This window comes from Anarhichas minor, unplaced genomic scaffold (genome assembly GCF_050575085.1).
Source record: "Anarhichas minor isolate MPS153535 unplaced genomic scaffold, ASM5057508v1 ptg000079l, whole genome shotgun sequence".
In the NCBI taxonomy this organism is placed as follows: Eukaryota; Metazoa; Chordata; class Actinopteri; order Perciformes; family Anarhichadidae; genus Anarhichas; species Anarhichas minor.
The window spans coordinates 3,728,110-3,972,073 of NW_027466525.1; the positions used below are offsets into that span (position 1 = coordinate 3,728,110).

The 243,964-nt window shown below is 42.9% G+C and overlaps 15 protein-coding genes across 20 annotated transcripts; 6 read left to right on the forward strand and 9 right to left on the reverse strand.

Moving 5' to 3' along the window:
* Nucleotides 1–6,191: 6,191 nt before the first annotated feature.
* On the forward strand, nucleotides 6,192–101,513 carry rftn1b (raftlin, lipid raft linker 1b). Its single transcript, XM_076081164.1, has 10 exons — nucleotides 6,192–6,747; nucleotides 18,665–18,835; nucleotides 48,766–48,943; nucleotides 58,400–58,508; nucleotides 61,597–62,095; nucleotides 68,990–69,193; nucleotides 78,456–78,574; nucleotides 90,857–90,960; nucleotides 95,382–95,457; nucleotides 96,226–101,513. Exons 2-10 carry the CDS (start codon nucleotides 18,688–18,690, stop codon nucleotides 96,877–96,879), a joined length of 2,091 nt encoding a protein of 696 aa, XP_075937279.1. The 5' UTR covers nucleotides 6,192–6,747; nucleotides 18,665–18,687; the 3' UTR covers nucleotides 96,880–101,513.
* On the reverse strand, nucleotides 100,550–108,844 carry LOC142937979 (vitelline membrane outer layer protein 1 homolog). Its single transcript, XM_076081132.1, has 5 exons — nucleotides 108,635–108,844; nucleotides 107,794–107,906; nucleotides 106,221–106,527; nucleotides 100,761–100,862; nucleotides 100,550–100,567 (listed from the first exon to the last, which is right to left on the reverse strand). Exons 1-5 carry the CDS (start codon nucleotides 108,842–108,844, stop codon nucleotides 100,550–100,552), a joined length of 750 nt encoding a protein of 249 aa, XP_075937247.1.
* Nucleotides 108,845–110,292: 1,448 nt separating this feature from the next.
* LOC142937980 (HLA class II histocompatibility antigen, DO beta chain-like) lies at nucleotides 110,293–111,535 on the reverse strand. The gene is made up of 4 exons (XM_076081133.1): nucleotides 111,283–111,535; nucleotides 110,740–111,021; nucleotides 110,446–110,567; nucleotides 110,293–110,298 (listed from the first exon to the last, which is right to left on the reverse strand). The coding sequence occupies exons 1-4, from the start codon at nucleotides 111,533–111,535 to the stop codon at nucleotides 110,293–110,295; spliced, it is 663 nt and encodes a 220-aa protein (XP_075937248.1).
* Nucleotides 111,536–112,932: 1,397 nt separating this feature from the next.
* On the reverse strand, nucleotides 112,933–117,059 carry LOC142937949 (H-2 class II histocompatibility antigen, A-U alpha chain-like). The gene is made up of 4 exons (XM_076081085.1): nucleotides 116,515–117,059; nucleotides 115,854–116,111; nucleotides 114,502–114,786; nucleotides 112,933–113,842 (listed from the first exon to the last, which is right to left on the reverse strand). The coding sequence occupies exons 1-4, from the start codon at nucleotides 116,570–116,572 to the stop codon at nucleotides 113,712–113,714; spliced, it is 732 nt and encodes a 243-aa protein (XP_075937200.1). The 5' UTR covers nucleotides 116,573–117,059; the 3' UTR covers nucleotides 112,933–113,711.
* Nucleotides 117,060–117,206: 147 nt separating this feature from the next.
* Nucleotides 117,207–129,672, reverse strand: brd2b (bromodomain containing 2b). The gene is made up of 12 exons (XM_076081083.1): nucleotides 129,527–129,672; nucleotides 125,483–125,750; nucleotides 124,084–124,221; nucleotides 123,173–123,317; nucleotides 122,806–122,966; nucleotides 121,430–121,927; nucleotides 121,037–121,165; nucleotides 120,672–120,917; nucleotides 120,317–120,582; nucleotides 119,819–120,141; nucleotides 118,947–119,081; nucleotides 117,207–118,700 (listed from the first exon to the last, which is right to left on the reverse strand). The coding sequence occupies exons 1-12, from the start codon at nucleotides 129,556–129,558 to the stop codon at nucleotides 118,570–118,572; spliced, it is 2,472 nt and encodes an 823-aa protein (XP_075937198.1). The 5' UTR covers nucleotides 129,559–129,672; the 3' UTR covers nucleotides 117,207–118,569.
* A 723-nt stretch (nucleotides 129,673–130,395) lies between these two features.
* On the reverse strand, nucleotides 130,396–139,847 carry tap1 (transporter 1, ATP-binding cassette, sub-family B (MDR/TAP)). The gene is made up of 13 exons (XM_076081084.1): nucleotides 139,576–139,847; nucleotides 138,895–139,212; nucleotides 137,831–138,203; nucleotides 136,993–137,107; nucleotides 136,012–136,142; nucleotides 135,198–135,403; nucleotides 134,675–134,872; nucleotides 134,387–134,515; nucleotides 134,030–134,224; nucleotides 133,762–133,935; nucleotides 132,831–132,990; nucleotides 131,658–131,794; nucleotides 130,396–131,568 (listed from the first exon to the last, which is right to left on the reverse strand). The coding sequence occupies exons 2-13, from the start codon at nucleotides 139,207–139,209 to the stop codon at nucleotides 131,338–131,340; spliced, it is 2,364 nt and encodes a 787-aa protein (XP_075937199.1). The 5' UTR covers nucleotides 139,210–139,212; nucleotides 139,576–139,847; the 3' UTR covers nucleotides 130,396–131,337.
* A 2,089-nt stretch (nucleotides 139,848–141,936) lies between these two features.
* LOC142938057 (uncharacterized) lies at nucleotides 141,937–145,657 on the forward strand. The gene is made up of 5 exons (XM_076081264.1): nucleotides 141,937–142,188; nucleotides 142,560–142,667; nucleotides 142,769–142,915; nucleotides 143,200–143,844; nucleotides 144,294–145,657. The coding sequence occupies exons 1-5, from the start codon at nucleotides 142,143–142,145 to the stop codon at nucleotides 145,211–145,213; spliced, it is 1,866 nt and encodes a 621-aa protein (XP_075937379.1). The 5' UTR covers nucleotides 141,937–142,142; the 3' UTR covers nucleotides 145,214–145,657.
* Nucleotides 145,658–145,796: 139 nt separating this feature from the next.
* On the forward strand, nucleotides 145,797–154,496 carry notchl (notch receptor, like). The gene is made up of 11 exons (XM_076081263.1): nucleotides 145,797–146,425; nucleotides 147,263–147,407; nucleotides 148,055–148,387; nucleotides 148,747–148,967; nucleotides 149,252–149,579; nucleotides 150,407–150,582; nucleotides 151,315–151,376; nucleotides 151,610–151,733; nucleotides 152,788–152,885; nucleotides 153,017–153,348; nucleotides 153,497–154,496. Exons 1-11 carry the CDS (start codon nucleotides 146,374–146,376, stop codon nucleotides 154,005–154,007), a joined length of 2,382 nt encoding a protein of 793 aa, XP_075937378.1. The 5' UTR covers nucleotides 145,797–146,373; the 3' UTR covers nucleotides 154,008–154,496.
* A 2,470-nt stretch (nucleotides 154,497–156,966) lies between these two features.
* LOC142937960 (uncharacterized) lies at nucleotides 156,967–157,988 on the reverse strand. Its single transcript, XM_076081107.1, has 3 exons — nucleotides 157,944–157,988; nucleotides 157,663–157,749; nucleotides 156,967–157,557 (listed from the first exon to the last, which is right to left on the reverse strand). The coding sequence occupies exons 1-3, from the start codon at nucleotides 157,986–157,988 to the stop codon at nucleotides 156,967–156,969; spliced, it is 723 nt and encodes a 240-aa protein (XP_075937222.1).
* A 5,301-nt stretch (nucleotides 157,989–163,289) lies between these two features.
* Nucleotides 163,290–164,600, reverse strand: LOC142937950 (uncharacterized). Its single transcript, XM_076081086.1, has 3 exons — nucleotides 164,461–164,600; nucleotides 164,147–164,242; nucleotides 163,290–163,862 (listed from the first exon to the last, which is right to left on the reverse strand). Exons 1-3 carry the CDS (start codon nucleotides 164,503–164,505, stop codon nucleotides 163,290–163,292), a joined length of 714 nt encoding a protein of 237 aa, XP_075937201.1. The 5' UTR covers nucleotides 164,506–164,600.
* A 1,999-nt stretch (nucleotides 164,601–166,599) lies between these two features.
* Nucleotides 166,600–172,821, reverse strand: pbx2 (pre-B-cell leukemia homeobox 2). Its single transcript, XM_076081102.1, has 8 exons — nucleotides 172,499–172,821; nucleotides 171,729–171,802; nucleotides 170,541–170,785; nucleotides 169,677–169,867; nucleotides 169,108–169,243; nucleotides 168,699–168,840; nucleotides 167,975–168,069; nucleotides 166,600–167,489 (listed from the first exon to the last, which is right to left on the reverse strand). Exons 1-8 carry the CDS (start codon nucleotides 172,744–172,746, stop codon nucleotides 167,415–167,417), a joined length of 1,206 nt encoding a protein of 401 aa, XP_075937217.1. The 5' UTR covers nucleotides 172,747–172,821; the 3' UTR covers nucleotides 166,600–167,414.
* Nucleotides 172,372–176,306, forward strand: gpsm3 (G protein signaling modulator 3). Of its 4 annotated transcripts, XM_076081105.1 has the most exons (7): nucleotides 172,372–172,856; nucleotides 173,149–173,229; nucleotides 173,567–173,663; nucleotides 174,074–174,599; nucleotides 174,872–175,037; nucleotides 175,289–175,530; nucleotides 175,644–176,306. In XM_076081105.1, the coding sequence occupies exons 4-7, from the start codon at nucleotides 174,120–174,122 to the stop codon at nucleotides 175,782–175,784; spliced, it is 1,029 nt and encodes a 342-aa protein (XP_075937220.1). In that variant the 5' UTR covers nucleotides 172,372–172,856; nucleotides 173,149–173,229; nucleotides 173,567–173,663; nucleotides 174,074–174,119; the 3' UTR covers nucleotides 175,785–176,306. The 4 variants fall into 4 exon arrangements, with proteins under 4 accessions (XP_075937220.1, XP_075937221.1, XP_075937218.1 ...); XM_076081106.1 differs by lacking the exon at nucleotides 173,149–173,229; XM_076081103.1 differs by having other exon boundaries at nucleotides 172,373–172,856; nucleotides 173,149–173,663.
* A 3,531-nt stretch (nucleotides 176,307–179,837) lies between these two features.
* On the forward strand, nucleotides 179,838–186,995 carry dnase2 (deoxyribonuclease II, lysosomal). The gene is made up of 7 exons (XM_076081275.1): nucleotides 179,838–180,193; nucleotides 180,970–181,067; nucleotides 181,272–181,440; nucleotides 182,205–182,301; nucleotides 182,889–183,053; nucleotides 184,936–185,154; nucleotides 185,339–186,995. Exons 1-7 carry the CDS (start codon nucleotides 180,164–180,166, stop codon nucleotides 185,701–185,703), a joined length of 1,143 nt encoding a protein of 380 aa, XP_075937390.1. The 5' UTR covers nucleotides 179,838–180,163; the 3' UTR covers nucleotides 185,704–186,995.
* A 165-nt stretch (nucleotides 186,996–187,160) lies between these two features.
* Nucleotides 187,161–214,712, reverse strand: rgl2 (ral guanine nucleotide dissociation stimulator-like 2). 3 transcript variants are annotated; one of them, XM_076081273.1, is made up of 20 exons: nucleotides 214,399–214,704; nucleotides 212,233–212,399; nucleotides 202,932–202,979; nucleotides 202,488–202,571; nucleotides 202,219–202,385; nucleotides 201,256–201,312; nucleotides 199,233–199,429; nucleotides 198,342–198,451; nucleotides 197,398–197,613; nucleotides 196,108–196,211; nucleotides 195,456–195,540; nucleotides 192,878–192,928; nucleotides 191,707–191,793; nucleotides 191,562–191,594; nucleotides 191,020–191,141; nucleotides 190,826–190,912; nucleotides 190,252–190,345; nucleotides 189,848–190,072; nucleotides 189,501–189,615; nucleotides 187,161–189,288 (listed from the first exon to the last, which is right to left on the reverse strand). In XM_076081273.1, exons 2-20 carry the CDS (start codon nucleotides 212,389–212,391, stop codon nucleotides 189,107–189,109), a joined length of 2,223 nt encoding a protein of 740 aa, XP_075937388.1. In that variant the 5' UTR covers nucleotides 212,392–212,399; nucleotides 214,399–214,704; the 3' UTR covers nucleotides 187,161–189,106. The 3 variants fall into 3 exon arrangements, 2 of the variants coding, with proteins under 2 accessions (XP_075937388.1, XP_075937389.1); XR_012949481.1 differs by having other exon boundaries at nucleotides 189,151–189,288; nucleotides 189,832–190,072; nucleotides 214,399–214,712; XM_076081274.1 differs by lacking the exons at nucleotides 212,233–212,399; nucleotides 214,399–214,704 and adding an exon at nucleotides 211,123–211,228.
* Nucleotides 214,713–218,148: 3,436 nt separating this feature from the next.
* phf1 (PHD finger protein 1) lies at nucleotides 218,149–235,773 on the forward strand. Its single transcript, XM_076081278.1, has 16 exons — nucleotides 218,149–218,372; nucleotides 219,038–219,116; nucleotides 219,266–219,347; nucleotides 220,045–220,131; nucleotides 221,252–221,346; nucleotides 221,867–222,015; nucleotides 222,636–222,731; nucleotides 224,837–224,905; nucleotides 225,621–225,744; nucleotides 226,318–226,385; nucleotides 226,882–227,013; nucleotides 228,585–228,663; nucleotides 230,012–230,127; nucleotides 230,976–231,062; nucleotides 232,258–232,633; nucleotides 234,552–235,773. The coding sequence occupies exons 1-16, from the start codon at nucleotides 218,314–218,316 to the stop codon at nucleotides 234,621–234,623; spliced, it is 1,770 nt and encodes a 589-aa protein (XP_075937393.1). The 5' UTR covers nucleotides 218,149–218,313; the 3' UTR covers nucleotides 234,624–235,773.
* The last annotated feature ends 8,191 nt before the right edge of the window (nucleotides 235,774–243,964 follow it).

A 243,964-nucleotide genomic window follows, 5' to 3' on the forward strand; every position in this document is an offset into this window, starting at 1 on the left:
TGTGAGTGTTTGGCTGTTGCCTGTTTGCATTAGCAGCCAAGTTAGGGATGAAATATCAGATATCTTAAATGTTTTAAATGTTTTTTCTGGTGCTAAACAGAAAAACAAAAACCTGATGTACGGTTATGAAAACTTCTAAATTGTAAGTTAAGTCTTTCTAGGAAAAAATCATACAGAAAATGAGGTCTTTAAAGCTGCACTATCGATATTTTTTCATTTTATATCAACCTTTTAGTCTCTTTGAGCTCATTGTTTTGCTACTTGATGTTCATTTTATACATTTCTGTCCCATTTAGAGAAAAATCAACAATAAAGCTTGATACGCTTTAGGGCGGGGCTACCTTGTGATTGACAAGTCGCTACCGCAGCGTTGTCCGTGTTTACGTCTCATGACTTTAACCCTTTCACAGCGTGTTTTCACTTCATGAAAGTTATTGTAACCTTTTTGGTGCGCTAAATAATGTTGGTCGGTTGTACCACACACTCTCGTTTAAAAAAACAAGATGGTGACGGCCAAAACATGAGTCCACAAACCAATGGGTGACGACACTGCGCCTAATGCCTGTGTCCACTTCTTATGTACAGTCTATGCTCCAAATGCATGCTAATGTTAATCTGTGTCAGCTGGATGTGGAAATAATTGCTAAAAGATTAGCCGCAACAACTTTAAGCTACGCGTGTAATATGTCAATATTGTGTTCACAGCATATAATCATATAATACTGCTTTAACTATAGCAGCAGATTTAAAAGACATCTTTGAAAAAAAAGAGAAAGAAATCAAACTGTCACGCTGAGTGATTGCCTCTACGGCTAATAAAAACCCAAACAACATCAAAGACCTCTCTGTGAGCCACACAGTCGGATTATAGGAGAGCAAAGAGCATTGATATTAAAAGGAAAATCTCACAGATGATCACTCTAAATAAAGGGATCATAATCCACTGGACGTCTACAATACAGTGAGATTGTGTATCATGTGCATTTAAATTACAGGCATGTAAATATGTGAGTATATTGTACCCATTTTGCTTATTAGCATACCTTAATTGTTTCATTTGTTTCATTCTGACATTCTAAATATGCATGCAGTACTAGTATTTATTTATTTAATTTGGTTTATTTCTATATTCTCAGAGAAGCATAAGAAATGATTATGTAGTTTGTCTGCAGATAAACTGTATGAAATAAATGACTCGGACTGCTGGCTCTGCAAGAAATTCTGTGTGAACGAAGCAGAATTTTATCTTTGGAGTGACCGTGCATGCGTGTTCACATTGCTCTCTGTTGACTCGCGACTACGTGTCTAAATGCACAATAAGCATTATGCTGCTATCGCCTCTTTGCTTATTGTGTTGTGTTGTACAGCACAATGGGTAACTGGAGTCAAACAGTCTCTGTGTTCAAAAACAAGTTCTACTTGAGTGTACTCTTGGAAATATGAGTCTTGTTTGGCCATTTTTTTTTTAATAGAGATTTCTTTGAAAGTGTCACCGTTGTGTGAAAGTATCGTGGGCAGTAAGACTGTGACTACACCTGCTGTAATGCTCCTTATTGTAAAATACATTGTCTCATTGCTGCTGCGTCAGAAAACAAAATCATTTATTTTAGTTTATTTACTTTTTTGAAAGGAAAAGTTCTGTCCCAGAAAATAAATTCTGAATATCAAAAAAGAAAAACAAGACTAGGATTGTACAGCGACTCAAGCGGCTCTGTAAGACTCCATTAGATGTATAGCAGCTTAGTTTAGCAGGTTTTGAATGCTAATATTTAATAGTAGTAAATTACAGCTGAGGCAGATGTGAATGTTTTGCAGGTAAGGTCATAAACCAAACTACTTAAAAATGTACGAGATCACCAACACTCCACTCACTCCTCTCACACTTCCCTGACAATCGCTCTGCACTCATTCGTATCGGAGACTTTAATATCCAGACACAAGTTTCAAGAAGCCCTAAGCTCTAACTCTCTTTCAACAAACGCGTCTGCCAAATGTAATGTAATGAATGTCTGTATCACATTTCATGGCAATCCGTCCGATAGCTGCCGAGATATTTCACTCAAAAGCACAAATGTGAAGCTCGTGGCGCTAAAGGAAAAGTCAGGGGATCACCAAGATAATTAGGATTCATCTTCTGGGAACCAGGAATTTCCATTGCAACATGTTATGCTAATCCATCAGGTAGATGTAACACTGATTTGGGCGTGGAGATGGGGACCATGAATTTCTGTACATAATTGTATGGCAATCCATCCAGTAGAGCTATAAAGTATTGCAGTCTGGGTCGACCGATATCGTCATCGCCAAAGCCACACCGCTAACAGCTAAAAGTTAAGATATCTGATAAAGCTGCAGTCTGTGTGCACCCAGCTCCATATAAACTGTAAACTAGTCCTATACAAAATGTAAAGCACAGTCTGTTTGCGCTCCACTGTCAACAGCGTTAAATGACAGCGATGATTGATATTATGGGTGGAGTGCTTTATGTACCAATGGCATTGCATACATTGGGATTTGGTTTTCTTGGAAAAAAGAAAAGCTCTTCCCATGAGGTGAGAATAAAAAAAAACACCATTTAAAGTAATAGTAGCGATTATAGAACAGAGTGCCAGACAGCCCTGAGTGCAGCTACAGGCGGACACCCGGGCAGAACACTGACAGCCTAATGCAGCGGGGCTCTGTGGAAATTATACGAGAAAGGTTGGAGTCTTTTGTTGGATATCTGTTCCTGTTGCTTAACTCAGGTATTTAATTCTGAAAAAAAAAGAAAAATACTACTACTGAATGCATGCACACTGCCCAAGAGTCCATACAGCCGACAGGTTCTATGAAAAAGCATAATAATACACTTTCAGGCATTTCGAGCATATACGTACTTATGAATAATTGACTTTTTGCATAATTACCGTCAGTGTCATATCCGATGGCACTGACCTGGTTATCACCCGGAGTCAGGTGATAAATTTCCCTGTGGGGACAATAAAGTATATTGCATATCGCGTATTGCATCGCGTCGTACTGTACCGTATCGTATGTCACATAACTATAATGTTCTATCAAAGCATTACAGACACGGCAGATGTACATATATTGATACACATATAGTGCATGTTTTTACACAGACATTTGCACACTCAAGCAAAATTAAGAATGCATAATGAATATTTAATTGTTGGATTATTCAAAAGAGCCAGGCATGACAAATATGAATAAATAAACATTGCAGTTAGCGCACCAGATTTAGCCTAGTGGCCATTTCTTTTTACCTGTAGTCCCGGAGATTTGTTGCATACAGTGGTCCCCCTAAAATATTACATCAAATTAAAACATTATTGAAACAGGATACAGGCATATGGAGCAATTACAAAATGGGGATATTGAGAAAACATGTACCAAACATGGCATTCTGCTTTAATATCAGGTACTAATAGAAACACAGCAACACAGACTCAAATAAGACACAATCACAAGACGTGTTCACACCATTTGACTCATTTTGAAATTACTCACTTTCCACCTTAAACACTGGGGGGCACTGCCACATCTCTAGTCACGGAGGAGCTGTGGAAGCAGCCGAGGACCAAAGACTAAACGATGTATGAAACCTTTCATATGAAAGACACCGTGTGCAGAACCACGAGCCTCATTTAGGGATGTGTTTTGTTCCACTCACACACAAACACTACGCTTGGCTCTCCATCTCTACAACTCCTCTCATACTATTCGTCCCGTTTCAGTTGTCCCACAGCGGGACATTCAGCAGCGTGCGCTTCGTGTCCGTTTTATTAGCAGGGTCGAGTTTACACCAAGTTACAGAACATTAAACGCACCTAATTTGGAACTAAACAATAAAACCACTGATGAGTAAAATTTGACAATGGCATCATGTAAATGTCATCTTCCTACGTGTGCATGTTTCTTTTCACTTTTTGGCATGCTGTATTTTATCTACTGTCTAAAGCTAGAGCATGTTGGCAATTACACTGTGGGTGACCATTAGTGTCATTCAAGCCTCAGCCCCAGGATGGCTTCAGCATTTTGCATCTGTTTAATTTTTCTCTGTTTAAAGGGCTTGAAAACCAGTCAAGCATCTCCCACAACGTTAACAACTTCCCTCTCTTTTGTTCTTACCATCCTCAGGTCTCTCTACAGTTGTTTAAAATATATCATTTGCCCGAACGGCCCTTTCCCCTTCCAGCACTAAATCTTTTTCATGTGAAGGTGGTCTAATGCTGAGGTATGCCCTTCCAAAATCGGACACACGTTGCCCAGATCTAGATGCATGTTGGCAGTTTCCGCTCAGGAGGGGTGATTAAAGTCTAATGGGGCTCCTGATGTGACAGCAAACAGGAAATCTCTTAAAAGAGACGTATCATTAATTTGCAGCCTGGAGATTCTCGTTTCAACATCTCTCTTCTTGAAAAGGCAGCCTGAAAACCCTGGCAAATGAGCGAGTGAATCCCGCCACGAGGCAGAAAGTGACTTTGAGAAGAGCCCAATGTCACGAGCACATTGTGTAAGAATAGTCTAATCACAGAATGTGGAGCTCTTCACCAGTAATTATGGCAACTCGTCAAAGAGCAAGTCAACCTTTATCTCGCCTTTTATTCAACTGTCTATTCTCAGCTTGTAAATTGGATGATTTTTGATGAGCACCATTGTTCAAATTCCAACTTTTTTAGATTTTTACCACATTCATGTTTGTTAGATAGTTGAAAGCTAAACAAAATTGTGATATAAGGCTTTTTAATTATTATAAATGAAAGAAAATATGTATCACATAATAACTATGTCTATGTGTGATGATGCGGAGGGTGCAGATTAGCAAGACGAGATGTCTCTGCAGCTCTGTCAGGTATCTTTTGTTGTACTTTTCAGGCTCTGTGCGGATGTCAGACTCTTTTCACTGTAAAGCGCTCCCTGGTGTCGCCCGAAATCAATGCAGTGAGATCCGTAAGAGTGAACCAAAACAGTACAGGCTGTTCTCATGCACTGTTCGTAGGTTTACCTCCGAAAAGTACCCACAAAATCAATTTGTGTTTAATTCCATGTAATCGTAAGCCAATGGGTTGGAGTGGCCACGCCACTTCCGTACTTGTCTTAACCAAAACCACGATCTGATAAACCTAACAAAGTAGTTTTGTTGCACTGGTGGGGCACACCGTTCGCTCGTTTTGCCGGAAATTCATAAGGAAAGCGAAAAATAACAAAATATTTTTAGAAACCATTGTATGAGAATAAGCTAACCAGCAAAGAAGCGAGGCCGTAAGATCCAAACAATGAGCTGAAAGACGCTAAAACGCTCTGTAGAGCTGAGGAGCACCGCAGATTTGAATGAATATTGATTGTAGCTGCTTTGAATTACTTTTAAAAAACAGAAAGAGTGATTCAACAATCAAAACAGAGTCATCAAATTCTGTACGACAGTCAGCACAAAACATCCATCCAGGGGTCAAACCGTACGGTCATGTACTGTATCCATCTCCATCAATAGATTTGAAGCATTGCAGAGAGTTAATGGTGCAGACGGACACTGACGGAAACTTGATGTCAGCAGAGATGCAGATTGCCTCGAGCAAGGATACTCTGTTGTTGTTCAAGTAGCAGTAGTTGTTGTTGTGCTGGTGGAAATCACAGTTTATGCAACAGAAGTCTTGTGTTTCACCAGAGCGGTGGTTCTTTACACAAACTGGCTTTAATAATGAATACAGAGCTATAAGGGGTCCTGACCCAGACGTATTAAATATGCATAGAGGAGTGAAGTACTCGGGATCTCACACACACACACACACACACACACACACACACACACACACACACACACACACACACACACACACACACACTATTCAACAAAACAACCATCATATCTGTACCCCTTACCCTTTCTTTTAGTCAAACTTATCGCCAGCTCCCAAAAACACTTCATGTGTATCGACTATGTGGCACAGTACTCTACTGCTTTCTTACTTCTCTCCATCTCTCTCTCTCAAACAAACTATTGATTTCTATTTCTGCCCGCCCATCTTTCTTTTAGTCCTTCACTCCCTAAACAAAACCCTTCGCCGTCCCCCCCCCCCCCCTCTCTCTCTAACTCTGGTATTTCCCAGCGAAGCCCCCTCCTCACCTCCCTCTTCCTCCCCCTCCCCTCTCCTCTCCTCAGATGGATTCTTCAGTCAGCCGAGTGGAACTGGTGCGGCTGCCGGAGAGACAGGCAGAGAGGCAGAGAGGCTGTGCAGAACAGACGCTGGGTCAGAGCGCTCAGTTGCTTCAGACAATCACGGGGGAGCGAGAGAAAGACACAAGAAAAGAGACAGAGAGAGAGAGAGCGCATAGAAAGATAGATTGAAAAGGGAAGGGGAGTCAGAGGAGGGAGGTAAATATGTGACAGGATGTGGTTTCCCTGAGCTTGCAGAACATCGGCATACAGGCATACTTTGAGCATGACCTAGACACACTGAGCTTACAAGTGTGTTTGAGCTCCGTTAGGTGGAGAGGGGGAAGACGAAGCAAACCGCTGGATCTGCCGCTGCTGCTGCTGAAGCCTGCAGACGCTCCGGTTGCTCTGTTGCCCGCCCGGAGGATTGTGTTTCCTCCAAGCCAAGCAGCCTCCTCGGTGAGCTTGCCGGACAGGATCTGAACCCGTCCTCCATCCCTCCTTCCCAGTAGAATGCGTTTCTCTGCTGCCCCGGTTGCTGCCTCCGCGTCCGAGCAGTGAACTTTTTCAACGACATTCGCAAAAAACAGGTACGTTTTGCTTCCCTGCTTGTGCGAGAGCTCCTCAACATGTGTATGAATTTGAACTTCAGGAACAGATGTGCGAGCGTATATACAGTCTCTCAGTAAACTTGAAATGCACGGTGGCAATTGTTTCACCACAGAGGGTTGATTCATTAGAGACGACGCCGCAAGCCACAAGTTTGGCTTCGGAGAAGTGTGTTCAACAACAAGCTCTGAATCCATTGCTACCACACACACACACACACACACACACACACACACACACACACACACAAGGTTGCACATTCACATGGTCGCAAAGCAACGCACTCACTCTGGCCGTTCATCATGCACATCAATAGGTCTGGTTGTTTTGAAGTCACATGCGGGATGGATGGTACAGAGCGGCGCTGAGAATGTCAAAAATGTCTACCTGGATCAAATCATAGACCCTGACCGTGTTTCAAGATGTGTCTGGCGTACAATAGGCTATCACGCCACTCCCACTGGTGAGGTGAGAGTGATTTGTGAGCTATACTGTACGGATGAAGGTTAAAAGTATGGGTTTCCCCGTGTGTGTGTGTGTGTGTGTGTGTGTGTGTGTGTGTGTATGCGTGTGTGTATGTATGCGCGCGCGCGCGTGTGTGTGTGTGTGCATGTGTGTGTGTGCAGCATGCGTGCCTATATATCCGTGTCTGTCTGTACAAGTGGATGTTTACATGCTTCGACTATGTGCTCCGGTACACGAGCTCATCCAAGCGTGCGTGCAGGAGGAGGTTTAAAGGGGAAAACAAGTTGAGCGATGGCAGGAGGTGAAGGAAGGGCGGGGGGGGGGGATGTCAGGGAGGAGGAAGACGAGGGCATGAGAGAGAGGAAAAGCCGGGGGAAGAGGGGAAAAGTGTGTGTGTGTGTGTGTGTGTGTGTGTGTGTGTGTGTGTAAGAGAGAGAGAGAAAGTGAGTGAGAGAGCTCAGTCTGACTGAACTGCTGTTAATTAGTTCCAGCTGGTGAGCTGTGGAGCGTCGGGCTGCGTTAGCTCTACAGTGTTGGTGGGTCAGGAGTTGCCTCTGTCTCAGTCTGTTTCTCACACACGCACATCCTTCTACTTCTATCTTTGTGAGGACACTCATTGACATAATGCAGTCCCATTACTTTTATCTTAACCATCACAATTAAATGCCTAACCTAAACTGTTTTCTATCCTGAACCTTAAAATCAAGGCTGAACCCTCTAACAGGCCTTTGAAGAAGTGAGGAATGGCCAAAATGTTCTCACTTTCCAAAAATATCCTCACTCTGAAGGGCTAAAATTCAAATTGGTCCTCACAAAGATACATGTACAAGTCCGGACAGACACACACACACATGCACATGCGAGGATAGCATACACACATCGAGAGGCATCACCAAAAAAATGCATGTGGGCGGCCCTGCAACTACACTGAAACATGATACAGGCTGCACAAATTCGCACACACACACACGCACACACATGCACGTGAAGCCTTCCAAACATACAAAACAAAAAGACACCATCAGATGTTGAACGCATGACGTACAAAATCCACAAATAAAAAAGAAAAACACATTTTCACAGACAAAAGCACACTGTAACTGCACACATTACACACGAACGCACACCTGCACATGGGAAGAAAAACAGCCCTGTGCTGAACTCTATGTCGAGTGTGAATATCAAAGAGTGTGCTGAATACGTATGACGTGCAAAGAACACATGCAGTACCACTCGTGAGCGTGCATATATATGCTGCACATACATGACATGAGCACATAGACACACGCATACACACACACACACACTTAAAACACACACACAGAGAGGAAAACACTCTAACCCCATATGGCTGCATCATACATTGGCTGCTCTTCCGCTCGGCTGTTGGAAATGTGGAAGTGATTGTGGTTTGGGCTTCGCTTCGCTACAATGTCACGTTGAGAACCGGACAGTTTTGATCAGATTTGCTCACATTTGAGATATCTGTATCAGAGACCTCTGCTGCCAAGCAACACAATGGAAGTGAATGGAATTTCACCATCTAATAAGGCACCCTTTATAATGAATTACCTAGTGACTCCATCATGTATTACAGCTTTTATATATATATAGCCAAAGGCCATAAATAACAACACCAATTTTCCTTTCTTTATCATTTTAGCTAGCTTAGCTCAGCAGGAAGACCCCTCTAATGGACCATTCATGGCTTCAGGACCAACAATCCATTTATTACCAAGTCATTAACCTTTACAACTGTAGACTTAATGTATTATGGTAAAAGCTTTTTAATAAAAACTCATTTATAACCGAAAATGACTTACTAATGTTCGGCGATGGCTTATTAGAAAGTGCTAAAGTCATGACTCTTCATTCGTGACTTTAATAACATTTATAACTGCAGACTTGATGTCATATTAGAAAGTGAGAAAGTCATGTCCCTTTATCAATAACACGGTAGCATTTAAAAGGGACACTCCACGGATTTAATACTGCACCGCCATTAAGTTGGGGGACCTGCAAGAGCTGAAGCAGCAGAGGCCAAATATCCTGACTGTTAGTCTCTATGGTTCAAGCTCCTAAACCACCGGATCCTACACTTCCCAGGATGCAACTGGATGGCGTCTCCAGTCTTTCCTGACTATTAAATAACCACTTCACACCACTGCTTGGTATGGCCAAAGTTATTATTTTGATCAATGATCGCAATCATTTATCACAATTATTCATTGATTTTAGTGACGAAATATTTGTATTGCCCTTCCACATTTAAATAAACAGAACAAATAAACTTCCATTGTGTGCTATATTCCTGCTAATGTACAAATCTTCAGAAAGTATGTGAGAAGATATTGTTAGTGTAGTTTTGGTGGAGCAACCCTTTAAAATCAGTCCAAACATGTTTACAACAGTCGCAGTCGTGATTAAGAGTTATACTCGTTTATTTTCTGAATCATTTCCTTCCACCATCAGCTCATGTGTTTTCTGAGCCAATGTTGATTTTCTTTCTCTGCAGTCTTTTAGCAAACATGTATTTTAATCAACTTACGTTTGGTATCTGATCCGGGCACAGTGAATCCCCCTGTGAGGTGTGAAATTTGATTAAGGTAATTGGCAAACCTTGGCTGGTGAGAACCAAAATGTGTACTCCTCTCCACTCCGTAAGTATAGACAAACACCCACAGACGGACTCAACAAAATACGAGAACATTTTATACTCTGGTAAAAATTGAGGGTACATCTAATTGAAAGGTAGTTATTTTTAAACCATCTAAATTTCATTCTACTCTCATTTCACGCTCCGCCTGTTTGATGCCAGGGACTCAAACAAGCTTCACATTGGGGACATGATGAAATACAAACATATGAAGGATTTAATTCCTGAAAAAAAAAGTTGCCGGAAGGTGACTTTTACTCCTGCAAAATCAAAAATGAGTAAAAAATTTGATAATGACAACATATAAGTATTTGGTTGGCAGAGTTATCTCTATTTTAGAGATGTTTGGTGTAATTTGTTCCAATTTTGCAGTAATATAAACCGTAGGAAGTAAACATGGCTGACTGGCACACTGCTAGATAAGGTGTGAGTTTTGCAGTTGTCATGACAGGGTGTCATCTTGATTGCAGCCTCCGCTGCAAGTCGCACTTTTTTTTTCTCCTGAAATGTTCAGTTACAAGATCTCGGGCAAAGATTATTTTCCCTCGCTCCCCTGTTAGGTGACAGTGATCGTGTGCTTTTGAAGATACTAAAGTTATTCAAGCCTCTGGCATTGCCCTAGACCTGAGACGGCATCCTTGGATGAATCCTCCAGGCAAGACGGAAGACAAAAGAGCCAATATTCAGCCGGTCGTGTAGTAGCTTAGCCTCGTAGCCGAGACAAAGAGGGAAAAAAAACAAAAACCCCCATCCCCCTTGATATTTCTATAAGGCAAATGGACTCTTGTTGTAATGGGTGGTCAAGAAAATTGCAGCAGTATTGATCGGCTAATGTTGAACACGGACATATCGATAGGGTGTCTGAAAACCTAAGAACTTGGCTTCTTTATTGGCTGGCTTTAATAAAAAATGACCTGCCTGGAGCAAGTTCACAGAAAGCAATGAGTCACTCAGAGAGAATCTCTTCAAACTCCTCCATGTTTCAGAGAAAAAATACAAAGAGGGCAACCGGAGAATTTTCTATTTTTAACCAAGTCTCTCTCTCTCTCTCTTTCTCCTGCTTTCGTGAAATGACAAACAATCCCTCTGTCACCGTATTTCTTTGGCTGCAGCTTGAAAACATCCAACGCGGTGTTTGTGCGGCTTGAGTCGAGATAATGTTTTGCTTTTCACTTGTGAGAACTGTACAAATCCCAGTGTGGATAGATTATGCATCACAAATCTAACTCATGACTGTCAAAGACATGCAGAGGGGAGAGGAGGGGAACAGGAGGATGCCAGTGTTTGCTCCTGCACATGGAGGAGTGGGGGAGAAAGGGAGAAAGGGAGGAAGGAGGAGGGGAAAGAGGGAGCCGGTCCTGGATATGAGGAGGGGTTTGGGCTTACAGCAGGAAAAAAATAAGAGAAAAACTGACAATGGAAGAGAGAGGTTGAGAAAGATTGGTGCCTATTATTCTCCTGAGGAGGCAATAGTCCTAGAGGGGTTGGTTCCCATGGCAATAGCTCTCTCGATGCATGTGTGTATGAGTGTATTTGTGTGTGTGTGTATGTGTGTGTGTGTGTGTGTGTGTGGATGGACTGAAACCGGGCCTTGAGACTGTACGGAGACGAGGTTGGTCGAGGCCATAGCGAACCGCGGAGTCACCCGGAGCCTCGAAATCTCAGACAGACACTATTGTTTACTCGCCCGTTCTCTCCATCTCACTCATCACAACCTCATCTTCCTTTCTCTTTTTTCCCTTCTCCTGCATGCGTTGCCATAATGCATCGTCCTTGGGCATTCAAAGCAAATACAACAAATTCAGCGAGTTGAAAAAAGCAATTCCACCTTTGGCACCCATGGCCTCCTTGTTGGGGGGGGGGGGGGGGGGCGGCGTAATGGTTTAGATGTGGAGACGTCGGCCCCAAAAAACCTAAATTTAATCTTTTCCTTGGGATCTTCAAAGTAGAAATATATGTATAATATGTATAATAATATATACATTATAATGCATTCACTCACAATACCCAAAGCTTGGTGAGATTTTGAATTTTTGAGCAGTGTGCAAATCCGAGAGCGTGTTACCCACCTTTCCTTCTTACGTCTCTAAAAAGCAACTGCCTCTTCTCTTCTGGATCATGGCATAATGGATATTTAATTACATTTGCATGATACTATAGTGATTAATTATTCTTGATACGAAACAGAAATGAGTCGTTCTTGAGTGAACCCCATCAAGTGTGACCTCATGCCCAGGGTGTCTCTATTCACCTTATGCTGCCCCGCCCATTGTTCCACTTCCGGTTCGAACACATTTGTATTTGCTCTTCCACTTCAGCGCTAGTAGCGTTGTAAACAATGTTGATTTGGGAATATTCAGCAGCTACACTACTGTTGGTGAATGGATGGTTTTACGACAGCCATCAGCCATCAGTGACTGGGAGGACAACATTTGAAAATAGCCAGCAGTTCCTCACAGCTCCAAAAACATCGGCGTAAATTTCCAAATCTGTGTTATTTGGATAAACTGACCACATATAGGGAATCTTTCTAGGCTGAAAAAATATTTAAAGTTTTTTTAACAGTTTCTTTTGGCAAGTAAAGTGATAAAGCTGGCAAAGCTAAGCAACATAATCGCTGAGATTAGCTACAATATGACGCATGGATTCCAACAGAGACTCAGTTTCATGGTGAAAATAAGTGTAAACGCGTCTATAGAAGCTTTTCAAGCCACTCATGCGGCAAAACCCACTTCTTCTCTGTCTGTTTGTATGCTTGTTATGGTCAGAAAAGCCATATTTATACTAAAATGTGCCAAAATGTTGCTACATACATAGCAAATGTTTGCTGCTAGCTAGCTAGGTTAGCTTTTCATGTCTGATGCTCACTAGAAGTATGAGCAGGTACAAACATAGAGCTCACTGTGTATTTAGCCACCTCTCAAGCACACACGCAGGCAATATTGTATTCAAACCGTACTGTAGCTTTTTAGTGGATCATAACAGTTTGAACAAAAGTGTCTTGTAAATGGCATGCACAGCATATTTAACTACACACTGTAGGTCCCTCTCTTAAAAGGACTCTGTAATAACTAAAGGTTACAGCATTAACATCCTGCCTCAGTGTCCATTGTTTTTCTCTCTCTCTCGCTCTTGAGTCCCTCTTTTTTTCCATCCTCTCTGTCCCACTTAGGTGAGGATTCAAGGTGGTAAGGACTAAAGGAAGGAAGAAAAGGGAAGAGTGGGGGATTTCCAAAGGGAGCGTGTGTACACTCAGAGGGAGTTTGAAGGATATTTTGACCGGACATCAGACTACATATCGTCTGTGTGTCCTGTGACCTTCTGTCAAAATAGGTTGCTCTAAGTGCTCTTTCCAGAAAAACAACTCTTATGGGCATTTCCTTCCAGCAGTGGTTTCCAAACATTTTCTGCAGGGCCCCCCTTCAGCAATGGAATATTGTCAAACCATGCATCATATATACTTTTTAAAACTCCGGGCCCCCCCCTAGGGGAGCGCCCCCCAGTTTGGGAACCGATGAAATTTAGGCAACTGGTGCTCTGAAACATAACCTCTTTGGTTGAGTTCAATCAAAATCCAGTTTCCCAGTTTAGTTTAAGCTGGTGTGAAAGCTGTCAATCAATCAAAGCACACCAGATTTTATCACAGTAGATGTGTGATTTTAGCACAAATTCACGACTGTTACATCCATCTGCTGATGACGAACCACGGTAACGCCCACGCACATCAGCACATCAGTGCAGGCGTTTTCCCCGCTACACCAAAAAGTAGAAATACTAAAAGAAGTGTGTTGTGCGTGTGTCCTACTTGTCTAATTTAGCAGTTCTCCAATAAAAAGTGAGTGAAAGGTATAGTGACCAAACATGTGTTTGTCACAATTTAATACATGAGGTCCAGTTACATTCTTGACTAATAATTCTTATGATCAATTACTTCTTTTTTTTTCGTGAGCTCATCAGAGAAGATAAGGTTTTGCAGCCGCTAAGCAAGCAGATAGCATCTTGGTGCTCTTGTGCTATTTGCACATATGTAAATGAGGTAATATGCATACATTTAGCACAAAATTGTCTCCTCTATATGCAATAAGCCTCATTTTGCAGCTGGTTTACTGCGTGTTCTAGTAGTGGACATCATTTACATGATAATACCTATTATTAAGTTATTAACATTATTTAAATTCTTCACAAAGAAGAAACCAGATGATTTTTTTTCTTTGGTGGTCTGGAATCTGATTTCACATTTTTCCCCTACTATGTAATGTGTTTTTATATAATTATTATTATTGATAATACAATTTGGATAACTTGTCAATAATAAGCCAAAGTCATAGAATTGTGGATTGTGTGTGAAAACTGTGACTGTCTTTTGAATAGAATTATTGTATAAGCACAATGTTTTTACACCTTTAGCCACTCAGACAATCTCTGTGTTATCATATTATCACAAACACGTACTAAAATATAAATAACCAACTGATGATGTACTCTCAGTACATGACCATCTGATCGGAGCACTTCCTTCTTGCTGTAAACGCAAAAGACGAACACACCCATGAACCCCCGGACCCCTTCCCTTTTTTTGCAGCACTGTGCCGAGTTACTTCAGCCTTTGTTATTGAACTCTAGCATGCCATTTCAAAAAATGACCAATATTCTGTCATTTCTCTCCGGAGTTGCTTGTCAGGAAAACACACTGTACTTCGAATCATTTCAACCAACAACCACTGCAGTTGTTTTTTTCCTGCGGGTTCAGTCTTTTACGCGATGGTCTCTCTAACCACTCCACCTTGGAGAGCCCTCGACTCTTCTCCTCGCAATAAACTACAAATGATACTGAAACAGCAATACCCACCGCCCAACGCAGCCTTGCTCCACTTCACTTGTCAGCTTAAAAAGATCAAAAGTCAGAAAAAAAAGGCAAAGAGGGGCGAGGGAGATAAAGCGCGAGAGAGGAAGAGAGGGAGGAAGAGAGCGGGCTTAAAAGGGAGACTACATGGGGAAGAACACAAGAACACAGTGTCCTAATTAATGTCCTCCTCCAATAATCCACTCTGAAGCTTCCCATGCTGCTGGGTTTGATCTGAGCAATGTTGCTATCAAAGCCTTGTAACGTGGTCTTGTAATACGGGGGAGATCTCCGTCAGACAGCATTAAAATCACTCAGGGCAGTTGCTTCTTGTGGCTGGTGCTGTGAAGTCTCTAAGAGCAGAAATCAGGTGGCCATTTGTACCATCATCTCCTACATTAATGTAAAAATCCGAACTATAAAGTTCCAATTCCTCATTATAATATATAATACAAGTATTTCAGATCAAATGACTACATTATGTGAACGCTATTACTTATAGTAAGAGGGAATTATCACCAAAGTCTGCAGCACTACAGTGCTTTTTAGCCTCTTTTAGCTCATTATTTTGGTTATAAACGGCCGCCCACACCAAGAACAATAACTACATAATGATGAGAGCATCCACACTGATGAACGATAATGTTCTGTAAACAGCGGTGCCGAGCTGTGTCCGATACGGCCCGGATTATTAATTGATTATAAGGAGGCGACAAGACAGTTGTCATAAGGCTACCTGAGATAATGCTAGTTAGCCTACCAGCTAACGTTAGCTATTCATAATCGTCCCCCTAATATTAATATTAAGGGGAGTCTGATTGCTTCCCAAATGTTCTTCTTCTTGACAGCGACGTTATAAACACTGTTTCTTTTCGATCAATTGCTGTAACAATATATTTATAGTTGTCGTTAAAGTCATCGTCATTGGTGTGGATGGCCCTTAAGGAGTTAAAATTCTGCTACCTGTATGCTAGCGGCTGAGCACCAAACTGGAGACAGGACAAGATTAGCGACTAGCTTTAGGGTTTAGACACAGATATTTTCCTTTGGAGTAAAAACAGTCTGTATACAATTTGTATGTTTGTGGCTTTCAGCAGCGTCATGGGACCTGGTTCCAAAAGCCGAGATAAAGCTGCAGTACGCTACCTGCCTAGCACAAAGCAAACATAGTAGAGCATTAAGCATCTAACGAGTCTAGCATTTCCCTCAGGAGTCAATGGAGACCAAAACGGAGCTAAAAGGAGAGTGAATATTAGACTTAATGTTGTTAGATGGCCAGAAAACAGCTCTGAATAATTGCTAACGTCCCTCTATCTGGATGTTCCTAATAACAACTTTATAAGGTGATAATATGTTGATTGCCCCAAAATGGTCAAAATCATTTATTTCAGCTTGAATAACGTGCTAAATCCCCCAGAGAAGCAACAGGTGACCCAGATGATCAATGCCAGCACGGAAGACAAAGCAAACCTTGAACTGACAAATTGTTTTTGACTGACAGATAGAAAACATGGCAGTGAAAGACAATCCCCTCCCTGATGTTACCCTTCGGCTTCAACACAATACAAAGTGCTGCGGGATGTTTTGGTTGTATGGGCCAAAGCTAAGTGCATCCCAGCTACAACAAAGCATCTGAATGTCAATCCCGACTCACAAAGAGAGAATCCTATCGAATAAAACCTCTTATCAAATAAAACCTCTAAATGCCATTAGCGAGAGATAAAAGAAAGAACAAAATGGCAAGAGGATCGTTGCTAATTCAGCAAAAAGGGAAATCAATGGCCCTCTTCCTGTTATTTTTTGAGCTACCCAGAATCTGTCTGCCCTGTCAAGCATCCCTGACTCACCGCCTGCCAATCTCCCCCCCAAAAAAAGAAAACACAGGGTGTAGAGGAGCTGAGGGGCTTTGTGGGGGCTGCAACCGCCCGGAGCTCGCACCTCAGAGGAGAGGTTGGAGGCAAGAAACTGTGACTCAAAAAATGATAAACATCTCACATTTCCTCTGTCAGTTCGGCTCTAAAAATACGCCTTCGCCTCACATCTCCTCCTTCCCCGGTCTCAAGGAGCTATGCAAATACAAGCACCTCCATTTTTTATATTTCCTCATCCACTTTGTTTTCCTTCCAGCCCCCCCTCAAAGCCCCCCCCCCCATATCCTATTGTTCTGAGTACCTCTTCTCCGGCTCTTGTAGACTACATGACAGAGCCTCGCCTTCCCTCTTGTTGTTCCTTCTCTCTCCAGGGTAGGGGGGGGATGATAAAAGCTATTTACAAGTAACTGTAGGCAACGGTGGAAAAAATTCTAGCTTTTTATTTATATATTTTTTTTCTTACCCTGTTTTCTTTGATGGCAGAGCCATTTGTGAAGCTGCGTGGTGAACTGCAGCACAGTGCAGCGCAGTCCTGAGTGACAATTTAAAGGGGGGACTGAAGCGCTTTTAGGGGCTTTGACTACTCCAGCTTCTGCTTCAGCTTTTGGTTGTTTTTTTTTTGTTCTTGAAAACGCAAGCAAGACATCAGTCCTGCCTGGCACGTGCAGAAAGGCAAAGACACAGCTCCACATCTTAAGACGCGTACAAAGCATTTAGAAGGCTTCTGAAGTTTCAAACGGAGAGAGAGGCTTGCAGCGACTGCAGGACTGTGTTTCTGGTATTAATCACAAGTTCATCAGCCTGTGGTCCGTTTCGGGGAGCCGCTCTGAGATATGATTGTGATGCATGTTGTGATTCATAAAGCCCAACAAAGACATTAAATGTAAGTGCCACTGGAAACACTGGCTTTCATGAGAAACGTAATGAATCTCCCGCCTCATCTTTCACCCGGCCGTCTCCCTCGCTGTGTGTTGATGATCACCGCTTTTCAGCCGACTCTAATTGTCTTTTTTTCTCTTCAGACTCTACTTGCCATGCATTGCCCCCCCCCCCCCCCCCCTCCCCCTTCCCCTTCCCCCTTTTCTGACTAACAATCTGCAACCCGGCCACCCCCATTTCCGCTCTCTCCCTTGATTGATTCTCACCTTTTCCATTCTTGCCGTTCACCTCATTAACGGAGCCCCCGTCTGCTCGTTTTCCTTTTCCGTCCACCCCCCCCCCGGCCCTTCTTCACATCCTGTCCTGTCTATGAAGCGACGGCCGGCTCGGATTCGTGGTTTCCAGTCAAGGCCCTGCATCGTTCTGTAATTAGTAGGGAGCATAATAGAGAGGGTTCCTCATCAGCCAAGGTGGGAGGGGAGGGGAGGGCACCACCACCGCCATCCATCCATCCATCCATCCAACCATTCTTGAGTTTAATCAGCGGCACACAATGGGATGTCACCTGCTCCCAGACGCAGCCGCTGGAGAGTGGCGGCGATGCTGTCACAAACCATTTGGGGTGAGGCGGCGTCCATGGTGCCGGCTCTTTAAGGGCTCCTCTTCTTCCACGGTTGTCTCTGCTAATTTGGTCTCCCTGGGAACGAGGGAGAGAGGGAACCCGTGAAAAATCAAGCTCATTTAGTCGTGTTCATTTATTTATTTACAGACGCTCAATCCAGAATGCTCTGCTTTATTGGTTTTTTCCTTCCGACATCCCTGAGGAATCACGGATATCAGAGTGCATGGATATTTGCTTTCATATGTGTGTGTGAATCTGACCGTCAATCAGTCATATGGATATAAATGGAAACATTTGTTTGCCTGCGATGGTGGAAAAACAAACAAAAAGCATTTGAAAATGTGCCGGTACACATGATTTATGGTTAAAGAGCTAACACTTACAAACACACTTGATTGATACAATTTTGTAGGAATGAACTGTACATCGTGGTGCTGCTCAAATTACGGATCTGAGCACTTCTTTCACCACAGGTTACCTCTACTACACACACAGCTACACACACACGGACACACCGGTGACAATGAAACAATGGCTCAGCCTGTTTTTCTCTGGTTGGCAGAGAGACCGACACGCTGCGGAGCCATGGGCTGCGGGCTGCGTAAGATGAAGCCGATGTCGGAGGAGAACAGTCCGGGGAAGATTTACTCCACCCTGAAGAGGCCACAGGTGGAGACCAAGGTGGGCGTGGCCTACACCTACCGCTACCTGGACTTCCTCATCGGCAAAGACGGTAAGACATGGACGTCTATTAATCCGCCTACAAGCAACGTTGAATAACCAGTGACCTTTATTGTTTTGGACAGGAAACGCAACTAATCTACTGTCATATGCGCCCAATCCTTTGAGTTTTAGCAGTAGTTTTTATTCCAAATAGAGTGAGATGCACCAATCCGACTTTTTCAGTCCTGATAACGATACCCAGGCTTTATTTATCTGCCGATACAGAGTACCGAACGGATACCGATTTATAAGCTGTTTGCCTCACTGTGTGGAAGTGACTGGGATCATTCTTTTATGTGTAAGGCAACATTAGCCTCGACTTCAACATTGCTTTCCAAACTTTATGTACATATACTGAATTGTTAATAATTAATAGAATAATTTCTATTTAATTGTAAAATGTATATAGTTTACATAGAATTGAGTCGAATAGATTGGCCCCGTTGTCACCGATATCTGATTCAGCTATTTGAGTCAGTATCGGTCCGATATCCGTATCGGTGCGTCCCTAAATATAAGCCACCAGGTTGAGCACTAAAAGCCTGAAATCTCAGCATAGCAGTAGTTGCTATTGATCAATAATCCCCACAGCTCCCTTTCTGCAGCCATGTTATGGTCATTTTGTGCTGCCGGGTCGTAAAAATCTAAATTATTGCCCCTTGCACATGCACAGTTGAAATTATATGAATAGCTCATGGCCTTAGGCGTTCTGCTGCATCATACCTCAGTGTGATAAGAAGGCAATATGCATCACAGGTTTTGCAAGGGGCCGATCTGCACTGCAATCAACAACTCTTTGTGCTATGTGTGTAGTATTTTACTGAATAATGAAACCGCCAGCGTGATTAATCTGTCTACTCTCCCTCTGAAAATGCCATTATACCTGCGTGTCTCCAGTATAAAAGCATTAAGGATTCAGATGCAGAAGAAATCTATCACTCATGTATCTGGAATTACAGCACACAGGATTTTCTTGTAATGATTGAGTGTTAATTAGCGCCTGCTCCCTGTATAGCAGCCACTGTTCTAATTTATTTTCTCACAATTAGTCAGTCATGCTTTCACGTTGTGCTAATGATATAGAATTTTCCAGCCCAATCCACGCCAAACACCCTGCTGGTGGCAATCAATTATGTGCGGCACCGAATCCAACCGGTTAGTGGGGGATTCAAACAAAGTAAAAGGTGGCCTGCTGGGTAGTAGTGAAACTATTTTGTTCAAGGTCACAGGTTTGATCCTCGCAAAGCTGTTTCAGTTTGTTTCAGTTGAGGAGCTGCTGGCCTGACCAGCCTGCTGAGCTGTAAACATGTAAATAAGTTAACTATGAAGATGTTGCTGACAGTCAAACAGCATCTGAGGCTTCCTGTGCATGAAAATATGGAAATGAATCAAAGCATCCCTCCACTGATGCATGTACACACACACACACACACACACACACACACACACACACACACACACACACACACACGCAGAGAAGGCCAGTAGAGCCCCCTCCTCTGCTTCCTTTCCTCAGCCCGAGGTGTTTATGAGATGGCAGGTGGGTGTTGCTTCCTGAGAATCAACGGCTTGTGGTCTTTATTGCGTGTGTGTGTGTGTGTGTGTGTGTGTGTGTGTGTGTGTGTGTGCGTGTGTGTGTGTGTGTGTTAATGTGTATTGAGGAGTATTCCTGTGTGTTCGTGTCGTTATGATCGAAAGTTAGATTTAGATATTTGATAAGGCGGTTAAATAAGATATATACTGTAGTTAGGCTAGTTATTTTAGTTGGAGTTAGTTGAAAGGCTTCCAAAAGCTAAAGTAGTGCGACGGTATCAGACGCAGAGAGGCACTGACCAGCTCCCTAGCAAACACAGGGAGCTGTGGATTCCCCGTTTTAATTGGACTTCAGTATTGTTTTTTGCGTGTCGACGTGTTGACACTAAAAGTCCACAGCCTGCTCAGCGCCAAAAAGCAGACAGTCATAGTAATGTTGTTCTACAACTGCTGGATGTGTAAATAAGCAACTGTCTGCTAATAAGCTCGTAAAGGTTATGATATGTCAACGCTGTGATAACAGGCCCTAAGATGCCCCCAACAAATCTGTTATTATACGTTTAAGAAATATGATTTACAGACAAACAAACCAGAATGAATGTCGGCATTTTTGGGACATCTGGAACTCTGTTTATGTATTGACTCCCAAAGCATTCGGAGCAAATTGGCATGGCTTCATGCCGACACATATAGTATGCCATGTTATGCTTGTCTGATGAGACACAGTCAATATGTTTCTATGCATACAAATAGGTTGTTTGCCTTGAATATCCAGATTAAGTGTGTAATACTAATGAACTCATAAAGCACTTCAACACATCCACTATTCCTGATGATAGTCGTAACAGAAAAGCCATTCTGCTAATCCTCCCATAAAGTAGACCCACTTCGTCTTCCTCCACTGCTGGGCGTACCACTCATTTTTCAGACACACTGCTGTGCTTCCAGTTTACTCCCAAGACATTTTGCTACTTGAACGCGAAACCAAAACAAAGAAAGAGACCAGACTAAAGCATATATCAATACTCAGAGTCATTTCAAAGAGTAATCCCACTCCATTATTAAACTATTAGTAAGATATCTGGAGTTTACATGACAATTGCAATTATCAAAAGCATTGTTCTTACGCTGATTATAATGAAACTATCAGAGCGCCTGTAAACACACCGAGTCACACATCCTTCCGCCGGGAGAAGAAAGCTGTCAAATATATTGATTTACAAAGTAGAGCGTAATGTCATCTGCAAACTTCTACAGAATCTTTGAGCAGCCGATGGCTGCTTAGACGACAGACATCGGCACGGGGGTTGAGGTCAAGGTCAATTCAAGAGTGGGTGTAGAATTAGGATTAGATTAAGGTTGAATATATAATAGGGGTCATTAAGGTGAGCAAATGGGAAATGAATGTGCTCAGGGACGAGCACAGTGCGTGTTTGTGTGCCCTCTAGGCCAGGGAGGAGTCAGGGCGCTATATATAGCCATCACTCTGTTATTTCTGCTCATGACAGTTATCGCTAAAATTATGATGGGAGGGGAGTCTGGTGGCGGTGGTGGGAGGGCGATGCGGTGGGGGAGGGGGGATGGTACGGGAAGCTGGGAGATGTAGTGAGCGGCGTGTTTGCCCTGACAGTTGATTAGTCTCCATTAGTTTGTCAGGCTGACTAGACTGGATGGATGGAGGAGCCGGTGAACGTGGGCGTCTCGGGGCCAGGCGAGCTTCCCCCCCCCCACCCTCATACAGGACCTGACATGAGGGCGGGGCTGGAAGAGGAGGCCAGAGGTGGACGGGTGCCTCCCTTTTGTTGAACCGTGTGTGTGTGTGTGTGTGTCTTTGGCTCATGGCCACGGTGTTATCTTCAAGCATTCCCTGTAATGATGGGGGTTGCTACTTACTGTAATCAGTTTCCTCTTACTCTGTCTCTCTGTCACTGTCAGTACGCCTCTGTCTGTTTCTCTGTTCATCTATTGAAATAAGTGTGTGTGTGTGTGTGTGTGTGTGTGTGTGTGTGTTTGTGTGTGTGTGTGTTTCCCAGAGGAGCACATTAAGTTTGAGAAATCAGAGTGTGTCTGAGCTGCCCAAGTGGCTGAATCGTTTCACTGCATCAGCAGGTTTTCTCGGGGTTGAAGGGTTTGCGTGTTGTAATTACTTTGGACCAGGTATGCAAGTGTAGGCAATGATTCATGTGTCGGATCTTTTTCTACAGGAAACCTGTAAAATATTTAAGACGCAGTCAAAGATTATGAATATGAAAATACTCTCCCCGGTAGAGCTGTAGGGCGTGCACATATATTTAGATACAGTGTGAGCTGCGCAAAAAAAATCTGGGATTATTACTTGACAATTGGCTCACAGCTGTACAAACTGTAAAGATAGTTAATTGTGTTAATTGGTAGTTCCTCTACTCGTTCCTGAAAGGTACTCACAAAACACTTTGAACTGTATGTATTTCCGCGCTCATATAACCTGTTGGAAAGCTCAGATTTAAAAAGAGAAAAGGAATCCTGCATTGGTTACACCCAGGCCTGGGATTTAATCATTTTAGAGGCAAGGCCACTTGGCCTTTCGTGTCGAGGGCACAACCAGGGCAGCAAGGACATCAAATAAAACTATTGTTCTACAGTAAGTCCATGGAAATAATTAACTTAACTTCAGGGTTAAGAATGATTTTAGTTGAAATACATAATAGTACTATTAGTGCAATTCCAACATTTAAAAACATTTCTTAGTGGTATGAGGAAAGTTGTTTATTGTCATCTCCTACTTTGTTGCACTGTAGCCTACAGACAAAGTTACCTTACAAGTCTTGAATTAAAGAAGTGTGACTGTGTTTTAGTTGTTAAAAATGCATTCATCCTCATAATCTATTTCTCATGGAGTGCACGTTAGTAGGAGGAGAACGCCCGCATTTCTTCTCCTACTTGAAAGAAGGAACGGGTTTTGGGTGCATCCCCTCAACCAGCAAAGGAGACGCTCTGTGCATTGCTCTATCAAAAATAGACGAGGCGTACAATATATTTTTAGCAGAGCAGAGAAACACCACGGTTGGAATCAAAGGCATTGTCTCGAGTGGCCATGATCAGCTCCAGCTGTCATCTATCGTCATAAATAGCTCGGTTTTTCAGCAGTTCAAACACGGCTCAAAATTGAACCCACCTCTGGTTATGTGCGAAGCTTTTCAATAAGAATTCAGAATCTCTACAAAAGACACTGAAGTCCAAAAACCGTATATAGCCAGAAAAGAGACGGAGGAGAAAACAACGGAGTGCGGTCCGGCCATCAAGGCTACGTGGCGGCAGGGCGAAAGATTTTAAGAATGGCATCAAGGCCAAACAGAGTGGCTATGAAGGCCATGGCCGCTGGTGAAATTCCCACATCTATGTTTGCTAACTAGCAGTCGTCTTCTTCTTCTTCTTCTTCTTCTCCGCACTTTTGACAGCCGATCACTACTTCTCTTGGCGCGTTATCATCAAAATGTTGCACCGCAGCGCGGACATGGTCAAGAGCGAGACCATGAACAAATAAGTAACACAATCTTCCTCATACAAATAAAAAGTTGAATTAATAAGCAATAAAACCCACTCTTGCAAATATAGCTTATGGTGGCTAATGGTAGCTACTGTTAAAAAAAAAACTTTAAATAGATCTTCTTTACGGGAAATTCAATGTGCCGTTATCCTGTTAATGCCATTGGTCGCCACAAGTCTGGTTTTAACTTTTGTGTTACACCTCAAAATGATCATGCAGCTTGTATTCACTTTGATTATAAAAAGAACTTTGAAGTAAACTTTAAATTCAGATGCAAATTCAGGCCTTGCTGGCCTCGGATATTCTTGTCACGTCTTGAGGATCAGACATCCTGAGGAATCCTCAAAGGATAACTTATCTTATATGCAACTGAAACAGCAATGTCATATTTCAGTACGTTACAAGAACAAGTAATACAATTATAGTATTTACTTTGTAGTTTTGTTGTGACACAAGTAAAAAAGACCAGCATCAAGACCATTCTATTGTCATGTGAAAAACAGGAGCAACTGAGAAAAGAAACTGTTTTTCTTGTTTACTTCTAATTCTGGAATCATTATCGCTGTCACTGTCTAATTTGGCACAATAGAAGCCTCTCTTTGAAAAAGTTAATGTAGCAGAAGCTGCAGAAAAATGTTCTGCATCAGCATTTTTTTTAACTGGGGACAAAATTAAGGCTGACTTCTTGCTTCCCCTCCACCTCTCTCTCTTCTTGGGAAATATGCCCTCATAACTATAGTTCACTTTACTGGAACTACTGCGCCGTGAATAATGTTTGCAATAATTTCTTGCCACGGTGTTAGATCATAGCTCTCTGCCACTGCCACCACAATGGCCCCGCAGGCTGCCGACCAGCCACCAAATGTAACTTCACTGCAGCAACAGTGATAAAGAGTAAAGCGGTGGAAAGCTGTAGGTAATAAACCTCCCCTGCACGGAACATCGGCGTCAGCCCACCAATGAGTTGTTGCCTCGAGTTGCTGTATTATTTTGGATCACCCGTTCAGCTTCATGGTCACTCTGCCACCATTCATTCGCCTCTGAAAGAGCTGCGGAAAAAAACAAAAACGGAGAGTCTGTTTGATATTGAGATCATGACCCTGCAGGGAGCTGAGAAAGCGCCTTGCTGTTGCTGTGTTAGATGGTGTGGAAAAAAGCCATTTCATCGTAAGCACGAGCGCAACAGACGGGATGAGTCCCATTTCCCCGAAATGTGATTTAAAAAAAAAAAAATGTTTAAAATGTCGGGAGGAATGAAAAATTGAAAAACGAGCTCAATGCGTCGCGTCTTCTCAGCGGGCAGGTTGGGAACGCTGGAAATATAAAGATGTCGCCCTTGACATCAAAGCAGGGCGAGCAGACATGTGAGGCCTGCAGACACACACACACACACACACACACACACACACACACACACACACACACACACACACACACACACCGTTTGATATCATCTCAGGAGCTAGACACATAATTTATATGCAAAACCCCCAGAGCCCCCTTGTTAATATGAGCTGTAGCAGTGTCGGCAGGTGAGTGACACGCAGGAGTAACCCTCCCCACCCACCAAGCCCCGCACCCACCACCACCACCGCTCCACTCAGATACCAGACCGAGCTGAAGGAGAGGTCAGCAGGAACGCCGCACGCCGGAGTGGCTTTCCGAGGGGAGATTAGTCCTTGGATGGCGGGGGGAGCCGGGATTTATCCCCTGGCTCCTCCGCTCCAGAGGTGGAATTGAATCGCAGTTATTGAAGGGGAGAATGACATTGAGGACTGAATTCACGGTCGTCTGCTTTTTACATTATATTTCCATTATATTCCCCGCTGCCCAGGGTGTGGCTGCGCAGCTCAAATCACAACATGATTGTAGATGCAGGCAGAGTTGAGTTGAATGTGTTTCTGATGGTGGGAGAAATCAAAAAAATGGGCAAGCGGTGATTGCGTTTTGGAAAATTGAACTGAATTAATAATCCTGACCTCCTTTGGAAAAGGCCGCTCTCTGCACACCGAGCGCTCCTGATGAATGCGTTCAACGTGATTACCGGAAGAATTGTGCAATCTCTTTAGAAATGTGCATGAAATATACATCGGCTGCCGTCCAAGCAGACAAATTCAGACTTTAGACGCCGCTTCTTGTTTCTGCCTCCATCCGCAGTCGGCGGCGTGCTACAGTAAGTGGATGCTGCTTGTATTGTTTGGAGCCACTCAGGCAGCAAAATGCCAAGCCAATCGTTTGCTGAGACAAAGATGTCAGAGCAGCATTTTAGGTGTGTGACAGAGCCAGAGCTCAGCAGGTTCCATTCAGTGAGCTTCAAACGGCTGCAACTGCTGACAAAGTTTTCAGCAACAGGAAACGTAGATTTCTGCTCGGTTCCTTCCTCTCCCTCCCTGTCTCTCACTCGGCAGTATGTTTAAGATTAGGTCCCCTTGTAATGCTTCATATTCTGTGCAGACTATTTCCTGTGTCTGAAGGCTTTGGTTTTGCAGTTAACTGAACTCAGTTTCCAGTATGCAGTATGAATGTGTGTGTGTGTGTGTGTGTGTGTGTGTGTGTGTGTGTGTGTATGGTGGTGTTGCGGAAAATTCAATTTCCCTCGCTCAAGAGAAAATATTCTCGTCATGATTTGATTCAGGCTGTCCAGGCCTGCAGGATGAGTGTTTTACAGGGGATGTCAGGAATATAAGACTGAGGGTCAGGGGTCAGTGAATAAGAGGAAAAAGGAAAGCAGACGTGTAACACCAAGTTGGTAAATCTCTGAGGGCACTTGGATTTGAATCGAATCCCTTGAGATTTGTTAGGATCCCAGTCGTGGCTGCACTTTCTGAATGACAACTGTCCCAGTGCTTCAGCAAAGCAACACATCCCGAGGCTCTCTGGGTGTTGTTTGTTGAGATACGAATTCTGCATGTGGGTGGGGAACCGGCGTGCGTCATTAGATGAGTGAGTGAGTGCGAGCGTCTTGAAGAGAGAGGAAATGAGGGGGGAAACCAAGATAGAGACTGTGTGTGTGTGTGTGTGGTGTGTATGACTTGTATGTCAGTATGTACACATGTAGTTGGTCTTTTTAGTCTGGGAACCTCCGTGTCTGGCTCTGTGTTGGTTTGTCTTGTGTTTCCGTGTGTTTGTACACTGCTGTGTTTTATCCAGCCTGCCCGCTTATTGCCTTTTGTAACGTGGCCTCTGCTGTTTTCCTGCCCGCCTGACAGACAATACGGTCGAGCTCCCTCTCAAAGCTTTATTGGCTCTTATTGCCATCCCACTCAGATCCAATATGCCAGTATTGATTGTGTTGAAATGCAATCAGGGTCTCCACAGCAGAGGAGCAAACAATCTAAATTTAACAAAACACCTCCGCCGGCCTTCAGACCCGGCCCTGATAGCACGTCCCAAAGAGGAACAAATGTATTTACGTGTGTGGAGAGAAATAGAGGCTGCTCCACGCGGTCGCAGCTATTGTTAGACGCTCTCTTAAGAAGCCTGCGAGGCCACACAGGCAAGAATGTGCAGGAAGTGACCTCAGCCTTGACCTCACTTGCTGCCGAGTGGGCGTTTACAGCGTGTTGTCAAAGCGAAAAAGACGTTTTGGGGTTTTCAACCTCAGATTTTAAGAAGTCCGTTAACGGACGAACTTTAATGTAAAAACGAAACTCGCGTTTGCAAAGTCGGATATCCCCACTGCTTGGTGACCTGACGATGGCTTGGTTTGAGCTTTAGGAAAATGCATACTTGGCATTCCTTCAGGGGTTGTGAAATTACTTTTTTGAGCTCCAGAGGTCAAACAATTTCCTCAGTTCATAGAGGAACAATGTGATCTCTCAGCTGAAGTGCAAACAAACAAACATCAAAATACGAGCTGTGAGTTTTCTCTCAACAGCGACAAGTAGTCGCACAATGACATTACGAGGTGCACTCTCAACATTTCCATACTTTTTCTTGAGAGGAAAAGGAAATGCTGTGAACATTGTGAATAACTATAATTTGTCAGCTTGAAAATTAAACTCTGAGCTGCCTCCCCGCCGCTCAAAGTTATATATTGCACCTCCAGAAAAACTCTGTGTCCTTTTCAAATCAATTGACGCACAGGTAGGAGAGGCTAGAATGTTTAATAATGTGTTAGATATTTGTTTTAAAATGCAATGAATTAATTTCAGGGAACATGTCGCTGCTTGAAATTCAGCAGTTACTCGAAAAAACAACAACAACAATCAATCTTTCTGTCCTCAAAAACACATCTTCGTAAGCAACGATGACTTGTAACATGAATTCATTAATTTTGCTTTTTTTTCAGCTGCCATCAATCATCGTGTGAGACATAGGTGTCATTTTTCAGTTTTCTGAATGTGAAATGAAAGTCTTCACTTTTCCAATATAATAGACTCTGACAACAAAACAAAGGTTTGCTTTGATGAGGTTCAGTTCGCAGGAGCTTTTCCATTAAGACTTGAGACAACGCAACACTTTATGTGTCGTCTTGGCTTTGCAGGCTGCAACGCAACACATTCAACACTTTCTATGACGCTCATGTCTGTAACGCATTAACCTTTATGCCTGAAGAGAATTATAAACATGCTTATAATCTGTTTATAACACTGTGTAATTATAGTTATAAGCACTCATAACTATTCAGAATGCTTTATAACAATAATCATTACCCATCATGAAACATTGTATAATGACGTTTTTTGATGCAAGGGTCATAGTGCATTACAATTACCATAGTTGTAATATATTATAATCTTTCTATAATGCATCATTATCACTGTTATTATATTGTGGTTATAAGTTACTCTAAGAGTTCAGTGATTTAGAATAGACTTAAAGCAAACAATGACCACTTAGTGTAATCTATAATCCCAATTAATGCATGCATTATAATACATTATTATATATTATACAACTATGGGAAATATAATACATTACTGCAAAAGAAATGTCAGTTATTGACCAGCAATTATGAACTATAGAGATAATTGACCTCATTACAAAATGCTTTATAATGTGTTTTAATGCTCATAAAGCATTATCAATATCCATGAGTGCTTATAACTATAATTATATATTGACATAGGAAGGTTTTAACTCATTATAAGTATGTTTATAATGCATTATAGGGGCGTAATAGAAAGTGTTCTTGAGAAGTGCAATGAAGCTGTAATTAAGACGTATTGCGTTTAGCAATAATTTCTGCATCTATAAAATTGGCAATAAAAAAAAACATGCAACCAATAAATGATTGGCACACTGATCCGAGATCTGAGGCCGAATTCTCGTCCTCTTTCCCTGAATCATCTTGTTTTTCTTTCAACACTTTCGGTTAGTCCGTTTTTGTGAGCGTTGGATCTCTCTCCTTTCGCAGACAGTTTCGGTTGCCTTTCTCCTCGTGCCAAATCTATTCCCACTCCCATTAACCAGCTCCAGCTGAGACTTACAGAGCTTCTGAAGTTATGGGAACCCCTCCCACCGCTCTGGACGTGTTAGAGAGTTGGAAACCGGGCATTTCATAAAAGCATATTTGAAGACATTCAGCTTGTTAGTATGAAATGGCAGAAGCAGTGCGTCTCTTTGTGCTCGTCAGACTTGTCTTACTCAGAAGCTCGCTCTCCAGTGAGGCCCACCGAAACTCAGGACATTAATAAGTGAAAAAAGCAGCTGTTTTATTTAAGTGTATTTGACAAATGGGGTGAGAAACTCATGGAAAACGTTTGTTGAGCAAAGCTGAATTGAGCAGCATCTTGAGACAGCACAGTGAGTCATGCTTCGACTAGCTGCGTATACACAGTGGCCTCGCAGACCTTTAATGTGATTTCATTCTCGCAAGCAGAACTAACAATTTGCCCGAGGCCGCTGTCAAACGGGAATGGAGACGCTTCGAACCCGCTCGTGTTTTCAACCAATCACATCAAGGGGTGGCATTCAAAAATAGCAAGCTGATTGGGGACAATTTGTGTGCACGTTACAGTTTGATTGCACTCGCACCCACGTGGGATGCAGAGAGAGCGGTTCGCCGGTGTGATGCATTTGCAGTCACGGAAGAGAGATGAGAGTAAAGTAATCAGAGTTCACCGTCCCCGGCTGCAACATAGACGTATCATTCTCTATTGTTCTGTGACGGCACCCTGATCGGTAGAGTTTATACCGTGTGTGATGATATGTTTAAACACACTGTGCAGACGCCATCACCTGCTGTGGAATTAGAGTGCACTGCTCACTAGGGAAGTTCCTAACGACTAATTTCCCTGATGCTTAAAAGAAGTTTCAAATAGTAGATTAGTATAAAAGTACAAAACACTCAGAAAACGTTCAAAATTCAGCACAGTTTCATTTAAAAGATGAAACGTGGTCCAAGTAGATCCTGTTTATATTACAGGAGCCATTTGAAAATCTTAATCACGTTTTTAAACTGCAAGGGGAATGTCAATCACAAGGTAGCTCCGCCCTAAAGCGTACCCTGCTTTACCGTGTATTTTACTCTAAATGGGACCATCATTTATTAAATAAATATACAAAATGAAAAAAATGATTTTACAAATCATATTGTATTGAAGAAGACTTGAAACTAGAGATTGAGACCATAAACTCATGTTTACAATGTTTACTGAGGTAATAAATCAGAAGTAGAGTCATTTTCTCATAGACTTCTATACAACCAGAGGAGTCGCCCCCTGGTGGACATTAGAGAGAATGCAGCTTTAAGGTACTTCCGCATTGGCTTCACTTTTCCGAACTGGAGGTTGGATTTGGTATCGCTAAAATTGTGCCAAAAAGTATCAGTATCCAAAAAAAGCCTCCTGGTCACCAGTGTGCAGTTGTACCAGCGGTATGTTTTGACAGATTGTCGCCGTAGACGTGTACAGTAATGTTCAATACGCACAACTGAGTAAATCTTTTCAGTTTAAATACAAATTAGCTTCTTTTTATGCCCCCTTTATATTCCCAGACAACAAAAAACAAAAACAAGAGGTTTGCATTATAAACCAGTGTTGACTTGTTTTTTGCTTTGTTTAACTGATTCAAAAAGATGACTTTCTGAAGCATACAGAATAAGAGGCAGCCATTTGTGTGCAATCTTTTTCAGTCTCTTGTTATAATCACAGACAAGAGACAGAGACAGGTGTCACAGCAGGTAGATAATTATGAAATGGATACCGCACACGTGTACTCACTCCGTCATGATTACACATCCGTCTCATATTTCACTGGGTTGTCTGGCTGTCTGTGGGTTCACCATTGTTTCCAAGGAGTCAAATGACAGTGGTGGGATGCAGGTTCGTATGAAGAGAGGCCACCTGTTGCTCAGCAGGGTCTCCATCTGGTGGGAGATTAAGGTGTGGGTGCGGGGGCCGTCTATAATTTGATTTAATTACTTCTGATGAGCCCAGGTGATGGATTAGCATTGTGGTTCTATTAGCATACGCTCGGCCTCTGGTTCCCCTTGGCCCTCCAGTGTAGCCCTGGGAAAACTCACAATATTCCCTTCATCTCAAAGCTGGAATAAGGATCAGATATTAGGCTGTTTTGCCTGTATGTAAGGAAATTAATATCCTTTTAGCCACCGCACTACCAGAAATATCTCAACAACTAGAGGATGGATTACCATGACATTTTGTGGATGAATTGTAGCTTGATAACTTTGATAATCCTTTAAGGTGCAATATACGGGACTCAGAGCATTACTATAGCAGCAAACAGCTATTTGCTGTGTTACGATATAGTGGAGTAATGTCTACACTGTCAGCGCTTTTGCCGGCTCGGCCTTCGCCATGTTGAGAGATGTCGCCTCAGCCGATCAGCATGCTACCACTTAACTAAGACGTCACTATAGTAAACATTTGACCTGTTAAACATATGTATGTTAGCATTGTCATCATGAGCATGTTAGCATGCTGACGTTTGCGTTTAGTTGTGCCAAACGCCTGGCTTTAAAGCTAATTTTACATAGTGGCCAAATGGTGGGATCATGTGATGCCATTGGGCTCAAAAAGACGTATTACTATAGACTTACATTGAAAAAGAGACGTTTGTAACACAGTGGATGTTTTATGTTAGGTAAATACTGGGAAACTGCCCAGTACGAACACTTGACTAGCGTTTATTTAAATCATTAGGTCCTAAAAGCTGTAAAATGAAGGAAACCCAGATTTATTATCTGAAATTTATACTTGTAAGTCAAACATTTTATGGTTAATGCGCCACTTAGCAACATTCATAGAAATGAACGGGACCCCACCTCCAACGCTGTATCCCGTTCTCTTTACACATCCACACTACAGAGCTGATAGCATGTCAACTCTTACAGTATACTTGCCAGGAAATTTAATTTTCATATTTAATTCATTGACTTTCTCCAAAATATCTATTATATGTTTAGACTAAATCTTTAAATGCCTACCGTATCCCAAGGTTGCCATTGGACGCGTGTCCCTGAGTTTAAAGAGACGTTAACTATAAAATAATTGAATCAGCTTTGGTTTCAAACCGAAGAGGTTTTTGTTTCATTTGAAGGTTAAAGTGAGAATATCTGACATTTGAAGGAACAATTCAAAACACAATCTTTCTCTTTCCAATGAAAATTGAATTGAAAGGCAATGAAGCTCAGCCTTGTTCAATCCCAAAGGGATTTGGTGCTGGAGCCTTGTTTGGCCCTGTAGCTTATGGTGCTGACACTTCAAGGACTTTATTCATTCTAAGCATTAACACCTCATCCGAGTCTGTACAATGTAAATTATTTAGTTTAGTAGTGCACTATGTGGCAGGTGTTACATTTAATTCACTTCTGGATAGAGAAGTGGATTTGCTAATTGCTATAGCTCATTATAAACAACAACACAAATAATCAATTTACATTACAACGACATGCTTTAGCAGTAAATACTATAGCAATGAGCAACAGCTCTCTCATTTGTTGGCATATCAACTGACCATCTGCCGAGACCATCCAACTGATTTGTACGTCACACACTCCCCTCCGGTGCAGCACACAACAGGAGCGTGAGGCTTGCTGCAACACAAATCAAATACAACGAAGGATTAGAAGTAGCCCGAATAACAGGAAAACCCTCGATATTACACGTTCTGAAAGCTTGAGGATGTGGAATAAAAGAAGAAGATAATCCTGATCTTAGTCTTGGCTTGTGTTTAGAGACTCCAGGATCAACAGGCCCAGATACCAACTGTTAACTGCTCTGCAAAAAAACAGGTCACTTGTACAGTTTCACAGTCGAGAGCATTTTTGCAAGCCTCAAACCATTTCACACTTTATTGTTATTTTTAGGGCGACTTCTCATCTTGTAAGTGTGGAACAGGCTGCCTAACAGTTGGTTGGTGGATTCTTTAAAAGGAGAAACATATTTAGTGTTACATTGAGGGTTATGGGCGCAAGAAGTCCAATATTCATTGATTTACTGTTCTTGATGAAATGTATCTGTGCAGGGTTGGCATTTTATTCTGCTGCTGCCAACATGTTATCAAGATTTTGTTCGACTTTGGCGTCTTCTCATCAAGAACACTTGACGTTTCGGGACAGAAAGTTTGACAGACATAAAATTGACAGGTTACAAACACTGTCATTTCAAATTTTTTTTTCATCATCTTTGTCCGCATGCTCAACACAAAGGCATCACCTGTAGACAGTATCCAAGGTATGAACCCATGTGGTAAAAGACTGTCAGAGGTAAAAAGGGGAATGTGACAAGTGAGCTCCTACATGTACCAAGCTCCCAGAGGTTTCCTCGGATCTAGATCACAACACATCCAGCAGTGAATTGTAATGTCCCAAAGCTGCCTTCGACACTCCCGATCACACCCACGCCCGCCTTCACTCGACACCGAATGTCTCCCGGCAGGTAGTTTGGACAAGCTTTCCTGCCAGCAGAGTACGAGAAGTGACATGTCGGGTTCTTCTCCCGTAGTAATTGAAAAGGCAAGCACAAATCTCACATTTCAACGGGTGAACTGGAGGAATGTCAAGGGCCTGTGGACGACTGTGAGAGTGTTGAGTCTGCGTTGCTTCGTTTTTTTGTCCAACGCCTGTGTTGACCTTAACCGCACAGGCTTATATCGATAACAACAAGGCCGCTCACACAATTACACAATGCAAGAGAGTAGGCACAGCACACTCGCCTCTCTCTCTCTCTCGCTGACCCGACACGCACAGACCTCGGCTCGGCTTCTTTATCATTGCCGTCCTGGTATCCAAGAGGAGGAGAGACGATGTCCTGCTTCATATCAAGGTTGTCACGAAAGGCACTGGATCAAATTTTTCGAAAGGAGGTCCGTTTAGCTCCACAAACAGACGTGAAGAGAGGCTCTCTTTGGGCAAGCTGACGCGGCTCTGACTGACCGTGTCATTTACGGCGGAAAATCGTCTCACACGGACACTCACTATTCATATTTGTGAATAAATGTTTGCAGTTCGCTCACTGCATGCAAACCTTGATAATACGAACACAATTACATCACTGCACACCAACAAACAGTGATGACAGGTAATAAGTACAGTTGCTCAAGTACTGTACTCCACTTTTATGTTACGTTCTACCTCTCCTCCACAACATGTATCTGTCAGCTGCAGTTGCCTGCTGAGACACGGATGTGTAGGCTACATCTTCCTGATAATACTAATGTACATTAAAGGTACCTTCATACTGTGAGAGGTTGTTGTTTCCAGTGTAAACAAACAATGTAGGCAGCAGCTCTCATGAATGTGCACAGCTTGTCGTTTCTGCTTGCGAGTTGATAATGGCAACTTCTTTATTACGCTGCAGCCGTGAAGAAAAACAATATGCAAATTTTAGTCTTCATTTTAGTTTGATTGTGGGCCAAAACTATTTACGATATTGCAAAGCTAAAGTTGCTATTTGGGTCCTGTGATATTGCTCATCATTTTCCTCTATTTTAAGCCACTATTTGGCTACGTGATGGAGTTAAAACACAGGTCGTTAGTAGGACTGTATGTAGCCAGTAGCCACTGCTGAAGCCATTTAAAATACACTACAAAGACAAGTCTGTGCAGCAGACACCGTGGTAAGTGTTTCATGTCTAAAAGCACCTTAATGAGTTTTACATTGTGGTTTGCCACTTTGGTAAAGGACCAGAATACCTCTTCTAAAACAGCCAGCACTTTAGATAATCATCTGAAGCATTCCACAGTAAAAGAAAAAAAGGTCCTCGATTATTTCAGAATGTATAAAACACTGTATAAGATGTATAAGATATTTCTTTTCTGTCTGACACAGAACAGAATTTTCTTCTGCCTGAAAGGTGACAACAATAATCGCACCGGTTGTTTGCTCTGGTTGCAGTGTTCAGCGTATACGGAGCAAATTATGCACCTCAATCAGCGGCACAAAACATCTAATGGCAGACCCACGGTGCCACCAAAACACCCCGAGCCTGTCGGAGAACTTAATCATCGCAGAACCCCGTGTTTTAAAATTCTAATTTGCACTCTTTTGCAATGCTAATGGAAGAAAACCCCCACCAATCAAGCTGGCACGTCATGGCTGAAAACGCTTCAAGTGTGATTTTTCTACAGGCGGTTAATGTCGGGGTGTAGCCTACTGTATGGGTGGGTAAAAAAAACAAAAACGCAACTTGTAGTCAGCAGAGAACAGGAAGTCAGAGTGGTGTGCGGCTCCTGAGCTGAAAACGCAGCAGTGGAGCCGTCGTGGGCTTTGATCAACAACCTGCTCATTTACCACAGCTTGTGTCTCGAGCGGCGTCTCCAGGCAACTGAGGGCTGTCAGCGGAGGAGGTGGCGTCGAGCGGACAAAACGCACTCTGGAGGCCTCCTGTCAGGCTGAAGACTGGTGATGGAGGCACACTTTAATCCCTGAGAGAAAGAGAGAGAGAGAGAGAGAAAATGTAACAGAGGGAAAAGATACAGACCCTTTTTCCTTTCTATATATAAACCTTTTTACTGGCTGAACAAATTGCAGGTAGTTTTCCGCTATCAAGACGTCCGGCGCCTTTTCATTTAGCCGTGCGCCTTCAAAATGCAGTGTTCCAGTCATTTAGCGAGGCGAACAGCAGATGAATTTGGCTTGCTTTTCTCCCCATCTCCGGTAAAAGCTTCCGCCGGAGCTCTGGACACAGATTGGGAGATGCATATGTATTTAGAAATTTGCCCAGGCAGACTTAAATGCTCGGTCTAGACCAAGAGACGGCAATTGCATTAGCATTTAGCCGGCCATGCAGTCTATTTGTTATTCTCTTTATTTACCCAGAAAAGCTCTGCTGTGTACTTTTATTCTGTGTTGCCCTTCACACTCGCTCAGTTACAGACATTAAGGCATGAGAGCTGCCCAGTACGACCACAGTCTGGTGCCAGTCAGCAGCTCCATCTGAGCACTAGGCTTGCTAAGCACCTTGCTCAAGGGCATCTTAACGGGAGTTGTTGAAGGAGCAAAGAAGCGTGTCTCATTCGCTTCCCGCGTCCAGATTTTCCTCGCTCCTCCGGTCACGAGTTTGCTTTTTGAATTTTTGCCTCGGGGCAGATGCTCCACCAATTTTCCAGTTCCCATTTCCCTCCTGTTTTTTTCCCCCCCACTCTAAACCCATCCTTTGGTGCACATCACCCTAATGGTAAGCTGGCAATGTCAATGTGCACGTTGTCAACATCACAAACTGCAGAATTGGGGATTTGGAGGAGGGTAAAGAAAACTTTTTTTTGGTCAAACATATGGTAGAAATGAATGGCCTTAAGTCTAAATGACTTACATCCAGTTCAATATGAAACACTTCAGAGTGTTCATAGCAACTCTCAGAGTCACGAAACTCAATACATACCCACAACTCTTTTTTGCGTGAAATCAGGCGTCTACTTTTTGAATAACATCCGACTGATGGGAGTGATATAAATCAACACTACTCTGGAAGGCGATGCGTTTTTGTTTGTTTTTTAATATAATCATTCGATTCGACCCCTGGCAGCGGCTCGGTCCTCCGTTATTAGCGCAGCAAGTGTCATCATGTCCGCTCGCAGCATCTGGGAAGTGAACAGGAGCAGACTGTTCTGCTCTACATGCAGGTGTGATCCCATCGGTCTGAGTGCGACTGTGTGAATTCGTGGTGGGAGAGCGCAGGAGGTGTGAATGGAACAGAGCTAGAGAGTGTGTCTACAGTCTGTGTGTGTGTGTGTGTGTGTGTGTGTGTGTGTGTGTGTGGAAATTATGCTCTAAAATAAGATATAGTTTCATTTGAAAAACTGGACTCAGATGTACAGAATTTGTTTGGTGGACATGGTGCAGCGGATTGCTTCTCTACATGCGAGTGAGTGAGTGATTAAGCAAGATATACAAAGAAGTTGAGTGAACACCAGGAGGCAACAGCTAGTTCTTAAACCTGCATTCTCTCTAGTGGCCATCAGGGGGTGACTCCTCTGGTTGTTAAAAGAAGTCTGGTTGTATAGAAGTCTATGAGAAAATGACTCTACTTCTCTCTTGATTTATTCCCTCAGTAAACATTGTAAACATGAGTTTATGGTCTCAATCTCTAGTTTCAAGTCTTCTTCAATACAGCATGATGTTCATTTAGTAAATTATGATCAATTTAGAGTCCAATAGACAAGATGCCAAAATACCAAACCCAAAGGCTTCAAAACCACAGAACAAAAAACACTGCACAGTGATCAATACTATTAAGAGGAAGAACTTTAACAACTATATGGAAAGTTATCAAAGCATAACAATATTCCATTGCAATGATAGCGAGGTAAACTTTTTTTTATCTCAGGAGAACCTGCTTGCTGTTTTCAGTTGAACATGAGTGAGAGCGTGTGATCACATCTACTCTCATGACTCGTCTGCACAGGAGGTTGGGAGTTTCAGTCTTCTGTCTGAAGCGCGTCCGGCGGAACAGATTCTATTTGAATCAATCCAGCTGTCTACAGAGGCTGCTTGATGGCTCCTGTTTCACTCTTGTTATATACGCATGCAACCTATTTCATGCTGTAACATACATGTCAGTCCATCACTTGATACAGGTTTTGATTTTAAACAGGTTTTTTTCTGATTAACAGGTAGCATCTGGGAGCTGCAATTTAAATTGCTATTTCATGCTTGTTTTGCCAGACAACAGAAACAAAAAAAATATGTACAATTATTATGGATGTTTTAAAACACTGCAGGTGATCACAGAGAGAGCAGAATGAGAGAGAGAACAGAGGTTTATCCAGCTGAGACCGTCTGTCCAGCTCCATCTCAGATGTTGTCTGTCATGCACATGTTTGTTGTTTGCCAAATGAAAGAGTAGGACAAAAAAAAAAAAGATTTAGCAAGTTTAGCCACAGTAACCGTCAAAGTGTTTTAGTGTGGATGGAGATCTTTATAAAAACCCGATGGATCTCTCCGTTTCACACTTAAACAGCTTTGTCACATTTAGCCGGCTTAGTGTGGATGTAGACTGAGGGACCAAACAAGCAACTGAGCGAGCAAATAAATACGTGTGTGTGTGTGTGTGTGTGTATGTGTGTGTGTGTGTGTGTGTGTGTGTGTGTGTGTGTGTGTGTAAATCAGGGAGGGAATGAGAAAGCGAGCGAATAAGTGAGTGAGTGAGTGAGTGAGTGAGTACAACTGCAGTCATTAGGTGAATGTGGCAAGTGCAAGTGTGTGAATGAGTAATTAGCATATAAGTCAAAGGGAATGAAGTGAATACAGTACATATGTGTGTGTGTGAGTGAGAGTGAGAGAAAAGGAACGAGAGGGAGGGAGGCACCAATAAACCCAGTGACTTTCCCAGTGACTCATTAGGTGGGTAATTAAGGCACAAAGCTTCGGCCCCAGGGCTCCACCGAGCTGCACTCTGAGCCCCGACTGCTAATGACGCCGCCCTGGACCTCAGAGAGAGGGAGGGAGGGAGGGAGAAACAAAGATATAGGCAGAGAGACATAGATTAGTCCGCGCAGTAGGTGCCCCGACTGCTCCTCACACACTTGAAAAGACGGAGGGGTCGATACCGTTCACACCCTGCTGGGAAATAATGGACAGTAAACCCAACTAAAGAATACTGTTGAGTTCCCTCACCTTTGTAACCTTTTAACAAGATTCAAGGTTGAAAAATAAATAAAAGCTACTTTGTTGCATTTATACACATGTTGTAACGACAACGTTACAACATGTGCCAGGCATCAACCTCCGGGTCTGACCAGTGAAGTCAATGCAGAAGTGCCTAATTAGCGAGTTGCGCTAATTAGCAAATGTTAGCATGCTAACACGGTAAAATACCTGCTAAACACCACGTGCGTTAGCATTGTCGTTGTGAGCGCATTAGCGTGCTGATGCTATGATCACCGTGCCTGAGTACAGCCTCACAGAGATGCTAACATGGCTGTAGACTTATACTCGTGTTACACTGTGGGTACAGATTGGGAAGTATTTTACAGGAGAAAAGTATTATTTCTTTATGGCACATTGTTTATTAACGAGAACTGAATAACCGGAATTTTCTTTTGAAAATAGCCAATGTTTGACCAGCTGGGGATTTTTTCATACCTTGCCCTGGCTTGCTCCACTATCTTGACACTGCGGAGAAGAGACGACAGAAAAATACAGAAAATGGACACTTACATGTAGAGGCAGAAAAAGAGGTTAAGAGCAGCAGAGACCCTTCAAAGATTCTGCTCTTCTCTACACAGTAGGAGGGGGGAGCGAGATGGAGAGAGAGAAGGAGAGTTGAATGGGGGGGGGACAGATTCCCTGCAGAGAGCAGAGGCAAAAAAATAGACTAAATGTGCAGAGGAGCCAAGCAGGGAAGCTTCCCCCAAAGGGGTGAGAGCAACCGGAGCTGAGGGAGAGGAGAGAAAAAATAAAGGAGGTGGCGGCGGGGAGGACAGACGAGTCACTGGCATTTCCATTTTGAGCCTGTATGAAGGCTAATGACTCAAGGTGGGCTGCTGAGACCCGAGCGAGGGTTCTGCAGGTGGTCCTCACAGGAGTGGAGAGCTCCTGAGGAGACTAAGGCCATTTTAATTGGACACTGAATTACGATATGACTGCTTCACGGAGAGAATAGTCGGGTGGTGCTTTCAGTTCCAAAAGGCCAATTACAGCATATTCATGTTGCGTCGCTTTTATCGAGACTTTATGAAGGTGCACAGGTTTCGTCTTCGGTTTATTCCTGATGGGTCGATGACCAATTCTGATCGGGGGAAAATAGCTTTTGGCATTGCAGAGTCATTGCTTTGGGAAAGAAAACAATTAGAGGGGGATTAAGATTATAAATAAAGTTCACCAAGGGGTGGTTTTTGACTACTACAGCAGGTCATTGGTCTGTTTAATGTGTTGTGTGTACCTAGATACAGATCAGACCCCCACCTGTCAATCACTCAACATAACACACCAGTCACAGCTGTCACGTGTTTATGTGCTACATGTATTTAGGTATGTGTTTTATGAGAACGTTACTTTTAGGAGGCCTCCTTGTTCCGTTAAAATGTACCGCGTGAGGAGTAGAAGTGGGTTTAACTTTCACTCGCTGTCACAGCGGCTGTGTTCACTCACTGTACTGTCGCAGTCTCGGCTCCTCACATGTGCCACCTGGTGGCCGTTGGTGTGCACTGCAGCTAGCCCCTCTCTGGACAAACAAAAGCACTCAAACGTGATGCTAATTATGAAGCAATATTAGCTTTCATTTTGAGTCATCTTACTTGTCACCGTGTGAATGTAACCCTAATAATCAGTCTCTTTTTGCTCAGTTTTGGCCTCCACCAACTCCCCCGCGAAAAATATCTGGCTCTTTAGCTGTTAGATGCTTCACTATGTCCCCCAGCTAGTTGCTAACTATTTCTGTCTGCTGTTTGGTGCTGAGCAGGTACCGTGTGCAGTGGATTTTTGAGAGCTTTTCCAAGTTAAACAGCCGCCTCCTACAGCTTAAAGTGAAGTTAAAACAGTAGGAGATAATTCAGCAGTAGGAGATTATTCTCAGTGGGTTTATCACCAGGATCAACCCCTTCACATACAATCTAAAATACTGTAAGTACATTGATGTATTTCACAATTGTACTTTGCTTGGCTATGACTCGGCTATATCTGCTCGTTTCATGCGTGTCTTGTCAGGTACGGAGAGTCGTGTTGCGTCATATCAGAAATAAATCCCTCCTGTCCCCAGTGGCACAGCAGCATTTTCCTCAACTTATTTCCATCTGAGAGAAAACAAAAACACTCTGTCCTCTAAGATGCTGTGCACCAGTATGAACACGACAGCTGCTAATTGAGCCATTACTATTAGCCGAAACAAACACTTCTCTAATCATGAGGCTGAGGCTAGTATCACCGAATGAGAGATGTGGTGGATAGGAGCAGCAGGATCGGAAATCAGTTGCAGCGGGTGGATAATATATGCCGGGCTATTTTATCCCCGATGCAAATGTGGTCGAACCATCTCTCCCGGAGGCGGTGCATGGCGCGCGTGTGTGCAGAGCCTCGGTGCTTCAATCTTTCAGCTTATTAATTTCATATTTACTCATTTATTTTTAAATGTGTTGAGTGATGGAAAAGCGGCAGGCCGCAGCCCAGAGGTGCTTACATGGCAGATGGGTTTAAAAGGGGAAGTGAGCCAGTGTCAGAGGCAAGATTTCAATTCAAAGTTGAGGTTTTTTTTTCTCTCTTTTATTATTCATGCAAGAGAGAATTATCAACTGAAAGTCAACTGAGCATACATGGCGTCCTACTGTGCCTCTTTGTTCGATACGAACGCTACACTTGATCAGTTTGGGCTCAAATGTCCTTAATCAAAAGCACACTGACATCTTTTGAGAAATGTCCAATGTTTGTCTTTTTTTTAAAGCCTTTTGAAGGAGCAAAACTGGCACTTTTACCGCAGCAAAGTCTTTATTGTGCCTCTATTTACTTCATGCGTCTTAGACCACCAAGCTATCCAAGTGTAAATGCAACCAAGGAGAGTTGGGAGACGTTCAGATTGCTTACTGTAGAAATGGTCTTTGTTAGTAGTCCATTCGCTGGTTTACATGGCGACTTGCAGTCATGATCCAGATTTAAAGTGCTTCAACTAATTTATACCGAGCCACTTCCTGTGCCTTTGGGCAGATCAAGTAGCTGTCCGATTTAAAAAAAGAGAATGAAACTAGTCCGTTGACACAGTCTGGGTAACCTTGCTCAACTTTTTCTTAAGCGCTGTGGTGGACAGGGCTCATTCCTGGTATTCGATTTTGAAATATGAACTCTGGATTTCCACTATTTACAATGCCGTGACATCTTTCCGGTGATGAAACATCCTGTGCGGGTTCTGTTTTTCGGTCTGAATGTCCACTAAATACAACTAGGAAGCATTTCAGATGCATTGCTGTCAAATTGCTCAAACGTTAGGAAGAAGAGTTTCCTAGTTTCCTACAGACAATTTAAATCAGAAGCACGTCGGCCAGATGTTAAGAAATATAAATGCAGGTCAGTATGTGGGACGTAGAGGGAGGCACATCTAGGGTCTTGCTACTTTAATAATGGCAGGTGATAAAGACACTAAAATAATCAAAACACATCATTTATATATCCATGTGCTCAATTTGCTAAGCTTTTGTCTCGCTCATAACCCACTCATGTGTGTTCAAGTGTATCGCAAATATAGAAAACTTGATGTAAATATCATATTTCTGTTTGTTTCATGGTGCAATGTGAGGAAGGCTACTACAGATCTGTGTGGAGAGATGAGATCTTTTAATCCGACGATATTTGGGTGTATTCAGTGGAGTGAAGGCTTCAATGGACGCTGAAGTCACATGCTTCATTTATATCATCATATGTTCACTATGTTTCCAGTGCACTTTGTCGCACTGTGCATTTATCGATACACAAACTTTTCCACCTCAGCCACAACGTAAAAAACTATTTCTGGTACTTCAAGATTTTCTTTTAAAATTGTCCCCTCAGGTTTCTCTATGCGCAAATTGAAAATGCGCATAAAACAGGTGGATGGAAATGCACCTAGTGTCAGTTGTTGAATGTTTTAGCACAAAGACTTCTTTTCCATCTCCTCTTCCCTCTTCTGTATCTCCTTGTTCTCCTCCTTTGCTCTCCGTCTTCTTGTCGTCTTCCTTCTCCTAGTTCGTCTCCTCCCCAGCTTTCTTATTCTTGTATATGTGTAATTTACTCCATCCCCTGCTCTCTATGTTTATGAAATGTTTGGGATTTTGTCCAGATAAGAGACACATTAAATCCTCAGCTGAATCCCAGAGATGAGTCAGTTAAATATGTGTGGCCATGAGTGCGAGGTCAGCATCAGAGAAACAAACTGAACGGGTGTTTATTATTTATAAACCTTAGATGAACTCTCTCATGGATGCATACTCAAACTGTATGTTTACATCTTCACTCTGAACTGAAGGCAGAGCGGGGCAAGGCTTGTTCCCACACACTCGCTCCCTCCTCTCTCTCTTTGAACACACACACACACACACAACCTCTCTCTGCTTAAGTCTTTCTTCGTCAGGGAAAAAAAAAGTTGGCATGCGTTTTTCCAAACCACGGATACGTTGATTGTGGACATTTATGCATTTGTTCAGAGCAGTAGTAAAACGAGTGATGCACAAAGCATGTGATGTAATATTTCAAGCAACCATTGTTGAAGTTACGCGGTATAATAACCAGTATAACACTTAGGAAGGGTGGACCAGTCGAGAGGACACTATTTGATAGATCAGTCATCTGTGGGAGCTGCATTCACTTTGTTTTCCTACATTTTGTAGTTTGTGTTCTTCACTTTAAAAAGGCACTAATGTTAAACTACAGGACTTTGATTTAAACAACTTCATTCTCATACAGCATAAGAGTTATTCTGACCTCTGACCTGTCATCCAACATAAAAAGTGCGCAACTGATCTTACCATTAGCCTGAAGACACTCCCTCTTCACACATCCATGCAGACAGACACACACACACACACACACACACACTTGTGTTTCTGTTTGACGGCTCCGCGCTAACACAATTTTCCAGAAAAACCAATTTGTTGGTTGTCAGCCAGAAGGCCCCTTTTTTTCTCATTATTTGTCAAGAAGCGATTTGTTTCTGTGAGTTTAGGGCTCCTCTCTGTTGATATGAGAGAGAATGTTCTTCCAGGGTAAACAAAAAGACTGAGTGGAGTAATTGGCTGCCAGTTTGCCGTGTAAGGTTTACCAGATTGCCTGTGTGATCGACCACCAACTCCTTCAAAAAGGCCTAAATATTCGCAGTGTGAGACATCAACACTGACACTTGCATACAGCAGTTATACGGCAGCTAATTTGCTCTCATCCACGCGAACAAAGAGATTCTCCTTGGATAACGCGATTTCGGGGCATAGTAAACATCCTTACAACAGCACGAGATTCAGGGAAACTTCGCGCTGGGCCACACTTTTGCTCTGGGGACAGCAGGATAAATAAAATTTGCTCTTATAAATAAATGTAGAGCCTGTGTATTTAAAGGCCTCTGGATGAGATTATTAGCAGCTCACACAGCGATTAAAGCCAACTTAAGAAGTCGCCAGCGGCTGTGTTCCCACTGCCTAATTGAAACCATTCCTTATTTACTCATCTCAACTAAGGGGATCAGAGAGCAGGCAAAGACGGTTTCATTTTCCACTTAATATCCACCGCGCCGTGAACCGTGCGCGCGCACAATAGGGTCCCTCTGGGGAAAGGACAGTGTCTTCACGTCGCACCAAAATGAAGGGGGAAGGAAGGGGGAAAAAATAAATAAAAATCACAGATCACAGAAGGATTAATTCCATTTCTAAAGGAGAGCCAGCCAGCGGTGGAGAAAGGAGGGGAGGAGGAGCAGAAGGGGGGGGGGGGGGGGGCTTGCGATGGCGGCCTATTTCTTTGTGTTAATTCCTCCACGCCTTTTAACTTCTAAAGCTCCTGCATTGTGGCGCAGTAGGACAGAGTGTGATTGAGAAATTTGGAAGAGTATTTTTAGCCAAAGCACTGGCTTTCCCTGAGGGGATGGCATATGATTTTTTTTTATTCCCTCCCTCTTCCTCTTCTCCTGCTTCTGTCGTGGTTTCACAATGAACCTCTGGATTTGTGCCCGGGAGGAAGAGGTGGGATCCGAACTGAATCAGCTCGCTCTACCTACATCACAGGAGCTGCCTCCTGATTGGCGCTACCAGTGTTTGTTCCAGAAATCCCTTCCTTTTTGTTTTTTTTCCCTCTCTATTGCAGTCCTGACAATGTAGTGTAGCACGCTGAAGGCACGCCACATCATCGTGTTACACAACCTGCACGAAACGGTCGAATGATGTCGCACATATATGAGCTTTAGTTGAATTTATCTGCCAGAGGACGTGTGGTTTGTCTAGATGTACAGGGAGTGACAGGCTTCATGCAAAAGGATTATGATGATCTCATTCTGGAGGAATTACAGCTGCAATTAATTACAGATGTTCAAAATACGGAATATGCAACCTGATTTTTTAAAACAGCTCAAAGACATCGGAAGGAAAAGTCCCGGACTGGAGGCATAGATGAAGTTATTGTGGTTTAGATTGGACGTGCAATTTTTTTCACCTCTCTTTATTCACATCAATGTGTTTGTGTTCATTCACAACACACATTCACCGACTGTACAGGCGTTAGCTGTTGATATCGAGCAATAGACCTTGAAGGCAGATCCCACCATACAGCAGCTTTTACACATTCTGTTGTTTACTAGCTGACAAAAGTGACAAGGAGGCACCCTCACACAATGCAATCAGACTCTATACCTGCGTTGCGTTTGTGTGACGGACATAGACTGTATATAAGAAGTGGACGTAGTCGTCGTGACGTCCCCCATTGGTTTTGTGGACTGACGTTGTGAAGACTCGATTTAGGCGTTTTGGCCATCGCGGGGGTTTTTTTGCAACCAGAGAATGGAAGTGACCATATTAGGACTGCGGAGGAGTGACATAGAGATGCCGTACACGGCTCTGGTAGCGACCTGTCAATCACAGTAGCCCCGCCCTAAAGCATACTCTGCTTTATGGTCTATTTTATTCTAAATGGACCATAATTTACTAAATGAACATCATGCTGTATTGAAGAAGACTTGAAACTAGAGATTGAGACCATAAACTCATGTTTACAATGTTTACTGAGGTAATAAATCAAGAGAGAAGTAGAGTCATTTTCTCATAGACTTCTATACAACCAGAGGAGTCGCCCCCTGGTGGTCAGTAGACAGAATACAAGTTTAACTTCCTCATTGGCTTCACTTTTCAGAACTGGAGGTTTGCCGCCTGGTGACAGATCTTTGTTTGTTCATGAATTGGAGTAAATAACTGTTGGATTACTGAACACACTAAGAAAGCATTGGACAAAGAAATACAACTAAAACATCATGTATCTTAATATATTGGCCTCAACTGGAGCCAATGAGAATGCAATGCTCTCCATCTGATGTTGTTTAATACAACTAAAACATCATGTATCTTAATATATTGGACTCAACTGGAGCCAATGAGAATGCAATGCTCTCCGTCTGATGTTGGCTTCCAGCAGCCTCTAAGTGATGTGCATAAAACTATGCTTCCAAGATAGCAAAATTCAAATTTATATTGCACATCTACAATCATGCCAAGTGCATGTCCAATAAAACCCTTCAACGGCTTCTTAGATAAATAATGCATGAAATCTCACTGTGAATGTAAAGACATGCAGAACAATTGACAATGGGAAAGCATGTCGAATTACACATCAGCAGCACTTTATGTGCAGTTCAATAAATCACTCACTGTGATATGAAGACCAACAGATCCACACGTTACCGTCACAGCAACGCAGGCGCTTGTCAGCTTTGTTTGCGCCGGCCAGAGGCAATAAATGACGCAGATGTTGTGCAGAGCTGCTGCTTCGCACACATTAACAAGACTTCAACATCAAACAAGCAGCAACACTGGGCATGTGTGAGAGCGTGCCGTTTGGTGTCAGGAGTTTAAATGTGGGATGACTGACTGACCTCAACTTGGCCCCTGATGCCCACGTGTTTGCACGGTGGGAAGTCACTATGCGTGTGACATGAAAACCGTTTTCCACAGCTCAAAGTTATGTTTATTTATACAAGAGAATTATTCTCCATTTTTTTCACATTTCCAATAAGAGAACGAAAGCGGGAGGTCCTGACCAATTACATTCAGGCTTTGCAGATTTTGGATGCACACACAGAATCAATCAGAAGCAGATTTTATAGCAGTGCATCATAGCGACAGTTTATGGGTTTCAAATATTAAGTCATCTGTATCCAAATACACCTTGAAAGCAGCTTTTTCAGCCTTGTCATACACAATACTGCTATTATGTGAAAGTCTTGTTTGCGTTGCTGACTCCACCTGAAACCAAACACACAAAGCCCGGGCTGGCATCGTCTCACCAGTCCCCTCTCTCTGACCTCCCATTGAACTTCTGTACTTTGACTTTTCCCATGGATCTGAACGGTTCCTTCTGTATAGTCTCATTGACTCTAATTAGCCATAGCGGCATTTCCCACATCTTGTGACAGCTTGTACAGATGACCAGACCTCCCCTCCCTCCCTCCTCTCCTCTCCCCGGTCTCTCGTTTTGCATCCAGCTCTTTGTGTTGGCGCTCTCCCACGCGCCCAGCTGTTTGGCCCGCAGTAAATGTCGCCTCGTACGGCGCACTGCTGGGATCCCAGCCGTCATGCATCCGGGGGCCAAGCGCCGTCTCGATCATGGTCTGTCGAGCTTTCCCTCTCTTCCTCTCTGTTTTTTTGACCTCTCTTCCTCCATCTTTCCTGTCCATCGACCTCTCCTTCCCGCTATCAAGCTCTCCATTTAATAGTCTAATTGCTCCCATTCCTAAACCTGAACCACTCTCCCCTTCCCGTTGCCATTACCATACATCCTGATTGGCTGATGTTGCCTGACAGAGGTTGCGAGTGGCTTGTTGTAACACAGCATGGTTGCTCCCTGAAACAGGAAGTCACCAGCGGCTGTCTGCTGTAGGTTTTCATCCCTCAGGGAGGTGTGGGGAAGGCGGCTCGGAGGAAATAATGCAAAGAAATAGCTCTGCGCAGCAGCTCCGTACCGTTTTTTTTTCACTGATTGCAGCTCTTTAATGTCAGGCCCCTGTCCGCTGTTTGTGGACAGTTGAGCTGAGAGGGAATCAAAGTAAGTGTCAAATTTTAAAAGCGCTTTCATAATACAGAGCCTAAGCAATCAGCTCTAATTGGATTTTGAGCCACTCTTATTAACTCCCAGATTGAGGGGATGGAGCGAAAAGCGTGATACTAATTGTCAAAACAAACTCTAAAAATCAGTGTTGGTATCTGAATTGCAAATCTTCACGTGGTTTTTTTGTTCTTCAGCTCTGTTGTGCTGTTGGGCACATGTCGATCTGTACCAGAACGTTTCTACAATAATACAAACCCTCACACATAAATTAAATGTAAGAAATCAAAAAGAGGCTAACTGCTGTGAAAAAAAGGACCGTCATTTACATAATTTGCATAGTGTGACAGAAATAGTCCAGATACAAAGAACTGCAGGGGAACAATTATGTTTGTGTTATTTCCTTTGATCGGTTTACCTGAAACTATACGCACTAGATGTTCTCGCTGAGCTGCATGAAGACTGGAACAACTAAATTGATGCTAAATCCTTCTCACCGACATTTTTTCTTTTAAAAGGTCAACAGGGAAGAAAACACAAATTCAGTCACTGAATTAAACCATGGCTGACAGTCAAAGAACAAGAAAACTCAAACAGAAATCCAAAGTCACATCCCTGCTTGCTGCAAGCAGGAAACTTTCTTCAGAAAGGTTGAATGCAAAAGCGGCACGTATAGCAGCACAATAACTGTGTCCAAATAAAACCCACAAAAATGAATTTGAGTCATTCTACATACAAATTGTTTTTGTCTCACACATCGTCTCCCTGTTTGGTGTCTCTCAGGCGGGACGTCCACGCTGCGTCTCTCGTCGGTGCGGGAGCTGCCCGGCCAGCTGCAGGAGCTCTACCAGCAGGGCTTTGTTCTGGCGTCCGTTCACCCGTTCATCCATCCCTGTGGTCCAGAGTCCAACAGCCCACAGCACCAGCTCTACCGGGCCATCCTGATCCGACTCAACGACGGGTAAGGGCCACATGAGAGGGACTTTTGACCATTAAATGTGTAATTATCTGACATGGGGAAATAAGGGGCGAAGGGTGCGAACATTCCACCCAGCTTAAGCTGATGGGAACATCCACCGACAATTTAGTCGTTAAAGGTTTCCAGTGAAATAATGCATGCATGAGTATTAGTAGCATTTCCTTTATGTTTTACAGTCACATACAGTAAAAATGTTTACGCTGGCATTTGATGTTGATTGTTTACAAAACAAAAGTAAAAAACAAAACAAAAGAGAATTTGTGGAAGTGTAAAACAATGAACTAAAATATGTGTTGCTTACAACGTAAGCACTTTTCCAAGAGTGTTGGAAAACTACGGTGGCCTTCAAGTAACGTAAGAACGTGAAAGGCTCTCTCTAGAACTAACGTCTTTAGTTTGTCTGCTCTGGGCTACTGTAGAAACATGGAAGCGGAACATATCGGACTCTGTGAGGAGGACAAGCTTCCTGAGTAGATATAACCGGCTCATTCTAAGCTAACGAAAACACAACTCTTAGTTTCAGGTGATTATGCACTCATGAAAACATAGTTATGAATACTTTATTCCATTTCTGCCAATAGATCCCCCCCCCCCCCCCCGTACGCTACACACAGGACCTTTTAAATAAATGTTTTTTTTACTAAACAATGGCGGGGGTGCTGGCCCTGAGGAAATCATCTTTCAGGGGCCTCAGACTTCTTAGGTACACCCCTGAGAATAAAACCTCTTTCATTACACAAAAATGCAGCCATTACAGTCACTTAAGAAAATACCTTGAGAATGCTAATGCACCTAAATTGGCGTCATTATGCGGAAAAATACTTGACGGAAATCAGATTTGGCTTTATTATCATGCATGTGTTGCAAAAATGGCATGCTGGCCAGTTGGGAAGCAACATTAGGGTTTATATAATGTTTCTAGCTACTTTTTTATGTTCCAGAAATGTATTATTTTGTTAGTAATGTGGGATACATGCAAGCGCAGAGATTTCCATGATGGCTATCACATAAAAGAAACAGTGGAGGTTGGTGGTGCATTTCTTATCAGACGTACAACCTTTCAGTGTTGCTTCAGTATCGGCACCAGAGCATCACAACATCTGTTTGTGGCTCAGCAAGCTGCCCTGTGGGCAGCCGAATTTGGACATGAGTCAGCAATATTCTCAATCCTCTACCTCCGGGCCTTTCAGTGCTCCGGCAAAAAACGTCTGCATGGCCCAAAGTCACCGCCGCCCCCCTACACATGCCCTCCAGCCCCGAGCCCCGAAGGGAGCGGCTCCAATGGTGGCTGAAGGGCATGTAGGGGGAGAGATGGACGGCGGAGACGGCTTTTTGTCTGGTCAGAAGCCTTCTAAAAATCCCTCGGTTTTGAATGGGTCCGACAGCCCCATGGGCCAGGAAACCCGATCATCTTATTCAGGACCACGTACCGTAAAGTCAGTTCAAGTAAAAACATGACAATCACAAAGATTGAAGCCACGAGGAGAAGGTTTTTTTTCTTGTATTTTGTTTTTCTTCCCTGGCAGCAGTGACATGCAGACGGGCAGTTGAAGCCCCAGTGGCTTCTAGTCTGGCTCTGAAGTCCAGCAAACATCCAGGCCTGTTTACCAAAACGCTGTTTCCCTGGCTGCAGGGCATGGATATGTGTGTGTGTGTGTGTGTGTGTGTGTGTGTGTCTCTTGCCCCTCTCTGAAGAGGTTCGAGACCCAGCACTTGAACCTTCTTCTTCGGAGTATTATATGAGCTTCATACAGTAACTCGTGTTGCATATAGTGTGTAGCTTTATGTGAATGCATGACACTGTTCCTGCATAATCCTCCTCACTCTCTGCTGCTCTCGAGCAGAATCCGCCGCAGATTCCTCACGGCTCAAAGCGCGTCCCTGAACGCTGACAAACCATTTCTGTAATTCCCTCACTGCTGAGCATAAACACAACACCTCTGCTACTAATCTACATTGACATTTCAGTCATTTAGCTAACGCTCTCACCCACAGCGACAGCACAATAACTGCAGAAAACCAATACCCAGATATTACAAGCAACCAAGAGTAAGGAGTGTAATAATCAGAGCCGCTGTGCCCCGACAGTTCTGCTGCAACCACAGACTGATCATGTAGGAAGAAACCAACATGAAATAAAAACTAAAAAGTCTTACTGTGCTCGGCTTTTGTTGTTGTTGTTTTTTGAAAAATTAATGAATAGAGGATCATGGAAGCGATTCAGAAGGGAGGAGGATGATGACCGGGGGGTTTGGTGAAAAGGATGAATTTATAGATGAAACTTATGTAATCCTCATGGGAGAGCTAAGTTGCAACATAAACTGTAAGCAGTCAATGAAGAAGAAGAAAACTATAATAAAAGGCAATATTTAAAAACGTAAAAGATAAGGGCAGAAAAAATAATACAATAAAAAAAACAATAAATTAAAAAGGAAACAGTTAATTGCTTTGTGTAAAAGTATGCTCATGATAATTTAAATGATCCTAAAATGTTTCAGAGTTAGTCCCAACTGTCTAACATGCTGCTTTCCTTTCCTTCATCCCTGCTGGTGTTTGTTGGAAGATATCAGGACTCGTTTCCCTCCCTTCAGAAAAAAACCCATTTGCTGCTTTTTTCTTGTCGAACAGCACGAGAAACAACGTCCACAGCGTGAGATAATTCATCACAGCAAACATGACAACTTCATTTGGGTTTGTCAAACTTTCAGTTTTATCATTATTTACTGTAATTTGTGCCAGAGTGGTGCTGTGTAAAGTGTTACGATATGCCTCGCTTACCGCCAATCACAATTTCTTCGTGTATCTGACAGAAAAAAAATATTCTTTTAAAAACGTGTTGCCGTACAGTCTCACTGTACCCGAGCACAACCGGATCCACCTCTCTGAGGGGTCTTTGTTCACCAGGATTGTGTTTATTTCAAGATGAAGTTTTTAAATAAAAAGGTAAATGTCACTAACTAGTCACGCTTCCACGACATCAAGTCCTTTTATCTAAACCACAGAAAGACTGTTTTTCTGGTCTGCCACTTTTATGTTTAAATTTACGACACTAAAATGACATTGTTAAGTGTTCGGCGTCAAAAGAAGCCAACGTTGATTGCTGGAAGGAGATGAGATCCAAAGTCGAACACAAATTCAGCTTTGTCGTTAAAATTGGGCAAAATATGTAGCAACAATTGCTGAATTAATCCCAAATTGACCCAGAATACGAACGTGAATGGATTTAAACTGCTAAATGTTTTATCAGCTTAGGGGAGATCGTGACAGAATTTTATCCTCAGTAATTGGATGTTTGTTACTGAAACACTCATCCTTACTTTTTAATCAAAAAACTAGATATTTTATAACTCGGGGTTGCTCATCTTTTATACTGATGATTCAACCAGCAGAGTTTCAAGCCCACCTAAGCCTTGGAACCGCCACTCACATACCAACGTCTATGCAGGAAATTAACACGATAGTTTTGGAACCCTGGGTGCCTGAAATAACTCGAAATACCCATAAAAACAGGAAACTTAACGGCACTTATTGTGGGGTGAAAACATGGCATCCAGCCACGTTTTAGAAGGTCATATAGTTAAAATGCATGGAAGCTTATCTGTCCTCCCGTCCTGCAGATTGTGGCTATTAGTAATCACCTCCCATGCTGTTGTGTAGAACACCTCAGGTTCACTTTCGGCATATCCAGACGTACACTCTTCACTGCTGCAAAACTGGACAACGAGAATATTGAGTCTGCATAAAAAGGCTACAGCTGAATGGACTGCATCTGTGCTTTTTTAAAAATGAAGAAAGAAGACATGCTTGCCTTGCTCTGGAGAGAAAAAAAAACACCATGCGGAGGCGGGGGGGGGGGGAAGAAAAAGAAAATCACAGCTGGAGTGTGAAGAAGTAGAAAGTAGAAGACCGAAGGAGGCTGAATAGGATGGGGGAAAGAAAGGAGGGAGAGAGAGAGAGATATTGACTGAAAAGGGCAGAGGAGTCTACCATCCTTTGACGGCCCAAGCTTTATCTCCAGCGTCTGTCACCGTGGAGACAGCTGATCATATCAGCAGCAGCCCAGGGGAATCCAAACCTCCACCGGGGGAAAGTGGAATAAGAGAAACCTCAAAAAAGCAGAGCATCTCTTCTCCAGTTCTCTTTCGCTGTCAGATCCAGCAATCCCAAAAAAGAAGAAGACGACGACAGGGATGGGGGGGGGGTACAGTGAATGGGATTGAAAAAGCATGACAGCGAGCAGCCATTCATCCGTCGCTCCAAAACGTACAGCTTTCTTTTTTGCGACTGCACTGCCAATAAAGCGAACAGTCGAGGTGGAGGAGCCGACTGGTGTACAGCAGCTGTATAAGCATCTGTATTTAGCATGCACAGTATGTCTGAGGACAGTATTAGGCCCCAGTGTGAAAGGCTCAGCCAACAAGACACTTTACATGGAGGAGGTGACGCTGCAGGAATCCAGAGCACAGCCAGGAAGTACACAAAGGTTGTGTACGTACAGCCGCTGTGTCATCTGCAGACGTTAAGACACCGTCACCTGAATGACATGTCTGGTTAAGTGGCTTATAACTGTAGAAACCTTAGAAGGCAATTTGTCACCGCCAGCACCTGAAACAACCTACTGAGGGGAAATAAGGAGAAAAGAAAACCTGCAATGCAGACAGAATGGATTGGACCGTTTGGAAATTTAAAATGTCAACTGTCAAATTTCCCAGTGTTCAATTTGATTGCGATGGAATAGGGTTACAGTTCAGCAGGCAATGTCTGATGGGATATATTCATCATTATTGGGTAATTGCAAGGAGCTCTGGCATGCTCAGGCAGAGAGAGAGAGAGAGAGGGAGGGAGAGAGGGATTGAAAGAGCGAGATGGGCTGAGAGGGAGAAGAAGGGTGGAGAGCGTAAGATGGAGAAGGAGGAAAAATAAAGAGGTACCTACAAAAAAAAAAAAAACATTAGAGGGGACTTGCTCCAGTGAAATTATTCACAAATGCGTGAAAATGTGACATTAGGAGAAGTATGCTCTATTATTAAAGCCTCCACATCGACAGAGTGCTAAACATGGGTTCAGTTGCTCCCTGACTTGTCGTCATAGCGGGAGATGGGCGGTGGGTGATGGAGGTCCGACACGGCTCTGCTCCTGCTGCTGCAAAAAGAAGTGAATTCACACTGCTCCTTCACATTCACTGACTTCGGTGTGAAAATGGTTTGTTTCGGTAGCGTGAGAAGAGCTCTTGCTGCACAGTAATTGCCATTCGACTCCTCTCAAGATTTTTATCTCCAACAAGTGGCATTTAACTATAAAGCAAGGCATCTGTCTGTATGTAAATATAGTGCAGGCAGAGGGGTTCCACTGGGGCCCATGGGGTGGAGGACAGGGGGGTCGCATAGAGAGACCAAGCCCTATGACAATGTGATGGGAGGAAAACCGCCCCTTGTCAGCGAGTCAGATTGACGAGTTCAAAAATGATTTCACATTGAGCTGTAGTACCATTTGCTATTTCCCTTTAAAAAAAAAACATCTCTGCCATGGTTTCATTTTGTGCGGAGTCAGAAACAGTCAGTAACAATCTATAATAAACAGATTTTGCATAAACTATAAATACAATAAAGAAAGTATTAAAAAAAATAAACAAAGCCTTATTTTCCTTGGAATGTTTTGTCAAATACAGATATGCAATGATGATTGGTGGGTGATATGCATGCTGGTGTTGTCCAATGTCAAGTCTCTATTTGATCATGTGACCATAGACTTTATAAAGTACGGACGTAGTCTCCGTGATGTCACCCATAGGTTTCTGAAGAGCCCAGCGAGCAGTCGTGTCTTTCAAAATAAAAGCGTCAGTAAGTAAATAGAGCCCGTCATAATAGAATGCACTGAGTCACGTCCTAACTAACCTACACCTATACTGTACATATACTTTACACTTGGAGGATATGTTGCCTGGGGGACCTAGAACATGCAGTGTGGAAGTTGGTGCCATTTGCCACGTTTAACATTAATAAACTTTAAACAAACAAGCGAACAGCGGTCTGTGCAGCAGCGTGGGCCGGGGCTTCAGGGCTCTGCAATCGAGTGTGTCGTCCACACAACATTGCAAGTCCATTGCAAAGTTATTTAGGTCTCGCAATACTGATCAATACAATTTCAACATTTGAACATTCATTTGTAATTGCGCTTAAGCTACACTAGCTGGCTTCCAGAGGATGCAGCCTACTTACTTATCTTCTCACACCACCATGATGCTGACATTGAGCATCATTACAACAACACTTGCCAGCGTGGCTGTAGACTCTTGGTCTTGGTATTTGCAATCGATAATTACAAAAAGAAGGTGAAATCTACTTTAGTGCAGGTTTGTTCTGAGACGGTTTACATTTTAAACAAACAAAGACTAAACTGGTTGCAGGTAGGTTTTTTTTTACAGTTTGACTTCCTCTGAAAAACAATAATATGTCAACACAATCCCTTTTCATACCCCAGTGAACAGCGCGCAATTGGAAACCGCACATTTACAAATGATGTAGCCACTACACTGCTAAAAACAAATCCCACAGCATGCCATTAACAGGTAATTCGCAATTAGTTACCATGTGAATGTTCGTCTCCGGTGGGAGTGATTAGCCCAACACAAGATGTTGTGTGGCGAAACAAAGCCCGTGACCCATCTGCGCGGGCAGACAAGGGAGAGGGGGGGGAGGGGGTTTAGCAGGTGTGTTCGCCCAGAAAGGGAGCTCCGGCTAGGTGGGCGAGAGGGCAGGCAGGCATTTGACACCCTTCTAACCACAGGAGACCTCCGAGGTCTGACAGCCGGCGCTGCACGCTGCATGAAAAAGTCATGGTTTCACACAGAGAAGATGGACTGCAGGTGATGCGGCTGCTATTTTTAACCTGAGGCCTCCCTCCAGGACCGAGTGCACCGTTTGAATTGTTGTTCTCCCACACCTCTCTCTCTCTCTCTCTCTCTCTCTCCCTCTCATCCTCCCCGACACTCTGCCTGCAGAAGTCCCCTTCCCATTCAGAGCTGTGTTCCAAAATGAGTCATTCACCCGCTTGAAAAAAAGTGACACCTTCTCACCGTGATGCATTTCAGAAGCACTAAATCATTTTTACTTTCTTGATAAATTCTCAATGATGTTTTATTTCCTCTCCAAAATTGATTTGTATCACTATGAAAAAGAGGGCTTTTCATTTCATCCCTTCAAGCTGCCTCTTAACTTGCAGCATGCATGGGGCCCCTGAAGACTTCTCGGTACAATACTGCAAAAACAAGGCCTATAGTGCGAGTATAATGATTGAGAATGTAAGAAAGGTAGAACAGCAAATGGTTTGCACTTAACTACACTACACTTCTGTCTGTCTGCATCTGTGTTTCGTTCCCTGAAGTTGCGCCTGGAGCGGCGAGCTGGTTGGTTGTGATCTATGTCGCAACCCACGGGGGGATACATCCACCTTTTTTCTTGACAGCGCCACCAGGCTTCTGCCATCGTGCCTTTGGATGCTATGACGCCGCGGAAAAAAACGAGAGGCGCCTCTCGGCTCGTCGTAATGAATGTTTCATAGAGCGTGTGAAGTTTGTACTTAACGAGTCACTCGGCCCACTTTCTGCTCCGCTGTGTGCTGAGACAGCGATGTAGACGCAGAGCGACGGGTGTCAGTGACAGTGGGGTGGAAGTGTGGTGACTGGTTTTTTTTGTTGTTGTTTTTTTTGGGGGGGGATAGATGACATAAGCGAGGGCCATTGGTTGTGCCGTGAAGTCTAGGCTGACATTTGGAGGGATAACGCGGTGATTTTCAAACTGTGACTCTGATACATGTGGGGAAATTACAAGAGTGCTTTTGCTCGAACAAGCCCGTGAAGATTCAGGTTAGCAACATGTCTACAGACAGTATAAGGACATGTAAGGGAAAACATAGGCTCCTTTTTTGACAGCGTAGAAAAGAAAAGCAGGTGAGGCTCATCAAGCAAACGCTTGGAGAATATAAAGAAGCTTGTTCTACTCTCGGGTTCCCTGACAATATGGTAGGAGAGGCTTGCATCTTTTGTGTATGAAAAAAATCTGCCAGCCTTGGAAAACTTTACAGGGGACACTCCTCAGACTCAAAGTGAATTTACTAGTCACGGGTAGTATTATACAGTCTGTGGAAACAGTGGTGAAATGTCTCTGGAAGGAGCTTTGTTACACGAGTTATCTCATGCTAGGAAGCCTCTATGACAAACTGTATTTTACCAGGCAGGGAGGGCCGAAGAAAAAAGAGGCTATTAAGTCGCATTATGGGAAGTGTAGGATCCAATGTTGTTGGATCTTGACCCATCCCACTGGAGGGACTAAAAGTCACAGATTTTAACAGTTCCTTTTAAAAACTCCCTCACTTTATGTCAGTACATTACTAAACAGCTGGCGTGGCACTTCGATTTGTATATTTGAAAACAACAAGATAAAATGGTCAAATATAGGACAAATATGACAGTGTTTTTTTCAGTAAAATCAGATTGTAGAAATAGTTTGCGTTTTTTTTTTACTTTTAAATGAGAAGATTGACTTTCATATCTGTATGCTAAGTATGAAACGCTGGAGCCAACAGCTGGTTAGCTTAGCGTTGCAGAAAGACTGAAAACAGGGGGGAAAGCTAGCCAAGCACTACCCACAGGTAAAAATAATATTAATATTAATAATAATAAAAAAGCACCTCTAAAGCTTAATCTATCTATATTATATATTTGAAGAACATCTCCAGAGTGAGGCCATTTCTCTCTCTGAGCAACACACAGAGAACAAAAAGATTTTGTTTGACGCCGCTTTCAGCCGTTATGCACCAAGCCGTTGGAACAGCCTCCCAGAGGATCTGACAGAGGGAGGCTCTAACACACTCCCCCAGCATGCACGCATGCATCTTTTTACCCTCCCACACATCAGGTGTCCGTGTAAAGCCAGAGCCCTCGCAGAGCACACACACACACACACACACACACACACACACTGTATATGGACAAAGACTCTGTAGCACGCTGAGGAAAAAGGGCGTGTGGGGCTTCTTCCCTTTTGTCAACAGGATGAGAAGCAGGGAGGTGGAAGCCGGGGCATTAGTCTCCTCAGGGCTGGCTCTGGGATTTCCTCCAGAGGACAGAATAGGAAAATGCAACACCGTATAAATAGATTCTCCCCGCTCACAGATACGGCCTCAGCGGGGAGGGATGAAGGCACTGCACAGAGCAATAATGACGTTAACAAAGCCTCTCGATGCAGTGTAATTTGTTGATGGGGGGGATATTCTTGTATTATAGATTTGATGCCGGGGCCTGTAACAGCACCCTGTTTGAGGAGGTTTTATGGCTGTAATTTTGTTTGCCATAATGTGTCATGTTGCCCAGCATGCTGGCTGAGAGGCTAACACTCATTGTCCTCTCTCTCTCTCCCCCCCCCACTGTGGTGCCTGCAGGGTGGAAAGGAGCCAGTCTGTCTGCCCATCGTACAAACTGCAGCTGGAAGAGTGTCTGTCTGCCGAGCAGGTGCCCACCCCAGAGCTCATCCAGGGCTACGTCAAGAAGGTAGGCCTGCTTTACAAATGCCAAGCTGAAGGGGTTTGGTCAGTTTGTGTCCAGCTGGAAGGAGCGATGCAGGAAGGAAGGGAGCGAGAGATAAAGAGGTCTGACTGCAGAGGAATTGTAGTGGATTTTATTCCACTTGGATGGCTAGATGCATATTCTAACTTTAAATACCGAGTCGGAGATCCAAAGCAGACAAAAATCCAGAATATAAACCCAGTCTGCACCCAAAACTCAAACTACTTTGGCCTTGCATGTGGCCCCGTCTGAACACAATGTCCGTGTGTTTACGACTGTATTTTAGTGACTCGACCACGTGGCTGAAACTGCAAGCACGCCGCTGTCAGGCTGAAGGCTTTTAACTGCAGCCTGTCACTAAATGCTTGGAGGCAGGTGCCAGTGAATTACACGATGTTAGAGGAGCGACAATTAAAAAAAGTTATTTTTTGACGTAATTGCTGCTTCAAAAGATTACAAAGGAAACATAGGGGTGGCGGTGACGCGTGTGTACTTCGGGAGTTGTCAGGTATGAATTAGTGGGAACTTTACAACCGATTGTGTTGCAACTCGACTAAATTATGAGCCATTTTGACAGGTTTCAACTACTAGAAATATGATGTGGTAGATTATTATTAACCCTCAGTATCCAACAGTTTCTGAACAGTGGTCTAAAAACTGATATTTTTGCCATGCTGCAGTTTATCCCGAGTCAAATTCAGGCAGCATGTTTGTAATATACTAAAAGCTGTTTCCTTAATGGTTCATGGCTAATGCTCACTTGCACGCCAAACGGCTTCACATTTCTGTATTTTCCATCGAGGGCATGAAAGCAGCGAGAATCACATTCACTGATCTGATAATGAATTGGCTCTGCAGCGCATGTCACTGTTATGAATGCACTGCTGCGGAAAGCCTGTTTGAAATGGCACTTCAGATGATATATATACACCAACACACCCTCCTCTCTGGTGAGCAGGTTATGCCGCGTCATCATGATTCAACCTCCCCCCTTCGTCTGCTTAATCTGTATATTACCGAGCGTCACGTCGGCCTTTGAAGCCTCGCTCCTGAACCTTCCTGTACATTTTGCCCTTCGATTAGTCATGCAACCGCAGTCCTGTAGGACCTCATTACTGTTGGTTATCATTTTAATCTACTGAGCTGCTACAGGCTTGCTGGAGGAGAAGCAGGCCATGCTAGAAATCTATTAAAAAGGGAAGTGGACATGGATGAGTGGTGGAGGAGTGAGCGGAGAAGTCCATTCCCTTCAGACTCTCCCCGTTTCCTCCTGTTTTTCTCTCTCTTCGTCTCCTGTTTTTCCCTCTCCTCTCATTTTCTTTCTCTTCCTCGCCGTCTCGATCTCTGTCGATATCCCTCTGCCTCTCTTTCCGTCATCTCTCCGTCCTGCTCAATCTCTCTCTCTCTCCGCGGTTTTTCATCTTGACCTTCAGACACCTCCTCCTGGTGCCACTTTAATAACTTACGGGGGAAATAGGAAATGTGGTCTCAAGTCAAAATTGAAATGAGTTTTTCCTCTGCAGGCTGTTGATATTCTGGTGGCAGAATAAGGGAAGCTGCTTCAGGACTATTTTTCATCAAGTTTGTGCTCGGCATCATTTCGGTTAATGAAGAGAAACGATGCGATGCAAAGTTTCCTTTGTGACCTCGAAACCTCATTTTCTTGACCTGAGGTGGTTTCATCTAAGACAGTCTGTTCATTTAGATTAAGAAGTTAAGAACAATGATCATTTTTATTATTTATTTTGTATTATAGTACCGTAGGTCCAAATAGTGTCTATGAGGCATTTTAAAGGCTGCAACCAACAATTATTCTCATATTCAACTAACCACACAGCATCCAGTTTTCCCCTTTTGTTTCCATTTAGCTAGCAGTTTAACATGTATTTAAATTGTCTTATTCCATAGTGTCAAACAGTATACTATATATATATATATTAATTCTGTAATTAATATATAATCAATGAATCTACTCAGTTTATTATATCTATCCAGCTAGTTATTTACTTATTGACATTGAATTCTTCTGAATTATGAATCTGTGCTACATTTGACGATGAACTTACATATCTTACCACCCATGTACACTAACCGTCTTTATGATATTGGAGTGTTGGCAAGATGTCTCTGGAACTGGAGATCTAGTCTGAATGGTTCTACTTTGTCAAACACAGAATTTTATAAAATTATAATGATAATGGTGCTAAAAATAAATTCAATCATTAGCACACTATTCAAAATCTACTTTGCGATCAACTGCACCAACATTGAAGAGTCAAAGCTCTCTCTCTCTCTGCCTGCATTATCATTAAATGAGATACAACAGTCCCCTTTTATCTCAGCAATTCCATTTCAACACATTGGTATGGGGAATATAATGTGGAAGCACCCAGAGAGCGTTCACTGATATTAAACAATATGGCTGGAAACAATGTGACTGTTTTCCAATTTAATTTCATAGTGAATAACCTGCGATTTGATTTGATTTTTATTCTCATTCCTCACTGTGGCTCCAGATGGAGACGGGCACCGCCTTCGCTTGGTAGGGGGGGGGGGGGTTTGATGGAGGGGTGCAGAAATGGAGAATGGCATCACTAACATTCTCTGACAGTTAAAGTTTCAATTTCGCTCTGTGGCAGAATCCCAATATTGACAGAGAATAAAAGACAGTGGAGCGCTGGATTTGTGATGTGGCCCGTGCCTGACTAGGGTTGCGGCCGCTCCAATCTAATCAACGACTGAGTGATTGGACAAGCTGGGTGAAGAAAAGACAAACAGATGCAGGGGACTCCATGCAGATTATTGTGGGGAAAACAATTCCATTTCAAGATAATTGATCTCCAAGTAATTCTGAAAGTTTGGTTCCAGTTTGAGATCTCTTGGGAAATAACTTGGTGTGTGTGTTCTGCTTCATAGGTTGGTTTAATTTTGCATTCTGAATTTACAATTTAGGTATTTTGCTGATGCTCCAAACCCCGAAATTAACGAGTGCAACAACAGCAGCTTCACATAAGAAGATCTCTGCATTTGTCTTTTTCATTCTAACTTTGAATTTCTTTTTTTCGCCCAACAGCAGATCCAGGATGCTGCTGACCAGGGGGTGATGTTCGTGGGATTTGTCCAGGAACCCTACGGGGCCCCGTGCACCAGGATCCGACAACCAGACACCCCCTCCCTTTCCCTGCACTCCAGCCCCAGCTCTGTGCTCGGTTCGCTGGGCAGCTGCAGCCCCTCGAACCCCTCAAGCCCCAGAAACCACGGAGCACCTGGAGCTCAAGCGGACGCGGTGGACAAAGACGGCAATGAGGAGGCCTCATGCGAGGCCGGGGAAGGAGCACCGAGTGGGGAGAAGAATCAAAGTGGGAACACTGGGAGCCAGTCAGGGAGCGGGGTGGAGGGCAGTGAGGGCGGAGTCTCGCCTGTGGCGTCTCCAGCACCGGAGGGAGATCTGGAGCACAGCGAGGAGCTGACGGAGGAGGTGACGGAGGAGGAGTCGCCGTGTCACAACAACAACAAAGACAGCGGCAGAGACGCACAGGAGAGGCCGAGATACGGCCCGCGGAGGGGCGACGGTGAGTGGCCTCTATGGTTACCATCATAAACTCAAACTAAAAGGATGTGTTGACAAAAAAACATGCAAATTAAGACTATAAAGTTCTAGCACGCTGTGATGAATGAATCAGGGGGAAGAGAGTAGAGACAAAGCAAACGCAACAGTAAGTGAATGACGTAGTGAGGTGTTGACAAATGCTTCGTGACCATGACTTTTCCTGGGATGATTCCTGTTCTGGGTAATGGACAGCCATGGAAACATCCCATGTGCTGCAGTTACACTGGGGGCGGGTGGATGAGTTCATCAGCAAGCAGCGTGTTTCAGACAGGAGACCTGAAACACCTAAGTATTTCACCATTGTTTCCTAAACCCAACTAAATAATTCACAATCTGTTCCCGAACCTAACCAAGTAGTTTTGTTGCCTAAACGTAACTGAGTTTCCTGTGAAGACAGAAGTTTTTGAAAAGACCGTATGCGTGTAACGAGCGGAGGGTGACGCGTGTTGCTGGCTTTCGTAGGAAAACGTACGAAAAAGGAGGAGTAACGTTCCGTACGATATCATAGGACCCGCTGTATGAGGATACGTTGACCTGCACCATTGTCACACGCATGTGTAGAATCAATAGCAAATATACATTAACTTTTATTCCTTTCCTGGACAAATTCAGCAAAGATTATTTCAAAGGCTTGCTTTCTCCTACATGCCACACAGCTATCCTTATAATTTACAGACAGAACTAATGACAATTTAGATAATTAAAGGTCAAAACTGAAAGGATCAGTGCTTCTGTATTAGCTGAATGTTGTCTTAACCTAACTTCATCCATTCCAAAGTAACGTTTTTTATGCTGCATGTTTCTACACATTCACACCTGTGAGCTCCTTCATCAAACCGCAGTCGACTGCTGGTCCCAGAGCAGCTGAAGCATTCGGGGGTTAAATCCTGCACTCGGGGGCATCAACTGTGAACTGTAGCTTCTCCTCTCACATTCACAGATATTCAAACTGGCAGCTGCTAATCTTTGGCCAATATCGCTCTAGATATCTTTGCAAATTTGTGTTTTGGTTTCATTTGAAGCCGTACCTTTTGGCTGTTTAACTAAAGAACAGCGTGGCGCCCCAGATCCCTCTTGAAACACTTGGCAACCGCGGAGGTGTCATTTCTTGGTGTTGCCTCGATGTTACACAACAACGTGCTGCCTTGGAATATAATCCTGTCTCTCCGTTACACAAAGAGAATCGTCTTATAGCATGTGGCGCATACAAATTCACACTCACGCTTAGCTGATGAAGCCAAGTCTGTAAAAAATTCTCCACCAGGAGCTTCGGCGGGTTTTGTTCTCGGGAAAACGCACATTTCACGGCCCGCTTTTCTGTCTCCCCAGCAAGTCATGCACACGTCGGCAAGTTATTCACGGCAGCCCCCCTTTTCCTGTGGGAACGCTGTTAAAATTACAACAGACATTTATAGTTTGGGCTTTATTTGAGCATTTCGTATGGACAGATGGAGACTCCCACCACTGTCGCCCCCCCTCCTGCAGCCTCTTCTCCTCTCATCCTATTTTTTGATATGCATCAGCGCAATGTGCAAACTGTGCATTGCACACATGTCCCAGAGGGAGTGTTAACGCCTGTGTGTTTGTGTATACCCAGTATTTGTATGTTCAAGCGAATAAGGTTCAAAGCACCTAATACTGGGAGTTGCATAGTGCATGCACACACTTTGTGCTTTTAGTTTGCGTGCGTCTTTATGTATATATGTGTGCGGTAAAACAAATTTGGCATCACAGCAGACCACAGCCCACTGGTCCATCTGGGCCTCCCTACAGTGCATTTTGCTGTGAGATAATCCCCCACTGCCTCGTCCTCTACCTCCCTCAGCTTCACAGCTCTCCCCCCACCTTCATCCCCCCTGAATCCCTGCGACAACGCCAGCAGCTCTGCTGTAGCAGCCAGCCGGGGTGGCAAAGAGAGCCTGCCAAGCTCCCATGTCCCTCTTTCTACTAATGCCCAGTCTGCCGAGGAGGCCCGAGAGTCTCGGCTACCGTTGGCTTGTCCTCGTTAATCCTCAGATCTCGAGGTGAACGTCGAAGTGTTGGCCGTGGAGCTGGCGGACGTCTGTGGCTTAAAGATGATCGCTGTCCCCGAGACTGGAGCTCTGGATAGAAACTGAGCCCGTAAGTTTGAAGAATCAAAACGCTTGGATGCTTTGAAGGAAAAGGATTCTGGTGTTAGGACACACGGAACGCATAACATGGCAGAGACAGCTGTACAATTATGTCTGGATAAGAGAACCCTGCGTCTGCTTTCAGATACAGCTAATTTGCATGAGGGAAAACATTTTGTAGGGAATTAATCGCCACCTGGGTTATTTTTTTTTTTAAACGCACTGAGGGAACATTTAAATTCCACCATATTTTATCTCTTTTCCAGCCTTATCTCTGCACAACGACTTCTGCGCTTTACAACAAGGTCATCTTCCATGGATTCCAAAACACATAAGCCACAGTGCAAATCAGCAGTAATATTTAAATGTATTTTGTAGGAAGAGCTGGGATAAGAAGTTGTGCAGCAAAACCGTGATACTGAAGTGAGAAGATCAAACCCAGACTCCTGTTCCTCTGATGCATTGATTGAGTTTATCAGCTGCTCACACACACACACACACACACACACATAACAAGCTTCAAACACGGCGTAAAATGAAAACAAATTAAGAGCTTTATCACGAGTGTGTAATCCTGAGGAATATCAGTCGGAAATCATCTTAGTCAACGTGCTCAGGGAGTCTTTTCAGCTGCTTGGTTTTACCCCTGAGATCAGTGTTATCTCTGCTGCGATGGGATCAGTGTCCAGCTGATGATGACATGTCAGGCAGGAAAGCCGCGCTGCTGACATCACTTGCAGGGTTACTGCCGCCGACCTCGTCATTTTGGACAGCGGGGCTGCCGTCAAATAAGCCTTTGAACGACATGCTTTCAACGTCCTGACGCTAATCATGCGTCAGCCGGACTGCCAGAGTCAGGTTAGCTGCACAGACTTTATTCTGAAAGTCTGTGTTGATGTAATTCATTCGCTCGATTGGGTACAAAGGACTCTTTGAGTCATACTCTTTGGTGTGTCTGTGTGTGTGTGTGTGATACGCAAGTATAGCTATAACAAATCACCGGGGCAGTAGGTTAGTTTTTACTGCCCTATAGCACAAAAATGAGCATAATAATTCTCCGAAACAGTAATAAAGTTATTGATCGGGACAGCGTCTGGCTTTCAAATGTTGTTCTGGTTACACGGCCGAAAAGCAAATGACGCCGCACCACTGTATCCTCTCCAGCTCTGTTTCTATTATTCATACACTCATACATATACATATAATACGGTAATGTTTGCTTGTGTCATTTAAAGGCCAAAGCAGAACAGGGAGACAAGGGGAGCGGTGAGCTTGGCAACAGACTCGTTTTAGAGATTTATGTTGGTCACTAATGGAGTTTTGTAAAGATCAAAGGACCGTAACCTCATGTTCTTCCTAACAATAAAGGATCTGCTCCTCTCGCAGGAATTATAGGATGTTGTTGCTACATCTCAAGCTTGTCATGCTGGTTTGAGTCCTGGCTGGTAAAATGGGGAGAAAGTCAATCTGTCACTATTAACCATTTAATACAATTTTATGAATACTCAGCCACAATTTTGTTGTATAAATTAATGCCACAAAAGCACTTACAAATAACTTGCTGACATTTAACTCAATGCAGAATGCAAATCCAAAAATATTAGAAATGCTTCCGATTTGACTTTTGCAGCTGGAGAATAGCAAGATGTATCTTTCCCTCTACGATTCATTGCAGCGATGCAACTCGTCACTCACAGAGAACATCGAGAGTCAGATTTCTAATTCTGCACACAAATCATGATTTGTGTGAAATAGTGCAGGAAAAAAAATAACAGGCGGGGATTTAACTGACAAAATGTGAGTCGGCTCAGGTGCTTCTTGACTGATGTTTTGAATCATGGACGTTTAGATAGCAGCCCTACAGATTTCTATCAAAATCATTTCTGAAATACTAAGAATGCCGAGCGAAAGCACGGCTCCAGTTTGACTTAATATTTTCCTGCAGTCCACAGTGATGGATATCAGCAGGCCTATATATAAATATAAGATAGTTCCCATATCTTTTGGTACAACCCCCCGCTCTGTTTTGCCCTGCTGAAGCTTCCCTTAGGAAAGGTACTGGATCCGGTATATAATATCGCCTGTGAACGCAGCTCAGCTGAAAAGGTGTTTACAGACCCGGAAAGTATTTCCTGAGCACATCAGGGTTAGAAAATGAGCTAGCTACCCCTCCATCTGAATAACAGTCGCCCTGGTGCCATAATCATAGCTTTATTAGACAGTAATGAAATGTAATGCATGGAAAAAAATATTGTGAGAGAATCGGAGGCCGAGCAGCATGTTTCTTGCAAGCTGTTATAAATGAACAGTCCCATCAGTGGCAAAGGAATCATCAGTTTCGAATGTGGCTTAATGTTGCCACTTGTCTAATTACACCACAATTACAGAAAGTCAGAGCCGTGACCCAAAGTGTGACACAATTTTTCAGAAGCAGTGTTCTTCATGACCCGAAGCTCACAGACACACAGAAACAAAATCATTCACAACGGGTCGCTTTGGCAGGTCGGACTCATGTTGAATGGGAAGTCATTTCGTTGTTGCGCATCGTACAAGATTTTGTTTGCCATATTGTCCTCGTAACGTGGGGTAACATAGGGTAACATAGGGGAGGGGCGAGGGGAGAGCGGGTGGATATTTCTGCTGTGATTCAACTTTTGTCAAGAGTGACAAATGACAAGATTTAGGGAATTTGGTAGCCAGCTGTCACATCAGTCAGAGGAGCCAGACAAGAAACGGTTATGAATGATTCATACTTCCTGGGTGTCTGCCGGACGGATGGATGGACGGAAGAACCAAAGCGACTGAGCCATGACACCCCCTGCCACTGACCCCCCCCACACACACACACACACACGTCACAGTGTGTGGGTGGACGGGTGGGTGGCAGTGCCGCACATTCTGCTCATCCATCTGGTTCACTTGTGGATTGACAGTCGGACATTTGCATTCGAAAGAAAGGGGGGAAAATGTGACCGGACTCGATTTGAATTGCCGGATTCGAACGCCACTCTCATCTCACGTTTTGTGTTTTTTCAAAGAGCCAATGTTTCACTCCCTCACGTCACAACAAATAAAACTCTTTCCACTTTGATTTAGTATGATGTGAGCGAGGAGCAGCGACATACGTACTGTGGGCATATTCCCAAGCCCGTTTCCCCCTCCTGAGGCCGGCTGCATTATGTATATATTTCTGCTTGATGCAAACAACAGCTAGCTGGAGAGCTTTTAATGCATTATTCAAGGTTATACTATAAATTAACTCGGTTACAATAAAATGGTCCCTTTCAAGTTTCGCGTCAGCAGGGTAACGTCACTTCTGGAAAGCATTAAAAGAAAAATGAGCACGACTTGTAGCATGAATGTCATCAAATTGCTTTTGATTCACTTCACGTTTGTTGTTGAAAAACAACTAAGAGAAAAAAAAAAGAGGCAGCAGCCTTGAAAAGGATTTTCAGCGTATTTGTGAGTCCAGCTCTCGGCAACACAAATCTAATCTTGTTTTACTTTTTCATTTTTTGTCTGTTTTGCACCTGCCGGGTGGAGTTTTTGCTCTTGATATGATAATGATGTTGAGGTTTGTATTACAGTATCTGGCATACAAATTTGTCCTGCGCACAAGGGCTTACAAGACTCCAGAAATGTACGTAAAACAGCTTCAGGATGCATCTTAAATATCTTCAAATGATACAAAAAGTAAAGAGCACAAGTTTCACATATGTATTGTATGATCACAACGCGGTCTCCCTCCCAATGGGTCAGGTACCGGAGCTTTGTCAGTGCCCATCGGCATCTGAGGCACCCTGCAGCGTCTGTATGAGATGCTCCAGGCTTACAACTACCTCCAATGTTAACCCATCCACATCATCATTAGATATCAGAGCAACAGACGTTGTTTAAATAGCGAATAATAATCTGAGTAGGACAGGAGGAAGGGGAAGTTAAACGATTCACAGAACAAAGGACTTTAACTCAGGAGGCCGCTGTTATTGTCCCGTGTGAAACCGTGTCCATGTTTTGTTCCCTAATGTTCAGACTTTACTAATAAGCGTAGCTATTTTACATGAACATTTTAGCTTCTTGACATTTTGAGACAAAGGTAGTTCCTACTCCTGGTAAGCTCAGCTTTCGTATCTGTTTCCAAGGAGATGAATTAACACATTTCTAACAGGAGAAAAAAAATCTAACTGGTTGGAAATCAAGAAAGCACACAAATTTGTATTTGCCGTCGACTACCAGGAACACTGTGGCCAACTTTTTCTTGGCCAAGAAGCTTTTTGACTGTCCTCACGTTGGCTGAGTTTCATTGTTTGCTTATCTCATAGGAAATAAATGTCCTTCCAATTGGTTATTGCCACATTGCCCACAGTGTGGTTGTGTGGTTAGCGATGTAAAATCACAGGAAAGTAAGTTCTCCCAAATAAAGAAGTCTTTTAAGATTGTAGTGGTTCATGACTAAATACTGCAGATAGTTTGCATTGCCACAAAAAGTTGTATATTTCAAACGAAAGCACTGCTGTCTCTCCGCCAACCGTTTATCGGGCCATTTCTTAAAACTTCTGGCAGCTGAAGAGGAAAAGTGCTCCTACAGACGGTGCCAAATTGCACTTTGGATTGTGGCCAATGTACAGCAGTAGTTCAATAATCATGCAGTAAATCGTGGGACTTCCACAGAGGCTACATCTGTACTGTCACAACCCATATGGCGTTAAATCAATGGCGGTTTTTTTTGTTTTCTGTCTCAACAGGCGTGGAACTGCTGGCTTTGTACAACCACCCGCCGGTGCGAGAGGGCCAGATGAAGTACTACACTGTCAAGGTGCCACTGCGGGTTCAAAACTGTGATGAGGGGGTCAAAGGCGTGGAAGCCAACTGGCTGGATCACATGACTCAGCACTTCAACAATGGAGCCTCACTGGTCGATGGATACTTCCACCTGGGCAATGGGAGCGGTAAGCCAGCTGTCACTGCAGAACACTGATTTTTACCAGCTAAAGATGTGGGATGAAATGTCTCATAAAGAATAAAACTCACATGTGCTGTTTTCAGGTTACATCTCAGACACAATCAAAAGAGATTTTTAGAATGAGAGGTTTGAGTTTTGGTCACTGGAATATTAAAAGAGCCTTCGCTTTTGGTCTTGGCTTCGTACATTCTCCTGAATTATTCCTCTCCAGGTTCTCTCAAAGCTCCGACAATTACAGTTAACAAAATTTCAAAAGCTGCGGCAGACGCTCCAAGCTCAACGAGCTGCGGCCGTTTGATTCTGCGGGGAAGTGCAGCCAAATTAAATAATTTAACTTTTGGCGGCAAATTACAGCCAGATAATACCCACAGCCAATCAGAGTCCTGCGACTCCTGTGTAGTGGTGTAACGGACAACTGTTGGTACGTGATCGGTACGGATCCCCCCCTCGTGGTTCGGCACGCATGTGACCCGCGGATTAATTACACAATTTAGTGTTAACCCTCACAGTGTGAAATAAAGTTTTACTGACGTTATCTGCCAATATTCAGTAAAATATGCGAACAGGAAATCTGTATTTATTCTTTTCTAGTCGCCGATCTCTGATAATGTTACATCGTAAACAACCAAAAGGTGTTGAGGAGAACAAAGGTTCCATTCAGTTACATTATGATGCGTTCAGGCTCCGTTTAGTGAAAATGAGTATTGGGCGAAGGTAAATTATAACGTGATCATGATGTGTTCACATGTAATCTTGTAAAATGTAGTGTTGGTGAGAACCTTGAATAAATCCAGTTGAAGGAGATGTTTTCACAACAACATGAACGGATATTAGAAAGGGTTTGTCGACCTTCGAAGCAGCTTATAATACATCTTTAAAACTACGAATAACAAGATTTGTTTTAATCCATAAAAATACAATCTTTTATTTCCTTAATTGAATTGTGTTTTTATTAGAGAACTGTATAGGGGACTATAACAAAGTGAACTTTTGATGGTTTACAGACTTCAGAGCAGTAACAATATGGATCATCAGTGATCGGCAATTAGTATCAGCGGCACAAAAAACGTGATCAGGGATCTCTAAAAGTTATATTTGCTCCCTTTTCTTCTTTTGCGCTGACGTGATCTGTGATCCGATCCGTGACTCTGATCTGTGATCCGATCCGAACCGTGAGTTTTGTGATCTGTCGCACCACTACTCCTTTGCCATTGTGGCCTATGTTACAAAGAATTCCTTTCTGCCTGAAACACATGAAGACACCTTCCAGCAGCAGAGAACGTAGCTATTGCACTTCGCAACGTTGCTTGGTCTGTTTCAAGCACAAGACCGGACGAAGGTAACATTCAATACATGGCTAACATCAGAAGTTGGTCAAAGTCTTCCACAATTGCTTCATGTGTCTATTTGCAAAATGTAAGCACTCTAAACTGCCAGAGTGGGTTGACCGTATTTTCAACTCCCTCAAACTTTTAAGTGTAGCACACGCTCATGCACCGTTGGCATTTTCATCGGGATGAGGGACAATTATTTCAGCTCCTGACACACCCACTGAGCACACCTTTCAGCACCATGGCCAGCAGACACAAAAAGGATGCTTTGTCTCCAAAAATCGTGGTTGTATAATTAACAGTTTATTTGAAAAGTGTATAATTAAACTAGTACACACAAAACACAGAATTGAATAGGTGTAATATAATTATAGATTGTCAGATACCTGTTAAAAACTAAAATGAATGTACTTATCAGTGCGCAGGCTGCCGGCTGAATGGTCGGCTGTGATTCTTTGCCAGCTATTGTATGTTGTTATCTGACCGTCTTAATATGATCTTTTATATCTGCGATTCCACCGTGGGTGACCAGAAATGAACTCTTGGAGTGTGTCCAGAATGCAGCATCTTCGTTGACGGTACTTTACAAAGGAAGGACTAAGACTAAAACTGTTACAATTTGATAGTTGTAAACCGGGGCATTTGAGTATTTTACAGCCGTTTGTCAGAACTCGGGACATGTTGCTTGAAACTGGGACAATCCCGAATAAACCGGGACGTCCGGTCACTGTATGCTGGAGGTTTTAAGGGAAGCTGAGACACTGCTATGGTGTCCCCATAAATGATAGAAGGATGGAGTCTGTTTTCACCAGTGGAGGATGCTTTTGAAGCTCGAGTTCACGGAGCTGTCTAGTATCCTCTTTTAAACTATTTCCTGTTTGGGTTTTCCTCTTCCATCAGACCCCGGCGGCTCTGCGCTTCACTGTGACACTGGAGAAATCAGCCAGCCAGAGTAAATAAGAGTCATAATTCATTAATCTGGGAAAGTGAACGCCTCAGCAACTCTGAAACATAGATAATTAACCTGATAACAAATTACTGCCTCCCTGCATATTTCATGTCCTGAGAATGGAGTAATGAAGTGTGTTATTATGATTCAATTTTTTTTTTTTCTGCTTATTAGGGTCCTCTAACATATTTTGCATTTTTCATGCGCTGATAAGATATGCGTCTCTCGAACAGTGAAATTACTGGGTGGGATTGGAAGCAGATCGGCTGCGTTATGAAACAGTTTCTGCCTTCACAGACTTATAGGAGTGAACTCAGCCCACAGTTTGGGCTCAGCCACTTTAGAAAACAGACAACTTTACATAGGTGAATGCTGTACTTTGTGGATTTTGGTCTCTTGAGAGTAGCTGGCCGTACGACATCAAAGCGGCACCCGGTTTGTTGTTAGCAGCTAATTAAATAAAACAGCCGTGCAGCTCGGCTCTAGAATCAGTATCCTTTCCTGCCGTTTCCATATTTAGCGACTCTTCTTTGAGACGAGTTTCTGAATTCACGATGAGGCGCGCGACACGATGCAGGAGACCATCTCAACCTCGTAAACATCAAGGACACGTGTGACAGCAAAGCAGCACTCTAAAGGACATGAACTGACAGCGAGAGGCGCTCGCAGTCGGATGGGTGATCGTAGTGACAGTGACGGCCTTGTTTTGAGATACAGAGCAAACCAGCGCGCTTCAGCTTTCATGTACCGACAGATACTAATGAGTGCAATTGTGTGTGTTTTCAAAGACTGACCTTCCTGGGGCCTTTTTTTCTCCTTTCATCCTGTTGGACTAATATTTGTTTTACACTATTTCTCCAAAAGAAAGATGTGTTGCAGAGCCTGCCTGCTTCATATCATGGATGGCAATGGTTTGTTATAAAGTCAAATTTGGCAACTTTGGAAGTGCAACAGATTTCCCATCCTCCATGACTCATCCACGCAAATACAATAAAGGTATATTTCCAATGACAACACTGTCTTACTGTGAGTCAACAGTAACACATTAAAAGTAAACCATGCATCAACACTTGTTCATAATTGCGTTGTTGTTAAGCAAAGCCCATCATTCAGTAATTGATTTAAAATAAATGATGCCTAAATTCCAAAGAGTCACATGATTTATAGTCAACTTGAAAGCACTTAAAGAGCTGCATACGTTAATCACAGAGGGTGTGAAGGGGGAATGGACAATATCCAATATTAATAAATATCAGCATGGTGATACATCAGTGTATGACACTCGTATAAAGTGGTTTATTCTCCTTTTTAAATTGTTTGCTGCTTCTATATAATTCCATCTCACTGATCTTTATGCTCTCATCCTGCTTAATTGGTAGAATCAGCACAATTCAGAGGATTTATTTACTATTTTGAAGACTTTCTAAACCTAAAATACATTTTTAGCGTTACAAATCCCATGAAACTGATAAAAGTTACTTCAAGTCACTACGAGGAACTTTAATTCCCTGCATGAAGACAGAAGCGGTAGTGTTTCTGGGTACCAGAGTCCCTTTAGAAAACCTCTCATTTTATTGCAGCAGGGTCTGACAGTCTGCTCCTCGCAGTCCTGGTTCTAGTTGTTCCGTGCCTCCCTTTCCTCCAGTGGGCCCGGCAATACGGCCTGGGTCTCCAACAATGTGACGGTGTTGGCTCCCAGCGGGGTGCAGAGCTTGTTTACTTATATGGGTCATATAGAAGCATCCGTATTAAACAGAGACTGCTCATTACCAGCTAAAGGTTCCTCACAGTAACGTTAACAATGAGAAAATATGTGACTCTGAAAACACAAGAGTCTGTTGTTGTGGACCTAGAGTTCATAGATGACCTGCCTTTAGTTTTAGCCTGTGCATCACTGCACATGTTCCTGCAGTCAGTCTCTGAGTCTTTTCCTAAAAACTGTGCTACCGTTCTATCGTCTCTGACAGTCGGCTGTGGCATGGTCCAGAGGGATGCACATTCACACACAACAAAAACCGCACCATGTTGGTCCCTGTGCTCCTTCTAAAGATGGGTTTCCATGGTGAAGCCGAATAAGAAAGCATTCGGGAGGACTTTGTTTGCATTCATGTGTGTGTATTTGTGTGTATATCGCTCAGATAGTGTAAGTCCTGTCTGGTGTGACAGGATTGTTTGCAGTGAGTGGAGACCTCGCCCGAGCCACAGGGTAGGATATTACAGCAATATTGAATTTACAGATCCTCAGCTGCACGTGGGTCGCTCCACGGTCATAAGACACGCATTAAAGATTCATACAAACTGTGGCACTGCCTGCAAACACACACACACACACACACACACACACACACACACACACACACACACACACACACACACACACACACACGCAGTATGCCAGCATGCATCCACATATACCTTCAGAGACACACAAACATTTAAACACACCAAATACACATACATTCACACCATCTCCCCGAGTTGGGAGCAGGGTGGGGGGGTGAGTTTTTTTACTGAAGAATTGACAGTAATGGTGTTGACGGGGAGTTTGAATGCGTTACTTGTATAGCTTAAGCTATCTTCCAGAGCCACAATGAGGATTTGTAGCCTGGGTGTGAGACATTGAGCTATTCATATGCATGACAGTCAGCGCTCACTGGTTTCTATATTTGGGCAAAGAGGGAGAGAGATAGAGCAAGAGAGATACAGGGAATATGAAAATACAATAAGGATTTTTTTACTATTATTCTGTAAAAAGAAATTCAGGTAAAGAGAAACCATGTGCAACAAAAGTTGACAAGAGATGGAATTGGAACTGCAATGTCTGTGCACGTGTGTGTACACTTATGTGCACACTTGGCTTTCTGTGTGGTTGTAGTTATGTGTACACAGGTTTTATCTGCACAGCATGTGTCCCGAGTTGTTCTGTGTTCATTTAGCACTGGAATTTAAACCAAGCAGTTCAGTTCACTTTTGCACGTGTCAATTTCCACTCGTCTTTTCAAAATAAACTTTCGTTTTCACAGGCAGCAACTTGGCTAAGTTTGGGCAGCAAAAGTACTTTGTTATGTTTGGGAAAAGATCGTGATCTGGTTAAAATAAGAACATTTGACTCGTAGTCAAGTAAACTGTAATGTAAACAGGGTAGAAATGTTACGCAACTTAAAATACGGCAACGTCTCTAGACCATAACCGGACTTCCTACTTTACTAACGCCATAACCAAGGTCCAGTAGAGCGTCATAGTTTGACACGGAGGGCCAGTGATCAAGCTGCCGTATTTGACCAGTTGGGAGTGAGAACGTGCATAACCCGGGCGAAACATGAGCACCCACCACTATCACACAAACCTGTTGAATAGAAAACTAGATCATGTTCCCAATTGTAGTGCTTGAAAGAGTGACTGTGAAGTGAAGAGGTGCCATTTATCTATTAAGATTTTCATGAGCAGAGCGATAATCTTAATAAACGAGTACCTCAGCAGGCACAAGTCCAACAAAGCGGTTCGGCAGCGTTGGCGATGATCCACAAATGTTGATGACGCTATTTTGTTTTTACACTGAAAGGCAGTCCTCTGTACCTAGTGGAGGAAATGCTCTCTCTTTATAAAATAGTCACAAAAATATAGTTATCTTGAGGTTTTACCATGTTAGTCAGTGCGTAGTTGCCAGAGCATGTGTTTTCAGGGTGGATGAGGATGAATCCTTTGTACAAGTGTGAGAAAGCTAATCCGCGGTTCTCTCTCTACAAGCTAGTCTGCCCGGTAACATACAGGTACCAGCCTGCCAGCTGCTAAACCTTTGGCTCCACAGGGAAGAGCCACATCACACCCACAGTCTCTTTTTCTTTTCTCTCTCTCTTGATGTCCACTTATCCTGTTTGAAATATAGATAAGCTGTCAGCCGCCTGTCTCCAGCTCTGTGAGGCAGCGCCTGGCACACATGTTTAAATCATGTCAGCAGACGTGACCTTGGGCGGGGTCACTTTGCGGCTCGGCGGCGGGCAGCTGGACTTGAACGCACAGACGGCGATATGTGAAAGCTCATGGACTTGCAAATGCGAACGTTGGGAACGCTTTATTCGATTGCAGTAGTTTCATATGTCTCATAGAAAACGTTCACATGCTTTTTTTCATCATCTTTGCTTCTCATACTCAGATGGAGGGCTGTGTATTCTAATAGGAGTAACTGTAACTTTAACACTGCAGAGGCTCAGAGTCAGAGGGCATTTAAGGACACAGAAAGAATCACCTCGGCCTCTCTCCCCAGCCGTCTGTTGGACACCTGAGTCAGCAGTCTGAGCTCATCTCTGCTCACAGACCCGCATCTTTACACAGACACCTATCAAAGGCAATGATGTGTTCGTCTTTGAAAAGTGTTTGTGAGGTTGAAAAATGGAAACCAGATCAACTTTCAGTGTGGCAGTAAATCCATCTCTTTATTTTTTACATTTGTGATAGTAATTGCACAAATAGTTGGTTAACAACACTACCTAATGCTCTACATCAGGGGTGATTGTGGGTCATATACAGAAAAATATAAGGAGTCACAGACCGAATACTAGTGAATGCGTAGATTTCAACCAGTTAGAGCAGAAAACCACATGTGCCATAGAAATGATCAAAATCAAAATATACAACACCGATGGACTCTTGATGGTTTTAGCTTCTCAAATTTGATAGTCAGCTGCTTTCCCTCGTCTTAACATGATAGTAGATGAAATCTTCTGGACCGCCACCTCGAGCTTTTGTAAATTGTGATGTGCACTTTTCTCGCTGTTTTCTGATGTTTTACGGCCTAAACGATTAAGCGAGAAAATAATTGGTAGATTAATTGGTTATGAAAATAATCATTAGCTGCAGCCCTAGCTGGAATCATAACTAGTTCTGGGTCCAGACGGCTTCGTGGGAACAACTTCCTGTAAACTCGCTCAGAAACACTGTGTGCTAGAAACCCATGCACAACAGCAGGTTGGCGAACGTGTCCATGAATATTAGGAACAAACTGCTTCCAAACTCACTTGATATGTGCAGCCAAAGACCTCACGTCTACATCCAAACACCCACACACCACAGACTACGACAAACTTTTAGGTTTCACTCTCTGTGCGTCAGCTTACGCACACTGGGTTGGTGACCCCCCTCCCCCCCATCTGTCATTTGGGTGCCGATTTCAGCTGCTATGTGTCACTTTGCTGTCACTCCAGCTATCTGACTCTCCCCTTCCATTTGCCTCTGTGTCTCCCAGTCCCAACGCTGTCACTCCCCGTTTTTTAGTGCGACTGTATTTGCATGCCTCGCCCTGCGACCTTGACTGTGAGTCACGGGGGGGGGGGGGGGGATGGAGAGCAATTTTACTGAGGGCCCACGCACGGTGTTTTTTTTTTTTTTTTGCAAGTGTAAACAACTTATTCTCTGTCGGCCCGCCGGGTGCTCGGCTCAGCTCTCAGTCAATAGGCTGTTAATAGATAATGTTTATTCGTGCACGCAACCGGTGCATTCCCCAGACGGACTCTACGCCCCCAGCAACCGACTCCTTCTCCTCCACTTCTCCCTCTTTCTCTCCCTCTCTCCTCCGCACAGCCTCCGTCTGCATTATCACCAGAGACAGGCTGCTCCCTCTAGAGCAGCGAGACAGAAACCCTTTGTCGAGCTGCACCCGAGTGATCCCTGTCGCGCCCGGCGGGGGAACCGACGGTGGGCCTCGGCGCCTCACGTTTTTACCCAAAAGGCTTCTTTCAAACGATTTGCCAAGGGGCTGAGGAATGAGACGGAGAAGCGTTGGACTGGAGGGAGGAAGGAGGAGATAGAGGGAGTGGAGGAGGAAAAAAAAGGCGAACAGGTGGATGGGGTGAACAGTGACAATGTCTGTATTTGAGAGAGTATGTGTGAGAGATGTCTTCAATTGAGCGGGCGCAGGTCCTAAATAGGTTTTCAGGGAGGGGAGGGTAATAAAAGAGCCTGTCATCCCTCCGCTCCATCTCTCCTACTGTCTTGCTCCATCCCTCCTTCTCTTTCTTTCCTCTCCAGCAGCCTCTCATCCCCCTACTATTAGGGCCCAGTAATGAAATGTGGAGTGTCTCGTATTGGTGTCTGGGCCCCAGCAAACTGCATTAGTGTGTAAATGGTGTAGGAGTAATGAGAAAGCACTCAGGCCAGCCGGGACAACTGGACCCTGGTATTGTGTCCGTGTGCGTGTATGTGTGCCTGCATGTAACGTGCACATGCATCAAACGAATAACAAGAGACGTTAGGTGGAGAGGGGTCCCGGCTCTCGGGGGCCGGAGCGCCGTTTCTGTCTCGGGTGGCAATCCTGCGATTGTTAGCTTCCAACAGGAGAGAAGCTTAGAAAATCTATTTGGTCAGCGGCACACAATCTCACTCGTGGCCTAAAGCGTCAATGTCTTTATGTGGCTCGCTTAATTCAAGTCGTTCTAAAGGTGAATTATTCAGGCTTAGCAAAAGGATTTATGCATTAATGCCTTACGGGCTGACTTCATTAAATCAGTGGCTGCATTTCTCCATCGCTAAAATCTGTCCATCTCTTTTTTTTTTTAAAGCGGTGGCTCTCAGTCCTGATCCTCTGAATCCTATCAGCTATTGCATTCACCTTGTTTCCCAGCCGCGATTAGGCTTTGTGTAGCTGTCGAGCAAGAAAACCAGCAGGGCTCCGGGTCCCAGCACATAATGTCTCCTCTTCTTTTTAAACATCCCAGAAGGGGAATACCTGCTCCTTTCTTTTACACTGTCCCCCTGCATAATGTATAAGTGCACATTGCTCATACAAATGGCCCACACCACTGGCTATGTAATAAAGGGTTGTGTGTGAATGTGGCTGAGTGATATCATTCCATTTCCTCCGGCCTGGAGGGCCTAAAAAAGCAGCCGCAGAGACAAGACAGACACGCTCCATCCAGTAACTACTCTCTTCACGCCTCGATTTATTTCCTCGTTCTTCTTCTTCTTCTCTGCAGATATGCTGCCTAAGTCGGTGGAGAGCGTCTTCATCTTCCAGGAGGCGAGCGAGGTTGAGCCGAACGCGGCAACCCCGACATACGATGCCATCGTAGTGGAGCAGTGGACCGTCATCAACGTGAGTGGAGAGATTTGTCTTTTCCTCGAAGTGTCGCGGGTTTTGTGCTCTTCTTTAAAAAGGTTGTAGGAATTAATTTCTATTTAGTTTCGATGCAGGGGGGTAGAGCGTTATATATGGACATGGAGGGGGAAAGTAAGTGTCGTGAATAGGTGTGTAACACCGTACGAATGACCAGAGTGACCACCACATAACTGGAATCAACATGCGTCATATTTTGATAAAGCTGTTACGAATTAAAGATAAAATATGGTTTATCCCTCCAGTAGAGTTACAGAGACTTGGAGTCTATGACCACACTTTACTGGGACTCTTTACAGAGTGCTGTTTGTTCCTTTTAGATGGGAAGAACACACATTTTCAATATGAACAACTCTCTCCCTAATCCATGTATGTCTTCAAGTATAAGGTCTAGAAGTGCTCCATAGACAATGGACTGGGATAGATGTTATAGGTGACAATGAGAGCACTTAGGGGAACAAGACGGTGAGCTTTCGATTTGGGATTGAGTGGGATTGATTCTTTAGTTTATGGAAGCAGCTGAGCGCTGTGAAACTTCAGCTTTTTTACTGTCTGCAGCCTAATGGGAGTTAATTAACATCTAGACGACAGCAGGCTGTGTAAAGGATAAAGTGAGTAAGCAACCACCAGCTGGCACTGGCAAAGGAAATGTCAAAAGAAACGTTCAAAGCCAAAATACCGAGATCAGTGGCACTAAGCTTCAAACTATGACGCTCTACATACTCCTCTAGCGTGAGTTTTGCACTAGTTACATGTATAGTGTCTTTTCAAAATAAACTTCCTTCTTCACAGGAAGTTAGATTTAGGCAACGAAACTACAAAGTCAAGTTTAGGAAAAGAGCATTAACTCGACAAACGACTCACCCACCCCACAAAATGTCAACCTTACTTTTAGATTTGCATCGATCTCCTGGACAACAGTCCTGTGTTCGTCTTTCACCTCTGTCACCGATCAATATCGGTAAAATATTCATATTGATACCGTCTTGTTCAACAATATATTTGAGCCACATTACCCAAGCTTGTTTAGAGCACAAATCCTCTTAGAAAGTCTGGACCTCCTGTATAGAAATCAGTTGTCACTCAGATATCGTGCCCTTCCAGACCCTCCTCACAGCCAACCTTCCCACCCACCCCCCCCCATCAACCACCCCAAAGGCAAATCTATCAAATCTCAATTTATGGGACATGTGTCATGGTCGCTTGTCTTATCAGGAGCAAACAAGCCCTTATCTTCCCACCGATTACCGTCTCTCCTCAGCACAAGTTCCAAGTTGGAAATTGATTTCTGTCTGGAGTTGAAGGGTTTGCGGCCATTTCATTGCCTTTCAGCCGTATGTATGTATGTATGTGTGTGTGTGTGTGTGTGTGTGTGTGTGTGTGTGTGTGTGTGTGTGTGTGTGTGTGCCTGTGTGTTTGTGCATGCAGCTGCATGCGTTTGTGCGGATGAGTTTGGTTCTGTGTGTCTCTATGTGTTTGCCGATGCTATCACTGTAATTGAATTTAGACTTTTTTTTTGTGGCCCGTGGCTGTCCAAGTGTGAAAGGAGACTTTTGTCCCCTAAAAATGTGGATCTGTGATTGTCCAGCCCAGCGCTGATGGCCTCATGTGCCAATAAAAATAAATAAAGAAAAGACTCCAGCAGTCGTCTTGGTGGCAGCAGTAAAGCCTCGCCTCCTCCGAGATGAACGGTAATACTGTTACAGCTTAATGGATTTCAAGGCTTCCTCAGAAACGTCAACAGTGAACGACGCCGAACCCACAGCCAGTGTGCCAGGAGATCCAATCAACTCTTCCACTGGGACTTTATCAAAAAAAACTGCTTCACCAGAGCAATCTGCACCATGCCAAATCAGATTGACAGCACACTCCTTCACAAAGGGCGATCAGGGCTTCACATCATCCCCATTCACTGCGATAACTGCCTGAAAATTGATATGCAGAGTATCCTCACAGCTCATTATTGTTTCAGTGCCGGGATAATTACAATGAAATATACGGCAGAATACTGATTGCGTGTTTTTTCTCTTCTTCTTTATATATGCCATCTTGTTTTCCCCCTTAAAGCTCTATCGTTCTATTTATCCAGAAGTCTGAAAGGTGGTTGGATGTATGAAGCTCAGAGCAGACGAGGAAGCCGTTTCACTGAGGGATAGCAATCATTTATATTGTCGTCAAGTGGTGGTGTATCGTCTCAGGGACGGTGTCTGTTCATCGCTGACGGAATAAGAAAGTTGTTTAGTATTGTTCCGTTTATAACGGAGAAGTAATCGGGGAATTTGTATGAGAGAAGAAAAAAAAGTAGAGTTTCTAATGGCATCAGATCTACATGTGTCTGCAGAGGAGCAGAATACTACTGAATATGGATGCATAATACTGGTTGTGATAATGATATTGTAAAGTTGTTCTCCTTTACAATGAGATGTTCAAAGTAGAATATATGTGGAGGCTTTGAAGTTGTTTAAAGGCACCTTTTACAGAGTTGTGCTGCGTAACGAAAATGAAGTACAAGTAATTGAACTCATTTCTTGTGCCGTGCATTACTTCTTCAATGAGTTTGACAACAATTGACCCTTCATAAGTCCCGCCCAATTGAGCAAGCTTGGAAGCCGCCTGATCCTCGGTCAACTTTCCCCTTTCCTGTTATACTTAGCTACATCTGTATGAGGTAACGTTACTGTTTGAGTCACATTACATTGTATAAAGTCACAGATACTGTGAGGTGTTGATTTTGTCCGTCCCTGTGGATAAACGCGGTGGTGTATCCGAGCACCAGAGTCCCTTTACAAAACCTCTCATTTTACTGCAGCAGGGTCTGACCGTCTGCCCCGCTCAGTCCTAGTCATGGTTCTGAATCTGAAACCCAGCAATACGGCCTGGGCCTCCAGCAGCGTGGTGTCGGTGTTGGCTCCCAGCGGGGTGTGCAGGTCGAAGGCGTCTGGTGAACCTGAATTATTTCATCTGATTTCGTTCCTTTGTTTTTATCTCTTTAAGGCTTTGTGCCACGACTGTCGCCCCTAAGTAACTTATGGTGTCATTTATTTTGATATTCACGACGTCTAGCTTCCCAACGGGCAAGGTTAGCCGAGTACAGTTTATCATTGTAAATATATCCTTCAATCGCATACTGTAATCCTTCAAGAAGCGGTCAACTTCTTCTTGGAGCTATATTGCCTTGAGACTAATCTGCAGCACCCGGCTAAACAGAACCGACGTCTCCATGTTTCTTTTTGTCAAGCTTGTCCGACCTAGCGACAGTAGCTAAGTCATACGCAGGTCCAGTGTCCAGCATAAGGCTGCATGTCTTCTGAATAAAAGTGCCTCAGAGCTGATACAGACTTTTCTTTTCATGAAAAGCAAAACAACACAGATTATTGACAGATGTTCTGAATACATCCGAAGATGCAGCAGCTGCCTGAACGTGACAATGACCTCAAAAGGAACCACGTGGATGGTGGTGAAGTGCTCAAAATAGATAACTCATCAGGGGTCTCTGCTGTGAAACTCCAATAAGGAGCAGCTCCGCATCGCTCGTGTCCAGTGGGAAAATCCATTCAGGAGCTGCCTTGGAACTAATGTAGTGAAAGCGCTCTTTCCTCTCACCGAGTTTCAAAGGAGCAACAACCAAACAAAGCAATGCCTCCTTCAGACCTCAGCGAGGGTTGGTCCTAATACGTTTGCTCGCAATGAGCTGCTGCGGTGAAAATCAGCTCATCCTTCAAAGATGAACTGGTTTTCACCTGCACTACTGACGTCTATTGGGTCTGATATTTCTTAGAAGCTGCTCATCCTGTATTTTCGTACCTTCTTAATATGTTGTTTATTAAAGCGCCATTATCCACTTCAACTCTGCCAGCGTTGGGTCCATTATGACAAACGTATGTCGTGCAACGAGCAGTATTTCAAATTCTCAAGACCATAATAAAAGTTTAGAAATATATCTACCTTGTCATGCTACTGTAAGGGAACTGTTTATGAGATGTAGAATATCTGCATCTGGCCTGATGGTGCAACCTTAAAAAACATCTCGTCTCCGGTTGGAACATTTTACTCAATGTAACATCATGAGCTTCAAAGACCTCTTTGATTTTACCAGACCTCGTTAGAACACTACGCTAATCAAGTTGCATTGTGGGAAGTGTAGGTGCCAGAATTTGACAAGGAAGAAGAATGTGTGGAGCAAAGGAAACAATATCTCTGGTTCTGTTGAGGCGATTTGAGGGCGAGTGCAAGTCTGACAGTGTTATAGGAGTGCAAAGCCAAAAAGTGTACTTTTTTAAATGAGCACACCAGCAATTTAGCATTACATTTCCATCTACAGAACCCAAAAAATAAAAACAGATATTATTTAAATAATATTTTATTACAAAAACGGTAAGGTGTATGGAGTCAGCTTATCGCTCTCCCAAGTGTCTCCTAACCCTAACTCGCCTATCATTAGTTGAGACAGTAAACCTGCTCTCGTCTGTGAAGAGTATCGGCTTCCAGTGACGCCGTGGCTAGTTCTTGTGTTCACGTGCAAATTCAATTGTGCTGTGAGAAAAGCGTCCGATACCGGCGGTCTGGTTGGATGAGTGAATTCCAGCAGCGCAGTGGAAGTTTCCAAGGAACGAAATGTACACGAACTCCTGCGATTTTGACAACACAAGGTGACGAGATAACGGCCTTGTCTAGGAAACCTGACCCGCCAGATGGTTTGTTACACAGACCCATCGGAGAAGGAGTCATTGGAAACCTTTTGGAAAAGGGCAAATACTTTTATACTATGCTTGGCAGGTGATTAGAAGAACTATCTGCCAATCAAACCTTTGCCACGTCAGTTGGGAGACGAGCGAAAACATTCAAACAGTCCCCTCTCCACATCATCTCTGCATTTCTAGTGATGCAGCTATGTCTTTCCTTAGATCCTGATGTTTTTCCTCAATGCCCACAGTGTGTAATGCACATTTTCTATTTAAAAGAAATAAAGTTGTAAGCCCAAAATAACATAACTAAGTTTTCTCAGACTTGATAAAGCTCCCCCAAAGCCACAGAAGACATTATACAACATGTTTTACAGGTTGTGTTGTACAAGTAGTAAATTGACTTTGACATGTAATCCTGGTGAGGTGCCCCCAAGAGGAAAATCAGGGATAAAGAAGTCAAAAATCAATGTACAGGCAATGGGTCTGTAAAGCATCACCCTTAAAAGGGTCAATTTACCCCAAAAAGCGTATTTTACACTTCCACCCAGTGGTATCATCCATGCACAAGATCTTAGTGTGCCACCTCCCCAAAACAGAGAGGGTGAATGAATTTTGAGCAGCACAAACAAAAGTCAATTCACCTCCGTTTCAAGGGGCAACACAAATCTCCAAACCGCAGCACATAAAACAGAAACGATCCTGAAAGGCCACTGGAGATAAATGAGAAAGTTTGTTTTGGGGTTCTTTTTGTTTCCAACCCTTTAAAATGTTCCTTTCCAGAGCAATAAAACTGGCTTCGGTGTTTATTACACTAATTAGCAACAGCAGAGATGCAGCATGGTTCTACTACTGAAAAATATATATAAACAAAAACAAAACCTGCAAGAAAATGATTGCAATGCTTTATGCATAACTTAGCAAAATGGTAAGAGCAGACAGCAAGACAGATTGCTCAGTAGCTCCCTTGTTACCACCAGAAAAGCAGTATTTATGGGTATTATTAGTTCAGCTAGAACATAAAAGATAACTGTTGTTTTATGACTTTGGTGTTCACGAAATAATTTACAGCTGAAATAACTGACTTCAGATGGATAGAGGATCTAAAGGTCGACTTAATAAGAAGCTGTGTGTGCTTTACCGTCTGCACATATAGCTTTAGATATCAGCGTGATTGTCGGGAAGTAAAATGTTCTCTCAACCACTTCAAGCGCTGCACTGTGACGATGTTGGCAGGCTTGCTCGCTCCTTGATCTTGACAACTCGTAACCTAAAAGACTGCAAGGAGAGTTTAGAGAGAGTGTGTGTGTGTGTGTGTGTGTGTGTGTGTGTGTGTGTGTGTGTGTCTACTCCTGCAGAAAGACACCCTAAAAGTTAATATCAGTGGAGTTCAAATTTAAGAAATGGCAGTCCAAAGTCAAAGCAAGCGAAAGGAGCTTAACAGCGCCGACATTGTTGTCACTCATTCCCAGAATTTACTTGCATCCGCGGCTTTAAAGAGCAGCACTTCACACTCTCAGGAAACTAAAGAAATGGGATTAGGGCCCCACATCACAGAGTCGGTGTGGCAGGGAGGACGCTTTGAAGAAATACTTTAGGACATAGACAAGGACACCTCAGTCATATATATATATATATACACACATGAACATAGCGTGTGTGTTCTGTGACTCAGATCTGCTTGAAATCAGGTTCACACAGAAAGGTACTGAGTGTCTTCCTCTGGGTTCACTCGTCAATGCGCAGGATGCAGATTAGTCGTTTTTTCCCCTCCAACATCAAGCCTGGTGCATTATTTATAACATACAGTATATTCTTACAATATTATATATTTCTCATGCTTCCTGTTTCTCTGTGTGTGCATGCTGTGGCCCGTCTGTTGTGCAGAGGTCGTTAACATGCATCGCCTGTCCGTGATATCGCTATCCTTTCTGACCAAGGTGAGAGAAGAGGTGACCCAGATAGAAGGAGAGTCATTTGCGCCGTCCCTGCAAGTGAGAGATCGCCGCCCGCTCTGTCCGACAACGTGACGATGATGCTGATAGATCCGGGGGCGGAGGCTTTGGTTCATAGGTAGTGTGGTTGTTTATCAGCTGTTTTAGAAACAACGTGACAGAATAGAGGCTTAGCTGTGGTGTACATTTACTCAAGCGCTGTAGTGTTTTCCATTTCATGCTACTTAATACTTCTACTCCATTTCAGAGGGAAATATTACCCCACATTTGTAAACCGATTTTAGATTTTCAGATAAAGATTTTACATTTAAAAAATATGATAAGATGATTTAATACTGTGCAAAGCAGCAATGCCTAGTTTGGCAGATGTCTGAGCCATAAGCAGTGCACCAAAGACAAAGTTCCCCTCTAATAGTCAGAGATGGTTGAGGCCCAAAGAGGTCAAATTCATGTAAACATATATGTTTTTACAAAAAAAGAACAAAGATTAAAGGAAATGTAAACAAAATTGTAGCAGTTAATCTTTTTAGAGGTTGGTCACCTACACTTACATGACTGTATATTAAGTAGTTGAAATTAGCTCCACCTTGACCAGTTACAGCAGTATAATGCTGCTTACACATCAGTAACAAAATAATAATGTAATGTAATAAATCGGGTGGAGTGATGAGCAAAAGTGAACTGTCTAAGGAGGCAGATTTGAGTCCAAATTGAGGTGAACATGACACAGAAACTGGCGTGTCTTCATCTCTTGTTCCTCTCTTCACCAAACTAGGTTACGGTTAGAAGAATCAGATCAGTTAAAAAAAACATCTGGTTTCTTACCTAACTTAACAAAGCAAACGGAGACACAGGGAAGAACTCTGGGCTCCCCTGTCACCATGTGGCTCTGGGCCCTCTCTTTATAGAATTAAATAATTAGGGCTGTCGCTTTAAAGCTGATGATGTGTCTGGTGATCTGACTCAGAGCCCACATTTCAGTCAGTTTCAAACATCAAATAGTATCTTTCTTCCCCCTGTAAAAGCACATGATAAAAGCTTTCAGTGAGAGCAGAGGAGGAGCAGTAAACTCCACGCTCTGACTCATCTTGTTATCAGGCCGCATAGTTTGGTCTTGACTCAACGGTAGACTAATACCATGTAAAAGTCGAAAGTTTGGATAAACTTTGGAGGAACTTAAAAAGTGCATCGGTGTAACCAAAGCACTGGACAAATTAAAAAGTTGGCCTGATGATGGATATTTGAAAGAGGGATCAAAGTTTTTACAGTTCTGGGCACCAAGGATGTCCACATTTCATAATAAAAAATAAAGTAAATAAAGCCATGCCAAAGCCAACATGAACAAGACGTCCTTAACGTGCCCAGAATTATGTAACTTTGGACATCTACAATTACACAACAGTTGGACAAACTCGTCTGTTGATCATGTGATGCGATTGGAAGCTACAGAACAGTAAGCGAGTGGACTTCGTGGTGAGCTTGTTCTGTCAAACTCGTCTCATGCATCCTGCGGTCTGAGTGGTGCAGACGGCTCGATTGCACAATTGCAGCGAGGGCAACTGTGTGTGGAGGGTTCACAAATGCACCATCATATCCTCATGTAAATGTGAGCAAAATATATAGATATAGATTTTTTTAAAAGCACAAATATTGCAGTGCTTTAAAACATGTTGGATGCTGAACTTCCTGTTGCTGTGACAGCACTCTATCGGGATCTGAATGCCCTTTTTTAAAAGGTATTTGCTTCATCATTACTGGACTGTGTCTGCGGAGCTGCTGACCCCAGTTGTCTGCAAAATTACAGCCACATTCAGAGCTGGTGCAAAACAGAATTATGGTTTGTTATGTCTGCCTTGCTGAGTCGGTGGAGGGGGGTTTTAAAGAAAGACAATATACTGGTGTTTTTGTTGAGCGAACACTCTGAACCTCCAGTTGACCTGCAGCTGCCCCCTCCCCTCGCCATAGGGCTGAAAACAAACTTTGTCTTAGGAACCAAGTTCCCAAACACTGGATAACACATCTCCAAACCATCTCGGAACATGATAGACTGTAGGTTTAACATCAAAAACGTTGAGGTTAGAGGTGGTTATTGCCTTTGCAGTTGTTGCTTTGGCTACCATCATCAGCTGGGAGAACTGTGACAGTGAAAGCCACTGACATATTCTGCTCTTCATGCCGAGATGCCCTTCAGCAAGGCGGTTGGATCCCGCCGCTCCAAGGTACAAATGTGTTTATCTGTGTGACGAGATGATCTCAGGAAAAAAAAAAAAAACTGGATTCAATTTAAAGTAGCTTCAACCGAGGTTGTTGAACTACAGCTCCTCTCTCCTCTCACCGTGTGGTCCTTCTTTAGAGTCGCACAGATAACATCGGAGACAAAGATGGCGGCGTGATTGCTTTGTTTTTGAGGCTCGGAGGGTTGATGCTGGAGTGCTGATGCAGCGAGGTGGCCCTGCATAATAAGTCAGGGAGAGAGGGGAGCCAGACTCCGGGGATTGTGATTAACTCTCACCTACTCCAAAGAACAGCAAGCGCCATTACAGAAAAAAATTATTTCTCAATTTACTTTCCGGGCAAGGCTTTGAGAAGAGAGCCTGTTTCTGGGAGTGGTTCCAACGTAAACCTCCGAAAAAAAATGCAGATGCACCGCTCCCTGCAGGAAGTTAGAAAGTAATGCTTGTGTAAATAATGTCTGGAGCCGTGTCTTGTATTCTAACGATTAGCTCTTCGCAACAACTTGATATGCGACTGCTTTAGGTCTGTTTGTGTTCATGTTCTGTCATCCTGGTCAATAACAATCTGTGGAAGAAAAATGAGGCGATGTGCGTTGGAGTGGGTTTAAGTGTTCTGACTTGAGGTCTGTCTCATGGCAGAAAATGATGATCAGTCTCTCTCTCTCTGTGCGTGTGTCTCTCTGTGTCTCTCTATCTCTCTTTCTATGTGTGTGTCTCTCTCTCTCTCTCTCTCTCTCTGTGTGTATCTCTCTCTCTCTCTCTCTCTCTCTCTGTGCGTGTGTCTCTCTCTCTCTCTGTCGCTCTCTCTCTCTCTCTCTCTCTCTGTCGCTCTCTCTCTCTCTCTCTCTCTGTCGCTCTCTCTCTCTCTCTCTCTCTCTCTGTGCGTGTGTCTCTCTGTCTCTCCCTCTCTCTCTCTCTGTGTGTATCTCTCTCTCTCTCTCTCTCTCTCTGTGCGTGTGTCTCTCTCTCTCTGTCTCTCTCCCTCTCTCTTTCTGTGTGTGTGTGTCTCTCTCTCTCTGTCGCTCTCTCTCTCTCTCTCTCTCTCTGTGTGTCTCTCTCTCTCTCTGTGCGTGTGTCTCTCTGTCTCTCTCCCTCTCTCTCTGTGTGTGTCTCTCTCTCTCTCCCTCTCTCTCTGTGTGTGTCTCTCTCTCTCTCTGTGTGTGTGTCTCTCTGTGTCTCTCTGTCTCTCTCCCTCTCTCTCTCTCTGTGTGTGTCTCTCTCTCTCTCTGTCTCTGTCTGTCTCTCTGTGTGACCACAAACTGGACCCTGACGCAAAATTAGTAGAGGCAAAAGTACTGTCGTCATGGTAGTAATCATACTTGTAGTAGTAGCAGCAATAGAAGTAGTAGTTACAGATCGAGGGATAGCAGTATGTAGTTGTACTACTTGGCTACTTGTAGTTGCTGGGATAGCAGTTATAATGGTAGTAGTAGTTGTTGTAATGATACTACTGCTATAGATGGAGGATTATTCTCAATTAGAAGTAATTGTAATCAGATTGTTTTGATGGAAGTGGTACAAGAGGTGTCAGCAGTTGTAGAGCAGTAAAACAACAGTATAACAGTATAACAGTAGTGGCATTAGTTGTGATAATAGTGGTAGTTGCTGGTCAGATGAACACTAAAGGAATAGGCAAAGTGGTAACCAATAGTACTTATATACATAGTATTCGTTGTGCTTCAATGGTAGTAGCTGTTGTTGAAGCAGATGTTGTTGACAGTAGTTTATTAGTAGAAGTTGTAGTGAACAGTTCTTAATAGTATTACAGTATGGTAGTAGTGTAGTCCACATTAATCTTAATCATTTATTACCTCCCTCCCCCAAATTGTGTAATTATATCACGTGATTTGAGCAAACTGTCCCTTTAAAGTGTTATTTCCAAGACCGTTAATACCGTAAAAATACAGAACAATATGTTAAAGACAATATGTGCCGTGGTTACCAGAGCATGAAGGAGTTTATGCTAAAACATTAACTGTGAGAGCAGAAATAGCCAACTAGCACCCTGGGTAGACCTACCACAATAAAAGCTTTTACGATCTGCGATACTTCATATGAAAAGAGAGGAAACCAAAAAGGTGATGGGGTCCTGCTCTGCTTTTGTATCTCACCCTGAAGTTTTTAATGTGTCACCTGATGTTTTTGATATTTTTGTGAATCTGTGGTGCGGCTCCTTCAGGGACAAAAGGGACCCTTTTCTAATGCAGCCTCTCTGTGGCTCACGCTGATGAATGTACAGTATACTCACACGAAAACCTCGGGTGCAGCTTTAATTAGACAAGACTGTCACAGTTCACAGTACAGTGAAGGCTAATGTAGCGTGTGTAGGTGTGATGTATTCTCAAGTCTCTGCTCTCGTACAGTTGATCAGCGCACTATGAATAGACTCACATCAGCACCCATGCTGCACATCCGGGTGCAACGGTCTGGAATTTATGTAAAGAAAAAAAGGGGAAACGGCCTGAATATTGAGACTTTTGTTTTACTCTTATCTTTAAAATTATTGTTATTTTGCACAGTCCATAACTTCAGGCATCCTTTTGGAGAATATGAAGCCAGCCAGCAGCCAGTGTGTGTGTGTGTGTGTGTGTGTGTGTGTGTGTGTGTGTGTGTGTGTGCGTGCGAATGCATATGTTGTTGTTGGTTTCGAACAATCTGACTGACACGCGCTGCGGTTTTGCATTTTCGGCAGGTTGCCTAACTAACATGACAAGAATGGCAAACCATCCACACGCTTCCTCTCCAAACAGTGTGTGTGTGTGTGTGTGTGTGTGTGTGTGTGTGTGTGTTCTGAAAGTACATTTAGTAATCTGTGTGCATTTCAGTTAGACTTACTAACTCTTAAGTCAAAACAATCATATAGATGTTTGTATTTCAGCCATTCTCGGTTTAAATCTGTCATTGAGACAATAGCTCATCTCTATTGAGTATTCTAATAGCACAAGCAGAGTTTAAATGTTTACCACAAAGTGAGCGGTTTCACAGGAGCAGTCTATTTGCTCAAGGACTCACTGTGCTGACAAATGAATAGAGATGGTTGCCATGTGGACTCGCGGCGACCAGGGAGTTTGTTCAGCAGTTTATGTCTCAGGTTTTGTTATTCTTTGCTTGTACATTGCTCTGAAAACAAGCTCTACGGCTGCACACACTCGTTGTATTAAAGCCATCATGTGAGAGAGGAAGGGTCGTTTTTCGTCAATCGAGATTTGAAGGGATGCCGACGGCGCTTGATTGCGTCTCGTACCTTGATGCTTCACAGCCGTAATCAGAGCAGCGAATGCGCTCCGCTACATAATATGCATGCACACCGTGTGTGTGTGTGTGTGTTTGAAGGGAGACGGTTGTTTGGGCTGATTGCAGGTTGTAATGGACATCTTGTTTTCTCCGCAGGGTTTGCAGGTGAAAGCAGATTATGTTCCCCTGCTGCAGTCCCTGGCCACGTATGGATGGAGGCTCACCTGTGTGCTGCCAACTCCTGTAATCAAGACCAACAGGTAATGACCCTCATCTGACCATTAAAGGGACATTAAGTAATCGGTCACCTCCAACGGGCCCCGTTGGCAAGCAGAAGGAATTGCAACAGCAGCAGCCACAAGCCTCTGTGCTACTTTTTAATTATGAACAAGCAATAAGTATTCAGATCATGGTATTTATTAAACCCATTAGCTGCACCACTGATAATGTATGCGTCTCCTATGACCTAAGGTGTGAACACTTATGTACACATCTACTTTGCATTTTATGTAAGATAAATAGGATTCTAAAACAATGAAAGTTAAATTGAAGATAATGTGCTAAAATGGAATAAAGTAGAATGCAGTGAGACGTCTGAATATTTAGCCCTACCTCAAGGTTTTACTTGCAGAGTAAATCCACTTTATAATGTTCCAGCATTGCTCCTGAATCATTTAAAAACACACATTATCCCAGAAGTGCATCAACGTTGAGCTTGAAACAAGACTTTTTTCTCAGTTCATAAAAAAAGTTGACATTTGGGAGTTTTGTCAAGATGACAATGAAGTAGCTATTTATTAGTAACAGCTCTGTCACTGCAGTGTTTGCAAAGAACACACACACACTTTGATTATTTATTTTTTTGTTCTTTACCGTGAATAGAAATGGAAAATGTCACTAGTGCCATCTTTTAGTTTTGTTGCTGGGAGGCAACTCTGAAGTTCACTCAAAAACCTACAAAGTGTTTCTTAAGAAATGTGAAGCTGAGAAAAAAAAAGTTGGCGTACAACTTTAAATCCAAAGAAATTAGAAACTTGCATCGGGCACTAGCGACTGTATATGCCTCAGTATTCCAGTGGAAACTGTATAAGTTGTAGCACGCACACCTTATCTGTTAAAGTTATTGTTCGAAGAACTAAGACGGCTTTTAGAAGAAATTGACCTAAATCTGTGCCAATCTGGGCTGAGCTTCATGCCGAGAAGCAGCTGTGAAAGTGTAAAAGCAGCAGCTCTGACTGTTGGTGGAAAATCTCCTCACTGAAATGCAATGGTTCCTCTGCTAAGCCTGTGCTGACTCATCACTCGTGGCTTCTATATGAGTGCACATCCACTTATGGTCAAAGGTCTCGCACGTTTCTTCAGGCTGATGTTTCACACAAGGTTGAAGACAGCAGTCTTCGGCCTTTGATGTCTTAACTTGTCATGTTGCAGTTTACATTCATGTCTGTCCAAAATGTCATCACTTCATCATTTTCCACTATTGGACTATTTGTGTGAGATTGTCGTGATTAGCATTTTAATTCTTGAGTAACGGACAAAAGCATGTGTTTTGAGGTCACAGTGATCTTAATCTTTCACCACCAAATTCTAAATCAAGTCATGCTCAAGTTCAACTGGACGTCCACTACAAGGGGACGGACGAATGACCCAAAAGACATAATGATTCCGGCCACGGCTGTCGCTGAGGCATAAAGAGAGGAGGCAACGTAAACAAGAGTTAAACCATAACAAGAAGCATTAGTAAAGTGAACGGGCTGTATTCACTAAGTACAGCTAGCTGTCCCACGTTCCAGTACAAGATCAACATATGCTACAAAGTCCACACGGTCAAAGCAAACAGTTAGCCAAATTAGCAATATTAACATATAGTAAGCTATAGTGCACTGCCATTCTACGTATCTAACCATCATTTTGAATCAAAAGATAGGGCCACATTTTATTCATTCAATACACACATGTTCTTTGAAAGGGTAATGTGTCACTGTAATGGTTCCAGTTTCCTATGATGGACACAAAGTACAGTAAAAGCAATTTCAGAGTGCTGTGATGGGAGGCAACATCCTCAGTCCTTGATGTGTAGAAAAATGTCCGCTGGATCGGTCACATTAGTGCCATATAGCCACTTTCAAGCCCCTCTGCTGCAGCAAGGAAACAATGTCCAGAAATGCAGGAGATGGAATAACATACTAAACATTTTTTACTTTGGAGGATCCCCACCTGAATTGTCAAACTTTGCAAAAAACAAGGACAAGAGAAGGATCCTTTGAGGCCAGTACGGAGGGGAGGATTGATCTCAGGCATGTTAGCCTCATTTTAAGATGGGCTTGAGAAATGTAAAACTATTCTTCAACACAACGCTGTGTCGTACTGATGAAGTGTACATGCAGCATTTCCATCAGTACACGGACCGATTGTTTGCTCGGCCCCCACCTCAGCTGGTCATGTTTACTGCTCTTTCCCAGCATAGCTGATTAATTACCTCTCTATTTTCATGCTTTGTTTGTCCCCCCCTCTCTCCTCTCTCTCAAAATGCCACAGCACAACAGCACAACATGGCTAATTAATCAGAGTCGGCCTAGATACAGTACAAGACGGAGCTCATTTCTCCCCCTGCCTTGAAAACATTTTGCGCGGCGAAATAATGGTTGATGATCTATTTCAGATTAGCAATACTCATTACACTTGTTTTTGTGCTGTTGACTCCTCCAATTTTTTAAAAAACGCCAAATTTGCAAATGCACGCTTTGAGGGTTTCCAGACTGCACTTCATCTGGAGGGGTCGGATAAGTGTCAGTGATCTCAGCCGCGTCTGAAATTAATGCTAACTGGTGCTCAGCGGCTTCTCCACACAACATTAATTCATGTAGTTGTCTCAGAGCATGCATTCCTGTTGGCCCGCATTCGATTAATGTAGACGGTAATTATATTTTAGAGCCATTAACTACAGTAAATGTGAATTTCTCAACATTAGCTGTGGAACAAGCGAACATACAACAAGGGAACAACAAGGTGCAGACAAATTAGTTCATTATTGCAGGTATCTAAATTAGCTGGAAACTAAATAGTGATCAACATAGATAGTTTAGAGTCTCTTTGGAATAAAAGTCCGCATTTCTTTTGAGTGCAGCATTTGATTTGTCAGGTGTTGTGTATTTTTACAAGTGGCAGTTTGCAGCAGAGGCGGGCAGTAGACTATTTCCCCTTAAAGATGAAGCTGCCATCAGGTACATACACCCAGAAATAGACACAGGTCATTGCTGTTCTATATGGCTTCAAGTTATAATAGTGCGGCTGACACTGATAGCCGAGAGAGGGTTCTGTAAAGGCCTGTAATTTTCTAAGCCATCTACTCCTCTCTGGCTTAATGGGCCGGGGCTTTTGCTGGGAACTCCGGTTAGTCTTCGGCTTTGATTCGCCAGGAAGCCGTCCAGCATTCTTGACAGCCTCGAAAATAGCTTACGGATAAATGGTGGGAGGAAGAAGGTAATGGAAAAAAAGAAGAAGTTGTGGTGGGCTTTGGATGGTTTAGATAGTAAGCCTTCTGCTGGAGGAGTCTCAAGTCCATTTGATGTTGAGAAAGGGAAGATTTGTAGCAGGCTTTTAGGGTTCTGCAGCGATCATAAACCTGCCATCTTTCCTCGTGTGCAAGGTTGAGCTGCCAGCTTAACTTTAGACAGCACCTAACCTTTGTGTGTGTGTGTGTGCGTGTGTGTACCCGAGCGCATGTGTTATTGAACTTGTGTCAGATATATAGCGGCGCAGGACAACATATCTACTTTTTAAGCCGTGTCCAATAATAGCAAGAGATAAATAGAAGGAATAAAGCAAAAACAAACAATAAAACTGCCAAAAATGAGTCTGTCACAGGAGATAAAAGCAGAGTGGTACAAGTAAGCAGGCAGCTAGTTGGAGAGAGAGAGAGATACCCGAAAAGGGCTGTGAGTTGACGAAGACGAGCAGACGGAGGAGTGAGAGTGAGACAAGGAAGCCCACTCAGAAGTGAATCTGCATTTCCTGCCACGATTAATCTGTCAGCGCGAGCACTTGTGCAGATTATCCTTTTCGAGACACAGGAAAGGACTTGTGCACGGGACGGAGGATTATGTTTAGGGAATTGAGGAAAAGAGAAGTAACGCATGTTCTGAGAAGTTAAAAGATGTTCAGGCGGACTTTAAAAATCTGCAACCTTGCGTGTGAAATATCGGTTTCCTTGCGAGACTCAAACATGAGGGGGATGGCGATGACTGATGACAGCGGTGAAGAGGTTGGGCCACAAGCCTATATCCTTGAACTGTCAGATAAGAGTGTAAAGCATGAGCAGTGACCGGCAATCATCCGACTATCTTGATGGAAGGTCAGGAAGAGTGTGGACCAATCTGCGTTATCTCAGGATTTAACGCAAATGAATTATACATATTTATCTTAGAGTTCTGCTGCAATTTTTCAAGCAAATAATCTGTCAGTGTTTGCTAATGAATGTTGAAAAGCAACTGGGAAAAGTTTGCTCCAATCCTTCATCATTTTATGTTTAATCATTTATAAATAAATGTGTGCCAAAAAAAAGGTTTTTGCTAAAGAAATTAACTTATTGAATTGCCAACATTTACAGCTGCTCCTCTTCTTTTTCTCTCTCTCTCTCTCTCTCTCTCTCTCTCTCTCGCTCTCTCTGTTTCTCTTTTAGTGATGGAAGTCTGTCCACCAAACAGATTGTTTTCCTGCAGAGACCCATCTTGGGCCGAAAGAAGAGGGAATCCAAGGTACACAACCTCACATTCCTCTCTGTGTTTCTTGGCTGATGTGTTCTCCCACCAGTCGTTCAGACACCTGCTAACCATCTATCCAGGGCCAACATCACCTTTTGCCACCTCAGTTACGCAGCTGTTTTTGTTCTACTTAGCCAAACACGCACAGAGCGCTGGAACATGTGTGAGGCGACTCCTCTCTGTTTGAGATATCGGGAGTTCCTCAGCAACAGACAAATGTGTTGTTTGGAGAAGCAGGGTTGGTAATGCTTTCTTGGCGACCCTGAATAGCGGCGATAACCTCTAAAGCTAACCTTTGTCCGCAGTGGAATGAATCCACGTTGGCGCTTTCTGTGACCCGAATTTAAACTGCCATCACAACAACAAATTTAATAGGCCTTAAGACTCAGGGAATTGCTTGCGTTAACAAGAGTTTCTTGGCCGGTTCATTGCAGTCTATCTCAGTTCTCTTTATCCCTGCAGTGTGTTGAACCCTGCAGAAGTTGTTCAGGTAATTGACGACATATTGCATTAACTTTTTGCCTGTTTGTTTGGTCAGACTGCAGACCTGGAGGCCACCAATACCTCCCCTCAGAGTGGCCTCAATTTCCTCCTCGGCATCAATGAGACTCATTTGAATTAGCTCGTTATGCCAGTGGAATATTAGATCCGCTGTGATCCATTCTTAATTAAGTCTGTGCGCACTGCTTTGTGCCCAAAAGCATATTTAAAGAGTCACAATGCGCTCCACTAACGGTCTAATGTAAACTTTGAATGTTTCAGAAATTGATCTTCAAGCCCCGAAGCAAGTCCAACAAGAACTGCATCAAAGACACGGCAAAGAACAAGAAGAAGAAAAAAACAAAGACCGAGAAGGATGCAGACGATCCCAAGATTGACGACAGAGAGACGGTTGAGAAAGAGGAAGACCAGAGTAGGGATGAGAGGGTGAACGCAACAGATATAGAGGCAGCAAGAGAAAGTGAGACGTCCAAAGAAAGGGAGGCGAGGTGTGAGGAAGATAGAATGATTGATGATGGGATTGAAATAAGCATTGAAAAGAAAGATGGAGGAGCAGAGACAGAGGACAAAGGAGCAGAACACGGCACAGTGGAAGAGGGAGAAGAAAAGATGGCACTGGAAGGAGTGGGAACAAAAGAGACCGGAGAGCCTTTAGAAAACGGGGAGGTCCAGGAAGTGACGGAAATCGTTGCGACCGTCGAAGCTCGGCGCGAGACCAAAGAAAAAGAAGGCGAGGGCGTGGCAGAAGCTGTGATCGAAAACGGGGTGGAGACAGACGAGGAGAAAGACGAGGGCGAAGAGATCGCGATCAAACACAAGACGGAAGAGCCGGCAGGCGTGGAGGTCATCGCCAAGGAGATCACGGCAGATTCACAGGCCACACCGACTATCGAAAGCCAGGAGAAGGAAGAGTAGCCCCAAGTAGTCCGAGTCAAGATTCTTTTCCACCCTACCTCTCAAATTCCCCCATCGTAAGAACTGGTTCACAGTTGTTGTCCCGGATCCAAATTAAAGGGGCTTCGACCCCAATCGCTGCAGCATTTTCCAAACCGACCAACTTTCATAGACAATTCACCCACAACCTGCCATAGTGTAGCTACAGAGAGATTCCATGTAACGTCAGCCCTAATGCATTATCTCACATACTGAATGTATATATATATATATATATATATCAAACACAGATTTTCAATGTGGAGACACTGGAATAACAGGAGGAGGATCGACAGGGGATTGAAAATCTAGAATGATGCCATGATCAGATTGGAGCGTGTTTTCTTTTTGTTGAAGAATAAACAGTTTAAAGGCCTGGTCACACCAGCAAAATGAATTTCCTTTCAATGGAATTGCAGAAATAATTGAGTTTGTTTGTCAGGGCAAAGTAAATCTTTTCGTAAGCCATCCTGACAGTGTTAAAACTGTACTGGAGGAAGCTATCGTAGCTTAGCTTAGCTGTGTTGTGCCATCCACTTTTAATTCACCTCCTCTGTCAGAATGTAAACTGCTACACAGAATCAGAGTCAATGCTACAAATATGTCTTAAACTGAAACAAAAAATAGCTAGGAGAACTATTAAGAATGCCTAACGCTAGCTTGTTAGCATTTGCAGTTTACCAACTAGCCTTGTGAATAGTCCCTACACCCTAAACTACACTGGGTCACTTTCTGGTGTGACCAGGCCTTTAAGGGAGGAATGTTACATGCGTAGAAATAGAGAAGGAGTAGAACGGACATTCCCACTGAAGTCAATGTAGCAGGATGGTTAGAGCGGCGGCCATTTTTATGTGGAACGTTGCAAAGTGGGCTACTTTCAAATAATCAAATGACCACGGCGAACAGCTCGATGTCCGTTCTACTCCTATTCTATTATTATGGTTGCATGATTTTCAATGGAATGTAATTCTAAGGGTTAATTACATAAACTGAGAGAACAGCAGCGACTGTGGATCGGAGGAAAGCTCTCTGGTTGCGTTTGAGAACCATAAGTCCCAATAGTTGTACCCAGATAAAGCACCCGTTACAAGAGGTACTTATACTGAGAGCAGCTCTTTTTCAGTTTGTGAAGCTGAGAAAAAGACAAGTCACCTCCGAAATCCAGGAGGCAGAATTTTGACAGGTCATCATCCACACGACATGACAATTTTAAGGGCAGGCATCTTTGTGCGATCACAGACCGCATCGCCATTTCCCGTTCCTTCGTTCTGTGCACCAGAGTCAGTCGGTTGTGATGCGGAGGGAACTCGGAGGAGAGTGCTGGTAGAGGTGATGGGAAAGGCGTTTGTTGCGACAGGCAATCCAAAGTAGGGTGAAGAGATAATTGTTTACGCTGAGCTCTAAGCCGTCAAGTGCTTCAAAGAGAGCCGATAATCACTCTTTGGTGTGTGGTGTGCTAAGCTCACCTTGCATACAGAATGTTCCATATTCAGAGCCGAGTCAGATAAGGATGTAAAATTCAGCTGAATGTTTGCAGCTCGGGGGGGGGGGGGGGGGGGGCAAACTCATATTCAGATGCACCTAGTTAGCTCTCACATGCAGGAGTGAGGAATTATTTTTTTGCACAAAAGTTGCATTTAAAAAAAAGAAATTGGATATTTCCAGTCAACGGCCACAAACAAAAGCTCTCATCAGTGCGGGGACACGGTTAAGACCGAGCCTTGTTGTTTACAGGGACCCAAAGGAACTGGAGATCGAGGGGAGAGAAATTGAGACGTAGAAAGAGAGCGAACCAGAAAAGACCGCAGAGGATAAGGGAGTCAAATAAAAGAAATGAATAGGCTCATTCAAAGTAACGGCCGCTTGCGTATGGCATTCCCCCGTTGAGATTCCCTTCATTATTTTACCTCCAGCTCTTTAAGCACCTCTTTCCCAACATCATTTCTGACAATAACCAAGTCATAATGTGCTGTTTCATGGCACCTTGTAGCTTTCCATTTACAAAAAAAGGGGGGGGGGGGGGGTGAAAGGGAGGCAGGAAGGTGGCGACGTTCACGGTGTGGAGCTCTCATTAGCTCACTAATGGCTTTTGTCAGTGGGGTATCTGTCAGGAATCATGCATTTATAATGTGGGTCACTTATTGGGGGATGGATTGAAAGCAAACCCCCCCCTCAACATGTCATGCAAATAGCCTTCAGATTTAAGCTGATGTCATGGGGAATCATGTGCACTGAGGAGGAAGAGTGTGTGCTCAACATTTTGGGAAAAGAAATTACACGCACCTCCTCATACAATATATATATATATCAGAAAGCCTATTTATTAAAATGTTAGCTTTCGGTTAATCAAAAACGTATACTACCTGCTGTCCTGCTTCACACAGGCTATAATTTGTCATAATTTGTATCTTTTGGTTTTATGAGAATGGATGATACTTTGGTCAAGAGAAACGTCTCCTTTTCGGAGATGACACTCTTCAATTACACACAAGTAAGATCGATTATGCTGAATAAGTGCTCTCCTTAATGAATCCGCCCGCCGCTGAGATTTTCAATGTAAAATGGCAAGTGATTTTGTGTAGAGTAGAATATAAAAACTGTGACCAGCTTAGCCTTATTACTATACTGTAAATGCCCCACGATCTGCTTTTTAGAAACGTCCTTTAGAGGCACAAGTGATTTCAGTGTTATATGTTTGTTATAGTGGAACAGGAAAGATTTGCTGCAGCCCGTGTTGGTATTTTTGAAGCGGTTTTTCCCTGTTTTATTACTGGAATTCAGAGTGAGGGGATACAAGTGTTTGTCTATATTGAAGGTAATAGGAGAAATTTTTAAGATGTTTTGAATTTCTTTCTTTTCTTATTATTGTGAATGTTCTGTTTTTGAGTCCAGAGATTTTATTGTGGGCTTCGTGTTGCCTCTGCTGTTTCGCTAAAGCTTGCTAAAGATGTGTTTCTGACCGACGCTTGGAGCTACCTCCCGAGGGCCGTTGTTGGTTTTAAACCCACAAACATAATGCTCTTTGTCCTCTCGCCCTCCACTATGACGGAGTCCAGACCCGTGGGCGGGATCGCTAATGGCAGACGAGGTCAAGGGTCATATTTGAGCCAGAATGGATTTTTTCACAGCTGTATGCTGGAGTTTGAAGGAGCACGTGACAAATGACCACTCTGATAATATTGAATTAGGATATGAAGTCATATCATATTCTCTGTGGTGTTTTCTTTTCTTTCTTTTTTTTTATCTTCCTTCTCTCAGCTGCTTTTAGCTTTCGGCTCTTTGAGCTTTAATAAGCACTTATTGTATTCAAGGAATATTTGAAGCTACCTGTGGCATCAGAGCTGCTGGGGGAGCAAATCAGCTGTCACTCAGCTGTCACTTTCACGCGTTTGTCAGGATGTGACAAATATGAATTATTATGAAAGGCAATACCAAAAGACGCCTTTTGATAGCCGACGAGCTCATTGGGAATATTTTGACAAAATGTCCCCACTGGATCCTGGTCAACGTATTTCGACAGATTTAATCAATTTCTTCATTTTCCCCGTCGTCGAGATAAACATAACTGTCATCTACTGTATCTGCTTTATGAATTTGTTTCAGTATTCCTTCTCTTTTTTTTGTTGTTTTTTTTCATCTGAAACTGTGACATTTATTCCCCTTTGGCATCCTGTGAAAACAGACAGATCAGATTCCACAACATCTAGAAGAGCAGACTTTGGAAACATCGGTTAGGGGCGAGGTGATGTCATGTGACATGACTGAGTTTCCGACTCCTCCTACGGTCCGGTTGGACTTCCACAAGCAAAGATGGTCGTAACCTTGACTACAGTTACAGGCGGCCCTGCATCCGCCCGTCCTACCTGAGGCCGCGGCCTCCCTGATAAGGGCTGATTGGTGGCAGTGCAGTCTGACCTCTGACACGAGTACACTTCAGGGACTGTCGGTAATTGAGATTTGTTTTCCTGGTAAAAGAAAAACACAGACAGGGAGAGAAAAGCGAGGCAGGATCTCACACTTCATCAGCTAAATGATGCTGAACCACGTTCGTGAAAAGGAGGAGACCTTTGACTAATGTTCGACTGAAATATACATTTGCAGCTCTCTGCCCATTTGTGTAAAAAAAATACAAAACAAAATACAAAAAAGATCATATACAGTTTCCTGTCTTCTATCAGCATAATCGTCTCTGAGCCTCAATAGTGGCGCTGGTGCAATCGTTCTTGGTGACGCTGTAAAGAAAAATAAAACGCAATGGTTCATTTCCTGTGTGCTACTATGATGTGAAATGGGCAGAGTAGAAATGACAGAACATGATACAATAGGATGCCGTCTTTTTGGGGTTTTTTTCTTCTGCGTTGTCACTTTAGCTTGCTCACAGCCTCTGGAAAATGTATTCTTAGGTTTTTGTCTCTGATGTTTTTTTTTATCACCTCGGCTGCCATCTTGAATGTTGAGTATCTTTGATCATGTGCCGTTGTCACTTGCATAGCAGTGTTTGCTATCGAGGAGGATAAAAGTACTCTTTATCTTTGCTATCCCGAGTATGTCCACATTCCTATTGTTCATGACATCTGTACAATTTGTATATTATAAAATGATTTATATTTAATGTGTACACGTGTCGTTGCTTCTTTTTGTGTCAGAGGAAATACGGGATCTGTTTGTTGAGGCAGCGGCTATTAAAAATAACCGAGGTGCTTAAGCACAAAGCTTTTCAGGGATTATAGTTTGGCTCTAGATTTGACTCGTAAACTCGTAACTTTATTCCCTCAGTAGTATAAATATTCTTGCAGTATTTTCCTCTGTATGTATGGTATTTTTCCACACATTTGAGCATAAAACTACAGCGCGTATATAAGGTTGCCACATAGCAAAGTGACATTCACATAATTATGTATATTTATTTTGCATCCGTATGAGGAAGTGACCACAGAGCTGCCTCTCCAGTCTGCAAAACACTCACAAGACAGAGATTATAGAGAGAAAGAAAACATCAAGAGAAGACGGAGCGGATTAGAGCACTACATCTTTACCTAAAACCTTGAGAATCAGCAGACACAATGGACAGTGCTCGAGCGACCTCTGTGCCATTAACCAGCAAAAGAAATGTGTTCAGGTGTCACACAAGGACGGTCCACGCTGTCTTTGGAGAAAGAAAAAACGGGGAAAAAAATTAGAGGAAAAAATGGCAACTTCAGTTCACTGAACGCAGTGAAGATACAAAAAGAAGCAGAATGAGAAAACTTGTTGGTTGTTTTTTTTGTCTTTTTAAATCTGCTCCATCTGGTTATTACCTTCATGACTGTGGAGACCTTAGAATAGCTCGACGTTATAGTTATTACACCCTCACCCATACAGCACAAAACAGCAATACCATTTATCATGCCCTTACATCAAAACAATGCCATTCTGCCCCAAACCTCTCCCTCATGCGTCAATATTTCACATAAAAGCCGAGGCCGGCTGCCATGATAATAACCCTACAGTGTTTTATGAACAGAGTATATTTACAGTTGAGTCAACACAGCCGGTGTGATCTATAAGTCATGAGCTGGGAGCCCAGGGGAGCTTAAGGTCATTAAGACGAGGGCTTTGCCTTCGACTAAAACCACCAACCCCTCGTCCATTCTGTTCACTACAGGAGGCGTTAATTGCTCTGGAGGCAGATTGGGGACCGCTGGCGAGCCGCTAAGCTGGTCAGAAACACTCTGAGGCTGCGGTTTGGACATTAGACATGTGACCCGGGGCGTTACATCCTCGCTGTGTAGACCCAGAGGTAACGCTACGCAAAAAAACTTGCTGAGGTTGCAGCATGTTTTTAAATAATAAAGTTCCTCTTGAGAGTCGGAGGAATGTTGTTTTCCGTGATTGTGGTAGAAGATGTCATTACAGCATTCAGGCCGGATTTGATGTTGATTCAATGCAGGCTTTGGGGCCTTTGTGCCCAGAGGGCCTCTGTGGTTCACTAAGAGGTGGAGCTATACGGCGGTTCCAGGTGTTCAGCGCTGAATTGATTGATCCAGAATTCATTACACGCATGAAATCAATCTAAAAATGCTTTTATTAGATGTGTCCTGTCACAAAAGTTTAGTTTTTTGTTTTTTTCTGGTGAGATGTAGGTTCAAGTTCCCCTTGACGCTGCACTGCCATCTAGTGGCTGTCCAAGGGCTTGTGTGCATCATCTTTAATTTATCAAATTTAAAAAAGACAAGGTTTCAGATTCTCCATTGAGACAATTTACAACTTTTCTCAATCACTTAGGTTTTTAAAGGCTTCATAAGTGCAACGCAGTAGATGTAAACGTCCTCCTCTGTGCGGTGTAGTTGCAACATAGGTGTGTTGTTGTACTCACCTGTCTGCAGGTCATGCGCACCGCAAATTCCTCCACAATCTGCTCCAGTTGAAGTCCTCTGCTAGTTCATTCTTCATCCATAACCAGTCCATTTAACTTCTCATTGTCCCAGTATAACCAGTCCATTTAACTTCTCATTGTCCCAGTATAACCAGTCCATTTAACTTCTCTTTGTCCCAGTATAACCAGTCCATTTAACTTCTCTTTGTCCCAGTATAACCAGTCCATTTAACTTCTCATTGTCCCAGTATAACCAGTCCATTTAACTTCTCATTGTCCCAGTATAACCAGTCCATTTAACTTCTCATTGTCCCAGTATAACCAGTCCATTTAACTTCTCATTGTCCCAGTATAACCAGTCCATTTAACTTCTCATTGTCCCAGTATAACCAGTCCATTTAACTTCTCATTGTCCCAGTATAACCAGTCCATTTAACTTCTCATTGTCCCAGTATAACCAGTCCATTTAACTTCTCATTGTCCCAGTATAACGAGTCAATTTAACTTCTCATTGTCCCAGTATAACCAGTCCATTTAACTTCTCTTTGTCCCAGTATAACCAGTCCATTTAACTTCTCTTTGTCCCAGTATAACCAGTCCATTTAACTTCTCTTTGTCCCAGTATAACCAGTCCATTTAACTTCTCTTTGTCCCAGTATAACCAGTCCATTTAACTTCTCATTGTCCCAGTATAACCAGTCCATTTAACTTCTCATTGTCCCAGTATAACCAGTCCATTTAACTTCTCTTTGTCCCAGTATAACCAGTCAATTTAACTTCTCATTGTCCCAGTATAACCAGTCCATTTAACTTCTCTTTGTCCCAGTATAACCAGTCCATTTAACTTCTCTTTGTCCCAGTATAACCAGTCCACTCAGCATCTCTGTCCTTGGGAGGGTGCAGGCAGCAGAAAGGTCTCCCACACCTTAATGAATGTGAAAGTTCATCTGTGAAGTCACCTGGAAGCTTCCCCACGAGCATGTTAGCATTTAGCATGTTAGCCACACCCAGCATGCACCTGTGTCCAGGTGTGTTTGATTTGGGTCACGTAGCGTGCTGGCTAGGTGGGGAATTAAACCAGGGATTAACTAAGGTAGATGGAACTTTTTACTTATTTTTTTTAAACCTATGTACATCTTATTCCTATCTGACAGTATCATATATTTAGTGTATCAGCTTATTCCAACCCTCCATTTAGACTGTATAGATTATATTTAAACATCTCACCCCTGACTCCATGTTTAAATGTGTTTTACCTGATATAGTCTAGATTCCTTGTGCATTATTTCATACTCATTTCCCTAAAATTCAGCCTGACATTTTGGTAATTTGAAGATGACACATTCTGTAGAAACTGTAGAAACAAAAACATGCGATGGATATAGATGTATTTAACATTTCAAACTTGAAATACGTTCACTCCTCCAACCCCATATTCATTTTTTCAAACGGACCAAACGAGTGCGCTCGAGCATCTGACTCCAATAAGCACACTTTGAACTTCAGATATGAGGTCATTTTGAGTGTATTCATTACCATAACAGAGAAGCGCCCTGTAGCTGTGTGTTGAAGACTATAATCACTTTTCCTTGACTTGCAAAATCTTCTGGAAACCATTACCGCAGTGTTTGATAACGTCCTCCAGTCCCCTCCCCAACTCTCCGCACACACTCTGTGTTAGCAGATTAACCGCCCGCCGATTAATTAACACAATTACCTCTGTGTGTCTTATCAACCTTTGCCAGGCCTTAAGCTGTAAATTAATTAATATCCCCTCTCTTGTCATTTCTTAATTACCTAAGTTCCGGTAGGAATTCTGGGAAAGGCCTGTGTCAGCGGCTCGGTTTTGTGCTCACGCTTACTACGGCTGTGCCGTGAGCTCATTGGTTCATTAGACAGGATGTGAAAACACGCTGCTCTCACGCTGATGAGAAGGTGATGAGGGGACGACGTGATGTAAAAAGAGGCTCTTCAGACGAGGGCTTGGTTTGAAGCGGCGCTCCTTAATCTTTCTCTTTTCCCCGCTGAAGGTGACACTCGACTTTGTTTGGAGAGCCGGGTGTTCTGACAAATAACTCAGTTTATTGGAGACGGCTGCTCTAAACTCTGATCTCAGGCGTATTTGAGTTCTTAAAAAGGAAGGAACTGACAGAATACAGAACAAGACCTTCAAGTTCTGGCAAATCATGAAAGAGACAGCCGCAGTTCAAACGAGCAGTTTATTATTTGTCAGCTGTGAGGGCGTTGGAGACGGACTGAATCAAACTGATCAGACCTGATGGATGTTCACCTGCCGATCACTGCCAACGAAAACACCAAACACAAGTTGATAAACAGCCATGAAATGCTCTGTATATATAGAATATATTACATTTGACATTTGAATCGTTTCATAGTCATCCTGCAAACTTCTTATACCTTAACCTGAAGTGAAATGATTTTGTAACTAAGCACCATTTCCTCTAAAATCTAATCTGAAATTAGACAAATCGTCTCGTGAATGTGATTTGAAGTTAGCTCATGAATGAGATTTTGAAGGGCTTTGATTTTGAAATGCTACATCCGAATGTCCTGGTTCTGTCTGAGTGACACCTTGAGGTGGTCTGCTATTGACCTGTAGTGACAGGCCCAAAACTTTCTGGATTTATTTATTCCTCCCAAACTTCTCCATGCCTGGAAATTGCTATTTCCAAATTCCATGACTTTTTCATGACCATATAAACCCTGAGAACCTTCAAGCCAACATGGTGAAGAAGTCCTTAAAGGGCTCAGAATAAAATATTTTACTGCTGAATATTCTTGCCTCTTGCGGCAGGTTATAGGGTAAGAGTGTAGGGTTACAGTAAACGGCAACTCTGTCTGAAATAAAATTGGTCTCAAAATACCTGCTGTACATTGTGTGAATGTGTCATTAACCCCTCAACCACTTCTGGGATTTTGGTTTTTAATAAACAGCCCTGAGTCCTACCTGCTGAGGCTTGGCACAGCAATGGAAGCGCACATCGTTGAGGCTGGAGTCGTCCAGGCCGTACTGGTATTCCTCCATCTTGGTCTCGATGCCACAGATTCCTCCATTGCCACACACCTGGCTCCAGAGGCCGTACTCCCCCCAGTCGGTGCCGGGCCCCTCCAGCGTCGGGTTGCTGCTGCAGCGGAACTTGATGTTGTTGACGGCCGTGTCGTCGCCGAACAGACCCTGATGGGGCTCCACGTTGATCTGGAAAGAGGTGAGCACGCCACTGGGGCAGTACTGGGGCTGGGACCAGTCACCGAAGCTGGACAGGAGAGGAGGAAATGCAAGAGAGGGGTTGGAGGGGGAGGGGACAAAAAAAAAATCAGGATGAGATCCAATGAGGGCTGGAAACACTGGAGGGAAGTCATTTGCAATCGTGGCAGACACAGCTCTTACATTTCCCCTCTGAACATGATGGGAAACTGCCCGTCTGCAGCTTCCTGCTGTTTCCTACTTTATTTATCTGACTCTTATTTGACCTTATAGAACAGCCAGGTTAGTCCCACTGGGATCAAGGATCTCTTTCACAAGAGAGATCTGGCCCCAGCAACAAACAGCTGCATGTTTAAAGACATATAACCAACATTTCAGAGTAAGGGGCAGACGAGCTCAAGGAGGGTAAAGGAAAGCATATTTCTATTGACGTGTTGAGTGATGTTAGTTATTAGAATCACTCCCTGACATAAAAATCATTTTAAACAAATCATTTTAGAGGACACATAAAATGTACACAGATCAATGGTAAATGTATAGTTGCTTGACAGCGGTTGCACTTTTAAACAAAACTCTCTTGTAAAGGATCAAATCACATGCTGCAGCTTTATTGAACTGCCATGAAAATCTGTTTTTTATAGGTGCAGCACTTATTGCAGTTGAAGCACTGACTTTATTAATTGTTAATAAAGAATTTACTACGACTTCATACATCAGATGTGAGGCATTACAACTAATAACTTTTGTGTTGCCAGGTTGTGAAAACTTCCTTTGACCGGTTAGATGACCTTTTAAATCAATACAATTTTAACTTAAATCTTAAAAGCTTAAATACTTTTTTGAAAGTATTTTATTAATTTTACACCCACGTTGTATTTTTACCAGATCCACTTTGTTTTATGTTGTTTTTTAGTTGTTCTCATTTGATGATTATCTTATTTTATTGTATTTTAGGTGTGGTAAGTTTATGGTGATAATGAAGTGTATAAGTTCTTATTCTTATTATTCTTATAGAACAGGACTACATACAATCTGGACTCATATTTGATGATCAAAAATCTGCATCAATGACTTATAACATATATAACTGCTGACTTAATTGCTTATAAGAAAGTCACAAACCCATAAGCATCTGTTAAAGGGTTAATAATGTTTATAAATGCATTATTACCAACAAAAAAGGGACGAAAACCAGTCACTGGGATTTATCAATGGCATACAACTGATCTATAAAGCTTCAACCAATGCTTAACCATTAATTAGCCCTTTATAAAGCGCTCTTCATTAGAAGGTGGTACCTTCGCGAGCTACTTACTAGCCCGTGTGGGATTCAATTGAATACAGGAAGCCTCGGTTCTCGTCTTTGGCACAGATGAGGCGGATTCCATTCAGAGCAGTGTCGTCCGCCCCGTACTGGTTTGCCTCCACCTGGGGAAACAGAGAACAATTCCCAGAGCAGCTCTGGTCAAACCAGCTTATCTTATTCTGGTGAAGCTGCTGCCAAATCTGGTGTGAAAGCCCATATGTGACGGCTTGTCAGACTTGTTCCGCACGCAGGTTTACAGGAGCAGATTGATTGCTGTAATCGTTCCTCCTCTCCTTGATGGCTGTGAAGTGATCTTTTTCTAACGCAACTCCGATATGAGATGGGGAGACAAGATGGAAGTTTCTTTCAAAGTCTCTTTTGTACAAATGCACTCTCTGTGTTTCCCTGTTGGTGCTGTCGCTGAGGGAATTTAAAACTCTAAAGATCACAACTTTGGTAGAAACACATTTGATTTGACTAACTCAGACCGCTTTGTCTGAATTTAGGAGTGCATTTGTGCACAGAACGAATACTGGGAATTGTAACCATCATCTCTTACACTGAAATCTTGTTCGCAAAAGATAAGAGGAACAATTAATGCGACCAAAAAGAATGCTGATTTAAAAAACCTGCCTTCAAGCTTCTCCACAAGTTGGCTTTAATATCTGTGTCTTCACTTTCAAATCCAAAGTAAAAGGAGAAGGTAAAAGCTGCACAACTCTGACGTATTTATTTCAACATCAGCAAACAGATCTCATCCCCTGAATCTTCTGTCTTTTGAGTGTGTTTCCCTCATTTTTCTTCTTTGAAATAGAATATTTGTAAGATGTGACCGAGTCGGTGTCTTTACCCTGAGACTGAAGCCGACAGCAAAGAACTTGTCAGGGCACATCTCGGGCCAGGTCCAGTTCCCAAACTTCTCCCCGTTGCTGACGGTGAGCAGAGATCTGTGCTGTCTGCTGCTGAAGGCCTCGCCGGCTCGCTGCAGAAAGACTTTCTCCTCACACAACCCACCGGACAGCACAGCCAGCACGGCCACAGCGGTGAAGAGACTTGCCATGTTGATAGCAGTGAGTCAGTGTTTCACTCCGAAACGCCAGCTAACAAGCACCGAGGGTTCAGGCTCAAAGCTCTCATATAGCCTCCCAGTCAATTCAGAAATAGTCCACTCGTATCAGGTTGAATCATTTACAGAGTGGCGTGGGATTGAACAGCTGGTGTTGGAGAAAGAAGAGTTTTTTTTTCTCTCATTGAAGTTCAGAAACACAGAGTCTCTCTGTAACAGCACATTCATCTTTAGCATCACAACATGCTGTGAATCTAGTAGGGATCTAACATTTAACACAGGTCCGTGCTTCACAAATGTAATCCACAGGATGAAATTCAGCAGCAACAGAACCTTTCACACTTGTAATCGACGTTGCAAAGGCCGCTGTTGTCCAAGAGTAATAGTTTATAGATTGAGAAGTGCAGTGCCACTGAATAAGCAGAAAAGGTTTATTTTGTCTCGCTGTGACAGAAAGGGCGGACATCACACCGTATCACTGTGGACTGAGAAAGTCGATATATACTGAATTGAGGAAAACAGCCTAATACTCGGATTATGGTGTCATTGATAAAGCTATCACTGGATCCATACATCTTCACAGGCCGACATGATATCTGTACACATTCTCTGACATTATCTACATGCATAGCAGGACAATTATTAGCAAGGATGGTATAGGCTGACAAAACATTTTTACAGACCGGATGAATTCCAGTGTAAGTTTTTGCATTTTGTAGTATAACTGTACATGCCACTGTAAATACATCAACATACAGAATACAAACAGGGTCACAGCTGCCACTGACTGCATGCCCTTGGTTTTCTGACAATGATCTACTTCTTGGGTAGCTTGGGGGCAGCAGTAACACCTTGAAGGGTGATATGGTGCACTTGTTAGCAAACAGCAACTTGTTACACAACCAGTAGGTCCAGAAATGATTCTGTGTACAGTTCTGAATCGACACCTTTAAATACCTGCTCTGTCTGTCTGTGTTCTGTTGAGTTTAAATTGAGTTTTCAAATAAACATTTCATTTTTTTACGTATTTTATGGGATTAATAAAATACTTTGTTCTGTAATAGACATATAGATCATATAGAACACACACATGAGTCTTATGTGTGAGACAGTCATTGTAAGTGACAGGTCGGACACCTTAATCCTACAAAATGATCATAACACAACGTTGGAACAATTCATGGCACTTTCTTTCTTGAAGGATAACATGTCAGTTGAGTCCTTGGTTGACAAAAAAATGATAAAGGAGAAACTCTGCCATGTCAGCGGGGACAGTTCCATAATAAACTAACAGCATTTCATCTTCCCACAATGCCGTTTTTCTCCTTTTTCACAAAACATGGCTCTTAGCTGAGCTTTATTATGTCTTATTCTGTTAGAAAATCAATAATTCTGAGGGATGCCGTGGAGATGTGTGTCCTTGACTGCCTAATGGACTGAAGTCAAACCTGGAACATGAAAAGAAAGTGTTATAAAACCTGAAGACCTGTTTCATTTCATAACTTCACTGCGCCAGTTTTTTCGACAGTCTGACAATGAAAACGATGAACTCGGCACAGAAGAAAAGAGAACGGTTTCATGATACGGACGCTGACGTCAACACACCTCTGTTTCCACCAGTAGTAAGCTGCTCCACCAGCGGCTGCAGTGAAGCCGAGGAAGAAGAAGATGATCCCCACAGTCATCTTCAGGTATTTAGCATCCAGTGAAGAGGTGTCTAAGTGAGAGGAAAAATGAGCATTTAAGCATACTTGGTTACTTATCCAGTACCTTTCAAGAGTTCAATGTTGTAAGGTGACATGAAGATAAAGTTAGCAAGCCTTAGGGACATCATGCTGCAGTGTTGTTTATTTCCAAGTCATCTATCAGTATAACTTTGTGTTTTCTACCCCAGTCCACCTCCAGGCTCTTCCTCAGGCTGCTGTGGTCCACCCTGCAGCTCACCCTCTCCCCTCTTCTGGGTGTGAGCTCCAGGTAAGAGTGAAGCTGGAAGCTCCAGTCCCCGTCGGCCAGGGTGTCCGTGGACGACACATCGGTGTTGATCTCTGCCCCGTCTCTCAGCCAGCTCACCCTCACTTCCTGGGGGAAAAAGCCCACAACGCTGCACTCCAGCATGGTTCTCTTCCCGTAGTCAGCCGGCTCGGCTGGATGGACCTTGACGACCGGAGGCACTGAGGTGCAGAAATGATTAGAGCAAAAGATTAGCTGAATGACCTGCTGGATGTGGAGGCTGCTTCAAGGCACAGTGCAGAAGAGCGATGCCGGGGCTAAACACTTTTCTTCAGGCCATTTAATTAAAGAACGGGGAGAGAACAATTGTTTCCCTTTTCCACTGAAGGAAATTAAGCCAAATGAATTGGCACTGTTAGGCCTGTAATATCCTGTTTCCAAACCTCCTCCAAAGAATGAGTAGGAATCACAGAAACACATACCCAATCTATCCAGTGTGCTCCTTCTGAATAATCGTGCGTCGTATCTGCAGAGAGTCTCCACTTGTCTTTTTCTTTCTTCCATTTTCCAAGCCTGGCTGTTATAATGGGCCGCGTTCCTCATGCCGTATTCTCCAAAGCCAACGTACTTCCCGACCCGAGAGTCATACAGGGTGACAATCTTCTGGTTAAAAAGGTTTTTCACAAAGAAGACCACGTCCGTGATGTTGTCGCCATACTCACAGTCATATATCATCTGGTATACATAGCCCCCTAACGGACAGAAAATCAGTTAGTACAGACAGACAACGGTGGCAATCATTTGTTTTACTGCACATTGGCTGAACAAAAGCTCCTTTGTTCTATTTCAAAGACGAAGGAATCTGCAGACAAATTAAACAATACGTCAACTCAAGTCTATTGGATGTAATGCAACTTTCATTTCCTCTTCAGGATGAGTCACAATGATCTTGACTTTTTATGCTGCGCCTTCATCCGGTCAAAATCCTAATTTATGACTTTTAGTTTATGACCAAATACCTGCAAAACAAACACTTGACAGGATATTTTCCTTAAACAACTTCTGTCTCAACTAAAAAGCTATAAACTGAGTGTAAGCAACTCAGTTTTACAGAAGTATTTCTCTATTGCATCATAAAGTGTGCCTGCATGTTATTTTATCAACCTCTTGTCCCACTCATTTAACAAATAACGTAATAGTTATACGTAAATACAAGCTAAAATAAATAGGAAACCTACCTGCCGGTGTATTGCAGAGTAAAACAACAGAGACTGTGAGTCTGTACAGAAAGTAAAGTCCCATCATCTGTTGAACACTGAATACAGCAACATGGAGTTCATCGCATGCTGCCTACAGACTCCTGAAACCTCTCGAGCTCAATGACTAAACTACATCCTGATGAGAATAAATGACGCAAATGATCGTGCAAGTGCAATGCTGACATGAACAGGTCTTTCTGGTTTTGTCACAGTCGAGCTTTTGTTGTCATGCTGAGAAATCTTAAATAGGAGATCATTCTCAGTGGCATATTGAGGGGGGGGGATGTGGTCAGTCTAGTTTTACTTCCTATGCAATGCCATGTCTAGTATTGTCTTTCACTCCAAGGTATGAACTGCTTCTTCACCACGGAATACATACTTTTTATTGCAAAATCAAAAGCTACAGTATATTTTTTTGTGTTTGAGGTCTGAAATACATCTTTCAGAAGCTCCACACACTTTCATGTAAAACATGTGGCAGCTATCTTATCAATCACTGGGAAAATAATTAGATTCCGGGCCGAGCCAAATAAATCCAGCAGAGAGAAAAAAAGAGGCAGTTTGGAGCATCGCCACTCTGTGTCCGTATCAACACACGAGCAAGCAGACATGACAAAACATTATTGACTGATTATTTGTGTCAGGCAGGCACTGCAGGAGCAGCAATATGCCCAAAAGCGTAGTCGGTGTGGTGATAATTGATGGTGACTTTGTGAGCCTGCCAGTGCTCACACAGGCTGCTGTGATGAAGGGTTAATAAACACAGGAGCGAGGCTGTGGGGGAATTGTTCTCTTTCATTTCAATGTGGTTTTGTATGTAGCACGACATTATACTGGAACAGACACTTTCAACTTCTCCATCGTGTGCTTTATTTGTACAATAAGCTGCAAACATGATACTGTGGTACAATGTGGGAAACACTTCTGCATTTTATTGGTAGAAAAAATAAATACATTCTTCTGTAAAATAAAAGACAATGTGTCCACAAGCTACTTCAGCCTAAACTAAGGATTCTTCTTTTTTTTTGACATTTTGGGAAATTTGCGATGTGGAAGAGACTTGGATGCCAATAAAGGACACCAATTTTTTATCTGTGAAATATAAGGTTACAGCTAGCTCACTAAGCTCGCTAATTAACTTTTTATATCTCTTCTGTTTAATCAAAACAAAAAGTAAAGCGGGAAAAAAACAGCTATTTGCCTTTTTATTGGGGGTTGTATGCCGGAATATTTATTTTCTAATTAGTGAGTTTTAGAGGTGCTGGTAGGGGGATTTTGTCACTGTTGGACAGAGGCAGTCTAGCTATTTCCACCTGTTCCCAGTCTTTGGGCTAAGCTAAGCTAAGCTAAGCTAACCATACCATCTCCTGATAGAAGCTTTTTAATTACAGCACAGATACCTGAGTGCCAAAATGTCAAACTGTTGCATTTAACATTTAACTGATGTGTTTTTAGCCCAGGTTTCGATCCATTGTTGTTGCAGAAATAGACAAAGACGACGTATAATATTTCAGTATAAAAAAAATACAACTATGGTCGGAAAAAAAAAGAGAGTTCACTTCATCTCACTCTCAGGGGAAAAACACAAGGGAGAAAAGATCAAGGCCATCACGCATCTGACATCGAAATTCAGGTGTTTGTCTTGATGCGTTTCACGTCTGGCAGGACTTGTTGGCTTTCATGATGAACCAGAGTCCTGTGACAACTCCAATCAGCCCCAGGATCACACCACCAACACACACCGCCGTCTCTACAACCTGCCGGTCTGTGTGTAGTTCAACCACTGTGGGAAAAGACACACAGATAGAGAGCATGAGGCTTTTACTGATGGGAGGTTTTGCAGGCTGATTCCAGCCTGTATACTAAAGCTGCTTGTTGCCAACATTTTGTGCCAAACATATCCTGCCAAATATCACCTGCTGATATTTAATACCCGACAAAAGTTACCAGCTACTGCAGATGCAAAATAATTGTTAAATATGTTTAACACACCAAATAAATGTAATTTATGTGTGACTTATGAATTCCTCTTTGGATGGATGGATAGGTGGATGGATGAATAGATGGATGGATGGATGAATAGATGGATAGATGGATGAATGGATGGTTGGATTGATGGATGGATAAATAGATGGATGAATGGATGGATGGATGGATGGATGGATGGATGAATAGATGGATGGATGGATGGATGAATTGATAGATGGATGGATGAATGGATAGATGAATGGACAAATTGATGGATGGACAGATGGATGGTTAAATAGATGGATGGATGGGTGGATGGATGGACGGATGGACAAATTGATGGACGAATTGGTGGATAAATGGATGGATGATTGATGGATGGATGGATGGATAAATAAATGCCATTCCTAGAGCCATGGTGCTAGCCTCCGTTACTTTTACACCCGCTGACTCATCACATTACGACCGACCTACCCCAAAACCTGGTGAGAGGCGCCTTCAGGCTGATGTGGTCCACGCTGCAGGAGAAGATGTCGCTCTCCTGCGGAGTGAAGTCCAGGTAGGACGAGATGCGGAAGCTGAAGTCGCTGTTGGAGTAGTACTGAGTCTGGCTGACCAAACTGGGGTCCACCGGCCGCCCGTTCCTGGTCCACGCGATGTTGACTGTGGGCGGATGGAAGTCGTTCACGAAGCAGATGAGTGTGTTGGGGATCTCCAGCTCCATCTCCTGCTTGGGGTAGATTATGGAGGTGGGACTGGCTGCAGGGTTGATGTTTAGCAGAGGAAGATAAAGTTACACGACATGGCCAAAAACTAAAAACATTTTGACTGGCCACTTTAAAGTCATTGAAAATCTTAATTGGCACTTGAAGATTCCAACCTTGGCAATGAGTCAAATATCAAATGATAGGTTGTGGCTTTGATCATCCCAAAGCAAAAACAATGTTGGGATTTCTGTGACACGGCACACACAGTCTTAAAGGAACTAAAATCATAGATATAAAGGAATACATGCGCTTGCATTTCCAGATCATTTTGTGTCATTAAATCCCGAACAAGCGGAAGATTGTCATAGATACACACACACAGCAGTGTCATGAAACGCTAATTAATGGGAACTCCCCAGTGCCTAGCTACACAATAAACAATGGCAGGCGCTTTAACCTGCACTGACAATACAAGCATGATTACACACCCAGAGAGGTTAATTGCACCTCGCTGAGATTGTCCCTGCTGGTTCCCTGGTTCTTCTCTTAAGAACACACACCAGAGCACTCATCTCATTAACTTGTGTTCAACAACACAGCTTACTGTCGCTCCCATTACATCTGTTTCACTGGCTTTTGTTCTTGTGAGGATATAATCTAGTTTTTGGAAAGACGAACCCAGCAGCGTGACTCTCTTCTGGCGGTTGTTGTATTTTTGGTATTTAATCGCTTTTATTTGCAGCTTCAGAGGCTCAGACGGAGATCATCTGACCATTCCTCTGAAGGAACTAAAGGAAGTGGTGGAAATTGTACTCAAGTACTGGACTTATCATTTTTTATTATTCTTTTAGTATTTCTACTTTATGTTAAAGGACACTTTTTACATTTAGTTGATAGCTGGTATTTTGACTTTTGACAATATAATTAGATTTAGCATTTAATAATAAGTAGGATTTACAATGCAGGACTTTTATTTAAAATACAGTATTCTTACATTGTTGTATTGGTACTTGTACTTAACCGAATGATCCGAGTACTTCTTCTGCACTAAAGGTGACTATTACTTCGGCTCCAACATCTTTAAAAGTACTCCTACAATCAGTGCATCAACTCCCTCACCTATGACCTCTTCGGGGTAATCTTCTCCCTTTGCGGCTCGAGGGACGTTGTACAGGCAGGTACCCAGGGACACGTAGGCGTCTGGACCCAGTCCAGGATCAGGGACCCACTGCTCCGCAAACTCTGGCAGACGCTGAACGGCCTCATAGGTGGCGGGGTCAACGTAGAGGAGCTGATCGCCATCATATTCAATATCATACTGTTCATCACTCGTCACGTTCCTCTGACAGAAGGTCAGAAAGCGAAGCAGGTGTTTACCTGCAGTTTGTGAGGAAAGATTGAAAACATACGATATGATATATGATATATGATGGTGTCAAATTGTTTTTGTGAGCAAAGCTGGTGTCTATGGAGAATTAACACCAGACATCCTCCAAGCTGCTGCCAACATTTTGGTTGTTTCTGTCTCCATCAGCTGGCATGTGACCAACCCTGATGATTTCTATTGTGAAATATAGTTGTTATATGGAAGAAAATAGAGATTCTATAATGTAATGGCAGACAAAAAGGTGTTTCATAAACTGATTCTTACATGGCTCATCCAAATGAAATGGTACTTCTCGAATGACCGAAGCGTTCTCATGACATACGGCATCCTCAGTGTAGAACGAACTTACTTTCCTTTATATTTAAAAACCAAATGTCTTTTACATAAACTTACCGTGGAAGTATTGTGGAAGACAAATAAGCAGCAGCACCGGGATCAGATCCATCGCCATGTCGCATTTCAGTTCCTCCAAACAGCAAAGTGAGCAGGTTTCTCTGCTCGTTCCTTCCCAAACATTAAAGTCACACCGTCGGATTCACAGGCTGAGATGACTTCCTATCACATACCAATCAGTGCTTGTAACTCAGTCACAACAATGTCTCCACCTTGACAACACTGGAGGCATGTCCACGGGTTTATGACGTGAGGAACTGCTGCCACCTAGTGGAGGACAATCAGAGTCACACTCTGTGCACCTGTCTGGAGGAAATATAACAAGTTGGGCACATCTGTTTAACATGATGTATTCAAGTTTATCATGTGTTTTTAAAGCCCTGTAATTGTATATCACATCATACTTCAGTATACCGCTATAGAATACATATTTGTATAGCATGTTGTTACAAAGAACAAAATAAAATGAATTAATTTGTTTTCCCAACTTCTAGTGTCAACGGTTGTTGCAGTCTTTTATCAGGATTTTTTTTTTTTAAAGTTGTGTCTTAATTTGTCCGACCAACAGTTATAACAAATCTAAGATATTCAGATTAGAGATTAAATAAATAAAAGCAGATTATCTTCACATTTAGGGAAATATAAAGAGTCACCCTCCCGCTGATCCCAGACAGCCGGACAAAACTCAAACCGTTTGTACAGAAGAGAATATTTTAATAAACACACTTGTCAAATGAAAGTTATGCTTCAGAGAGACGCTCCTCAGGAAACAACTAGGACAGTGAACTGGAATGAGAAGTAACAGCATGTAAAAAAAGGAAAAGGAAGGAAAGACTGAACAGCAGAAATACAATAGTTTGTGCAACAGCAAATACAGCTGAAGTATATACAAGCATATATTCTTTCACTGAACATTCAACAATAGCTTCAACTATGCATGGGGGCTGTGAGGACTTGGTCCTCTCTTTATGGGGGACACTTGTGGCGTTATTCAGTCAACGCCATGTGCTCCAGTAAGTGCAGAGCAGATTTCTTTAAGAAACCGCCGCTGAGTTTCTAAGTGCTACAGATGCAACACGTCACATGTTCAGGAGATCAATGTGGAAGCTAAGAAACCCGCACAGTAGTCTGATACCACTCAGAAGCCCAGCAGTGTTCAGCTCTTATCAAATAAACGCACACGTCAGTTCCAGTCGGACGTAACGAAGAGAAATGTTGAGAACAATATCCAAGTTGAACAGCAAACAGCTGATTTTTTTTTTTTTTTTTTTTTAAATACTGAAGACAAAAATAGTGTCACATTTAGAACACCGGCTGCTCTTTTAAAGTCCGCGCAGCCATCAAAATCATTACAAACTGAATGATTATGTTACTTCGTTGCAGACTTTGTAATTACAGTACGTAAAGCCATTTCTATACTGTACTATAAACCAACTTTGTTTCCAAACGACAAGAGCTACATGCTGTAAAAACAGGCCGCGTGAAGCTCAGACTGAGATTCAACTGCAAGAACAACGTGTGTAAACATAAAGGCCAGATGATAGAAAAGCAAGGCTTTGTGACCACAAAGGTTGCTGGTTCAAACTCCAGTAACGTCCGAGGAAATGTTGGTGAAGAACACAGATAAATAAACACTCTTCCATTCTCTCACCACAGAGGACACAGCGTGAGGCCAGCCAAATCACATCTGGAGTCTTTCCACATCCGTTTTTTTTTTTTTTGTTTGTTTGTTTTAAATTACTCCGCTTCCCTCTTTGGGGGATCACCATAAAATTCTTCTTTATAAAAGAAACATAAATTTGTACAAGTATTTACAAAAGAGGAGGAGGGGGAAACCAAGGCATTTAGTGTTTGTTTTCTACGATTATCCACAGAGATGTCGTTTCTCGTCCCTCAGCTTCACATTCAAAACTTTTTACGAGTCCACTCGGAGTGTTTTTTCGCCACGGTGTCTAATATCTCAGCCCACAACTGTTTCAGGGTGTGTTGTGTCCGGGGCCAGCCCAAGTCCCTGAGTTATTAGTGTGTTCTCTCTCTCAGCCCGTGCCGAGGATCTCAACCAGAGTCTGAATCGCTGGTGTCTGAGGACGAGGAGGAGGAGGAGGAGGAAGATGAGTCGGAGCTGGAGCTGCTGCCGCTGAGGCGCGCTGGCTGGGCGTGAGTCTCCGCAGCGCTGGGCTTCTCCACTGAGGACACAACAATAAATAAGAGAATTTATGGCATTAAATTTATTTATTTATTTATGGCAGTGTTATTCTGCAGAAACCACTTTTTTTGCTATCCTTACTTCTAGCCATGATTGTAAAAATAAAATGTGAAAAACTTATCGTTGTCTTATAATAATAAGACAACGATAAGTAAATAAATGACATCTAAATAGCAACATTGAAGGTGCGTGTGGTGTGCACTCAGAATAAGGATGCTAGGCTCACCTTTAGGTTTCGCAGGTTTCTTGACAGAATTGAGTTGCCCACTGACATCTTGCAGCCTCTTCTCCAGCTCCCTCCTCTTCTCCAGAGTCAGCTCCTCTTTAGACTTCACAACGCCGCCTTTCTTTCCTCCTGCGGCTGAAAAGACGACAGCGTTCTTTAAAGACCTGAGGTCCACACGGTCGTGCGGTTGCTAGTTGGATTTAGGAAACCTTGCAGAACACCGGGTTGGCGTAGCTAATTTAGCCTCATGATGTGAGACAATCGAGCACTGTGCTGCCATACTCTACACACCAACTCAGCAAATACATAATCAACTTTCCACATCACTGTATCGGCCTTAAGGAGCTTATCCAGCAGTGTTTACTCAGGAGGAAAACGAGCCCTCCTCTCCCTTCTGTGTGTCACATTGTTCACATTGTTGCAGTCCACAGAAGAAGGGAAACGACAGGGAAGAGGAGGGACAGTCAACCAGAGAGAGAGAGAGACGCAAGCCGCAACACAAACAGCTGTTTTGCGCCTGTTTTTCAGCTGAGTTTTAGAGAATGGTTCATAAATTCAAAATATATCGAGCGCTCTAATAGTGCCACGTTCTTATCAGAGTGCTCTGATTAATGAATGCAGGCCTATTCTTTAATTATGAAACAGCAATGTTGTTATTTATGAACGATCCTTTACATCATGACCACAATTTGCACTCACTGCGAGAATTCGACTGCGAGATTGTCAGTAATAAATAAATAGATGTTGGCAGGTCTGAGCTCTGTGTAAACCAAACAAAGTCAGTCAGTAATGTCCGTCTTACAGCTGTACCACACAACATCCTTCTGAAGTCTACACTCAAGTGAATGTCTTCCCTTGATCGTCTCATTTACCTTGTTCGCCGTACGGCTTACGGGGCTTCTTCCTCAGACAGGTCATGACGTAGCGCTCCAGCTCCTTCAGTGTCGACGGCTTCAGCGTCTCAAAGTCGATCTCGATCTCCTCCGGGTTGGTGTCCCTCAGTGACGGCTCCCTGGACTGGATGATGTGGACCACGCGACCCAGCTTCTCCCCCGGCAGCTTGTTGATGTCGAGGCTCAGCTGGCGCTTCTCATCGTAGGACATGGGCACGATCTCCTCCTCTTCCTCAGAGTCGTAGTGCGGCAGCATGGAGGTGGGCGGAGGAGGAGGAGGGTAGAACGGCTTCTTCGTGGTCCTGCAGAATCAAGAGGAAGTGAGACAGTCAGGACAGAAGGCCATCATTGGCAGCTGCTTGACATATTCCTATTAGATAAACGATTATCTTTGTGTGTTATTTTACATTTACAAGCTTTAAAAACTCTTGATGTGAAGAGGAGGAACAGTTTGATGCTAATCTGCTGACTACTAACTTGCTATTCTTGTTACTCTTCTTCCCCTGGCTCTTCTTGGGCTGGGAGCCGCCTGCTCTGGCAGACTTTGTTTTCAGGATCTTGCCGGGCATCTTCCATTCCTCAGAGTCCGCTTTGCTTCTGACAGCTCGACTGCGCTTCTCCAGCTTCTTCTTTTTCTTCTTCTCCTTCTCCTTCTCCTTTTTGTCCTTCTTCTCTTTCTTCTTCTTGGCCTTGATGATGGGGCCTTGGGAGAGGGCAGCCAGCTGCTCGTGCATGGCTTTGAGCTGTTTGGGGAAAGAAAAATGAATTAATTGACGCTCGTGAAAAACCCTTTTTGGAGACCTGGATGAATAAAAAGTACCGGGGGACTTACCTGTGTGCACACCTGGTCCTGTAACTCAGCCAAGCGGTGCGCTCGCTCTTCCTCGCTGTCTGAGTTGGGGCTGCTTTCGCTCTCCTCGCTCTCACTGCTGGGCTCGCTCTCGGAGGTGGAGGAAGAGGAGGACGAGGAGGAGGAAGAGGAGGACGACGAGGACGTTGGGTGGCCACTCAGCGACATGGCTGTGTGATCCATACGTGGTTCGTCTGGCATCTTGGCAAAACGGAACTCGAACACATCCTGGGGACAGGCCACATCAGAGAGAAATTAACAGTCACGGGAAAGAGTTTCCTCACAGTCGGCTGCACTTTTGTTTCAGTCCGATTATCCCAACAGCAGGGTTGGACAGCTGGGCTCACCTGCAGCTTCCGGGCCATGCCCACGACATCGTGGTCCGGTGGGTTGTACTTGTAGCAGTTGGAGAACATGAGTCTGACATCGCTGGCAAACTGTTGCGCGTCCCTGTACTCACGACAGTCCATCTTCCTCTGATGAAGAGACAGGAGAGGACAACTTTAGAGCTTCAACCGCACCTTCAGGAGGTTTTATCAGCGTTTGTATTTCTTAATAATTTGCACTACACTGCATATTTTCAGCCCCAATGCCTCTGTGTTCATCATCACAGTGCGTTAGATTTAAAATAAGGACATTAAGAGATCTGAAACCACTTTACCGTGTAATCAGCAACACAATAGGAGCTATAACAATGGGCCATTAGTCTTTCCACAAGTTAAAGGCATATGAGGAGTCACCTTGATGTCGCTGAGGTCCATGGGACACTTAATGATGTCATGATAGTCGTGGAGTCCCAGTGCAGCTGCGTCCACAGGTGTGTAGAAAGGCCAGGCGTACGCAGCGTGCTTCTTCGACAAAATGTCCTTCAGCAGCCCGCTGCAGTACCTCAGCTGAGGGCTGAGCTTGCTCTTCTTAGAGGGCTGAGCCTGCACGGAGTCAGGCAAGTCCTTCTTGGGGGGTTTGATGGGACGCCCGCTGCCCACCCTGCGTCCACCGCCTGCCATCATCGGCTGGAGCAGGACGGGACCTCCGGGGCTCCTGACCAGGCCCATCCCAGGTGGGGTCTCCAGGCCCATGCCCCCCATGGAGGAGATGGTGTGCATGGAGGTGTCGTGGACCTGGCCCCCGTGGCCTCCTTTCCCCAAGCCCACCATGTGCGTTGGTCCCGACATGCCCACAGTCAAGCCCATGGTGGAGGGGGTGGTGGTGTCTGCCTTACGTTTTACACCTTTTTTCTACAAATAAAGGAGGTTGGAAGTCACAATATACTCAGTATTGTGGCTTTATTCCAATCCCTTTCATACTTGTAATTCAACACATTTTTTTCCTCCAACAAAAATGCTGAATACGCGAAAATATTTCGCTTTTTTTTTTTCACAATAGCCACTCAAATCTGTATTTCTTCTGCCTTTCAAGATGGCTAAATGTTTCCAGACATTTGTGTTTTTGTAGAGAATATTAATTGAATATAGTAAATCCTCACTTACTGGTCTTGTTTGACTTTTATTATACAAGTATAGACGACCAGACATTCTTTTGTTGCAGGGCTGTACCGAATGTTGTTGTTTTTACATTCAAAGCTTCTATTGAGGTTTATGAATATCTATCGTCATAATTGATGACGTCATCACCATTAAAAAAAAATCCTGAGACAAAATCCTCAATTTAAACAAAATGATTCAACAAAAAAAAATACTCTTTTTTTTTTTTAATCAACTTTATTTAAAGAATATAATCCATCAGTTTTGCCAACATAAAAACAACTAGAGGACTGAGCGCGGTGGCAGTCGCTGTGTGTTTGAGAGAGAAAGAGAGAGGTGAAGAGGAGAGGAGAGGCGGCCATGTTTTCCTAAGTTATCAATAAATAACTTGGAATGCTGCTTCGTCACCCGCCCGCCTGAACCTTTTCTAGTAAGCTCACCACTGGAATATAATTATAAAAATAATGTCATGCTGATGACAATAGTGCAGACTGATCTTTATCTGCAACTGAATGAATGGAAATGCAGAAAAAAAAAAGAAAAAGAAAAAAAAAGGCTGAGCAGCATTCGAATGCCAACGTTATGAATGAAGCTTCATTCTATTCAGTGCAGCACTAGATTGTTCCATCTACCTTGGTTGTGGGCTGTGTAGGAGGCAGGCCCATGATGGTGGCCGGTGGCAGGCTTTTGGTCACCACGGTCTGGGGAGAGTTGGCCAGCATGGACTCCCCCGTGTCCGAGGAAGACGGGGAGTAGGCCGACTGGGACACCGCCGGCACCTGCTGAGCCCTCGCTGGTGAGACATGAATATTCAACATTAGTGATAGAATTCAGCTACAGAATGACGGGTGACAACAAGTTCTGTCTAAAATCACTGGAGACGTGCACGGCTTTCTATGTGGCTTCCACCAGTAACGCTACTTTTACATGATACATCAAACGGAAGACAGTTAGTATAACTGCTGAGCTGTATGTGAGCGTGGAAGTCTTCTCACTTACAGTTGGACTTGCGACCTCTTCCCCGGCCGTTCTTGCTTCGAGGAGCTGGAGGAGGCAGCTCCACTTCGTCCTCGGGCATCTGGGCCACTTTTTGGAGAAAGATCTTCTCTAAGGGCTGAGCCATCAGCACGATGTCATCTGTCGGCTAGCAAAGGAAATAATAGAACAAAGAACATTAGCACACTGCAAAGATGCCATTACAGGTTTTACATAACAGAACAGTTCTTTTGACATTCATTTGATTTCATTTCAATATACTTTCCAACCACTGTTTTAGTTAAAACATCAATATTTATACAGAACATTTGCTCGACAAAACTTCACAAATACTCGCAACTTGTCCTCAGGTTTGTCATTTATTCTGATATATTACAAATGAAATGTAAAAACAGTGATATATGGATGAAGCTTATGGTGAAAACTATCTCCGGTGATGCTAAGATAGAATCAAAGTTTTGGGGATTCTCTGCATCTACCACTTAGACACCCATTGACCAAGACACCTGGATTTACATCTCCAGAGAAGTTGTCTGATTTGTAAAAAAATGATTTGGTAATGGATCTCCACTAAATCTGCAACGGCAGCATTTTAATTTTCCCTCTTGTGTTATTACGTAGGAAAACATCCCAGATGCAAAGTGTTGGATGACCCTTTTCTCACTGGTAATCAAGAAAAGGTTGAAAAATGTTCCCTCTCTCACATTGTTAAGAAAACCCCTGAGAGAACACCTGGGTCTGGACCTGGGTCTGGACCCGGGTCTGGACCTGGGTCTGGACCTGTCCCGAGCACCTTGAGCTTTAAATAACCCTGTATTATTCCTGCTGTGAGAGAGAGTGGTGCCATCTTAATAAGGCTGCAGCGAGAGGGAAAACAGGATGGATAAAGATCTGTTTTGTACCTTTTAACCTACCTTGTTGTAGATGTAGCAGTTGGTGAACATTGTGTTGAAGTCCTGTATGCACTCACTAGCACTGCGGTAGAAGCTGTTCTCCAGGCGCTTTTTGATGGTCCCCATGTCCATGGGTTGTTTGATGATTTTATGGTAATCCTGAAAAAAGGCAGAACAATAGACGGAGAAGTGAAACATGTGTAGATTTTTTCTAGAAATGAAAATTGTGAAGGAGGAGAATGCAAAAAACGCAAAAGCTGCAATAAAGAACGCTCCACGTGACATAACTGAATGAGAGGAGATTAAGAAAACAACTTGATGCTCGCAGTACAACTGTGTGAAAATGGCCACGGCCGGGTTTAAGTGCGATCCACATGTTTACATATAATATTATTGTAAGAGTAGCGTAGCTCCTTTTGGAGAACAGCTCAGTGTGTAGCGAGTGTGGTGGAGAGAGAGAGAGAGAGAGACAGAGACAGAGAGAGACATAGAGACCGAGAGAGAGACAGAGAGAGAGAGAGAGACATAGACAGAGAGACCGAGAGAGAGACAGAGACAGAGAGAGACAGAGAGACAGAGACATAGAGACCGAGAGAGAGACAGAGACAGAGAGAGACAGAGACATAGAGACCGAGAGAGAGACAGAGAGAGAGAGAGAGACATAGACAGAGAGACCGAGAGAGAGACAGAGACAGAGAGAGACAGAGACATAGAGACCGAGAGAGAGACAGAGACAGAGAGAGACAGAGAGACAGAGACATAGAGACCGAGAGAGAGACAGAGACAGAGAGAGACAGAGACATAGAGACCGAGAGAGAGACAGAGACAGAGAGAGACAGAGAGACATAGAGACCGAGAGAGAGACAGAGACAGAGAGACCGAGAGAGAGACAGAGACATAGAGACCGAGAGAGAGACAGAGACCGAGAGAGAGACAGAGACAGAGAAAGAGACAGAGGGACAGAGACAGAGAGAGAGACAGTGGCTGCACTCAGAGCAGATCGGAGCAGAGATTTAATTAAATTAAAAGTAAACTTGTAAAGCAGTAAATGTATCTTTCAGTTTGTCCATGAATCAACGCTGCAGCTCCTCAACACCTTGAAGGCTTCAAGGTAAAATTTATAACATTCTACTGTGATGAATGGCTTTTCAATTAAATAGATAAATAAAGATATATTAATAATATCAATTCATGCATCAATTAATCTCATTTCATCAGAGCACGTAGGCCTGGCTTACATGAAGCAGCAGTTAATTTGTTGACTGCATCCATTCTTGTGGTAGTCACCCTTTAGAATGATGTATTGCTTGTGTATAGTGAATAATACAGGAGATGAGGAATTACAGGCACCACAATGAGTTGCAGAAACATAAATCAAACTCGACAAAATAAAAGTGAAAGTGTTTCTGTCGTAACTCACCGGCAGGTTGAGCCTGTAGGCATCCACCGGCTCACGGAAAGGCCAGGAGAACTGATGCCTCCACAGGTACTTCATCAGGGTCCTCTGGAGGAACTGCAGCTGGTTGGTCATGCGGCCCGGCCGGCTGGGATCGTTCACCGCGGGCTGTGGTGGGACAGGAGGACCCTGAGGCATCGTCAGCGGCAGAGACGGGCTCTCAAAGTCCTCGTAGAGCAGGGAGGGCTTGCGAATGCGTTTGCCCGAACTACTGTGTTGGTCCATTCCGCCACTGGACAACCCGACCAGAAAGAGGATGGGGATGAGCCAGAGAGAGAGAGGATGGGGAGGAACCAGAGAGAGAGGATGGGGAGGGGCCAGAGAGAGAGAGGATGGGGAGGAACCAGAGAGAGAGGATGGGGAGGGGCCAGAGAGAGAGAGGATGGGGAGGAACCAGAGAGAGAGGATGGGGAGGAACCAGAGAGAGAGGATGGGGAGGAACCAGAGAGAGAGAGGATGGGGAGGAGCCAAAGAGAGAGAGGATGGGGAGGAACCAGAGAGAGAGGATGGGGAGGGGCCAGAGAGAGAGAGGATGGGGAGGAACCAGAGAGAGAGAGGATGGGGAGGAACCAGAGAGAGAGGGGATGGGGAGGAGCCAGAGAGATGAGGGGAGGGGGCAGAGAGAGAGAGGGTGGGGAGGAACCAGAGAGAGAGGATGGGGAGGAGCCAGAGAGAGATGAGGGGAGGAGCCAGAGACAGAGGATGGGGAGGAGACATAGAGAGGAGGGGAGGAGACATAGAGAGGATGGGAGGAGACAGAGAGAGGATGGGAGGAGACATAGAGAGACTAATTAAAACCGATAACAGTGATTGACATTTTTGTGATGGAAGAAAAAATGAGAGCGTAAAGGAAACGGCACTTTAAGTTAACTGTGCTGTTTGGCCTTTGCCATCGATTCACCAAACTTCAACCCGCTCCCATGAACGCATGCACTCATGGAAAATCTGCTAATGTCAAAAAGCGCAGACTGTATATGCTTCATTCACGCAACCCTCGACCTGTGAAACTCTGGCTCTGGCCTCCCAGTCAGCGAACCGTCCTCTAGGAAACTAGGACTCTATCAACGGGCTGCTACTTTTAGCACAGTCATGGGAACCACCATCGCATGGCTCCTCACCAGCTAAAAAAACCCCAAACATTCACTTATAATAAGGCTGGGTGATAAGAAGCAGGTTGTTTTTTTACTTTGGCTCATAAATATATCATGAATCATGGGTAAAATAATAAGATTCAACATCAACGCCATGCCTGAAATGAAATGGCTCTCGGTATTTTTTAAAGACAATTTTACAAAAGAGATGAGGTCGGAACTAGATGATACTCCAGATACTGTGATTGTAAACGGATACAAACAGAAGGGGCCTCGGGTCTTCTCTGCTTCCTACCAAGCTTTGGGGGGAATCCAACGCTCTACATAAAAGCTAAATCACTAAAGTCACTAGTATGTAGAGATTTCTGCTGGAAGAACTTAACTTGCTTTCTCATAAACACACAGAAAAGAAAGAAGGAAACTTGCTGCTCAAACAAAACCGTTGGATGCTGTGTGAAGACACGTAGGCTGATCAAAGGCATATTTTCTGAAAGTGTTCAAAGATAAGGATACACCGGGAAAATGTTAATGCAGTTGGTTAAATATTTTGGATGTGAATTCCAAAATACCTGCCCTGTGATGTACTTAGGGACCTTAAAAGGTACACGTTATCCACAAAATGACCATTAGTATATCAGTTACTCACCCGGTGTTACCTTGAATTCTTGAAGAAAACTTATGAACAAACAGTCTCAAGTTTGTAAACTTACTTACTTGCCATAGAGGCAAGTTTTATTCAAGGATTGAAGGTAACACTGGGTGAGTACTTGATATACAAATGGTCATTAGGGTGAGAAGTATTCCTTTAAAAGGTGAGAGAAGATATCTACTTGACTTAAGTTTTACTTGCAGCAATTAAATAATTAAAATTGTAACGTTGCAAAGCAAAGAGCCGATATACGTCTGACATTTTTGATGCTTTCAAACTATTTATTGGAAAGAAATGTCATGCATAAACATATAAACAAAACTATGGTGCAAATAAATAAACACTTAAATAATAAATAACTAATACATAAATACTTACATGTGCTCTAAAAAACGGGCCTAATAAGCATGAAATCTCTGTTCTGCTCTCTTCTGTATGAAACTTGTGAGCTCTGATTTCCAACTATTTACAAAGAGATGACTGTCAGCGATACTCCTGCCAATACTCTTGACTGAGGCACTGTGGTCTAAAGTTGGAGTTGGTCCTCTGGAAAGTACATCTGCCCAGTACACCTACAGTTACTATTAAGAACTAATGAAAAAAAAATGTATTTCAGAACATGAATTACTAACGTTAAGTCAAATTTTGAATGCTCTACAACACACTGGCATCTTCAGTTTTGGCTGTTTTTCAATACAACTATATATTGGCCCTGTTCGATATAGACCAGAGAAGTCTGGTGAGGCCACCATGTCACCATGAACCCTGTCATCCCTTCTTCACCTCCTTCTAAGCAACGCACAGGAACCAGAAGAAGGTAAATCTCACCCCGGAGATCAGGACACACACTTGCCCCACTGACACACTAACTGTGTTTGTGTGTATCAGTCAGAATCCTAGCAACACAAACAACGGCTGAATGCATTAGCATTGAGCCATTGTGTGGTGAATACACTTCAGTATCAACTTACAGACAAATATATTTGAAGACTTAAGCTTTTTGGAATACGTATCAAGTAATGTAACTGCAAATTAGCTGTGTGTATATATATATATATATATATATATATATATATCTTTTTCTCAGTTTTTTTTAATCTCTTTTTGTTGTGGGTGTTTCTGCTTAATATTTTTGGGTGCACCAAAGCAGCATGTCAGTTCACCACACACAAAAAGGTAATAACTCTTTAAAATCATTGTTTTACCACAAAACAAAAAAGGAGCCACAGAGCTCACCAACGTGGCTTAAACACGACAAAAAAAGTATAAACATGCTGATTAAAAAAACAAGCTCTGGCAAACATTTGACAGTGTTAAAAACTCAACAATGCATGTTTAAAACATAACACTGTTGGGAAAAAACAGAGTCATGAATGTATATTATGTTCAATGATATATAAAGTCATTAAATTGTTAAAATGCAGACTATGTCATGACATATAGCATAACAGTGATACTTGAGTCTTTATGGTGTTTCTTTATTACATAACATACTATTGTGTTATTAACACTAATGCAGCTTTGTTGTGTCAACCTGCACTGAATCAACGCTTCTTCTACACAACATGCATTCACATTAATACTCGTACAGCAGAAACTACGCAATATATTTACAATTGAATTAAAACAATTAAAGAAAAGTCAGGCTCCTTGAATTTAAAACCCTAACATCCGGTGATCGCGTGGTTCTGACGCCCCGCCCTCACTGTTTGTAAACACTGCTTCACAATGACAGACGCTACGACGGCGGAAAGCGATTATATATAAAAACAAGACATCTTTATTCAACGGTGCAGCTTTAGAATAAAAAGGCCAAACTGTTAGCCTGCTAGGTCGATCCCAGTCATTTCGCCACATGCATACAAACGTTTAATAATCACCGGTACAGTAGCTTTGAAGCTAAGCTAACAGCTAAGCGTCACCCGGGACTGCAACAATGACTGACTGATCAGTTCATTTTAGGGCTGCTTTATTTGCAATAGCACACGCTGTGTGTAATACGCATGCTGGGTAATATTTACTACCAGTTAATACCTTGTGAGATAGTCACGTGAACCTCGATATTAGCGTTGGCAGAGTGTCTGAGCGATGAATGAAACCAACAGATAGAAAGCCGGGCTGCAGCTGTCAAGCTAGCGGTTGTTGTCGTGAGGCTAACGGCAACCAACGTTAACTAACGTAAGCTAACGTTTTATGGTGATATTTTTACGTTACGCTTTTCCTCCGTTCATAGGGGGCATTGATCAAAATGACTGCGGGGCTTTTTACCTCTCGTGATGCAGGTTGACGGCCGCTTCCATCGGGCAGAAGAAGGCGGAGTGTTTATTACAAATCCAAATTTTTTTTTCCACGACTGTTAACGCTGCACTTCCACCGAAAGACCACTGTGCACAACTCCGCAATGAAATGGCGCCTTCCCGCTTCCGCTTGACGCTATATAAACCCACGACGTGGCAGTGACGCGTATTTCCGGTCACGTTAGGGGTGACTCTGCGCTCCTATTGGCTGCGACCACACGTCTGTCAAACTAGGCACACACGCCAGGCACCTCCCTGGTTCCGTACATGTTGTAGTCTGCCATGTTTGAAAACAATGGATTTATTCAGGTTTTAGATTTTGGCTTCGAAGTATTCATAATTACGGCTTTACTTTTGACAGACACACGTCATTCTGTCTGCAGGGAATGATGTCATGTGTTCTGTTATCTGCAGTGTCTGGGGTTGCTGGTGCAGGTCCTCTCTGCTACAGAAAAGCCTTCAGATTTACATTGGTGGTAAATCGTCGTTTGTATGGAGATTATGAAAATACTAACCGTTGTTTTGGCATGGAATATGTGGGCAATCATTTAGCTGGACATCCCTTTATGTGATATACCGATAGACATATATGAGCTTTATATTTCAGGCTTTTAAACTGAGATATTCTGTATTTAAAGCAACACTTCCCACAAGCTGCCACCAGGAACCCCCACAGCTGTTTGAGCCATGCACTTTAGAAGTAGCTGTCATGTTTTGACAGTAATGCAGAGATAAGCTATCAAGAAAGACCCTTTGACAATGTATATGTCCTCTGGTGCAGGTCACAGTATTTAAAGGAACACTCCAGGGACGTATTACTGTACCCCCATAAAGCTGGAATACTCACAAGATTCAGTTTTATTACAAATTTTGAGTTTCAAGCCCAAACTGAGATTACCCTCTCAAACTTTGGAGAACTCCCTTTAAGTGCAAACAGAATCAAACAAAGGGTACTATTGGGATTGTAAAAAAAAGAACAAAAAACAACAACTTTCGAATAAAAAAAAGAAAAATCAAATAAAGGCGGAAACAAATCAACAATCACCTGCAACAACTTGCAGTACATGAAAACAATATTTCTCCATAAATTGAAATTCACTCAGAGTAGATCTGAAAAGCATTATTTTGCTACAAAGAGGTTGTGAATAAGTAAAGAATGATCAATACATGGGAAAGTACAGCGAGAATAATACAAAGACAAATATGACAATAAAATATACAACCAGATCATTTAGAAACACTCATCTTAAATACTGCAAAAATAAAACACCTATATTCTATCTGACTGAACTCTTCTACATCTATATTTGCAAAGTGTATAAAGCAGTAGAGTGTGTGATCCTCTCTTCACATAGGAGCTGGTTTGGAAATAAGATGATAAATAGCATGGAATGATTCAAATGTTTCAACTGTCATATCATTTCTACCATGGAAGCTATCCCTTAAATACTGTCTCTCTAGTTGTGGACCATTGTGGGCACCCTTTAAGTCTGGACTTTTAACCAGCAACCTTCCTGTAACTCGCCTGCTTCTCGGGCCTTTAGGCCTACATTACATTACAGTCATTACAGTTATTTAGCAGACGCTTTTATCCAAGGCGACTTACAATTCAGACTCTATCACAGTCATGCAGTATAGGCTACGGGAGCAATTTTTGGGGTTAAGTGTCTTGGTCATGGACACATCGACATGCGACTAGCGGAGCTGGAATCTAACCGCCGATTCAAGGACGGCCCTGCTCCCCACTTAGCCACGGTCACCCAGTGTGTCACCCAGAGTGTATCAGTGTGTGTCATTCGTCTCCTCTTCTTTACGGTGAAAGCCACATTCTGCTTTTTTCACCAGATCAGCATAAAGACCGCCTTCCTGCATCAGCTTCTCATGGCTGCCCTCCTCCTTTATAATCCCGTCGCTGAGGACAACTATATGGTCGGCCTTCTCTACGACATTCATCTTGTTGGATAGCAGCAGCACGGAGTAGTTGTTGGTTTGGTTTAGCAATTCTTGGTGGACCTGTTGAGTACAGTTATGATTTGATGTCACATGTCGATTACAGGAGTAAATAATTAGCAAAATGTGAGAAACTCAGAAGAATAACCTACCCGATATTCATTCTCTGCGTCCAAGTCACTGGTGGCGTTGTCAAGGATCAGGATTTTAGGACGTCGGATCAAAGCTCTGGCAATGGCAATGCGCTGCTTCTGGCCTCCAGACACCTGGCCTCCCTTCTCCCCAGCATCTGTCCGACAGAAAGACATACTGTTGAGTTTATGGACATTTCTGGGGAACGGTGAGTTGTTTTTGTGAGTTTTTTTGCATTCAGAAAAATCACAAGGCCAATAATCAAATCCATCTGGCCGTTCACTACTGTCAGTAGGGTTTTGCAGGGGTCACTAAGTTCAAATTCAGATTATTTAGCATCTTTATATTACCGCATAGAATGCAATTTAATGTATGTTTTACAATCATACCAGCCAAAAGTATGACGGAAAACCAGGAGGGACAATATTTGCTTTTGAATCACATTTTTTCAATAATAGAAAATAGATGGAAGGATCAGCCAATTAAAAATGATAAATGCATTGAAGTCTTTAAGCTAGGAGACAGTGAGCTTCCTGCTGCTGTAGCTGGCAGTGACGATATCGAAGTATTTTGTAAATTATCGTAAAGACATTTCAATACTGTCTAACAATTCTTTGGAAACAAAATTCTATGGTTTTCAAGACCTGCAGATACCCTGGTAGCTAGACAAAGTTGAGTTTATATGAGACTTAAAAAACACAGTCCTCCCACTACTAAGTGCAAACATCTAAGTATGATAATCAAAACTAGAAAGGTGCACTCAGTAGAGGGCAGATCACCACAAGTGTATCAGACATGGTTTTCACTCGCATATCTAACACAACAGATACGTTTTAATCGATGCAGATTTATGCGCCAGCTCTGGTCAGGCGTGCGTCTCAGCTCCGTCTCACGAGCGTAACCACGACTTGAACCGTTTATTTAGGATTCGGGTCTATTTTTTTTTCCCAGAGAAGGTCCTCGATCATGCAGCTGTAACTGGCCACACGACATATTATGCTCTTTGGTGCAGCAGAATGCGAGACTAGCCGTGGACAGACACAGGGGGGCACTCTCTCACTCACAGACACGCGTGAGTGATCGCATTCTCCAGGCTGAGATAATGAAAAATACATTTTATTCCCCCAGGAAGTAACAATGTGAAGAACCCCACTTTAGGATTCCTTCTGATAGATGGGGTTTGTGGGTCGAACCTGTGTCGTAGCCACTTGACAGCTCCATGATGAAGTCGTGGGCACTCGCCAGCCTGGCAGCCGTGTGCATATCCTCATCAGAGGCATCCTCGCAGCCGTACTTGATGTTCTCCCGCACAGAGCGAGCAAACAGCACGCAATCCTGGCTCACCACAGCAATCTATAAACAAACAGGATGAAGAGGACACATCAGCGGCCGCGTGCGTCACTGTCACAGCTGACTCTGAGAACGCTTTACAATGAGGACAACAGCAGAACACACCCGGGCAATGAGTGCTAGTAAGTGTCAATGCAACATTAAAGAGCTTTCAATGAACTGTGATTCACCTTCCTTATATCATCTCTTTTTATGGTCTCAGCTGCAGAATTCTCTTATTCACATCTTGAATTTTAGTCAATTTTTGTGGTACAACAACTGAAAACCTTTCAGTAACTCCCAAATGAAATGTCCTAAAAGGCTAAAAAGCTCCTTGTAGTCTTTCATGTTTTTGTTTGTTTTGTAATATCGATTTAGGAAATGTAAGTTATAACGTGCTATTTTTCATGGGGACAAATTGATTTATCAGCGATTTAAACTTCTTTTATGTTCTTTAACATGATCAACTGAGATTTGATTGCTTTAGGACAACAGTTTAGCAGCTTATGAGGACCTTCTCTGCTACTTTGTTTGTTAGTCGTTCTGTCACCTAGTGGTCAAAAATCTCTTAATGCAGCTTTAAAGGAGCCCTGTGGCGTTTTCTTCTGAAATCCAAAATCAAAAACATTAAAGTTATGTTTACATTCAGTGCTTCTCGCCAAAATGCATAGCGTTGCCTGTGTGCAAAACACAAACAACATGTGAACCCACTCCTAGAAGCTTCCTACTATTGTGCTCACTGCAAGTCAAATTAGAATATTAAAAGATTCAAGTACAAAATAGAACACAACCCACCTTGTCATGTAGGTACTGGTCTTTGTAGCATTGCAGTGGTTTCCCATCCAGTAGGATCTCCCCTGCTTGGGGCTGGTAAAACCTCTCCAGCAGCTTGACACAGGTGGACTTCCCTGATCTGTTGAGCCCCACAAGGGCCGTGACTTGGCCTGGCTTTATCTCCAGAGACACGTCCTGGTAGAAGGCAGGAATAGGGTGAACAGGTAAAGTGTTGTGCATTTCAATCGCAAACACAATAAATGCACAGGAGATAAGAACACATACATACCTTGAGCACAATATTGCTTTCGTTTGTCGTGCCAGAATAGGAAAACGCAACGTTTTTAAATTGAATGCGTCCCTCAAGATTTTCGGGTGCCAAACAGCCATCTGGGGGTATTTGAGGTATGCGTTCCAAATATTCAAAGATCTTCTCAGAGGCACCAATTGCCTTCTTCACCGCCGGGTAATACTGCATGACAGCCTGGAGGAGAGGTGGTAGAATGAGGTCATTTTATTTCAATTTGACTAAATTACTTTTTGAACAAAACATCAGCCACTTGCAATCCGGCCTTAGAGGAAACAAGTGCACGGACATAATAATATATATTCAAGCTTATTCCCTTTATCTTGGCTTGTGGCTCACCTCAACAGCAGAGGCAAACTGCAGCTCATAGAGGACGAATGACACCAAGTCTCCACTGCTAACGTCCCCTCTGGTCACCAGGGTTCCTCCATAGTACAGAATACACACCTTCAGGGCCATGGTGGTCATCTGGGAGACAAAGGGTTACAAATGAAAAGAAATGCATTAAATAATATTCAATATTCGTTGTTTTTTCTCTAGGTTAACCCCCACTGGCTCACACTCACAGAATTACATGTGCTCAGAAATCATTGCAGACTTTATAATCCAGATCTGTATTGAACTCACGCTGTTCGCCCAGGTCGAGGCTGCATAAGCTAGTGATTCCTTTTTGTTCAGGGCGTAAGTGTCCTCCAGCCGCTGTCTGTACCTCTCTGTCTCTCCGTCCTCGTTGGCAAAACTCCTCACTGTCTTCATGCAGGAGAAGGTCTCTGTGGCCACCTGGTTGGCCTTAGCCAGCGACTCCTGAACCTTTGCAGCAATGGCCTGAAACACGGATGCAAATGGAAAAAAAACGGAATGAATTTGTGACAAACATGACGGATGGACACGGGCCATGATCATAGCTGCACTGGAAATATTTTGTCATGACGATGTCACATTGTGGAAGGTACAACAACTGTTTTTTAACAGTGTCCAGCGCCTGGGGGGATTTTTCCTTAAACTTGCATTAATTGATTTAATTGTCCATTTACAGAGCAACATTTGCTTCCATCCGTCTGGTGAGTGAAAGCTGTGTGAACCTCTTGAGGGAAATATCTGTCTGTCTTTAGCTGTTAAATGCTCCACCTTTAGGGAAGTTCCTCTTTACCTTGTGGAAGTCTCCGGTGAGCTCAGGTATGAACCAGATGATGGGCAGTCCCATGCAGGTGAGCAGGGTCATTTTCCAAGACTGGATCACCATGAAGTACAAGAGGAAGCCAAACCGAGCCGTGTACCACATCACAAGACTCAGTTTCTCACTCAGCGCCTCGCTCATATCGTTGGTATCAGTGGTAACACGGGACACCAGTTCCCCTGAGAAAAGAGGAGTGCATTATTAGCCATGTCAGAGAAGTTACAGTTGAGGTATATGTTGTTAAAATTCTGCATATTCTGGATTGTCACCAGCCCACGCAAATTCTGTCAAGTATAAACTACGACAGCAAAAAAGGGTGATTGTAGATTTATAAAATAACTGAAGAGGCAGTGGAAAGGTGTAATATTCTCTTTCTGAGAACTTTCCAAGATTCACAAAATTAATATATTAACAAGCGAATTTACAAGAAAAAGATCACAAATTTGTCGTAAATGTACAAGAAAAAAACTCGGAAAAATAGTGGAGTGCAAAACCTCGTTAATGATAAATAGAATAAATGTACTCCACTATTTCTCCAAATTTGTGACTCTATAATCTGGCAAATTTATGATTTTTCTTGCGTAAATCTGCTACTTTTTTTTGCTACTTGACTAGAATATTCAAGTTATTTTCTCAGAATATTGCCAAAAAAAAATAAGTTGGCTCTATAAGTGAAAGGATAAAAGCAGGTTTATGATTTATTCACAATGACCTAGTGTACTGTACACAGTGCTCTTTCCTAGATGCCTGTTGAGTCCGTCATATGCACTGTTTTCCCGTGATTTACCTGTCTTAGTGGCATCAAAGAAAGCAATCTCCTGCTTCAGCACAGCCTGGAAGACGGCTCCCTGCACCGAGGTGTGTACGAGGCTCATGGTGACGTTGTAAATGAGGTCGCCTACAAACTCAAGCACAGCACTGAAACCAGAGGGGGAGAAAGCAATCAGACCCTTTACTGAAGTAAAAGTAGTCATACCACAGTGTAGAAATACTCTGTTACAAGTCAAGTCTTGCATTCAAACAAAGTAAAAGTAATAGTTTAAGATATTTTTTACGACGGGGAACTAAACTGAAAGTAAAACTTATCTATACTGTTTCTGTTAATGGAGTCTGGTGGGTTTGAAGAGAGTTAAGATTAGATTTACTTTCAGTTCAGTTCCCGTCAGAAACGGCTGTCTGACTGCAACATGAAGCTTGTTTTAGGTGAGCTTTTCTTTTAGGTGACTGAAGCACGTTTTGCCGCTGTCCCTGTCCACAGCACGACATTGCTTTGCTCTCATGCCGGTGCTCCTGTCTGTTTCTCCAAACGACTGACATCTACAGTAGGTGATACACTTTTGTCAACTGATAACTACCTCGCACAACCCTTTAAAGCACGTATGTCTCAGGGGGAGACTTAAGTCTGAGACTGCTGAGACTTATGTCTCAGCAGGATTGAGAAAAAGAAAAGGTGTCCATGCATTCATCTTCAGTAGACTTGACTACTGTAACGGTCTCTGATCTTCTGCTACATGATGAACCGTCCAGACCTCTCAGGTTGTCTGAGACAGGCCTGCTTTCTGTCCCCAGAGTCAACAATAAACATGCAACAGTTTCTGTGCACAACATTTTTTTTAAATGACATTTATTTAAAAATATAAAATGCGTCTCTTCTGCACTTTGTCTCCATGTTTTTGATGTTGTAAAGTGCTTTGAATTTCCTTGTTGCTGATATGTGCTAAATAAATGAACTTGCCTCGCCTCACTTTTTTTACAAATGTTACATTACCTGGCAATAGTCATCAGCGTCATGAAGATGATGGCCTCTGTGAATGCATCCGGTGCGTCTTCATTTGTGATCCAGTCAGCCACACGGCCAGTGTAATAAGGGATAGCCATCTCACCTGAGGTCAGAAGATCACACTATCACAACATATATTTGGGGAGACACAACTGTCAAATCTAAAATATGAAGCGTGGTCTTTCCAAGCTTCAAAATGCTCAACTTTAACTTACAAGTCAACATCCGAAACGAATGTACAAATTGATTAAACTGACAAAGAGCCAGATGAACCTCAATGAGAAACACAGAAAGTAAATGTGTGAAGTCTTGGGAGGAGAAGTATCCGAGTATGTTTGAGCTGGACGGAAAATGACACCGCAGAGCATTTTCAACACCTCGATAAGTGACACATCAAGCTCACCAGACCTGGAGCTCAAAGCAACAGGAGCGGGCAGCTCAACGGCACAATGAGGTGGAGGCTGCTAGACCCGTTGACAGGCCGGTGAACACCGCCGTTTGAAAGGTTTACATTATCAAGCTGACGTTTAACTGCATAGAATCTCAATTACTCAGAATATAAGGTGACTAAAAATGGCAGCCATATTTTCAGTATCAGCAACCAAAAGTGTTGAGCCTTGAGTTGTGCTTGTAAAATGGCTCATCTCATAGCAGAGGTAAGTTTTGAATAAGCTGTACTCAATTCTAAACGGATTACTCTGAATCAACACCGTCTACTTGGTGAGTGAAGCTGCAAACAACACAGCAAGAACTGCAGGATGTAACTCCCAAAACCTGGCAGTTTCATAAGAACACTTAAGTAAAGTTCCCGCTCAGTCTCCCTTACCATAAGAAGAAACAATCACGAGAAACAGCACAGAAACAATGCGCCCGACATACGGCCGCATGTATCCCATCAGCCTCTTCAGAGACGCACTGGTGTCCACTTTGGGCTCCTCTTTGGGCCCCTCTTTGGGCCCCTCTTTGGGCTTCTCTTTGGGCCCCTCTTTGGGCTTCTCTTTGGGCTCCTCTTTGGGCCCCTCTTTGGGCCCCTCTTTGGGCCCCTCTTTGGGCTTCTCTTTGGGTCCCTCTTTGGGCCCCTCAGAGAGGGCCCTCGTCAGCAGAGACGAGATGTATCGACCCCCGGAGAGCAAAAGAGACGACACATATCGACTCCAGTAGAGCCACGCCACTACCGTCACAAGATAACCCTGTAACACCTGCAAGACAGATCACAGGTTCATTACACAAATCCAGAAGAATATGAAATGAAATGCTTCAAAATGATTCTGACAAATGTTCGGATAAAAAGGAAAGACAACATTTCTAAAATGGCGGCTTTCTGGATCTCCTCATACTGGTCTGGTTTTGGTTTCAGTCTTGTTCCTGTTCCAGGCTCAACAACTTTATTCCAAAAACAGTGTTATACTGTAAAGTATATTTGAATGCTGTAGCAGGTGGATTTTGAAAAGTACAATAATTCCCTCTGAAATGTAGTAGAAGTATAAATACACATGAACTGAAAAAACTCAGTAAGTACCTCAGAAATTGTACTTATTTATACTTCAACTATGTGCTGCTAAGTGCCCTTGAGCAAAGCACTTTTGCCAGTTCCACGTCATCAGTTTGGTGACACCCATGTTTGTTTTCCACTTCTTTTTTGGTACAGCACTTCTTAGCTTGTGATCTGGAAGTCCAGCATTTCAGACTTTTTTTTCTCCAGCACATAAACACACACAATGGTCCGGATGCCACAATGCATCATGGGCCCTGCTCTAGATCACTTACTATCACATACTTCATTTATTGTCATTGTACAACAGGGTTGTAGTCCCATTTGCTACAAAAGGAAAAACACACCAAAAAAAATATCAATGTGATCCATACTGCAACTAAATTAGATTCACCCACCCGCTCCCAGGAGTGCCACCCCCACAGTTCCTCCGCGGTGGGCATCCCCAGCGCCCAGAGAAGAGTGGTGTACACCGGGAAGTGGAAGCAAAGGACCCCTAAGCTCTGCAGCCCCTTGAAGCTGCTCATCCAGGGCAGTCCTCCTCCGGGGAAGGTGAGGGCGAGGAGGGCGAGGAGGCCACCCCTGGTCAACCCTCCTCCCCACAGGGTGAGGAAGGGATGGGGGAGGAGGAGAGGCGAGAGCTGGACCAAGCGGATGGCGTTCACCACACACACATCCAGGCACACGAAGAGCAGGGGGGAGAAGGAGCTCATCTTCTGCAAAACAGGAAAGATGGATATGAATTGTTGGCAGAAACATGTAGAACACAAAACTAACTATCAAAGATAAGCTAATAATTTGCACTTGCATGTCTTGCATGGGGAGAATTTACTTTCACTTGCAGCAGACGTTATTCCGCTTTACTTTCATTTTCATCTACACGTCTGATTTCCTTGAAACGGTTTTGACAGCAAGCCAAAGAAAACAACACCCACAGAAACACCAGCGACACTAAAAAATACAGTATTACCATTCAGCATTATTAGCGTTAAGTCTAAATGTGCAACAATGGGCAACACTGTGCTACAGTAAGTACAGTAGCTTAGCCGAGTTTAGCTTGTCGCTTAAATTCAACTTACGTTTCCTTTTCGACAAGCCCGGGTTGTATTCGTCGGTTTGTTATACGTTAAGTCTGACAACGTAAACCGACGACGTTATGTTTCCCCCAACAAACGTTAACGTTCGTAACCCGCTGCTCCTTCCGACGTCGACCGAGCTGATATGTCTGTCAAAGTGAAACCGAAAGTTACTGAAGTTATCGACTCTCCTTTTACAATGGAAAGCCCCTTTTACGTCTGCACACAATGGCGGACGAAGACAAACGAGGGACAACACACTTCGATTTAAGGAATAACGTTGATGTTTTCGACCCCTGCTTTCTTAAAACTCTAGTAAAAAGAGAAAGTGTGTCGCATGTCCCACGGTGGTGATATGATAGACCTGGTGGGAACATGTGCCATTTAAAAACAGTCCAACAGCGACACCATGTGACGAAATGATGGAACTGCAATCTTTATGTGTATATACCACATAATTATGTTCATGTAAATTAAATTACCTCCTTTATTTTATTGATGGGTTTAGGTATTACAGGTGAATTTGTAATGTTTTTTAAAAAGTCTTCTTTTTATGATTTTTAAGCTGCCTGCTGCAGAAAAAAAGTGTATTTTTATGGTTTAAAGATCTGAACTGAACAGTACAGAGAGTTGTTTTAATTGATTTTCCAATTTCTTTTGTTTTAACCAAGGTTTCATTTTGTATTTGTTTCAGCCCTCCAGTTTTGTTTCTGTCTGTTTATTATTATGTAAACATACAGTATCTATATGCATATTTCCATTTTGATATAATTGTAAATGAAAACAGGTTAATTAACCCCTAATGTAAGCTTATTGTTGTCCATAGTATGGCGTTTTTTATCTCTATTTGTTGCTGTTAGACTTGCCTCGTTTTCCTGGACATTTTTTTTGTTGAGTAAAGTTTTATAAAGTTATGTCTTTCTATCTATGTTAAATTAATATTGTTCAACATTTTTGGCCAAACCATCACTCATCAGGCCGGTCCAATTAGTACTACTCTATAGTAGTCTATAGAACAGTAAGGCATAAGTATAGGCCTATCTATATTTTTACTTTTGGATCTACAGCTGGAATTTAAATAAAAACTTAATGTGTTGTGACATTATACTGTGAGGGTACCCTGGGGCAAACATTTGCTGTTTGGACCCGATATGTATACATGCTGTATGCCTTTGTTATTAAAGACATTTGATATATAACAGTAGGAAAAGTACTGGTATAAATAATAAAATGAATAATGATTGGATTCCATATTGAGTTTCTATTTAGTGATTCACATTCCTTTACAAAGTTGCCTGTTTTTCTCAGTTGGTTGTTCTTGCCTTGTGTTAAGACAAAGAAACCCAACAGAAACGTTGAACTCCCAGATTGCTTCCTTCCTTCCCCTTTGTTATCTGTCCTTACTGTTTTAAGCAGCCTGTGTGAACCCCCCCTCCCCCCCCCCCCCCCATATATCACTTATAATTAGAACACGTTTCCTTTCATGTATTTTAATAACATAACGTACATTTTTGACCGATTAAATGGAAGGAAAGCCTGTTTATTTATACAGCCTGTGTTTAGTGTCCAGACAAATAGAAAGAGGCTCAATATTGTTTGTGGGGATGAATTAATATGTAGTATTTTACAGTTGTAGTTTATCGACATGAAGCTAAATTGAACTATCTTGTGTCAAATCTTAATCTTTATTTTAATTAGAATACCTAACTGTAGCTTATAGTCGCGCCACCTCAATGGATGCATCAGTATTACAGTCTAATGATATAAGATGTTATAATATGTCAGTCACATCGGGTATGCTTTCTGCTCAACAAGTACTTTTACTTTAAACACTTTGCATACATTCTGAGTTCTGTATTTTTTCATTAATGTATTAATACTTTTACTTAAGTAAAGGATCTGGATACTTCTTCTTCTGATGATATTAGTAAAACCCTGACAGCAGTCACTCAACATAATGAGTACATTTATTCAAGTAGCATTTTGAATATAGCACTTTTACTTCTAATTGAGTATTTCTATATTGATGTATTGATACATTTGTTCAGTAAAGGATCTTCCACCACGATGATAATGAAGAATGTACTGACAGCAGCTGTTCTGTATAATGGGTGATTTTACTTGTGGTACTTTTAGCACATTTGCACTTTATAAAATTCAGACAAAGACTTTTACTTGTACACAAAAGTTACATATCTGTAGTACATGCTATATCCGAATACTTGCTCTAACACTGCAAAACAAACAACACATTATTAATATTATTATTATTGTTGTTCTTACGATCACAATTGTTGTTGTTGTTGTTGTTGTTGTTGTGTGACAGTATTTATTTTCTTTATTCTATTTAGAACACGAACTTCCTATTTCTGCCTTGAAGGCCAGTGCGCATGCTCAGACATGGCAGCTGCCAGTGCGGGGAAGCTCCGCAGTTCCGCCAGTTAAAGACATTTAGCAAAATAAAAGGTGAGCTAACCGGAGCGAACCGAGCTGACAGATGTTCGCGTCTCGCTGTCGGAGCCGTGGCGGAGTGAACAGCCGGCCGCGGGGGAACTTGTGATCTGCTCTGGATGGAACCGACGGGTCTACGAGACGTCTTCAGATGTATAACACTGTGTGAGCAGAGACGAAACGATGCGTCCTTTTTAAAGGGTTGTTTGTCGAAGTTTAGCATGCAAGAAGAGTTAGACTTAGCTTACGGTGCACATTAAATTAAATAGTAATAATGATAAGACTAAATATCGCTATAAACACCGTTACAGTCGTTTCTACTTACCCTGCTCTGTGACTGTCAGGCCTGCAACGCCTCCTTCTACCTCAGCTACTGAAACATCTGGATTGAGACACATGGCTTTGTTGTCTATCTTTATGCATGAGCGGTGTTTTTAGATCGACTGGACAAACAGGCTTTAAAAATAAGTTTAAAAAAGCATGTCATTGTTTTTTTGCTTGATGCAAAGACTAACAACCTGGTTCTTGTGTTCTAGCCATTGCAGCCATGGAGGATGTTGGTCTCCATCCCAAACCCACCAACGACCCCCCTGTTCACAGACCCACAGTCACTGAGACTTTCGGGCGGCACCACATCCCTCCAGGTGTGTATGAGTGTCTCTGTAAAGAAACACAGCGGTTATTAACGCGTCTTAACAAGAAAGCGTGTGTGTGTGTGTGTGTGTGTGTGTGCTGTTTCATCCAGAACATCTGCACGTCACTGATGCCAGCAGGAAATCTGACATGCACAAAGATGGACCGTCCAAAAAAAGGTCCCTCTCGGTAATGATAGAGCCACAGATGGTTCCCCAGTTCCCTCTGCTGATCCAGGGTCCTCTGGGTGCTGACACCAGTAAGTAACAGCTGTTGCTGCTGTAACTGTAAACTGTTACCAGGCGTGTTTGAATTTTGTGAACGCTAGCTTACATCCTGTAAAAGCATAATATTATTTTTTTAGCTTTTTTACACATTACTACCACAAATCCACTTACAGAAGTGTGAATTCCACCTAGACTGACCCCTGCCATTAACCTGTTCATGTTTTCATGATGCATACCGGTAACATGATTTTGGCATTTCCAACTAAGCATAAGTATTTTAATATTGAAGAACTTTTTTTGTGTTTGTTTTTTTCAGTGCTCCTTAATACAGCTGCCAAAAATGGAAACACTAGTATGGATAAGGCCGGGAATGGAAGGAAAAAGCCCAAAGTCAAAGTGGGAGATCCATCAAAGTGGAAGCAAAACAAGCAGAAACAGCTGAGGATGGAGGGTAAAGCCTACGTGAGCAAACGAAAGAAAGACGGCGAGGTTGTGACAAAACATCCGAGAGCAATCGGACTGAGGTGCACCTCCAACGCATGCAAGAAGGCCTCGAACCGCCTTTGTAACGAGATGGACGAGGAGGCCCGGGAGAAAGTGTTTGACGATTTCTGGCAGCGCATGAACTGGGCTCAGAGAAAACTGTACGTAGCAGAACAAGTGGACCGCGACCCCGTGGAAAGATCTCGGGCGGTGGGATCGCAGTCGAGGAGGTCAGTTTCCCTCCGTTATCACTTGATGGTGGACGGCAAAAGGAAACAAGTGTGTAAAAACATGTTCCTGTCCACTCTGGGGATAGGAGAGTGGTCCGTGCTCAACTGGACGCAGCAAGGAGCAACAACAACAACAACAATGACAGACTCAAATGAACACAAGTTAGAAAAGAGGCGGGCTGTCCCTCAGAGTGCACAACAGAACCCTGCTTCTTCTACTGTTTATAAAAGTGCAGATCTTAACCCGGGTGAGTGTCAGCTACTTACTAAAGAAAGCTGTGAGGCTGCAACTTCCGCACTACGTGATAATCAGTTGTGTATCAAGGAAAGGAAAAAAATGCCAAACATTTGCTGGTTGCAGCTCCTGAAATGTGTGGATTTGATGCTTTTTTTCTGGTATACGTCATTGTAAATTGATTGCTTTGGAGGTATAACTGCTAGTTGGAAAAAACAAACTGTGTAACTGTCTGTTACACATTTAAAAAAATATTTTAGAAAATATTAATAGTCATTTAACTGGAAAACTAATCAATGGATCATTTGAGAATGAAAATAATTGTTAGCTGCAGCCCTGCATAGTGCATTTATGTAATAACGTTTGTAAGTACCATTATTTTCCATGTTTTTTTGCCGTTACACTAAAGTCTATCACAGTAATACCTCATACGTGTTCATGTCATTTCCCCTGTTTTTGCAGAGCGAGTGAACGCCACTGACAAAGACAAAGACAGGCCTCCAGAACCAGAGGGGTCGGCCAGGAAGAAATCCAGAGTTGCCAAGCCGCTCACGTGGAAGCAAAATCGCCAGAAGCAACTCAGGATGGAAGGGAAACCGTACGTCAGCAAATGTAAGAAAGACGGCTCGACCACGACTAAAGGTCAGAGGACAATGGGGTCGAGATGCACGTCCAGCTCTTGCAGAAGGGCATCCAACCGCTTCTGTGCCGACTTCAGCGACGAAACGAGGAACGAGCTGTTCACAGGGTTCTGGCAGCGCATGAACTGGGCTCAGAGGAAGATCTACGTGTCCGGATTAGTCGACTGCGACCCGGTGGAAAGAACCCGAGCGCCGTGGACTCAGTCGAGAAGGTTGGTCTCGATGCGGTATCATTTGATAGCCGACGGTAACAGGAAACAGGTTTGCAAAAAGATGTTCCTCTCCACTTTGGGGATTGGCGAGTGGTCAGTGCTCAACTGGGCACAGAATGCATCTCAGCAGGACGATTCAGAGGAATCCACCAAGAAGCAAACGCAGAGGAAGTCCCGTAAAGCCTCCGAGCATGTAGTCCTGAATGAGTTCCTCGAGAGTTTGCCCAAAGTTCCCTCATACTGCTGCGGCACGTCCGTCTCCAAGCTGTATCTGGAGCCGGTCTTCTCGAACATGTCCGAGGTGTACAGGCACTACCACAACCACTGCTCGGAGAGGAAGACGACGGCGCTCTCTCGGCAGGTTTTCTGCGCTGTATTTAAAAAGATGGACTTGGGACTGTGTGACCCAAAGAGGGATCAAGGGTGCTCCTTCGGTGCGACCGGGAATTTGTTTAATGAGCTTTGGGAGGAGTACTGCTTGGAAAGAGGAGCTCCGGGGCCTCAACCAGAGAAAGCGGGTAACCAGTAGAGAGGGATCAAAGGAGTTCATTGCTCCTTGTTGGTTACGTCATTACGTTCAACATACGTTGTGGAGAGTTGAATTCCAAAAAGACTTAATGATCTTGACTTTCATTCAATCTTGTTAAGCACAGACAGCGGTTGCTTCTTCCAGGCTCACACTGTCTGAAGCAGTTCAGTCTTCATGCAGCTGAGCAGCTGTTTCCCTGAAGAGGAATTATTTAAACACTACAATTATCTTTGTTTTTTTACAGTGGAGAAAGCTTTTGTTGTTCCTTGAGATGTCAGTTCTCATGAGATTCTTTTGTCAAGCATCATTGTTAGTTCAACGCTAAAACAAAAATGTTTCATAATGTGCGTAAAAATCTGTCGATCTACTGTTTGTTATTTCAATTTCAAGTGTCATGTGAAGGGTCAAAGTCAAAACGCCTTAAAGGACTTGAAACACTGCAAACTGATTAAGTTATTGGTTTTTATTTATTTCACTCTGTGATTGACAAAGAGCCATTTGGGCCCGAAGTGCTTTATTTTCTTTTGTGGATCGACTATGAACAACAGAAGCGGTTTACAGAGTCATTTTAGATGCAGAGAACTCACGGACAGGTTTTTGTTTTTTTTTGACTCTGGACAAAACAGAGTCTTTGTAAAGGTCAAATTCAAACCACGCCGTTCCCCCCACACCCTGTAGCTTTTTACACATTCAAATAACGGCTCCTCTAACAGCTCACATGCCCCATACTGTGTGTTTTCAACTTGAGACACAGTACGGGCTACAAATACGCACACACACTCACACACACACACGCTCATACAGTCATCACCCTCCTATTCTTCTCCACACAGTGGCAGGAAGTTGTCCAGATATCCGCAGGGCCTCTGCAAAAAAAAAAAAGAGCGAGTGAACAAAGTGGGCTGGCGTGGTGGTGGCGGTGTTGGAAGGTGTTGGTGCAAGTGGTGGTGGTGGTGGCGGCGAGCGGTGATGGGATCGTGCAGCTTTACTCAGAGTTCATGGTGAGCAGCGGGACTACAGCGACACCACAGAGCTACAGATTAAGTGTGAACCACTGTGTCGCAGCGGCAGCTCCCGGAGATCAGAGGCAGGTTTACAGAACAGCTGGACTGGACTGCTGGTTCCTCTGAGCAGAGGAGAGAGAGGTGAACAACCTGAAGATGTTGGCTCTGAGGCTGTTTGTTCTGCTGGGACTGAGCTGGACGTGTCAAGGTGAGGCTGCCGGCCCGATTCTCCACAGATTGATCTTCCTTTCGTACAAACGCGAAACACTTCACCTGTTCAACGTGTAGGGAAAGTGCATCCTGTGGCTGTAGACTAATTATTGTAGCTGGACCTAATTATTAAGGTTTTTAAGGAGTGATGTGTAGCCTCAGACCATGTGGTTTACAATACAATATTATGGGTCATTGTAGATATGAATTTAACCTTTTGTAATAATCTGTTACGGACAAAGGGAAAAGCATTTTTTTATTATTATTATTATATTCAAATTCGTATCCCTCCTGCACCAGGAAAGCTCTCTTTGCTGATCAAGCTAAACAAAAGTGTTAAACACCTAACATGTCTAATTTCAGCTCTATTGTTCATGCATTTTTTTATTTATTTTTTTTGCTGCTATGAATTCATGTTCCCGCACACACCTGCCAAGCCCATTGTCCAACTCCATCACATTCCTCGTTGCCACAGTGGCGACCTTCAACCTTTATCGAGTCCCGGCCCACTCCATTTCCTGTTGCTATTCGCCTCTCCTGGAAACTTCCTGTTTATGTCGGGCCCATTTCCTGTTTCCCTTTAACGGCCCGTATCAGGACCCACCTTTCATGGCTTGACCTGCATTGTTATGAATAGTTAGCTGATGCTCTGAGACAATGAGTGGTTTGAATGTGTGGGTGAGTCGGCAAGACCTAATGAAATAATACACTCAATGTGTTTGCCAACTGTGCACATACATGTGAATATGGAAGGGATGTTTGCCGTTAAACAGATCACAATTTATGTGCAACCTTGTGACCCTTTTTTCGTCCTTATGTGCGCTTTTCCCCACAGCTGCGTCTGGTGATCCGTGGGGTCAGTGTCCAGTCAAAAGAAAGTGTAAGGACAAGTTTGGAGACGGGTCATGTGACAGAGATTGTACGGAGCCCGAGTGTCTCAGAGACGGCTTCGACTGCCTGAAGGACAGGGGCCACTGCAAGTAAAACACTTTTGTGTTCATTCTCATCGTCATCGACACATAAAAAAGCTTTCTTAGCTTCATAGTGAATGTTGTGAATTAAATCATTTCATGTTTCCATTGGCTTACTCAAAACCACTTATGGTTGCCCTTTTGAGTTGTTGTATGCTGGTTTAGGTCTTGTTTCCATCGATTATATTTTTCACAGATTTTTACGTATTTGTATTCATATTTGCAACTTTTTAAACAAATCACAAATCAATTTAGGTTTCGGGATGTTTTTTATGCCAGACAGACTCAGCCTCATGCTTATTATCATCACTTATTATTGTCATTAACCAGCACACATGTGCAAAGGAGAATCAAATAGTGAAATTCATAAACTTTTTCTTTGGTATCAAGGTGCAGGCAACATAAATATCTATAAGAGGAGTTGTCTCAGTAATTGTACTCTGTGCATTGACAATACAACATTTCCAGAGTCAAGAATGAAACTTAATTCATTACTTTGAAAATAGTACATTTACAGTCAAATACCACATCTTATGGTCTTGGTTGAAAGCTCTGGTGAGAAAAAAAAGATGGTAAATTGACCTTAAGGGGATTTTTGCCAAATCTCTTATTCTGTCTCTTTACATCTCTTCATTCCTCTCCATCATGACTCTCAGTCCGGGCCACATCCAGTACTGCCGCGACCACTACGCCAACTCCCACTGCGAGCAGGGATGCGACAGCGCCGCCTGTGGATGGGACGGCAGCGACTGCTTCACACACCAGAGCCCCCTGTGGGCCAAAGGCACCCTGGTCCTTCACGCCAGCCTCCCACAACAACGTGGAGCCTTCTTCAACAGCTCCCTGCTCTGGGCGCTCAGCGTCCTCCTCCAGTCGCCACTCAGACTGAGAGGGTCCGCTCCTCTCTCCACTGACAGGAACTTGTTTGACTTCGACGCCCAGCAGCTCACCAACCTGCTGGCTCAGGCGTCTGCGGCTGACTCGAATGGGTAGGTGCTGAGTGAACTGTGAAAAATAGTGAGTATCGTTGGAAACAACATACTTTTGAACCATGGGAAACTCCAAGTTCAGTAAGACCGTCTGAACAGGGAGACTGGTATAAATACTGATATAAATATCAATAACCATGTGTGTTAATCTCAGAATTGCATTTTGTTGATTTTCTTTGCTTTGTTTGGTAAGAAGGTGACATTTTTTTATGTCAAAAAATTGCCGTAATAGGTCTTTTTATGATATTGTTTTAATGATTTTAGATTTTATTCAGCCGACGTGTTCAGACAGAACCACTTGTAATGAAATGACGTAAGTGCTCTTTCCTACTGTTTCCCTTTCTCTCACTCTTTCCTAGATGCCTCCTTTTCCTCCAAGTGGACAACAGGCCGTGCTCCCGTCTGCTCTCTACCTGTTTCCCCTATGCCACCGAGGCGGCCAGTTTCCTGCGTGCCGTGATGTTGCTGAAGCCTGGCTTGTTCCCCACCCTCCCGGAGCTGAAGGCCGTCGTCAGTATTAGGGGTGTCCGAGAGGAAATAGGAAGCAGAGAGGAGGAAACGGTGAAAGAGGAAGTCAAAGGTATAGGCTCACAGGTCCTGTCTCCCACACACACACACACACACACACACATCCAGCTTTGACTGTCATCCAAACAAAACACTATAAAACACCTTTCTGTTTCCAGTGTGTTGATGTTTGAGTTGTTTAAACATATACAATATGTCAGAGGCAGAGATGAATAAGAATGTATTTGTTGTATTTTTTGGACAGTTTAGGATCGGTGTGATTAACATGATAAGTGATAAGTATCTTGACATCACTTTTTCCTTAACAAAATCCATTTTCCGCTCTTCCTCTCACAGAGCCGACCCCTGCATGGCTATGGGCCGTGACTGCCGTAGCGATTGGCCTGCTGCTGGTGCTCGCCCTGGTGGCGTTCCTGGTGGTGAGGAGGGTGAAGCAGCAGCGGGCGCTGAGGGAAGGCGGTAACAGGGTGAGACACCGGTCCACGGTCACAGACAATGACCCCAAATCCAAGGCGGCCTTGGCGCCGCACGCAGCCAACCAAGAGCAGAGGGTCAGATCCAGCAGAGACAAAGAGAAGATCAGCTTGAGGAAAAAGAAGAAAGGGAAGGAGGCAGAGAAAAAGAGAAGGAGGGAACCGCTGGGGGAGGACGCCATTCGGATGCGGTGAGACACAAGCTGCTTTGAAAGGCGTGAGAGAGGATGTTTTGTCTGCTGGAGGGATGATGTCATGCAGACAAATATCAAACAATAGAGACGTGTGTAGTTTTCGAAAAGGCTGAATGGCACTTTTTCCTGCTAATCAGTTGGATATTACCTTTATCCTGTATTTTCTTCCTCACATACAGTATATATTGTGTATAGTTATGTTGTACTCAAAACAATTGAACGATAGTTACTGAACAGAAGCAGCAAAGTACTCATTAACTTTTGCTCCCAACGATTTGAACCTGCAACAGTTTATCATGAAGTCAATGCCAACCATTTCCTGGTTCCCACATCTCAAACTTAGATATTTGATGCTTATTCATATTTTATATAATTGCAAACAATTAGCTTTGGGTTTGTGACTGGTGCCATGATGTTTGTTTTTACTGTTGAGCAACATTTTTATTCTGAAGATTTAATGTTTAATTGATTAATCTAAAAACATAATAAACAGATCAGTCGAGTCAGGAACCTTTGTTGCATGTCATGAATCCCTCTTTTTCCAGTTCTTTCCTGTCCCTCTTTACTGTCATTCTATCAAATATAGTTTAGAAAAGCTTGTGAGTGACCACAGCTCACTTAGGTCTGTGAAACAATACTTATCTTTAATCCCTGTCATGTTTCAGGATCCTGTTCCTCAAAGACTACCAACCCATGCATGTTTTAGGAAGGACATACTTCTTGTGTTTGGGTGTGTTGCAGAGCTCTCGGGTGACTCTTGATTACGATGGAAACCACAGCAGTTAACCTAATGCGTTGATCAAAACTGTACTTTTGGTTTCCAGACCCCTCAAAAGGGACCAGGATATAGGAAGCGACACAGACTTTACCCAGAGTTCAATGGAAGACATCAACGCGAGATGCTCCAGGCGACAAGAGGACGCCGCCATCTGTGACCACAGGAGCCAGGAGCAGAAACACTACCGGGCTGGAGCCTCACAGCCCCGCAGACCTGTACAACGTAAGGTTCAACATGCATTCATTCATCTACTCACTCACTCATTCTTAGCTTTTTTTTTACCGTGTGCATTATACCACACTATACTTACATTCAAAAATACTTGTTTCTGATTGGCTGTCTGGCATCTGGGTTCAACCCCCGGCTCCTGATGTAAGTATGATGATTGTAGTAAAGTTTAAGTTACAGACTGGGAGACGGCTCAAACATTTCTTAACAACAGATTAATCAGTGTTCACGGTTTAAACCGCAGGTAATGTTATAAATAATCACAAATACTCTAACAAACTTTAAACAACAACGTTTTAAACTTGCTTTGATGAACGAAATAATGCACTCTGAGGTGTCCTGATGTAGAAAATAATAGACTCGGCTGAGGAAACACCACTCCTACTTCACCTCCACCTCCTCCATTCTTCTCATACGTTGTGTTTTACTTGTTGCATTATGGCTTTTAGGTCATTTAGTGGTTCCATTGGTCTGAAATGTGCTGTGCGAATAACACTTCTTGATTTTATTGTTATTTGTCTGCTTAGCTAAAATCTTTTTTTATTTTTTTATTTTGTCGGACAAACCATTTGAAGATGCTCTTGACATATCGTCACCACAAACAATACACGTACAATACTGAAATACAGCCTTTATTAACTGTCGAACAGGACTCATCATTACATACCGTACTGAGTATTTCTGTGAGTATTACAATTCTTACACTTGTTTTTTATTCTCCCTCAGCTCCACCTAGAGGATGGGAGAGAAACGCCATTCCTCCTCCTCTGCTCAGTCCTCCCCAGCAGGTCTGTCCGTAGTTTTTGTTTGAAATGTTTTGTTCTTTTTAATTCATCCATGTTGAGGGGAGCCGGTGTTATTTAGGACTTTAACCCATTGGGGTTGTATTTTTTATTCTCCTTCTTTGTGTTTTTTGTAGACCACACTGTTCATGGCTTAAACTGTTTAATATTTGGGTTTGAAATATTTATTATTTGTATGTCTGTTTTATATATTCTTCACGGCTCTGTTGTGTTGGCAGTCGGCAGAGTGGTGTGGCCCGGATGGCTCCGTGGTTCTGATCCGAGCGGTGCGTAGCGGGCTGGACAGAGTGGTCTTGGAGCTGCTGCGAGCAGGAGTGCCGGTCAACAACACTGATCATACTGGTAATGCATCCGTGTCACAGTTACTATTATTAGTTTGATACCTCTGTCTGACTCAGCCCATAAACCTCAGTCAAATAGAATTTACATTTAAAGCTTGGTGCCTTTTCTGAACCTCATTGAAGTAAGGGCAATATGAATGTAGCTCATTTTATTTAAATGTCTGTCTAAAAAAGTGACATGGAAGCTAATAAGATTAAGTATTTTTGTAATAAGACTTACAGAGTGCCTCCACAGCCATAACCAACGTTTTAACAATTCATCCTGAAGGAAACATGAATATCTGCACCAAGTTTCATCTCAATCCAGCTAATAGTCTTTGAGGCATTTCACTAAAACCTGCTTGTGGCACAAGGTATCACCAACGTTAGTACGCTTTAACTTCTGGCAACCATGAGTATACATTTTTTAAAAATTTCTTATTCAAGATTTGGACAGTCTGGACCAAAGACGGAACGAGCAACCAGCCACGCCGCTAGCTTGGCTAATAACGCACCTGTCTTAAACGTACCTGTCCACGTGCAATGACTGGTTTGAAGCTCACCTTGGAGGAAAGCCACACATAGAGCTCTTGAGCCCGGCCATTATTTTCTGACACCTGTACACTGAGGGGCTGAGTAACTGGTGTAACTTACCCCGTCTCTCTCACATCCTCTTTTTGTGTCCCTCCTCTCCCGTCCTGTGCTCATGTCTCCATGGCTTCCATCTCTTCCTCTTCCTCCTCTTCCTCCTCCAGCTCCCCTGCTGCCCTCCTCTGACTCAGATCAAAGTTAATGTGCTCTAGTGCTCAAACTCGGGTCGATGCACGTGTTAACTTTGATGCTCATCTTTCTCCTCGCTTTCGCTGTCTCTCTGTCTACCTCTGTTTACACCTCTTGGTTTTTTTTTCTGTCTTGTCTCTCCTTCTCACTTCAGCTGAAACAATTTCTACATCCCTCCATTCTCCCTCTCTTCACCATCTTGGGCTCGACTCTGTTGTGTAATGGTTGTTCATTGGCTGACTTACTCCCTCCCTTCTTCCCCCTTGCCTCCCCTCCACTCACGCTGTCTCTCTCAGGGAGATCAGCCCTGCACTGGGCATGCTCAGTAAACCATCTCACCCTAACACGGACCCTCATTCGCTACGGGTCGGCCGTGGACCTGCAAGACAACAAGGTGAGTTCTGACTGTTTCTTTATCACTATAAGAACCCTGACTTGCATGTTTAAAGCTGCGCATTGCCTGTTTTATTTATATCCTCCAGACGTCACAGACATATGTTGTTTTTATGTTTATTTCTCTTGTAGGGCGAGACGGCGCTCTTCCTCTCCGCCCTCCATGGTTGCTATGATACGACCAGACTTCTCCTCCTTCACGGCGCCAACATTGAGCTGCACGATCGGAGAGGACGTCGTCCGACCGACGTGGCCAGGGAGGGCATTCACCACCAGATCCTGGAACTCCTGTTGGCTCACCAAATTCAGAGGGGGCCCGTTCCAGTCGACACGGCCAATGACATGCTGTGGGAGGAGCGCGCTCTGATGTACTCGCCGTGGGTCGGATCTCAGGGAATGCCCGGAAGAAGTGCCTCCTTCTCTGGGATCATAGCGCATCGAGATATGACGCCACCTCCACAAAAGTAAGGTTTCAGCAAGATGATGCGCGCACAGACAACCGTGTCTCTGTATCTGCCTTCTGATTATGTGCCACCAGATGAGTGAGTGAGAAATGTAGCCTATGTTACTGTGTGGCAGTCTAACATTGTGATGACTTTCTTGTCTTGTCAGTGATTGGTCGATGAGCCGAGTGCAGTACCCCTCCCCTCAGAACTGGCGACCGCAGCTCAACCAATCAGCTACAGCGCTGGTCCCACCGAGAGTCATGGGCCGCTCCCCTCGGCCAATCAGCACCTTGCAGGAGGTGACCTCGGAAGACGAGGATCGTGATAGGCATCAGGAAGTCCCCAGAGCTGCAACGCCTCACTTCCTGTCGCCCCAGCCTGCCCCTCGGCAGCGTTCCTTTTCCTGCACCCAGCATGCATTGCAGCGCCGCTCCAGTGCCCACCAGCCAGAGCCCAATTATGTTATTGTGACAGACAGAACAGCCAATGAGCCCATAGAAAGAGTGGTTGTTTCACCTCCCACAGATGCTGCCGCCCAATCGGATCGCCGGCCAGTTGTGATTGGCGACAATCCCAGTAGAGCAGAGCAAGCAGCGGAGAGTTCAACAAATTCAGAGCAGAAATACAGAGGTGAGAGGTCAAACATCAAATCTGACTCCACACAAACAGCCTTGTAGAGAAACCAGTAACACAACTTCAGCTGCCTTTCCATTCATCCCAAAAGAAGAGCATCGAAGAACGTGAGATAATGACTTTCAATGAAGCTATATTGAGATCTTAATTATTATTCAATACGCATCTGATGGGTGTGGCCTGATAGAGTTCAAACACAGCAGCCCCTCCCCAGTTTTCACTCAGCCTGACCTAAATTATTATTGTTATATTTTTTACTAAGGGGGTTTAATGTCCTTTGTAAATTTTCTGTCAAATAGTTAATAAAGCAACATGTCTGAGATGCCATGTGATGAAGGCCACAGTCACGCTGAAGCTGCCACATCTTGTGAATCTTGTTGCCAGATATTGTAATATATTCACATTGTCTTGACATCTAATGGGTTGTATTCTGAGTATTCCGGAAACATTCAAAGAGAAATGATTAAAAAGGAAACATGTGCATGGTTGCACAAAAATGTCAGAATCCTGCTGATTCATGCAATAAAGTGACGTTTCATGCTAACTATATGGATTTTTAATGTTCTTTCCAAATCCGCTTGCATCGTAGTCAGCATAAGTGTTTGCTCAGTTTGACTGATATTATGAATCAGTGGACTTTTCTCATTTTACTTGCAAAACCAATGTTCAATGATCAAACATGAAGTGGAATATCAGGATCATTTTCAAAATACAAGCGATGAATACTACCAAAAAAGTCATGACGAATAAAATTGTGTCATCTTTTTTATTAGGATGACATTATGACATTATGAACAGAGTACAGATGATCAGCCCCGTCGGTGAGATTCCCAATCGTAGTAATCAGGTAGGATGGTAGAAAAGCTCCCCTGATATACCGTGCTCTGGAAGTCTCCAAAGTTTAGAGTCCCTTTGGTTTGGTGACTGACCGTCCTCAACCAGAGATCTGTAAACAACAGGCTTGTGGCAGCGGTGGAGTCCCATGCCAGCAGCCACTTTCCAGAGAAAACGTCCCACTACGCATCGCCCGTTTGTATCTGCTTCCAGAGGAGCAGCTGGTGACTTTAGAGGGATGTCAGATGTCTTATTATTGTGGTCCTCCATTATTTCTGGGTTTTGTATGTATAAATATGATCAGTTCTTATATTTAGACAGCTGGCACCTCACAGCTTGCTTCATACCATTCTACAATGCGTCACATTCCAACTGGTCACATTCTGCTTCCTTGGTTAAACTTGGATACATTTGAGATTCGGGCCATTAAAACAAAATGGCTGACCTTTTCCTGCGATACTGGTGGTTTTATTGTGGACAAAGTAGCCAAATACACTTTAGAAAAATGTAAGCAATGTTTCAAAATGCACCCAACGTTGAGTGCTATAATAATACATTGTATAACATATATTAGAAATTATGGAAATAGTCCTGGGTATGTTTTTTCAATCACCAAATTAAACTTTGAAATACAGATATTCCAGAGGGCCTGTTTTTCTGGTTTTATACAGATGTCCAACAAAAGTAAGCCTGACATTTTTTATATGTTTTGAAACGTTATGTATTGCCACTAACATTTTAATTAAAGTTTTTTTTGTTCGAACACTTTATGACATAAGATTGTTTCTAAACAAAGAACAAGAGGCAAACAGGACGGAGAAAAACTTCTGTTGAGCTGTAATTCACACGAATTGATGGGGTTAAATTATGCAAAGCTGGCTCGTGCCTGAATCACACCTGCACGTGCCTGTGTAGATCAAAGGGTTGCCAGGATTAGCACCTTTGAATCAAACGCTCTCCCCCAACAACCCACAGTTTCTGGCAAAAAGAGCTTTTCAAAATCGAAATTAGACTCATCGCAGGAATGACATCAATCTTTTTATTGACACTGAACCCCAAGTTGTTCCCCAGACGCGTTACTGCTGCCCACTGCTCCCAATGGTTATGATGGGTGACATGCAGAGGTCAAATTTCATATTAAACCTGTATATATATGTTTAAATATAGCCTGGCTTCAATCAAGGCTGGGTCAAATTTCTTCAGATAAAGAGACGCCAAAAGTTCAAACTCTTTCCCATGGGAAAGGAGGAAATGGTGCTGCATTTACAGCTTTATTGCTTGTTAAAACGGATACATCACTGGAGAGGGGGGCACAGAGAGGAGATACTTCCATCGTTCCCACGCGCATTTGCCGACGATTGAAATGCAAATTAGCTACAGATCGAGAGACTTGCTCGGTTAAAACTGATGCAATTAAATGATCGGGGCAGTGTCTATTAAGAACCGTTTGACGTACGCCAAGAATACATTATTTACGCAGCAAATAGCGACTTTGGCCATAACAACAATAAAATATCTATTTACACGGGCAAAACATTTTTTTCTTTTATTTAAATTAGTAAGATCTGACATTACGCACAGGAGTGGCAACTTTTACGCACGGCTTCCCCTCAAGTTAAAATGATTTATGTAGTTACTTTAGAAATAGGTGTAGAATAATAAAATGCTAACGATGTATGAATATAATTATGTAATGTTTGTTAGTTTTTCCAAGTAAAGCAGTGAGGATTAAAGCTCGTTCCACTGTGTGAAACGTCACCGCATGGTGCCTCTCATCCTCACGTGTGCCTCAACACAAGTCCACACTTATGCATATGCTCCTTCAAGACACGTGCCAGCAAACAATCAATGAACGCATAGACTTTTAGTGATTTTTTTCCTTTTGTTTATTTGCAAATGACAAATAGAATAAATTAAAAGGTGCAAAAATACTTCACAATATGTGTCACAATGAACACGAGTCGGCCCGTAAGGGCCGGAGCAGCACTTGGTGTGGTCACAATAGATTTACAATATCAACAAATGGATCAGACTTTACAGAAAGCAGGAGGCCCGAGTTCAATAGATTGCACGGGAAATGTCCTTGTAAACGCATGCTCTTATTTTGTGCATATAACTCAGCATATTAGAGTCATTAAAAGTTCATTTTCTGAAGTCACTGCGTGGTGATCAGGGCCACGGCCTCCACATTGACTGGCTGACCTGTTGGCTCTGGGACGGGCTCTGTTTGCTCATTTGACTCGCCACTTCGTGCGGCTGTTGGGGAGTTGATGTGGCAGAGCTATGCGATTCCCCACGGGTCTGAACACAACGTGGTACGGTGGTGAGGGCAGGCGTGCACAGTCTGAGCCCGGATCTCTGTATCAGCAACCGAAGAATGGACCTGGAGGACTTCCTGAGAAGAAGCGAGCCGGAGGAGGAACGAGCTTCGGTTCTTCTTTGGGCACATGCAGAATCAGAGTCTGAACGGGCTCCTTTGGTTCTCGTTTGGACACCTGCAGGGTCGGTGTCTGAGCGGGAAAAGCGAGCGGCAAGAGACGCATCCAGTGCTGCTCCGAGCCACAGGCCTTTCCCCTCAGGTCCCAGGAACTGAGCAGCTCTCTGCAGGCAGGTGGAGAAGCCGTCTTGGAAAGAGTGTTTCTGACCTCCACCACCACCCCCGCCTTCAGCCCTCATCTTGTTTCTTTCAGCAGTGTCCTGCAGGAAGAGGACTGTGTGCTCGAGTATCTCAGCTTTCTCCACTCTGCGCCGAGACGCTTCCTGGGACAGAAACGAGGAGTTAATAAACAGTTTCACAGCCTGCTCTAAAAGGCTGCTAGTTGTCGATGTTGAACAAGTAGACCACTCGAGTTTTGTGGTCTTTACCTGTTGCTGTAGCAAAAGAGTCTTCAGGCTCTCCAGGCTGCGGTTCATTCGCTCCCTTCGACGTCTCTCCACCTGAGGTTTGAGACTCTGCGAGACAGAAGCGAGAGTAGAATGAATGAATGAAATGAGACCAAGATGTGGAATTGTTTCAGTCTTTACAACAGTTCTGCTTTTGTCCCGGTCTACGGAGCAATGTGCATCAGACAATACAGATACCAGAGCCTGTGTTGGGCTACGAAATAATCAGAAATATTAGGTGAAGGCATGAATGATACAAGTACCTTTCTGTCGGCCTTTGCGTCCTCTGAATCCTGAAGCAATTTCATGATTGTATTCCAAGAAGCTGATAGCTGCAGCTCTGCCGGCGTTTCAGTCAAAGCTGAATGTGACATCAGAAACGTTTGTGACAGCTTTTATGCCATAGGTGGGCGTGGCGTTAGGCTCCACCCACAACCTCTGATCACAGATTTTATTGTACTCCAGGTTTTTCTACTCCATGATTAACGACTTAGTTTAGGTTTTACCAAAGTGGTTTATGTCTTTAAAATGTTCAGCATTACAAGTGAACGGCTGCTTTGTTGTGACTCTTTTTTTCCTGACAGTCTGCTCCAGTTTAAAAGTTAATGTTGGATATTTTAGTGGAAAAGAGAAGGCTTTTATTAAGCACCCTAAAAGAAAGTTAGACGTGAAATATGTATGTATTTATTCATTCAATCGTACATTGATGTATACATTCCCCTTTTAAACATTTTCTTAATTGTCTGCTTTTAACACTTTTTGACAAAGATCAATGCGGACTGAACACGCGTCTCGACCCTTCCCTAATCTGCGGGCACGTGCAGCTGCCCCGCTGAGCGTCAGCGGCACGCGCATGTGAAAGGTGTTACCCGCTCGTGTGTCTAGTTTTACATATGTGAGGGGAAGCAATAAACATCCGCCAAAACAGCGTGAAGCTCAGACAAATGACCGTGGGCGACTTCTCTCACCATTATTATGGACGGCCAAACGAGACACGTCCGCAGGCCGACACCGTCAGAAGAAAAGGAGTGTGGAGACGAGAAAACCTTTTGAATAAGCGCCCTTTCACTCACTCACTGATGAATGAGGTTCTCATAAATATAAACATCTGCAACAAGGGTGACTGCGGCTTGCGTAAAATCCACTCTTTTATGCGCATGTCCTTACACTGTTGTCTCTCTGTTTGCGAATAAAACCACAAAACGAAGTCAAAAACTACAGCTTAAAGTTACATATATCTTATTTAATTCAAACCATGTTTGTTAATGTACAATCAATCTGCAAAATATGCAGAAAATAGCACCTATGTCGTTAAAATGACCTTTACGCGCGGTTCTGCAAATGCAAATAATGAGATTAAAACCAAAAGGCACGTCTCACGATGTCTTTTGGACACGCAACGCGTGGGAACCCGAAAGTCACCTCTCCCTCGAACACTCTTTGTTATGATGTATCGATTCTAACACGTAATAAAGTGTAAATGCTGCTCCCTGGCCAATTTTGCCGTGAGAAAGAGTTGAAGGAGCGACTCCCACATTTTCACATCAGGACAGTCTCTGACATTCAGTAAACAAAACTGGATCAAGTCGTTGTGTTAACTGTTTTCGGATCATCTACAACTCTCTTTTACTATTTAAGTGTCTAATAATTCCGTAGTTCTCAAGGACAACCGAGATGCGCGTAAAGTATATCCTTTTACGCGCGACTCTTCCAATTGACGTGATTAGTTACAGTACTAAAACAAAAATGGGAGAAAAATGTTCATAAATGCTCACTCCCAACTCGTCTAACACCACCAACGGTTGGTCGTTCACTGTTACGATTGTTCTGAGTGTCCCACGTCCGTGTGTGGGAACCTTCGAGCCACCTCTCCTCCAAGCACATTTGTCAACGAAGTATCGGTTTTAACAGGTAATAAAGTGAGACTGAAGCCTGTTGCTCCACGTTCCTGATGGGAAAGAGCTGGGGGTCGCTCTCCCACTGTCACACTTCAACACTTGTCTGCATTTGCCATTTCGACTTAAGGCCGTTTGTTTATATATATTTATTGCCTTTTGGCTTGGAGAACATGTCCACTTGCCTCATTCTCCTCACAGCATCATAACAGTTTATCTCCATGCACATTGTGTAAGCAGTTTGTTTTGCAGTGATGGAAGAAGTACTCAAATACATCGAGTAAAAGTCAGCAGAAAATACTTGAATCATCAAAGTAAAAGCAGGTTCGGTAGTAGGCCTACAGTGTCCCCTGTGACTGATGTTTATGATATTAGATTTTTAAATTGACGGAGCAACATGAAAGCAGCATTTTACTGTTGTAGCTGCTTGAGGTGGAGCTAGTTTAAGTTTAGTCCAGTGGTTTCCAACCTAGGGGTCAGGAACTTCTTGGGGTCACCAGATAAACATGAGGGGTCAGGAGATGATTAATTGTAAAGCAAAGAACAAAAAATAACTCTGCAACACAAATATGTAATATTTTGAATTCTCTCCACACTTTTTTTGAATGGGAAAATGGATAATAATAAATGATCATTTTACTTTTTGGGGCCTGAAACAGTTATTCAAATGTAGCCATCTGAAAAGTTAAGAGAGGAAATCATTGTTTTGTGATAAAAGGCCCCAAGCTTTTTAAATAAGGAACACAAGCCAAATGGATGGGAACCACTGGTTTCATCTAAAAAATGTGTTGTGCTTTATAACCTTATAAAACAATCTTTCCCTCTGAAATGTAGTGAAGTATACGCCTAACATACAATGGATACGAGTGATTTAGGTGCTTCATAATTTTACTCTTACATTTCTTGAGTGAATACCAAACTACAACAACTAGACTATAAAATATAGACTTAGAATAATAAATACCTTTGACATTATTAGGGCTCGTTTAGCTTATGGTTACATTTTGCTGTTTGATTTTAGAGTTTATTTATCACTCATCGGTTAAGAACTATACTGTCTTGAATAACTTTTAATTTTAATTTATTTTTTAGATGCAGGAACAAATGTCTCTTTGTTATTTTACCCTAAACGCTGATTCACTAAAGCCATTTGAGGCCCACACGTGCAGCAGCTCCGGCAGCACGCGACCACATCACACCTGATTCAAACACGTGCCAGCTGAAAAGCACCTCAACAGACTGAATTCTTTACAAGCACAACTGCAAGTTCTTTTTAAAACACGTTTGTACATTAGAACAACTCTTACTGGTCAGTCCCGCGGAGACATATAGAAAAATAATCTTTCAGCTGAGTTTAATGTATACCAGGTTGTATATTGCTTATTTATCAGCCATATTTTGGCACGTGCCTACGCCTTTGTTGGGAAAGACGTGATACAAATGTCACAGAAAATGTAGAAATGTCTTTTTATTAACTTAGATGAATAAAAACCGCAGTATGTGTTCACGAGACACATCAACACGCTGAGGCTGATAGAGACTTAACACCGAGTCAGCGCACTGAAACAGTTGTGACTAACGAATATGTAAAAGATGTCAAACAACGGGGACAACCTCGGCGCGTGATTTGCGTCTGAGTGACCAGTGTGTGTAAAGTGAGTGCGTGGGAACCTGAAAGCTCGCAGTCCTCCACACACTTCTTTTATTGACGCACTAATACTAACAGATAATAAAAGTGCAAATGGGGGCGTCACTCTCTTGTTCCCACGAGAAAGAGACAGAAAAGCGTCTCCCATGTTGTCTCACATCAGTGTCGTAACGTCAGACTATAGGAATTGCGGTTGTCTGCCAATACAGTAAATATCAATAAATAAATATCACATTTTTAAGGCAATATTTTACTGAACGAGCCTATAGAACTTCATCTAGTTTGGATTTGTTTACATTTAAGTAAGTTTTAGTTTACAGGCCAAAATATAATTGAATATGATTTCTGGGCTACTCGTCACCAAACTCGTGGCACATAATTCTGTGTATTGATAACTAACTGGACAGTCACAGATGTGTTTTTTTTTAACAAAACGTGTTATGTCGGTGTCAAACAATCCTGATCAACAATCATGCAGCTTTAACCAGACAAAAGTCCTGTTAGTGTGACTGAACTTCAAAGGGCTGCAGGTCACGATGTGTGAAGACACGTTTGGTGTGAATTTACACCAGACACGCGTAGAAAACAAATGGCCTGTGAGCAGCTGGGGGTCGACGCAGGAGACAGAATGAATACTAATTAATATGAAAACGCACGTGGGCATGAGATAGAAGGGTTTTTCAGATTATTCAACCTCATCCCGTCAGGTAACCGGTGTGGTAAAGACAAGGGATTTGGATAAAGTGAAGAAGACAAAGCAGTGAAATGTTGTGCTGTAGAATTCTGAAGAGGTTTAACAGGCCCTCTGCAGTTACATAGCCAATGTATCATCATTTTTTCTATGAAATTACATATAAGAAATCATATAACAAGGTATTTTTTCAGAAACAGAACAAGTTTGGTCAGACTTCTTAAAGAACATAACGTGTATGGCACACTGTGTCAGGGCTGTAAACTGAAGCTAAATCTGGATTGTTATATGATGTAATTTGCTTCTTTTTGAAAACAAATGTGGTAAACTTTGCACAGACTGCTCCAGGCTATATTATCTTTTATTATCTTTTTTTTAATGTATTGGTTTAATCCCAAAAGGCATTCAAAGTAAGTGTGTGAGCAGGGCTATCTTTGATGTCTTTGAAGTGAAAGCTGCTACTGAACTCTTTCGCCTCATGGCCAGACTTCACACCTGGAGGATGTAGCTCTGCAGGAGGCCGCGCTTCACACCGCCCACTGCAGCTAAAAAGAGCTGTCAACGTCAGCGCAAATAAAAGAAGGCCTGCAGCTTGCAATGAAAAGAAATAAATAATTGAATACGATGCTTTTTTCCATTTTAAGAAAGGTCTTTATTTTATTATAATAAAAAAAAAAAAAAAAGAGAATAATTCTCACCATAGGGAGACATCCAGAATAAATTAGTGTGCAAAATAGACAAGATATATATTTAAGGGGAATAGATGTTATTCACAGAGCAGCAGGTGTCATTGATGCCAGCAGACATCGTGGCACACAGGTGAATGTGAGGGGCTGCGTGGGGCTCACCCAGCCTCCAACCCTGAGGTCCCACACCTGGAAATGTGATGGATGGACACTTAATCATCCACTTCAGTATCTTCGAATCGTGACAGCAGATGAATAGAGCAGTACATGAAGGAGGACAGAGACGCTTCAGTTGCAGGATACTCACCTCTTCACTTGCTCTTAAGCACAGCAGCAGTCCCAGCTGGACACCGTGATCCAGCTCACGTGTGTCCCCGGTTTGGGAGAGTCCCTGTGCCGTTAGCAGAATAGATGGCTGCCCCACTGTCTGCGCTCGTTCAAAGGCATTAAACAAGAGTAGTGAGTCCAGCCCATCACACATACAAATACAATTACAAAATACATTATTTACAGGCTTTGAGGTTGTGGTTGAACACCAACACCGTTATGAGTTATCAAAAGTCCAGAGGCCATTTTTTGCAAGGATGCAATGCACATATTCATTCAGGAAGAGTACAGTTGGCCCCAGTGAATGTTAAACAGTTGTTAGAGTCATCAAATGTTCAGTTTCAGAGGTCACGGCCTGCTGATCAGGGCCAGGGCCTCCACAAAGTCTGGCTGACCGGGCTGCTCTGGGCCGGGCTCTGTTTGCTCGCTCGTCTCATCTCAAGCAGATTTTGTATCTGAGCCTGTTGGGGAATCGTGGGAAACCCCTGCTGGACTGGAAGCCGGTACGGATGAGTGACGCTGAAGTCAGTTGTGCGCGGTCTGTGCTTGGACTTTTGCCTCAGCACCCGAAGAATGGACTTCGTGTGCGGCAGAGAGCTGGAGGACGAGCGGGCTCCTTCGGTTCTTCTTTGAACACCTGCAGGGTCGGAGTGGGAAAAGCGAGCGGCAAGAGACGCATCTAGTGTTGCTTCGAGCCACAGGCCTTTCCCCTCAGGTCCCAGGAACTGAGCAGCTGTCTGCAGGCAGGTGGAGAGGCCGTCTTGGAAAGAGTGTTTCTGACCTCCACCCTCATCACCACCACCATCAGAAGAAGAAGAAGACGAAGAAGAAGCAGCAGAAGAAGCTCTCGTCTCGTCTCTTTTGGCAGTTTTTTGCAGGAAGAGGACTGTGTGCTCGAGTACCTCAGCTTTCTCCACTCTGTGCTGAGTCCCACCCTGCATGGAAACATCAGTATGAGTTAATGGAGTCTGCTGGCAGTAAGAGGCCTGGATGGTACATAATGGTATAATAATTTCACCATTCTAAACATTCTTTATCTTAACATATGCAAATGTTTAAATGTCTCTGGATAACATTATATCATGTTTAGGGATTGAGAAGAGTACAGTATGTGTTATAACATGTTTCAGAGCCATACAATGAGTTTAAATACATGTTTGTAAAACTGAAAGCAAAATTAAATGTTATTTCTTTTCCCTATAAAAGGTTTTTTTTTTACCAGTTGTTGTGGCTCTTGAAGCAACATTGTCCTCAGACACTCCAGACTGTGGTTCATCCTCTCCCTTCGACGTTTCTCCACCTGAGATTTCATGAACTAGAAAGAAAGGGATTAAAATGTTGTGGGTATGATGCAAAAGTACAGCAGTGGAAAATTAAATCAAATTTACTTTGATTGAAAAATGTTCTTCCAAGCTTTAAGGATTTTGTCTGGGACACTTTCAGCCATCTTAATATCCAAGCCATCAAAATAGCAGTTGTTATCTATACTCTATACAAACACAAGTTAGAACATGCATTGAGAATTATTTTTACCTTTCTTTCGTTTGTTGCATCCTCTGGTTGCTGTAACAGTTTCATTGTAGACAGAGGTCCAGTCGGTCTGTCTTTACCCGGTTCCTTCACAGTGAGCAACTGGTGATAAGGCAATGTGGCTGGTGTCCCGGGCTGCTTCTTTTACCTCCTCCAAGTCGGTCCATCAGACTCCTCCTCCTACCACCACATTTTACAATCGCACCCACCCACAGCAGCCGACCACCCCCTCCCCTCAGCTCCTCCATGTCACCGTTTTATTTTATTTTCGGTTCTTTGAATTAAATTAAATTTACTTATTTTACAAATCCCTGATCTGAGGAATCTATTTCACCTTGATGCAAAAAAAAAAAAAAATCAACGTGTGCTTAAAACACAAGAGACAAAGTATGAAACTTTGCATATTACGCGCAACGTCGTGCGTAAAAAGCCATGCGTGAAATGAAAAGAAAATATTAAATTTGAGAGTTTACGTTTAAAATATTGAAAACACAAGTCACAATTAGTTTTCTTTCGAATGCATACATGGAGCCAACACTAACCTCGCCGTACTGTTACTTTGAGCATAGCTTTTTGCATTAGAAAACAATACACAAAGGTGGAAAATAGCGAACATCAGTTATTGGGTCGATTACTTGAGTTACTTGGATGCAGTAATGTCTGTTCAGCTGCGCCCCTGAGAGTGCGTAAAAAGCATTTGTGTACCATATGAGGTGAATAAGTCGGCACTTAAATCCATCTCTTCAGCTTGTTTATTAATGCACCACAACCGGCGACATCTTCTGTCCATGTTGACATATCTGGTGCCAACTTGAGCAATTATAGACTACCTATTATTTTGCCAAAAATAATGTATTGTTCTGCTCGCTAACATCCCTTTTGAGAGGTTATTTTCCGTCTTTCTTTCTGAACTCCGCGCTCACTTGCGGCATGTGCTGACACCTTGCCGTTCACACTTCACGCCTTTGCATTTGTTAGTCGGTCCGCAGGGTGAAGGTGCAACAGGTTAACCTCTTTGCATTGACACCTCCGTGTCACTCACAATAGACCACGCGTGCCTTTTGGGCATCTGTCTCGTGCTGGCGCCCCGTTTAGCAGCGCAGCAGTTGTTCGACATTTGCTCGTGGAAACCCTTTGATGTCGCCAGGCGACCGTGGGAAAGCCGAGAGACGGTGGCGACGCACACGTGGCAGCTTTTTGAACAAGTGGTCTGAGCCATCGGGGGCCCTCAGGGGTCCTTTGAGGAGGTCGATTAATTAACAGCCTCGATTGCATTATAGCTGGAGCACATGAATCCTGCAGCTACTCCACACGATAACACACATCTACTCTTGAAAAAAAAAGTGGTATTATTATACGTTTCCAGTTCCACGCATAAGGAAACAATCAGTTTGAATTTTAAGTTACTGCCATGTGTAATATAGGCTTGCTATGACTTTGTGTATATTTAGTATATTGTGTGCATTTGATTTGTCGGTTTATCTTATTTAAGGCGCTGGCCAGGGACAACAAATTCTCCTTTTTGGCTATCTTGGGCTCACACACGGTTCTTTATGTGCATCACTATCTTGTTAAATAAACAAATTAAATAAAAAGTGATTTAAGGAATATTCACCATGTCAGCACCATATTAACTACATGTTCAAATGAAAGGTGAAACTACATTTTGACACAGAACCGCTCCATCCAACAGGGTGAGAAGATCAGACAATCATACAGTCTACCAGATGACATGTTGTGCTTTAGTGGTGCAAATTCTCCAACACATTTAAAGTCAATAATATAACTAAAACCGTAAAGTCTTTTGGGCAGTTTCCCCACTTTATAGTTCAACTTTGCACCAATACAAATACAATCACATGCTGTCCAGTTTTCATCATTTACCTCTTCAATATAAAAGGTACTTACAGAGAAAACAGTTCACAACGAGAGCTGTGGCTTATCCAGCATCAGAAATCAAATTCCAGTCACCTCCATTGTACTGAGGGGGGGGGGGGGGGGGGGGGGGGGGGGGACAGGCAAACACTCCAAAACTATTGGGAGGTAAAGTTGTGTAACTATGGTGAACCAACACTTCAATACTGCTCGTTTATACGCTTCAAGCCTTTTGACCGGTTACACAAATCTGGAGCGATCACCATCTAGTTGTGAATACAGAGAGTCTTTATTGTAAAAGAGGTAGAGAGAATACAGGTGTTTCACTGTACAGAAAAAAGACAGCACTGTTGATATGCTCATTCAAACCACTGATATGGACTCACACACACACACACACCTCATCCATTTTACAGGGACACATCAGCCCGGTAGAAAAACAAAACAAAAAAACTAACAAAACAGAGAAACAAACGCACAAAATCTTTGGATTTTTCTCTATTTCCCTCTCATTCACTGAATGCATTCTCTCTTTCTGAGCTGTTAAAATGAAAATAGTTGTAGCATTAATAATAAAACAGCAATAATATTAATAATAATAATGATATAGTGTGCTAAAAACAATAATAATGCTGTGCCCGTCCTCCCCCTCCCAACCACACACACATCAGTAACATGTCAAAATTAGTGGAAAACAAACCCTCCTGATAATAAAACCACACCTGCACACACACACACACACACACACACACACACACACACACACACACACACACACACACACACACACACACACACACACACACACACACACACACACACACACACACACACACACACACACACACACACACACACACACACACACACACTAGCATCCGTGCATTCAGCTAAACATACTAATGACCCACGCTGAGCGGTGAGAAAAGACAAAAAAACACAACTTACATTTAAAATAGTCAAACCAAACAAACAACGTACAAAAACAACTGCAGCCAAGTGGGAAGTGTGATATCATTCTTCTGGTCTTTTCCGTCGTCAATCTTTCCGTCGCTGTCGTTCTGTGCCAGTGGGCGGGGCCTTCAGTCAGATTTTTCCGAGTGGTCGCTGTGGGGCGAGGCGCCGGGCGAGTTTCGACCCTGCCAGTTCCCGTTAGACTGAGAAATCGAAAGATAAACAAGTTGTGACTTGTGTCAACTGCACATGAGTCACATTACTGCCAACTATTCTACGCAATCTCAAGATGTTTTGGATTGATCTCACATTCACCATCACAGTTCATGTGTGAAAATAAGTTCCAAAAGTCTAAAAACTCATTTGAGATAGGCAATCCACCACTTTAAACCTCACGACTGGTGTTGCTTTGTCAAAGTTATGTTACATATCAAGTGCTTATTGGAAATGTTGACATGACAGGACCTGAGAGCTGGGTAAGGAATTACATAATTTTGAAAAATGCAAAAATAAGTGGGCAACGGGTTAAGAGAGGAAACCACGTCTACTTCTCCATGACGAAAGCCTCGACGACAAACAGGACAGCGGCAGCAGCTCGGAAAATAGCGACGTGGCACTGAATTTGAGTCACCGGCCATCCTTATCATGTAAATATGTGTGTCACTACTTCATGAGTGGTTTAAAGTACCTGCACTCCAACTTGGTAAGCAGACTGCTCGCCGTTCACAGGCGGAACCCCGAGGAACAGGTCAGCTGACCCGGACAGAGAGAAGGACCCAGATCCTTAAGAAAGACAAAAACAAGAGCAACCTGAGTCAGTTTCAGTTATTTTGTAGCAGCACTATGAACATGCTATTAAGGGTATAATGGAATTTTATATTGTGTATTATATTGCCTTCAAATGTGAAGAGTCAGGATGTCTTTCAATAGGGAACAAAGACCAACAATGTGCAAAAACAAAAAAAGGAATTGAAATGCTCTGCATTATATCAAGCCTCAGTTTGTGACCGGTGTCTCAGCATCTTACTGTCTCAGCTGTCACATTACGAGTCATACACTAGCTCGCCAGCTAATCAAAGTCAGTAGCAAACTGAGCTATAGCAGGAAAAGTGAGGTTTGTAGCTTGTAAGTTACTAAAGAACAATGCTGTAAAAACCAGTGCAAACTTAATTGTGCAGCAGTTCAAAGACAAACACCAAAAACTGGCATTACAAGTTGTCTTTGTTGCTTCCTCAATGCCCGACAGCTTCAGGCATTGTCCATTTTTCCTCAGCCTCGGGTTATGCATTGTGTCCAGCTCAGCCATATGATTGACAAGTTCCCGGGACGTGGACTAAAATGAGTGAGAAGAAGGGCGGAACTGCCTCGAGGCGAGCAGGTTGCACACTGTGGCTGTGCTCGTCTTTTGGTACCTGTGGAGTTGGGAGTGTGCGGGGAATCGCCGCCCGGTCTGACCACCAAGGCCGTCTTCATGGCATAAAGGTTGGCCTCCTCTTGGAACTTGCCAATGTTTTTCTTGTAGCGGATTCTTTTGTTGCCAAACCAGTTGCACACCTGGCAGCGAAAAAGACAATACCAGGCTCAGTGAACACGCTAGAGAATGATTGATCAACCCTGAACATTAAATCCAACACATACACAGCAAAAGCAGTGTCTTTAAGCTTGAGAGCAGAAAAACTTTATTTGTTCACCGACTTTAAATCTCAATGAAACACAGCTTTAGGAACATTGAATGTTCTTCTTAGATGTTGTCAGAACAAAACAAAAAAACCTCAATCTTCCCAAAGCTGCTGGTTGCTAAAAGTACAGTGAGTGGTTTACCTGAGAGACGGTGATTCCACACAGTTTGGCGAGATCCTCTTTGGCTTCTTCACTGGGGTAAGGGTTGGACAGGTGGGAGTAGAAATACTCATTCAGGCCCTCTGTGGCCTGCTTACTGAAGTTGCGCCTTTTGCGCCTGATGAGACACAAACAGGTGATAAGTATTGGAAAAAAGCAACTGTGATAAAAAATAGTTAGTTTTAAGATGCGGTCAAAGGTCCCATTCCTGTGCATTCGCACATACAGCTTTAAATGGCTACTGTTGGTTAAATATGCTAATCAACAGTTAATATATTCTACCTTTAAATGTGAATAAAAAGGTACAAATTGACATGATAATATATTGGAAAAAGGGGCATTAGTATTTCAACAAAAACGTTTGTCACGTTCGATTTTTTTGCACTCATTTACTATTTAAAACCATAATAATTGTTGAGAATCCAAGCTGACTACAGCTACTGTCCTCCAAAAAGGGGAAAGGTGCAACCTGTTCAATGCCACAGTGCAAGCCTACTCAAAAGATTTCCAGTTCTATTCCTTTCAACAAAAACAACAACCGCACACACTACCTGGCATCGAGGAAGCGGGACCTGAGGATCATGACTGCCTCACAAGTGCTCTGCTTCAGCTGGGTCTGGATCGTGCTGAACTTGCGGTGGATGATGCCCACCATGCGCTCAATCTCCCGCGGAGTCACGGGCCGCGTGCGCGACTGCTCCCTCAGCAGGTTCATCACATGGGTGGTGAACTCCGTGCATGCCTAGGTGGGGGTGGGGGTGGGGGGGGGCACATGAAATGACGAATAGTGAAGGACAGAAATGTGCAAAGCAATGAAGCTGTGTGTATCATTTCATGTTAGTTTGATGTTATTTAGAAACGCCTGTTCTGAATCTTTTCTTTTTTTTTGTTTTAGTAGAGAAGAAAATGAAATGTCACGAGAAAACATTCAGAAAACTGGCAGCTTAGTATTGCTATTCTTGTCAGTAAGCATGTAGCATGCATAAGCATCATTACTAAAGGTGTGGTATATCCATAAAGCAGCTGAACTCTATACAACTTTCCTGTAAAAGGGTTGCTTTGTCTTACATGCTCAACAGGCCACTTAAACAATTTAAAGAATAATTTAAAAGTAAGAAAACAATATGGTGAACAGGGTTTTGAATAATAGCACACAATCAGGCTTTGGTGTAGGTTGGAAAGCGTGTTACCCTGATGTTCTTAAAAAGCCTCTTGTCATACAGAGGTATGGAGCCTATACCTGGTGTGTTTTGATTAGCAAGATAAAGACAGTAGTGTATTTCCCAGTGAAGAAAAGTTATGTGACTGCACCCTAGACCCAACATGCCATTGGATTATGCTTCTGGCGAGCAGCTTTAGTACAAGCAAGCATGTACGGACAGTGTCAGCGCTCGTCTCCTGTTGCGACACGGTACCTGCTCATACTTCTCCAGCTCAGTGTGGTAGATACCGCGAATCTGGCTCAACTTGCTTTTGTAGTCGGAGTGTTCGAGCGAGCTGTCGGGTGACAGCCCCCCCGAGCTGGTGGCAGCAGACACCGCAGCGGCAGCCCCACCACCCTTCTCGGGCCCCGCCACACCCTCCGCTAACAGCATGTTATCCAATCGCACCAGCTGAGGATCCTGGGACTCGTCCTCCTGGGCGTTCCTCATTGACAGGCCTGTCGATGAGACAAATGTCAATTGGCTTTTGTGGGTGAAGAACCAACAGCAGACTGTATGAATGTGTGTTAATGTTGCTTTAAAGTACAGTCGTATCATACTTCTCGCATTCACATCAACTGAAGCCTATGCAACTGCTGAATTCATGCACGCATTACTTGTTTTGGTGCAACTCGTAGGTCAGAGTTGACTCATAAGTACACAGGGTCAGCCAATAGAAACACCAATGCACTGTGTTCGGAAGTGTGGTAGTCATTACTTAGTAATAATGTGCCATCACCTCATTATGTGCATCACTCTCACATCCTGTTTACAGTAATCTATCTACTCAATAGTTATCTATTACCCACATCAGATCATCCTGTGGAGGGGCTGAGTGCAATGCAATTTCGCTGGACTGAAAGCAACCTCTACGGTGTCTTTGCAGGATTTTTAAATAGTATTTCTTTAAAAAAAAAAAAAAAAACTGCTTGCTTTTACAACAAAAGATAAAATCAAATAATTCTTTTAATCATACATGAACATATCTAGCAGCATTACTCACCACCCTCTATTTTTCTGTAACATAAACTGTTGCCAGTACTGTACTCTCATCAAGCAACCTGTAACATGTATTGTATTGCCCTGCAGGCATTGTCTCTTTGACCAGCTGCTGTCGTTTGTCTCTATTTTTACACCATATAGTGTTTAACATAAAGACGTCCATGTCCCTGCACATTTGGTTCTGACATTGCAACATATAGAGTTACTGACAACCGGAGTCATATTCCTGGTATGCAGTGTGTATGATTGTATTGGTTTCTGATGACACACTGTCAACACATTCTAATAACGCGGCAACAAACCCCACTGCACATCAAAAACGCAGCAAAGGCGGGTTCACATTTTGAATGCACGATGGTTGACACCGACAACATCAAATTGATCTTAAAGCAACGTTACCGGTTTTTTCCTTGATCTCGCACAGGACGCTGAATAACGCAGGTTTCATTCGGTGACAGTTGAGGGCATGTTTCCTGTGCAGAAAGAAAAAGAGCGTGACTTGTAGCTAAAATTAGCACAACAGGCTAACTGTGAGCATGCGGTGGAGTGTCGATATTCAAATTGACCAAAACAAAAACAGAAATTAAGTGAGTGGCCAACCAACAGCTACGTTTACCTTTCCCATGGCTAATTTAGCTAGCTTCTGACAAGCTAAGTGCCAAGAGGGTAACCGTTCCCTGGTAATATGTCTGTAAATGACAGTCAGTAGATTCAGTCGCATTTTAATTCGGTTCCCAAATAATTGGGTGTTAACATGTGTAGGAAGCTACATAGTTAACGTTTGCATTAGCGCTCAATGCCTGCTAGCTGCTCATTGTAGCCTTAGCTAGTTAGCCATGGTTGACGCAAGCTAACTGTGGCTAACGATAACGTAGGTTTGAGACCACCGCTGCCAAAATATATAACGTTAGGTGTTAGTAAATGACAACAGAGAAGCAATCAGCGTAGGCTAACATAACGACATATTAGTCTGAACAGGTTAGAGCAAAAGCACTTCGTTTTCGTTAGCAACCCGTTGCTAATTGGTTAGCAACTAGCTAAATAATCTAAACAAAAGATTGAGGTTCACGAAACTTTTTGTCAATGCGAGTCTTAGTCGACAAAGCGGAAACACACAACGTTGCAGCGTCGATAGGCAAATTAAAAAAAAAATCAAAGCTAATACTAACTTTGCTTGTGCCTCGTCCAAACTTTGGTCGGTGATGGTCATTATCTGCTGCAGTATGTCACCAATATCTCTGCGGTTTTCATGTCCGTTTTCTGTGCCCTCGAGGCCCGAGTCCCCCCCGTCGGACCGATGCTGGGAAGGTTGATGAACCGAGTTAAGCGCATGCATCCCGGGGTGGCCGCTCACGCCGAGTCCCCGGCCGTTGGAGGGCCCGTTGCCCGTCAGAGGCTGCTGCTGCTGCTGCAACATCTTCAGCGACGCACAGTGGCGACGACTGCTGCCCAAACTGTGCTCACAGACAGTCAACACACGGGCATCGGAGCACAGAGCAGGGATCCCCTAGCGATCGACAGGAAAAGGTACAAGCCATGTCAACAACACGCTGCACAGCCGACAGTGAAGTAGCACTGCTGGGTTAAATGTAACCACAACAGAACATCTGCACTCAACGCATTCTCACAAAGTAGAACTGTGAGTGTGTGTCATGGAACAATATGAATAAGATCAAACTAATTAAAATGGTGATTATGTGCTCTATTGTCATCCTAGTTACACGCATCAACAGCGACATAATAATTTGTTTTTTAATAATGTCTCTGGTATAACGTGACAGCTTCTCTCACTTGTCTGACTCTTAACTTCTCGTTTTAGCTGCAAGTCAACAGGAAGTGTGCCAAAACCACATCAGTGTCGGAAGAGTACTGTGCGCCTGTTTCAACACGTTGCAGTCGGGTCTGTAATGAACAAATGAGCAGCAGTTAAAGCAGTAGCTGCTTTTAACAAAACAAAGTTTATCTCAAAAGACGAAAACCTTTTCTTTGGACCATGCGCAGACTAACCAAAGTGCACCATGAGGGTTCCTTCTGCTTTTTTAACAGTCATATGTCACAATAGCATGGCTTGTCAGATGCGGGCCGCATAAATAAGGGTGGGCTGTGGTAAGAGGAACAGGAAGAGAAGAGAGGAGTGAGAGAAGGTAGCAAGGCAGACAGAAAGGGCGAGAGCTTCTCACGTCAACACCTGAAACTCTTCATTGCTGCTTTTCTTCTTCTTCTTCTTCTTTATAAAGAGATTATCAAGACAAGTGACAAGCCAAAAATGCTGTGCTCCGTCTGTGGTGACTTCGAGGGATGATGCTTTGAAGAGACAAAGTTTAGGAAATAAAGGTAAGAACGAATTTACTTTTTTCTTCTGTATAGTATACAAGGCAACCTGTGTGGCAAAACAACACGAATCACGGTGAAACTTTAGGCAGAATATACAACAGAAATCAATCAGCGACAAGAGGTTGTCATCTCCGAACATGCTGTCACACACCTTTGTTGTCACGCAGTAAGTCAAAGAGGAATATATGATTTACTTTTGGATTTCCTGGCTGAAACATGTTCGAGCCTGCCAAACTGGTTTCTCATACATTTCTTTGCAAGAGAGAAAAACCCCCCACAGCTGCTCTTTAGCAGTTTTCATGTCTATTCCGAGTAACTTCAGGGTTGAGAAATGTAATGTTTTGAGTATTAACAATGGGGTGCTGCCAAGTCTTTGACCTAAACCCTGTTTCTGTGTGGCTTCTTGTCAGAGGCTGACAGGGGGATTACCAGACCCGCACAGAGATCAAAGTTGAAATGGCTGAGGAGGGGCTGCTGGAGCGTCTCGTCATCACCGAGGAGGGAGACATGGCAGAGAGCGTCGCCGAACGGGGGCCAGCGAGCAGTTCACTTGTCGCCGTGCAGAGCTGCGGCGCAGAGACGGCTCTGAAAAAGGAAGCGGAACACACAGGAGAGGACAAGAGCGGAGACGATGTGGCGAGAAAAGAAATGTGTTTTGAAGAGCAGGAAGGAGCGGAGAAGCAACGAACCAACGCAGAGCACGACCAGACGGGGGAGGTTGTTGTGACTGAAGAGAAGGACGGACAGAACAGAGGTGGTGGTGAGAGTGGAGGGCAGACACATGAGATGATGAGGATTAATAGGAAACCTGAGAAAGCCGGTGACACAGAGGATGAAAAGGCGACACAAAAAGACCCTCAAGTGGACATTAAGAGGTTAAATTCCTCTGAGCAACAACCTGAAGGGACAGAAAACCAAGAAGAGGATCCAAAAAAGGTTTGTGGACTGTTGTTATTTAGCTTTAGCTTTGGCATATGCCCTGAGATTACTGCTTGCACATGTAATCTACGAGAGAAACTATCTCGTGGTGGAAAAACAACAGGTAGGTTTTAGAGCATGTGGGAGTACGTAGGAGTCAGGTGAATTCTTCTGCTGTGCCAACAAACATTCCGTACCACTCACTGACAAAACCTTTCCTCCCTCACTCACTCACTCTTTTTTCTTTTTCTTCTTCTTTTTTTCTACCACCTCCCCGCGTTTTTTCTCAGGCTCACCGGTTAACTCCTGACTTCCCGGACGCCCTGTACGAGCTGCTCTGCACCCTTACGGAGGGGAGACGGCTCAATGACCAGCGCTGCTCCTTCCGGCTGGAGGGTGGGATGAGGAGGAGGAGGTGCTACTCTGAGCCCAACGCCTCCAAGCCGGCCAACAGAGGTGGGGGACTATTTGAGAAGCTCTACTTTGTTGTCCGTGTGAAAGTGATGAAACTGCTGCAGCTGTTGCATTTGTTTCCATGTAATGATGCTGACTCATGTTGATCAAGCTGAGACTGCATGAAAGCTCCCGCACTCGGTGACTCAAGAGTGTTTTAGAACGGCATGTTTCCACTTCTCTCCGCGACCACAGACCACTTAAGGTCACCTTCCATCTGACCATCAAAGCTCTTTTGTCTCAATTCTCCACAGTCGTGTTTTCCTCCATGACTTCACTGCAGAAAGAGGAGTTTTTCGAGCTGGTGGCCACCGCTCAGGCTCGCCGCCTGGATGACCAGAGGGCGCAGCTCGAAAAGTCTCGTCCGCCGAAACCAAAATCCAGAGGTTTCAGAGGCAGCATCAAGCAGCTCTCTTTCGTGAAAAGGCCCGCGCCTGCACCAGTACCCGTCCCCGTGCCCAAAGAAGATCTGTACAATATGATTCTCACGACACAAGTAAGCAATCACAACTAGTCTGATTAAAGGTTTTACCATGACACTAGGACTTGTTGTTTGCATGAAATGCATCATGTCAGGCATTCATTTCCTCACTTACCTTCCACCTGCAGGCCCAGGGCAGACTGGAGGATCAGCGCAGCAGGGCTCCTGGTCCCATGGACGATGAGGACTTCTTCTCCCTGCTCCTGAGGGTCCAGGGTGGACGCATGGACGAGCAGAGGACTGAGCTACCGGGCATGCTGCAAACCTGATATGGAAAACAAGCAAAAAACCACGTGGGGCTACAGTGGGAGCAGTATTGTAGCGTTTTTAGCCTATTTTCTGTTAAAACAAGTTGTTTTTTTGTCATTGACCCCGATGATGCTTTGTTTCAGGGGATTTGTATCCCTCTTGATAGCGTTGGTCAGTGCAAAAAACAGTAATGTTTGAGCAACAGAGCTTTTAATGCAACTTAAGAGATCTTAACGATGAGATTGTTAAGTTTACGGCCAGTTAGTCTTTTCTTTCCTAGTAAATAGGATCAGCAGATATGCTTTCTTATGTCGCAAAATGTATTTTATTGAGTGTATGTGACGAGTGCTTGAATGATTTTGTGCATGTTCCCGTTAATGTGGAGGAGGCAGTCTACTGATCTCTATTGTTTCTCCTTGTTTGTACAGCAGACATTAAACACACCAGGGATGGTGTTCAGGAGATAATAGCTCCAAGGCCACACAGTGCTTGACTGTAAATGGATGATTCTCCTCCAGAAAATAAACAAAATGTTTATCTGAGCCGTTTGCATTCTATCCATTTATTCAATTTTTCTCCGATGTTGTGAGGAGAGAAACCGATTTAACACGCTCTAATGATCCCCTCATTATGATTATTTTTACCTATCAAACACACAAGCCTGTAATCGCAAACATTTTAGCAGAGACACTAACGAGGATGTGTAAAACCTATTCTTTTGTTTGTGTTTATCAGTAATCGTCATTCCCTTGCTCACAAGTCACATTCCCACAAACTTGGGATGGTGTCTAATCTTTAAAACATGAATCAAAACATTCATATAGATAGACACAAGGTGGTATTGTTCCATTCATGCAGCAAAGATAAAGGCGTTCCTTTTTCCACAGAATGAATGGACTTCCTCAGTTTTGTCATTTTTATTGAAGGTTACATCGTTCCAAAGGCAAAGAGGAGATTTACACATTTAATGTGTTTTTATGGAGTATTACTATTTATTAGAGGACTCAATCAAAGACAGTTTGACTCATAAATATAGTATTAACTGTGAAGTTCACCGTCAGTAACACCGCTTTACAGTATTTGCTGCTATCAGAACAGTTACTCAGCTTGTTTTTTAAAGTCCTGATGTACTTAAATGCAGTGGTGTACAGTAACGAAGTAGAAATACTTCGTTACTGTACTTAAGTCGTTTTATTTGGATATCTGTACTTTACTTTACTATTTATATTTCTGTTTACTTTTACTTTTACTTCACTACATTTTGCAAAGAAAACTGATACTTTGACTCCGATACATTTCCCCTGAAACCTTCGTTACTCGCTACAAAATCAAATCTATCTTTAGAAACAAAATGAGTCATGAGACCAACGTCGGGGACTGTGGTGGAACACAGACTGCAAGCAAGCAGGTTTGGTGAATCAGTGGTCCTAGCTTGCAGGTTAAATCATTGGTTAATGCGCAATTGTAAACAAGTGCTCTCAAAGCCGCGGTGTTTAGATTCCCAGTGATGCCCAGGATGCTATATGCTATAGCTAGCGAGCGACTACATGAGTAGAATTCCACTCTGCGACGACTGATTTCGTGATGGAAGCAGAAATGGAAGCACCTGCTACTCCCGCAACAAACTACGGTGGTGACGAAGACCAACACCCGTGGATCGCTAGCGAGTTAGTGAGCTGAGGAAGTGTTGACAGTTGTGCAGCACTAGTTGGCTAACGTTAGCTAGCCACCACACCATAGGATTGACAGGAGCCGCGAGAGCGCAGCATTAGTGTTAGCATTAGGGTTAGCATTAGTGTTAGCATTAGGGTTAGCATTAGGGTTAGCATTAGGGAAATCCTTCCCAGCTGTGCGCAAGCTGTGTGTGAAGCTGAACACACCTCTACCTGCCTCAGCGGCCTGTGAAAGGCTGTTTAGCGTCGCAGGACTAGTCTTCAGCCCAAGAAGAGCGAGACTGAATTCTCGCAATTTTGAAAACCAACTTCTTTTGAAGATGAACAGGACATTTTTCAGTTTCAAGTAATGACTGGGTTGCTGCTTTAGTATTGATCATGTTTTGATATTTGAGTCATTTCGCCCAATTGCAGATTCAGTTTGAGCAAAACCTTTGTGTTCAAATCAGGCCCATCGGAGTTTACAAGGTGTCCTTTCTCAAAACACTGACCTGATGCATCAAGTGGATATTTTTTACAATATTATGCATTTGCCCTCTACATCCTCTAGTCGGAATGAGCATACTTATAAACGCACTGTTACAACTCCTTCATAGTGTCATATTGCTTTTCGGAGAATTATGATGATAAGTTCATAGTAGATGCAAAAGTATACTTATGTACAATATATTATGTTGAACATTGTTGCTCCTGGATGAATCACAGCCAACCCAATTATTTTCAACACAGCTCCATGTCCTTGGTCCTGGTGGCCACAGCATTAAAAGAATAAACTTCATAATTCTGACGCTTTGCTTTTTTATTAACAGCGTTTACTTGTACTTTTACTTTCAATACATTTAATATCAGAAAATTACTTTTGATACTTAAGTACAATAAATATCAGATACTTTAAGACTTTTACTCAAGTAGTATTCTAATAGGTGACTTTTACTTTTACTGGAGTAGTTTTCCAGTAAGGTATCTTTACTTTTACTCAAGTATGGCTTTTGGGTACTTTATACACCACTGCTTAAATGCTGCATGCATGTGATGATCCAGCTCCTCCGATGTGTGTTTCGTCCTCTCAGCTCAGAGGAAAAGTTTTTGAGGAAGTCCTGGTCGGTCTGCATCAGTAAAGTTAGAGGTGACGAGAGGAAGCTGTGTCACTTCCTCAAACAGAGCACAATTATGTGATATGTGATAGCGATGTTTTGATCAACACTGCAGGTTGAGCTCCACGTTAAAAGGAGAAAGCTAATTGTAAGTGATTAGAAGCACACAAAAATTGTCTCTAAAGGTAATGTATTTTTGTTTAATCATAAGTAAATAGGGGAGATCGATTAACATATCAGCTAACTAAAAGGTTAGACTTCACATGAAAGTTAAAGGTCATGATGTATTTCCCGTTCTTGGTGACAGTCATTGTTCTCTCACGTAACCAGCTGTTTTCTCGGCCTAAGCTCCAAATGATCAAATGGTAGATAAACATGTCAAACGAAGAAGAGGAACAGAGGAGGAGGAGAAGAAGAAAAGCATCGAACGAGAAATAAACCACACTAAAACAGGAAGAAACAACAACTATCCAGATTCTAGTTCCACTTTTAAGGTGGTAAGAGTTCAACACCTCCGCCTACCAAGGTTGGGTCAATATACTGCATCATTTTTATGGTATTGACCAAGTCAACATGTGTTTGCCATTATTAACTTAATTTAAGATGGCTGACTGAGAGTTCCTTCTAGTGTGGTGGTTTCAGGAGTGTTTAGGTCTGTGAAACCTTCACACTCTAACTTATCTGCAGAGGTTTGCTGTCTCTCCAAGCTGGATCCTTTCAGAGACTTTTCCACCCAAGACCCAAGACCCAAGTGTTTTCTACCGAAAGGTAGAAAACACTGAACATGTCTCATTTAAGGGGGGATGAAAATGGTTAAATTTATAAAATATTTTAAAGTATTAGATATTGATACAGTATAGCTATCCTGCCCCTATAGATCATATCATATCAATTTATATTTCATAACTTTAATATTATATATGTTGCATTTATAAGAAGGCTACTTCTTGGTAAATGAAAACATTATTTATCTTTTAATATCACTTAGTCAGGGCTTCAATTTTTTTTTTAAATTTGTCTATTTTTGTATTTATTTTAATTTTAATTTAGCTGTGCCCGCTTTACATTTATGTACCTATTTTCCAGATACTCGTCCACATAATAATAGTGCTGTCTATTCCTTAACCTTTAACTTAATTTGTCCAGCTTTGTTGTCCTTGTTCCTAGCTGTTATCTCAATGTGTGTATAAGTACACTGAGTGCATTGAAAGATACCATGTTATGTGTTTACATACTTGGCCATTAATATATTTGTATTCATATTTGTCTGTGTAGCCCCGCCCACCGAGTAACGCCATTGGTCAGTTGACTGAAACCAAGGACTCTTAAAGAAGGATAAGACGCGAGCGAAGAGTTTACGGAGCATTTAAGTTTAACCTTCTTATATAACGTCTTAGAGTTCAACCATATTGTTTTGTCCGTCGATGTTTCGTACATTTTAAAACGTTCGTAGTAAAAACGCCTTCGTTTGTGAGTGTTGTTGAAGAAGCCATCGGTTGCGTGACGTCACTTCCTCATCCTACTATTGTGGTCCCAGAAATGAGTTAAACAAGGATGTCGATGAAGATGAAACTTGCACAGAAACTACAACACGTCTTCAAGCAGAGATCAGGTTTATAATCTGTTGAGGACATGAATGAGGAAACACGCATTCAGCCAGAGGTGTGTATTAAATGGTTAAATGAAGCTTTACATGTGACTTTACCTTCCTTTAGTGTTATAAGCAGTTGGCAATAAGCTCAACGTGTAGTTTTACTTTTACGTGTAACTTTAGGCTATAACGTGTACTGTGATTTAGCTATACTTTAAAGTTCAGTTTGAGCTTTCGTTCACTACATTTGCATCGGTTTTAACTGTGTTAACTAATAACCTTCCTGACTGAACCTGTGTTGAAATGTAGAAGTGCGTTTACTCAAGTAACGTACTGTATTCAAGTACGTGTTTGAGGTATTTGTACTTTGAGTATTTCCATTGTATGCAACTTCAAACGAAGGGGAAATATTGTACTTTTTACCCCACTACATTTATATATCTTTAGTTACTTTACATTATGAATACAAAATACAAACAAACAGATAAATCCAGATGTATTATTTGAGATTAAGCCTCCCAGTGGTGTATACAATAGTAATAGATTACTCTGCTTTTACCAGCTGCAACATTAAAGTGGTGATTGCATATGACTGCATCAATGATTATAATCCAAATATAAGATATAGATTTATTATTCTAAAATGAGTCCTTGTGTACGATAAGTACTTTTACTTTACTTGGTACTTTAAGTAGCCTACATTTAGCTGCTGTTACTTTTGTAACCTCTCTTTGAGACAATTGTGAATTGTTTAATCACTAAAGCAATTTTATGCATAAATGGCAGGTATATATATATACATGTATGTATATGTAATGATTAATATAAGTCTGTCTCTTCTTCTCAGATGCTTCTGTTCCTGTCCCTGCTGATCTTCTGTGTGCCACTAGGGGGCGATACCTCACCAATCACCTGCTACAACGACCAAGGAGATGCTGTTGATTGGTAATTCATTGACAGTAGTCCTGGACAAAGCCATCTTTTATAAATACACTTCATGCTTTGTTTATTTTTAGCCCTGTTAGGTGACTTAAGAAAGCCTTGTAGGAAGTTGAAACAATACTTTGCAAACCAGTGTCGTGTGAAGCTCATTTACAGCTTTCCAAATGTCTTCCTCAGATGCACTCACTGCCTCATTCTCTGTGTTAGGTTCTACGTGTACAAGCTGCCTAAAGAACATGAAAAATCTCCCCATCAGGGTGAGATGTATTTACTGCTGGAAAGGGGGAGTGAAGGATGGACTAAAGGGAAGGAGACAGTGAACGACACCACGGGGGCTCTGGGCAGAACAGTCGGACAACTGTACTCACAAGGACAGGTGTGTTCCCACCAGGTGTCTTCTTCATCTGTAACAAAAGTGGAACAAATACTGAAACTAAACGTAGTGAGCTCAGGAAATCACCCAGGTGGAAGTCAGCGTCCTTCTACATGTGATACAGAGTTATTATAATTTTCATTTCCTTATTATTCACGTTTCAAATACATGCATGATTCATGCGAAATGGCCATATCAAAGTCATAATTTTCTTTTTATGACAGACCGGACTTCACTTTTTATTTGACAGGTCCCTAAATTGCAAATGATATCCTTAAAAAATACAGATTATCTATCTGAATCCTCATTAGCTTTTGCCATAGTGGTTGTAAATCTTCCTGCTGCATTAATATTACATTTATTTGCCCTTTTCTTTAATGTCCACACTATCTTCCAGACATCAGCTGATTTTATTTGGTTTTGCCTGCTTCTGCTGTTTCACTACAGACTTCTCATTTTATAAAAAGACTTATTAAATGCAGCGGTAAGCCTTTTTAAAAAAAACGTCTGCTATGACAACTTGACATATTTTATCAGATTAAGAAATGGGAACTGAAAGTTACTTGTTGACTGTCTCTGAACAGCTGTGGGTACGATAATATAGTTGTTTCAGCAGCAGGTTCACACAAAACATTTATGATTGTACACATCAACTTAACTGTGTTTTTCAATTAAAGTGTGTGTGTGTGTGTGTGTGTGTTTCTTGTGTTCGGTATGTGCCCAAGAACACTGTTTTTAATTTCAGTGAACCTCTCTCCTCTTCACAGGACACAGAGGTAGCGTACATCCTTTACAATGACCAGAGGCCAGCTGAGGACGTTGGTAATGGATGGGTTGGCAACAGCAAGGGCGGGCACACAAAAGGTGAACACAACAGCAGTCCAGCTCCAATTCCTGCATAGCCCAGATAGGCTTCCAGAGATTTGGCTTTGTACTCAAAATCAGCAGATATGTGCAAGTTTGTATAAATTGTGTAAAATCAAAAATGGCAAAGTCTATTGCAACACTGTATGAAACTAAATATTTCATAAATCAAGCTTCATTATACACCTTGTATTCCATATATCCACACATGGAAATACATATAAAACAAATGTTAATCCTATTTACGTAAAAGAGACCCAGAAGAGTCGCCAAAAATACCAAAACAAAGCTACTGAAATTCAGAGACTTGGTTGATTTTAAAACAGCACAAATCACGTTTAAGGCCAAACTAATTACGAACTGAAAGTATCCAAAAGTAAATGATATTTTTTATCATAGCATGTATAAAATGACAACGTGACAGGGATGAGCTGGTACTGATGAAGAATTGTCACCTGAATATGGAGCTCCTCTGTTTAGAGATCAACAAGATAAATGAGCACAGTTGATTTAGTTTTGACTCTAGCCATCTGGAGGGGAAACCTTGATGCTTGTTGCTGACAATCTTCATATCTCTGTTTCCTCAGGTGTTGTCCTGCTGGATAAAAATCAGGGCTTCTGGTTGGTCCACAGCACGCCTCACTTCCCTCCTGTACGTCAGGCAGGACAGTATTACTACCCCAGCAGCGGTGTGATCAACGGGCAAAACTTTATCTGCGTTACGTACCCGCTCGACCGCTTCCAGACCATCGGTAAGACTGGAGTCCTGCAGTGAGGCTGTACAGCACAGAGCTGTTATAAAAATACACGGATGACAATGTAATGGCGCTTCTTCAGGGAAGACAAAGTCTATTAAACCTATAATGACACGTATTACATGTATAAGAGTTTCCCTGATGTTACTCTGCCTTAAAGAGCTGCTTAGTGAAAACAGGTTTCAGCACGTTTCAGGTGAGTCTTACTTTCCCATTAAGGTGTAAATGCTGTTTCTAAGGCTGAAACCATCAATAATTGTCATCCTGTCTCATCTTGAAAGGGATTTCTTCGGTCGTTATTGTCTCGTCCCCCCAGTACTTCATAATCCTGTCAGGTTTTGACACGACTACAACAAGATCATGCAGATCCCAGATAATCAGCATAAATAGGTGTCATCACCATGTCACCGGGCTGACTGACTCAGAAGTTCGCCCAGTTGCTATGGCAGTGCCTGGGGTAATGTTATTCGATTGAGGCGTGTTACCATAGAGATACTGGCCTTCACACTGCAGCATGCGTTCGCTCCATCAGAGGCTCTCCCGTGAGTCTCTGGGATGCTCAGAGTGAGGCGTGTGTCCGGGCTAACGAGGACACCCAGCAATGTCAAGCACAGGAAGGTGTCGTGTTTCATTTTAGGGCACCTTGAAAGTGCACATTAATGAGAGGAAACTGAGATTGGACACTTTTTTAACGAGTTCATAAATAACCTCGGTTATTCAATTTGTGGAGACTAGTATTTTGTCAGAAATATATGCTTGTTTATGTTTAAATTAACTCAACTATTGATGTTTCATGCATGGAGTTATTGCTGAAACAGAAAGCCGATTAATGGATCAGTCATTTGATATAAACTTAAACTATTTTAATGTTTGATTAAAAGTCATTTACGAGGCAACAAGAGTCTTAAGACACGCTTCTGTGAGGCTTAAGTTTGGCTTAACGCTGCGTCAGCACGCTGACATGCTCACAGTGACGATGCTAACGTGCTGACGTTTAGCAGTTAGAATATTTACCATGTTCGCCATCTTAGCTTAGCGTGTTAGCATGCTAACATTGGCTAATTAATGTTAATGTAATCAAGACGAAGTACGACTGAGGCTGATGGGATTGTCATCAGTTTTGCAGATGTTTGGTATCAAACCAAAGTATTGAATCCATTGAAAATGTGACCTCATGATGGTGCGAGATGAAAAGTCGATGGATCACCGACATTATTACAGATAATCCTAAAGGGGACAATAGTTGGAAAGATATTTCACTACAAAACTAAAATGTCAAACCATGGTGTCGCTAGATGAAAAGTAATTTTTAAAGTTTTAAGACGTCACCTTGGACTACGAGATGTTGTGATGGTCATTTTTCACCATTTACTGACATGTTGTAGACTAAGTGGTGAATCAGTTAAGCAGAAAGGAATGGAGTGGTTAATCAATAATGAAAGTAATTGTCAGTTGCAGTCCCAATGGAGCTCCTTGAGAGACAGTAAGCTGAAGTGCATAATGTGTTTGTGTTAGAATCAGAGTTAAGTGTATGGTGTTGTATGTGTAGCAGTTGTGTACTATTTTATAGTTTGTTTGATACAGGCCAATAAAGGAACAATTTACATATTGTATACGTACATAAAGAAAAATAACATGCAACAAAATAACGCCAATGATACATACATACATGGATTTTTCTCATTACAGTAAAGAGTAAAATGCTTTCACTGTATCTATAGTTATATTATCCTTATCTGTTGCAGTGCAAGTTATTGATACGCCTCCGCACCAATGTCAGCAAGACAGCGCTGCTCATTTACTATACTGAACCCATACAGTGATCCTGGGGCGCCGGGAGCAGCGTTTGCCTTAAATCGAATTAGTTTTTGTCCAACAGGAGAGCAGCTTCAGATCAATCAGCCTAATGTGTACGACTGCGACGTCCCCGAGTCCTTGGCGTCCCTGGTGCCCGCACTGGCTGCTGTCTGTGGGAAAAAACACCCGTCTGGTCACATCTTTCCACGTATGAAACCTGTATCCAACCGCAGCGTGACTCTGACCTCAAAGGAAGGCACCAAGTTCATCAGCTTTGCCAAAGGGTCTTCTTTTGACCAAGGTACGATTTTGGAGCAATAAAAAAGTATTTTCTTGTTGCAGCCTCACCTTAAGTTTCTTTGCAGGTATAAATAGGCCAAATTGTAATAATTATTCACCCTCTGTACTTTACTAGAATGCAGACAATTTACAGACAGAGATAATAAAAACATGTTCCCATCCATCTCCCCTCTCTGCCTCACCAGACCTGTACCACTCCTGGGTGGCCCCCAGCCTCCGGTCAGACCTCCTGGTCCAGTTCTGGATTCGCTCCACGGGCATCCTCCCCTCCGACTGCTCGCTGGGCTGGAAGGTCCTGGACATCACGCTCATCAACCCGGGGCAGACGTTCACCTTCAAGGCCAGCCAGGACCACTCCAAGTGGGCCGTCAGCCCCAAGGAGGCCGGGGCCGGGGGAGGCTGGGTGTGCGTGGGAGACATAAACCGGAACAAGGCGGAGGAGACGCGAGGCGGTGGCACGGTGTGTCTGCAGGACCCGGTGGTGTGGAAGGCTTATCGCACGGCGGCGCTGGAGTGTGAGGCTTGTGCAGGAGGGACGATCCAGTGTTGACACCCTGCCTGGAGCCCCATAGGTAAAGGAGAGGGCCGTCATGGGTTCTTAAGGCTCAGATTATATCCGGCATGTGGGGCTTTTAAGCTAAACGTTTGCACTAGTTTGGTACAGTGGGATTTTCTTTTAATGTCTGGGGCAATCAATTTGAAATCAAGCATGTTTAGCATTTTAAATGAATGATCTTGGTGATAGTCCTGAGATGCTACAATCATTTTCTTTAAGGTTCCCTGTGGAGGTTTTGACCACTTTTAATGCTATGGTTTTCATGTGTGGCTTTATCTGCACTCTGTGCATGAGGAAACGTGCACATGGGTGAATGCAATACACATTCCAGCCAATATATTAAGATAGGTTGCTTTAAAGCCCCTAAAAACACTTTTAGCACTTCTCTGCAACATTAAACACTTCTGACTAAAGGTTGAAAACAATCATCTATAGGTATTATTTATTACAAGTTTAGCTTTAAAAAAAAACTCAACTAATCAGGACTGTGTTCCTAAATCTTGATTGGTGCATGGACGTATGTGACATCACATTATTCAAACCAAGCCCCACCCATTTCAAACCAGTGCAAAGAGCGCAAAGAAAAGAAATACAGAGAGTTAATATAACTGGAAGTGACCCAAGTTTGGCAGAACATAGTGTGTTCACGTGGGACCCCATCACTCACAGTAAGAGGCTGATTGAGGAAATATGTTTCCGGGGCCTTTAAGGCACAAAAAGCATTTTACTTGTTCATTTTGCTTGTTCAGAACGATTATGGGCTGCTATCAAGGGCTGCTGCACCCTCCTCTTCAAACTTAATGCATACAGAACAACGCTGGAGGAGGACAATTAGTCAAATCTGACAGAAAGCAGAGGGCTTTCTGGGAAATATGGCGTTCGTTTAGGAAAAAAAACAAAAACCTGAAAGGGCCACTTTAAATGAAAGCATTTGTTAAGTGTCTTTAAAACCGCTGGGTATTCTTTTAACTGAAACTAAAGAGTCAATGTTGCAAACTGTGTATGTCGGTGCTGACTCACTAGCATGATCGTTGTCTGTTTAAAGGTGCAATGTATACTCGGGTGTGAGGAATGCTTTAATACTTTGTGTTTCATGAACGCTTGTGTTATTAACTGGGTTGTATGAGTGTTTGTGAATCTCTAATGTGCTCCTCTGACATACATATCCTTAACTCGGTTTTTTTTTGTTATGTGTCCTAGATTTTATAGTTGTGTCACATTCCTTGATTAAGCTTGAAGATAAAGATGCTGGCTATCTTGAATCTGAATAAAAAGACTAAAACACAGGCATATTTTTTGTCGATGATGTATAAATTTGTCTCGCTTCATCCATGAGAAAAATAGAAATGTGTGTATCTGACATGTACAGACGGCTTTAATTATATTTACGGGATAATATGCCTGTATTGAAGGTGGAAAACGTTACAGCACATCAGTCAAAAGCAATGAAATTCATATAAAAGTAAATTTATTACCACAAAAATAGGACATCCTGTATGTAGTGCATAAATAGCTTTGATGTGACACTACGCAGCCCAGGAGGTGACTGCGTGTCCATGTATACTGAATACATTCTAATGCAAACACGAGGGAAGATGTGCATTCTGTTTGAGAAAGGCACTAAAACAATTCGGTAGCACAACGCTAGCACACGTCATCTATTATTACCCAGAATCCTCTCCCTGGTCCCTCCAATGCTCGTGCCTCAGCCAGCGAGGAGGCCTCACCAGCACTGAGCAGATACAACCAGAGGTCACACGACTTTTATCAAAGTCCAGATTTAAAAAAAACAAAAAACAGAAAGAGGTTGTGTGTTTCAAACCTACACATGTTCATTCACACCATGAAATTGTTAGTATGTAAACAGTGAAGATGTATGGTGCTGAGCTGTGTAATCTGCATGATTTAAGTTCAGCTCGTTCTCTGTTCAGACCTGGAAAACCTGACACCTAATAATGGTGGTGTATTGTTTTGATTATTTTCCATACCTCATGTTTTAGCTACTGCTGATAAACTGAAGCAAAGCCAGGAGCTTTGAAAGTGCTGCAAAGGGGTTCATTTAAAGCTGCAATAAACAACTTTTGGCCACTAGGGGTCAGAAGAACTCCAAACGAGCTGAAGAGGAAGTGTTGATCTGGAGTTGTGTTTCTGTCCGTCTGACAAAAATAAGTGCGTTATCGCTCTCTTTTTGGGGCTAATTTGGTCTTTAACAAATAAAATCTTTAGCAGATAGATGTTCCAATTGTTTCCACTAGCTAGTCGCTAACTTTGTGTGTCTGCTGGTTGCTGTTGTTCATGTAGCACACACACTGGATTATCTGAGCTTTTTTGGCAAAAAAAGCAGCTGCTACTGGAAACAGGGTTGATAACAGCTATGAGAATGAACCATGAAGAAAGTTTCCAATGCTATAAAAGACCAAAAAAACCTCCATTGAGCTTCAGAGATATTTTTTTTTTTTAGGTTAGTCAATACAAGCAGCCCCTTTCACAATATGAATAGTAATTTAATGAATTGTTATTACTAAAAGATTGATTAATGCAGCTTAAAGTGTTGAAATGAGTATCTGCATGAGTCAAAGCTGAAATAATTACTCTCACTGTCTGTGGACACATGCTGGCCTCTTTAAAGTGAAAATCTTGCAGGTACTTGATGCACTTTTTTTCTTTTGTGAATTAGACAATTCGGACATGTGGACCCAGAGCTCCTCGACAGTGTAAACACAATGTTGACATCATACAGACGTACAAAATATATAAATATATACAAAACATATACATGTCTCATTTGACAAGCTTGCACTGTGACTTTGGGCCTTCCAGAACCAGGACCTGACTCTGTATATTTACATTTCATTATGCTTCTTCCCCATAAAAACACGCTTTTCCTTAATCCTTCAACGGCATCTCAGGTGATCGCAGAAGTTCTGACCAATCAAATGTGTTTTTTAACATTTAGAAATGTCACTCACGACACACAACAGCAGGGGATTTCCTGGTGGCTGTAGGCAATTAAAAAAAGACCTTATTCATTAAGTAAGAATGAAAGGAAATAAATCAAGTGCTACCTGACTGGGACTCGAGAGCCAGCACCAAAAGCACACAGTTAAAGGCTTCTATTGCTCTTCCTCTGGGTGTAACTTAGTAATGCATACTGTTTGGAAAAGAGGAAAACTGACACTGTTCTTCAGCAGCAGACGGCTCTGGTGCACGCAGCAGAGCAGCTGGAGGTATGAAATGTTGGAGTTGTCGATTAAGACTTGGTCCTGGCGTTGGTGTTTTGGTAGAACAAGCTTTGTAGGAGCAACGGCGGAGAAAGGCATGTGTGGAAGGCCACATTCACTGAAGAGAGAAAATCCGTCACTGTGGACAAAGTTGGGTTGAGGAAAAAAAACGGACGTCAAAATAGTGTCCTGACCAGTCTCCTCCCCTTGGCCTTGATTCGAGGAAAGGTGGCGCTCGTCTCCGTGTTGATCGGATGTGAGCCCAGAGGAGTGTTCCCGCCTTTCCTCCTCAACAGGAAGTCAACGCTAGATGACGACATGGCGTAGAAGACGTTTCCTGTAGCAGGGATGACCAGTTCTGCGACACGAGTAGAAGAGAGACAAATACAAACCCTGAAATTAACCACAACTTAAGATAAGTGCAAAACATTTTAAAATCTCAACATGATCTCAGTTTTGTCTCCATTTGGATGACAGAAATACGCCACCTAATGATGAAACTGCTACAGAAATACCATGCACATATCCAATAGGTGTTGTATTTGTTCTGCACTGGAAACACGTCTTTACCTTTTCCTTCAGCCAGAAGTTGGATCAGCTCATATTTGGGCGTCTGTTTGGGGTCCTGACTGTGCTTTTCTAAGGCAGAGCTGATCACAGTGGGGGTCTTGTCATTGCTCGTAACCTGAGGGGAGAGAGAAGGATAACAATGACAAGAGGACAGCGTGATTCGCGCTAATGATATCCTCGGCCCGTTGTATCCTGAGGATCTGATTCTGATAAGTATTACGGGATCCTTGCAGACAAGACGTAAGTGCAGCATGTTGTAGAAAATTCGGGACACGCGCATTTTTCTACAATCCCACTGTGCTGCTGCTGCTGCTGTTAATTAGACTCAAACGGTTTGATGTTGGTACCAGTATGCTTCGGTACATGTTTCCATCCTGCAGGTCCATCCGTATCCTGATGATTCGCATGTCGGGCCCCGACCCTTGGATGTTATTGGGGGGGTTGTTGCCGCAGGAGACTGATCGACGGTGCGATTTTGTGGGAGTGGATGGCGTCAGCGTGGCAGGGGTGGATTCAGTGGTTGAAGAAGACGTGTCGACATCCAGACAGGACACAGACGGAGATCTCATGTGCTGCAATTCCAAAATGAAAGCAACGGTGCTGATGATAATCAAGAGAGGATTGTTTCTCAATCAAGTTCAGTACAATGCTGTTGAGTTAAACCAAATGGAAAACAGAGTCGCTCCGGCATACAATGTCTGTGAAACAAGCTAAATGAAAATGCAAAGTTTGTCTAAAAAAACTGTTTTACCTTTGTGAGTTTTGAGAGCAGACTATTGACAGGGGAGGGGAAGTCAAAGAGGCTGTCACTGTCACCAGTCAGGCTGGTCCGAGAGCTACTCAGGCTGCGGACACAATAGAAATGTAAAAGCACATTCATATTAGGGTTGAAACTTATAATTGCATTTATTTTTATATGCTTTTTTTTTGCTCTTATAATCATCTAATAATCATTTAGTCAACAAATTGACAGATAATTGTCAAAAGGCAACTCGATAGCATCTTTCTTTCCGTATTTATGTGTCCCCGTCCACATTTCCCTTGTAACACGGGGATCTCTTTTAACTTTTCAAGCCTCAAGCCCAATAAGAGGTAAGCTCCAGACTTTAAAAAACAACAAAGAAAAGCTCCATTAGCGAGGGATGTTACTGCTTTCACAGTCTGAGCAGTTAGCTCCTTAAACTGAACTTCATGTGTAAAGTCTGCGGACAACACACCACAACCTGGACCAAACTAAATCCTAGTCTATACATTGTGTGAATGTGGTATCATGGTCATTTTACTGTACTATGTGTGTGTGTGTAGGGGCGTTCAGTATAGCTTACTCTCGGCACTGTGTGATAATGACTGTTGGAGTAAGGCCACGGGGGCTCGGCTCACCAGGCGCTTCAATTTCATTGGACAGTCTGTAACTGAAATAGGCATCATTGAATATTTTGAAATCAGTCTTTGTCCCACGTACACAAATTAATGCATTGAAGACATTTGTTTAACCGGAACCAAACGTAGAGATATTTACCTTTCCTCCTCTGTTAGCGTCGGTACACTCTGATACCACTGTATGAAGGCTAGGTCGGCGGTGAAAACACAGTTTTTGCAGGAAGACTGCAGGAGACGGATTTGAGCTAAAACCTCAAATTCCTGTTAACAAAGAGGCATATCATCACAATGTTTCATAATAACAAAAAACAAAAAGAGTAAAGAAACAAAATGTTGGCTGATCTACTATGTTTGCTTCTCATTTTGCACCTCACGGCTGCCTCCACCTAATCATTCTCCTCCCCTCAGATCTAATGTTACCTCTGCTCGCTCTAATACGCTCTTATCTCAAAAATGATCCCACGTATCTTTTTGTTGCTCGTCTTCGGCTCTCGAACAGGATCGTTCACAGAACTTTTGCCAGGGTGCTACAATTCCTACTCATCATGCACACCTCAGTCATAATTGCTTGTTGTGTCATGCGCCTCAGGAACAGAAGCTTAATCCAGAGCATCAGCGAAATGCAAATCTCTAAACTTTTGACCTTTTATCTCGCACACCGACACGCGATGCATCACTCACCCTTCTCCTTTTGTCAAAGTTGATGTAGCCGTTCTGCAAAGGCAGTGACAGGATGTGCTGTGTCAGTGTGATAATTGTAAAAATACTGAGCAACTTCAAGGGGTCGTGACCAACTTTCCCCTTGAGAGAGATGAGGGGGACTTACATCCAGCTTGTCTTTGACCGCCGTGTCCAGCATGGTGAGGTCTGTGAGGAAAATGCCCAGGTAGGGCACGGTGCCCTGCGCGTTGGACTGTGTAAGAAAAAAAGGAAAGAAAGAAAAGTGTTTTATCAATTCCCCAGTGGTTTCTACTCGCGTCGTAAAGAGCCCACACAGAGTGGGATTGCAGAGCAGCCGCCTGCAGCTATTTTCAAACGATGGCTGAGGATTCAGCACATCACACACACACACACACACACACACACGCGGAGAGCCCTCTGTTCCGCTTCGCTGCTGCACGCCGGTCGATAGCCCTTACAACCCTCCATCAAACCGCTGAAACACCCCCCGCTTAGCGAAAGTGACATCAGTATCAATGTTTGAATGCAGCCGTTTTGTAGAAAAACTGTGTTTTCTACTACTTTTAGTTTGAAATACAGTATTAAGCTCTCAGCAAAACCATCAGGATTTTATATTTATCACAACGGAGTGTTTTTAACTTAAACATTGTTTCATTTCATCCTATATTGAATATCTATGACAGAACATACAGTATATACATACAATAAAATAAGATTTAAGCCCTAAAATTACACCTGAATGCATTTTTCACAAGAAATTCTACAAAATTGTGTCCCCTAACTTGTACAATATCCCTTTTGCAGGTTCTTACATCATTCCTAAATGTTCCAAGGTCTCCCATTAAGGCCTGTGGGGGAGTACAGCCCTTCAGGCTAAAACGATTGGTATGCACACATGACATGGGCTGTAAAATTAGTGAAAATTGGTCTTTTTCATGCGCTTGAAGATCTGAGGTTTTGCCTCAGCAACAAATGTTGAGGTCGTTATTAAGTTACTCCTCTGTGACTGGAACGATCTGAAATGTCTTGGCGGGGATTTGAAGCTCCAGTGAGAATAATTTACAAATGTTTAACTTCATGTGAACTCTTGAGTGTTTTAAGAGACGTATTCGCACAATTTCAGCCGCTGACAAGCGAGTGCTGACCTGTGCAACAACAGTCTCTGGTTTTCAGCAGGTTGTAGAGGGAGTTCATGTTCTCTATCCTAAATGTTAAAGCCAGTGATCGTCCACAAACAAGCCTGCCTCACATATAGCTAGACCTCCATCACTCCCTTATTTCACATCGAATCAAGTCTTTAACTCCACTCTACTTACCCTGTTAAGAAGTTTGTTGTTGTCAAGGTTGGCGAACTTTGACGTGCCCTCCTGCAACACAAAAGCAAGGATGTTGTGAGGTTTTAAAGGAGACATATGCTGATTTTCAGGTTCGTACTTGTATTTTGGGTTTCTAGAAAAAAAATGTTGAGATGCCATATTGTTCAAAAAACCTTATTATTTCTCAATACACCTGTATTCACACTCTGTTTTAGCGTCTGTCCTTTATGACCCCTTCCTCAAAAAAGCCCACGATGAATGTAAATTCTGTTTTTGTCAGATTTTTTAAATCTCTGATCTGGTTTCCACCATATCCAGCCATAAAATCTGCCTCTTAAGCTGCTAAATCCTCCACTATGTTCTCCAGCTAGGTGCTGACTTTGTCTGTATGTTGCTGGCCAAGTAGAGTACATTTATCAGAGCTTTTTCTCTGAAAACTGCTGCCTGCTGTTGCCGAAATGGCGCTGATGACAGTTTGGTTATAGGGCCTTATTCATATATTTCTATTTATGTCATTATTTCTACTTGTATATAGAAGATTCCCCCATGAATACACGACATAAAGCATTTATCTTTTGTTGCATAAAAATACAAATTCAGGTTGAAAACACGTGTGAATTATGAAAAACTACAAATGACCATAAATGTACCATTAAACTAGATAAAACCAGGACAACTGATATTAACATGACCACACTTTCATGACATTAATATTGTAAATGCAAAGATGACACTGCTCTAGACATAGCCTGTTATAATCATGCTACAAAATAAACTTTACCACATTGTAAAATGCTTCAACGACAGTGTTGTGAATAATTCCTTTCCTCAAACTTTTAGTAAGTCTTTCATTGGATCATTCATCTTACACTCTGTCTGCTAGTCGTAGTCATTTTTAGACATGCTCTGAGATGAAGGGAAGCAAGTAACTGTGCTGGGAAAAAAAAAAATCAAAGGGCAACAGAAGGCGATGGTGTTTTTCTGTCATCAAAACTCAGAGTGAAGCTTTCAAAATCAAAGCAAATGTTTGATTGAATTCCTTTGGGGGTATCATGGATAAAATCGCAGCTAATGCAAAAGGTATTGATGCCTGCATTGCACCGTAACAGCGAATCAAAACACGGCTAATCTTGTCAACTTCTGTAATTCTGTGACACAGTGCAAACTAAATATATTGCACGTCTTCAGATGGGTGTATCAAACTGAAGTGCAAGTGTTGACAGAATAAGGGCAGTTATACTCAACCAGATTAGACTGGTTTCTGGTCTTTTAAAGCGGTCATAAATCTTGAGCGCTCAATGTTGTTTTCGGCTGAGACGGCTCGACTTTAGCCTGTGCAGATAGGAATTTAATAAATGTGGTCCAGCAGTGGCGCTCGACAGACACATTAATAAATGCCTCATACTGCTGTTCACATTATAGGATGCTCGTCAGCAGGATGTGAGATAGAAGTGCCGAGGAGTCACGTTGGCTTTTCAGAGCTGCCGTTTGAGACTAGACAGATGTCAGTGTGTGCTCGCAGTTTGCTTGTATGCTGTTTTTAGCCATGCTAGTTACGTTGCTCTAGGGATAGCAGGACAGTGAAGGAACTTTGCCTCTCTATGTCAGTCAGTTGATCGGTTATATCAGAAATATCTTCACAGAAATTGGATGGATTCAGATGACATTCTGTACAGAGATTCATGGTTCCCAGATGGTGTATCCCATTGATTTCGGTGATGCCTAGCATCGTCATCGGGTCAATATTTGAATTTGTCCAGTATGGTTTATGACCAAATACCTGCAAAAATAATGATGTTCCCGTCAACCTCAGCTGAAACATTAGCACACTAAACTAAGACGTGGTTAGCTTGCCGATGTTAGCATTTAGCTCAGCGCTTATAAGTAAAGCCTCACAGACCTTCTTTTTCCCACATGGATTAGTTCATACAATAATAAGATCAAGTCCCAAACTGTGATGATGTTGAGTTAAGACTCATAGCGTAGCAATTAAAGCCCAAATCCGACACCTGCATACAGCAAACAGTCAATAAAACCAGTGTCTTTCTTTCTGTATGCAACACTAATGCTTCAGGAGTTTACATATTGTACACACAGGTGTACACTCAAAGTGTTTGTTGTAATGGGGTGAAAGTATCTTTGAAGATATTTTTAGCGAGGCAATTAAAAACATAAAAAAGAATCCTCTAACAAGTCCAAGACATCAGAAAAGAGCTGTTGAAATCTGAATACAGATCAAAGCTGCACTCCAACACTTTAGTCCTGTGAGTGAGAGTTAAAAGTGACAGCACACAAGAAACAGCTTCTCCAGCCTCCAACTTAGTTTTGTCCAACACACAAGCGGTTAAATGACAAGATGACGTTCAGGCTCATTCAAAATAACTGGTTCAACGCTGCGTCATGTAGGAGCCAGCCTCTGCGTGCCATAAATAAAGGATCACATTTCTCACTGAACCTGCTCCATTCACACTGTATAATGCAGATTATGTCAGCGTGATTTCCTGTTTTTAACTTTTGAAAATGTACAGTGTATTACATTTCCATTGCAGCTCTGTATTTTGTCTTGACATAAACTTACCTCCTTAAGGAGTTCTCTGCTTTGTGAGTAGTTGTCCTTGTCTGAGAATATTTCTGACAGATCCTCGTATCTCCTCACTGCCTCCCTGTCAAGTGACCAAAGCAGTGTATTCAATTAAATCAGCATTCATGTTTCAACATTACTAAGATAAGGAAATCCAATGAAGACATTTTGTACGAGCTGCGAGGTCAAAATCCTGTACTGCATGCATTGCATACTAAAGTCTGAGAGACAATCACTGATAGAAAAGCAGAAAATGTTTAATGACATTAACAGAATGATGCTGATTCATTCAGCCACCATATTAATGTGAGGTGCCACTGTTGCCATTCCTCGGTCAACAGCACAGGTCAATTAAAGTCCTCAATAACTTACAGTAACACTATAATGCCTACTATGTTGTTCTTCCCGTTTTTTTGTACAAACACAACTATTTCACACCTCAATTATGATACTAATATGCACAATTGGTGTACAACTTTTGTTGTTTATTATCATGTTGTCCTGACTTTTTTATTTTTAGGTATTCTTTTTTATAGAAGGCAATCTGACAGGCCAGCAAACTATGAATCACATTGCTGAGTGAAAACCGTTCTCTGTGTGTGTGGCAATAAATTTTGTCTTTAAAACTGCGAGTTGTTCGTCTGCAGACCTGTCAGTGTCCTGCCACGTCTTCCTCAGCCGGTGGATGGGATTACTCTGCAGGGCAGACACGATGGCATACAGCGAGGAGAAGTTTTTCCTGGCACGGCACTCCTGTTGAAAGCACACACGGATGACTACAGTCATTTGCATGCACACACACACACACACACACATACACACACACATACACACACACACACACACACACACACTCACACTGTAACCGAGAACACCTGTGGGTGTGGGTCTGGCTGGTATTGAGTTACAGTGTCGGCTTGAGGTTGCTGAATAATGCATGCTGCTAAAGAGGTTTGTCCCAAAAGAAACCTGGGGTGGGCTTAGGACGGCACTTTGGCAGCAAACCAGTGATACCTCGCTTTGCCAAAGAGGATGTTGGAGTGTGTGTGTGAGTGTGTGTGAACGTGATGACAAATGCAGCTTCAGGAATACTGGAGAGAAGCTGCATTTTATTCACAGATAAAGAGGCTCTGAAAGGAATAAAACCGCTCATATGACCATAACAACCAAGGACAGGATATGTTTATGTGTGTGTGTGTGCGTATGTGTGTGTGTGTGTGTGAGCAGGTGCTGTGAGCTCTTCAATATTTCAAAGGAGACAGATTGTTGTGCACAGTAACCAGAACGCTGTTACAGTTAATCCACAGTTCTCTTGTATAAGACCGACATTTTTAAGCAGTTTAAAAGCTTTACTGTTTGCCTTGAGGTCATGCATCACATTTCTCGACTCAGCACATTTCTTGTCCTGTTCATGCAGAGTACATTTCCTATTCCATTTCCTAAAGGTGTGATGGAACTCTGGTTCTACTTCTAGTATAAAAATATGCTGATTTTTTTAATAATCTCACTTATTTACTGCCAGAAGTGATCGACCACCAAATGCACTCAAATAGTGAGAGAGCACTATTTACAGATTTGCTGCTGCTGTCCAGAAATAAACCATGATTCAAGACGTCATTGCTGTGTTTTGCTCTCAGCTATTGATTAAAGTGAAATTACCAGAACAGTCACAGCAGAAAGCAAGCTGACCGTGAATTTGTGATGGTATGTGCAAAGTCAGAGCTGAGAATAGGATTATGTTTAGGGGATTAAAGGGGGTTTATTGTAAGAAAATGCACAGTTGGGGATTTTTGAAGACTTGAAACCCCAACTGACATACTGTTAACATTTTCATTTCAGGATGAGCAACATTTTTGTTTCCCATTTCTAGCCTTTAAAAATGGCATCAAATCCTGCATTTTTTTTTTAGAGCTGTGTCCTTTGATTTATGCATACTGACCTCTGCCACGCTGATCCATTTCTCCAGCAGTCGGGCTCTCTGCTGGCTGCGCAGATTGGTGGGGCAAAGGCAGGACGCTAACACTGCATTGGCCAGCTTGTTGAACTGACGTATGGTGGCCCGGACCGACCAACAAACGCCCTCCCTCCCTTTCTTGTCCCTCTGAGACCACAGTGAGCCGAGGCAGTGGTACGGGACGAGACGGACAAACAGCTCCTGATAAGTGACAGCATACAGATTTCATAAATAATAAACTATTCAAATCATGTGACCTGTACTGAAGTGTCTTCCCGCTTGAATTTCATGCCGATAGAATTTGAGTTTCTGAGGGTGGCCCCTTTCTGTTTGTGTTTGCAGCGAGCGTCACGGCCTCTAACTGTCTGCTGGGTGTCACCTTGGCTAATTCGAGACACTGAACTTGGCCTCTCGGCCGTGTTTGTTTGTGGTGTTGGTGCCTTTTGAAAAATGCATCACACAATACGGGACATAATATGGCCTGCTGAGCAGTTCATTGGAGGCCAGACATCCTGCTGGCCAATGTGCGAGCGTTGGATGATGGTCTGCATTTCACTGAAGTTGTACCTTGTGTGATTGAATTTGTAAAATTCTTGTTTTATTCCATTTATGTAATGTTACAGCACCAATTAGCAGGTGTCGGTGTCTGTGCTCACTGTACCTGAATCGTTAGCTTAGCTCGTTGTGCTAAGAGACACTCTAAGGAGTCATCTGTTCATTTTTCAAGCGCTAGCTTGAGATGCTAACTTAGCATACCTGAATCAATCCACAAAGTCAACACTGACATCAAAGCTGAGTTACAGCTGACAATCACATGCACACAAACTCAAAAGGAGAATAGTTTACCCTGAATCCTAAATTCAATTTCAGCATCATTGGTCAATATTTAGCTTCATGCCACCATCGAAAACATGTCAGGGAGAACTCACTGTCTCTATTTTGGTGAGCTGCTCAGCGATGATCGCTGCAGGGAATCCAAGGATGCTGGTGGGTTCAAACTTGGAGGCGTCCGGAGGAGGGCCGGTGAAACCGGTCTTATCTGCAAAGGGTGAACGTGTTCACTAAAACTGGAAATGCAGAATATAAGAAACATATCTTTTAAATCCGTGAGTTGTGGGAATCTGTTTCTCTCAGAGTTGCTGCTGCTCTGATCCTTGGCTGTGTCCAGTGTGGTAATGAAGTTGTTTTGTTCCAGAGAATCATGGCTTTCTCAAGATAACAGTTTAGTTATCTCAGGAAAACCCGAGGCAACTGGATAAATATCTCATTTTAATGAGAAAATGACCTTGTTATGTTGAGATATGGAGATATTTCACTCGTGACCTCGAGATTACAGGATGAGAGAAAACTAGATAAAGAGTCGATGTGGATCTGAAGCTGTACTGAGACACAGCAGTACTTTGAGCTAAATGCCAATGCTAGCATGGCAACAAGCTAACAGCGTAATGTTTACCATGTCCACCATTTTTCCTATTAGCACTAAACACAAAGTACAGCAAGTATTGCATCAACAGTCGCCTTTGGCTTTCATAGCAGAGCAGCTGTCGTGTCCAGAGTATTTTTAGTAACCAACGTTCTACACACTCCTGGCTTCAGAAGGACACTAGGACACTGGTCTGTAAAGTAATAGTATAATAATATAATTAAAGTTTGATTACGTTTGTATAATCAAGGAAGCCACAACCAGCCCATGTTATATTGTCTTTGTCCTTTGCAGCCTCATTGTGATTTATACTGAGACAACAAGTGTATTTCTTCATGAAAACCTCATCTAGCGAGGCCTCAACTGGTGACATTTAAAGCCCAGTGAATTTACAGACCTTTATGGGCGTCGGGGAGCAGGGCTTTCTCGCTGAGCTCCTCGGCTATCCGGAGGAGGTGAGCGCGGAGGTCGGCTGCGGACGAGGAGTCCTGGGGGAGCAGGGGAACCAGGCGCAGCAGGCGTGAGGGCTCCTCCAAACTCTTAAAGTCTTCAGGATACTCAGAGAGCCATGTGCTGAACACCATACACACCGCTCTGCAGGAATGTGGAGAGAGATGTTGAAGGAAGAAATAATTCATTATCTCCATGGCTTTAGAGGGATGTGACTCTGACCTTTATGGGTCACATCATCAGAAACATGATAATCTGTTGTTTTTTTACCCCCGACCTCCAGAAAGTTCAGAGCACAAAGAGAACAAAAAGGTTCCCTGTGTCGGAAAACCAGGTCATCAGGAATAGGAAAGAAACCCTTTCAAATCAATCCCAAAGTTTGCTGGAAGCAAAAGAAGGGAGGTGCATCTGTTTCTGGTTTAAACCCGGGGGAGGTGCAGGTTGCCAGAAGCAGATGAACAAGCTGTTGCAGATTGGAATTGATTGAATGTATTGATATTTTCCAACACACCTAGAAAATTTGCCAGGAAATCACGTTCTCAGGGGGTTTAGACAAGAAAAGCAGCTTAGAGATGAGTCTATAGTATAGTGGAAGCAGAGGATCAACGTGTTGCCCTCCTCACAGTCTACGTTCTGAACAGGACTAAGGGCCTTTGTCCACATGGCGTCTTCTTTCTGAGCGCTCCGCCTTTTTTCTAAAAATCTCTGAACTTTTCAGAAAAGCGCTGGTAAAGGTGTTTGATGTCAATTCAAACCAGATTTAAAAAGGTATGATTTATATTGTGTTTCATTCTCATTATTATTTACTCAAGATCTTCCTTGTTGCCAGTGTTTTGGTACATTTTGTACTACCTTGTCCTTTGCAAGTGCCTTCATCATTTCGAGTGTTGATTATAAAAAGAAATGTTACTTTTCACTGTAGTAAATGTAGGAGAAGCTTGTTCAGGCCGTGTCTGTCTATCCTGAGCATTATGTGTCAGACAGACACTATCATAACAAAGAGCGAACAGCCCAGATTGAGCTGTGACAAGCTCATTCATACAAGGTATTGTTGTCAATAAATTGTTGTCATAGAAACATTTTTTTCAAAGGCGCTCAGAGCTCTTTTTTACCATGAATAGTTGTTTGCTGCTATACTACTGCTCTGAATTTTGAATTTAGCACCTTGTAGGTTAATACAGTTAATAGGCCGGTTGAGATGGTTTGCATTTCCTGTTTCTATCTTTTATTCTAGTGTCTTCTGCTGATGTTCACTTGTTTTATATTAAAGTGAAAGCAGACAACTATTGGTGGTATTATTGTTGGAGCCACTGATCGCTTTCGGTTATCGTCAGAGCTTAGCATTCTACCAACAACAGAGGACACACAGCATTTTGTTTTCCACGGTTACTTCGGTCGTTCCACCATCCACTATTTCCGCTTGTGGGGATAGTAACTGCAAATAACTTCCATTGATAATTTGGTAGCTGGAGATAGCTACCGATAGCGGCCATAAATCGAGCCTTCATTTCCCGGGAGATGGTTCCCAGTGGCAGACAGAATTGCATAGTTAAAGCGAGGCTTACAGGGAACCAATCTAAACACCAATGGTGTCATTATTCTACAGCCATTACATTGTTCAATCAACATTGACTTCATAGTGAGTTAAAGCAGAAAACTTGTCTATTGCCACTTTAACGTGTCATATAAAAAAAAAGAGAGTAAAAGACAAACTAGTCACCATAGTTTGAAACGAGAAAAGGAACTCTGCCTGGTAATAATAATAATACTCCAAAAACAAAAGCAAGAAGTGAAACTTTCTTTAGAAGATGTATTTATGGCACACGCAGCTTCACACTTATATTCAAGCACACACACACACACACACACACACACACACACACACACACACACACACACACACACGACCACAAAGCGTTTCACAGTAAAAGTTGCACAGAAGATGTTGGGTAGCATTTTCAAAAACTCACCTGTTGAAAGATTGTCTCATTTGGCTCCTCTCGTTGTCCCCAGGCGGATTCTCCAATCTGTTCACAAAAAATAAAGTTAGCGGAGCAGAAAAAAACAAACGAACATAAATATCATTCAGCTTCAAATATGTGCATCTGCCGAGTCATAAATAATGCTTTTTGTGATAAATGTATCCGGGGCTTGTTTTTCTGCCCTGATGTTTGCAGGTAAACTGAGCTCGTTGCCGGGAGTCAAAACTCTCTTTTGTGTTGCTTCGTTTGGAAAAAAACTTGAATAAAAAAGCCTTCACAAGCAAGTTTTTTGCTGAATTATGTTGCGGTTATTTTAAATAAGCACCCAGGTGCTTCCTCCATTGTGGAAGCGTCTCTAAATGAAGTTACGCAATTAATCTGAAGACTGCTGTTTGTATGAGACTCAGCTTGAAGACAAATTACAAAGCTGAACTAAAATCTGTTTATCTTGTGAAAATGTAAAGTAGGTGTAAAGTGACCAGTTTTGCCGACTGTTATGTAAACCATTTATCTGCACTTTATTTTTTTATTTATTGGTTTATTTGATAATGGACAGTGCACATTAATAAAAACATTTCTGTAAATGCGCCAGAGTTAGCCAAAAGGCTATTTTTCATCTGTAGTCCTTTAGTAGTTAGTACGACGCTGTGAGGCTCTTCAGGTGGCAACGTCAGTCAGTCGGTCCACCGCTTTGTTCCAGACTGAAATACCTCAACAACTATTGGATGGATTGCCATGAAATGTTGTACAGACATGCACAGAGCCCACAGGATGACTCAAATGGATTTTCATCCAGTGCAGTCAGCCTGTCAATGTTTTTCATTTATCTAGTGAAATATCTCTACCAGATGGATTTACGACTCCGAGACTTCGTGTAGATCCCCCTTTTTAAAAAATCAAAAACAACAAACTTCATCGTCCTGGATCAGAGATTTAAAAATACTCTCCAACCTGTCAGTGAGGATGTCCAGCACTCTGCCCGTGGAGGTGAAGGATCGATAGGTGTAGAGGAAGATGGTGATGAAGGAGGAGTCTCCCAGAGAAAAGGAGTGGAGGAGGTGGAGCACCAGCTTCTCCTCCGTCCCTGCTTTCACACACTGGGAGCGAGAAACCGTCGACTGGAGCGAGACAGGAAGGAAAAGAAAGGAAGTTCATGTTACTGCAAATAGGAGGCCCTTTTTTTTTTTTACTGTGCGTCCAGTCAGTCACACATGACTTACCATCGGACTACTGGGGGCACCATGCTGCTGTTTGATCACCACTGTGTAGATCACTCCATCATCCTGTTCCTCCACCACAGTGGACTGAGTAAAGCAGAGGAAAACAGATTAACGGCTGCAAAAGTGTTGCAAAGAATGCATGACAATCAAAATAAAATCTGCCATTTAACCGTGTCCTTTTATTGAATGAAACAGACTCACACCAATAAACGGTCTCATTAAAAAGATAGAGATAGTGTCTGTTCTACTAGGGACCCCATGTCCATGGAAAAGAAAAATACATAAAATCAAGCTGTTCATTTCTCACGCTACATGGAGCTCTAACGATCCCGTTTTAGCCTCGGGGGAAGTCCCTGACACAGTTACCCTATTCTATACTTGAACGGGCTCACAGGCACATTATCCCATTCATGTTACAATGTGTGCAGCACACTCTGGCCTTACCAGTTCTAGAGGACAGTACCAGGTGGTCTTCATTGGTGAGGGCTCTGCCTGTAGATGGAGAACCAAACCAAACTTGAAACTTATTTGTCTTATTAGAAAAGAGCGTTGCACCAAATGAGGGAATCAACAGCAAAGCAACACATCGTATACACTCTCTCTCGCTTCTTTCATTTGATGAACCACACAAAACAATGATGCAGAAAGAACGAAAATACGTTATTTTACAAGAAAAAGTGAAAAACTTTTAAACAAGACATCAATAAATTGATGTAGTGGAGATAATTTTGTTTTTTAATCAATCAATCAGTCTCACTTTTCCACATCCACACAAACATTTAAACATTCTATAATTAAACATTCTATAATAACAGCAGTCCAAAAAAACAACAACAACAACAAACTGAGGAAATGATAGCATACATATCTTCAATTCACGGTGAGGAAACACGAGAGGTTGGACTTGAAATACAAAAAGCCAGACTAAAAAGGTAAAATACAATAAATAATTAGAAATACACATAAATAAAGCTTAATTAAAAGCCAGACTAAAAAGGTCAAATATAATAAATAAGACAGATAAATAAGCAAAGCTCAATAAAGGCCCGGCTATCTTGCAACTCTCCAGAAAGAAGAAGAGAAATGGGTGCTAATTAATAACAAGTGCTGTTTTAAATCAAACCTTTCTCGCGGCCTAAAAACCACTTGAACCGCCTGCGGAGAAGTCCAATCAATGAATACGACTTTGTCTTGGCAGCATTAGTTGCTCAGTCTTATCAACAACAACATATTGCCACACACGGTTGTGGGACAGCAGGATCCTTGCAGCCCAAGTCATATCGCAGACAGCAGATGACTCAGAGCACTTTAATAGTAAGAAGAAGTGTGAGACGCACAGCGGCACTGCAGAGACATTTGAATAATGTCAAAACAGCCACACAGATAAGAGCTACAAAAGTGCTTCAGGCACACATTTGTATGTGTCTTTAAAGCCCAGTACTAGTTAATATATTAACCCAAGTGCTGTAGTTAAGTACTTTCCATTCTGTACAACTTTATATTTCTACTTCACTACAATTCAGAGGCAACTATTGTACGTTTTACTAATTAGTTACTTTACAGACAGATTTTTCTTTAAAATAAGCACATAATAGGTTTATAATGTACAACATTTAGTTCAAGAGTAAACCAGGTTATGACTGGTAACCTCTTACAAAACAACAGTGTGTAGTTGAGGCCTGTTGTCGTGTTTCAGAAGTGTATGAGTTGTTAGCAGTTCTACCAGAGACATTCAGTATTTAACCGTTTGAGACCTCAAGAGGTAAAATTATGCAAAAAGCAATGATAGAAATCCCAAATTTGTGTCGCAGAATTGTGTTTTTACTTATTTCCTCCCTGAGTAATCACCTCATGACCCCTCAGATTTATCGTGTGACCGTTTGTGAACCACTGAAATAAGCGACCTAACGATATATAAACTAGTTGAAACAATCTCCAACTCAACCAGCTACAACAGTAGAATAATGCTTACATATTGATGCATATTTTCAAAAATGTTCAAGCTTCAGAAACTCTGTATTTGGTGTTTTCTCAGCTGAGATGGGCATGTTTTACTCATGCAAACAAATATTTACATTAATATTAATAACTCAGATCTAACTGTTGTCTTGTGTTAGTTCTTACAGTAACCGATGTCAGTGCGAGAGTCTTGTGTTGTGAATAGTCGGTGGTGGGTGGGGCTGAGCCTTTTGTTTACATCCAAATCTCAATTATAAAAGTTAGTAACACATTGATACGATATCACTTTACTCTTGCTCCGACACTGACGCTTTCGCAACTGTGACTTTTTCCGTCATAAAAAATGCATGAGCAACACACCGTGCGATTTCACCCTGGTTGGCAGAATCTCCAGGTAATGTGGGATGGTTTGTTTTGATCTACAACAAACATGAGCAACACCTTGGAAACAAGGCAAATACACCCCAAAAACACAACATCTTATATATTTATTCTAAAAATTAAACGAATAACCTGCCTTGTATTTTCATTGATTTTGCATGTGCTGACTCGTGAGCTTTTTCATATGCAAATTCAAAGTCACATATGAGCCAAGAAACATATTCATATGAACAGTAAAAGGGCCTGAGTTCTTCTCTCCCCTCTGATCGACCCATGATGTAATTAAGCTGCAATAAGCATATGTTAGCCTCTATTAGCCTCTTTTCAAATTACCTAGGCCTGACTTGATCGAAGGTCAGCGCTCCAAGCAGGCGCTTCTTGCATTCAAAGAGGATCCTGCTGCCCTGCATTGTCTGTGCATCAAACCTGTTATTCTACCTGCCATCTCAGCTTGCGTCTACGCAAATCTGTATGCAATTCTATCTTTCCCATGAAATCCCCCCCAAGCACAAGAACACACAAAAAGAAGGGGGAAAAAAATGGTCACGCAAGTTACCTTTCTCACTGCAAGTCCAGACAGGTAGCAATCCCTAAGCTTCCTGGAAATCTTCGAGATTACGGTCTCATTTTCTCCATTTTCTCTCATCTGTTGCTCCCTCTTTTCTCTCTCTCTCTCTTTCTATACTTGACCGACGGTTGTTTCCCTCTGTTGACCTAGATCTGTGTGTTTTTCTCTTTACCGTTTGCCTCTCAACCTCTTGTGGCTCTATATCACAAAGACACACCTGAAGCAGGAGCTAAGTCCGGCCCCCGAGAGCATGCATCACCTGGGCACACCCATTACACACACACACACACACACACACACACACACACACACACACACACACACACACACACACGTTGGTGCTGATATCACATTACTCATTTTCAGTGAGTCGCTTTTTACACAGTCACCCATAGACACACATGCAGCTCACACAAATGCAGACCTTCGTCAATAGACAGATGCATGGGCACTTGCCTGCACACACACACACACACACACACACACACACATACACACACACACACACTGAGACAAAGCCCTGAAGCTATTTCCAGAACAATACCCCCTCTCTTTCAATCTCTCCCCTCCTCTCTCTCTCTCTCTCTCTCTCTCTTTGTCTTTCTAGATAACCTTCCCCTACAGATAAACCCGTTTGACTGAGTCTCCTTTTCAATACATTACAGTAAAACAACAGCTGACTGAGAGGGCCGCCATCTGATTACAGATATATATCGTTGGACCGCCTTCATACTGTAGTTTTCACTCCAAAAGCCCGACATGCTGTTTGAGCAGTAAGAGGCCTGTATTCTTGTAACGAGAGGTAATAAATGTTCAGACGGCCTCTGAACCAGGAAGCAAGCTGTGTGTATTTAAGGGGCTAATGACATCGCAGAGTGAAGCCATGTTAACTAAGTGGAGACTGTCAACGCTGTGTGTTTGTGTGGAGGCTAGTTAGCTCATTAGTGTGTCAGCTAACATAATATAGTATCCAGCGGACACACATTAGCTTTAGCATTAGCATTCGTTTGGAGTTGTGTTTTTTGTCTACCTGGTTACATTAAGTCTAATATTTACTCTCATTTCAACTCTGTTTTTGTCTCCGCTAACTCCTGAAAAAATGTGTCTTTTCAGTTCCATAACACTCCACTATGTTCACCAGCTAGTCGATAACTTCATCTGTATTTGTCTGCTAAAACCTACAAGGGAAACAAGGTTGATGAAAACATGAGAAGTCTAAAACAAAAGTAATGAGCTAAAAGATGCTAAAAGATGCTAAAATGCTCGGTGGAGCCGAAAGGTTCGGTGATAATTCTCTACAGGTTTGTCACTACGAGGGTCACCTTTCACATTACATGTTGTCGTTCAACCCATTGCTCATATAAAAATATAGATTAGTGCAGCTTTAAGTATACAAAGAGTACAACAGACCCTTTTCACAGCAGCCATTTTCACATGTCATAGCAGGGTAAACACAGGTGTCATTGATCAAATTAATTATGGTCCCATTATAATTACTGTGTCACAGTCAGTCCAGTGAGGCAGCATGCACAATACCAGGACCCTGACCCACTTAAATGGAACAGGATCATAATTAATGGTATTGATTACACCTTGTCCTGCAGTGACATGTCAAAAATGGCTGCTGTGAAAAGAGTCTATAGAGTGCTGCAGAGATGATGTATTTTTGTAGCCCAGCACCAGATGTTAGCATCGCATCGGTTCCCTCAACAAAAAGCCAATGGAATTTTCCATTGGACACCACGGTCGCATGTCGTCACGTCACCGCCACTAGTCGACTTGATGATGTTTTGTAGTCTCATTGCGCCCCTTGTTAGAAATCTCCTTTTTTAAAGACACGTTAAAGCTTTAAAATCCACCAGAGGGATGTTTACTGACATTTTATATCGTAGAACAAAACTTTAAAATCACTTCAGTTTGTGTTAACCAACAATCACTACACATTGCACCTTTAAAGCGCTCACTGATCATCTGGCCTTTAGCACTTCATCACAGACACGAATAAAACTATCCCTTTGCTCTGTTTCCTTATTCCAGACAGAGCTGGTATATTGAGATACTCCAGATAAAAGTATATTCCCTTGAGTTTTCCTTCTGAAACCAGGCTGAATCTGGGTCAGAGGGACCAGCCTTTTCTGTGGAATAGATGAGTGTGTAATTTGGAGTTCAGCTGCCTCATAGGCTGGTGGATAAGCATCATGATTATAGGCCACTGTGGTGGGTGGCACGAGTTGGTAGACGGTGCATAAAAAAAGGACTCTGCAGCTGTTATTTTGCTATTTTTCAAGTTCTATTTATTGTTTTTCATAAGTTGATTTTGTCCCATATGTACCATTGTTGTTGCTGTATGTGACACTTTGTTTATGTTCTTTTCAAAGATGGGATCTTCTCTCAGGACCTTCAGCTCTCCTTTTTCTTAAAGTCCCCCGTCCACCCCCCCCTGCTGCATGCAGGAAGTACATAATAAGTGTAGACAAACACAGGAAGCAGGACATGCTGTTGTGTTGCGAAGCTATTTTTCTTCCTCTCTCCTTCCATCACAAGCCGAAGGCTGTGTCAACCTCTCCTCTTGAACAACTACTGTACGTCAGCTATTGGACGGCACCAGCAAAAGCAGGAAGCCGACTCTCCATTTTCACCCCCTCCGCTCTCAAAAAACAACCAGTTCCAACCTTTTTCCTGAAATAAATCCATATCGCCGGGCTTCAGCTTTGCAGAAAAGCTTTGACTTTGAACAAATACACACACCGTTACAACCCTACACAAGTCTTTCCACAGAACAGGGGGTCATGAATACATCTTCTGAAGCTTTTTTTAAAGATAACCATTGTTTTGTTTTTTGAGTGGTCCACAGCCCCGACCCCTTCCTTCCTATCTTTCTCCCTGCTCCTCTTCTCACGCTTTCATCTACGTATCCCTCGGTGCCCGTTATCTACTCTCTTTTAAGTAAAACTCTGGGGCATTTAGGTCAAAGCTGTTCTTTTCCCCTTAAAGGAAGAAAATCCTGCCTTGGATGTGATTACGCTGATAGATATCATCAGTCTGTGATGTTCTGCAAGTTAATTTGTCGGGAATAGTTGGCTTTTTCAGTGTGCAAACTTTGCCTTAACCTGTCTCCTCTGATTCACTTCAGTGAGTGGTTTCCACTAAAATGTCCAGATAACAGGTGTTAACTTGTTACTGTTAGTCGAAAGTGGGTTTATGGGTACATACAGTAGTTAACTAGCCAGCCAGCGTCTGTGGAAACCCAAACATTACACCCACACATGAATAGTATTCCAAAACCATTCGGCATTAATCTGCTGTTATAACCATGTCTACTCTTCTTGTCTGAGGATTTCCACCAGATATTGAAACCTGGCTGCAGGGATCTGCCTCCATTCAGAACATTAGTGTCACTGATGTTGGACGATAAAGCCTGGCTCAAGGCGCTAGTGTACTCAATAGCTTGAGAAACCTCCTCCATACACACCTTTTCAACGTCACAATTAAGGGGCCAACCTGTTCTCACCCCAATGGGTCAAATACCTTTCAGCTTGGTCAGTGCTCCTCGATGCACAGAGGAACTCTTTAGCGTGCGTACGCAATGCACCCAGCATGCAACTAACTCCAGTCCTTATTGAAAGCTCAGAGCAACTAAAATACGATAGTAAATGTGAAATAGTCCATGCAGGGCCGGCCAGGAGGTTTCAAACAAACGCAGGACTTTCTAGCAGGAGGCCGCTGTTCGTGTCCCGTGTGAAAATAACATAAAAGTCAATAGTTAGTCACATGAGTCATTTGTCCCTCACTGGTCGAGTGAGTCGTTCAAGTTAACGTCAACCTACACCTAACTTCCTGTGAATACGGAAGTTTATTTCGAAAAGTCGCTACGCATGTAACTGACGCGTCCAAAACTGACTCTAGAAGGTTACATAGAGCGTTATAATTTAAAGCTAAGAGCCACTGACCAAGCTATGGTATTTAACACTTTGGGATGTGAATGTGTTGAGGGGGTTGTGTTTCAATTTCTCACCGAAACCGACAATCCGACCTTCTTACCTTGAACCTTCCTCACTAGCTCATTCGTTCATTCTTGACAGAACTATTCCTATCACTTTTCATGTGTGCAACCAAGTAAAACGCGATGAAAGACTTCCAGGAAAGACGGTCTGAAGATGGGCTCCGTTATCCCCCTTTTGAAATGGTAGCACGTCTCCCTCCTCTCAAGGCCAGCTCTTCACCAAGCCTTCAAGCACGACCGTTTCGAAACAACACTTTCACTTTCCAACATGGTCAAACAACACATTTCACAAACTAGTTATTTTCTAGCACAACCTGCATCCTCACAGTCGGTGCTCCGGATAATTGGATGGGGTTGAGGTCAGGGTTTTGTGTAGGCCAGTCAAATGCTTCCCCATCAAAATGGGAAAAAACATTTCTTCATTGACCTGCCTTTGTGCGGGGGGCGGGTCATTGTCATTATAAAACAGGTGAGGCCCTTTTTTGAACTGCTGCCACAAGGCTGCAAGCACACTCTTATCTAAGTCATTGTATGCTGTCATATTAAGATTTACCATCGTTGAAATCAGTGAATCATACAAATGGACTCTTTTCATGAAATATGAGCCCACTGAAGGAATAATTTCACAACAGCTGGGCCTCTTGTAGCTGTATTTGCATTCTGGTCTATTGAAGCTGTATAGAAATGTTTTCCTGCCTTCTCTGTGATGAATTTCTTGCTGTGTAGTTGTTGAATATCTTCCCAAAATGGTGAGTTAAGAGAAAATAATATATAATATTAAGATTTTTATCTCAGCTATTAAATCTTTTATAACTGCATTAAAAATATTATGTTCTTTGAAATCTTTATGTACCTTTGGTAGCAGAAAAATACACCACAGAGTAAGAAAATGGGCAAAAAAATGCAAAGAAAATCACATCAATATCCATTATCTGTATTAATCGCACATGTTTCAGGCTTGACTTTCACCCCAATCAATTAAACTCAACCTGAAAACAAACGCGGTTTCTTTCACCTAGAAGCTTCATTGTCCACTCGACGGTTTCACTTCATGCATTCTGACTCACACATCCAAGTTTCCCTTATTAAAGAATCAGCAAGTGGCCGTATTGGATTCCACTCGACAGACTGTCCTTGGAGACGGCCTGTGATACTGGATACTGTTTATATACAGAGCAGGTGTACACCACATCGACCGGCCAAACCGCACCATAAATAATTTAATGCGAGGTCCAGCTGACACCACGTGAGCACGGAGGAAGTCGGCTCATTCGGAGAGAGAGTCAGCGCGACTTCATTTTTAGCTGTTTCTTGTAAAGCAAAACCAAAAAGCCATGCAAAAGGGTTGGTCAGGAGGTCATCATGACCCAGGAAACATGTTTTATTACTATTTATTGCTATTGTTGAGGGCTGACTTTTTGTGCAATAATCCTGCCCTCATGTGTAGATATATAAAAAAGTAAGACTGAATACTTCTACTACTCCTCAACACAAAACTCCAACTGTGTGTGAAGTTCAACCATGTGAGGAGCTTCTGATAAGGCTCAACGAACCTCACTATCAAGTCACTAAACATTAACAGAGGTGAAAGGTCGTGGGAAATCCACGTGTACCATGAACCTTTTAACATCCTCAGCTTTAGTTCAACCTAAGTCCATATTACAGATGTGATCCTGGAGTCAATGCATTTCAGTGACAAACATACAAGTTGAGAAATACATTACATTTAAACAAGACTCAGGGCTCTACGGCAATGCTGAGCCCATGGATGAGAACTGGATACAGCCTTGGAGGTGGCGCCCCGTTCGTTGCCATGAAAGTTGGTCAGTTCTGCATAAAGCAAATACAGTTTGACTTCCGAGTATAAAATACAGCGATCTTCCACATACATTGGGCCCATAGAGCGAGCGCACTAGCGTTTCCTTTAATTTTACCTCCAGGCTGCTCGCTTGACCGCTAGTGCATTTTACAACTTTTAGGACCTAATGATTTAAATAACAGATACTTAAGAAAGGTGATTGACCTCAAAATAAATTATCCGCTGAGCTACTGACGTCTCTTTCCCGGTGTTAGTATTTTTAGGGCCCGGACCCTTAGGTTGTAATTTCACAGTTTTGCCGCTATGTAAAATTCCTTACTGGTGGCAATTGGTGACAGTGGTGCTTTCAGCTAAAGGCTAACATTAACATGCTAACATGCTTACAGTGACAATGCAAACACGCAGATGCTAAGCAGGTGTAATGTTTACCATGTTCACTATCTTAGTTTAGCACGTTAGCATGCTAACATTTGCTAATTAGCACTAAACATAGAGTTCAGCCAAAGTTGATGGGAATGTGATTAGTTTGGCAGATATTTGGTCATAAACCAAAGATTTAGGGTAGAATTGTTGGCATTGTGTTGGCACTAGAGGTATTTATTCAGCCTATGGAAAATAACCGGTGGACTGGTGGAAAAGCACTAAACCAAAACACACTCTTTCTGTCTGTATCACATTGACTTCATTCCCTCTGGGTTTTTTTCTGGAAACCAGCCGACCGCATCTGCTGTTTATTTAAGAAACTGGTAGCTGAGCTCAGCTCTGTCCTAATAGCTGTTAGGTGTGTCGATCAGGAGCGTCGTGACAAATGAAGAGTTCTCCTAATGCCCTCTCGGCTCCGCCAACATCGCTTTATTGTTTGAACACAAGAAAAAAACGAATAAAGTGTGAAAGCACACCCTGAAGACTTTACAGAACAAAGCCGAGAGAAATCAACTTCACATCACTCTCTGTATTGCACGCAAGTGACAAAATGACGGATGTGTTTCAATGAGGCGAAACGAGAAACACTCACCTGTGAAGTTTCCAATTCGTCGCCGGCGCTCCCCCTCCGTGATTGGCTGCTCGGGGTGTCAGGCTGTAAGGGCCGGTAGCCAATGAGAGGCACATCGCTTGACTCCGCCCCCGGCAGGTCATAACCACCTGTTCTCATGTGCATGCTACGGGGGAGCATGGTGCCAGCTGCAAGGGACAGGGAGCACATCAGAAGAGAGGTGTTTTGAGACTTTATTATTATAAATAACTCACTAAGAACAGGAGAGCACTGGCTTTCTTGCTTTAAAATAATGAATTTAAAATGACTACTATTTGTCTGTAACTCACTGAATAGTTTAGGTAGTACCAGAAAACATGTGTGATCTGCTGCTACTGTACATTATGAGCCGTCAGGTCAAAATCTAAACATGGAGAGCTTCTGTTTTTATAGCACTCCATACCTGTAACTATTACATCACAGCTAATTATAATCTTCTATTTTATTTGACTCTTCCTGAGGGCTATTTATGTCTTCTTATATCACCCGTTGTCTGTTTTATATCTCGTCTTCAGGGATAGGTCTGTCTTAAACCAACAATCAGGTGCCCGAATGAACATCAAAACCGGTTTCGCTTGCTATAATCATACCTCTTGTTGACTGTGACAATAAAGAGATCCCTCTCAATGCCAGTGATGGTGGAAATGAGATCCACAGGTCTCATTCTGTGCAATATTGTGTTCAAAAGTTTATCTGAAGCTGATATGCTGAATGTGTTTTTGTGTCCTATGTAAAGCACTTTGAATCGCCTTGTTGTTGAAAGGTGCTGTATGAATCAGCTCATCCTAGTGGACACACTTTCAAACTTTGAGAAGTAGATAACGTGAACAGACTGAACTTCTTTTGATCACGTTACAGCCTAATTAGAACAAAAATACATGCCAATAAATGTATTGCTGGATGTGATTCAATGCAACAGTTTGACTTGTTGCAAAAACAACACAGTGACCTTTGAGGTGCAGGTCCCAGACATTTCTAAATGAAAGTAACACACTACTGTAAGTTAATGGCAGCTTGGAGGCCATTTCGCGGTCAATTTGTTTAACACATGTGTTGTGTTCCTCTGCAGGTCAGGATTTTCCATTTTCCTTCCATTTCCCTTTCCCCGCTTTGGTATTTGGATTGCCTTGAAGATAGACATCTAGTAAACACTGTGGCAGGAAGAGAGGCACAGGAGAGAGAGAGAGATGTGGAGGTTGATACAAGTGCTATGGAGATGAGCTCTATGGATTCTCACACTTCCATGTGCAGGTAGTGCATTAGGCTTTTTTCTCCCACTTTTCTTGCGAGCAAACCGTGCAGAATGGCTGTCAGGTGGCTGCTGTGACTGAAAGGCCACAGAATCAATCCCCTAAAGAGCCTGCAACCTCGGGGAGAATTTCCTTTCGACGACCCCCTGTTGACTCTCACAGCTCCGGCTGAGAAAGAGCAGGGGCTAAAAAAGCCCTCAAATGAGATATGAAAATGTGCTGGCACACCCCAACTTTCCTTTGTGCTTTTGTCTTGGACTCCTGCAGCTCTGTAGCATTGGCGCAACACTTGCATACCCTCATTTATTATAATTTGTGACTTGGCTCATTATACTCTCGCCTAAAGAAACCAGTCTGCAGTCTGCATGAGAGAGGAGAAGACACCTGCAGGCCTGCGGGGAAAACAAGTTATAAACAGTGCAGTTTATGCTCTGACCAACGGCCATGCAGAGGTCTGAATGCCTGCTATTCACTGGCTCTGACCAAAGCAAACATATGACTGAGGTGTACACACACACACACACACACACACACACACACTGCACAGCTGTAACTAGGTTACAGTTAAGGCACACCCCATAATGCTCTATTTTCTGCTCAATAAATGCTGCCATAGGGTGGTGCTAAAGTTATGCACAGTCCCAATGATTGCTTCTGAAACAATGTAAATAATGATGATGATGATGATGATGATTATGAAGCCCGACAGTGAGAGGGGCTGTAGAAGTTTGTGCGGGACGACACTCTGCTATAGAGTGACAAATGGGGACATTTACTTCCTACATGAGTCACTCAGTGACATGAAGGCCGTGGAAATGTTAAAAAAAAAAAAACAGGCGATCAAATGAACCAAATAGAGGAAGAGAAATGAGGGAAGCTCTGTGGTAATTCAACTTACTTATAGCCAATTGTCATCCGCAAGATGTGGGTTATCCAACTGTGGTCGGCTGGTTTCGGGCAGCATCGGGGTGACCGCTGGTTGCTGCTGGATCAGCTGAGGAGAGTCGCGCCCATCTGTACCACCGACACCGTCAACTACGACGAGAGAGTGTCCGTCCACCGCTTCGCTCCCCACCCTTCTCTCTCTCTCTCTCTCTCTCTCTCTCTCTCTCTCTCTCTCTCTCTCTCTCTCTCGCTCTCTCTCACTCTCCCCCTCTATCCGGTGTCCCCGCACCGCTCCTCTGACCAGCCTTCAGCAGCTGATAGCGCACTTTGGCCCATGCCGCAAACTCCCTCCTCCTCCTCTCTCTCCCCCTCCCCTCTCCTCCTCCCCTCTCGCTCTCTCTCTCTCTCTCTGACGTCGCAGTTCCTGTATGTTGTGCAGTCAGCGCTTTGGCAGCTCTCCGGTGTGGTACACGGTGTGACACAGCACACCGGCTCCAATGCGACGCCCCTCCGGGTAAATGTGACTTCGGGGACGGAAGAGGGAGACATTCCCAGCACAGACGCGTTTCCGCACGATTGGCATGCGCGCACGTACACGCAGACAGTCCGCACGCTTTTCTGTGACATCTTAACCTCACCTCAGCAATTCCTATGTGACATAACCATATATCCAAGAACCCAGAGGCATCAAGTATTTCCACTTTATAATCCTCCTCAACTACACTTGAGATGCAAGTATTGCACTTTTTATACTTCTCTACATTTATTTGACAGCTATAACATAATCCCAAATTACTTTGCAAAATAGCCTTTATGCACAAAAAGGGTGAGCATCGGTAGACGTGGCTCATTGGTACAGATTAGATTATCCAACAATAATATTCCGCCACTGACATTGAAATGACACTGAATTTAACCGTACTGCCCCACCACCCACCCAAAGGAATGATCACCTTGTAAAAATGTTATCCCTCTTGGGCTGTAAAACTCTCCAGCTTTACAAGGACGTCAAATCAAAGTGCAATAGTGTGTGTGTGTGAGTGTGAGTGCCTATGTGTGTGTATGCGTGTGTGTGTGTGTGTGTGTGTGAGGGCGTGTGTGTGTGAGGGCGTGCGCCTCTGAGTCTCAAGACATATCATGACACTAATCCGGACAGTATCATGCTTAACTCTCCTAACGATCTTTGATTAATTGGCTGATGCTCTCTCTGCCTTGTCAAAGGACTGGCTTGTTGTTGTTGTTGTTGTTGTTGTTGTTGTTGTTGTCTACCTCAACTGTTGGGCCATTATGAGTGGGACTGACTGCAACCATAAGACCAACCAAGGCCACATTATGGACAGTTGAAACTGCGTGTTTCACTGACAAAACAAAGAGGAAAAAATGACCAGAAACAACACAAAGACACACATACTTCAAAACACATACATGCTATAATTTATACAAATCACATTATTTCCAAGTCATATGATACCATACTGGTTTTAGAACCTTTCAGGTTTGGGGCTCTTTAAAGCCAAGCGATGCCTAAAGAGTTGTGAGAAGTTTAACCAAAGAGCAATGTTGTCGTCCTTTCATTTGAATCGTTTTTTAGAATCCTGAGGAGGTACAACTCTACAGCATTTCAAGAGAAAAAATAAAATGTTGTAAGGCCCTCAGCACGTCCTGCCCAGTAGTGGAAAAAGTCAGATCTTGTGAGTAAAAGTGGCAATACCGGAATGTAAATAGGTTTTAGCATCAAAGTGTAGTTAAAGTACCAAAAGTAAAAGTACTTATTATGCTGAATGGCCCATTTCAGAATAATATGTATTATAACATTGCATTATAATTAGTGCTTTCATGTGTTTAATGTTGCAGCTAAAATGTGGGGCCCATTTTATCTACTTTTGATACTACTCTGTAGTATAAACCATAATAATACATCATGTATTCGTTTTATTTATTGTATTAAGAATATTAATCTGCATAGTACCTGGTAACTAATGCTGTCAATATGTGGTGGAGTAGAAGTATACACAGAAGAAAATGGAAATACTTCAGTAAAGTACAAGTAACTCACAATTGTACTTAAGTACAGTACTTGAATAAATGTACTCAGCTACATTCCACCACTGGTCCTGACCTCCAGGTTGGGTCCTCGTGTCTTATCTCATCATATCGTCCGGTCCCTTCAGTCTCAACTCAATGACCCTGAACATCTCTCAGACTGAAGCGCAGGACGTTGTCCTTGTATTTGCTCGCCACCTAGTGGTAACAGTAGGAAATTGGCACTCCACCACTTGTTAATCTGCCAGAGGCCATTTTGAACCGCACGGCGGTGTTGCCACACGCTTGGCTGGTGTGAGTAATGTGTAAGACATCAATAAACAAGAAAAGACACACAAATAAACAAACAAAACCTTGGCTTGGATACATGCGCCTGTAACCAACATGTGTTATTCTTCCAAAGCAACTTAACCGTGAGTATAATCTACTGTAGCCTTAATTGAGCATTGTTATAATTTAACAACGTGTCTGTGACTCTCTTAAAGCAGTTTGGGCCTCTTGTTTGCCTTTGTTTCGAAGCAGTAAACATGTTTTCTGGCATTTAATATAAATTCAGCAATGAGCATGTTTGGTTTATGACTGGATCCTAATTTGTTAAGGCTGTATGGGAATAGCAGTCTGCATTGATTGTGGCAAACATCTTAAGACTTGAGCCGGTGTAACCAGTTCCATAATTTGTTTTGTGTGAACAACATTTCCATCACACGTTAAATTACATCCCGGATGTCTCGTGAGAGGAGATGACCCTCTGGGTGTCACATCTGTCCTGCAGATGTGGGAGCCTATATTTGTCCAGTTTGGAGCACAGAGTACTGGAGAGCTTATTCGAAATTTAAAATGGCATAATTTGTTGAAAGAAAAACGAATAAGGAATAAAAATACCATGTAAGAATTTATGTGATGCATATGAGTGAGATCATTATACCTGCAAGTCTGCTGTGATATTATAAGTGGCATTCTAAACCTGACTCAGAAGAGTTGGTATAATGTCCAATCACCCCTTTAATGTCCCCTTTAATAAAGACAGCAAACACACCACTTTAATTCCTTTTAGTTTGATATAAAACGGAGGATATCATTTATACTGGCAGAGACAAGCTCAAGTGTTCGGCGCTGCTTGCTCGAGCATCTCAGTTTAAAAACTTTCCCCCTCGGGTTTCCTAAACTCTGCTGGTCCCTCTTGTTCGAGCCCAATTAATGAGGCGGCTAAACTCATTAATTGGCCACTTAATTGGCCCCCGCCGCTGCGCGCGCTGCTTCCGCCGCCGTCCCTCCCTCCCGCTGCCAGACATCACAATCCCACCTTGTCACAACGATTTAGGGTCAGTCTCTCAGACGGGAAGGTGCTCTCCCCGCGGACGCACCCCCCTTCCACCTCCGGACCCCCCCCCTCCCCCTTCCTTTCTATCGGTATCTCCCTCCCACTCTATCTCGGTGTTTTATGTCTGCGTCACAACAAGTCGGTCGAGAGCGAGAGGCAGGGATGATGGCGTCTCTGGCGGCTTGATTCCGGCGCTGCTCTGACAAACCCGCCTTAATAGCATCAATAGGTGGAGGCGGAGAGGGGGGGGGGGATAGGGGAGTAGGGGAGTAGGGGGGGGGGGAAGCGACGGGAACATGACGAAACGGCATCGCGGAGGACGGACAAACTAGGCTGAGAGACGGACGGACAGTCAGTTGCCCCCCCCCCCCCCCCCCCCTCCGCCTCCCCCCCCCTCGCTTGACTGACACACACAAACACAGACACACACACACACACACACACGGGCGCTTGGCAAAGACAGGGACATACATGCACACCATCCACTTTTTGCAAACACGCAGGCTGCGCATCCGAGCGGGCAGTAATTGGGCAGCGGAGATCCACAGCAGATGAGGGCATTGCATGTCCAGCCTGCCCAGGAATCACTGTGACCCCGACGGGAAAGGAGTTCGACTTGACAGGTACCCTTCACCGGCGCAGCTCACTGTGTGCGAATTTGCCTGATTTCCTTTCTGTGATTCACAAAAGGCTACATGCACTGTTGTGCATCCTGCGTCTGTCTTGACTTGAGTGCATGCACTGGAACAAATGCTTGCAGAGATAATGCCCGCGCAGTCATTTCATGCGTCTATTCAAGTTGTTTTAAGGATGTTTTGGAGAGGAGAAGAAAACAGCAAAGTGCCTGGCAGACGCTTTCAAGTAGCCGCACACTGATCTTCATTCAATCAAACTGTATTGCAGCAGTCATCATGCAGTGTTTTTTCTCTCTCTCTCTCTGTGTGTGTGTGTGTGTGTTTCATGTGTGCAGTAATCATTTGTCTTGCTCTCTGGTTGTGTACTCACTCTCATCTTTCACTGTGGTGGATACAGGCTGTCGCTATGCTCTGATCTAAAAGGAGGAGAAGGGGGGTGTGTGTGGGGTGGGGGGTGGGGGGGGGGATTTTAACCCCTTTGCACCGAAGCCCGCCTGTCTGAGAGCCAGCCGAAACGTCGGGGCCATAAACCCCCTCTGTCAGCAATGGCAGCAAAGTATTCAGCGAATAAATCGGATTTCCATTTCACATGAGCCCTGCTCTCCCTCCTCTCTCTTTCTCTCTCTCTCTCCCCTCTCTGTCTCTCTCCTCAGGATGGGGGGAGTAAGTGAAGGAGATGATGTGTTGGCTCGATGGAGTGATGGACTACTGTACCTCGGCAATGTGAAAAGAGTAAGTGCATGTGGGAGTGTGTGTGTGACAGAAAGACTTCTGAGTGTGTGTGTGTGTGTGTGTGTCAGTGAGTGTGTTCACCTGGATTTTGAAAAGAGTTCCATTTAGTTTTGTCAGTCATTCTCGCTCACCTGCTATCTCCCTCTCAGGTAGATGGAGTCAAGCAATGTTGTCTGGTGAGATTTGAGGACAACTCGGAGTTCTGGGTGCTGAGGAAGGACATTCACTCGTGTAAGAAGAACTCCTTTTTTATTACTCCCTCTTCCTTCAGCTAGAAGAGTTAAATAGCTTCCTGTTGGGAGCACTTTGTGTGTCTTATAGGTAAAAAAAAAAAGCTCTTAGATTGAGTTTTGCAATGCACATAAGCTCAGCTGTTACTTTGTTTCCACTCTGAAACTTTGACCAAAGAGTTGAAGGAATACTTTTGTGATTCGTTGCCCATGTGAGCTTAAAACTTCTCAGTTGTTTTTCTTTGCACCGGTTGTGTCAGGATCTCTGAATCGAAAAATTGCAGGAGAGAAATTACAGTCACGTTGGAGGTTATGATTCAGAGTGCTCTGAGTGTTCTGATCGGGGCACGGCGAGACGTAATTGGTGTATTAGAGTCTATTTATGAATTTATTAGATTAATGACTCTTCAGGGAAATGGCGCCCCCACTCCACCTAACATCAAGCGAAGGGGGAAGTTGGACGCTTGTTAGGACCAGGCTGAATATCCGCCCGTCAAATGAAGTGAAATCTGAAAGGGTGCAGGAGACACTGAAATCAATGAGGTGGCAAGGATGTGAATCAATATACATAAATTAATGCTGTTGACTGCTCTCTCTCTCTCTCTCTCTCTCTCTCTGTCTTCCTCTTTCACATTTACTTCCTCCCCTCCCCTGCCTCTCTCTCTCTCTCTCTCTCTGTCTTTCTCTGTTTGCCTTAGTCGCTGCTGGAGAGGAAGAAGTTTGCTGTATTTGCGACGCTCCGCCTCTTAAAGAACCCCTCATAAATTGTCTTAAATGTCGCCACGGTAAGGAAGCACGCCTCATCATACGCTGTCAAGCGCTGGATCTCCACCAGTTCTTGCACTGACCTTGAAGATTTGACAGAGTACGCCAGACAACAGCATTGCTGTTTGAAAAAAACAAAAACAAAACAACGACACAGAAAACCATCTATCGGAAATGATAGGAATGAATTGTTGCGCCTGCAGCCTGGCTAGAATAGAAATGAATGAGACATTCATGAGACATGAGGAGCTTAATTCATAGACCTAAATGCCACAAGTTGTCTTACTTACCCCTCCGCACATATTTCAAGACAAATTAAATTGCATCAATTATGTCATTAAAATTCAAAAAATTACATCCACTCCTACCTCATTGAAAAGTCAAGAATCTATGAAAGAGTTGAACTCCTGGACACAAGATATATCCTACTTCACTGTAAAGTCCACTCTCTACCAAACATGTCAATCGTGCTCTTGTGCGCTCGCCTTGAACTCAGATTTAAAGGGAGAGCAGAGAAAACCTCAAACCTCAAACTAAAAAACACCTGTCTGGTGTCAAACTCTGCACACACATCCTTCTGCACACGGAAGGCAAAACATCCAAGTGAAGTAACTCAAAATATAACACATTGTTGAGTGGAGAGGCAGTTTTCACCCCAAAATCCCAAATGCATTTTCAACAATTCACAGCTTCCTACGGCCGAACTAGGCACACATCAAAACAATCTAGATTGATAAATAGCACCGCAGGTAAGAGGAAAAATATGTATTTTAGATTTTGTGGTGAACTGTCCCTTTAAAAGTTTGAAGGATGAAATGAAATAAACCAAAGTGCAAGTGGGAATAAGTTCTACAGACACTCGGCAGCAGGATGCACAAGCAGGACAAGCAGCAAATGTTACCGTCACGTCGTCACGGCTCTGTCAGACTAACAGGTTTGCTGACAGTTTGTTTCGGGCAAAAAGCAGACAAACACACTGCCTGCTCCCTAGATGCAAATAGTAAAGTAAAATGTTTTGCATCGCCCCTGACGGAAAAACCAGCAGATCACTAAACATGGAGCCGCTCTGCCATTATCGTCACTCCGGCTGTCTGTCTTGTAAACACGAATTAAACGCTCTGCCTCCTCCTCCCATTACAGGTTATCATCCAGAGTGCCACACGCCAGCCATCGAACCGGAAGCTGACAGCGATTCGTGGATATGTCGGCAATGTGTTTTTGCAGTCGCAACCAAGGTCAGGCTGCTAATCTCTCCGTCTCACACTCAGGGGAAAAAAAACATTCAGTGTGTAATATGGGACAAATATATCAGCCTTTGCTGCTGCCAACAATGCTGTTGTGTACAGCAGAAAATGGGTTTATTCAAGGCAAAAGCACACTAATTCCCTCAGTATTGACTTCAATATTAGATGTTCTACATTGTGTCCAAGAAATCATGAAGAATCAATAGTTGTGAAGCTGAAAAACTACGCTGGAGTTGAGAGAAGTACATTTAAAGTCAATCAATCACATGTGCTCCAGTTCTGTAAATATGAGACGAGAAAGCACCCGGTTAATTGTCAATCGGTCAACGTCCATATCTCATTGTCCAGACTTACACCGCTTCGGACACTATCTCTCACGGCCGACCGACAATAAAATGAGAGGAATTGCCTTCTCCCCACCGAATGCGATCCGTCTCCCTGGCTGCTCTGACATGACAGTGATTTGAGCGCTCACCGACCAATCAGTTGTGTCCTAAAATTGTGTTTTCAGAGAGGCGGGGCGCTCAAGCGGGGACGCTTCGCCCGACTCATGCAATTCATGAAACTCCGGCTTCCCTACCAGCTGTCGTCTTTGGACTGGGACCCGCAGCATCTGACCAATCAGCAGCAGTGCTACTGCTACTGCGCCGGACCTGGAGAGTGAGTGACACTGCAGAGGCCAGTTTAAGTTTGAATGTACAGCTCGTGTGCGCTCTTTAACAGTTGGCATCGACTCCGAAAACTCAATCTCATCTAAGTCAAAGTCGTCTTGTTGGATTATTTGCAAATTGCATGCAGCATATCAGACATGTGTCACACTGTGTTAGGATTTCTTTGAGTTTGTTTTGACTTTCTTGGAATGATGTGAGAGATGTTCGCTGCATCAGTTCAGATACTGTGAGGTGAGCTGTCAATCAAAGAAAAGAAATGTTGCACCAAACTCTTTTAAAAGCATTCGTGGTGTTTCATTTTGTGTTTTTGCACCTTTGCTTATGTTGCACTCTTTTGCTTATGTGGCAAACCCCACCCACCTGGCACGTGAATAAGTATAAAACAAACTCCCAAACTGCCGTATCTTTATGAGAAGCAGGATCCGGTGGGAGTTTACACCTGAAGACACATCTCAGCTCAGAAAATGAGAACTGTCAGCCGCAGTCATCAGCCCTCAGTCTTCCCTCAATTATGCATAAATACAAACGTGTCTGGTGGCAGATGTCGGACACGTGCGTTCATTCATGTGTTTGAAGCGTCTTGATGTTTTGCGTGTCGTTTGACTGCAGGTGGAACCTGAAGATGTTGCAGTGTGGAAGCTGTGGTCAGTGGTTCCACGAGGCCTGCACACAGTGTCTAATTAAGCCACTGCTGTATGGAGACAGGTGGGTTACTGAGCATGGAAAAGCTCTGGATTCTTAATATTCAGAATTATAACTTTGTCATTGCAATGAATATAAAGGAATTTGTCATAAACATTAACAATTTTAAAACTCTGAATGTGTTCATATGCACGACTAGCGACAAATTTAGTGACGTATTCAGACCATCAGGGAAAAAACAAGAAATATATTAAAACATATTGTAATTCATTCTCTGTGTAGCTCAGAGTATTGGCTCTTCAGCCAATAGCAGGTGCTCTTTGCCTCGCTGCAACCGACACAACTACTAAGCTTCATGCAAAGTATGCTCGTGACATCATTTGTCGACTTTTAGCAACTTTTGGAGCGAGAGCTAGCTACTGTTGATCGGAAAAGAGTTGACAACACAACACAGTACAGGACACACCGCTTTATTTTTTTTGTTCCACCATTTGCCATTTCCTCTACTTGGGATAGCAACTGCAATAAACGTACATTGATGCACTTTAGTACGCGGGGACAGCTACCGATAGCTACCGATAGCTAACAGGGAAACAAAAGCGCTACCCCCTTCCAGTTCTCGTTGCGCTAAAATCAACCTTTACTTTATAATTAGAAGCTGAAGCAAAAATTGCCTATTGCCAGTTTAAGAAAAATAAAAAATATAGCCTGTAAAACTGTTGTTGCTGCACATTCTATTTGCTCATCTGTCAACATATATACCGATACACATATGTGTGTGTGGGAAGTCAATATTAGCCGACAATAACTTGCTGATGTTTCTGTCAGGATCTAATATTCGGAATGTGTTTTGGTGTGAGACATGTGACTTCTTTGTTGACCTGGTTTATATTGATTTTTCTTATTGATTTTTTTATTTAGTGGTTGCTCACCACATGGTGTTGACTTTGCAAGGTGAGCAGAAACCTACCTGTGCTAACTCAGTTAAATATACTTTGATCGCAAACTTTTTATTTTCATTTTCAAATGCATCTGATTAATTGATTGAATCGTTTAATCTATAAAATGTCAGAAAATAGTGGAGAAAAAAACCCCATTGCAATTTCTCAGAGAGAGGTCACGTCTTCAAATTGCACGTTTTGTCTAACCAACATTTAAAACCCCTAAAGATATTCAGTTTACAATCATGTAAGCCAGAGAAAAGCAGCGCATTTAAGCCGCACCTCGTCTCAGCAGTAGATTCCAGGCTGATTAAGATAATCACACGAAGACGTTTCCATGACAGCTTCACTTGTCGGAGAACTACCTTAATTAGCTTCGGCCTAACTCATTAGTGTGCGTTTTAATGTACTCACTGACTTGTGCTACGGGGACAAGAGCTCCTCACACACACTCGGAGAGCAGAAGGACGGCAGAGCAGACGTATCACCTCTGTGGTAGTTGATCAGATATGATGAGGGGAGGATATATACGAGATGCAGATCGCGGCGCTGCATCTGAAGCGTGTAATAAAATGTATCCATCCATTAAGTCATTATTGTCATTAACCACCTGTGTTAGCGGACTGGGCTCCACACCCACCCTGACACCTTGTTATTGCCGAACCTCTCTGAGGGGGGGGGAGAAAAGGAGGGATTAGATTTAGATTGACAGTCGGGGAGAGAGCGAGGCCGGATTGGTACAACATCTGCTGAGCAGGTGATGGAGGAAGAGTTCACAGTTGGAATAGCAAGCATTTGCTGCCGTCATACTGTGTCTGCGCTTCATCTTTCCCGATGACCTTCAGCGAACACATGCATGTACCGTGGAAGGACAGATGCACACATTGTTTTCAGGGTCACCCACAATAGAATGTCATTATCGGGGAAACACACACACACCTGTCTGCTTATTTTCAGTTCAGGTTGATTCGTATGATAAAATATCTAGAGAACAGAGACCTGTGTAGACCGTGAGGAAGGTAAAGGGGGAGAAATCCCGTTGTACATGAAGAACCTGGACTAAATGATAAGAGGTCTGCACAAAGAGAGTTTTCACAGAGATCGTGCAACAAAGCATAAAGACAAGATTTAAGATGACAGCTGTTTGTTTTTTTAAAGTAAACGACAAACTGATGAATCAAAGAGAAGAAAACAATGTTCATGTGTTTTTTCCTCGTGTCTTTTTAGGTTTTATCAGTTCCAGTGCTCGGTGTGTACAAAGGGACCCGAGACCATCCAAAGACTACCCATGACCTGGTGATGTTAACAGTCAAACCTTTACTGACATGTTTGCAGCAAAAAAAAAGGAGTTCAAACCAATTTCTTTCACATAGCACATTTTAATAAGTCATTCACAATAGAATAAGTCACTTTTCAGTACATTCCATGTCTAGGTTGAGAGAAGAATTAAAGGGCGGGTCCATTATTACAATTTCCTTTTGAGGTTTTTATGTTATCCTGTAGTTTACCAATGGTGTCCCTTAAGTATTCAAATCAAAACATTCAAATTTTGGTTGAAGTACGTATGATTTAGCAAAACTGTCAATTTACATTATACATACGTACAACCTGACATATCCAAACTAACCCTTTCAGTTATTTCCAAACTTAGCACAGCTTCTGTTCCCTCAGCTTGTGCTGATGTTCACATTATTCATTAGCTTTCCCTGGTTACCTTTTTGCTAACGGCTTAGTCGGCGTTTCCTAAAAAAGAAAAGAGAAATGAAAGCAGATGGACCTGCCCTATAATGGTTTTATCCAATGCTACTTCACACAACAACACAGCACATACTGATGTCGCTAATTAGTTGGAATAATATATTTATATAGTGATAAAAATATGGTATATCAAGATAGGCTCACAAATATTCTGAAATATGTAAAAAAAAAAGAATCTGAATATGTTTTTTTATCGTTTTATGTTTTACCTGTTTCTGATATCGAATCTTTTTTTGTGTTGTTTGAAATGCAGGATGGATTTGGCTCATTTAGTGCTCTACCATCTCTCGCTGTGCTGCAAGAGGAAATACTTTGATTTTGACCATGAAATCCTGTCCTTCACCAATGAGAATTGGGACTCGTTGCTCCTGGGCGCGGTATTGATATTTCCCCGTTCAAGCACCATGATGAAATAATGTGAAATGCTGCCTGCCCTTTTTTTTGCATTTGAGACTTAAAGCCTATTAGCTGCCATTAAAGTACATTTTGAAAGTAAAAAAAAAAAAAGAAACATGACCTCTACGTCAGCTTCAAGGGGAACACCACAAAGAGTTGCGTTTGACGTTGCATCGTTTTAAGATCTAGGTCCTAGAGTCTAGGACACTCTGACCGCACATGAATGAGTTTTGAAGAATCCTCAAACTAGAGTGCTGATGCTCAAAGTTGTGATATTACCAATTTGAAAGTCTGAAGTTGCTCCACAGAGACTGGTGGATAGACGTACGCACCGGGGGGGATTATATGAGCGTTTCCTGTGAGGTTTTGGGTTCTCCTTTAAGCTGTTTTTTTAAAAGACATTTTGAAACGTATTGTTTGCCCCGTCATCACATGGCAGCAGGGTTTTACAGCAGCCGTAAAAGAAAACCGTCCTATGCATTAACGGTTCTCTGTCTGATGGCCGTCCACTGTGTAAACACAGCTTTGATTTTTCATTCCCGTCTGTCCTCTAGCTCTCTGACACGCCGAGGCAAGACCGCTGTCACAATCTCCTCAACGCTCTGAACTCCCACAAGGACAGGTAAGTCGTCGCATATGATGAGTAGAATAAACACCGACCACACATGACCGGATTGATGAGTAGCGCTCCATGAATAGAGGGGACTTCTTAGTGCTCCGCGGCTTGCGACGGTGGACACGCAGGCTGAAATGAGCCAAATGAAAACGTGTGGCTTTGAATAAAGCGTAGCTGCCAATTAGACCAGAGGAAATTAAAGACTTTTTGGTGCTTATTTTGTCTTGTTAGAAGGAACACAAGCTGTTGGTGTTAAATCACAATAACCAGTCAAGAGGTCTAATTGCTTTTAGTGGGTTTTCACTGAACTTGCCCCAAAAAAAGTCTACTCTAATTATGTGTACTTAATTACACAGTCACTGACTTTGAAATGTCCATGAGTCTACTTTTTTATCAGGAGAATAAGTACATGTTGTTAAACTATGTAAAATGTATTATTAGCATCGAAAAAGTATTTAAGAACGCCAGAACGTACTAAGCTGTATATTTAATCTCGCCCCAGGTTCGTCTCTGGAAAGGAGATCAAGAAGAAGAAGTGTCTTTTTGGGCTCCAGGTCCGAGCCCCACCTCCGCTGACGTCCGATTCGTCGCCCCTCATCACCGACCAGCCTATCAACATCACGCACCGGAGAAGGTCAGTGTAAGGACAGCGCCTCTCTTTTCAGCTCTTATCTCAATAACAGCTCGGGGATTCCCGCAGGGCATATAGTCATTACGCATGAACAATTAACACGCAAATCAAAGGGCTGCAATTTTCATATGGCAGCAAAAGTATCAGTGTCTTATTATTCTCCTAAAAGAGCATTTAGCCCCCCTGAGTGCTTATGTTTTTACACCCATAAGTGTGTGTGTGTGTGTGTGTGTCCTGTAGTCTGCAGATTTCATAGACACACTTTTCCTTGTTAATATTTTCAGCATTTAGCTGGAGCTTATTCAGACTGAATTACCATGGAATCAGTTGCCGTGTGTTTCTCGAAAGCTCCAGTGTACTTTCACACAGTGCCACCCTCCGACCAGGCTCTTTTGGGGTTAAATGTCGCCGGAATATGTCCCCGGAACTTAATTTAGACCCTGGTCTCTGCGGACGTAAGATGGTGGTGTTGGTTGGTTAATTTGTCAGTCCTACACAGAAAAATAATTTCTAATTATTTAAATGATCCCCTGATACACCAGGTCAACATTTCCCCTCCACTAACACCATCTTCTACACTATGATCCAGACTAAATGAATTCTTTAAATTAGCTGTTGATATTCACAGCCTGCAGAGGCTGAACCTCCGCTCCCTGAGCTTTCCTCTTTCTCTCCACCCTGAGGTGAAATGATTATATTTGAATGCAAAATACCGGAGACAGGTTTTATCTGAAGTATCTAAAGTCTAAAGGGCAGATTGTAACAAAATATACTGAGAACATTAATGCTCTCCAGAAGGTAAAGTCAACTATTTTCAATGTCAGACAGTGGCTTATATTTTGCTTCACCTTCAGGCCAAAATGTCAACTTTATGCACACGATATCTCATAATCAAGGGCCAGATTTCCATTTAATACTTTTTCAAAAGAATATTTTTGGGCATTCTCGCCTCTATTGGACATTCGACAGTACCAAAAATCCCCGGCTGCAATTAAACCGACAACATTGGGTTGCATGCCCTGAAACCATTGGGCTTCCAAAGCGCTCCAGTTACCAAACAGTTTGATGGACACATTCATGCTTCCACGAGGATAAATCCTTCCTGTCTTAACGACTCTGGTCTTGTCTTTAGGACAAAATATACATTTCAATTCCTACCTTTGGGTCTCTAATTAGAGTTTGTTGATCATTCCAGACTGCATTTTCAAATTATGGGTTGTTATTGACATTGCAGCCTTAAGGGGCCATTCTGGGGGTTTACAGGAGACAAGTTCAGTTTCAAACAGAAGAAGAAGAAGAAAGGGAAGGAGGGAAATTGTTATTCTTTCCATATGTTTGAACCTCCTGTTGATGATATTTGGCCTCATGTACATATATATGTAAACACACTAATATAAAATATATATCAAATGATTCAGTATATCATCTCACTGTCTTGTGTTTTACACCTCTCAGTAGGCTTTTATGGGGACCCACTAATAAACTAAACATTGCACACTGAGATTATGTGTGTGTGTGTGTGTGTGTGTGTGTGTGCTTGTTTATTAATTTATGTGTGTTTTTGTTCACTTCAGCCCGTTGTCACTACCCTGCCAGAGGAGAGTGGGGGGGCCAGAGTCGCGTAAATCAAAGCGTCGCATCATGGAGACACAGGTCAGTGCCTCTGTCTCGGGCTCAGGGCGAGGAGGGGGGTCTGGGCCACCAAACCTCTGATTTATTTTTTTATCCTTGTCTTTTTCTTCTATGCATCCAGGTAAACAGCTCTCCATGATCCAAATAACCTGTCAGTCACACCGCTGTGATGAAGGTTCATTTCGCAGTCTGAATCAGTAGGCGTGTCTTTTAACACCCAATGCAGCTCAGTGCCTCGGTATTCTTCCTCTGCGTCTTGCTGTACTTTAATGTCTTTGGTTAGACTAAAGGTAGCGTGCGGGAGATGGAAGCGTCGGGCTTTTGCCTCAGTTAAAATGTATAATTCAAATACAAACTCGGCTGCGCGGAAAAACCCGCTCATGTATTTCATCAACATCTGCAGTTCAGCACCACATTTATCTTGATCATCAAACCCAAATTCCCGGCGGATCACAATGAAACGTCGCATGTGGCAGCTACTATTTTTACACAGCGTTCTGAACGGTGAGCGCTCTTTGTGCTGAGGTCCTCCTACACAACACTCTGATCCGTGTATGTGCACATACAGTAATCCTGGAACAATGCTCTCCACCGAGCACTCGTTTTCACTCTGGCACATCCAGGCCCCATTGTGCCTGCCGCTCTGATTGATGCTAATCTCCGTCCGTCTTGGAGGAGCAGGTTCGTTGTCGCGGGGAAAGTGAGACGGGGAGGAATGCTGATATGTGAAGCCCGGGATCACTTCCAAGTGCACTTTGCAGTCGATTACAGTTCGGCCAGGTGGCGCTGGCACCTTGGCAGTGCAGTATTGACAGAGCGCATCCATTTAAAGGCACAGACGTCGACTGAGGCCACTGAATAATAATCTCCTGTTCTAATAGTAATGCTTGAGGAGAGAATGATAATGGTCAGAGTGGGGTGCCGTGCGTCACAGTCCAAGCGTTGAGAAATGCAGCAACCTTTAGGTGGCGTCCACACAGATGATGTTTCCAGTGATTGATTGCTCTGGTGATGCTCCGGTATTCTTACTTTCCATGGGTCGCGAGTCTTCGTGTCAGGAGAGCTGCCTCGCTAACCAGACAGCTCCATGGGATGTGCTCTGGAGGTGATACATTTAAGTGCCTGATGATGTGACTCACATCCATTCATTCTGTTAGTATGGACTTATCTGCGCTCAGGAAATGCAGGAGCATGTAATTCAAGCTCTAAAGAATGTATATTAACTCAGTTTCTAGATGTTTTCACACTGATTTTCTTTATCACAAGACTCAACGTTCCCTACGCAGGAGGTATCGGAGCTTGATTGACTCCTGTGATGATGCTGGCATCCAGACACAAGCTGATCTGTGTGTGTGTCTCCTGTGCCCAGGCTTGTCCACCCCCAGTTGCTGCCAACCCCATTGAGCTGCTGCCATGTTGCCATGGCTATATGGAAGGGGCCAGCCTCTACAACTCCAGGAAGTCAGAGGAGGAGCTTAGTTCGAGGTAAGTGGTGTACAGTAGGCCATGAATATATGAGATATATTGCGCTTGCTCGGAGCTTGCGCGCCATCTGCAGAGGCTCGCGGTGCTAAGCGCAAGTCTAAAGAAAACTTAACTCTCACTTACATATGGCTTTTGGTGTTAGTGGAAGAAGTTACAATTGGCATTTATTGCCAGGAAAAATGAATCTTCAGTAGTCATGAGTAATTATCAGGACACGCTAAATATCATTTGTCTCCGTCCAAGCAGTGCTCGCACACGGTTCTAAATTAGTTGGCACCGAGTTTGAAAGAATGACTGAATGAGTAACAGAAAAGAAAGAGAAGTAAACACCGAAACATTTTCACTGTTTTGTTCGCGATATCGAACCTGACACGCCGGAAACAAAGAAAGGGAAGGCTACTTGTCTCCTGGAAAAAGTCTCTCGCCTATTTTTAGCATGTTTTCATAAGTTAAAAAATGTGCTAACTTTGGTGAAAAAAAAGAGTACAAACTGTTGGTTGAAAAAAGCCTATGAACTTAAGTACTGTTTGTGATGGAAAGGCTGTATAAATGTCCCTGGCATTGACTCTGCTGCCACAACAGATCCACACAGACAAAATACTTTTTTTAATCATGTGACTTAAAAAACTCTTTTTGCCGGCATAGTTTTGGGGATGACAACAGAAGTCTTGGTGCAAAATATCTTGTAACTTAAGTTGTTGTTGTTTAAATTTTATGGGTGAACTGAACCTTTAAATTATAGACTTTTACTTACTGCTTTGAAACACAGCTGGTTGAAAATATATATATTTTTAGAATAAAGTAGCAAAACAATTGTTGTCTTTAACCCGTGTGCGTCCCGTCCACAGCTCTCCTCCCAAGCGGATGTACGCTCTGTACCACAGCACGTACAACGGAAACACTGCTCTCTCCAGGGGTCTCCATCACTACAACAGGTTTTACTCATCTGTCGTTCTCCTTTGTAGTAACTCCTGACATGTATAGAGTTATATAGTCACACGTGGGGTCTTGACCCTTTTCACCAAACACAGAATAATAAATATGGACAATTTGGCAGTTACACAGTTACAAAGCTAAAATAACCGTGGTTGTAGAAATGCACTTTTTCAGAGTAGCATTAAAGACATTTGAGAATAAAGCAGGAGATTTGTTAGAACCAAATTCACAACAGTTGGACATATTAGCATTTGTCAAGGTGCTACATACAGAATTCTGTATTTCCCTGTTGATGCGTTTCAACTTGAGATGACTGCACGTAATCAACATATGATATCAGAAGTTTTCAAGACACATTTCATAAGTTGCCACTTGTTTCCATTCATCCATTTGGCCTCTTTAGAACTTTTTGGAGTTGTGTTATGATGTTTTTCAGTAGAAATATATTGAAATAATTGGTTCTAATCGGTATTCAGAAACATGACTCCGGTACAGAGTCGTTCTTATTTATTTTCATCCAGTTTGAAACTGCATTGATTTAATTTTTTGGCCACTTTGGGGCAGTGTAAACACAACATTGACATATTTTCACTTAATACATTTAATAAGGGGAACATGTTAGCAAACAGCTGCTTATTTACACATCCAGCAGACAGAGAGCAACATTAGCATTCATCGGGCGACCCGACCCTCTCCATTTAGCTCTGTCTTGGTTTCGACTCTTGAGGGAAATAGATTCTGGCTGTTTAGCTGCCAAATGCTCCGCAATATATTTACCAGCTAACGCCGTTTGTTGGTGGGCAGGTAGCGTGCAGTTGGTTTTTAGAGCTTTTTGCTGAAAACTGCAGAAAATGAGGTTTACGTAAATGAGTAAACCGAAAGTTGTGGCCGTAAAAACCAAAGCAATGACCCAAAAGATGCTAAAATGCTCTGTAGTTGGGTGGCTCTGTGAGTTAATCACTATGAGTAACTCCGTTCTCCTTACACATAGTCATTAGAGCAGCTTCAAGTCTACTTTATGTTCATGGCCTCGACAAATGCTTCAGGCTGTACATGTTATTTAGTTATTTACTACATTGTATTTGTAGCAAACCTTTAAAAAGCATTTCACTGATACTATGGTGTTGCAGTATGTTTGAGATGGTGAACCACACCTGGATGATTCAGTCCCTGTTCCTGACTCCCTTTTCCTAGCGCGGAGGACACCTGCAGAGTACCACCACCTTGCTTCCCATACCCTCTCAACTCTAACGGCAACCATCACCATCACCACCACCACCACTCCCACCCGCACCATCACACCGACCAAAACAACCACCAACACCAGCCGGGGCAGAAGCAGCTGGAGCCCCTCATCCTACGTGACATGCCCCCATACCAGGCCGGTATGGGCGTAGGGGGCGGCGTAGGAGGAGGAGGCGGAGGCGGAGGAGGAGGAGGAGGAGGAGAAGGAGGTGGCGGTGGAGGAGGTGTGGTGGTAGCCGGAGGGGGGGATGGGACAGTGGCCAGGAGCTGGGGAGGAGGCGAGGCGGTGAGGATCTTGGCGAGGCGCGTCACACCAGACGGGAAGGTGCAGTACCTTGTGGAGTGGGAGAACGTGAATTTGTACTGACACGAAGGGAGTAAACACGAGACGCCATGACTGTCTTGCAAGTTGCCACAGGAACACTGTGTATGTAAAACGTGGCAGTGTTTAAAGTACAAACAAAACAAAAAAGAAAAAAAAAATCTCTACACGTTGCAAATCCAGGTTGCTCTCATAGAATCACCATATTCTACATCATTATAACTCACTACTCATTACTAAATGTCCCTCTTTGCTAGTGTTTCTCTGATATTTGTACTGTTAACTTTGGAATATGCCTTTGCATTTATCATGTTTAACAGTGATGAGGATGAAGATATTTAAACCTCCTGATGATTTGTAAATCTTTTCGTAATCGAGAGGAGCATGTCTTTAATTGTAGTCACATCTTGATATAAAACACTAGATAGACAACACTAGGGAGATAAGCAACAGTATAGTACAAGAAATGTAGAAAAGAAAGATTACTGCTTTTTCCTTGCTTGAGTAATATCGCAAAAAATTGAAAGTATCATTCATTGAACTTCCACCAGACAACATGCTGCCAATTTAAAGGGTTAGTTCGAAGTTTGATGAAACACACTTATTGGCTTTCAGGCCGAGAGTTCGATGAGCAGATTGACACCACTCTCGTGTCTGTGCAGTTATCATGAAGATATAGCCAGGAAACGGTTATTGATCCTCATATCCGACTTGCAGCAAGAGAGCGAATAAGCATATTTCCCAAAAGAATATTTTAGAAACACAATACAAGAAGTCAAATTAAAAAAAATGAACAACTCAATGTGGCTTGTTGCACAAAACATATCTGAATAAAAAGGTCAAGGTTAAAAACTAGCTACATTTTGTGAAAAGGCGCTTTTCCAGTGTTAAAATTACTGTATTTGAATGTGTAGTTAGACCAAACCTGGAACTGAAGTATAGTCATTTAAAGGAACAGTGTGTAGAATTTCAGGAGATCTATTTGCAGAAATGGAGCTCACGTTTTTGCCTGCGCCACCATAGTTCTCCTAACACACTTGGCACAGAGTAGTTTCAGTTGGTTGCAATATGCAACCTCACCACTAGATGGTGCCAAATCCCAGACACTGCACCTTTAAATGCTGAGAAAAACAAGAATTATCTGTAGCCTGGCGGTCAAAAATGATTAACTTTTCAAACCAAATTTAGTTTAAATATCTAGACGTCTGAATAAACTGACTCAAATCACTAAATCACTGCTTAGTAGGTACTTTAAGTAAGGAGAAAGTTTAAGATGTAACCCCTTTGTTCTCTTTGAAGGTAACAAAAATAACTTCCCCCAGCATTTGACATGGATATCCAAAAGATGAGCAAGCTTAACAGCCAGTAACCAACACACTTCCATCAGCCGTCACTGTTGTAATTGCTCATTCATCAACTGATAGTTAATGTTCACGTGGAGTTCAGTGAGAAATGAGCCCAGGAAATAAACAGTGATGAATGGTGCGTCTTCATCAGTGAGAGGCGTGATGACAGCTGGCTGATGGCTGCTGGCTGCTCATGAAAAAAAGCAGTAACCTTTTATTGGCCACAATGAAGCGGAGCAGTACAGCCAGTCTTGTACAGTATTGTAGTTTTAACGCCTTGCTGAAGGGAACTCTGACAGTAGTGGTTGAGCCCTGTCATCAGACTTCATAAAAAACTAATTCTCCGGAGGTTTTCATATTATTTTTCCTCATATGTTAATAAGAGATTGTATACATGTTATTATGGGGTTACTTATTTGTTATGTTAGATTTTGTCATACATAATTTACATTTAGACTACTGTATTAGAAATAGGAGCCACGAGAGGGCTTTTGTTTTATAGATAGAATTATATATTCACAATATATTGCTATGATCGAATAACTTTACTTTATTTTTTTGACGTGGTTGAATAGTGCCTATATGGGTTGCGTACCTGCCGGTTGGTCTGCCGACCCGAGTCGACCAATCAGACGACGGAGAGATGAGCGAGGCCGTATTGCTACTAGACAAGAGGATGGCTCTTTATCAGTTGACAGATACAACCACATGGGTAACAAGGACCAGTTATGATGTTGAGTTGTTATCGGAACAGGACTGTGATGTTACTGTACATTCCAAACAAAAAAAGAAATATATACATGTTATTGAAATGTCTTGTTTGAAGTCATCGGAATGGAAATTACTTTGAAAGAATGCGTTTCTTTTCTCTTTTGCTTTGTTTTTGATGGGTGCCACATGTCATGAAGATCAAGTAAAGGTCCAGTTCAGGTTCAGGTTCACGTCGTAGGGAGTTCAATCCTTGCGTTCAAAGTAACAGTACAGGTAAAGAAGACACTGATAGGCCCGACTCCCTAACTCAAACCCATAGTTTCTTCCAGGGTCTAACAGTCTATAATTTAGAAAATACAACATGGCATCAAGTAGAAAATTCATAAGGCAAGTGAGCTGCTGGAGTTGGATTTTATCTTCGTGCAAACAGGTCACATAAATCTAGAAAACTGTGGTGCAAGTTTCAGAGTTTATATTTTATACAGAGGTTTATTTCAGCAATCTGTGCGATAAAACTCAACACAAACGTATACATTCATCAGTTTTATCTTTCAGGAAAGACTGCATTACAGTTCAAGTTGACAAAAGCAAAGGACAAATACAGCATTTATACTGTTATAATCGAACCGATGCAATTCTCTCAGATTTGATTTCAAAGCCGACCTCTGTTGAATTATCTCCTGCGTACATTTTCAGTGAACTTATGTTGATTGCAGTTGTCATCCTCCTCGGTGACTATTTGACTGTAGTTGATTAGGGAAGGGGTGTGTTGAACCTTTCTAGGCGATGGTGATGAATGTATTTGTGTGTTTTCTATGGTATGTCTATACCCGTTAAGTGCTTGTTATAGGTCGTACTCGAGGTGGAACTCAACCCGATTCGTTTTAAAACATAACAAAAAAAAGGAGGAAATGAAGACATCAACATTGAGGAACATTGTTTATTTTGGGAGATGTAGTCTTCTTTTTTTTCTGATAAGTAGTCAAGTCCAAGTTCAGTTTGATGTATTTTGGGAGACATTACGTTTGTACATGTATACTCTGCGTTGACACCTAATATGTAACATGAATAATAAAAAGAAAACGTTTCACCTCATGCTATGTGTTTCTTATCTATTAGTACATGAAGGTAATCATTAATATCTGTCTGTCTGTCTACCTGTCTGTCTGTCTATCTATCTATCCATCTGTCTGTCTATCCATCCATCCATCTGTCGTCTGTCTGTCTATCCATCCATCCATCTATCTGTCTATAGATCTAAATTATGTCATCATTTACCCTGTTGTGTGTCTCCAAAACCATCTATATCCTCCAAAATTAGTGTAACTGTCTAAATGTTAAGACAAATTAAATAATAACAGAAATAACACAATAACTTGCAAATAATTCAACTGAATGAAGCAAAATATAAACATTTTCAGTTGATGTGTTCAGAGGCCAAATAGAACAACTTCAGGCATGGCAGTTCATTGGTTCATGGGATCAGTATCTGTGACAAAATAATCTCGACTCAAGGTCCACTTATTAGGTTTTTTACTGAGCTTTCAACCACATCTCCTGTTCTTCATCAGTGAATGGAAATAACTCAGGCGCCACTTTTTATCAGCCCACATGTTCTCGACAGACTGTAGTTCACGTGTTGACACCTGAGTCGCTTTCATTTGCTGATGAAGACCATGAGATGCAGTGAAAATGTCCAGAAAATGCTAGTAAGTTCAATTCAATTCAATTTACTTTCGTACAGCCCAAAATCACAAATTCGCCTCAGAGGGCTTTACAATCTGTACACATGCGACATCCTCAGTCCCAGGACCCTCGCATCTCCCCCCCCCCCCCCCCAAAAAAGAGGAAGAAACCTTAGGGAGAGCAACAGAGGAGGAATCCCTTTACCAGGATGGACAGAAGTGTGATAGATGTCATGTGTGCAGAATGAACAACATAACCAATTTCAGACCTTATTTTTTCTGCTGAAGGAAATGTTCAGCATCCATCTGTTTGTATCTGAAATGATGGATGCTGTCCTTAAAGAGGATTTTAAGAGAATAATCGATTGCCTTGGGGTTACCTTTGTGGAACGACTTTAAAAAAGCTGCATTTGAAGTGGACACAGGAGGCTTCATTCAAAACTTCATTCACATTTTGATCAATTCATACAGCCAGTGAATGCCACCCAATTGCTTTTGTAGTCAAACGGTATCTTGTGGTCGATCTCCTAAAAACTTCACTGTGTTTGTTTTCAAATATATATTTATTTTTTGGGTATTTTCAGAGAGTTGTGGTCCCCAGCTGGGATCCAAACAGCATCATTGTTCTGGATCAATTCAGCTACCAAGGCCCAGGAACATCAGTTATATTGATTCAGAACAAATACATCTAGTGACAGCAAAGAACAGGGCCAGTATTTATTTTAAACTTCTAATAATTAAACCTGAGAATTCTGAGACAATTCAAGAGGAAAAAGATGTATCTGAGTGTGAGCAGTAAAACACATTTCACATCGAGAAATACTCCAACTCCTCCTACACCTTACTACCTCCAGCAAAGTGCAGGCTAATAGACATTTAACAAGCCAGATTTCAGGTGAACTAAATGATATCATATGAATATATTAAAGGGTTTTAATTGGTGATCTCCTCTTTTTTGTTTTGTTTTTATGGCTTTTAATTTGATCCAAAGGGTATTTTAATGGATTATCTGCATGATTTAAAAAGGGGTAACAACAACTCAAAGGAACTTTAATTTTGTTTTGCCCAGTTCAGACGGATCCTGGTTCAGTTTGCTATAGGATCATTCGAGACAGGCTTTTCACAATAAGAGACACCCTTATGACACAGTCAGAGAGTTAAAATACAAGGGAATTAGGTGAGTTTTAATCTCCCAATTTTCAGTCTATTGAGCAATTGTTTTTACCAGGTGAGCCCTCTAGATCCTCAGAGAAGAGAAGAAAGAAATTAATTAATGTGGATGCAAATGAGTTTTTTCTGTGTTGTATTTGCAGCTGATCTCACCTCACTCCCAGGTTTATTTATGGATTATCTATGGATTATTTATGGATTATAATGATATAAGAAGTTTTTTTTACGAGACCTATTACTATAAAATGTTACAAATAGTATTAAACCCACCTCACAGCTTTCATCCTAATTATACGTGTATTCTGGTTTTCAGAGGTAGGATGTTCTCAGGTCATTATTAACCTACAGGGAGAACTGTCTGCTCAACAAAAGGCCCAAAAACACTTAAAGATGCTATTTTCATAGGCTAATAATGCACATCTGTAGTACATAATCATAAATATTACCTCTGAGAAAGAGCTTTTTATCTTCAAGGCAAAAGTAGACGGAGGCTGGCTGTTTTTCTTTTGGCACTAATCACTTCCACTGTAGGTGGTAATCAAACAACGATGGCGAGAATCCCTCCAAATTAGTCTGATGGGGGATGATAAATCACATCACAGGCAAATGTGTCTCGTCGGAAAGATTTACTCCTTTTTTTGGGGAGAAAATTTACAACTGCTGCCAACATAAAAGCCAGATGTTGATTTTGTGTTTGTGCCAGAAAAAACGAGATTTCACGATGAATGGAAATGCTAAATAATGACTCCAGAGATTAATACTGCATCTCTGTTATTAAAAGGCCTGTGTGACATGTTTTATTTCCAGGAAGCAGAAACAATAACAACTGATATCTTATTGTCTTTATTGTGAAAGCGTTAGCCCACTTTGCAGCTGTTGAGTCAAACATTGTGTTTAATGATCTTGTGAAAAGGCACGTGAAAAAATGAATCACATTTTGACACACAGTAGAAAAACACAGGTGTAAATGATCAAATTATTGACGTCTGAATTTCATTGAGCTGCTTTGGTTTCGTGCTCCTTGTATTGTGCATGCGAGCTCACTGTCATACTTAGACACCTTGACAATACAGAGCCATTGTTAATGTTATTAGTAACACCTGTGCGTTTCTTACCATGACATGTGTCAGGTGCACAGGTGTGTTGGATTAGGAATTTAATTGACACTAAGTAGACTAGGCAGACTGGTAAAAAAATTACATTTTGTCATTTGATTTTGTTATTGGAGCATAGTCCTTCTGTACTTTTGTTTTTGGCATGATGCAGAAATGATGTCCCCATGAAAATCTGTGCCCCTAATTCAAAAGATATATGGAAAATAAAGGGAGGGGTATAGAGCTTTCTCTCGCTCCTGCCCTGTTAAATAGTTTCCCTCATTTAGCTAGATAGTGTTTGGGTTAAAAAAAACCTCTGGATTGAATTAGCCCCAGCTTCAGCTGCAGCTGCTGGTTTAAACCGCAAGGTGGCGGCCAAACCTCAACATTTAAAGCAAAGGCTGGCGCTGCACTGTGCTGCCTTCACTTGTCTCTCTCAAGGGGGGCAGAAGTGGTGATGCTAGCATTCACTTGTTCAAGTCTTTTTTGGTTGAAAGCAACGCCAAAAAGTACAATTTTGTCTCAGTTTGTTTTGAGGATTTTAAATTCACGTTTCAAAGGTGCTATGTCTTTGGAGGAGGAACAGAAGGAAGACAACATCGTGTCAGACATGTAAGTATCTGTAAATTAGCCAAAAGTGAGCCAAAATTAGCCAAAGTTGTGCATGCATTAGACGAACGTTATATATATATAAACAACACGTATAGCTGCTGCTAATTCAGCCTTTCATCAGGCGCGTTAAGCTAGCTAATGACGGTTTGCGTCGTTCATAACACCCCATACTAGCTTAATTGATATTTCCCCCACGTCACCTAAACGCAGCATACTACGGCTCAGGGCGCCATTTTGGCTCCACAGCTTCTCACCTTAATGCAGCTCCTGTGGTTTAGTCATGTGCGCTGCACACCCAGCGTCGCATTTCGCCGTTTAGAAACACATAAATGAGTCGGTGGAGTTGCAGTCAAGTAAAATCCACCTTTAACGTCAAAATGTATCATCAGTTCCTGTTATCATCTATGAAGTTAGCTGTCAGAGAAGCTTGTAATTGGCTTGTTTTCAACAGGTCTGTAAGGGCGAAGAGTTTTAATAAGAGCCCAAAACAGCAGATTGTATAGCCTAAATCCTGCATATGGAAGCAAACCTGTCGGCCGAATCACATGTTGTAGTCTAATTCAAAACTACAGTGTAGCCACGGATACATTGGTATGACAGACCTAACGTTGCAGCCTACACTTAACTGGTTGAATTGAAATAAACTACATATAATTTCACTAGAATAAGTACATGACGGTATGTAAAAGTCATAAACTACCTTTGGGGCATTGCACACACTCGGCTACTGTAGCCTGAAGCAGTACAGTGAATTTACACTCACTGAAACATTATTAGCCCGATCATTTTTTTTTTCAAAGAGGCAAGCATAAAATGTAAAAATGCTTATGCTAAAGATAGGTTATAGATATTGGGAAGCGTGCGCGCCCACACATACGGAAACACGCACACATGCGTTTGCTCCGTCCTCCACCCCCTTCTCTCTCTCTCTCTCTCTCTCTCTCTCTCTCTCTCTCTCTCTCTCTCTCTCTCTCTCTCTCTCTCTCTCTCTCTCTCACACACACACACACACACTCACTCGTGTTTCACCCTCACACCTCAACGGCAGCGTGCAAATAAACATACACGCGCACACACACACACACACGCACACACACACACATATACACATATTTCTGCATCCTGTATTTTTTTTATCATGCACCGGGAACCGGGCGCTTTATAAGCGGTCGTGGATTATGATGCCAGTTTTTGTAACAGCGGAATATTGGCCTCTCCTTCGGCTCCAACTGTGAATAGCGCTGTATCGCGTGTGTTTTTTTAATTTATTTTAATCCAATTTTATTTCTAATTTGGTTTCCCGTTACTTCTAAGCAACGAGAGACCGCCGAGACGCAAAGCATACGTTCAATGCCGTTGGAACATGTCCTATGTTCCCTTTCAAGGTAAGACAGAGCAGATATTTTATATATATTTTTCTCATCCACTGCATCTTCCTTCTCTGTTCTCCTCCCCCGTTCCTCACCATCCTCTCTCTCTCCCTCTCTCTCTTTCTGCCCCTCTCTTCTCCCTCTATCTCTCTGACACTATCATATGCGATAAGCATATCTAAAAGCACCATAGCCTACAGGTGCATAGAAATTGCCTGAAGTGCCTTCTCGATAGATGCACACACACACACGCACACGCACACGCACACACACATACACATGGTTCCAGCACAGCGTGCGTCCGTGTGGACCTTTTGCATGCGGCAATTATAGTAATGTAATAAGGTATGCATGTGCAGACTACTGGTGCCACTGTCTACTCTTGCAAGTGCATTCCTCTGTTTGAGAGCTGCTGCACAGCGTGAATGGGAGAACACGCTATAATATATATATATTTTTATCTTCTATAATAATCCTATGGTGTTAAAGGGTATATGGTTCTCGTAAGGAGTTTATACTGCCCTAATAATACTTGGTGGTTTTATTATAGTCTTTGTCGTAAAATGCTAATTATGTTCTTATAGCCACTCTCAGTGTAGTACAAGGAGTTTAGAGTGCTTCTACTATCTCCTTTGAAACGTTGCTGTTGGTAGATTATATATTTGGGATTTCGTCCACAGCCTGAATGGACTGTATCATGCCTCCTGTGTGCAAAAAACAACAACTTTGGCCCACTAAAATATGTCGATGACCAGAATGAGAGGGCTTCTTCATTCTTGCCTGGTCTTTTATTCCCCCATACTCGATCGTGAGTGGGTGAAAGGCGCTTCAGTGCACGGTAAAGGCAGATTCCCCTCGGTATCATTGCACTGCAACTGTGACTAATGCTATATGTGAGCAGGCGTGCTGCAGTGAGCTGCCTCAACTCTATCCAGTCGAAGCCTTCAATTTGCAGTGTGTGTATGTGTGTGTGTTTGTGTGTGAGTGTGTGTGATGAGAAGCTAATTCGGAAATAAAATAAAGTAAAGCGAGGTCCTCAAACATCAGAGTCCGACCGGAATAGGATGGAACACCCAGTGCAAAGTTTGGAGGAACCGTGAAGGATTTGGGGGTTTCGTGGTGTGTGTGAGTACCTGTTATCCAAGAGGTTTAGATGCCAAAAACTGCACCGGTTGGGGAGGAGGAACTGAGTGTGTGTGTGTGTGTGTGTGTGAGAAAGAACGAGCGGTGTGTAGTCAGTGTGTGGGTTCAGGAGAGAGTGGAGGTGTGCTGCATGTGACTGTCGGGGTGAGAGAGAGAGCGAGAGAGTGCTGGTTTATGTGTGGAGACGAGCGCTCACTCGTCAGACCTGTAACCCCTTGTCGAAACAATATGGGGGTGCCTCCAAAATGGAGACCATAATCTCGACCTGAAAAGCTCAACCCCTCAGCTCGCTGGACTTTCGCCGTGACCCTGGAGTCATCGTGTGAGCTGCACATGAAAAGAGAGGCCAAATTTAACTGTGGCAGGTCGCTGGGCACCCTTTTTTTCGCTCAGCTTTTTTATTCCCTCGGAGCAAAGCAGATAATGACCAAAATGCCCTCTTGTGCAAGTGCAGCTATAGAAGTTGGTTGCATAATGTTGGTGAGATGCTCTGCCTGTGTGTGTGTGTGTGTGTGCGTGCAAGCCCACTCTGGGAGTCATTGCCAGGAAATTGTGAGCACAGTGCTGCACCTTCAAAAACCTGTCAGCGATGGCACTGAGTACTCGTTCTCTGTGATCTCACACCGGTGTTTCATTTTAGACATTGTTTTCGGAGCTTAGCTGTGTTTGGTCTCATCCAATTTGGTACAACTGCTCGGGGGTTTAGCCGTAAGATGGATTGCGATGCAAATCAATATGGAGACGCACCAATCGGCTGTTGGGGTTTTATGGTTCTAACTTCATAACTGCATCAGTAGTGTTAAATATTACACCCTCAATGGAGAGATGACACCTGCAAAGCTGTATTTTCTAGCATGAATTACTGTCCATTATTTATCCCCACATATATTCCCTTACATAAAGTAGAAACACTTGCTAAATAGTGAGAATTTGTTGGTTTTCGCACATTTATTACATCATTAATTGAATATGTTTCGGTTTTTTTTTTGGACTGTTGATCGGGCAACATAAGCCAAGAAGACGACACCTTGTGTTTTTGGAAATCGCGATCATTTTCACTATTTCACAGAGCAAACAATTAATTTGACAAATTGTGGAACTGTTCGTTAGTCGCAGCCCCAGCGTGTATTTTGGCCAACACGCTCAACAGACTCTGGACAGATCTTCTATCCATCTCCCCTGTCCACCTATACATTAGAAGCACCATGGTTACTCGAAGCGGTTATGTAACACAGTGTGATATTTATTGCCGCACAGTGACTCAACATCCACAGATGAAATATGTGGTAAGACAGCTGATATGAGTGTGACATTGATTTGCGATGAGATATAGATCCACGGACCGGGAGGGGGGGGGGATCAGCGGATCTTGCAGATGTACATTTGAGCCCACATTGACGAGTGTGTTAAGCTAATGTACCTGGCAAGCCATTTGCAGTCATGCCAAGTACCGGCTCACATGAACAGGCAGTTAGTGGGAGGCAGCAGCAGCAGCAGCAGCAGAGATGGGCCTTCCTATCTTGGCGAAATCTTTTTCCTCCCTCATTCGCTCTCTTAAACTCACACCTCCTTTCAGTCTATCTCTTTCTGCTTTGCTTTTCCCTCCCTCTCCTCCGCTGTGGTCGACCCCCCCCCCCCCCCCACACACACACACACACGCTCTCCCACTGTCTCTTTTCCCTCTCTCTTTTCCCTGCTCTACGATGGCTGTATCCATGAGAGCAGATGGACACTATGGAAGCAAGCAGCCAGCCACTGAGCCATCCCCGGCCTTGTCGATTTTACAGTAGTTTGATACAGCAGCTCTTGTCAAGCATGGCCATAGTTAAAGAGACAGCACACCGCCAATGCACTGCAGCACTCCTCTACTCCCTCCTTCTCCTTCCCTCTCTTTCTCCCATGTGACATAAGGGACTGTCTTACACCCCTCCACTGCTCAGACTGTGCCAAGAAGCATCATCTGTTATGCTATTACTGTACTGCATGCGCGAGCTCCATCCAGCCCCGTGCACTAGATGATCTGTGGAAAGAGAGAGCCCATTCATTCTCCAGTGGGGGGCGCCGAGTGTACTGGAGATGCGTTTGCGGCGACTTTTGCGAGTGTTGTGCGGAATCAGCGGCGGAGACGACCAGCGATGAGCATTTTGGGGGGGAAGTGATTTGCTTTTAATCACACATTTAGGGCCTGAATTCTCCAGCTGGA

Coding starts and splice junctions, on each gene's coding strand:
- rftn1b (XM_076081164.1), top strand. CDS start 18,688: ATGGGCTGCGGGCTGCGTAAGATGAAGCCGATGTCGGAGGAGAACAGT. Junction 62,096..68,989: donor CGGCCCGCGGAGGGGCGACG/GTGAGTGGCCTC, acceptor CTGTCTCAACAG/GCGTGGAACTGCTGGCTTTG. Junction 95,458..96,225: donor GAAAGAAGAGGGAATCCAAG/GTACACAACCTC, acceptor TGAATGTTTCAG/AAATTGATCTTCAAGCCCCG.
- LOC142937979 (XM_076081132.1), bottom strand. CDS start 108,844: ATGGCAAGTCTCTTCACCGCTGTGGCCGTGCTGGCTGTGCTGTCCGGT. Junction 107,907..108,634: donor CTGTCGGCTTCAGTCTCAGG/GTAAAGACACCG, acceptor CTGTTTCCCCAG/GTGGAGGCAAACCAGTACGG. Junction 106,528..107,793: donor ATTGAATCCCACACGGGCTA/GTAAGTAGCTCG, acceptor TCTCCTGTCCAG/CTTCGGTGACTGGTCCCAGC.
- LOC142937980 (XM_076081133.1), bottom strand. CDS start 111,535: ATGATATATGACTGTGAGTATGGCGACAACATCACGGACGTGGTCTTC. Junction 111,022..111,282: donor GAGCACACTGGATAGATTGG/GTATGTGTTTCT, acceptor TCTGCACCTCAG/TGCCTCCGGTCGTCAAGGTC. Junction 110,568..110,739: donor GAGCCTGGAGGTGGACTGGG/GTAGAAAACACA, acceptor CCTCTCACTTAG/ACACCTCTTCACTGGATGCT.
- LOC142937949 (XM_076081085.1), bottom strand. CDS start 116,572: ATGGCGATGGATCTGATCCCGGTGCTGCTGCTTATTTGTCTTCCACAA. Junction 116,112..116,514: donor TCTTCCACAATACTTCCACG/GTAAGTTTATGT, acceptor CACAAACTGCAG/GTAAACACCTGCTTCGCTTT. Junction 113,843..114,501: donor GCCTCTCACCAGGTTTTGGG/GTAGGTCGGTCG, acceptor CTTTTCCCACAG/TGGTTGAACTACACACAGAC.
- brd2b (XM_076081083.1), bottom strand. CDS start 129,558: ATGGAAGCGGCCGTCAACCTGCATCACGAGAG. Junction 120,918..121,036: donor GCATGGCCCGGAAGCTGCAG/GTGAGCCCAGCT, acceptor GCCTGTCCCCAG/GATGTGTTCGAGTTCCGTTT. Junction 119,082..119,818: donor TAAGCCGTACGGCGAACAAG/GTAAATGAGACG, acceptor TCGTCTTTTCAG/CCGCAGGAGGAAAGAAAGGC.
- tap1 (XM_076081084.1), bottom strand. CDS start 139,209: ATGAGCTCCTTCTCCCCCCTGCTCTTCGTGTGCCTGGATGTGTGTGTG. Junction 135,404..136,011: donor CTTTGATGCCACTAAGACAG/GTAAATCACGGG, acceptor CTCTTTTCTCAG/GGGAACTGGTGTCCCGTGTT. Junction 131,795..132,830: donor GTCAAGTGGCTACGACACAG/GTTCGACCCACA, acceptor TCTGTCGGACAG/ATGCTGGGGAGAAGGGAGGC.
- LOC142938057 (XM_076081264.1), top strand. CDS start 142,143: ATGGAACCGACGGGTCTACGAGACGTCTTCAGATGTATAACACTGT. Junction 142,189..142,559: donor CTTCAGATGTATAACACTGT/GTGAGCAGAGAC, acceptor CTTGTGTTCTAG/CCATTGCAGCCATGGAGGAT. Junction 142,916..143,199: donor TCCTCTGGGTGCTGACACCA/GTAAGTAACAGC, acceptor TGTTTTTTTCAG/TGCTCCTTAATACAGCTGCC.
- notchl (XM_076081263.1), top strand. CDS start 146,374: ATGTTGGCTCTGAGGCTGTTTGTTCTGCTGGGACTGAGCTGGACGTGT. Junction 146,426..147,262: donor ACTGAGCTGGACGTGTCAAG/GTGAGGCTGCCG, acceptor TTTTCCCCACAG/CTGCGTCTGGTGATCCGTGG. Junction 149,580..150,406: donor GAGGACGCCATTCGGATGCG/GTGAGACACAAG, acceptor TTTGGTTTCCAG/ACCCCTCAAAAGGGACCAGG.
- LOC142937960 (XM_076081107.1), bottom strand. CDS start 157,988: ATGAAATTGCTTCAGGATTCAGAGGACGCAAAGGCCGACAGAAAG. Junction 157,750..157,943: donor ACGCAAAGGCCGACAGAAAG/GTACTTGTATCA, acceptor TCTGTCTCGCAG/AGTCTCAAACCTCAGGTGGA. Junction 157,558..157,662: donor CTCTTTTGCTACAGCAACAG/GTAAAGACCACA, acceptor TTTCTGTCCCAG/GAAGCGTCTCGGCGCAGAGT.
- LOC142937950 (XM_076081086.1), bottom strand. CDS start 164,505: ATGAAACTGTTACAGCAACCAGAGGATGCAACAAACGAAAGAAAG. Junction 164,243..164,460: donor ATGCAACAAACGAAAGAAAG/GTAAAAATAATT, acceptor CTTTCTTTCTAG/TTCATGAAATCTCAGGTGGA. Junction 163,863..164,146: donor TTCAAGAGCCACAACAACTG/GTAAAAAAAAAA, acceptor GTTTCCATGCAG/GGTGGGACTCAGCACAGAGT.
- pbx2 (XM_076081102.1), bottom strand. CDS start 172,746: ATGTTGCAGCAGCAGCAGCAGCCTCTGACGGGCAACGGGCCCTCCAAC. Junction 168,841..169,107: donor GTGGAATCACCGTCTCTCAG/GTAAACCACTCA, acceptor TTTCGCTGCCAG/GTGTGCAACTGGTTTGGCAA. Junction 167,490..167,974: donor CTTACCAAGTTGGAGTGCAG/GTACTTTAAACC, acceptor TCGATTTCTCAG/TCTAACGGGAACTGGCAGGG.
- gpsm3 (XM_076081105.1), top strand. CDS start 174,120: ATGGCTGAGGAGGGGCTGCTGGAGCGTCTCGTCATCACCGAGGAGGGA. Junction 174,600..174,871: donor AAGAAGAGGATCCAAAAAAG/GTTTGTGGACTG, acceptor GTTTTTTCTCAG/GCTCACCGGTTAACTCCTGA. Junction 175,038..175,288: donor CTCCAAGCCGGCCAACAGAG/GTGGGGGACTAT, acceptor AATTCTCCACAG/TCGTGTTTTCCTCCATGACT.
- dnase2 (XM_076081275.1), top strand. CDS start 180,164: ATGAATGAGGAAACACGCATTCAGCCAGAG. Junction 180,194..180,969: donor AAACACGCATTCAGCCAGAG/GTGTGTATTAAA, acceptor TCTTCTTCTCAG/ATGCTTCTGTTCCTGTCCCT. Junction 182,302..182,888: donor CAAGGGCGGGCACACAAAAG/GTGAACACAACA, acceptor CTGTTTCCTCAG/GTGTTGTCCTGCTGGATAAA.
- rgl2 (XM_076081273.1), bottom strand. CDS start 212,391: ATGCTCCCCCGTAGCATGCACATGAGAACAGGTGGTTATGACCTGCCG. Junction 202,386..202,487: donor GTGCCCCCAGTAGTCCGATG/GTAAGTCATGTG, acceptor GTCTCGCTCCAG/TCGACGGTTTCTCGCTCCCA. Junction 190,073..190,251: donor TGCTCTCAAAACTCACAAAG/GTAAAACAGTTT, acceptor TTGGAATTGCAG/CACATGAGATCTCCGTCTGT.
- phf1 (XM_076081278.1), top strand. CDS start 218,314: ATGTCCAGCCTGCCCAGGAATCACTGTGACCCCGACGGGAAAGGAGTT. Junction 222,732..224,836: donor CCACTGCTGTATGGAGACAG/GTGGGTTACTGA, acceptor GTGTCTTTTTAG/GTTTTATCAGTTCCAGTGCT. Junction 224,906..225,620: donor CAAAGACTACCCATGACCTG/GTGATGTTAACA, acceptor TTTGAAATGCAG/GATGGATTTGGCTCATTTAG.